At 41.7% G+C, this 262,053-nt stretch overlaps 2 protein-coding genes and 1 pseudogene across 12 annotated transcripts; 2 read left to right on the forward strand and 1 right to left on the reverse strand.

Annotated features, from left to right (window-relative positions):
- Positions 1-12,628: 12,628 nt before the first annotated feature.
- Positions 12,629-194,811, reverse strand: GPM6A (glycoprotein M6A). Of its 3 annotated transcripts, XM_028744978.2 has the most exons (8): positions 129,400-129,884; positions 97,279-97,350; positions 44,324-44,516; positions 38,128-38,284; positions 22,458-22,611; positions 20,604-20,680; positions 19,181-19,246; positions 12,629-14,839 (listed from the first exon to the last, which is right to left on the reverse strand). In XM_028744978.2, exons 1-8 carry the CDS (start codon positions 129,434-129,436, stop codon positions 14,687-14,689), a joined length of 909 nt encoding a protein of 302 aa, XP_028600811.1. In that variant the 5' UTR covers positions 129,437-129,884; the 3' UTR covers positions 12,629-14,686. The 3 variants fall into 3 exon arrangements, with proteins under 3 accessions (XP_028600811.1, XP_028600814.1, XP_028600812.1); XM_028744981.2 differs by lacking the exons at positions 97,279-97,350; positions 129,400-129,884 and adding an exon at positions 194,672-194,811; XM_028744979.2 differs by lacking the exon at positions 97,279-97,350 and having other exon boundaries at positions 129,400-129,877.
- On the forward strand, positions 40,685-41,505 carry LOC144328885 (RNA-binding protein 8A pseudogene; annotated as a pseudogene).
- Positions 194,812-203,702: 8,891 nt separating the features above from the next.
- Positions 203,703-261,355, forward strand: WDR17 (WD repeat domain 17). 9 transcript variants are annotated; one of them, XM_028745076.2, is made up of 30 exons: positions 203,703-203,837; positions 216,064-216,192; positions 217,765-217,948; positions 219,027-219,257; positions 225,814-226,065; positions 227,065-227,187; positions 229,847-230,034; positions 230,742-230,910; positions 232,158-232,249; positions 233,885-233,967; positions 234,863-234,949; positions 235,765-235,929; positions 237,543-237,745; positions 237,847-237,996; positions 238,998-239,128; positions 240,446-240,571; positions 241,666-241,821; positions 243,373-243,437; positions 244,092-244,224; positions 245,391-245,482; positions 245,993-246,092; positions 247,502-247,641; positions 249,658-249,678; positions 251,856-251,967; positions 252,779-252,920; positions 253,022-253,124; positions 254,453-254,554; positions 260,489-260,587; positions 260,775-260,958; positions 261,106-261,355. In XM_028745076.2, exons 2-30 carry the CDS (start codon positions 216,070-216,072, stop codon positions 261,223-261,225), a joined length of 3,876 nt encoding a protein of 1,291 aa, XP_028600909.2. In that variant the 5' UTR covers positions 203,703-203,837; positions 216,064-216,069; the 3' UTR covers positions 261,226-261,355. The 9 variants fall into 9 exon arrangements, with proteins under 9 accessions (XP_028600909.2, XP_028600908.2, XP_028600907.2 ...); XM_028745075.2 differs by having other exon boundaries at positions 203,724-203,892; XM_028745074.2 differs by having other exon boundaries at positions 203,827-203,953.
- Positions 261,356-262,053: the final 698 nt, after the last annotated feature.

Consider the following 262,053-nt stretch of genomic DNA (forward strand, 5'->3'; position numbering starts at 1 on the left):
ATATTGTAAGGCTTATTTAGCTAACTGCTGAGCTCCACTGTGTTTCAGGCATGTCTTTATTCAGTTCTATACCTCCAGCATCCATTTTCCCTCTCAGGTCACACTATTTCTCCACACTGCCCCTTTCAACCTTTGCTTGCACTGTCACTCAGCCAATACTATCCCAGAGCATTCTTCTTTCTTTTGCTCACCTCCTTCCCATCAGTAATGTATTTGCAATATCTTCCTGTTATATTGCAATAGTTTTTCACAGACCTAGAGATGGGGACCCTTTTTCAGTTTGAGGGCCAAATACCTTTATGGCAACTCTCCAAGAGCCAGTCCAAGAGGACTAGACTGCAGTGGGTAGTGCAAAAAATAAAAATAAAATGTACATTTTACCTTTTTACACTGCACTAGTTTCTACACACTCTGCTCTCCATCTAGGCAAGCAAGACACATTATTAGACTTCAAGGATGCATCCCTGCCTAGCAAAAGTATTTGGGAAGATATGCAAGACTAGTGAGGGGTACAGCCTGGTGAGCATTCTGGGGGCCAGACAGAGAGACCTGCGGGACCATATTGAGCCCCCAGACCTGAGTTATTTCCTCAACATTTCAGGGTTTTGTTTATTTCCCCTTTTGATCTTGCTCACCTTTATGTCTTTTCCTTCAGGCTCCTGCTTTTACTTCTGGTGACTCATCATAAACCACCTGACCCCTGAGCTCCTTCCTTGCTAATTTCCCATCATTTCCCAGCTCCTGACCCGGAGTGCAGTCGGAGAGGACACAAGGCCACCAACTTGCTGAAGTTAAACAGGCCTAGGTCTGCTCAAGGCCTGGATGGGTGATTGCCTGGAAACCACATGCATGACACCTTGGAAGAAAGGTGGGGCACAAATGTAAGAATATAAATAAATACACACATTTTAGAACTGTGTCTCTCCTTAGCATCTCCTGTTCCAAAGTTTCTGTGAGGACTTTTCCCAGCCAAGAAAAATTTTGCTTCCTTTGCTGAAGATGCGATTTTTCATTGAGAGCTTCAAAGGCCATAGCCAAAAGTAAACACTTCTTTGCACAGCACATAGTTAAACTATGGAATTTGATCCCAAAGGATATAGTGATTCAGATTACTTTAGAAGTGGGTTAGAGAAATACATGGAGGATGGTCTATCAATAGCTATATATCGGTTTGGGGGAATCTCAAGTAGGGAGAGTGCTATTGTGCTGAGGTCTTGCTTGCAGGCTTCTCATTATTAATGTTCAAAGGAGTGTTTTTGAGGCCAAAATTAAACTAAAAGTCTCAGTTTGCTCTCTGGTAATTTTTTTATATACCCCCCCCCCCAGTTATATAGAAGTAATGCCTTTGACTGGGCCATCAATAGTTTGATCCTAGATATGCTTACTTCAGTGTCCCAGTGTGTGCAGCTTAAGTTATTAAAAATGTTTTACACATACAGTGCCCCCTCATCTGACACCACGATCTCTGATTTCTAGGGGGGGGGGGGAGATTCTGTAGTCCATAAAACAGGTTGTAACATACTATAAGCAAGCATGATTGAATTTTACATCCTTTATTTTAGCTCAGAGCAAAAATAAAAGAAGCTGCCGCTACATTCCTCTGCTGCTATGATTTGAACGAATCTGTTCTTCAGGGGGAAAAGGCAGCAGAACGGCAAAGCACATTTTGCTAATTAGGTTATAATTAGGCTTTGCTCAAAGAACATAGGGTGAAGAAGTCAGATACAAAGCTGTGCATGAAAAATATTGACTGTTGAAACATCGCAACACACCAGCACGTCTCATCAAAGCTATGTAAGTCTTAGGACAGGCAAGACAAAATAGTTCAAAGATTAGAAAAAGTGGAGACGGGTTTTGGTGTCTTACTAGGTACAGTGTCAATTCAGTTCAACCCAATTGATTACGTAATCCACCAAGGTATTCCCTAAATCCATGCTTGAATTTGTGATCCACGTTTGTGGTCACTAGATGTCAGTATTTTGCAAGTTTCAAAGAAGCATGTCCCTCCCAGTCTTCCTCTTCCGCTTCATTCTGTTGTTCAGCCATTTTCCCGTCTTCATTAAAATTCAGAAAATCAGGCTCTATGGAGACAGGAAGAGTGCATCCTTTCTTCAGTAGGTTTGAGATTCTTTCAGACTAAACGCCCTCTTTACTGATTAAGCACCACAGCTATCTAGCATTTTAGTAAAGCCTTTCTGCAGTGACTTATATCCAGGAAGGCTTGGAAACACACACATTCACTTCTGCTAGCTTTTCTTCCCAAAAGAGAAAGCCAACACAGAATAAATTTGCAGGCAAAACATGTCCTGAATGATAATTAAAACCCAGACGAGCATCACTCACACAACAGGCTGAGGATCTCAGTTTATCAGACCCAATTGGTAATTTAATGCTGCAGAGGACACAATAGCATTTCTCCCCACTTAGGTAAGAGAAAAACACATTTGGTACATGGTATCTATAAACAACTATATGCTGTGGGCTGAAATGTTATTTTGGCTGCTATAAATACATTGACTCTAACGAGCACGTTCTTCAGTTGTAAACCGTTGCTGTGACAATAGAAAGAAACTGAATTCAAGCTCTGGGCCTGATCCTCACACAGGGGCAAAGATGATCCACAAAAGTTAAGGGTGTCTATTTCAGTGGATGACTTCAGCATTTGCTTAACTCTCACCCACTGAAAACCAATTTAACTGCTATGCATGATTGGCGGGGAGGCAGTTTGTAGCATTACAAACTGTGTGAGTGTCTGGAGGCGGTTGGAGGATGGATGGCAGCTAATGGATTGAAGTTGAATCCTGACAAGACAGAAGTACTGTTTTTGGGGGACAGGGGGCGGGCTGGTGTGGAGGACTCCCTGGTCCTGAATAGGGTAACTGTGCCCCTGAAGGACCAGGTGCGTAGCCTGGGAGTCATTTTGGACTCACAGCTGTCCATGGAGGCGCAGGTCAACTCTGTATCTAGGGCAGCTGTCTACCAACTCTACCTGGTACACAGGCTGAGACCCTACCTGCCTGCGGATTGTCTCGCCAGAGTGGTGCATGCTCTAGTTATCTCCCGCTTGGACTACTGCAATGCGCTCTACGTGGGGCTACCTTTGAAGGTGACTCGGAAACTACAGCTAATCCAGAATGCGGCAGCTAGACTGGTGACTGGGGGCGGCCACCGAAACCACATAACACCGGTCTTGAAAGACCTACATTGGCTCCCAGTACGTTTCCGAGCACAATTCAAAGTGCTGGTGTTGACCTTTAAAGCCCTAAACGGCCTCGGCCCAGTATACCTGAAGGAGCGTCTCCACCCCCATCGTTCTGCCCGGACGCTGAGGTCCAGCGCCGAGGGCCTTCTGGCGGTTCCCTCATTGCAAGAAGCAAAGCTACAGGGAACCAGGCAGAGGGCCTTCTCGGTAGTGGCGCCCGCCCTGTGGAACGCCCTCCCATCAGATGTCAAAACGATAAACAACTACCTGACATTCAGAAGACATCTTAAGGCAGCCCTGTTCCGGGAAGTTTTTAATGTATGATATTTTAGTGTTTTTTGGTTTCTATGGAAGCCGCCCAGAGTGGCTGGGGAAACCCAGCCAGATGGGCGGGGTACAAATAAATTATTATTATTATTATTATTATTATTATTATTATTATTATTATTAGCTCTAGAGAAAGGGAAAGGAAGTAGAATTCAAGAAGGGATTCAAGTTATTCCAGAATTCTACCACAGAGGAAATCCAAGGAGATGGAACAGAACCAACAACACTGCAGTGCAGTTTGACCTCTTCAGAAATGTGCCCATTGCACCTTGCATGACCTGTGGATGGTTTAAACATCACCAGAGGCTTGAGCATGAGAGAGGACCTTCTATGGATGGCCCGGGCATCCTTGAGCTGTGCTAGGACTCAGGTGTTCCAACCCCAGCAGATACTGGGGCTGCATAAAAGCATGCCTTAGTTGTTTGAAGGCACCACCTTCAGGTTACACCAAATGCTATCATTCCAGGCACCAGGTGGCACCCCAAAACACCTCAGAGGTGCTTCTCCATTTCATGTGCTCTGAGCTGTGGAGGTTCCAAGAGACTAGAATGGATTTTGGAATCTCTTCCAGACTCTGCAACCCATTTCAGAATTTTGTTGAAGTAAAAGATGGATCCATCTCATTCTCTGCCAAACCTTTGGTTTCACATATCCTTAGAAGGGGTTCAGTTTACTCACAGCAGGCTAAATGCTGCTGTGTTGGTCGTTCTTATAGTATAGAGGGTTTTGGAAGCAGGCATCCAGTTGTCTGGTTTCCTCGGAAAAATATTTTTTCTAAGTAAGATATGAAAAGGTAATTAGTTTGGGTGGGGGCAGGTACTAGTCTGGTCAGAAGAAACATGACTTCCTTGAGTACTTCTGCCAATTCATTTTGTCTTTGTTTCTTAGATTCAACTCTCCCACATGCAGGTGCACAGCACTCTCACCCCCATTGCAGTGCTGGATAGAGAAGAGAGGTTTCATCTCCACCCATCCAGTGCTATGATGGCAATCCAAATTGCTGCTTCACAGCAGTAGGTTAGGTGAAGTTTAAACCCCTCCTCTCAGCCCAGTGCTGCCATGGGGTGGTTTACCCATCACAATCATTGGCTGGAAAAGGAACCTCTGCTCAGCACTGTGATGGGTAGGAGAAGGGCTTATGGGCTACTTAAAATGGCTTGGTGGACCTGTTCCAGCCTGTGGGCTCACCATCCCCATTCTCAAACAAAGTGTGTTATTTTGAGGCTTTCCTAAGAGTGGTTTTTCAAGTCCAGCATTTAATTTGGTGTCTTAACTCCCTACAGCCATAATGTGGACATGAGCATGGAGTAGTTACTTTCTTCTGCATTTTATTTTATTTTTGTGATTCCTTTGAAAGAGAAGAGGTGGGCAGATGGAAGCCATGTCCAACATCAGAATGCCAAGAATGGTTGCTCAAAGTCACCCAATTTTAAGAAAAAACCATTATGAGTGTCACAGCTGGGCAGAGTATTCCAGAACATTGCAACTCCACAAAACAAAATAAAGACCTGTTTTTCTAGGATGGCACAGGAGAGAGCATTTTATTCAGGACTTCTCTCAACAAAATGCATTGCTGCTATAGTTCCACCATAGCCCTACAGTGTTCTTGTGATGTTTGGATATTAAAAGTTTTATGGCTCGTGGTAGGGAGAGAGGAGGAGGTTGCTTCAAAAGGAATGTAAAGGGGATTGATAAATAAGTTCCAAAAAGACCTGAATGAGAATGAAAGTGTTTGCAAACATTCATTGATGAAAAAATACTTCCCTGTTTAGATAAATGCTGCTTGACTTTTCTGCCTTTGTAGAAACAGAAATCTCTATAGTAATTTGAAAAGCAACAATTTGAAAACAACATAAAAATGACAAATTAAACTGCGTTTAACTTTCTCCATTTGTGGAATATTAAAATATCTTTTTCTATACAGTAACAGCCTTAAAAAACAAAAAGTCCTCCCACTCTTCTGAAAGTTGCTTAAGGGTAGAAAGTTTCACAAGTTTGGGATGGTCCTTAAGCACAGTTGGGGTCTGAACTGGTGGTGGCTGATGAGGAATGAGATATTAAAGTCATAACAGACAGTTCAAAAAAGAGATTGACCCAGTGCATGGAAGCTGTAAAAAAAGGCAATGATGGAATGCTGAGAAAGGAACTGGAAATCAGACTATCAACATCATAATGCCATTATACAAATCTATGGTGTAACTGCATTATTTATTTATTTACTACCTGCCCCTCACGTAAGCCTCTGGAATACTGTTTAAAGTTCTGGTTGCCTCGCGTTAAAGAGAATATTGTAGAGTTGGGAAAGTGTTGCTTCTTCTCTCGTAACACACATGGACATTTAATGAAGCTGAATGTTGGAAGATTCCAGAAAGATAAAAGAAAGTACTTTTTCACACAGCACAAAACTATTGAACTCACTCTCACAGGAGGCAATGGTGACCACCAGCTTGGATGACTTTAAAAAGAGGATTTGACAAATTCATGCAGGAGACAACAATCGACTTTCTGTATGGATGGTCCAGAGGTTGCAGTTAGCGCAGAATGCCCTGGCCTGAGCATTGAGTACCACATAAGGGATCTCCATTGGCTGCCAATTAGGCACTGAGCCAGAGTTAAGGTCTTGTTATTTCCATATAAGGCCCTGAAAAACTCTGGACAAGCTTACCTGCAAAACCAACTTCCCCTCTGTTGCCCAGTAACGACATTAAGATCAATAAATGGAACCCAGTTAGTCTGACCTCAGTTTGGCGAGTATCAGCTTGTAGTGACCCATAGGTGGACTTTTCCCACTGATGCTACCAGTGTGGTGGAATGCACTCCCTGATGAAACGAGAGAGATCCCATGTGGACTGGCATCCAGTCAGCTTTTGTAGGTGCACCTGTTTACACCAGCTCTTCCCCTGATCTTTCAACTTGACTCTCCTGTCTTAATTGCTGAGTTGTTTTAATGAGATCGCTTTATTGCATATTTTAATTATGGACACCCATGTTTTAATGGCTTAATGGGATTGTTTCCTTGTGTATTTCAATTATCGTGCATTTTTAATTATTGACAACAGGAACATTGTTCTATAATTGCTTTCTATGTTTTGCAAACTGCTTAGGAGCCTTTTTCTTACTATAGTCTTTAATAGGCCTAGGCAAACTCAGCCCTCCAGATGTTTTGGGACTACAACTCCCACCATCCCTAGCTAACAGGACCAGTGGTCAGGAATGATGGGAGTTGTAGTCCAAAAACATCTGGAGGACTGGATTTGCCTGTGCCTGGTCTTTAATAACATGGGAATGCATCAATTGTGAGCAATGTAGCAGCTAATAGACACGGAAACATCTACCAATTAACTGAAAGCATAATCAGCTATCTCACAGGCATGCATCCTCCAATAGATTGCCAACAAGGACACATGGCCCCCAGGCTGGAAGAGGCTCCCTACTTCTGCCTTAAAGAACCAGGTTCTCAGTGCTCATTGATTCGTCTTGGCTACTAGATGTGCGTGCTGTCTCTCTGGAGTGCTTGTCTGCAGTTTCGGCTAGTATGCCAGATACAGCCTTCTCTGAGCAAGGAGAGCCTTGCTTGAGATGTTGCTGCCCAGATAACTTCATTCTTGGACTACTGCAATGCATTCTGCATGGGGTAACTTTGAAAATGGTCCAAGAACTTCAGTTAATTCAAACTAAGGCTGCAAGATTGCTAAGAAGGGCTCACTGATGTGAGTGCACCATGCTGGTGTTTCACAATTTTCATTAGCTCCAGACCGCTCCAGGTCAAATGCAAAATTCTGCTTTTGACTTTTAATTATGTCCCTTCAATATTTGGAACCAGGGGACCTGAAAGATCACCTCCCTACACATGTGCCTACTCAGACCTTTGATCTTTGATCAGATCTTTGAAGCTGTTTCTCCAAATGCACCCAACAAATGAGATACAGCAGGCATAGGCAAACTCAGCCATCCAGGTGTCTTGGGACTACAACTCCCATCATCCCTAGCTAACAGGACAAGTGGTCAGGGATGATGGGAGTTGTAGTCCCAAAAAATATCTGGAAGGCTGAGTTTGCCTATGCATGAGATACAGCAAGGGCCGTTTCAGTTGTGATTCCCAAGCTGTGGCTTATCTGGCTAATTTCAGTGCCAGGCAATTTTTAAAATTTTCCATGAACTTTTAATCTGTTTTAGCTTTAATCTCTCTGTGTGTGACTGATGCTGCTCCATGTCTGTCTATGTGTGTGTGACAGAGAGAAAGAAAGAGATTACACTTTAATTTTTTTTATTTCTTCTTATGTCCACCCTGAAGCTTTCTTATAGGATAGTCTTTACTGTATAAATACTCTAAATAAGTTAATAAATTTATATGTGAATCTTGTGAACAACACTCACTAAGCATCCACTAAAATGAAATAAAAATGATTCCCTCTGAACGAAATGAACTGAACTCAGAAGTATTAGCTTTAAAACAATGATAATTAGCCACAATTACATTAACAAATAGAGTATTCGTGTGGTCCTACATTGGGAACACGCTTGCCTATTTCCAGCGCACTAAGCTTAACTACCATCACTTTCCCAAGGACTGATTAATGAAATGCTTTCTCCCATTTTATATATAACGCATTTCCTGTATTCCATTTCCTTTTATATTATGCAAACTTAAATAACAAATGGGCTTATTTTTTTGCAATGCTAATATAATTTCTTAGCTTCTGTCAAAATAAGCCTTTCCAAGTCAGGAAATCCTTTGCCATTACTAGTAAACATTCTCCTAGCTAGCTTTGACTAATGTGCAAAGCTAGGACATGCACTATTAATCCTTGAATAGCTTTGACTGCACTCCCATTACTTCAAGCTGTCTGAGAGCTGGAAGGTAACAAGGCAAATGCCTTTTAGAAGAGCTAATAAATTTCTATACATGCCTTGCATCTTACTTAACTGCAGCTCATAGGTCATCAATGAAGCACCCATGGGTGCACATGCACCCACAGCCTCCCCCCCCCCACTGTCCTCCAGCTGCAATTTAGCTTGAAAGAAGTCTTCTATTCAACCCTAATTGTGGCATGGGAGAAAATCTGGGGGTTTGCAACTAGAAAGAGGAAAGTTAACTCTTCATTTCCCCACTGTGACTCCCACTTCCAAAAAATACCCTTGTGCCACAATTAGATTCCAAAGAAGACTTTTCTTAGCACCCTTAAAGCCCAATTTCAACTAAGGAGAGGCAATTTCAGGGAAGAACAGACAATGTGGGAAAGGGAAATGTTGTCCCTCTCATCTACAGCTGTGAACTCTAACAGCACCTGACACTGTAATTAGGTTTCAAAAGAGTCTTCTACTGGCTCCGGGACAAGGATTTGCAAGCTTAATTGTTGAGGAAGGGAGTGATCTCCCTGGAGATTGCAGTTAGAGAGGGAAGACCAAGCGTGCAGGATTCCATCCAACACTGTGGGTGCTCAGCATGTGTGTGTGACATCATGTGCAGTACATGCCACATGTCGCCGCTGCAGTGGGAGGGCCCAACAGAGCACCCTGCTGCAGTGCTTTGGGTCGCTTGGCCAAGCACCCACACTGAAAATTTTGTGGGTGCCCAACCATCCAGGGCCCCCTGGATTTGGTGTCTATGAGAAAAGCTGTTAGGCTTGGGGTGGGTTGGGATAATCAAAAACACTTATTTCAAGCCTAATTGCTGGCTGAAGCTATGGGAGGAACAAGAGACACTATTGGGGTGTCTCTTATGCCTAAACTTAGGTGTAAATATGTGTAATTAAATCATATTTCTTAAAGACCCTACAGTCTCCACCATGCCTCATTCCAAAGGAGCACAATCCCTGGTTAAGTGCCAAGACCCCTGGAATCTTGCTCCTGTTTGGTGGAGATTGGGGTGGCCTGTAACAACATTAATGAACAGTAGAGGCTGATGCATTGGGGCAGATGGGACATTGCCCCACCAAGCTCAGTCTGTCCTCAGCCAGCCCCACCTGCCTGCCTCCTTGCTTGCATCCAGTCCAGTGGGTGGCAGTGGCTGTCAGATTTCTCCTCCTTAATCTCAGGGTTGCCTTTGTAAAACTCAGCTGGGGCGAGGACAGACACAATAACAGAATTAGTTAGCTCTGTCCATCATTGCTTCTAGCTCCTTTCATTGGATCTGGCTACTGTTGACCTCCCTGCCTTCTACCCTACCAATTCCAAGGAAAAAACCATCCAATTGTTAACAAATATTGTGGATTGAAGTCTAGTTTGATTCACCACCAAAGGACTGTTTACAAGAGAGAGACAGCAAGTAGAGCAAATGAAATCTTGTGTGTGTGACATGACAGAAATGGCTTTTGCTGCCCAACTCCCCATATGACTCTGCCCATGATCTAAGTCCATGATCGGCCGGAGAAAAATGGATGGAGACCGGATCCAGTGAAAAGCAAGGCTGGTTATTTATTTGTCTGTTTGGCAGCAAAAGCCAAACCCCAATTTTTACATCAGTTTTCAAAAGTAAGTCCCACTGAGTGAGGCTTACTCCCAGATAAGCAGGTATAGGATAGCATTCAAAAAAGCTCAGATGAATAGTGGTCCAATCAACCTGAACGTACAGAATATATCAACAATATGGTGGTGGAAAAACTGTTGAAATAATGATACTCATTACTACCTTTCTTTAGGACTGAGGATACACAGTAGCCATAGATTGCTCATAAAAAATTAAGATAGCTTTGCAGTCATACATTCAGTATAAACTGTATTATCATATGTGCATAATCATCCAACTATATGGATATCAGTAACACCCAAGGCTAAGAACTAATGAGACACTGTCATTCCAATTTCTTGATCTTTTCAGCAAAGAAGATACCCACTCCAAAATAATGTTTATTTATGGCATAAGAAATAGAATATCAATTATCTTTGATCTGATGTTATTCTGAACCAAGGTCTATTCTTATATTGTGGGCTTCTGACACATAAGACAGCTTTTAGAGAATCCATGACAGATTCATAAAATAATAAATTGACTCCAAAGGCAAGGTGCTGAAAAATGTTCCTTTAAAAAAAGAATCATTTTCAAATACTGCATCTCACATTTTCTAGAAAACAATGCTCCTATTAGCCAATCACTGACAAACGTGTAACATGATAGAAGTACATGTTGTAATTAGAATACGGATTCCTTCCTCAAGCACTTCTGTAGGTGCCCTGTATTTCTGATGTTTGGGCTGTGAGTGCTATTGCTTATGTAACCAAAATGATACTAGCCATGTGCAAAAGGCAGGTATCAAGAGGTTTGTGGGGTCCCCAAGGTTAACAGAAGTAACAAACAAAATATTTTTGAAAAAAATTGTAAGTGGAGAAAATGCCCACAACACCCCCAAAATGATTGAGAATATTCAGTGGTCAAAGATTGCTCAGTGCCTATTGGGGTGGCTGGTAGATGGAATGGAGTGTTCTGAATGAAGGCATGGCTGGCAGGCTGGGAGGCTGCCACAGTAAACAAGAGCACTGCATACTATGGCAGCATTTTGTTGCAGGTCTACTTGTACACCCAATATCTGAACTTACCAGAACAATTTTAAGGTTCCTGCTGGAGTCTCAAAGACTCCATTCACTGCTCAGAGGAAGCTGCTTATTCTGTCAGTGCGCTAAAATAAATCATGAGATGGTTCAAAACTTGCACACACGGCCCATAAAATGACGAGAGGGAAATATAACTGCCAAAGCTTTGATTTTAGCTTATTGAAAAGAGCCTGTTTGTATTCTCAGTATTCCCTGCTGAAACAAATATGAAGCATTCCAATGCGAGGAAGGGTAGAATTGGAGCTGACAGTTAGGATTTCTGTCACATGACATAGCACTGAGAACCCAGCCACAACCCATTGAAAAGGAAATACCTAAATACAAAAGAAGAGTCCTGATTGGTCAGGCTAAAGGCCCATCTAGTCCACCATCCTGTTTCACAGTGACCTATGGAAGGTGTAGGAAACCTGTGGTCCTCCAGAAGTTTCTGAACTACAATTCCCATCAGCCCCAACAAACACAGACAATGGCCAGGGATGATGGGAGCTGTAGTTCTGAAAGAACTGGAGGGCCATAGGAAATCTGAAAGCAGGACCTGAGTACAATAACACTCCCCCACTTGCAGTTCAAAGCAACTGGTTAAGAGGTATCTCAGCCAAAGGCAGATTCCTCTGAAGGACTTGACATAGTTGCTTGGCATGGCCTACAGGCTGGCACTATAAGCACAGCCATTAGGTGGGATGAGGCCACTGCCTCAGGGAGCAGAAGCCTCCAAGGTGGCACCCACACCTGCCCCACTGCCTCTGCCACAGGCAGAGAAATGTCACCAACATCAATACTGATTTCCAAGGAGATCTCACCAAAATCGTGTGAGATCTTGTGGAGCGTGCGAAATTTCACCAGCTTCTCTGCAGCTGGCAGAGGTGGTGGCAGAGGCAGGGGAGCATTGCCCGTTTTGCCTCAAATGGTGAAACAGGATGCTCTGCCCCTGACTACAAGTGCCTGAGATAAGTAGGAAGGAAGAATGCAGGAACAACACAATCCCAACTCAAAGGTGATACTTTAGGATCCTAAGTTCTCTCCTAAGTCCTGTGGAATCACTCCTGAGGATCTACATGCAAAGTTGTCCCTGATATTAAAGTGAATGGTGGAAACCTGACCAGTACTGGAGCTCAGATGAAGCTCCATTAAGAAGAAGAAGAAGAAGAGTTTGGATTTGATATCCTGCCTTTCACTCCCCTTCAGGAGTCTCAAAGCGGCTAACATTCTCCTTTCCCTTCCTCCCCCACAACAAACACTCTGTGAGGTGCGTGAGGCTGAGAGACTTCAAAGAAGTGTGACTGGCCCAAGGTCACCCAGCAGCTGCATGTGGAGGAGCGGAGAGGCGAACCCGGTTCCCCAGATTACGAGACTACCGCTCTTAACCACTAAAGCAAAGCCTTTAGATTTAATACACTCTGGACAGAACAATCAGGTTGGGAAATGTTCCTTCTGAAAAACAAGAAAACAGTAACTTATCAAGAGCACGTTTAACAACATTTCCCCTCTGAAATTTCCAATACATAAAATTTTATATCAAAAGGTGAAAAATGAAGCAGGGACAACTAATAAGTACACAAAGTACACAAGTGTATTTATTACATTTTTGCAAGCACTTGGTTCTACATTTCAAAAACGCCACCATCAAGCTGTTGGCACATTTATGTACAAAACAGATTAATTGTAATGCCTGCTACAAAGCATTCTTTGTGAAAATACAAACTCTAATACCAGAGAAAAGCCAAAAGCATCAACATCATTACAGGAGTTTAAAAGACACTGTTTTAAAAATCATCACACTGTTTTAAGACACAAAACTGAAACACTACAATATAGAATCGAAAGAGGTTCATAATAGTTTCTGCAGAACTGTAAATACTGGTACTGCACATATCAGAAAATGTTGACCCCGTAAGACAGTAAAGTGTAAAAAAAAAAGTTAAAAAATTATAATTTAAAAAAAAATCAAAATTAACTAATACTACTTGATGCATAAACATGCCACAAGTAACTATAGTATTACCCTCTACCTACTACAAGAATTGTTAAAAATTACTGATGATGCATGACTAGTAATAGTACAAAGAAGAGTTTTACTCAAGAACTTTTATTAGAAATGCACTTACACTGAGAGAGAATTCACAATGGTCCAATAAGTGCACAAAACTAGCTAGGATTTTTTTTTAACGCTGACAAAAATGTCTTGTCAGGATACATCACTTTAAAAGACACTTTACAGCATTCTTGTAGCATTAGAAATAGGCAAAAGAAAAAAGAAAATTAAAAACACCAATTTTGGTCCAATAATACTGATGTCCCCCCTTTTTTTGTATGGTTTTTCTTTTTTTCTTTTTAATACAGGTACTTCTTTCAGATTAACATTACTGACTTTTCTCTTAATATTTTCTTACTCAAAATAAAGGTTCAAATATATTACTAACACTTCCAAACAATAGGTCCAGTAGCAGCCATTAACCTCACTTTAACATAAGACAGGTAAACCAGTATGTGTGTAGGAAAGCTACAAGCCAAGCTATTACATTTATGGAAGCCTCCTTTAAATATATCACATACAGTATATGTATAGGTGCAATCCACTTAAATTTTTAAAGCAGGTAAAAAGACTTCTGACCCTTTAAGAGGTTGCTGTATTATAGATATATCACTTTCATAAATGTAGCTAAGCAGCGATTGCTCACATCGGCACATGAACAGCTTCAATTCAGCATAACCATTGTGGGATTACAGCGATCATTCTGCAGAAACCTACGCATAGCTGGATGTAACACTGGTTCTATACACTGCGACTCTTGGAAGGTAACCGCGGAAGGTAATGCGCTTTGAAAAAGACAAATGGCCAGGCATGACAAGCAACCACGGTCTGCATGCTCACAATATAAACATGAATAGCCACCAATGGAACTTTGATAAGAGAGAAGAATACTCTGTTAAGTACATGAAGAAGAATCATACAATGTTAACAAAGATAAGAAGCACTTCTTTTTGTTTTGTTTTTTACCTACTCTTACAAATTTAGAAATTGCACCTTTGATTGTTTAAAATGTTCTCAGGACCCCTCTGTCAAGATGCCCACCGGTCCACCTGGCGAGATTTCCAAATCTGAAGGAATGTCAGCAGTGTGCCTCCTCTAGAAATTGTACGTGATGTACCATGGTCCCTTTGAAGTATACCTGTAGTTAAAGTACTTACCAAAATCCAAACTAAAAAGTATAAAAAGCTTTTTTTTTTCCTTTTCAAAAACATATAAGAAACAATGCAAAAAGGTGTTATGCATAACACATACAAAGTGATTTTAAAAAAATCAAACACATCTCCGTATTTGACAGTAGTTAGTATTCTTGATCTAACAGAAAATAATCACTTTAGGATTCGGGAAAGGGCTGTTTCGGGAGCTTTGTAGTAGAGACTGATCACACAAGCTATTAACTAATTAGGAAAACCAAGTGCTAGACAACCAAGAATTGTACAGAGGTGATGTAGATGTCACCCTAGCTATCTTTTGTGAGAAGCACTTTTCATTTTGTTTTGTTTTTTTAATGGATAGATGGATGGCCTTTAGTTAAACAACAAATCATTCAATGGTAGAAAGTAAGACAAGGTTTTTTCTTATGTGTATGCATTGAGTCGCTCTTTAGAGCGGGTAGAATGAATGTCGTGGAGCTCTTGCTCTTCCTTTGACTTAATATCCTCATATTTCTGCATTCTGCAAGCATCTTTCACATAGGCCCAGTTGGCGGACAGAACCATAAGGTAGTGAACCTGAGAGAGGGAGGGAGGGAGAGAGAGAGAGAGAGAGAGAGAGAGAGATACCATGGAGTTTCATCACATTTATTTCACATTTCATCACACCAAGCCAGATTCTATTGGACTCTGCCCTTACCTAAAAAGAGAAGAATTGGCTAGAACAGCCTTTGCCAACTCGTTGCCTTCCTGATACCTACAAAACTTCTCTGGCTGGCTGGGGCTGATGAGAGTTGAAAGGCTGGGCTGGGACAATGGTATTCACCAGGCAAAATGATATTGCAGGCAGAAGAGAAGCTGGAGGCATTGGCCATGCTTTATTTTGTGCTTGTTTGCACAAGTCTCTGTTTTCTGTGACTTCTTGCAAATACACTCAATCTATTTCCATGTTGTTTACCAGTGTCCTTCTTTGCCTCCACTATGCTCACCCTCATTTGCACACCTTTCTTTGATTCAAATGGCTGTGGTTATCCAAACAATTTTGCTCATGATGTCACAGCGCTGCAACAGACAATATCTGTTCATCTGGTCATTATAGCCAGTTGGACAAATAAAGCCAAGGAAGAGGAGGAAGAAGCTGCTGTAGGCACAATCAGATTTCAAAAAGCAGCAGAACAGCATTAATCTTTGGCAAGGTAATTTATTTTCAGCATGCTACTTCCAACTATTTCATGCAGCCCTAGTCATCGTCTTTCTGCTTCCCATAATGGTATCCCTTGCCATTTCTCCTCATTTCTTATCCCTGCTCCCATTGACAAGTCTACCCTCCTGCTTGACAGAAGTTAAAACAATGCCAAGGCATTTTGAAAAGATGCTTATATGCTGAATGACATCCATCTAGTGTACATTTGGTTTCATGGAGGAAGGTGATGCTCCACAAGCAGGCACATAATCAAGGCAACTTTATCCTACTATGTAGACTTATTCTCATATCTACACTAATTAGTTCTGAAATGACTGTCAATTTCAGGATGATGGAAGCCCACGTGCAGAAGATTGAGCTCTCCTTTTCTTTCAAGCAGGTAGCTTGAGGTTTGTGGGGTTTTCTCTTCCATCTGTTAACAATTCACTGGACAACACCGTCACTAAAAGGCTCCTGTGTAATTGAATTTTACACTTTTATGAGCAGCTTGCCCTAAAGCTTAAGTGTGTCATGTCAAGGCTTTCTGGATATATACAAGGCAAGGCACTTTTCCTTATTTTTAGACATTGTTGATGCCTGAGTTTTGTTTTTTGTTGTTGTTTTTTTGTATGAGAAACTGATTTAATCTTCTGGGCTAGTAGAATTTGAGTCTAAGTCACTTCCCACAGCATTCTTTTCTCTACTTGCATGACTACAAGTGTTAAAAGTCTGTAGAGTGTTTGTACACAAAAACCTGCCATGTACCAGAAGGCAGGCTCTGTCACTCAAAGGAGGCATGTAGGACACAAATTAGAACTGAATTGGGTGGGTTTCAGTTTCCATGCTGAAATCTGCACATTGGATTTTATTTTATTTTTCATTAAATTTGTATGCGGTCCTATACCCGTATATCTCAGGGCAGTTCAGTGCATAAATCCAAAAGTTAAACAAACTGCAAAAAACCATCATAGGGTTTCATTGCTTTGTTGTCAAAGTCCAAATAAGTAACTCCTCCTAAGCTTTGGAAACCAGCAAGCTCTGCAGCTCTTGAGCCTTTCCAACAAAGTTCAGGATGCTGTCCTACCTGACTGAGACAAAACCTGTTATGGAGTCACTGGGCATGTTGACTAAGGCTGATGGGAATTAGATCCTAACAACATCAGGACGACCAAAGGTACTCCATCCTTGTGGTATAAACTCCCACACAGTGTGACAGGAGTTGTGTGACAGTGACAGTCCTGTCTTATCAGTGTCCCTGGCACTGCTTCTTTATACGGGGTGATAAGAAAGGCTATATGAAAGGGACTCTGCTTTTTTCTGGAGGATCACGAAGCCACCTCAACCTTTGTTAGATAAGGTCAAGGCAGCTGCCTTCTGTGGTGGCTTAGCTGCTTTTCTGAGTTGTGGCCTGTTGCTTAGTTCAAGCACTGCATAGCTCCACAGACACATGTTTATTAATTTAAATGGGTCTGCTCTGAGTAGGCATAACATTGGATACAAACCAAAATATTCATTTTTAATGCAGCCTTTGGAAATTACTTGCAATTGGCAAGTCTCTGTACTCACAGTCAGCTGAACGATTTGGAGTATTTCTCTGTGTCAAAGTACTTGTTGAGAGAACATACTTTGATAAATTAAACAGTGAAAATGTTGTCTTATATTTCAGGGTTTATGGCGTATTGACCAGCCTTGCTTTTGGGAGAGCCAGAAGGAAATGAATTAAATATATCATATAATGGATAGAAGAATTTGCACAGCTTTGCACATTCAAAGAAGGAGCTGCTTTGAAGTATTAATTAATCTTTGTTCTGGTCTGCAGAGGTAGCTAAATCAAGTATGGAGACTTGAGCAAGAAAGATTAATGTGTGTTCCAAAGCTCCAAGTTCTGTCCAACCAACCATGCTGCTGTCTATTTGCTGTCTAAACAATGACCGAGACACATTCAACAGCCACAGAACAGGAAGACAGCCATTTTTGACAAGAGGACACTGAAAAACCAATCTTATCACTATGGAAACTAAAGAAGTAGACAAGTTCAGATTTGTATAAAACATGCAAGAGCTTTATCACTATCTTTTGGGAAATGAAAGATAGTTCTGGTGCATTTGTTGCAGGGGCATAACGCAGCACCGCTTTGCTTCACAACAATAAACTTGCAGACCCCACATTATTTCACTGTTAGAAGAAGCGATTTCAGAAATTAAACTGAATCCAGATATAATCTGTGTACAGTTGGCAGATGAACAATTTGAGATTGATATTAATTAATTAATTAATTAATTAGAGCATTTGTATCCCCACTTTTCGGGGGACGCGGGTGGCGCTGTGGGTAAAAGCCTCAGCACCTAGGGCTTGCCGATCGAAAGGTCGGCGGTTCGAATCCCCGCGGCGGGGTGCGCTCCCGTTGCTCGGTCCCAGCGCCTGCCAACCTAGCAGTTCGAAAGCACCCCCGGGTGCAAGTAGATAAATAGGGACCGCTTACTAGCGGGAAGGTAAACGGTGTTCCGTGTGCTGCGCTGGCTTGCCAGAGCAGCGATGTCACGCTGGCCACGTGACCCGGAAGTGTCTCCGGACAGCACTGGCTCCCGGCCTCTAGAGTGAGATGAGCGCACAACCCTAGAGTCTGTCAAGACTGGCCCGTACGGGCAGGGGTACCTTTACTTATCCCCACTTTTCAGCCAAAAAGGCTCCCAGAGCGGCTTACATGAAATCAAAACAAGACACTCCCTATCCACAGGCTTGCATTCAAGCAAATAAACAAACAACACACAATGGAAAAGGGGAAAAGTGGGAAGACCCCCCCCCCCTCAAAACTCAGGGTTTCACAGCATGTGCCAACTTGGAGCCCTCCAGACATTTTGGACTACAATTCCCAGATCATATACTGCCTGGAACAGATGAGGGTTGTAGTCAAAGGGCCTGGAGTGAACCAGGTTGGGTATGGCTGACCTATAGGATACCATAACCACATCATAACACATTAAGTTGAATAGAGCTAGCAGTGAGCTGGGGACCTCTGGTTCCACTAGGAACATGTCCTTCCTATATTGGTTTTTCTTCTTATTCCAGACTTGTTATTTCAATACAACAAGGGCTGTGCAAACTGCTGATAACCATTATGCTTCCCAGGTTGAAAAAAGTCAGAAGTCTTCTGGTTTCTGTTCCTGCACCAAACTATAGCCATACACTTCTGCTAAACTATAAGCATGCCTAACTTCTTCTTTTTAATGGTTACATTTTGGCAGTATTAAAATGGTGTGAGGTACCAAAATGGAATTTGTTTGTCAGTCATCAGAACAGATTTTTCTTATTTTATTTTGTACATCTGTTACCCTTGTATTTTTGTTTGCTTGTTTGTTCAGAAAAATGCATTGCAAAAAGGTCCATATGCATACTGAAGAAGAGATACTACAGATGATCTCTGAATTCCAAAAAGCCATAGAAATTTAGCAGATCAGAGTGTCCCGCTAGGACCAAAGTCCCTAGGGTTCAAATCCCTACTTAGCCATGAAGCTTATTGGATCAAGTTGGGTCAGTTATGCTTTCATCCTAAGCTACTTCACATGTTGTTGTGAGGATAAAATGAGGTGGGATATGCTCTTCGCTTTCAAAAAATACTTGGATGTTAGGACTTAAAGCTCTTGCACATTGCATTTAATATTATTCGATTTAGAGAACAAGCATCTCTTATATTCATTGTGACTTTTACAACCAAGGGAAAGGTTTCTATATCTTACCATAGCGATGACTGCGGCTCCAGCCCCAGCAAGTGCCACAATAAACAAATGGAATGTCATGTTCAGCTGCAAATGGAACAAGGGAAACAAGTTGCAAATTGAGGATGCTAATAATAAAGCCCAGGTTCTGCTGCACTGCCATGCATGGATTAAGCAGCCCAATATTCATTCATTCATTCATTCATTTTATTTCTGTGCCACTCCATAACCGTTGCCCTAGGAGTGACGTTCAAATAATACCAATAGTAAGGTCACATTTTGCAAGTACCACTGTGCAAGTACCATCTCAGTATTTATTTATCTGTTAATTATCTCCCTGTGTCGCCCCATACCTGCCGTTCGCTGGGCAACTTTTAAAACAATATAAAACCACAAAGTTGAGAACAATACAATTAAATACCACAGTGCTAAAACATCAGGATAAAACAGAGAGGAGAGCTACAAGATCATAAAAACAATAAATAAAGGAGGAAATCCTATGTAGAAGTTCCAGGAAGACCAGCCACATCAAGCCATTAAAAAGGATGTGAGGGTAAAAGTTATTTGCTTGGTGCTAGAAATGTATTATTGGAGGTGATAGACAGGAGAGCATTTCTTAACTGAGAGGCCACTGCTGAGATGGCTCTTTCTTGCTTGGTCAGCCTGCTGTATCTCAGCTTGTGAGGGAACTTGGAAAAGAGCCTCCATTGATTACCTCAGGGCTCAGGTAGGTACATATGGGAAGAGGTGGTCTTTCAGGTATTTAATTATTATTGATATTTATAACCCACACTTCATCTTCTAGGATTCCTAGGGCAGTGAACACACATAACAGGACAAGGAGTTTGATCATTGTAATCATATTAAACTGTGGTTTTTTTAAATAAAAAAATCCACGCAGCAGCGGGGACAAAAATGGCCATTCCCACTCATAGACCTCTTCCCAATGCCTGTTTCATCATTTTGAGCTGCCATTTTCTCCACAGGAAGGAAGCTCCAAGGTCATTCCAAATCATTGAAGAGCTTTAAGGGGGAAAAAAAGCTTTTTGAATTGGGCCTGGAAACAGACTGGGAGCCAATGAAGGTGATGAAGTATTGGCCTCCAATGCTAATAGCACTCAATGCCAGTTAGTACACCTGCAGCCAAATTCTGTATACAGACTACAGTTTCTTTTTTCTGAGGCAGCACCATGCATTACATGTTAAAGTAATGTAAATTATTTTCTTGATATTGGTATTCTGAAGAAATCAACTGGACTTCTATAAATGGAGCAATGGTGGTATCTGTGAACCTTAAACTGCTATAAACTGCAAGTAAACTAGGCTCATGACAAGAGAGCATTCCAGATTAAAGCATGAAATTATTCCCTTAAAGTGTGAAAGGAGTGGAAATGTGTGAGCTCCTTCTTTCCACAATGACCAAACTTTTCATACTTTCGCTTACCTCAGTAGATTCACACATCCTGAGGAAATTTTCAGACATTGTGCAAATCTTCTTTTCTTCTCCAATTGTTACAATTCCTGTAATGGATTAAAGACTCGGTGAGCTGTTGACACACATTTAATGCACTCATACATGGGCTCAGATTGTTTTTAAGATGAAAGGATAATCAACTACTTGGTAACATGGAACTATGAGAACAATTCAGAGTCAGCTTGTTTCTGTGCCCTTAAATTGGGTGCCCTTGGCTCCAGCAAGCCTAAATACATTTTTTATGTATCATAGGCACACAATACAGGTTTGTAAACACATTTATTTATGGTATTTTAGGCCATTCTGTAATGAAGTTGTCAGAATGGCTCACAACAAGGATGCCTTTGCTTGGTATCGTAATCACAGCAACCTAAGTACCAGACCAGCCTCTTTCTTGAGCAGATTGCACAGGTGGACTACTCTTGCTAAAAAGGCTCTGCTTGCCAAAGCCACCCAGCACACCTTGCTTTGAGAAGATCTTATGGTCCCTGTCATGAAACATATAAGCACACAGGTCAAAACCAGAACTTCAAACTGGACCTGGAAATAGGCTAAGAGCCAGTGAAGATGGTGAGGCAGCAGTATGATGTGCTCATATAACACCACTCCCTCAGTCACTCAGACATAATAAAAACTTACTTGATCTTTGGGGGCTGTTTTCAAAGGCAGTGCCATGTACAACCCATTACAGTAGTCCGAACATGAGATTACCCTGGCAAAGATAACTGAAGCAAGGCAAACTCTCTCCAGATAGGGTCATAGCTGGTGCCCCAGCCTATGCTAATAAAATGGCTAAACAATTAACCAGCAATATAAAATAATGCATTAATATCTAAAATCTTATGAAACATTATATGAGCTTAGCTTAACTCTGACCACTAAAAGTCAGCCCAGCCAGGCTCAGATTTTGATGGTTTATTAGCCGGAAGCAAGTATAATACTTGGGAGGAAGCCACCATGCATGTCTCTCCACATACTAATCAAACTCACCATGTGGTCTCACTTTATCTAAAGTATACACTTGAACTTAAGGAAGAACGCAGACTATATGTATGGCTCAAGCCATTTGGGACTTGGCAAATGAAAAACAGTATTATCAGGAATTGTGTCCAGAAGACACCAAGTCAGTACCAAGATGAGAATGAGAAGATGAAGACGTGGGTATCATCAGTGGTGGCCAAACCACCACCACCAATCTGGGACCATCCAGCTTCTTGTCCTTCATGAATGATGCACTAATAATCTCAGCTAATAAAGGGCTCGACCATAATTGTCTGGCACTCACTAGTTAGAAAGATTGTGGCCCAGTTTGGCTGTAAGACTAAATCATGAGTTAGCGTTATGTGTACAAGCAAGAACAAGCCTTGGATTCATGTACTCCTCCCCTCCTGCCGCTCCACTGCTGTGACCGTGGGCAAGATATTAGAAGTTTTAAAACTCTCATTAAACTATGGTTTGTTTGGATGTAAAAAGAAGCTGTAGCTCATTTAAAACTGCAATAAATTTTAAGTTTATCCTTGCACAGTAAGAGAAGATAGGGAGCATGCAAGCTCAAGGCTCATTGCTACTAAAGCGCATAGTGCTACAATTTGGCTTAGCATGAAATCTGAAAAGGGACTATGTGTACAATTTACAAGCTGTCATCATCATGTCCACAAATACTATCTCCTGCACCTGCAAGCAAGGCTGACTAAAATGTGTTCATTTTATTCATTGACATTTGTTGACTAGATGTTTGATCTAGTATTTCTAGAAGTGACACAAGCATTTTCATGAGATTTGGGGGGGAAATTGATAAAACTGATCCACAAGTCATTCACTTACCAAATTGACGGAGGTCCAAGCAGAGGTTTGCCCCTTCCACTAGGGTGGTGTTTTTGCAAATAGTCCACATGTTGAAGTACATGTAAACAGGCAGAGAGGTGAACGCTGTAACACCCAGCCAGGCCAGCATGAAGATATATGTCAGCATGATAAACTGTAACAAATAAGAAAAGAGTGAGACAGAAACCTGAAGAATATTTTAGACTATTTCCCCCCCAAAAAAACCTGCCAGTCCTAGAACAAGGAAGAAATTTTATAATTTATTTGTTTGTTTTAATCCCACATATTTATTTATTTGTAAGTAAAAACTTTCCAATACGGTTCACAATAAAAGGATCTGCACAAATTACTTCAATATAAATGGATAAGGTAGAATGAAGCTCATAAGCTTTTATAAGAGAAAAACACGACCTGAAGCCAAATGTATCCACAATATAACCTACACTGGCAGAACGGCAGATAAGCCATGGCCAACACATATATCCTGGCAGAACACCACAGATATACTGGCAAAGGGGCTGGAATGGGGTGGAGTAATGGGAAGGATGTGGGCAGCAAAGTGGAGGATAGGGTCACTGACCTGCCTCCCACAATGAGGGGGCCCAAGGTCACATGATACGTCTCACCCCTGCCTAGTGCATGCGCGCTCTCCCAGCAGTGGCAGGACATGTTGGCCCCCTCAATATTGGGGGTGCTTGGCTCTCTGCACACACATATTGAGGGAACCAAAACCCCTTCCACCTCCTATACTTGACACCCCGGTGGAGGAACACATTCTATCCTCCTTCAATCCATGGAGATACCTTCCATTGATGGCACCAAGAATTTCCCTCCCAATAATTTCAATGAGAGAAGAGGAGAAATAGCACTGGTGCTAATTTTGCCATGATGGAGCAGATGAAACGGTGGAACTCAGCACCCAATCACAGCACACCACAGCCATTATTCATAGAGGGACTATAATGCAGGTTACAGGTTCTCGCTTACCTTGGAAGAGGCACTGCTAGTCAGTGTTGACAAAACTGGGTTAAATGGCCCAATGGTCTCACTCAGTACAAGGAAGTTTCCTATGTTCATCATTTGTGCTCAGTCCACCCTCCATGCACCTCCCCACCTGCCAAATTGTGTTTAGCTTCCTCCTCTTCTCTTGGACCTCCACCACCTCCTTCCTACCCCTTGCAATTGCTCGCTTCCCTTAACTTCTTCCCATCATGCCACCCATTGACTCCACCACCAACCACTGTTAACCTTCATTCTGCCTCTTCTCCTTACCGTGGCTCCAGCCACAGTGGGCAAAAGGACCCAGGCAGCAGTCATTGCCTTAGATTGGGTGTGTAGAACCTTTGGCTCTTTGGATGTTGCTAAAGTACGACTCCCATCAGCCCCAGCAAGCATGGCAAATGGCTAGGGGTGATGAGAGCTGTTTTTCAGCAACATCTGGAGGGCCAAAGTTCCCCACACCAACTGTAGGCCACAGGACAGCTACCCTGTAGACATTCCTATTGCCCAATGGCTCCCTTCACAGTTTAAAGACCCTTGGCAGGGGGGAAGGGGAGGACTGAGGTCAGAGCAAGCACATATTTTCAAATAACAGTTGGCTTCCCATCTGAACTCCCTCTCTGCCTCAGGTTCCAGCTGAAGGAAAGTGGTTTATTTATTATAAAGTTATTCCACAAATTAGGAAAGGATACATCAGAAAATGAGATGAGATGGGAATTGAGACATGAATAATTTCTTCATTTATATTGTCTGAAATTTGAACATGTGGGATCCATGCAGAAGTTGGTTTTCTAATGGATCTACCACAACATGAAATATAATGTGTATGTGTGTGAGTACGCATGCACACGTGTGCCTAATATTTATTGAAGTATAAAATATCACAATAAACAAACAATACATACACTCATTTCAAGTCAACAAGTTTTACAACAATAAATAAATGGCAGCATTAATGTTATACGGTCCAGTCAGGAACACCAACTGCAAACTCATTTTGCACTAGCAAATCATTGCAAAGGGATATTTGAGAAGCTGCAGTATGTGTTACATCCTTATGCTGATTAACATATGTAATGAAAGGAAAGCATGTCTCAGAAAATATATCCTCCTGAGTTTCACCACTAGCTATGGAAAAGCTCTCCTTCAACTCAGCTTGTTTTGAGAGCTTTTTTCCTACATCTATTTGCTAATAGTCTGGAGTTTTCCCCTCCATACTCATAGAAGTGTTGTTTAGAGTATAAAATGTTGATCAATGTTTTGTTGATTTCTAGGGAGTCTAGTTGTCTCCTTTTTTGTTCTATAAGTTTAAGTAGTTTTTTAGATCCTGTTTGTTTGTAGTGCAATGTGAGGGCTGTGATGTCTTGTTCTATTTTGCTAACTTTTGAGGAGGTTTGTTTTTTCCATATGGGCTGCTACTAGTAACATTACAGAAGGGTTTGTGTGAATTATGTTCTTATTAAATCCCTTGTAAAGAGTGAGTAGAGCTAACACCGAGGGTTGTGTTGATTGCTGAGGAACATCACAATAGGCACAGAGCACATATGAGGCAGGAAGGATTAATTCTGTTTTCTGAAAGGCTGGTGATGCTGGATTTCATTCTACATATTAAGCATTTCAGGGCACTCTGATTCCATGTAGACCCTGCTGTGTTTTAATTGACAACCACAGGATTGGAAAATAGCAGTTGCTTAAAATAACCCTCAATTCCTCAATTTTCTTCATCTTAATTTGTTATGTAGCACAAGATTACCATCATTTGGATTAAGAAAACAAGTATGGCAGCAATCTTACACACCATTCCTTGGAAGTGAGTCTCACTGAAATCAGTGGGGCTTACTTTTGAGTAGGTATGCATAGCATTGTGGAGCATGAGAAATATATTGGTGGGTGGAATCTTTTAACAAATAAAAGCAAACCCACTTTTTTTTTTTTTATTTTTTTAAACCCTATTACCTTTTACGTCTTGTCATTTCCTCCCCTTTCTGTTTTATAGCTCTGTGCCTCACCAATATTACTTAAGCAGATGAGACATCTCTGCCAACCCCAGGCACTCTAACTGAAGAAATTACTTGGAAGCAGAGAGTCATTTAAGAATATCAAATTGTAGGCTAAAAATAAAAGGTTCGTCTTCAATTCCTCTCCGACTAAATGTTTGTGTTTCTGCAACCATTTAAACTAATTCTGGGTGCAATGAAAAGATCCCCCAAGTATAGTTAATTATATATTACTCTGCAATTTGTAAAGACTAAAAACACTCCCATTTTGGTGATCCTGTAGGCTTCCATGGTTTGATTCAGAGGGCTGAAAACAACATGTTTTTACCATGTGATGCCTGTAACATGAGGAAGCAGACGGGTGGTAGCATAGGGTTTAATCACATAATGAGAAGCTACCTTCCCATGTCATCCCAGGCACAACATAATAGGCCTTTATGCCCCTTGTATCCTGCTCTACTATTCTAAACCATGAGCTGAAAAATCAACAGCCTTTTAAGGCTCCATTAAAAGCTGCCTAATATTAGAATAAGGTAAGGTACGGCAAAGCAGTAATGGCCTAGTGGCTATTCATGTGACATCTTCCATTTATCTTGATCAGCAATAGACTTTGGGCTCTTCCTGATGAACTGTTTGTTCAGCATTCATCCTGTTTTAGACTATGTCCATTTTTTATTGAGTATGGATTCATCCTGATTTGCTTGTGGGGTGTTTACAGGTCTTCCTGTTAATCATTTGTTCATCCCTCACTTTTAAATGCCTTTCCCTGTTGCTTTCCAAAATGAAAAAAGGTCCTTTTTAAAATTGGATTTGTTGTGTTAGGGTGACAGCACACTTTCAATTGCACAAACCCAAAGTTCTGGTATCTACTTGAATCATTCCTGCAAAATACTGACAGTCTGGAGGCACCCTTTTTTGACAGCCTGGGGCAGAACGCCACAGATAAATACAAAGCAAAACAGCAGTTTTAAGCTGCCAACCAGGGATAATCAAAGGATCATATGGGCCACATTGCCAGCAGTTGAACGCAAGGATTTGTATTCAGACATGAATGTTCAACACATAACTTTCGTCTGAGCAGATGGACCAGAAGGACAGTGCAAGTATCAAGCAGAATGGGCCCTCACATCCTGAGACCTAGTTTGAAGAATGATGAAAAAACCTGCAAGTTCATTGGATCAGGGCCCTGCTGGCGCTTTAGGAAAGGGTGGGGCAGCTATAAGGATGATGAGTTGGTGCCAAGCTAATCCGCTAATCCTGATACAAAATGTTACTCTGCTCAGCACCCAGTTCTGTGGCATTTCTTGGTTGGACAGCTCATGCCTTGACTCTGCTGGACAGCTCCCCGGCCTTGCTGGTAAGACAGAAAGTAGCAGTGGAAATGGGGCAGACATGTGGGATAGAGCAAGTGGGGAGTGGATGCAAGGGAAGCAACCATGTCACTCCTCTAAAATAAAAACTGGTCCCTAGGGTCCTGTGTGGGACTAGCAATCTAGACTCTGTTTGAGGAAAGGGTTAGTTCCATTAAGTATGTTTCAACCTTGGTGCCATTTCAGTGCCAGGTAAAGACCTCTTTATACTCTCAGGCATGTTTTGTCTCCTGTTTGGTGTTCTGCTGCCTTCTTATCTGCTGCTGTTCCTATTGTCACGCTTGTTTTATGCTGCTTTAGATTATGACTGTTGCATACTTGCACCGGTACATTTATACTGTAAGCCATCTGAGGAAAGTTTTGTGATGGGTACAACATACATGGGTTAAATCAATAAACAAGGTTTTTTTGATATGCTGGTTACCCAGTGTATATAGTGCAATCCCATACTTACCATAAATGATCTCTTTCAGCTTCTGCCTTCTGGAATAAGGCACAGGGTTATAAAGACTAGGACTAGCTGCCTGAGAAACAGTTTCTATCCAAATGCGATTTTGGTTTTAAACACAGTGTAAGGTAGTCTCTATGGGAGTATATTGTATTTAATTATGGGGTATCAGAGTTTTTAGGGGGTTAACCAGACTGGGATAGCTGGAATAGCAGGGTTGTTGGTTTTTGAATGTCTGATGTAGATTTTTTCAATTTCATTGTTCTGTATGGGACAATGACAATAAAGATTATCGTATCGTAATGCTGGCTGAGGGGTCTTGAGAGCAGTGTAAGTGATACTTCATGACAGAGACAGATATACTGGTGGGACAACACTTATATTACCCAAAGTCCCTATGTACACTGGCACAGCTGTTCTGTTGGTGATTCGCTGCCAGTGAAGAAGCGTGTATGACAGGGAGGGCAAGCATATGGTGCATTCAAAGCCAACTCACTTCCCTGACATGTCCTAGAATCTGGTGCAAGTGTACCCCCTCCCCGGTTCCAGCATAGGTAATTCCCTTTCCTTCCCACTTCAGTCAATGGGAGGGGAAAGGAAAAAGCTTCCTCCCAGCCTGCCAACAGTGAAATGGATCTGGATGTTGCTTTGCTAGTGGATTTCCCCACTCCACCTCTGCTACCATGAAATCATAATCAATGAATGCTGCATACCACAATGCACTGCATTTTGTGCAACAGTCCTCCCATAATTAGGACTATCCTGCCAGTGTCCACCCTCCTGATCTGACATCTAGATTAGCAGGGATCAGTCACAGAGATTGGCAAAATCATGACATGGCTTTCAGGTATGCTGAACTGGTGTGCATGAAATCTTCCACCTGAAAAAGTTGTGAAAAAAATATAGAACTTATACTGCAGGGTTTTAAAGTGAGATTTTTTAAAAAGAAAATATGATTGGATGCTAACTGCTTAGGATGAGGTGATAGTTGCAGAACTGCCTACTTACATAAAAGGGGGAAAAATAACAATGGTTTTTGGATATGCCTCAGGGCTGAATACAAGTGGAATTTGATTTCTCTCAGTCAGTATCCTAAATTAAGAAGACTTGAAGAATTATGTCTGCAGACTAAATTAATTTGTGATTGTTTATTTTTTCAGAGTTAAAGCCATCTTATACACATATATCTGGCAGTACAGTTCACTGAACTTAAAATGACTTACTTCTGAGTAGACATGACTAGAACTGCACAGATAATGTAACTCTCATTTTATTTCTAATTTTAGTTTCATGCTTGCTCTGGTTTTGAGTCAAGAAAAATCCCTCTTCTACATGATGACAATTATTATTAGGTCATTATTATTAGAATACCAACTAATACTGCCATGTAAAACATAGTTATAATGAAAAATGTGAAATTACATATTGAATTCACCGAGGCTAAATTTGTTTAATACCGTGTTGAAAGGGAAAGAAAGCTGAAGAAATTTACCAGATTGTATGTCAGAGGATCTACATAGCCACTGTTTTGGCCAAGCAACAATTTGCCTAGTAATATAAGTCTTATGCACTGTAAAGTGCATTATAGTCAACCTAATTATGGAGAGACACCTCTCGAAGGATATTCATGAAGGAACTGATATCCAGAAGCTTAAGGCTTGCAACAGTGGAGGCAGAACCTAGCAACCATGGCTATTAGCCACTAACAATCCTATCCTCCAAGTCCAAGTGTCTTCTGAGTAGACATTCACAAGACTGTACTGTCAGCCAACCTGTAGTTTTTTTAAAAAAGGATTTTGTTATGTCTCCTGGGGGCAGTAATCTGATTTAGGGGTCCTACACAGCTTTGTCCTCCAACACCTCATTACCTTTTCCCTCCACCCAAAGCACCTGCCACCTGAGAAGGTTGCCTCTCTCTGCCTATTGGTAGGGTTGGCCCTGCAGACGAGTTTGTGCCTATACAGATGCACATTTCAATCTTCAATTAAACCATTATAAATTACAGCAAGATCTAACTACCACAACCTGAACAGCGTTCCAATTTTACAAGGTATCTCCTTGTGGGTTGTTGTTGTTGTTGTTGTTGTTTTAAAAAGACAATTTCATTTTATTTCTTGTTATACTATGTATTAAGAACCTGATAGACATTTTGGGGAGGAGGCTGGGTATACAGCCAGTGTGCTGGCCTGCTGCCATCCGCATTCCCAATTGTCTCTTCCCTGTTGGTGACAATGTCAACAGCAGAACTAGCAAAACAGCTAGAACAGGCATATTGGTCAGAATAATAGTCACTCAGGGTTCTTCCACTGGTACTTCTGTTCTCCACCTCTTTTTAACTTTAGGCCAGGGGTCATCCAGATGTTAGATGCCAACTCCAGCAAACCTGGCCAATGGTCAGGTTTGATGAGAGTTGCAATCCAACAGCATCTCAAAGGCCACAGGTTCCTCATCCCTGCTTTAGGATTCATTTCCCTTACTTGTTTTCTGTTTGCAGAGATGAAGCATATACAGCAGGGGGTGTAAAGCACCCTGAGTCACAGCTTCTAAATTAGGTCCTTCCTTCTTCTTGAAATGCTCATATATTCCCTCCTGCATTATTAATTGATGTCAATGTGATTGATTCTTCCAGGTTTACTTTCCTGCCTCCAACTGTTTTTCATGAGGAAGAAAATGAGAACGATGTGTGGAATGCTCTATTAATAATGAATCAATACGTAGTAATTTATCATACTTCAGTAATATTTGTAATTAAATCTATACAGTGAAGCCTATGTGAACATGATATGAAAAAAATAGTGTTATGGGAAGAAAAATATATCTGAGACAGTTCAAGTGCCTGCTGCACAATCAATTACCAACTTCTGACAGCATAAGGCTATTGAAAGTTGGGCTTCTGTTCTCTTGAATTAGCTATTTAGAACTTGTTAAAGTCCAGCCCAAGCATTTGTGTGGGTCGGTCTGCCTACAATGCCACTGCAATGCTGTTTTGTTTTGCGACAAGAGCCTAATTATTAGCACATCCCACAATAAGCATGCATATATTTGACTTAGGGCTCAATCCCAACCCCCTTTGTCCGGGGCTGGGATGACAGAGGAATGGCTCAGTCTAGCTCTGCCAGCCTCCACTTGCAGAGTGACATCAAATGCAAGGACATGACACAGCCCACGTCTGCTAAATGCACCCAGATCTCTATTTCAAAACGCTGGTGAATAGTCCTTAACGGAGATGTGCAACGTTGCCACAGCAACAAGAAAAATGGTTACCATGCTCACATAAGAGATGTTGCATGCCACAAAAGAGGCATACAAACTCTCTATCTTGTAATCTCTCGATCCTGTTAAGGTAGAGAGATGCAGACCCAGTCCTAGGATTCAGTCACAGGTAAATGAAATATTGCTTATGGGTAAATTCTCAGCTGAAAAGAAATGAAAGAATCAGACACGGCAGTCAACAATTTAATTATCATGATGAACCAGAGGGAAGAATGGAATATTTGGTAATTGAATTAGATCCCTTTAGAAAGGACATAAATGGAATGGCAAAGAGAGTGCCTACTACGTAGTTGCAATTACTATATACAAGCAGCTGGGCCTGCGATAGTGCAGTCTACTTATTACAAAGCTAAGTAGCAATCAAGGTGATGAATAGCCCACTACTAGCATAAAAATAAACCTGCCAGCTGTGAGTGAATGTGTAGAATTATACATTCATCTTATGAACAATGGAGATTCTACTCAAACTGCTAGCAGTGGAGGATTTGGAAGGAAATGTCTGACAGTTGACATCAGAGTCAGCATAACTGTGAAAAGGTAAATCCAAATAAAGCATAGCATAATTCTCTTTGGAAAGTATTCATATTGCATTCTAATTGTTAATGAAAGCAGCCTGGGCAGTCTGGGTGTTGGCTACAAGTTTTGGTGGGCCCTGGGAGAAGAGACCTTCCATGAGCTCCCTTAGTTGAAATTCCTATATTGCAGAGGGTTGGACTAGATGGCCCTTGGGGTTCCTTCCAGCTCTACAATTCTATGATTCTATGCTTGGAGAGTCTACCTCCTCACTGCCATTATCACCTGCTACTCTTCTTCCTCATCACTTCTATCACCTCCTTGCTTGCCAAGCAGAAAACCAATGAACAAGCTACCAGTGGCTTCTACTGGGACTGCCAGGTTTTATGAAAATAAATCACTCATTCTTCATTTTCCTCTTACCCCCTTGGAATATCTAGTTCTACTTATTCCTTTTGTGACATCATTATGATGCATCTTCCCAATCTCCCACCTGTGCTACAAATTACTGTGTCATGTAGGGATAACTAAATGGCACCAGGGCAGAGAATAAGTAGAACCAGAAGCTATGGACTGGGGTGGGTAGTGATTTTTGACAGCAGCCCTATTTTTTATAGTTCTGCCCTTATTCAGTTGGCAACATGCAGTACATATGCTCATTTGTAGCAAGCTATGGTGCTTGTTTCAATCCACACATGCAAACACATTACATAAACATTCCATATAAACAAGATGGATGCATTCAAAGCATGTCTCTTTTTCTTCTGGGAAGAAAAATCTCTTCCAAGAACCATTAAAAACCATTAAGTGAGAATGTGAAAGAGTACATAAGCAGAACTATGGAAAACCAGAACATTATGTAATTGTGTTTACTTCCCAGCCTGTATATGCAAATAATAATGCTGAGGCATGTATCACTAGGATAATGACACGATTTCTCCATCCAACTTAGCTGATTACAAAATCCCTCAAATTCTGGCAGTCAATATCCATTATCGCCCATATAAAGTTAAGCCAATATGAACACAGCTATGTTAAATATTAAATACATTTCATTCTGTACTGCTAATTTATCCCATATTAAATTTATTGAGCTAGATTGTACCTTAAGAAAGGATGTTAATTTTGTTCTACACAAATGAACCTGAACCCAAACTCTGTGTCCACAGATATGCCTCTAAACTTTTAGAGAAACAGCACTGAAAAACATGTTTGCTCTAGGGTAAGACTTAACTGGGCTATTTTTCCATCTTTGATTCCAACACAAATGGCTTGCTTTCTTTTCTTTTCTTTGTATGTCATTTCAGTATGAGTGATTGGCATAGGAATGTAAGCCTTCTGTGTATCATGCTTACACAGCAGTCTGACTGACCTTGTAGGTAGTGGGTTCATTTAAATCACCTGGGATATGGGAAGGACAATGAAAACATAAATGGCAATAGAGATGCCCAAGTGAGTTGTTGGATCAGCAGATTAACTTGGAGCTGCTTCTTCCGGAGGGCAAGAAAGAGAACTATCAAAGGAGATGGAAGCTGTGATGAGTAGTAATGCCTGACTGTTTTAGAAGCCTGTTATGGCATGCAGTGGTCAAAAAAGGAACCACAATAGATAATAAATGTTGTGGTCCCTTGGAGTGCATACAAAAGTAGACTTAAATCTAGAGTCACTATGTTGTTTTTCTCCTGCAGCATGAGAGTGGCTTACTCCTATCTTCACAATGTACTGGTGAACAAATTGCTGATTCAGTAGTCTGGCTTGCCCCTGTGATGGGAAGTTTTGCTTCTTCTGTCGTTTATTTCAACCCAACACCCCTGCCCCATGCTTCAGGCATATTGTGCTGAATGAGCATTTTTCCCAGTTAAATGTACATTTGCCCTCCTTAAAGCAGGGTGGGGGGACCACTGAAACACTACCTTAAGGGAGAGGTGTGTTAGTGACAACTTATTTTATTATTTATTTTACTTAAGCAATTTATATACTGTTTATATACAATCGGTGCTCTTTTTCTAGAGAGCACAACTTAAGTACACCTGCACACACCCTTTGGCTTTGGAGAGCCAAAAGTTTTAAATGTTAAGTAGCAAGTATGCGAAGAACAGTTTTATACCCAAACCCCAAAAACCCATTCACAGAATTAGGAATCAAAGCCACACCCTATGGTATTAGAACTATCTGTTTAACTTCAATCTGCTGTGACAGCCTTGCTAATAATTGAGATTTGCATACTGCACTTTATCTGAAGAGCACAGGGCTGTTCACCACATTAAAATACAGTAAAGGACACAAAATGCATAATATAAAGAAAAGCAAAAACAAACCAATCACCCACAAACACATTTCAAAGAACATAGAATGTTAATCAGCCAAAGGCCTGGCTTCCCATTCTGAGCATTTGTAAGGTCTTTTTTCTTCAATGTGCATTCTTTTATGTTTAATAAGTTTGAACTTAGAAGTAAAGGCCTAGTCGCAGTCTGAGCATTTTTATGTACCCAGGAAAGGCATCAGGCATAACTCTCTGGCTATTCTTGGTGGAATACAAATTTCCCTACTATAAAATGCAGTGCATTGCATTTTTCCGCAATACATTTATGATATAACAGTATGCATACAGAAGCCATTGAAAATATTAGTGCATGTGAACAAAAGACACTTCTGTGAGTGCAAAGCTTGTTGTTGTTGTTGTTGTTAAACCTGCCTTTCACCATGCATAATTTTGGGGTGCATACATAATATTTAAAAATAAATACAGTAACATATGACTACCATGCAACAATACATCAAATCATCTTCGTAGTTATTTCCATCTTTGTTTTCATTTCCTGTTCATAGTTGTTCTGTCTTTTCACATCTTCTCATTCTGAGAATGTTATGTATATTATCAACAATTACTCAACAGATACAGTTATTGAAGAGTTTAATTCCATTGTAGAAGTAGGTGTTCCAAATAATTTGTCCAAGCAATATTCAAATACAGGTCAAAGACCTCTCTTAAAATGGGATTACTTCTCATTGTTGTACTGAATCCAAAAGGAAAATCATCCAGTATTGAAATACAAGCCATTTCTGCTTCTATTCATCAAACTGTTGGTTAATATCCCTTAAGCACCACAAAAATAGTACTAAAAGATACCAGCTTATCATGTTAGATTGATGTGAATACCTCAAAGGAAGATTTATGTGGCTGATAGAAAGCTATTCTACAGACAGAGATTGAAATCTTATTAATGGTTAAGAATTTCTGCAAGCATATGTGCAAAAAGATAATAAATAACTTAGCAGTAATGGCAAAGCAACTGCGAGAGTGAGAATGTTACACAGCCATTGTCATTTTGGAAACATCAATCACAAGAAGATGGTCAGTTACCAGCAGAGAAATCCAAAGTGTTTATTTTGCAAGCTGTTCTTTGACTAATCACAATGAGTTATGTACTGTGAAAAGTATGCTAGTAAACAACAGCAGAATCCTGAACTCCTTGAAGAAGTGTTGATAAAAATATTTATTTGTTTTATAGTTATTAATTTATGAGATTTATATCCCATACTTCATGAGATGACCTCTGGGTATGTAGCAATATATAAACCTAAAGCATAAAACACCATATACAATTCAATCTAGAATTTCAATCAAACAAGCCATCTGTCAAAATAAATAATACACAGGCAAATATCTCAAAACTCAAAAGGAAGAAGAAGGGTTTCAGCTGGCACTAAATGATGGAAAGTGTTGGCACCAGTCAAACTTCAGTGGGGAGGTTATTCCACAACCAGGGCGTCATTGCCAAGAAGGACCCCCTGTGAGCCACAGATCATGAACCTCTCTCTTTAATGGTTTTATCGGCAATGCCTCTGGCTGATCCCAGATTCCAGACAGGCCATATGCTTTCAAGCATCTTTCTGTGTCCTTGGGCCTCAGCAACTAAAGCAGATCCGAACCTAGTCTAGATGGTGCTCTAGATACATCCACCAGATCTGTAATAACTGTGATGTCAAGGTTGGCCTTCAAGAGACTTTGCCTTCAAAGTGACTTACAAACTTGACACAGCAGTTGGATTCTAGGTTCCATGCCTTTATAGGAAGATCCCACAAGGTGTGACTGTGTGCTTGGTCACTTACGTTATACAGGCACACCTCATTTTATTATGCTAGCTTTAATGCACTTCTCAGATATTACGTAAAAAAAATGAAGGTCTGGAGGAGCTTCTGCTGCTGCACTGGGAGATGAAGCTACAGGAGCAGCGACTCCTGCTGCTCCTTATCAGAATACAGGTGTAGCCACAGGCAGCCCAGCTGCTTCCAGGGGAAGGAAGCCTCCACTGCCCCTCTTCTGGTCATGGGATTGGAGATGGCTAGGGCTGAAGCCAGGGTTTTCCACTCCCACCCCTGCAGCCAGGGGGGCTAAGCATGCTTTCTCAGGGTGGACCATTGAGCTTCCCTCTGCCTTTTCTGTGGGAGTTTGAGGCAGGCCATTTTGTGAGAGTCATACAGCACAGCAGCGGGGAAGAAAGCAAAAGCCAGAGCTGGCAAAGGGAACTGGTTTGGCCACTGCTTCTCCTCTGCTCCTTTCTCCCCACCATCTCTCTTACTCTTCTTAGGCCTCCCTATTCCCTGAGACACAACAATATTGATATTAGGCCAATTAATAACCCTACAATGGCATCTAAGTGTTGAAGTGAAAGGAAGAGTCAATGCAAGACCATTCATCAGCCCAAAGATTATGACTCGTTGAAAACTCAGTTGAAGGTCAGCATTTTTACAAAGTTTTTTTTTCCATTTGAATAATGTACATTGTGTTTTAAAACATTATGCTGTTGCACACTTAAAAGACTACAATGTAATATAAGCATAACTTTTATATGCACTGAAGGGGGGGGATTCGCTTTATTGCAGTAGTCTGGAACTGAACCCATAATATTTCTGATGTATGCCTGCACTTGTACCCCATTTGCTTTAACTGTCATCCAGCCTTTTTTTATCTATTGGAGTTCTCCCAGATACCAAGTAGCCATCTGAAATCCACTGTGCATATTGCCATTCCACAATAAGATTAGTGCCTCAGCAGGGCTGCCAGCCATTCTAACTGGACACACACCTAAAGCTTTCAGGTGTCCATTGGATGCCATAACTCTCAGAGGGTGGACTATCTTAATTAGTCATTTATCCCTGCAAGGGGCAACTGCTACTATCCATCCATGACAACTGGATAATCTTAACTTAACCAATCAAAACATCATTTAGTCGCCCAGTCAAAACTAATATATTAAGGGTATGATCAGCCTAATGTCCAGAGAAACCCTAGGAAGTTGGTTTTGTAATCAGACTTGCCTTTGAATTTGTCAGATAGGCAAAATGCTTTATACACCAACTAAATTAACTTTATGTTCATACCAAGCTAAAAACAAACTATTTTTTGTAGGGATTACAAATGCGTGGATTGGAACTTAACTTATCCACAACGTACATGTTTCTCAAAAGTTTCCAAATGATTAAAAGAAATCCAAATACAATTAAAATGCACATTGTGGGAGAAAATACATGTTAAAATAAATGCACGTTTTCTGCAAAAAAAAAAAAAATGCAGGTGAATGCAGAAACAGAAAAGGATGGAATTTTACGTGGACACGTGAAAGTGGCGTGGGATAGAAAAGGCTTCATTCATTATTATCTATGCACTGAGAGCATAGCTTAATTCTCACTTGGCATCCAAGAAAGCTTGAATGTGGTTGGAACCTAATATCCTTGTCTGAAGCACATCTAGTTGGAAGAATGTTTCACCAAAATCAGTTGAATTTATTTCCAAATAAATGCATTTGGATCAGAAAGTATGAAATTGAAATGGAGAAAGACAAACATTGTGTGATGCACCATTTTTCTTGAGGACAGACTGTTCTTCATTTCTACACTTAAATTTGTGAGTCCCAGTCTTATTTCTTTACATAAACTTGGATGCTCATGTCTTGGTATCATTCTCACTTATAATCAATAGTGCCATTGTTTCATTAACAGTCTTTATTTTATCTCACTGTATTTACTTTCCTATGTGATGCACAGCCTTTCAAACTGTTGCACTTCAGATTACCAATTGTTACCCAGCTATGAAATTCATCTGCATTAAGCTACCAGGGAACTGAGGAGTATATCAACTTACTTCCTACAAAAGTCAGTGTAATATTAGGCATTAGCATCTGTGTTTAATAACCACATTTCTTTTCACATACAGAAAGATGCGTGCACAAACAGATTAGACAGATTAACTGAGATACTTATTTTCTCAGATAGCACAAGAAACACTTCTCTGAATATAACTACTCTTTCATTCTAGCTTCTTTTATTGAACCACATTGCCCCCTCTGACGTTTAATATTCTGATGGTTTGAATTCCTATTAACTAGAACTATTTTATTTTTATAATAGCACAAGTGAATGGGGGTGATGGGAATCTCATGTGTGCACTGGGCTTATTTTCTCTCTGCATGAATCAGTTTTCCATGGAGGTGGGCTTTGAACATTTCAAGATGTGCATGCTTGGTCAAATGCAACTGCAAGACAGACTGTGAATCATTCCTTTGGGAGCTCCCCTTTTGACATCACTGTTGAAGAACAAAAACTGGAAGGCTTCTTATAATGTCCAAAGGCAATCTCACAGAAAGGGGCATATCGAAGGCAGATGTACCATAATTAGTTTTAGAAGCACATCTCTGCACACCCTTGATCAACCGAAAGAGCCTATCGTGTCTTGATACAATAATACGACATACAAGTAATTGCCTCTGTAAGATGCTGTAACTCCTGAAGTACATTTACAGCTCTGATTTTTAAAACATCTATGAGAATTTGTCACAGAGGGCTGTAAATCACTCTCCTGGTGGAAAACCTTTATCATATTTCAGAATATTAAGCTTGAGTTTTGGGTGGAATCCTTAAATATAAGAAGATGATGTGTTCTGCTCCACATACATACCTAGAGACACACTTTCTAGTCCACTGAGTTTGCTAACTTAGTATAGATTAATTAAAATACTCTAATGCAACTGAAATTAGCATGAGTAATCAAGGCTGTCATATTAACATACCCAAGCACTGACACATCTGCCGCAGGTGGTGATTTTGAAATCCCCATAGAGATCCTTGATGGCACCAGTTGTAAAAAATCCTTCCACCATCAGCAAAATGCCATAGACAAAGAAGGCAGCTGCTACCCCGTAGATCACATATTTGAAGATGTCAATCCTGTAATTAAAAGGTATCTGTGTTAGTTAATGTTTTAATGATGATTCTTTTTTAAAAAAGAAAGATTCCTTTTTCTCCACATGCAGTATACAATAATAATGCCTGTGTTGTTTCTATATTTTGACATCAATCTTAGGACCAGTGATATGTTGAGGAAAGAACTACAGACTCCTTTCATTGAAAATAAACTGAACATTTCACACTGATGGATGCAATTCTGCTCTGCAAAAGCAAAGGACTCCCAATGCCCACAGTGACATTCACAAGATGGGAAACACCTTCCATTGCTAAAATATCTACACCTAGCAGAGACACAATGCATGTGACACATTCACACAGCTGAGCATAGGGTTGTCACATGGAAGAGTGGGTAGGCAGATTATCAATTCTTGCGAAAGTGTTAGGATTGTTCAACCAAGGCCATTTCCAAATCAATTATTTGCTGTTAGCAATTCTACAGTATAATTGTTACAGAATTCCTATTTTTCTCACTTTCCACTCTCATTGGTAGTCTTCACCCTCAATTTGAAAAAAAAATACTTTGGAAACTGTAAGTCAATGCAACGTGTATATACAGATGGGTGGGGTATAAATAAATTATTATTATTAATTATTATTATTATTATTATTATTTTAAATATAATGCTTACATTGATATTAGGAGGTATTTATCAATAGCCCAGATGAAGGTTGCAGACAAAGGTTCCTCAAAAAGCTTTTTTTTATCATATTAGCTAATTAAAGGAATGTCAATTCATTATTCATAAAATGGCAGTATCCCATACCTTCTCCTACAGTCAATGAAGTTTTGCCAGATTATCAAGAATGTATCTTGTCTACCTGCTTTCTTTCCATTTAAGAATGCATGAAAGTTTAGCCATAGCTGCAAACTCCCACACCTTGTCAATCTATTATTTTAATGTTTGGTGTCATTAATATCCATTTTTTTTGGAAGGATATTCTAGCAGTCTGGGGACACATGGTGAATATGTGCATGGAAATCAGGGTACATGCATACCACCCCACATCTCTCATATTATGGCAATCAGGGACATGCTGCTAATCCTTCACTTCGTATACAGTGTTACACTATAAGGTAAAGGTAAAGGTACCCCTGCCCGTACGGGCCAGTCTTGCCAGACTCTAGGGTTGTGCGCTCATCTCACTCTAGAGGCCGGGAGCCAGCGCTGTCCGCAGACACTTCTGGGTCACGTGGACAGCGTGACAAGCTGCATCTGGCGAGCCAGTGCAGCACACGGAACGCCGTTTTACCTTCCCGCTAGTAAGCGGTCCCTATTTATCTACTTGCACCCGAGGGTGCTTTCGAACTGCTAGGTTGGCAGGCGCTGGGACCAAGCGACGGGAGCTCACCCCGCCGCGGGGATTCGAACCGCTGACCTTTCGATCGGCAAGTCCTAGGCGCTGAGGCTTTAACCCACAGCGCCACCCGCGTCCCGTGTTACAGTATACAGTACTCCAAAGAAGCCAGAAACGCTTCTATAATTAAAACTGAATTTCACACAGTTGACATTAATCCTGAATTGATGCACTAAAAGTCTGTTCTCAATTTTGTTCATATATCTATGGTCCTAAATATGAATCAAGAGGTCGTGTAACTGTAGGCAATAACTTCAAAATCACATTGTTTGAAGATGTCACTGCCATCTGGCTGCAGCCATTCCATCAGGCTGCAGAAGAGGAAGGAATAAAAGGGATGTGGGGCTGCTTTCTCTTTTCTCAAGTTTAAACATTTAAGGCAGCTGAGGAATCTTAGAGGGAGTGTATGGTCACATCAGTGCTCAGCTACTTCCACTTTTGCTATGCCGGATGAAAGGGTGAAGGAATCCTGAATCTATTGTATGGTGTAGACTTACATTGTTGTACTTTATGGGTATTAAAAATCAGACAGCATGAAATTAGAAAGTTTCCTACGAAAGCTGCATTATGGTGATTGAGAACATACCATATTCTAAACAGAGAAACAGATGGTTTGTCAAAGAAAATGCATACAACCTTACCCAGCCACCCATTACAAAATTCTAATTTTTAAGAGGAAACAATAACACTCCTGAAGCGTCATAGGCTCCCACACTGCGATGTGCAAGAAAGAGATGGCAAATATTGAACAAGAGAGGTACTAAACAAAGTTCTCACTGAAGTGATAAATCTGTCAATGGGTTCCACCACTTCAGATTGCAGGTGGGGGTCTGTGTGACTGAACATTCCTCCATAAATAAATTTTAAAAATCCTTGCACACACAAAACTAGGTGTCATGGAGAATGCTAAAACTATAGCCCTTCTCACAAATAAATAGTGGAGGAAATTTTTTGGGGGGGGGGCATGTAGGAACATTCAGTTAGTGAAAGTGCAACATATCATAATGATCCCGAGACGGAGTGGCCAAGATGGCGGACGTGCTGGGCCTTCATGAGGCGGGCGGCGAGGACTTCGCCATGGACGAGGATGGCGACGAAAGCATCCACAAACTGAAGGAAAAAGCGAAGAAGAGGAAAGGCAGAGGGTTTGGGTCAGAGGAGGGTTCCAGAGCCCGTGTCTGTGAGGATTACGACAGCGTGGAGCAAGATGGGGATGAGCCGGGTCCCCAGAGATTGGTGGAAGGCTGGATTCTCTTCATCACAGGTGTCCACGAGGATGCCACCAAGGAGGACATTCATGACAAGTTTGCAGAGTTTGGGGAAATCAAGAACCTCCACCTGAATCTTGACCGGCGGACAGGTTACCTGAAGGGCTACACCCTGGTAGAATATGAAACGTACAAAGAAGCCCAGGCAGCCATGGAGGGACTGAATGGACAAGACCTTATGGGGCAGCCGATCAGCGTCGATTGGTTTTTTGTCAGGGGACCTCCGAAAGGGAAGCAAAGGGGTGGCCGTAGAAGGAGCAGGAGTCCTTACAGAAGGAGGTGCTAAAGGTGGGGAGGGAGGTTCTCCTTTTTGTGATGCTTGTGATGTTAAGTCCTGGCGAACCAGAAGGAAATGCCCATCTGCACTAAGAGACCATATGCTTACATCTTTTTCTCCCCCCCCCCCCCCGGTTAATTTTGTATTTACACAGTTTGACTATTTCTTAATTACTCTCAATCCGATGTCTCAGTTTACATGAGATTTCCTGTTATTGGTGTCCTTGGACATACGTCCTCCTGTGTCTTGGTACAAGTTATTGTGCTTTTTAGTCTTTGAGAAGGGACTGTCTGAAAGCAATGTTCAGAATAAAAAGATTAAGGATAATAATAATAATAATAATAATAATAATAATAATAATAATAATAATCCCGAGACACCCACAAAGTCGCTTTACCTCATATGGCAATGTTTCTCAGAGATTTTTATCTTTTTGTTATTATTTATTAAATTTATGTAAATCATAGGTGCTGGGTGAACCCTCCTAAACATACTCACTTATAGCATGAAGTCACTCTAACAGAACTTCTTACAGAGACACTATCACAAAGGTACATAACAACATTGGATGAGCCTGACTGGATCAGACCAAGGGCCCATCCTGTTATCACAGAGGCCATCCAGACTGCTGAACAACTAAGGAAGTCTCTGTTACACAGTGAACTGCCAGTCTGGCCACTTTCTGGGAGTAGCACTAAACTATTAGACAGGCAGACTTCCCAACTGGGAAGCTCCAGAACTTGAATAGATGTTACTGAACGTACTCAGAGCCATTATCTTTTGCCAGAAATGCTTAGAAAAAACAATATGGTTTGTGAGCTGAGAAGTGGATGGCTTACACATCCCTGGCCATTTGAATCTTCTACCCAAACCATGATAAATCTTTCATGTAAAGATTGAACTTCAGGTTATATTGAGATAAATGTGCCAATAAATGCTAGAGAAGCCATAAGCATGATTAAATAAAATTTACCAAAATCAGTTCCAAAATCAGTTCTGTAGTCCTGGCAGGAGGTGTGTGTGTTAGACAACGATGATAAAGACATTTTATGCGACCCTGATTTATTGTTTTATTGGATTGATTCACACATCTTGGGAAACTATAATGAATGGTTTACTATGACTTTCACCTGCTTATAATAAGAATAATAATTTTATTATTTATACCCCATCCATCTTGCTGGGTTTCCCCAGCTACTCTGGGCAGCTTACAGTATATCTAAAAACATAAAGCATCAAATGTTAAAAACCTTCCAATACAGGAGTGCCTTCTGATGTCTTCTACAAGTTGTGTAATTCTTCATCTCCTTGACATCTAAAGAGAGGGCATTCCACAGGGAGGGAGCCACTACCGAGAAGGCCCTCTGCCTGGTTCCCTGTAACTTCATTTCTTACAGTGAGAAAACCAAGAGAAGACCCTTGGAGGAGGACCTCAGTGTCCAGGCTAAGTGATGGGGTAGAGAGGCTCCTGCAGGTATACTGGGCCAAGGCCATTTAGGGCCTTAAAGGTCAGCACCAACACTTTGAAATGTACTGGGAGCCAGTGAAGATTCTTTAGGACTGGTGTTATATAGTCCCAGCGGCCACTCCTAGTCACCAGTCTAGCTGCCACATTCTGGATTAGTTGTAGTTTTCCGGTCATCTTCAAAGATAGCCCCACGTAGAGTGCATTGCAGTAGTCCAAGCGGGAGATAATCAGGGCATACACCACTCTGGCGAGACAGTCTGTGGGCAGATAGGGTCTCAGCCTGCGTACCAGATGGAGCTGGTAGACAGCTGCCCTGGACACAGAATTGACCTGCACCTCCATGGACAGCTGTGAGTCCAAAATGTATTGCAGGGGAAATACAGAATTCCCAAGGAATGGAAGTAATCTTCAGGCATCAATTGTATTTTAAAATGAACAAATTAATTGATAAATACTTTATCATTGTCTCTGAATTCTTTGTATATAACTATGTTTCTTGACTGATGTTTCATGTACAGCTCTGACATAGCAGACCTGGATAATTTGTGAAAAGCTTAATGCATTGATTTACTATGTTTCTGCAATAACAGCTACCCAGAGACTCATTAAGTTAAAGTCTAGAAAAACGGGTTAGCTTTCATTCAGTAATAAACCAGAGACTGAGCTGTGAAGCCAGCTTTGGAAACATTATTCTAAATGCAATTCTAAAAATATAACCGAATTTAAGAAGAGCAATATAAGCAATATTAATGAGCACCAATCATAAAGCAATCAAGCTAAAATATGTGAATTCTCCATTACCAGCACCACACACACACACACACACACACACAGCCACATTAAGTATTTCCTCTTCCTGGAAAGTGAAGTGTATCCTTTGGGACTTTCTCAATTCCTCCCTTCAGCCCCCTGTATGTCCCCCAAATCTGCTCTGGAGGTTCCAACACTCCCTGCTTGGGGAATTGCATGGGAATGAAGAGAAGATCCAAGTTCTGTTGTGTGAGTGGAAGTCCACTGCACTTGCACACAAGCAGTGTTGAAAACAACCCTCTCTTCCTACTAGGTGGCCATGTTCTCCTTGCCACCGCTCAACCTGCTAACACTTAACAAGTCCTGCCAGTGGAAGCCTTGTGCAAAGATTTGCAATTATGCAATGGGACTTCCCCCCCTCTCCTTCTCCTGTGCCCCTCTCCCAAATGGCTCTGGTCAGGATAACCCCAAGAACATTAAATAGGAGGATGGAGAGGAAATGCATGCATGGTCAGAATGCTTGTAACAGCCTGACACTTAATTCCACCCAGTGTCCATTTCTGCACCCACTAATGCACCCACCTACCTTCACATTTCCTTAGAAACCAGCATGGATAGTCCACACAGACTGAATGCAGCCCACAGCTTGATTTCATCCAACCCTAGATATTTTTTTTATGATATTGAAATGTACACTCATTTTGCAGGATGAAAAATTATCAATAGAAATATTTACATAGTGAGAAATATTTTATATCCATATGCTATGAAATAGATTTAGAAGAAATTCAAGCAAATGTTTTCTGTTCACTTGGCTACATAATGCCTGACATAGGGAGGGTTAGTAATTACATCTTGTATTGCAGTGGTATAAATGCAAAGGTTAAGCTGAGACTTACATGGTAAAGACATCAATAGTGTCCCCAGGAGCTCTTGCCATCTCAAAGTAGGTCTGAAGAATGTTGACAGTTCCCGAGAGTGCTTCATGACCACAGCCACAGAAGAGGGCAACCCCAGCATACAGCAGGATGGTGGCAATCAAGGAGGCGTAGGGAATGCCCCCCAAGCACTTGATGCAGCATTCAAAGCACCCTGGACAAAACAGAAGAGAAGACCATTCTTAACATGTTTTAATTTTCCTCTGCCTCAGAGTCAACCCACGTTTTCGTTTTCTTTTTTCAGGACAGTATTTGCAGTCATGTGTTGCCTATACACTCTGGTGGGAGTCTGAGTATGCAAATACCCTGAGGGTAGATTCTAAAATAAAATTTCTAAGAGACACCAGTGTTCTCTTCTCTTTCTAGTTCCAAAGCACCCTGAAAAAAATAGTGATGCAGCTAGGTGATCTGAAAGACCCAGCCCTTGCTGTTGGACAGGAAATAAGCCCTTGAACCTAAAGGAGGCAACCCACTTATTTCTTCTAACAATGTGGGGAGTGTGGCTAGCCACAAATTAGGAAAGTAGAGAAAAGGAGTGAAAATGGAAGCCTGCAGATCCAATATGCAGAGTAAACCTCCTGATTTTGAGTCTTGGTCAGAGAGAAGACTCATGCACACGGCATGCCTTTCACTCATCACTGTCAGCTGAGGACCACACTTTGCGCACCTGATAATGTGGACATTAGTCCACGACAGCTTACGCCACAATACATTTCATGGTGTTTAAGATGCTACGTGAATCTTTGTTTACATCAAGCAAAAACGACAACTACATTACTTCTCTGGGAACTATCCAAAACATCCTACCTGTGGCTGAAGCTCCCTGACATTATGAATTAGTTTACATGTCTGAATAACAGCAAACACTCACACACAAGCATTATGGATTAACATAGATCCACGGTTTCAGATTCTTCAAAGAGGAAGTTATGAAGTGCTTAGGGAGGAAATAATATCAAGAGAAAGATAGTGAAGTCTTATCTACACTAGTGACTTGAAGAAATCCAGTCATGCCACATATTCAACATTATATGTATACACGCAAGGAATGTGATATAAGCACAAGACCATTTTCATTTTAACATCCTTTGCTTTTTATTGGCTCCTGCAGCCCCCTCATTCCTCATGCTTCACTTCTCCTTGAACCAGTGACTTCCCTTGCATGATGATGGCTCAAGTCTGCCATTGATAATGTTAGATTTCTGGATACCTGGCCAAAAGTTGTGTGTCCAACAAGAAACCTGGGCTAGAATTGCTGTGGTTGTTCAAATCAACTGCAACAATGCAAAAGTCCTTTTGCACTCAACTTTAAGGACCTTAATCCCAAGATACATGTGGTTTTAATGCCCATATCTCCCCAGAGGCTGTAATTATTATTGATGATTTTAATACAGATGATTTCTCCACAGGGGAGAGTGAAGATGCTAAGAATGAGTCACATTGTTATTGTCGCATAGTCACTATTTTTAGCTGAACCAGCAGTGTATTTGTAAACCTCCATACCATTCTAGCATGCAAGGGCAAAGGCTTCCATGCTTTGATTAACCTTAGCAGAGGTTGGGATAAAAGTATATCCAGAGATGAGAACATGGTTCTCCTGTACTAACCAAACAGCACTGCTAGTGCAGATAATGACCTGCCTTAACAAAGGAAGAACATATTCCAGATGTCCCCTTCTCTCCCGTTTCTTATATGGAATTAGTCTACTGGTCCATTTTGGTCCAAAGACACCAAACATTGTCTACTCTGTGATATGAATCTGGGACCTTATGTATGCAAACCTTGTATTATACCACTGAACTTTGGCCTCTCCACATAGGTACAGAGCAAGGGTGGGAAACCTGCTTCCTTCCAGATGTTGAACTCCAACTTAAATCAGCCCCAGCAAGAATGAGTAAGAGTTAGGGATGAGAAGAGTTGTAGTCCAGCAACAGTCAAAGGGCTACATCTTCTCCAGAAGTTGGTTGATTCCAATTCTCTTCAACTGTAGTCCAACTGTGGTCCAGAACATCTGGAATGCCACAGGTTCCCCAACTCTGATCTCTCTCCATAACAAACTACAAACTGGGAAACTACAGCACTACTATTTCATGCCAGAAATCACAGATCTCTAGACCATAGTTTCCCCTGGCAATGCTATACTGTTCTTGAAACAAAGATATCCCCCCTTCCATTTTGCTATACTTTTGTGTCATGCCTCTAAGACTGCATCAAGAGCTTCCCATCTATATGTACAACACTAGTTTTTATTAAGTGCACTAGACTCCCATGTACAACTCAGCAAGGTGAAAGAAAGTTCATTACTATTCTCCTTGCACACTCTCACACAAAATCTCTGGTGCCTAATCTGACTAACTTTAGCTTTTTCTTCACATGATCTGACAGTAATTTTTCTCTTCTCTGGAGAATAACTGCCAACTGGACTGTCTATTTAATCTGTGTGGATCTTTCCTTTTTCTTCTTTGCTTCAAAGCACAGGGAATATAGAAATATGTTTTTAACTCAAGGAAGAAAATAAGTGTTCCAACACTTTTGGTGGTCATTCAATCTGGGGTACGTATGTGTTACCTGTTGAAGGGGTATGTCTCAATCACACTTGGTAAAATTTAGGTTGCAACATAAATTTAATATCAAAATAATTTCCTTGTAAAATAGATGTTCTATTAGTATTTTGACTTATTAGTCACATACTAAGCGAAAGTATCTAAGCAACTTACAAAAAGGTTTTAAAGCAACAAAGTCTAATATTTTAACAATACATTTTATGGCATAATAATAATATCATATTCCTCCATGGGGAGTGTTAATGTGCAATTAATTTACCCAGTTCAAGGCAAGACCCATTCATATTGAATCACAGGGCTCAAATAATAATACTTGAGTTTATGCATTTCAGTGAGCATATCTCAGAATGTTATATATTGGAAATGCATTTCCATACCAAAATCATAAAATGAAAAGACTTGAGGACATGTGACATATGTAAAATGGAAATAGTTTACTTTGCTTTTTGTTTTAAAGTAAATGTGCTTGGTTCTGTGAGGATTTTGCATCAAAAAAGAGCCATTCTTTAAGGTCATCCTCTTTCTACATGTTTAATTCTCTCAATAAAATCAATTTCCATATAGAATAAGGCTACTTGGGCAGTTGACAAATTCTAACCGTTTCTGCTTTCCTGGGTGAATGGTGCCAATGAGTGAACTATGTTCATAAAGTAGATTATATGTAGTTATCCACTTATATCTGGGTATCATTTCAGTTTTCAGTGAGGGGGAGGTGGTCAGTAAGGTGTGCAAGAGAGAGAGAGAGAGAGAGAGAGAGAGAGAGAGAGAGAGAGAGCAGTTTTGAATCTGAATAGAACGAGACAGAGAATATTTCAGAGTTGTAAACTAGCTGTAGAGGAAGCACCCTGAGGAGCAAAGATTAAGACTCTCTCTAGGGATTTGTTGCCTGCTGAAAGAATGCCTATTTGCTTGCAGGATGCTCTGCTTGCACATTTGCAATCCAAAAGAAACCCAACTTGGTAACATTGCCCTAGCATGTTCCACTGCTCAGGAAGTTGGGAGGGGGCACCTAATAATATGACTCATGTTAAATTACAGCTTCAAAGGAAAAGAATGGTTTTCTTTGATGTCGGTTGAAAATTCGGAACTTCATCGTAAATGCATTTTTAAAATGCAGGATATATCTTCAGTTGAAATAGTGCATGTCCTTATGTTACTAGAATCCTTTTTAAAACAATCAGTACATTCCTCCCACTGCCTTTATAAAAAGGATGAGGTGGGTTGGGCATGATCAAAATAATTCTGCCTCTGGGCTTCCATTTGAAAGCTCAGGAATGAAAAACCCAGCCTCCTTTCACACTTCTCATGTACAGCAAAACTCATCCTATGCAAGATGAAAGTGCTGGGCATGCACAAACAAATGTCCTCATGGCAATAAGAGAGATCACTTATTTTAAACATTAGCCTGGTAGCAATAGGAGATTGGAAATTCCATGCATGAGAGGGATGGAGCAGGAAGACTAGGGTGCTCTTTCCCTCCTCTGTGTCCAGCATTGAAAGCAATCACTGACAGAGGAGGAAAGCCCCTTCCTCTGCATTCAGCACAGAAATGCATCTCTCTGTCTATACCTTGCCAGCCCATAGCAAGTTTATTTTTAAAAATGCAATCTAGTAAATTTGGGGGCATACTTACAAGGCTATTTTAGGTATAGGTGTTTGTTCCTAAAAATGCACACAGCAAAAGTGCTAAGCTGACATTTGTATGTGTATGTGTGAGTTTCTTGAACAGTATTGCATCCACCAAAATACAATATGTCTAAGAAGGCATGTGAATGATGTAATAATGGTCACAGGGGGGAGAGTGGGGATGTGCGAGCCCATTGCCAAGGCAACTGTGCTTCATGACTTGTTGCTCTGCGCTGACTTGATGATGAACTGCCAGTACAATGTGGCAAGATTTGGCCCTGTTGACTCAAGGTGTGTCTTCTACCAAGTGCTGTGGATATTAGTGCTCAGTGCATTATTTCACTTGGTAAGAAATGAACCTGTAAATTCTCACTGCTTAAACCGCTTGCTTAATTATTCTTTGGCCAATTATTTGACAATCTCTCATAGAAATATTGAGGGGGGAAATGAGAATATGAGTAACGCTAGAAACTCACTATACCTTTTACCTTTGACCTCTTAGCTCAGTGTTTTGGAACCAGTATCTGCCAAACAAAAGTATCTCATCCTGTGGGGCAGAGTCACAGAAAGAGCCTCCCATGAGTGGAGTCATTGCCACTTACTTGCGAGGGGCAAGATGGCAGCCAGGTCAGGTCTGCATGAACAACTGGTGGAAATGCTAGATTAGTTCTGCCAATGTACTGAAAGGGCATAAGAGGGAGGAACTCTTCCTTGACTTTGCACTAAGCAACCTCCACCTGACTTCTCATCTTCTCCATTGGGACAGCTCAGATATATTATCTTTGCAGCATTTGTAATGAAAGGCTATCTCAGTTGCCTAGAATTCTTAGTAAGCATTTGAAATTTGAACTGTGTTTTTTGTCTATGATCGATGCTCTAATATGTTACTATGAGATGCTAGATAGAAAGATAGATAGATGATGACATACATGTCAGCCTGGAAAGTACAGGGATGCACCCTCTGATATTCCAGGAGGAAGACATGGACTTAGTATCAAGACTTCTATTTCTCATTCTCCGCACACACACACACCCAACCATGTACTTTTGAAACTGCCTTAATCAGTTGCCAAAGTCTAAACAATCATGAAAGTAACTCTACATGCCCAGCAAGGATTTTACTTAGGTTTGTTCAAACATTGCAACACACAGCAGGTTATTTCTGAAACACAGGCACTCTTGAGGGTTGAGGGTTGGGGCTTTCTCAGTGAAGCAAAGCTCGGCTGACTGGATGGGTATACAAAAGCAAAAGGAGCTCTCTGGATTATGGCCAACATACCTTTTTTTTAGCCCATTTGAGACTTAATCTATGCCCAAACTGATACAGACTCAGTAGTTTCTAAAGTAGTGGAAGTAGTTTCTATAAAGACATCTCAGTGTGCCTATTTATAGTTTTTAAAGCATACAATATGCCCAAAGCACACAAAGACTTGAAATAAATTAATCAATATATCCAACAACTTAATTGCACTTCATATATTTCATTAAACTGAGAACTCTCATTTATGGGACATTAATGGTTATGAAAATACAGAGGAAAATTGTGTTGTGATTAGCTTTTATGTGTTTTCAGTACATTAAGTTTATTGCAATATAAATGAGTTATCCTACTCCCACAGCTAATAAACATGTAAGATATGGACATTTAGCAGTGCCTGCATGTAAGGTAAATTAGTCAGGCACATTGCAAACAGACCTTCTCATGCAAAAACTTACCAAATGTGTTGGTCCACTTTGTCCATCTGCCTTACTTAACAAAATCATAAGTTGTAAAATAAAAAGGGCACAACTGGACTCATTTTCCATTCTGCAACAAAGGTGGTGGTCTTGGCAAATCAGCTAATAATTTTATTATCATTGGCTTGGATCCTAACTTTTCTTCTTTGAATGGAATTTATGGAAGGGACCTCCCCTTCCCATCGTAGGCTACTGTGCCTTCTGAAAATCTATTCCTGGAGGTTGAGGGACTCTTGGGAATAGTGTCATGGGTTCAAAACCCACGATGGGCAAAATATTGCAAGGAGTTGGACTAGGTACCCTCATGGTCCCTTCCTACTCTATGATTCTATAATTGTTCCAATAATATTTTGCGCATCTTTGATTGGTCACTGCAGTGTCCACTACTTGGCAGCTGATTTGTAGACACACCCTTATAGACCCTCACCCCACAGGCTTGTATTGAACATGAAGTAATTTGTCCACATGAAACATTGGTATTTCTTTATTACTTGAAACATAAAAATGGGATTCCTGTGCCTTTATGAATAAAAATTAAATTCATTTTATTCATGAGAACTAGAAGGAAACATTAAATTTTCAAAATGGTATTCCATAGATGCTCATGGGAGAATTCCAACAATGTATTTTTTCCTTAGGTTTGCATTGTTATGGACAAGATAATTCAGTTTCCATGGGCTGAGGCAGCTGGGGAAAGTGCCACTGCAATCATAGAAATTGTTACCAGCCATATCCCGTGACTGCTCATTTCACACATTCTGTTTGCCCATCTGGACATGCATCAGCTCATATGTCATGAAAATTGTATAACCAAATAAAACTCTCTGTTGCTGGGATTGCTGCAGAGGTCATTATCTATGGTACCTAGTGTTCCAGTATTCCATGTCTGGGAAATGAGTTTTACTTCCTGGAGGAACATGGTTGTGCTTTTACCTGTAGCAAATGCAGCAGGGGATCAATTAAACTGCATTAAATAATCCTGAGATATCATCTTAAATCAGCCCACCCTAAAGCATGAGACAAACGGGAACTAAATGGTGGAAACCTGGGTTGGAGAAGGAGCAAGAAATCTTCCCTTACCTCTTTCAGGTGAGAGCAGATCAACTTGCCCTGATGGAGTATGTGTTTGCAACTCTAACATTCCTGCAAAGTGAGTGATCAACCAACTGAGCACACCACAGTTCATCTTTAAAAGCTTGGTGAGTGGGGACAAGCTTTTTGGGACATCTTTGTCACTTTTGCCTCATTCTGAATTTCTGCAGCTGAGAGTGTCTGCTGATGAACCTGTTTGATTACTTGTCTGAATAAAGATCTCTTTCTTACTTATAAGTAAGAGCTTCTGCTTGCATGTCTTGGGGTGGGAGATAGGACAGAGCAGCCTATGAGTGGAATTCCATTCATGGTAACTCTGGATCCAGCTCTTTATGTTTGACTTGTACACAGGTAAAGGTAAAGGACTCCTGGACAGTTAAGTCCAGTCAAAGGTGACTAGGACGTTGCAATGCCCATTTTGCTTTCAGGTTGAGGGAACCGGTGTTTGTCCACAGACAGCTTTCCAGGTCATGTGGCCAGCATGACTAAACCCCTTATGGCACAACAGAACACTGTAATGGAAGTCAAAGCGCACCTAAATACCATTTACCTTCCTGCAGCAGCAGTACCTATTTATCTACTTGCACTGGTGTGCTTTCAAACTGCTAGGTTGGCAGGAGCTGGGACAGAGCAACGGAAGCTCACCCAGTCACGGGGATTCAAACCACCAACCTTCTGATCAGCAAGCCCAAGAGGCTCAGTGGTTTAGACCACAGCACCACCTGCATCCCTAAAGTACTGTAGTCATAACTATCTAACAGTTGTCTACCTGTATCTGTTTTCTCATAGTAGCAACATATAAACTGCAGCGTATACACACACAGTTCTACACAAACTCTTGGCCTAGCTGGATATAGGTCAGTAAGAGTAACAGCATACCATGCCAGAGGCAACAGAGAGCACTGATCTTGGTCCTAACTTAAGTATGGGATCTGACATTTTTGCAACGATGTAGCATATTGTGAGCAAGATATTGTGCAACTAGATATCTGCTATGATAAAAGGTAAAGGTAAAGGTACCCCTGCCCGTACGGGCCAGTCTTGACAGACTCTAGGGTTGTGCGCCCATCTCACTCAAGAGGCCGAGGGCCAGCACTGTCCGCAGACACTTCCGGGTCACGTGGCCAGCGTGACAAAGCTGCATCTGGCGAGCCAGCGCAGCACACGGAAACGCCGTTTACCTTGCCGCCAGTAAGCAGTCCCTATTTATCTACTTGCACCCGGGGGTGCTTTCGAACTGCTAGGTTGGCAGGCGCTGGGACCGAGCAACGGGAGTGCACCCCGCCGCGGGGATTCGAACCGCCGACCTTTCGATCGGCAAGCCCTAGGCGCTGAGGCTTTTACCCACAGCGCCACCCGCGTCCCTATCTGCTATGATATGGTAACCTAAATGGCTGTAAGGAATGTCTCCTTCACAGTTAGTATTTAAAGATGGGAAGGCGGGAACTTCTCCCATGAAAGTTACTGTCAGAGACTGCCTCCCGGTCTCAGCTCACAGAAGACCAACGCTAGCCTTTAGAACTGTACAGAAGTCTTTATTGGCATTTAGTTTCCATTTCCAAACACTAGCGTGCGTCTCTACGTCTAAACCCTAGACCAGCGAAGCCTCGTCTGAGTCTCCGCCCCCTGTACACCAGCTTAAGACTCTAGCCTTACTCCACCTTCTACGTTTCTCCTTCCTCCTCTGGGTCCTACTACCCCCCTGGGTGCCTTCTTTCCGGGATGCCTCGGAAGCGGACCCTTCGGACTCCTCCCCTTCTCTCCGGCGGGCTTTGGGACCCGGCTCTCTCTCCGGACTGCCCATTGCGCCCCCCTCCTGTACATTTGAACTTGGCGCGCGCGCGCTGCCCCTGACCTTCCTTTTGACCGTTACCTCGCTCTCTGATGCAGGCGTGGCTAACCCTGACTCATGTCCTTCCGCTGACGGAAGGCTGCCTGCTGCCGATGTTTGGGACTCCTCCCCCTTACTGCTCTCCGGTGGGAAAGTTGGTCCCGATTTCCAGCTGCTGCTCTCTGAGTCCCCTCTGGCCCCTCCTTCCTGGGGTGTTCCCTCTGGCAACCCCCTGGCTCTGACCACTGGGGCCCCTTTCTGTGAATCCTCTGATTCACTGGAGAGACTTAGAGACCTCGGATGGCTACCCTCGCTGACTTCTCCCTCAGATTCCTCTCCCTCGGTCTCTACCTCCTCCCTCTCCTGTCCCTCTGCTCCTGAACCCCTGACATCCATCCCCCCCTCGAAGCCCCCCCTTCCCCCCTCCCCTCCTTCCGGTGCGGGTACTGGGTGCTCCGTCGTCGCGGGGGTGCTTGCCGGATACAGTTCATCCCCCATGTACTCGTCAACGTCGCTCTCCTCTGCTTCCATCTCTCTGTCTTCATGCTCGAACCCCACGTTGTCCCCCAACACGTCCATGTCCGTCTCGCCCCTCTCCCCCTCTTCGGGTGGTCCCATCCAAGGACCCCTCAGCCACTTCCTGCGCCACTGCTCCTCTGGTTGATCGTCCCACCAATACGAGTGGTCTGAGGCAGACCCCGGTGGCGAACCCACCTGAGAGCTGGGGACTGCTGCCTGTTCCTCGTCCGAGTCGAACCCCAGGAATGTGCTGGCTGAAAGAGTGGGTGTGAAAAGCCAGTCATCGAAATACTCTGCTGGCATGGGCCTGTGCGGGAAGAGGGCATGAAACTCCTCTTTGAGCAGCGGTTCCTCCAAGGCATAGTCCGGTACCCAGCTGTTGGCACTGGCCGGGGTACCCTCTCTGGCTAGGAAATATTCTACTCCCTCTTCCCCCCATCTGGAGTCCAAAATCTCTGTGACCTCATTGATGTGTCCCTTCCTAGGCGGCCCCCTCACACTGGGCCCTTCACTGCTCTGGTCTGGTGCGGTGTCTGGCTCCTGAAACCTATGAGGTGCTTTGTAGGGCGTGAGCACCGATCTATGGAACACCGGATGCATTCTGGAACCCTCCGGAAGAGCCAACCGGAAGGCCACTGGATTGACCTGCGCCTGGACTTGGTAAGGTCCTAGCTGCTTATGTCCTAGCTTCTTCTTAGCTAATGATCTGGTCGGCACTGCTTGCGCTGCTAGCCAGACCCAGTCACCCACCTGTATGTCTTCCCCAACTCTTCTGTGTCTGTCGGCCTGCACCTTGTATGCGTGCTTTGCTAGTTCTAACTGCCTCCTGAGCTGTTCGTGGACTTCCTGCAACTCTGACGCTAAGGCTTCCGCTGCCTGTGGCTCCCCCTCCCCCACTCTCTCTAAACCCGGGAAGGTTCTGGGATGCCTCCCGTTGTTGGCGAAGAACGGCGTCACCCCCGTCGACACGTGCTTCGTATTGTTGTAAGCGAACTCGGCGAGCGGCAGGTAGTCCACCCATGTCGTGGGCTGCTGGTTGGCGTAGCATCTTAGGTACTGCTGCATGACGGCGTTGACCCTCTCCGCTTGTCCGTTGGTCTGCGGGTGTCTCGCCGACGCTAAATTAACTTTGACGTTCAGAATGCCCATCAGCTTCTGCCAGAAGTTCGAGATGAACTGTCGCCCCCGGTCGGAAAGAATAGACCGTGGCAGACCGTGGACCTTGAACACGTGGTCTATGAACAGTTTGGCGGTCTGCTCTGCCGTGGCTACCTTCGCACACGGAATGAAGTGTGCCATCTTAGTAAACATGTCCACCACCACTAGCACTGCTGTCTTTCCCCTCGAGCTGGGCAGATCCGTGACGAAGTCCAGGGCCACCCTCTCCCACGGTTCAGACGGTGTCTGCAGCGGTTCCAGCAATCCCGCCGGCGGTCTGTGAACTGACTTGGCCCTTTGGCAGGTGTCACATCTCGAGACGTAATCCGCTACTTCCCCCCGCATCTTGGGCCACCAAAAGTCTCTGGCTACGAGTTCGACAGTCTTTTCTTTGCCAAAGTGCCCTGCGGTGGGAGCGTCGTGTAGCTGCTGCAGGACCCTTGCGCGGAGGTCATCTCCCGGCACATAGAGTGCTCCCTTGTGGAGGAGCAACCCATCGCGAATCTGGAACTCGTCGGCCCTCGCTGTGCCTCTGTGCACCTCCTCCATCTTGGCCCGTGCGAAGGGGTCTTCCCGCAGCGCGCGACGTACGGCGTCCAGGTCCACGGTTGCCGACGCGCATGCCCACGCTTCCGGTGCGAAAATGTGCTTGGCCGCCGACGGTGCCACCTCCTCCAGGTATTGCGGCTTTCTGGACAATGCATCCGCCATCACGTTGTTGTCGCCTGGGATGTACTCTATCTTGAAGTCGAAGTCCGCGAAGAACTCTGCCCATCTAATGTGTCTCTGGTTGAGGAACCTAGCCGTGCGCCAGTACTCCAGATTCTTGTGGTCCGTGTGGACCTGCACTGTATGTCTGGCTCCGATGAGGAAGTGCCTCCATGCCTTGAATGCTGCATGTATGGCTAGCAACTCCCTGTCCCAGATAGTGTAATTCTGCTCCGACTTGCTGAGCTTCCTCGAGTAGAAGGCGCACGGCCTCCAGTCCCCCTGCTGGTCTTGTTGCAACAGGACAGCTCCCACGGCTCTGTCTGAGGCGTCCGTCTCCACCCTCATGGGTCTGCTGGGATTCACATGCAGCAGCTGCTCTTCGGACGCGAAGAGACGCTTGAGTTTCTGAAAGGACTGCTCCGCTTGCTCCGTCCAGATGAATTTCTTCTTCTTGGAGCTGAGCGTGTCGGTGATGGCCGCTGTCTGCATGGCAAATCCCTTGATGAACTTGCGGTAAAAGTTGGCAAAGCCGACAAACCGCTGGACTTCCTTCCTATTGCGTGGGCTCTTCCAGTCCAAAACTGCGCGAACCTTGGCGCTGTCCATGGCGAGCCCCTTGTCCGACAACTTGTAGCCCAGGAAATCCACCTCCGTCACGTCGAACTGGCACTTCTCCAGTTTGGCGTACAGCCTGTGCTCCTTCAGTCTCTGCAGAACCTCCCTGACATCCCTCTCGTGCGCCTCTCGCGATTCTGAAAAAATCAGGATGTCGTCCAGGAAGCATACGCACTTCTTGTAAAGGAGCCCCGCCAGCACGTGATGCATAAAGGCTTGGAAAGTGTGAGAGCCATTTTGTAATCCGAAGGGCATAACTCTGTATTCGTAGGTGCCCAGTGGCGTGAACATGGCCGTCTTCCACTCGTCTCCGTCGCGCATGCGAATCAGGTTGTACGCGCCACGTAGATCCAGCTTGGTGAAAACGCGTCCTTTCCGCACCGTCGCGAGCAGGTCGTCTATCTTGGGCATGGGGAAAGCTGAGGGCTTGGTTTTCGAATTCAAGATTCTGAAGTCCACCACCAATCTTTTTTGGGGCGTATCCCGCTTCTTCACAAAGAATACGGGACTGCCTCCCACCGCTTTCGACTCCCGGATGAACCCACGCTTCAAATTGTGATCTATGAACTCCCTGAGTTCTTGCAGTTCATCCTCAGACATGGAGTACAGTTTCCCAGTTGGCAGCGTCGCCCCCGGCAGGAGGTCAATCTTGCAATCATAGGGTCTGTGAGGGGGTAGCTTGTCCGCCTCCTTCTCGCAGAATACCTCCAAAAACTCCGCATACTTGTGGGGTACTGCTTGCAGCGTGCCCAACTGCAACTGCGGGTCCTCCTCTTCCCCTTCCGGGCTGGGTATAATGCAGTGTTCTGCACAGTAGGAGGAGCCAAAAGTCAGGTGGCGCTGGTACCACGCCAATGCTGGGCTGTGCCTGTGCAGCCAACTCATGCCTAATACTATAGGCGTGTCGGATAGCTGGGTGACATTGAAACTGATGACTTCCCGGTGATTCCCAATTTGCATCACCATAGGCGGCGTCTGCTGCACCACCTGCCCCCCTAGCAGTTCCCTGCCATCCACCGTGACAACCTTCAGGGGCAGTGTGGCTGGCAGTAATGCTACGTTGTGTTGTTGAATGAACTCCAATCCTATAAAGTCTGCGTTACTGCCAGAGTCAATTGTAATAGGCACTTCTAAGGTGAGTCCATTGGGCAGCTGAAGCGATGCGGTTAGCTGCACCACTGGTTTGGGCGGGAGGGGGTCTGTGGGCTGCAAAATCTCTGGGGACTTCCTCACTGACTCGTCTGGCTGGGCCCCAGTGCCTCCTCTTCCAGCCAGACCTGGTCGTTTCCCTGCTGTGGTGCTCTCTGCTGAGTTGTTTCCAATACTGTCACTGAAGCTGCAGTGTGCTTGAAACTCCTCTGGGGACACTCTTTCGCCATGTGCTCTGCACTCTCACATATATAACACTTCCTGTTCCTTCTAGGCAGCTTCGATTTTACTGCTCCCGGCGTTAAGGCTCTGGTAGCTGAGTGAGCCCTAGCACCGCCAATCTCCATCTGCTCCTCGCCCCCTCCCTGTGGAGGCGTGGACTGCGCACGCGCTGCCTCTCTGGGCAAGAGGGAGGGCACTCTCGCTGGTGAACGTCCCCAACGCCCTTCTTCTTTGCTCCACGGACGTTCTTCCTGCCTCACCCCAATAGACAACGCTCTTTCAACCACTTGCTGAGTGGTGGTGGGTCTCTCTCCCCTTGCCATCTCATCCTTGATCTGTGCATTCAGACCCTCCCAAAAAAGGTCTCTAACCGGCGGAGAATCCTTATCCCAATTCAGCGCGTTGACCAATGCAAAAAACCGGGAATGATACTGCCTTACGCTGGCTTTCCCTTGTCTTAGCCCAAATATGTCCCTCCGGGCAATGTCCAGGTCTATTTTGGATAAGAAACAGGAGTCCATCGCCTTAATGAACGCATCTGCGCTTTGGAGCGCTGCATCCTTATCTCTCCACAGGTTGCGCAGCCATGATTTCGCGTCCCCATGCAAATGAGACAAAATAAACCCCACTTTTTCCCGCTCATCTCTAAAGTCTCTTTCCAGCAGCTGCAGCGCAAACAGCACATCTGCTCGGAAATTGGGGTACTGCTGCAAATTCCCATCAAAATGAGATACAATGCTGCCTCCTCTCTTCCCCAAACCGATCCCCTCGGACCTGGGTGCTGGGATCCCCTGCTTTACAAGCCCTTCCAACCTGGCTTGAAGATCTCTGCATGCAGCTGCCGCTTCCTCCTCTCTCTTCCTGGATGCGATTATTTCCGCGTTGAGTAGCGTCACCGCTTCTTGCAGGGAAGCTATTTTCTGTTCTGTAGTCATCTTGCCTGACTCTTGTGAGCTCGCAAGGCACCAGTCTTCCACCCTCCCTGCCTCGCTTCCTTAGCGATGCTTGAGGCGAAGAAAACCGATGATAACTGGAGACGAGGCTTACTGTCAGAGACTGCCTCCCGGTCTCAGCTCACAGAAGACCAACGCTAGCCTTTAGAACTGTACAGAAGTCTTTATTGGCATTTAGTTTCCATTTCCAAACACTAGCGTGCGTCTCTACGTCTAAACCCTAGACCAGCGAAGCCTCGTCTGAGTCTCCGCCCCCTGTACACCAGCTTAAGACTCTAGCCTTACTCCACCTTCTACGTTTCTCCTTCCTCCTCTGGGTCCTACTACCCCCCTGGGTGCCTTCTTTCCGGGATGCCTCGGAAGCGGACCCTTCGGACTCCTCCCCTTCTCTCCGGCGGGCTTTGGGACCCGGCTCTCTCTCCGGACTGCCCATTGCGCCCCCTCCTGTACATTTGAACTTGGCGCGCGCGCGCTGCCCCTGACCTTCCTTTTGACCGTTACCTCGCTCTCTGATGCAGGCGTGGCTAACCCTGACTCATGTCCTTCCGCTGACGGAAGGCTGCCTGCTGCCGATGTTTGGGACTCCTCCCCCTTACTGCTCTCCGGTGGGAAAGTTGGTCCCGATTTCCAGCTGCTGCTCTCTGAGTCCCCTCTGGCCCCTCCTTCCTGGGGTGTTCCCTCTGGCAACCCCCTGGCTCTGACCACTGGGGCCCCTTTCTGTGAATCCTCTGATTCACTGGAGAGACTTAGAGACCTCGGATGGCTACCCTCGCTGACTTCTCCCTCAGATTCCTCTCCCTCGGTCTCTACCTCCTCCCTCTCCTGTCCCTCTGCTCCTGAACCCCTGACAGTTACATTTGGCCTGATCAATACCATTTCATCCCTGGCTCAATTAACACAGAAGAATACGAATTTTCCACTATGAAATGTATTATATAATTATTAATTTGAACTTGTAATACTCTCTTTAACTCAAAGGTTGTCAGGGCAGTAAAGAAATCTATCTCGCACTGTTTCTTCTTACTGATACAGGCCTGTCCCATGATGCATCAAGTGCTATCAGCAGCAGTAATTGCCAGTCAAATACATGCATGTGTGTGTGCACACTCACACATGTGTGCCCCCACCACCACATTTTCTTTTCTTACATTTCTAAGCAGGCAACAAAAAAACCCCCAAAATATTAATCAAGCCATTGAGGCACCATACAGAAATGTTAAGCTCAGTTAAACATGGTGGGTCACAAATGGTTCTGGCCCTAATATAAGCTCTCAAAACCAAGTGTAGAAGAGAGTCATAAAGAGAAGCAAAAAATACAAACAGCATGGAAATCCCATGGATTCTTAGGACAGCATTGGTGTTACCACTCTATGAAGAGCAGGGAGGAAACCTCAGTTATCCAAACTTGTGATGATTGGTCAAAGATAATAAGTAAAAGTTAGAAATGTCTCAATAGTCTGCCTCTTAAAGCAGAGGTTTTCAACCTTTTTGAGTCCACAGCTCCCTTGACCAACTACAATCTTTCTGTGGCACCCATGGGACTCAGGAGCCCTTGCCTGCAGAGTTGGCAGCCTCTCACCCTTTTTCAAACACCCTCCCTTGTGGAGTGTTCCCTCAGCCTCCTCTCCTCTTCACTCCCCTCTCCTTGGGAGTCCTCCAGGCAGCCGCTGCTGCCACCCCTGGTCTTTGAGCTGCTCCCCACCCCAAAAAGAGGTGCCTCCTCACATTGCCCCCACAGGGATCTGGGCAGAGGATGCCACCAGCCTTAGTGGCCCAATGGAGACTGGCCAAAGGTGAACATGAGGCCAGCACCTTACCTAAGGAGGCAGCAGTGGCAGCAGCAGGGCTGCAGCAACAAACAGCTGTGGAAGCCTTTAGGAGGCAGAGATGCAAGAGAGCATTAGCGGAGGGCGGGAAGGAAAGGGGGACAGAGGCCAGTGTTGCATGCGGAACCCCTGGCCATCATTCAAGGCACCTTGGCACCTCAGGGTGCCATTGCACACTGGTTGAAAACCTCTGTCTTAAAGAGTTATTTTATGGTTCCTGTTTATGAACTGCATAATTTAGGTTACAATCCTGTGTGCAGTTATCTTTGTATAATGTTATATATATATATATATATATATATATATATATATATATATATGCAGGTTTTGGTGTCCTCGGGTATCTTCCCGTGTAAAAGTTGGGGTGTCTAGGCGACGTTTCGACGAGGTCTCACTCGTCATCTTCAGGCTGGTGCTTTCGGCTTCTTGTTACTGGAACTATATATATATATATATATATGCTGGAAGCTGCCCAGAGCGGCTGAGGCAATCCTAGTCAGATGGGCAAGGTACAAATATTATTATTTGTAATAATTATCTGGGAGTAAACCCTGCTGATCACATGGGAATTACAGGCTTGTCATATAAGTTTATGTTTTATGGATAATTTTCTGGGGGGAAATGATTTTTTAAAAATAAAAATAAACTTTTGTTTTCTGATTCAACTATGGAAATATAATTCCAAGGTCTCTGATAAGAAGGGAGCAGGAAGACGATAATGCCTTTCATTGCACCAGGGGCCCCTTTATGTGTAAGCAGACATTAGGACCTCCCCACAAAACACTGTGCATTGAATGTACCAGCTGCCTCCCTTCCTCTGCTGCAAGAAGTGGAACTTGTGGGCCTCCAGAGGCTGTTGGACTTTGGCTCTCATCAGCACCAGCCAGAACACACAATGAGATGATGAGAATTGGAATCCAGCACCCTATGGAGGGCCATAGGCTCCATAGATTTCTTCTGCTGCCTCCTCTCTGCATGCAATCAGTGAGAAACAGTGGTGTACATAGTTTATCTGTGGCAGTCTATATCTGTATCTGTACTGAACCTGAAATTGTTTCACATCAGCTTTTACTGTTGATTTTTTAAAAAAATTGAATCACTTTTGGATGTTTTATGGGAAAGAATAGTGATGTGCCAATGACAGCAATTCCCCCTGCAGCTGCACACCTGCAGCTCCATAGCTGTCAGTAAAGCATATTGAAAACCATTTGTTACAACCCCTTGCCCTCTATTTTATTCATTTATTTGAAATAGCCCTATGCTGCCCTTCCTCCTATTTAGGATTTCAAGGTTGTCTGTAGCCAGCTGTACCCTACACTTCTGGCTCTGAAGCAAGAGTGAAAAGACCACAATGGAAATACAGAGCTTCAGCTAACAATGAAACAAGCTACAGGGGGGGGGGGAATGTAAAGTCAAGTGATTGTGGCCAGTTTTTAAATGGAATTTTCCCTTCTTCATTTCATGATAATGGCAGCCGCCTATGTGGGTATTCAAAGCCTTGCACAACTGATAGGATTCAGCTGTGCAACAAAAGGAAGGAAGCATTAGGGAAGCCTCACAGTTCCGTGGCCAAGGCCCTCTGTAAATGAACAAAGAAGCTACAGATACCAGGGCAACCCATGCCCTGCTGGGAATGGCAGAAGCAAATTATATATCACATCAAGCTATCTTTTTATCTGTGGCTGCTCTTTAAGCATCCTCAGTTTGCACTAATTCTCTATGTGAGAGATTTTAAGTAGGTGCTGAAGATACATACAGAGGGACAGAATCGTCAGGAATCTGGACTATTTTATTCCCCCACCTTGAAGAAGATGGAATGGTATACTGCTTTCCGATATTGGAACACACAGAACACATAAGACACATAAAGACATTATCTCAGGGAGAGAATGATTCTCGATGCAAATAAATGAAGATGAGCTCGTTTATATTAGCAAGAGATCTGCAACACTCTTTGTTTCACCCACCCACACAGCATACGTTTATTTCTCTTTTTTCCCCTGTGACTGCTGTGAGATATATGCTTGGAACAGGGCAGACCCAATGGAATAGGAAGAGAACATCATGAGTTCTCTTCATTCTCTAGGATGCAGTAAAAGCCCAAAACTTTTTCTGGCTGAGATAGAGCAACAAATGATGCCCACCTCTCAATACCAAACAATTTTCAGTAGTACCTAAGGCTAGTCAGTGTATTTTGCCGAACCAGAAAATCTCAAACATACCTCTTCCCCTCCCTTGGGGTGTGTGTGTGTGTGTGTGTGTGTGTGTGTGTGTGTGTACAACAATAATAATAAATAGCTAACTAGTTTCTTGAATGCCACTTAAAATCAGCTACCTAATATGGCCACCTCACTCTACCAAATAGTAAGACCGGCCTTGATAAGATGGTTCTTCCATAAACCCATTAAAATAAAAAATCATTTTTTTTAGAATACTGCTGAGCAATTTTCATAACTTAGGCTGCACTCCTGTAGCCATTTATCTGGGAAGAAGCTCCACTGATTTCATTAGGACTTAATTCTGAGTAGTATAGAGGTACACTGTGCCCACAAGCAGGATAAGTTTCAAAAAGGGAAGAATCAGGGATAAGGGTTGGTGCATTAAGCCAGTATGAGCTGGGTCTAAACTTCAGGAGGCTTTGGGGCTCAATTTATGATGGGTTTTCAGACCTGGAGGGAGTTCATTTCTGACTACACCCCATTTCCATTCAGAATCTGAGTGCCCTTGACATGAGTACTAGGTAACCTCAGTGATTGTTACTGATTTCCAAGGAAATACTGTAATTCTGGATTCCAAGGTTTCCTCTCTCACTGTCAGTCAAGCAAGGAATCAGAGCATGAATTTAGAACCTTTTATTTTATTTTATTTATTTTGTTTTGTTTTGTTTTGTTTTAGAAGAGGAATGAGTCTCTATGAAGAGCATGGAAACTAATGCAAGTCCATGCAAAATCCATCTGTACAACAGATGTTGTTCTTATATAGGAGCAGAAAAGAGTAACAATGCATTGCAACTGCATTTTTAATGATATGACGAACAATGTACTAAAAGGCCCATTTTCTTGCAGCACAGACGTGCCCCCAAGGCTGTCTTTTGCGAAGTACTTCAGAGAGGTCCTGTTGACATGGTACCACTAATGTAAAGAAACACTGTCACTTCCAGAGAATGCATGTACTTCAACAGTTCTAAAAGTTTCTATCAAATCACAAGCGTCACATGCTGAAGTCAACTTGACCTGATCTTTCCAGTGGATTTGCATTAACTGAAGCAGTATACCAGACAGAGGAGTTAGAGCAGACCCAAATATATAAATGAAACATACATGCATATAAACGCAAACATATATGAAGGGTGTAAAGACTTATAACAGCATGTAGGAAAATGCCCCATACAGAGCCAGGAAGGTGCACTCAGAATTTAATAACTAATTCTTGGGCCATTTTGATGCCTTTGTCACAGGGAATTATTCAATCGTTTAAATAGAGCAGCTCTTCCAACAGTGGAATGGTAGAAAGAGCTGCAATTTCATGTCTATCTAAACTGCTGAATATTTTCCCCTGATGAAGATATGAGACACAGTGGGAGCTATTTATTAAATCACAACTGGATCTCAATTGGCTTTCCCTGCTGCATTTTCCCCTTTATCAGAAGAGCCCTTTATTTTTGCTTGTTACAAATACTATGGAAATTTGTGTATACAGCACAGTACATATATTGTACAGACAACTAACCTTTGTTTCCCCTTTATGCCCTACAAGAAGAAAATAGTAGCAGAGGCAAAACGGCAAATGGAATAAGGACAGCAATAAACTATACCCGATACAGTAAAAGACAGTTATGTCATGCCAATGGCAAGGAATTAAGGTTAGTGAGGGGAATGGACAACAAAAACAACCAACCCTGATAGTTGCCAAATATAGCTGCACAGTGATTTCTGTGGTTATCAGCATAACAAAGAAAACAGATTAGCAAATAATGGTTTTTCCATGACTTTCAATAGTTTGCTAAAAGCTGAGTGAACCTTAAGGGTGCTATCTTAACTTGGAAAGTCAACTCAGCAAAGTAGGCACCAGAAAACTTTCCAGTAAAGTCTGTCTATCTTCCGAAGAAAAGGACATCTGGAGAATGACCACAGTAGAGTGGACCACTATTTTCAGACATCTATGCCAACAATACTCCAACTTCAATCCCTAACTGTTCCTTAGGCTTTGGGCTCTGTAAAAGTCCAATGTGCCTTGTTTAAGCTATTTTATAGCACCTAGGCTGTGTTTTCATGTAGCACTAAACCATAAATTAATGTTACATGCATGCATCTCAGGCTCCTGGACTCGCCCTCCTTTCTCCTCATCAAGTATAGCCACAAGGAGATTGGAAGTATTTCTTTTCACCTTCAACTAACCAAGGTTTGTAGTTATATATCTGAACCTGCATAAGCTGTGGTTCACTTTAATTATGACATGCCCAAATAAACCAAATTCAAACTGCAGTTAATTACCCTAGCATGCCTGGCTAAACCATTGTTAATGCTAACTGAAATTCCCAGTTTGGGCATGACAACAATCTTCAGCTAACTGAAAATGGAAGTAGATGCCTCTGATCTCCTCGCAGCCATGCTGGAGATAAAACAGAAGCGCACAGGACTAGGGTTCATGCACATGATGAGCCAGAACCTAAAGAGCAATCAGAACAGCTTTCGTTTTCTGAAAATAGTTTACAAGATTCGTCTAAATGTTTACAAGTACGGAATAATATATGCTGAAGACAATTTCAACACTGGCCCAATATTCCAAATTTTTTTTTTAAGGGTTTTACTTAGGCAAAAATGGTTTGCACTATTTGTAACACTGGAAGCTTGAGCTGTTGTAACATGACTGAAGGGGAGAGAAAAGGCTTAAATCCAATTTCTAAAGACCACTTTATGTTTGAACTGATATTTTTTTTTATTAGTCCCCAATGCACAGAGTTGCCCTCAAAAGCAGCCAGTAGCAAGCTCCTTCAATTGTCTGATCCGAGTTTTTCCTCCAAAGCTGCTTCACAAGGAATATTATCACTTCTGGGACTCTCACAATACTCTCAGCTTCATCATTGCCACAACAGAGACAAACAAATTCAACACCAGATTCAGTGTGTTAAGGGAACAGACCCATAGAAGATCAGCTATATGAATACCATTACAATTACTGTCAGGACATCCAGGGAATACCTGCAATGTAGTTGCCTTGCAGCAGATGATCTGTGGACAGAAAGAGCTGACTTCATATCCCATTGCTATCTGCATGTTAAAATCAAAATACACAGAGAAATCCCTCACGTGGGAAAAGAGATCAAGCAAATAAACTAAGGAAATATTAGCATACTTCGGCCTTTATTTGAAAAGACTCCCTTATAATGTTGCCTATCCCCAATCCATGCAAAAAAATAGCTACATGCAAAACTAATAAAACAATAATAGTTCCATGAAATAAATATGATAGATCAAATCAGTATGTTACTGAAGTGGACTGGAGATTTTAAATAGCCAAATAAAGAATTCCATGTCAAAGGGTGAACCACAAAAGCTATAAAGCTCAAGTAGAGTCATTTAATCACATCTGGACAAAATAATAATAATTTTAAATCCTTTAAATGCATAGATAGTAGTCATTTAAGAGGGGTTTATCAGGTTACGCTCCATACTCAGGCATAGATACCTGCATGCAATATACATGAATAGCAGTTCTATAGGGAAAAGGATGTATTCATGTAACAACAGCTACAATGCAAAATTTTAATAATGGTATTTCAACAGTTGTTTGCTTTTGATTATATTATCATGATTCATTACATGAGGCATCCTACTCTGGGATCAACAATGATGAAATGATAGATAGAAATAAAGATGTAAGAATCAGATTAAGGTCAAGCCTCCAGTCTCATGTATTTTAAAGAAAAACACAGCTACTTCTACATGCATAAACTTGCCCCAGCTGATGTATTACATGTATGTTTTGCAGTCATAAACCTACTCAAATGTGAAGTTTGTCTGTCTACATCTTAGGTGGCCATTGCCTTTAAAAATTCCATATACAGAAACCATGTAGGGAAAATGTCTCCTAGACTGCTGTTTAGGCTTGTTGTCAGTTTTTCTATTGCCCTTTTGTGGTCACCTTTTCTATTGCCAGTCAACAGCAATAGAAAATGTGTCCATTCTTCTTCAGCAGGGGATAGTTAGGGTCATGAGTTTCACGTAACATTTAGTAAAGCCACACACTAGGGTGAATTCCTAAAGCATTAAAGGGTAGACTCAATCCAACACAGAGCTGATACTGTGTGCTGGAAAAGTTAGATACAACTGCACCATAAATGGAAGCAATTTCTCTCTTACTCAAAAAAACCAAAGAGTCTTGTGGCACCTGAAAGACTAACAAATTTATAAGCTCCAATAGATGAAAGTTCACTTCATCAGATGTATGAAGTGTCATCGTAAATTTGCAGGCTTATATACACGCACTGAGGAGTGAGGATGGAGAAGAGTAAGGTAAGAAGAAAATGCAATGCTAAAAGGACAGAGGTGATTAGCAAAAAATGTAGCAAAATGGCTACAGTGACAATTAACAGAGCAGAGTTGATATATATTGCCAAAATCTGTAAAGCATCCTATAGAGTTTTGAGTTGTGGTTCCTTAATACAAGGTCAGGAATAATAATGTGTGCATATCTCAGTGACTGCTATAAAGTTCTGGATTCTAAAATAATACAAATTTAAGAAGTGGCCACCTCATGAGAAGAGAAGACTCCCTAGAAAAGACCCTGATGTTGGGAAAGATGGAGGGCACAAGAAGAAGGGGACGACAGAGGACGAGATGGTTGGACAGTGTTCTCAAAGCTACTAACATGAGTTTGACCAAACTGCGGGAGGCAGTGGAAGACAGGAGGGCCTGGCGTGCTCTGGTCCATGGGTTCACGAAGAGTCAGACATGACTAAATGACTAAACAACAACATAACAGGGGAGCAGGTTGTCAGACAGGGACGGTAGATGGAATTATGGCAAACACAGATCATTTCCTTACTATTATGCTGGCAATCTCCCTACATCTTCCCACAAACAAATCCTTCTTGGGGCCCACAATCCTTTGGGCCACCCCTTTGCTTTAAAAACTTGCCTCAGGCAAGTTCTTGAATCATTACACTTTGCCAAGAGTAAGACCTTGAAATTTATTTTATTTATTCACTGTATAAATATGTCATACAGATTTCTTTCTGAAACAAGGACTGAGAAGTCAAGTCAGATTACTTTTGTGGCACAGTTACATAATCCATTATAGAGTCGCTTTCATTGCTCCCGGCTCCACTGCATTTAAAGCATTCCTGCTTCTAAAGCTTCTCCTTTAGGCCAAAGTAATGAAAGCTACTGAATTACCTATGTTTAATAACCCTCTCAGAGGAAACAGAGATTAGCATCATCAAAATAAATGGAAATGCATTTTACCACACTAGCAGGTAACTTATAAAACAGTTACTACTCTCCAGTGTACAATCATAATAACAGCACAGTCTGGCCAACATTTGCTTTATTCAACAATCTTTTTTTATTATGAAAAAAAAAGGCATGCTCAGTGCTCACATGTTCGCTAGCCAAGAAACAAACTATAGTGGAAGTCCTAACCACCTAAATTATATTTTAAAAATAAAATAAATGAAATGACTTATACAAAGACTTGCAAGGCACACGTTTCCCAACAACTGCTACCTTCTTATACTACAAAGGCATAGGGGAATATATTACTGTATATGCTGTCTCCAGGCTCTGTTAGATAAAACCGATTACAGTGGTACCTCAGGTTACAAATGCTTTGGGTTACAAACACCTCGGGTTACAAACTCCGCTAACCTGGAAGTAGTACCTAGGGTTGAGAACTTTGGTCCAGATGAGAATGAAAATTGCATGCCGGCAACGCAGCGGCAGCAGAAGGCCCGATTAGTGAAAGCACACTTCAGGTTAAGAACGGTTTTGGGTTAAGAACGGACCTCTGGAATGAATTAAGTTCGTAACCTGAGGTCCCACTGTATCTGGATCCATGCAAATCTGACACGAGGCCTGGGTTCAACATCAAAACTGCCTTGGCTGGGTTGTCTTGGTGGATATCTCATGTAATCCTGCTAATTATTCTGAACACCTCAGCTTTGGTGTCATTGATCATAGGAACTACTGAATGTGCTTCTTGGAGGTTGGGCATTATGCTTCAATAGTTCCTGGATGGTTGATTCCAGGAGATTGTCCTGAAAGTCTACTGTACTATCTATTTACATTAGATAGGATTCTATCTTGTATTCCGTGCTATACAACTTCCATATCACACTGAGTGAGGTCATTCAGGGATTTGGAATGAAGTGCCATCAGTATATTTCTTTTCATCAGAGTCAGGTGAGAGAGTGGAAGCACAGAAATGGTGCTTTGGATCAGTAAAGGACTTTATGAGGACAAATAAAATGAAGCTCAATCTGAAAACAGCAATATTGCTAATGGGGTGGTTTGTCTAATCTGGGTGGAGGTTTTCATTCCATACTGGATGAGTAGACACCTATCCTAAAGCAGGGGTAGCCAACGTGATGCCCTACAGATGTCTTGGCCAGGGATGGTGGACATTATAGTGCAACAAATCTAGAGGGCACCATGTTGACCACCTCTGTCCTAAAGCACCAGACTCACAGTCTGGACATGCTAATAGACCTCTGGTTACACAGATCATTCTAAGTGTCATCCATGAAACCTTTCACCAGATACGGCTGTTATACCAGCTGTGGCCTCTCCAGAGCAGAGATAACCTCCATAGGTGATCCTTGCCCTGGTAACCACCAGGCTAGACTACTGCAGTGCATGTGAAGTTTAGGAACACAGCAAACTGCAGTTGGTACATGTAGTTCAGTATGGCCAACACTGACTAGCAGTGGCTCTCCAGAGTTTCAGAGAAGATATTTTCCCTGATCCTCCTGGACATGAGGATTGAATTTAAGACCTTCTGTATGCATAAGCTCTACTAAACTACAGCCCTCCCCTTCTTGGAAACTTCAACTGGTTCTCAACACAGCTGCTGGGACCAGCTTGCTCTTAAAATAACATCACTGGTTACCAGCCTACTTCCAGGTAAATTCAATGTGCTGATACCTTAAGGCCCTAAATGTTTTGGGACCTGGGTGTCTAAGGAACTACCACTGCTCATATGAACCTGCTAAATGTTATTATGCTTTTTTCTGACTCCCCGTCTTCCTGAAGTTAGGTGGATAATGACCAGAGAAAAGCTTTTCCACTGCAGTACCCTACATATGGAACATCCTCGCCAGAGAAGCTTGCCAGGTGCAGAACCTGATGTCTTTTTCGCACAAGGTACAGATCTTTTAATTTGGTGATAAACAGCATGTTACCTCGGTGTTTTAGCAAACACTTTGTGTGTCTTTTATTGGTCCTGCTGCTCGTTTTATTTTTATCCTGGTTTTCTCCTTGTTTGTTCTTATGGACTGGTGTTTAGAAGCCCTGGGACCTTTTCTTAAAGTAAAGGAAAGCATCCAAACATTAATCAATTGTGTTTGAGGTCAAGAGGCATTTGAGCCTTTAAAATTTGTTGAATTCTGAGTTAAATATCTATCCAGAGGGATATTTACAAATGGGTTCCATTTGTTCTCAAAACCGTCCATTTCAAGAATTGCTTTTCTTAGTTTTATGGCTGAAGTACATTTTCATATCGAAAACTTTTCTCAATCATGTCCACATTGTTGGAACTTTGATCATTTTCAATGCTGGAATTCAAAATTCAATGCAAATATTCATTTCATGTGATTTATTTATTTATTTATTTATTTTACTAAGCAGAAGAGTAAAACTGTGGTTAATTTGAGTTCTTCCTTGTTTTAGTCTTGCCTGGAGCCTTTAAAGATAATGTCACAAGGTATAAACACCTGCTTCCTCAGGGAGCAAGGTTATGGTAGCAGTAATGTGCAAGAAAGTACTGGAGCGATCCTTAAAACCTGGTCAGTGGAGCAAATTGGAATGGCAGAACACATCCCAAATCCTGACACTCCTAATAGCCAGGTGGGAAGGTGGTTCTTTGAGAAGGGCTTTCTTCAGCTGCATCAGCTCCAGGTAGCCTCCCACCCTGCTGTGTACTGCAGGGGTCTCTGCAGCAATGGGAGCCTCCCCACTGGCAGAGCGTGATGGAGTCCAGTGAAGGCTCCCCTTTGCAGCACAGATTCAGGGTTTAGGATTGCACTCCCATTTTATAGCAAGCATAAATACCTTGGATGTCTTCATTCCATCCAATTCAGAAATAATTTGGACAAACTTATGCAGACATCCACATTAAGTTTGAATTTTGGACTTTTAAAAGAAGAGACAGTGACATAATTGACATGCGTCAGGACCCCATGTGTAATTCCACTGCAACACTCATGCTACCAATAGGGGAAATTGCATTGTTCCCCTCCTCCTCGGTTTATATTACTTACTGAGAGTTCAAAGAGATTGTCAGGAAGTTGCAATTCATGGCATGGTGATCTCAAGCATCATGGAGGCAACTGATATTGCCCTGCATGTGCAGGAGACAATGGCTTTTACACCATGAAGTGAATCTTCCTGCCCATCAGTTCCAACTTCACTAAGCAACATGAAGAATGTATGTGTGTTGGTATGCGTACATGCATGCACATATACATTTGTGGAAACTATAACTGTCCTGTTTCTGGGTGTGGAGGATGTAACAATCCTGGTGAGCTTCTGGTGATTTGAACTACAGCTCCCATCAGTCTCAGCCAGGATGGCCAATGATCAGGAATGATGAGAGCCATATTTCTACTACTGCCCAGGGCCTAATCCGATCCTGTTTTGGACCAGATGTCGAACATGGAAATTCAGAATCTGATGGATATAGCTCCAAATCCACTGATTTCTAGTTTATTCTTTCCACACAGTCAATTTTTTAGTTGTATGTGTTTCCAAAGCATTTCATTTCAGATATTAAAAAACAAACAAACACCCAATCCTGGGTGCAAGAGCACAAAAAAGGTGGATGCATTGATCTATCAATCTGATGTACATCTCCAGTCTCTGAATTTTAGCCCAATTACATGCACGTTAGGTCTTGGAAAAATGGAAGAGGGGGCGATTTTCCCTTCTCTGTGGCAACTATCATGAATAAATGATTCTTCTATTTATATTTAAAACATATTTTTGACAATCTCAGTGAGTAGTCAGCCAGTAACTCTGTAGTTTAATGACACACGTCTCCTGTATTTTTAGTAATACAATGATTTTACTTTGGGATTTCAGATTGTCTTAAACCATTACACAATATAAGATTTCAACTAACATATATCTTTACGTGAACTTCATTCAAGATACAAACAAACAATTCACATCATATGTAATTGATAAAAATAAAAAAATTCACACACTATATTTAAAAACCAATTCAAGCATCATGAACATATTTTTGATATAAAATAGGGAATGACTTTGAGCTTCTGATGAGTAAATGTGTCAGAGGTTTTTAAACAAAGAGAAACAAGCACAAGACCACAGTCTCTACCTTCATTGAAATTCTTAAGGTGTATCCAACACAGCAGGCCTGAAATAATCAGGTAAAATTACTGAAATTCTATCCTATATATTACAAGGTCACCTTTGTGGAGAGATTCATTTTGGGACTCAAAACTGAACCAAAGGAAGTAGACAGATAGGTGAATTATATTGGAAGAACTCAAACAGCAGGAAATCATATTGAATCTGTTTCTGAGTTAAGTGAGGAGCTTGGTCTTTTACAAAGACAACTATGTGACTGGACCTACGGTTGCGCCAATTTTTAATTTAGTCGGAGCTGGAGTTTTAGAAAACCCAAAGACTATAGCTGTATTCACCTTGCATTTTAAACTCTTTTCTTCTCTCCTATTAGAAACATATTGTGGCCTAAAATATGCAGTACATAATATTTTATGAGTGTCTGAATAATGGATGGGGCAATAATTCAAAGTAGGAATGCTCAAGCATGTAAATTCCAGTGAGCAGTATCAAGATGTTTATTAGGTGACATGCAAAGTAACCACAACAAGCACTCTTAAAATGTACCAGCTGTTTTTTTTTTTTTTTGTTTGTTTCAATTTTGCAGTTTAATCCTGAATACAACCAAGAGGAAACATATATTTGGACCGTATTGTGAATTTTTGCATCTCCAGTCCCTCTCAAATCTTTCTCTCCCTTGCTGAAATCTGGAATGCACTTCCTGCACAAGCAGGTGATCCTTGCTTTTCAGATTAGCTTTTCAAAGGTTTATCACTTAATCTATGAGCACTAGCAGCTGATGCTTAAAGGCTCCACCCAGTTCCCCTAATCATTCCCACTGGCACCTAGGTTCCCAGAGCCTAACAAACTGTACATGCTTCTTATAGCTGATTGCCCATTGTATGAAACTGTTTAGAATTTGTTGTTCAAAAGAAACACTAGGGCAATATCAGTTGTATTAGTTTCTTTGTAATGATTAGTTTCTTTGTAATGATATCCTAATTTATTCAGACCAGAAATCAACAGTGGAGTCCATCATGTGTGCATGCATGTGAGTTGCAGTAGAGGAAGGAAGGCAGACAAAACATTGCTCCTACTTTATGTAGAGTTGAGCCGATGCAAACAAGTCACTGTGGTGTAATTATGTAATATTGCATTGTTTGTTAGGTGGAATCCAAAGGATATGTTTATAAACTTATGTGAAATATGGCCCCCAAAAGTAGGATATAATAATAATAATAATAATTTATTATTTGTACCCCGCCCATCTGGCTGGGTTTCCCCAGCCACTCTGGGCAGCTTCCATAGAAACCAAAAAACACTAAAATATCATACATTAAAAACTTCCCTGAACAGGGCTGCCTTAAGATGTCTTCTGAATGTCAGGTAGTTGTTTATCGTTTTGACATCTGATGGGAGGGCGTTCCACAGGGCGGGCGCCACTACCGAAAAGGCCCTCTGCCTGGTTCCCTGTAGCTTTGCTTCTCGCAATGAGGGAACTGCATTACAGGCCAGTTCCTTCCTTAAAAGTTAAATACTCCTGCTGTCTCCAACCATCATATTACCAGCAATATGGGGCTTCCAAATAGAGAAGCACACACACACACACACACACACACACACTCCTTCTGCAATGATTTATTTCATGCTGAACCAGATTGCAGGTTTTAGTGATCTCAGCTACTGATTTGCTCTAGAGCAATAACTTGAATTATATGAAGGGTAATGGACTGGCTGTGCTGTTGTTGCAACTAAAGAAAACTAGCATCCTCCCACCAGGCTACTACCAGAGCTCAAAGTGGAAGTCATTGGCTTTCTGTGCAACTGTCATGTGTGGTGAGCTACTGAACAGTAGTGCATTGCTTTTCAGTCCTTGCTTCTGGCTTGCTCCTTCTTGATGCTACTTCCTGATTTATCCTTTGGTCCTGGTTTTGCTCCTTGGTACTCACTACTGATTTCATCCAATAATTTATGCCTCAGCCCTGACAGCTACAAAAGCCCCAGCAGGGATCTATGATTAGACTGTTTCTCTGCTCCCTAGCAATATGCACAGTCTTGACACATTCTAATGCATCTCCTTCAAAGGTGGGATTCAGAACTAGGTAACATTGCAAAGGGCCAATGAATCTTAACATGATGTCCCTATCAAACAAAAATATTGAAGGGGGTGAGGGAAGACACTAGAAAGGTTGCAGCATTGAGTCATGAAACTAAATTAATGCTTTCAACATTACCAAAAGCAATTCTGTAATTGCTTGGAAATCTTGACATTGTGGCTGCTTCGCTTTCACGCAATCAATAAAAAGTTGGAGGTTATTCTACCAATTAATTAAATAAAATAATAATCATGGATAATAAATATGACATTAAATATTAACATATCTGGTGCTTTTGCAGAAGCCATTAAAAAGAATCCCAGGATGATTAAGTTAAAAAAATCACATTTATTTATTTCCAGGAAATGCCAAGTTCATAATCATGAAACTATGTTCAGACCTTACAGGACCAGGGAGAGTTCCCAAAGGAAGCAGGCATTAACTTAAAAGACTCCACAGTGTAATGAAAAAACAGCCATTGTTAATGTGAATCTTAATTGTATTTTTATAAATATATAATTTTTAAAAGCAAATGAGGGGCAATTAGATGTGATGTGTGCGTCCATTATCATTTCCGGTGGTGAGGAGAGAAATTTAAACTTCCCCAACCAGAAAGGTCTGAGCAGAAAACTACATGTCACAAACACGCATATAACAGCCCACTGTGTCAAATCTAGTTTGACTCACTCTTTATCCTGGCATTGCTCCTGTCAGCAAATCATCTCATATCAATTGGAGGTTCAAAAATACTAGTACTGTGCAGCAGCTCTGTGTGGGGGCCAAATAACAAATCAAATCATCCCAGGTTCAGTCTACAGCATATCCAGGCAGGGTTAGGAATGTCTCCTGAGTAAAATCCTAGAGAACCAATTCTAGTCATTATAGGCAGTACTGAGCTAAATGGACCAATGGCCTGATTAGGAATAAGGCAGCTTCCTACGTCACTAAGGGAGCTGACACAGAGCTTCAGCAGTCCCATGTTGGTTTTAGATTTGGCTCCCACTCTGAAATGCTTCTCCCAAGTTTGCAGTTTGTTAACTTTTCTTCCTCATAATTGTTTTCAATGAGTTGCCCCTTGACCTCAGGTCTGGTAGACTCACTGGCTAGATATCCTCTGGGGCAGGTGATTCTGGCTTGGAGTTACATCAGAACTCCCAAACCCACAAACTTGCAAGGACTCTAAAACATTGTGGCAGTCAAGATGATGATGAAAGGACAGAGGTAAGCAAGCTGTCATTTTCAACAAAATAAAAAGAGCCAGCCCTATACTTACTGGTTATGTGAAACCGTCCTTATCCCCATTTGAAGAGAACACAACTTGATTACTCTTTGACCAGGAAAGGGGGCAAGCACCTGATTAAGGATCAATCTCAAGATTACTCCGACACTTTTGAGTCATTATTATGCTCATATTTCTTCCCTATTAATAGACCCACTTACACTGTTCCCTTGGTACATCTTTGAAAGCCCTTGTCATTTTCCTTTAACTCTTTTACTACCATTCATTCTGCTTCTCTCTCTCCTAATTTAACCTGATATTCCCATGATCATTAGCAGCTGTCCACCCCCTACCTCTCTACTCATATGTAAGCTGACAGAGTAAACCCTATTAAATGAGCTTGGCATTTCAAAGTTTCAGTGTATTATGTGAAGACTGTGAAAAAACCTTCACGCTAGACTTTTATGTTGTTCTACTTTCCTGCTGGTTTATACAATAAGCACTTCCTTTGAAATCCTTTAATTACTCTCAACTACTTCTTACTTTAAGAAAAAACTCCCAATATAATTCCCATGCTCTCAAAATATTGCGGTTGAGAGAGTAATCAAATGCAAATAAAAGTAAGACCATGTACATTCTTTTTTTAAAAAAATCACACACAGCTTATAAATATGCTGAGATTCTAATAAGAAAATAGATGAGAAACATGGGTTTGATTCTGAGCCAAACCATGAAACCCCTTCTCAAGCAACAATGCTGACAGCTTTAGTAGGAACTTTTGCTAGAGGAGGAATTAATGTTAAACATTAGTAAAATGCAGGATTATTTTCAGCTGGAAAAAAATAAATGCACACCCAGGGGAACAGAGAAGGTGAACATGCACTGTAGATACCCAACAGCAGGTCAGTATGTGGTTCAGTTGTCTCTCCTCTTGTCTCTGCAGCAGATGACAATGTATACATGACTGGACTGCTTGAACAGCTGTGATCTGTCCATGAAGTTCATGCCTTACTCCCCCCTCATAGAAAAATATGACTACCAACAGTAAGCTTGGATTTTGAGACTCTCCCGGGACAATGTATCATTGTTGGGGTTGGGGAAGCATGCAACATCAGAACATGGTCAGTAGTGCAATCCTGTTCTCCTTCATGAAAGGAGCCCTCTACATGTGGATAACATGAAGGAGGCTTTTGTGAGCAGCTTTACATATTACAGATATAATTCTCATGTAACTTACATATCTCTTGTGAGGAGAGGTACATGAGCTGGCTGAACATTGATAGCAAGCATCCACATGCATCCATGTAGAAAACGTGCAAATTTCAGGAGTGGATAAAAGAGAAAGAAAACACAACTGCACTTCCCAGTTGTGACACTTCCCAGTTCCATGCAAAGCTGTCCCAAAACTCAACAGAAGAGTCAAATTCCTACCATTATATTCTACCACTGGAGGAAACAGCATGGAATTTATTTCCTGTATAATGTATGAATGGAAGGAAAGAGGTGACAGCAGCCCAGGTTGGCACAAGAAACAAGGTGGGGGGAAAGATTTAGGATGGACAGATGATGTCTTAAGTTGATGTTGGTATTAGCACGAGAAGCATAAGGCCATGTGTATTTTTCAGCAGGGGTGCTTCTGGTATATGTGCTTATCTTATTGACTCAACATGAACTGCATACACTGTATAAATTGTGTGCTCATTTCAGCTATAGGTAGGAGTATTTGGCAGGTGCATTTCACTAAACCCAAAGGTACCTAGTGAACCTTGTTAATACATAAAACTTTTGTTTCACTATCAACATGAACTCAGTGATATGAAGCTATTTGTTTGGATCTAGAGAATGCAAGCTGTGCATGGTTGAACAAGTGAAAGAATGTTAAACCATCTCTAAAACTAGGAACATAAATATAGACCATCAAATACAATGGAATTTCATAACTACAGTGGTGCCCCGCAAGACGAAATTAATTCGTTCCGCAAGTTTTGTCGTCTAGCGAATTTTTCGTCTTGCGAAGCACGAAATCCCATAGGAATGCATTGAAAATCAATTAATGCGTTCCTATGGTCAAAAAAAGTCCAAACAAAGCCAAATTTGGTACAACAACAGTTTATTAACTGCTCTTTAAAGTCACACATACTGTAAAGAGCAGATCAAAAATTGAAGGGAAAATAAATTAACTTTATAAACAAAACATGTCTTTGTTTTTAGACAAAGAAAACAAAGTCGCGAGACGTTTTCGTCTTGCGAAGCAAGCCCATAGGGGAAATTCGTCTTGCGAGGCAAATCGAAAACGGAAAAACCTTTCGTCTAGCGAGTTTTTTGTCTTGCGAGGCATTTGTCTTGCGAGGTACCACTGTATAGTCTCTCTATCAACAAGTTCAGTCAGAGCTGCCCTGCTTTGCTGCCAATGCCACACCACCACACCTGCCCTCACAGTGACCACTTTTAGTACAGACAGATCAGGCAAGGAAGTAGAGCACGTGACTCCTGCACTGACATCTCACATCAGCACTGTGACATAATAACCTTAAGGGGGCAACATGTCAGAAAGCAATGGAGGTGGGAGCTATATTTTACTTATTGAATGCTTTGGCTAGAGGTTTTCGTAACCTTCATACAGTTCTTTTCTTAACTTCTCAAAGAGGCACACACTGAATTGCCAGGCTTTGTGCAGCTTTTGAAACAGGTAGCACCTGTGTAACAAATGTGGTAAAAATCTTTCTCACATAGGAAAAGATGAAAAACCTTTGCACTGTGCATCTGTTAGCCAGACACCTCCTCATGCACAACTGAGTCCAAGGGCTTTATTCAATGTTTTACAATAAGATGTGTAGATACATATTCCAGATCAAGGAACTTGGACTATCATAATGAAAAACTACAAGCGGTAAAGGTTAAGGATCATATTCTGGCCAAAGGCTTCCCAGGATAGAGATTAGCATGTCTTGAAAAACAGATCACTGCTGCTCTCAGCATGTGGCTCAGCATGGTAGACGGCATGTATCTTTAGTTTTCCAGATCATAATGAAATATAACATCTCTTTCCCCATTCTGCATTTATTTTCATCTCCCTCGTTTTAAGGCAACTTGTGTTATCTCTTGCACTCAAAAAGGAGAATAAAAATTAATACTGGTTACTGTGCTGCACGTTAACAGCAGTATATGGAGGAAAATATGAATACTGCATTTAGGTATGAGCACCAAATATACAATTTTAAAATGCTGACCATTCTAAAATGCAGTATTCTAATTGTAGAAATACTACTGCTGCAGAAGCTCTGTTTCAATTGTTGCTGAATTTTGAAGCATCAATAAAGGAATCAAAAAGTTGTATTAAATATTGTTTCAATGTGGGGGTAACTAACATGTGCTTTCCAGATGTTGTTGAACTACAACTTTCATCAGACCCAGCCAGCATGGCTAGTGGTGAGGGACAGTGTTGACTGCAGTCTCTACAAAATCTGGAGGGTGCCACCTTGGCTACACTTGAAATACCTCCCTTTTCTGAGGAGTCCAAATTCTCAGCCATTCGACAAGACATCAAAAGAAGACACATCATACATATGCTTTGCTGGCAAAGCAAATTGCAATGTGCTTAATTTCTTTGGTGCAGGCAAGTGTTTGTACATCTGCTTTATTGCTGTGGGAAGCATTACCTAATAAAATGCAACAAGAAACATTTGACTGAATCTTCAGAACATATCCAAATGAGCCTAGTTTGGGAAATCATTCAAAAGCAATGAAGTCATAAACAAGGACCGGAGCCAGGTGGTCCTCATCCTTCCTATCCCACTCCCTGGTTTGTTAACAGACTTTAAGCTAGAGTCTCAAATTCCACTGTAACAGCCAACTCTGGCTTCACACAAGCCAGGATCTATGTGCCAACCCGACATACAGTGGGAAGAGAGAAGAGGAAAGGCAAGGGAGAAGTGCTTGTCCCCAAAGCTTATTCCTCACTTCATAAACATGGTTTATGAATCCTCATATGAACTGGGCCACTGAGTCACAAGCCACCAACATTCGTTCAGACTCAGTTCACACATTGCCTTTCTAACATGGAAGTGCATGGGCTGGATTAGTCCTCTTGTCTTGTTCTGATGAAAGGCAGAGGCAGCTTAGAACCAGCAGTGCCACCCGGACAAACATTTAAAGTCCTGCCGCACAACTTCCTTCCAGATGTGTTGCTAGGGTACCAGAAAGGTAGACTGGGCTGCCAGTTGTGTTCATGGCAAATAAATCACACACAAGCAGAATTCAACCCACATTCTTACCACCCCATAATCTTTACGTAAGGCTGATTCACATGACCATCTGTGCGCATGGGAGCTGTGAGGAAATGTTGGCTGCTGAAAGATTATTTCAAAAATCACTTTTTGAGAAATTATGATGGCATGCAAAAAGCTGGATCCAGCATGCAGCAATTGATGCACACAGCCAATTCACTATAATCTGTAAACCAACATGGGCAGGCTTTTCAAAGGTTCTTGCCACTGACCCAATGGTGGTTTGAATTAGGCTTCAATCATTCTTAAATGTTGTCAAACCTTTACTATTCATAACCTGCACCATTTAATAAAACAGATTAAAATTGTTTCACAATATACATTTCTGATCATCAACCTTCTGTGTACATGTAAAAACTGTATATAATCCACAGTGCTTAAAAAAATCTAAAAACATAATAAAACAAAGCTAACACTAATACAGAATGGATGTACTCTCACCCATAAATAATGATCATTCACAGAGAGGGAGCTGTACTCTTCCAACAACAAGCTCTACTGTCTGAGCTTATTTTCTGAATGACTTTTACTTGCCAAAACTGGAAATGAACCCACCCTTATATAATCCCCTTCACAAAGGGCTTTGGACTGCATATAGAGGCAGCTCTACATAAAGGCAACTGCTAATCTTCTCTTGAATGAAAAGAATTAGATTTGTAAAACATAATTCATCAGTTGGAATTTCTGTGGAGTCCCTAGAGAGTTATTTTTAGACTTTTAAAAAAATAAAATAAAAATTCCCTGCAGCAGTGGAATCACTTCTCCAAATCTTCCACTGGTTTAATTGAATTACATCCCCACAAGGTAGATAACCAACCCTCAACTTTAGTAGGCACCTCATAAGTGTGTAAGAAATATTTATTATTATTATTATTATTATTATTATTATTATTATTAGTACTACTACTATTATTTTCAGGGGGTACTGAAGGGTACCCAGAACTGGCACCTTTTTTTGCTATTGTTTAAAAGTGTAGCACTTACTGTAACAACTTCATGGTGAGTACCAGCACCTATTTTTCTATTTAGAACGCACTAATTATTATTGTTGTTGTGATTGTGATTGTTTTGTTGTTGTTATGATTTATTAATCACCTTCTAAACAATCATCTCACTGTGATTTATGCATACATTAATTAAAAACAGTTAAAAACACAAAACTACAGGTGCATTTAAGACAAAACTAAAAACTTAGTTTTTAAGTATGAAACTAAAAATATTTCTAGAAAAAACTTTAACACCACATCTAATCTCTTTGGTGACCTTCAGTCCTGCAAAATAAGTCATCTTAACGAGCATCACTGTAAGATAACTGTCATTAAAGACCTATGGGCATTTGCCCCATCAAAAAGTTGCCCTGTCTCAAATATATGTGCCTAATAAGCGATAAGAAATTTCATAGGAAATTATCAAAAGAGGACCCCAGCATCACCCACTAGCCTCATATTATGTATTATTTATTCAAATTTATAAGCCATCCAATACCCAAGTCTTAGGATAGGTTGGATTTTTCTAAAAGTAGGCTGATCTTAAACGTATCAAAAGCGATAAGAAGCCAGTTTAGACAAATTACCTGAATGCTCATTAAACAATATAGAAAAGTTTCAGTGGCTGAGCTAGTCTCCTACCCTCAAACAGGATATCCATTATCTAAAACATCTCTGACAGGTACCTACCAGTTATAATCATTGCCTTCAGTACATAGATGTCATGTCACGTTCTGCATCTGTCAACAATCCTTCAGTGACAAACTCATTAAGTATGTCACAATCAAATTATGAAGGCATAGGAGTATTTCTCATTGAGGCTGTAAACCTGTTTACAGCCTTACATGATGTACTGCTTCATCATGAAAAAAGATTATTTCAGAGATAACTGCCATTGCAGGGGGACACATATGCTAAAACCCTTCTCCCTGGGAACACTTTGTGGTTGAATATTCAACTACATCACCAAGATCAGGGGTCTGCAACCTTTAAGACAAAAAGAGCCACTTGGACCCGTTTCCGAAGAAAGAAAAAAACCGGGAGCTGCAAAACACGTCATTATAAAAATAACTTTTTTGTCACTTTTTTTATTATTTCTTTGTTTGACCCCTCAGAATTACTCCTCCTCATAGAAATAAACGTTAAATTAACAAGTTACCTTTTTGTGTGTGTGTGTTCTTCACTCCCCTTCGAAACAGTGACCAGCGTACATGCCCCCTTTCAATGCAGTGCCCCTTACAATGTAGCGGGCGGGCAGGAAGGTGACGTCGGGACGGTGCGTGACTAACGCATGCACCACCCCCATGTGACGTCACAGCCAGTACAGCGCCCGCCACAGTGGGGAGTGTCGGGGTGCACAATGCGCCTCCTCCCCTCGCTAGTATCTGCCCCGGAGCCGTGGCAAAGGTGTAAAAGAGCCACATGCGGCTCCGGAGCCGCAGGTTGCAGACCCCTGACCAAGATTTACCATTTCCATGATAACTACGCTAGAAACAAGACAGCAAGTTCCCTTGCTCTCAGGGATGGGGAACCTCCGGCCCATGGGCCAATCTTGGCCTGTGATGCCGTTTCCCCCAAACAACACCCATTTGTCAATCAACTGATGTCACCGGATGATGTCAACTAGGGAACTCACTGCAGGCAATGCACTGCTGAAGCAAACCACTGCAAAGAGGAGGACTGAATCCTCTCCTCACCAGCTGGTGAGTGGAAAATTAAATCCTTCTGGGTACTGTTTGCCAGTGTTCCCCACAGGGGATGTCAGATGATGTCAGATGAATGACAGGTGGGTAGCTGTTCGTTCATGTGGTGGGGAGATAAAGATCTCATAGTTCCCTTGCTCGGTTATTTACTTCCAAGGAGTCCTACAATCTTTTCATGCCATGAATAGTGCTAATCTCTACAGGAACAAATCACAAAGAAATCTTACCTTTGCCTCTATGTTAAATAATCCCCTTTTCTAAAGCATTTTTTAAAAGGTTTTTGCAGGGGTGCTTGTGAAATTCAGCTTCTGTGACTTCCTCCACCTCTCATACAGCCCCAACTAAAATAATGCTCCAGAGAGATGGAGGATTCCCTGGAGCAGATTTTGGCGGTGTACATGGAGAAGACCAAAATCTAAATGCATTTTAAAAGAAAAGAATAAAATGTGTAAATAGAGAAAAAGTTGTCTATAAATACCAATTTTTTTAATGAAATACTATTTAAATGTGAACTATTGTGCATATTTTTTCTCAAATGCAAACAAAAGTGGAAATGGGACAGAACTATTTTATTTATTTTTATTTATTAACTTTGTATCCTGCCCTTCTTCACAAAGGAGCCCAGGGAAGCAAACATCAAAATTATGAATGTGAAATGTGAGATTGACAGAAACTGGAAATAGGTTGGTCTAAACATCCCTATATAAACATTTGCTTCTACTTCTTCTGTTGCAGTATCTGAAAAGCAGCTCACATATTTTACTTGTAAGTAGGGCTCATGAACTCAAAACATTCAGCTGATGTTCACGGATCTCACCATGAATAAGATTCACTAGCCCCACTTCATGTGTTATGTGCAGAATCCCCTCACACTGGATAGCTCAGTTGGTTAGAGTGTGGTGCTGATAACGCCAAGGTTTCAGGTTCAATCCCCGTATGGGACAACTGCATATTTCTGCATTGCAAGGTCTTGGATTAGATGATTCTCAGTGTACCTTCCAACTCAGCAATTGCATGATTCTTGCTACAGCTCTTTGTAAATCCATGCCCCCACCTGAAGAAACACACATTTCTGAAACCAAAGACAAGACAAATTTCTGCCTTAACAAAGGTAAAGGACCCTTGACAGTTAAGTCCAGTCGTGAACGACTCTGGGGTTGTAGTGCTCATCTCGCTTAACTGAGTGAGGGAGCCAATGTTTGTCCGCAGACAGTTTTTCAGGGTCATGTGGCCAGCATGACTAAGCCGCTTCTGGCGAAACCAGAGCAGCGCATGGAAATGCCGTTGACCTGCCCGCCAGAGCGGTACCTATTTATCTACTTGCAATTTGACGTGCTTTCGAACTGCTAGGTTGGCAGGAGCTGGGACCTCACCCCGTCACAGGGATTCAAACCACCAACCTTCTGATTGGCAAGCCCTAGGCTCAGTGGTTTAGACCACAGCACCACCTGGGTCCCACTGCCTTAACAAAATGTATGGACAAATTCTGTGGTGGTGGTGGTGGTGGTGGTGTGTGTGAATGATTTCCACTTATGGTGGGCAGATCCTTGAAATATGAGCAATCTCCTTTTAAAATTATTAATGGGTAGCATTCCTTTAAAACTGCTGGCCCTCCCTTCATCAAGGAGCCATTAAGTCAAAATGAACCATGAAGATCAAGCATTTTGTCCTGACCTGGCCATATATTTAACTTCATTTATATTACACTAGATTGTATTTGTGTGTAACTACCAACAACAGGAGGGACGCGGGTGGCGCTGTGGTTAAAACCTCAGCGCCTAGGACTTGCCGATCGCATGGTCGGCGGTTCGAATCCCTGCGGCGGGGTGCGCTCCCGCTGCTCGGTCCCAGCGCCTGCCAACCTAGCAGTTCGAAAGCACCCCCGGGTGCAAGTAGATAAATAGGGACTGCTTACTAGCGGGAAGGCAAACAGCCTTTCCGTGTGTGCTGCGCTGGCTCGCCAGAGCAGCTTTGTCACGCTGGCCACGTGACCCGGAAGTGTCTGTGGACAGCGCTGGCTCCCAGCCTCTAGAGTGAGATGAGCGCACAACCCTAGAGTCTGGCAAGACTGGCCCGTATGGGCAGGGGTACCTTTACCTTTACCTTTACCTTACCAACAACAGGAAGCTGTAGCCCTAAGCCCCAGGGAAGACACTTTTTGGTTGCTATTATGCTTTTTACAAGCAGCAGTGGGCAATTCCATTTTGTACCTATGTCTTTTAGGGAGCTCTCTATTTCTACAAATCACATGGGTTCTTTGTATACCACAGTACAGGCATTGCACCTGTGAGACATTCATATATAATCCCTCTCATAATGCATACCAGAATTATTTTTAAAATGAGGAAGATTAGAGCAAAGTATAAGGTACACAATTAATATTATTGTCTAACGCTGTGGTCTGAATTTAGAACAGTGTAAGATTGGGATGCTAGCAGGACATGGTTTCTATAGCAACTGAACCAGAGATAGAGAGGTGCTATTAACTGAGTGCATGTAAGCAAAGCTGAGTTCATCTTTAGCTGATAAAAACAAAAAAAACACTCAGTATTTTCCAAGTATCATTAAGGTTTAGGAAATATGTACATTTTAAAGGACAGACAAAAAGGTTTATGCTTAAAGGTTGCTTTTTTGAGAAGGTTACTTCAGGATTGTGGCTTTAAATGGTTATACCTAGGATGCTTTGGCCAAGGTAAGAAGAAACCAATGGAATGACCTTGCCCAAATATACCTGTCTAGAAACTGTGATCCTCAGATGGGGCACAGCTAAGAAAACCACAGGTCCAAGAAGTGCTCTTAGTATGCACTAGAATCCAGGGTTTTAGTGTTGCAACTGCAGCCCTCTGGAATCAGTTATCACTTGAAATTGGACAAGTACCTAGTGTTTCAATATTTATGTGGCTACTAAATACATTTTTGTTTAATGAAGCTTTCCTTGAAGTGTGACCCTGTTATTTCATGCAATAATAATCGAAGGATGGTAGAAATGGTAGTGTGATGCTAGTCAGATGATTTTTTGCAGGCATACATCGGAGATATTGCAGGTTCAGTTCCAGACCACCACAATAAAGCAAATATTGCAATGAAGAGAGTCACGTGATCTATTTATTTTTGTTTGTTTCCCAGTCCATTAAAAAGTTATCTTTACTGTAGTAACATACTATAGTATGTTAAGCCCTGGCTGCAGGGGTGGGAGAGGGAAAATCCAGCTGCAGAAAAAACCCTGTGTTTATGCAAAACATAAAATCAACATGACATTCTATTTTTAGTTTTGCTTACTAAAATATGTTAATTCAATTCCCAGTAAATTTAGGGCAAAATATCAGAAAGCCCACATTGCTGGCTGCAGTAGCTTATTTCTGCTAGTGATGGGATTATATATTTCTGACTTCCCGCAGTGCAAAAAATTAGTCTTTAGGTTAATGCACATCAAGAAATTAAGGGTAGTGACTTCTATATATGCCACTCTATAATATGTAAGCTATCCTCCACTCATATTCCTCTGCCCGATTCCATGGTAAAATTATTTATATTTGCAATTTCTCTCCCTACCACCCTTTGTTTTGAACTGGGCTTGGTTTTCTGCAAAGAAGTTCCACAGTCACACATTTATTTTTTTCCCAAACAGATGGCATCCTCCATTCTGTATCCATAGTACAGCCACCTGCTGCTCTGCCCTTAATCATTGCTGTGCCTCCAATGATGGCATCTTCCTCTATGTGTGCAATTACCAAACAAAATCACAGTGTTTTAAGACCAACACAACAGCGGAACAGAAATTGGCCAAATCTTAGTTGCAACTGAAGCATACTAGCTAGGGCTGTGATTTATAATTTATTTAACAGCAATAACTAGAAGAGTGCTGTAAAGATTGTTGAAAGGCACTGTCACAAAATTACAGCACATTTTCATGAGTCCTAAGTCAGTGCATCTCACACCCAGCATGGACTCCTCCATGTGAAAGAAAGACAGACAGACAGACAGACAGATAGGCAGGCTCTCATGGAGGTTTAGTTAAAGCCTGGCCAGCTTTAATCGAAGGGCTTCATTGAGGAGGAACATAATTAATTGTTTTCCACGTTTCTAGCTTATATCTTGGTTTGAAGTACATGCAACAGCTTCAAATTTACAAGCATAAACTCCCAGGAAAGAAAAGATTCATAGCAATGATTAGCAAACTGATCAGCACACTCTTCTTGCTCAAGAAGCATATACATCACATGTTGACAAAATAATATTTAAATGAAAACATTGTTCAAAAGCTGTGTTAGAAACTGAAATATGAAAGCCAGGAGCTAAATGGCACCTTAAACCTAGGTTATAGGCACCCCAACGGAGTGTCTAGGCACACTTTTTTAAATAACCAGAATAGAAAGCTGAAAATGAATGAACTGCAGCTAAAATCTTATGTTCATTTTTCACATGGTCTAATCCTCATCTGAAGACTGCAAAAAACAAATCCATACTTCCCCTGCCTTCCTCCCTAATATTATTTTGAGGGTCCCTTCTCCAGTCATCAGAGAGTGGCTGGAAGTGAGGAGGCAGAAAAGGTCCTCCTTTCCTTCCAGCAGTAGCAGTTTTAATCTGAAATCTTAGGTGCAGTACTGCACCCAGAGCTCAGAAACCGCTCACATTGATGAAACTCCCTGACACAAAATGCACCTAGAGCAATGGGAGTTTTAAACGCTGTTCAAAAGTTGAGAGTTCTGAATTGCTCCTATTAGGAGCAGCGACCTCTGGATTCAGTTATTTTCCAGGAAGCATCCCAGTTTCTCAACCAGTTATTTCACTATGAATAGCCAAGGCAAATCATTTCAGTGTTCCTTGGAAGGCATAGGTCTACTATGTTTACTCATCTACCCTCCTCTTCCTGTTATCCAACTCTTCCAGAAGTCAAACTCCCACTCTTCTCACCTGTGGTTGATGTACAGAGTCCCTATCCCATGTATTGTAGCCAATTATGTTAAATGAGCAGCTAAAATGAGCGTAGCAATATGAAGTTGTAAGGCCAATGGTTCAGTTGCTACAGCTGATGCACATTCAGGCTCAGTTTATGTTCCAGCTTCAATCCTTTTTATGTAATAAAAAATTTCAGCTGAACGGTTAAGGGTGATATTCAATGAAAGTTTCCTGTGTGGAACCCTGGAGAGCTACTGTCAGTCAATTTAGACAATAATGGGCTAGATAAACCAATGGTCTGACTTGGTATAACACAGATTCCTATGTTCCGATCCATGATCTACTATGGTGACACCCAGCCGTTGTCCATTGCAGAAGTCTTTCCCTGCCTTGCAACCTGAGCTCCTTTTTTTAACTGAGGGTGCCAGGAATTGATCTTGAGACCCTTCATGTGTAAAGCATGGATCTCTGATTGAGCTATGCACCCATTCCCACAATATGTGGCAAAAGTTTATAAATCTAGATCCACACTCCACAACTGTCAAATAACGTTTTGTTCCTTCAATTAGCTATCCGGTAAATGTCTCTATGACACTACACTAAAGAACACTAAAGAACACTTTTCAGTCACTGAAAAAGTTGTGTGCTAAATGTAGTGCAGTGTGTCCTCAGCGTGCCCTTTTAATACTATGATATGATTAAACAAATATCTAAAGACATCTTTGCGTCCACGGGAGAGAAAGCTGGGCTAAGTTTTCTTCTATTAAGAAAAGAGAACACTTGATAAGGTACAGCCCTCCAGCAAGTTTGTAGAGCAATGGTGGCTGAGTAAGAAGAACAATGGCCATTTACCACCATGAGGCAGAATGAGGCATCCAACTCAGGGGGCAAATGCTGAGGGTAGAAAGTGGATATCACCGCTAACCTGATGCCCTTAAGGTACAATGGCAGATTCTGCCCCAAACTGCCCAGTCTGGCCAGCTTTTGAACATGGAATAAAGGGTGGTGGCAACTTGTATTTTGCTTAAGGCCACAAAATATATGGGGCTTGCGCTGGTTATTGGACACAGTCTACTGGAAAATATAGCACATCAAAATTAACAGGAACAGTGCGGCAGGAACACAGGCTTTCACAATTCCCTTTCATTTCAGTGGGACATGCAGAGGGGATCTTCTCAGTATTGTTGTTGTTGTAGTTGTTAAAAGTTGTATACCACCCTTCATCTGCATTTCTCAGGGGGGTTCACAGCATAACAATACAAGATAAAAACACAAAAGACCTAATAAAAAGAAGAAGAAAATGAAACAATAATAACCCCTTCCACCCTCTCCCATGAAACATTTAAAATGATATAGGATGTTAGCCAAAGGCTTGGTTGAAGAGGAACACTTTCACCTAGCGCTTAAAGCTGCATATTGAGGCACCAAAGGATCTCCTACATCATGGGTAGACAAACTAAGGCCCGGGGGCCAAATGCCTTCTCAATCCGGCCCGTGGACAGTCTGGCAATCAGTATGTTTTTACATGAGTAGAATGTGTGCTTTTATTTAAAATGCATCTCTGGGTTATTTGTGGGGCCTGCCTGGTGTTTTTAAATAAGCAGAATGTGTGCTTTTATTTAAAAATACATCTCTGGGTTATTTGTGGGGCATAGGGATTCATTCATTTTTTTCCCCTTTTCAAAATATAGTCCTGCCCCCCACAAGGTCTGAGGGACAGTGGACCGGCCCCCTGCTGAAAAAGTTTGCGGACTCCTATACCTGCATGCTAAAAATTCAAAGACTCAAACAGTTTCATGATAGAATAATATACTGCTAACTGCCTAATTTTCACTCCATTTTGCATGGCTGTGCAAGTTCCCGTCTTATCCTTACAGTAACTAGAAAGGAGAATGAAACCTGATCCACATCAACCGATACAACAGCCTACTGCAAATGATGGGAAGAGGGCTTTTTAAATGGTCCATTGGGGGCTACCAAATGATTTAAGGGTGCATTTGCTTCCTTCATTTTGTCCTTAAGACTGTGCCATTACCAAACTTTCTGCAAAAAGTAGGGTTAGGCATGGGGCCAGTCACTGTGGCAATACAGGGGATGGCCGGGGTGGGGGTGGGGTCACAGTCAGCCCTGCTAAGCAACAGTGTAAAGCAAGCTGATTCAGGCAATGCATGGAATAGAGGAAGACATGAATTAGTGGCTCAATGGCATGTTTGCGTGTTTGCTCCATTTGGAATCTGCTGTAGAAAAATATAGGTAGGTAGCCGTGTTGGTCTGCCATAGTCAAAACAAAATACGTAAAAAATTCCTTCCAGTAGCACCTTAGAGACCAACTAAGTTTGTTATTGATATGAGCTTTCGTGTTTAGAAAAATATATTAGACTGGCACTGACATTCATAATTGGCTTTATATATAACCAACAAATCTTCATTGGTTAGGTGTCTGAGAGAAAGCCAGGGGAGGAGAGAGAGAGAGAGAGAGAGAGAGAGAGAGAGAGAGAGGGAGATGTACTGGTCACAAAATTGGAAGTATATACAGACAACATGCATATGCAGGCGCGAGATCTTGGCAGCAAGTCCCATACCCATCTATATGTATTTACTGTACAGTTTCTATGTGTGTATGAAATGTACACACAGGCAAGTGTGGTTTTTCAGAGCAGTTGGGAACCTAGTTTCTGCATGGCTTTCACCTACCCATAAAGCAAGTGCATAAATAAAGACTGTACAGGTGATACAGCCAACATGCAAAGGTCACCACAATCCCACACCTTCCTTCATGTTTGTTTTATTCAGTTGCATGAATAGGACTATAGAGAGTGTGGGTGTGTGATTGAGAGCCTGTGTATTTCAGAGATCACTATGCAATTATAGGACTAAAGCACACATAGTTGCGTACTGCGTCATTGGATAGTTTCAGATGTTTCAGCAGAAAAATCTGTGCAATCGCAAAGGTTCAAGATGCAAAACCCACCTGAAAAGCATATTGTCATAATTTTGACAATGGCATATATGAAAAAGGAGGTGGGAGGAACAATGTCAACAAGGGCTGAATTTAAGCAAATGCAGTAACAACTTGGACTCGTGAGAATAAGGACTAATTCCAAAGATTTCATAAAGGAGAAATGTTTTAAATTAAAAAGATTGTGAAGTCACTGTTCTACACTTCAGTTTTATTTCTTGCTTAATGTAAATATTAAATTGCAGTTGTAAGTTTGGTTTTACTATACTTTTAAAAATTGTTCACGTTTGAGTTTATAATACTAGTGCTTAAAGATGTGTGTATATGCCCCATGTATGTGTACATGCACACACAAACATAAAAATTTTATCCCAGAGCTAAGAGATCTTAGCCAACATTACAACAACTCCAATTGCATGCAAATACATTCTAACAACATCTTGCAGAAAATACATGTCCTTTCCCCTCCTTCTCGAAGTATGAGTGATTAACACACATAGGATCTAAGGGGACACACATAGTACTAGGCATAGTAGCCAACTCCTAGGGGCCAAGGTCCCTTCAACCTCCCTAATAAAATATTTGAGGGGGCTGGGGGTCCCCAAAGTTGATGAACATTGCCACTCAAATGATGTGCACGTGCCACATCTTGTGATTAATTAAGCAAAGTGGGGCTTACCGTGACACCCCTGGTACTAAGACCAAACAGAATGAATTCTTTTCTCAAGGGTAGCACCACTGAACTCAACAGGGCTGAAATAGTGCTACTGAAAGAAGAAGCAGACCAGTCATCATGAAAGCTATTCTCAAAAGCAACCAAAAAGGCCATGATCGGTATAACACACTGTAAATCAACATGCAACAAAATCAATCAAAGCATTACATGGTCAGTGCATCTACCAATTTACAGCAAACTAAGGCAAATCAAAAATATGGGTGGCAAAGTACTGCAATAATGAATCAATAACATGACTTAGGAAATATGTATGCCAAATAGATCTTGACATTATAGAGCAGCAAAGCAATCCCTGTGTTTGGAAAATGAAGAATTGTCCTGCACCCAACATGGGTTATGCTGTTGTACAAACCCTTCTAAAATACTGTTTCAGATACAAGAAGTCATCTACAAATTAAAATTGGACAACCAGAATAGGATCTTATAAACATGCATTTGGGAAGCTTTTTCTACCTCTGGGTTTATTTCCCTCACATAGATTTGCTGCAGGAGCATTGGAGTCTTCAGGGTATATTCAAGACTCCCCTATCTTCTTCAAGAGGAGACAGTTCTCTACGGAAACACAGGAACTCTGTGTGTGACTGGAGTGCACCCAGAATCAAGGTGCCATTTTTCAGCATAAGGCTTAACTAGTGTATTTTTGAATTTAAGATCCCAAAGCACGTGAACTAGTTTCATTTATAAGATTAGGCAACACCAATATGGGTAGTGACACTTTTTGTGAAGTGACACCCAAACAAACAATGAACTGAGTGATCTTATTAGAATCTACTGATGAATAGCTGGCTGAGTTTAGGATCAATGCTGGGACTTCAGTATCCTCGGGCTCAAGAAATAAATTAATTCTTAACAGGAAACATGGAGCAAAAGAAAGGGGAAGAGCAAATCACAGATCTTCATTAGCTCTTACCATCAAATAAAGCTGCCTTGAGGGCATTCTACTGAATGAAGCATTGCACATTTGACTTGGCCATGAACATTATATAGGATCAAAGGAATCAAGGCATTTGTTTAGAATACCCAACACACAGGTCACAGACTTTTATAGGTGTTTTAGTGAATTCTTCTTTCCAAGAGCAACCAAGCTAGTCACCTATATTTATTGATAGTTAAAACAGTATTTTCATAGGTTTAGAGCCTTTTAAAGTGATGAAAAAATCTGACTGCTATTCTCTTCCTTCGCCGCCTGAGCAAAGTCATATTCTTTAAGCCCTCCTCCATGAAGTAACTTGTCCTGAACATGACCAATAATGTCAAACATTGTTGATTTCTTACTAACTTTTAAGTATTTTGTTTTTAGAAGAACCACATAAGAGAATTCCATTTATGCTTTGATGATGAAGACTTAATTTGAGTCTTTGAATTTTTAGCATCTAGACTTGTCCTTCAAAAAATGTGAAATGCAGGATTCTTTCTGCTCTTCTACAAAACTAGAATCTCTGAAATTTGCCATGTAAAATTGCTAGCAACTAGCAGAATGGCCAGGAGACATTGAAGTGATGCCAGTCCACTCAGTAGTACAGCACTCATTAAGTTCCCCAGGTCTGAGCTATTCACTGGGAGACCGGGTTCATTCCTACTCATGTGATCTAAACTTTAACTTCAGTAGACATTGCAACAGCACAGAAGATACAGGGGATCATGGATGACTGACTAGAACAGGGGTCGGCAAAAATTTTTAGCTGCGGACCGGTCCACTGTCCCTCAGACCTTGTGGCAGGCCGGAGAAGCGGCCCTGGGGGGAGGAGCTGAAAAAAGAGGTGAGGGGGGCAAGCAGTCCTTCTCCCCACCCCCAGCCACTGCACTTACCTTCCTTGGGGCTGCTGTTTCTCGGGGGTAGGCAGAACGAGCTCGTCCGCTCCGCTCTCTGGCCCACAGGAGCACCAGGGCAGGGGCAGGAAGATGAGTGGCGTGAAAGGGCTGGCTCCAGGGAGGGGCGGCTTAAAATGGTGTACAGCCAGGCCAGGCTAGGCCCCTTCCTCCTCTAGGGAGGACGGGGAGAAGCCAGGAGGGAGGGAGGGAGGAGGCGCCACAGTGGTGTAGGAGGGGACAGAATGGCGCAGGAAAAAATGGCACAGAATCCCCATGCTGATCCACAGACAGTCTGTGGGCCGGATCCTGAAGGTAATTGGGCCTGAAGCAGCCCGCGGACCTTAGTTTGCCGACCCCTGGACAAGAAGCTATCTATATGGTTCTTTCTTATTCCCTTTCTCCCACTACACTCTGCGCCAAAAAGAAAAAAAGGGAGGGAGAGTTAAAATCAGGCAGTAAGAAGACATCTGAAAAGCTACAACAGTGGTGGCATTAGCAATGGCAGTTGCTGTCACCGTATTTGGCCAGCCAGTGGCTTCCCGTTGTCATCCTCTATCCAAATGTATTTTCCAGACACATGCTGATACTATTTTACAAAACTAAAATGATCATTATGATCTGCAGGACTGCCCCTTAGTTAGGATGAGGATCTTTTAAGCTGGTGGGGTGTGGTGAGCCTCAGTTATGGAGCTTTTGATTTGGGGACAAATCTGTATCTCTAGCTCAGTGGAAAACTTCATTTGAATGCAGAGGGAGACAAACATGTCTGCTATTGAAAACACACACACACACACACACACACACACACACACACACACACTGTAGGCGGGTGCATATATATGTGTGTGTGTTTGTGTTTATATGTGTCACTGTGAATACCTCTACAGCAAGACATCAAGGAGGTTATATAAACTCTGACCACTCTAATGTTGGTCATGAAAACCCATGAATTGGAAGTGGTCTTTTCTTCCAATGTCCCTCCACTCTGGAAAAATAAAATCTGAATTTTCTCTGTTTCCAACTTATGAAAATAGGAAGGGAGGGAGAGAGAAGATCTTCAATAAGCGGATTCCTTCTTATGTCACTGTCCTACTTTCAAGCTGCATCACATGAAAGCAATTTTGCATGCACTTAAATGTGGTTACACATAGTACTTCCATTACCCACATTATACACTCAGAATTTAAACAGAAGACAGTTTCTATATTTTATCATATCTGTTGAATAAATTATTCACATCTCATTTATGAATGCTCCATTTAATAGCACAATATAAATAAATCACTTTCAGCCAATGCATTCCCAAAGGATTTCAAATGAAGAATTTTGATCTTCTACTTTGTTTCTCCGACTCTTTGTTCACAAATAATTTGTCAATGCAGCCTTCTTTGAATTGATTACAAATGTCTACTATCTGTTATCTGGAAATTCTTTATTGACACTGTTTGGAGATTATTTTCATAAGCAATTGGGAGAAGGAAGCTTGAAGAGGCTGACAGTGTACTATCCTCACCTTTTCAAAATTATGAAAAGAGTCTGGGAGAGAAACTCATCTGAGTGGTTGTGTGCTTTGGGGAGAACTGGGTGACATGGCAACTCTTTCTAGCTGACCTCAAGCCACAAAGAACCAGAAGCTGTAACCACTCTACTAAGCAGAATATTGAATCTCAGACTCCAAATAGAAATGACTGTCAGATGAGAGTTTAACAAGACTTGCATGATGTGTAGGGAAAACAGACCATGGGGGAAATGGTGTGGGCACTTCTCCATGAGTGGTGGTGGGATTTAGAACTGAACTACCGTATTTTTCGCTCTATAACACGCACCTGACCATAACACGCACATCGTTTTTAGAGGAGGAAAACAAGGAAAAAAATTCTGAATGAAACAGTGGATGTATCATTTTTGTGCTTCATGCTGTGGCCACAGACATGTGATCTGATGGTGAATTTGGGGTAGCTCAATGCAAAGATCCTGAGGATCCATGTGGATCCATGCTTTTTAACCACATTTTTGCACCATTGCAGCCCCAGGCAACAGTGGGTGTGTGATTTTGGGGGGGGGGCAGGCTGCTATGTGATCTGATGGTGAATTTGGGGTGGCCCAATGCAAAGATCCTGAGGATCCATGTGGATCCATGCTTTTTAACCACGTTTTTGCACCATTGCAGCCCCAGGCAACAGTGGGTGTGTGATTTTTGGGGGGTAGGCTGCTATGTGATCTGATGGTGAATTTGGGGTGGCCCAATGCAAAGATCCTGAGGATCCATGTGGATCCATGCTTTTTAACCACATTTTTGCACCATTGCAGCCCCAGGCAACAGTGGGTGTGTGATTTTTGGGGGGCAGGCTGCTATGTGATCTGATGGTGAATTTGGAGTGGCCCAATGCAAAGATCCTGAGGATCCATGTGGATCCATGCTTTTTAACCACGTTTTTGCACCATTGCAGCCCCAGGCAACAGTGGGTGTGTGATTTTAGGGGGGCAGGCTGCTATGTGATCTGATGGTGAATTTGGGGTGGCCCAATGCAAAGATCCTGAGGATCCATGTGGATCCATGCTTTGTAACTACATTTTAAGTGGGGAGTGAAGGAAAAACACAGAAGGGACAAGAGAGCGGTGTGCAGAGAAGCAGCTGGCTAAGAAAGCAGGAGAGGGATTTTACGGGAGGGAAGAAAGAAAGGCAAAAGTTTCCACAAACCGAAGCCAGCTTTCTCTCTCCTCCTGCATGTTTTCTGGCTGCCTGCCAGGAGCACGGAGAGGAATTAGAAGGAAAGACCTCTGCTTTCCCCTCTGCTTGCCTGGAGGGGAGGGGATTTGCCTGCTCTTTGTTCCGTTTGAGCAAACACAGCAACGAAACAGAGGAGGGTGGGCAGTAAGACCCTGAGGCAGAATGCAGGAAAGCAACCACTTCCTATTTTCAGGTTTCCCTCTCGGACACAACACACGATTGATTTTTGCTGATTTTTGTTCCTGCGCTCCCCTAATCGGCTCCAGGGACCCCCCCCCCCCCACATTCGCTCCATAACACGCACAGACATTTCCCCTTCCTTTTTAGGAGAAAAAATCTGCGTGTAATAGAGAGAAAAATACGGTATGTAGCCACTAAGAACCCTAAAGATTCGAACTTCCCTCTGTATGTTGCTAGTAGAGGTTTACATGGTAGTGGCAAGTAAGGATTGGAAACCATTTCCCAGAATAAGTTTGAGTGGGAAGGCAGAATCCAAGTGGCAGAACTTGGCTAGTCTATAGAACAGGGCTTGCCAACCCGATGCCCACAGGTGCTGTAGAATTCATAAAGGCTTTCACTGGCATGCCTGGGCAAATGCGCTAGGCACTGGGCTTTCATTTTTTAAAAAAAGGTACGATTCTAGACTTCCTGGGGCAGTAAGTTATGAGACAAGATGTGTAGGTATCTTTTAAGCAATTTCTTTGAAATGGCAGTAAGTGTGATGTGGCTACCTTGTATCTATTTACTGGTACTGAGGCATGTTCTTTGCTGTTAAACAGCAACAGCTTGTGTGTGTGTGTGTGTGTGTGTGTGTGTGTGTGAGAGAGAGAGAGAGAGAGAGAGAGAGAGAGAGAGAGAGAGAGTCAGTCTGAGGAGCAGAGATCACAAAATACTGATTCTGCACAATCAGGACTTGCCATGGTAACCACAAGGCTGTCTGGGGTAGCTGTCTCTCTAATTTTGCGTTATACCACACTCTGCATGGCAGCCATTTCGTGTTAGGTCATGCTTACCCCAGAGCAGCTATTTTGTGACTGGCACCCCCAACACCCTCTCTAAATTGTAAATGGGCCCACTGGTCCAATAAAGTTGGCGACCCCTGTTCCAGGAGATGCTGACCTTAGTCAAGGAACTGAAGCTTGATGTGCTGGTGCAGCAAATGCTGTCCCTATTTAAATTCTATTTTGTAAGAGCTAGAAAGCATGTGGCTGATTCAGATGATATTCTTCAGACCTAGTGGTGATGCTGCCAAGATTAGCTCTTCCATGTTATACAGGGACAGAGATAACCAAGCTAGCAAGTCACTCATCCTTGGGTATTCATTCTGCAATGGTAGTGAAGCAACAGCAAATATACCTAGAGCAGAGATGGGAAACCTCAAGCCTTTCTAACTGGTCTTCAGGAATTCCCCTAGGCCATACCCCAGGCCACACCCCTCACCAGCCCCACTGAACTCCTTTGTTGAGTGCTTACTTAATTGTGACAAAGCCTCTTGCTTGCCTGGGTGCAGTGGTTGATGTCTGCATGTCTAAAAATCTCTGGCCTCTGCATCGCTAGAATGTACTCTACTGCACAAAGGCGAAAGTGGCATTCATTGCTCCCCCCACTTTTTCTTCAAGACTTGCTTATGCGGCCCCCAGAAGGTTGACCATAAGGGAATGTGGCCCTTGGGCTAAAAAGGGTTCCACCCTTGACCTAGAGACTGGGAGAAGCCAGGTATAATCATGCCTCTTGTGCATATGTTGCAGACCAGTGAGTGCATAGCATATTCAGTGCCCAACAGTTCCATATCAGAAAGATATACAAAGCAACGTAAGTTTATACTCGCTTCTGATAACCTGCTTGCTTTTTCCACATCGTCCTAGGTCCAGTCTTTACCCTGCAGTGCTGTCCAAATAGGGAATCCTTGTGGAGTGGGCCAATTTTTGAGGAAGAACTAAAATAGCAAATGTACAGCTTACCTAAACGATGACAAGTGAGGTGCATGTTAACCAAGCAGATTTCTTCCTCTCTCCCTGTCCTACTGCCCATATCTGAAAGGTGTAAACACCAAGTAGGCAGAAAAAAAATTAAGTATATGACTAATGCAGTCAAATGAAATAAACATGGGAAATGTATGGTTTGATATGGGAGCAGTTTCCTGAATCTGTGGAACATTCTTCTCTCTTAGCAGTTGAGTGTAAGGACCATCATTGGGGCAGAGAGCAATGCAGTCTGCTATTCACAATGTGGGGCTGACGGGACTTGAAAGGCAATTATTTTTAGCTACAGCATTGTGTCTCAAAATCACATAAACAGTGAATGTCCTGCCAGCCTCAGCCGTGTTTCATCTAAATGCACTACTGTGGACAAACACAGCATAGTAAGTTGAAATTTCCTCTTGATCACTGGCCTGGTGCCCTCCAGGCATTTTGGTCTACAATTCTGACCATCCTTGACCATTAGTCATGATAACCAGAGCTGATGGGAGATGTAGTTCAGAACAATCCTCCAGGTAACAGAGGATTCTCTCTGCTAACACAAATAAGGATGAATTTAGGGTTGATTTGGACTTTACATATGCAAAGAAGAGCTGTGCGATGCTGATTTCCCTTCACCTCTCTGCTATTACTCTCCACAGGTTCAGGAACACTTTAAAAATAACACATGACACCAAGACATTTATGACATGGTTTAGATGCAATCGTAAGTGAGTGGGAATCGAGCCATGAGAAAACTTGTTAAATTATAGTGTGATTTGGAACATTGTAATTCATGCAGTTTGTACAAACAGGCCAAAGGCAAAACCAAAGTTGATACAACAACTATGACAAATGTACTCCAGTTAGTTAATTTGACATCAAGCAGATCAAAAATAATGAAAAAGACTGAGTAAAATATAATGCCTTGGATCCTTAGATGCATAAGGAGAAGGACGTTCACATTTTTTAAAAAAGTTTGCTCTCCCCTTGTCCCCTCTGCAGCTGCTGGTAACCCTGAAAGGCATTTCTGGAGGAACAGGGACCCTTCTGAACAATATGGGATAAGGAAGGGGCATTTAGGAGGGGTGAACAGCCCCAAATAGGCAGGTGTCAATCACCACCTCCAACTGCAGCATCCTCTACCTCATCCTACATGATGCAGGAGGGCCTCTCAATCCTCAGAGGGTGTATGTAGGCAGCTGTAGGAAAGAAAAAGAACGGCAAACTTCCATGCTGCAAATTTCCTCCCATTTGTTTATCTTACAATTGGGCATTTTTGTGGTACCCATGGTAGTTTATTAGATTTCTAAATTTTGGCTTCCAGGCCAAAAATGTTGGGGACCCCAGGTCTGAACTATGCAAAAAGTGTCAGGGGGGGATGTTCAGGTTTTGCAATTTTAAATGTGCAACTTCAGTTCAGAAGCTCCTTCCATATGAAGCAGCTCTGATAAACACACAGAAGTTCCTGCAGTGGCTTTCTCTGCCAAGATCATCCCCTAGTGATGTATCTAACTGACAGAACAAAACAAAAATGTCTGCTTGCTTTTAATGCAACCAAATCAGCCTTGACTTCATAGTTCATACACACTTTCCTGATTGCACACTGGTCCGTTTCACACTGGTTAAGGCAAAATGTGTTACCAGATATTAAATGTCTGAGCATTAAGGGATTCTATTCCTCCTGTGCGTACATTATACAAAACAAGTAGAGGGAAGTGGGAGAGACAAGACTGGACACAGCTGTTTACAAACAACTACTGAAACCTGCTGAAAAACAACAATAAATAAATAAAAGATGGAGCAATCCATATACAGAAACTGTAAAAGATAAGATAATGTGTGCAGTTATATCTTCCTGTGCTTTTTATTATAACTATCACTATTGTAATCATCATCATCATCATTGTAAACCTATTTTTCTAAGTGTACAAAAAGAAAGAAGAGGAAGAAAACTACATTGCAACATGAAAATGAAGTAAACATGCACAGCTGCCAGATTTTCATGCCCACATCATGCACATTTCTTCACAGCCATGCAAAACTAACTCCAGTTTTTCTCCACGAAACAACCCTCTCCTTTTTTATAGTTTGTTGTAGGTATGTATGCTAATATCTAATAAAGGAAGTGGTTTTGGAAAATAGAATGGAACGAATAAGCAGTTCTTGTCTTTTATAGGTATGTTGCTCTTTCACAGATTTCAAATTGCCCTATAAAAATTCATGAACCAAACACCACACCAACACAGCAAATGCAGCACCATCATAATTATTTTGTTTTCTGTACATAGTGAGTCAATCAAAAAGGTATTGACAGGGCTGAGAACGCTATCATCATCTGTGGATGCATAATCTGTGGAAATGCTGCAGAAGCCTACATTTTCTTCTGACCATAATTCTAAGCCTTAAATCTTGAACCAGATAAGAAGACCCAAGTGAATGCGCCATGGTTGCTTACAGTGTAAGGCCTTAAGGCCTTATTGGCCTTTCCCTTTGGTTCCAGAAATACTGCTTACTAAGGTGGTCCATTTGGATGACACCCAACATCACACCAACAGACATGACTTCCCCTTCTTCTCCTACCCTCCTACAGCTCCCCAACACCCATAGCATAAGCAGGACACTCCAATTGGATATCAATTATTAGATTTGCCACACAAATACTTCTTGAGTGTCAAGGCATCCTTCCATAATGTTTTTATTTAGTCCAGACAATGACTTGATCTCACAGTGTGGATAGAGAAATATACAAATTATCTTCTCCTATGAATTTCTTTTCCTAGTTGCATATCCTTGTTCCTCCCTAGCCTCTTTTAAGTTCACTCCGAGGGCCACATTAGTTTACAACACTTTAAAATAACCAGACTAACTCAGTAACTTTATATTTAAATCAAAAGCAAGATTAGAGCCTGATGTCAGACATGCAAAATGTTCTTTCCTAATAATATTTAATAAAAATATGTCTGAAACTATATTCTGGTAAACCTCCATTCGAAGCTGCAATCTAATGGTAAACACCACTGGAATACTAAGTAGTCTGGTTTCAAGTAAACCCCTTTATGCTACTGCATGGAAATTATAATGTAAGAGAACATCAAAATGGTAGAACAGTATAGGCACAAACATATTGATATAGCATTTCTTCTTCTTGCTCACTGATATTCTTTGCTAACTGAAAAAGCAACACATGGAAGATAAATGAACAATGCTGTGTTTTGAAGCATTTGTAAAATGACCTCTTAAATTACAAAGCAAATCTCAAGAGTACTTCTAAGCAAACTAGATCCTGTGGATGCAGTGCATATATAAAATAGGTTCAAATTACTGTTGCTATTTAAATGAGATTTCTGCAAGACCATTTTGTGTTTCCTCAATATATTGGGAAACATTATTTATTTTAAACATTATTTGCAGCTTACTGCAAAATTCTGCAGGGGATACAATACATAATAATCCCCACAATGAAACAAATTTGTGAGTCTGGTCTGAATTACACCACTTCATGTCAATATAGAAGTCAGCTCAGATTACTTGAGTTACTAACAATTCATACCAAGGAATGACCTCAGGGTGTACATGTAACCACCAGCATATGGCCAAATTTCCTTATCCGCACACACTATTCAAAGCAGAAGAGGTCACATTTAACCATTTAATTAGCTACAGTATCTTATACTCACATTGTGTTGCTTGTTTGTTTTGGAGTAGGGGAAAGACTGGCATAGAGATCTTCTGCCTGTTCACAGATTTCCATTTTATTCCACATAAAAACTTTCATCTGCACTCATATTGGTTTATGTTGTGGCAAACTATGCAGATAGGTAGAGATCCCATGAGCTAGCCTTGCATCTTTACTCTGTTACACTATCGGTTGCTGAACCAAAACAGGCACCAAATCACTGTATACAAGGTGCAACGTGCTACATTTATTATATCATCTTTCATTGTTAACAGCAGAGGTAAATAGCCAATCTGAAAAGAGCCAGTTCTCTCATTAACCACATGGTTTCTTCTTATTAAAGACCCATAATAGCAATTTAACTCATTTGTTAGCACTGTTGTCTGCTTTCATCAGCATGAGCCAATCCACAGGCAGATATATTAAACTATGACATCATGATGCTTGAATGAGAGATACAAAACCATTTGTTATTTCTCCTCTGCATACTTATTGCAAAAACCCAAGTACATTTACATTTTTAAATAACTAAGGAAGTGATGGACCTGTTTTCATACATGACCAGTGAAGAATAAAACCTAAAATGCTAGAAATTTGTTTTAGTTAGTTGTTATTACATTTTCCTCAAAGGAGCTCGAGGTGGCATAAATGGTTTCCCCCTTTGTCATGTTATCACCCACTGAACTTCATGGCCAATGGAGATGTGAACACTGGTATCCCAGGTCCCAGTACAGCTCTCTAAGCTAAGGTTACCAGTTTTTTTTCAATGAATCCGGGGACACTTTTCAACTTCCTACTAAATAGATGGATTTTGTCAGGGGATTTATTTGTAAATCCGGGCACTGTCCCCGGGAAACGGGGACGTCTGGTAACCTTACCCTGCATCACATTAGCTCTCAGGATTCTAGTCAGGGTTGTCCCAAAACCATTGGGCTTCCCCAACCAGTTGTGTTAAGGAATCCAAGGTGTGTCCCATTACCACTAGATATGTTGCAGAGGCAAGGTATGCTTGGCATCTTCTCTGACACTGCAAAGGATTCTAATATGCATCTCTGACTGCGTGTTTTACTTATGCCCCTTAAAACGTGGCTATCCCAAGCAAGATAACAAGTTGCTTGTGCCTGTTCCTGAGTCTTGTCTGATACAATGCCTACCTCTGAAAAACAGAGTGCGCTTTTTCAAAGCACATGGGGTGTTTGTGTGTAGAACACTAAAGGCTCCCAATTCCATATTGTGCAAAACAGAAATCATGAGAAGAGGCCCACACCTTCCCAGAGATTGACTGGGTACATAAGGGGTGAAACAATCTTTCAGGTATCCTGGTCCCAAACTGCATGCACCAAAAAACAGCCCCTTAGCCTGGTACCTAATTGGCAGCCAACACAATTATTTCAACAGGGAGGTGAAGTGTTAGCAATATACTTCCCCAGGAAGCAGCTGAGCTGCCACATTTTGCACCCGCTGCAGCTTCCAAACCAACCTCAAGGACATAGAGCGCATTGCAGTCATTCAGCCTGGAGGCTACCTGTGCATGGATGACAGTGGTCAGGTGATCCAGGTCCATAAATGCCTGTAATTCTCATACCAGCCTAAGCTGATAGAAGACACTCCAAGTTGCTGAAGTCACCTGATATTCCAGAGACAAAGATGGGTCAAGGAAGACCCCCGGATTACAAACCTGCTCTTTCAGAGGGGATACAGCCCCATCCAAAGCAGGCAATTGACAAATTATCAAGACTCGGGAACCATCTACCCCACAGCATCGCCATCTTGTCAGGATGCAGAGTCAGTTTATTGGCCCTCTTCCAGCCCACCACCAACTCCAGGTCCAAGTCTAGCGCCTACATGGCCTATCCCACTTCAGATGCTACAGAGAAGTAGAGCTGGGCATCATCAGTGTATTGATGACCTGACCCCAAATCTCTTAATGACTGTTCTCAATGGCTTCATGTAGATGTCAAATGGCATTGGGGACAAGATGGTACTCTAAGGCACCCCACTGATAGGGAGACAATCACCCAATTCTATTCTCTGGAACCTAAACTGGAAATGGGATCAGAACCACTGGGAAACAATGCCTTCACCAATACCCATCCTAAAAAGCTGTTGAGATATCATGTAAGAATAACAGGATCATATTCACCCCGGCCTTCTCCTGATATCCTCTTAAATCGTTTAATTGTGACCAGGTGGTCACATACCAATGGGAGTGGTTGGATCACCGCCTATTTTAGGATAGCCAAGAACACTCTGTCCCACAAAGATGCATTGATCCTAGACCCACTTGGACATACCCCCCCCCCCCGCAAGCTTTAAGAAGTCAACAGGTGATGGGGTGGGGAGATACATGGCTGGCCACGTTGTCACAAGGACCCTGCCTATGACATCAGGCCACCTAAACTAATCCAAAGAAGTTGCAGCAAATGCCACACTGGACACCTCACTGGACACTGCAGTAAGTGTGGATGTGGTATTGAGACTGCTATGAAGGCAACATTACCTCTGAAGTGCATCGCAAACAATTCACATCGGTGTAAACATACTGACCCAATGACATCTACATGCAGTGGAGTTGATCTGCATGGAGATTGGTCATTTCTGTTTGTTTCATAACTTGGTTTTGAACTGCACTCAGCAGAGCATAAGAAATTATCTTTTCTTTCCCCTGCAGACATTGACTTTGTCAAATGATTTTAATTTTCTTTTTGCGATGATTCATTATTCATTGGGGGGTGCTTTAAGTTTCAGATTCAATGAAACATAGTCAGGCTTTAATTGTCTTTCTGTCTCGTTTCAGTTTGCACAATCTCCCCCCCCCCTTTTTTTTTAACAAATAACAGATGCCACTGGAATTCTCTGCCTATGTATTCTTTAAAGGAACATTCTTTAACATTTCTACCCTCTCTTTTGCAGTATCTGAGAACCACAGGCTGCTGACTCTTCTCTGCGCATGTTTAATCGACCACTATGGTTGTCATGCCAACCAGCAAAGAGAATTCTAAGCCTACACTTGGTATTTCAATGCAGTGACCCAATTACTGTCTGTCAACAAATTCACTGGGACAATAGCAAGTGTAACACATTATTGAGATTAAATCCCAGAGACTGAACTATAAAATGTCTGGAACCAAAATCTTAAATCAGTTTCACAAGGCAAAACACTATAAACAGAGTTAGTGGTAATGCCTTCTAATCCTTCAAATGTAATAGTTGCTCTTAAACAGCTTTTTTTTAAAAATCAAATAATGATCTCTGCCCTGTGTGCTTTTTTGGTAGCACTCAAAAAACCCATCCCACAACTCAATTTTTGTAGTATTTATGTGGCCATTATGTTTTGAAATTTGGAAATATTTAATATATTTTAATATACATTTGTAAAAAGGAAATATTTAATCGACACAAATTTTCCTCCATGAAAACAGTAGTTGAAGATACACATTAAATGTTTCAGTTTTGCACAATGTAGCTGTGAGGATGAGCACTGCAGAAATGAAATCACAGACACTGTGTCTTCATGGTTGGTAAGAAAAAACTAAATGAGCACAATGGATAATTATAACAACTGTTTTCTACAGTGTTCTGAAACAAATAAGAGCAAAGGAGATTTTTCAAGCTGAAGCACTCTCTACTTTTCATTTAACAACCTCTTCAGCATCAATGTGCTGTCCTACACTTCCATTGTTAACATCTGCAGATGGATTGTTCTGATATAAATAATTCAGCTGAAAAACATCATAGTGGAACATGAACTCGACACTGGCATAAAGCCAATCCCACAATCATATGAATAAAATATATTAACATATCACTGTTTCGGCGCACAGCCATATCATCAGAAACCCTGGCGATACCTCCTACCAATCCAGAAAGATATATTTCACACATTATATGCAATTATACACAGAGCAGTCAGTGTGGTATAGTGGTTAAGAGTATGAGCTTAGAATCACCAGTCCAATTCCAACCTCAGCTGTGAACTCACTGGGTTGCAGTAGGCAAAGCACTATCTCCCAGCTGCAAGATAGGTCAGGATTATCAACTCTATCTTGCGTGTTGAGTCCCCAAAGCCACCCCCAAAAAAATTCACACATCACACATCAATTTTTGTTTAAGGTTTTTGGCATGATTTTGGCCACAACTTTATTCAAAATACAAAAAATGTGAGTGGTTGTTTAGGCACTGGTTATGACTCTCTGTCCTTGCCCTCAGGGACAGAACTGACTTCCGTACTCCAAGGGAAGCCAGCGTGGGAAACAAGTATTGGGTGAGAAAATGAAGCTGGGTATCAGTCCCTCACTCCTCACCCTCACGTTCCTGTGGGGCTTGCACGGCCCAAGTCCGATGCCAGGGACAGGACGAAAAGAATGGCAAGCCCCTGGATTCCTTTAACGGAATTCCCTTTCCGCACCACCATTGGAGGGGTAGGCACTTACCCCTCCACCAACCAATTTTAACCAATGCCTAACCGCCAACCTTACAAGTTGTGACGATTTGCTACGCAGTAGGCAAAAACCAAATGGCACCAGCCAATCAGCCAGATGGCAAAATTCCTACCAAGCCCCTGCTCCAAAGCAGATGACCCCATGACAGGCATAGCAAGGTCAAGCGAACAAAAAAAAAACCCCTATTAAAGGGAGAGTGGGCGGGTGATCCGGTGCAAAACAGCCAAGAGGACGCCCAGTGTTGGGCATCCTGTATTTAAAAACTCTGGCTCCTCCTCCGAAAAATGGCAACAATCAAAATCCCCAGCAACCCAATTAACCACTTAATGGCTTGGGTTTTTCCAAAATCTGCCCAGCAACAACAGGGTGGCTTGTTTTCCCCAACCGCAACACGTGCTCTCTGTTAGGGAGAACACGCTTTATCAAAGTGTGATAAGGATAACTGACTTAATGCATATGAAGCTCACAAACTCTGTCTGTGGCACCTCTGGTCAAAAAGGCTCCAATAATAGGTGATGGGAAAGACCTGTCTCTGCCACAGTCCCTGAAAAGCAAGATGAAGAAATAGTCTGACCAGGCATTCCTATGCTATATAAAAGGTTATTATTAGTAACTATCACTGATATTCCCAATCTCTGTGTATTATTAGGTGGCAAAAGCTGAACTCTTACAAATACAAAAAGAGATGGTAGAAAAGAAAGTTATTTTATTTTTGTCCAATCATTCTTTTCAATGAAAGTAGTTCTTACTGCAGGGTCACTCAACCAGGAAATCAACCCATTAACATTCTAAGGAACTTGTGGTAGCAAAATGAATTAAGTAGCACTCTGCCTCATCATCACTTTCTCCTGGAGGTGGGGGAAAAATAGACGTTATATTGCTTTGATTAAAACCCAGGTGGAAAAGGTGTGTCATGTCCAGGAAAATGTAGCATACAGCAGTGTTTCCCAACCTTGGGCCTCCAGCTGTTTTTGGACTACAACTCCCATCATCCCTAGCTAGCAAGACCAGTGGTCAGGGATGATGGGAATTGTAGTTCAAAAACAGCTGGAGGCCCAAAGTTGGGAAACACTGGCATACAGGTCGAAGAACATAGCCACTGGCAGAAATCAATTAAATTGCAAAGCATTAACATGCGAGAGAAATTTCTCACTTGTCTGTAATGTATTTGTTGGTGGACAATGAAGGAAGTTGAACAATATGTAAAACTAAATATAAAAGTGAATTCCAATACGGATATTCCCAAAATTGGAAACAATTAGCATGAATGTTGTTAAATCAGCACAAGAGGCTAGGTAATATGTTTTAAAGATGCACCCATGTGGAAGGCGCAGCATTATTTGGTTTTATTTATTTTAAAAACAAATAAATCACCCATAATCCAAAACAGATTTCAGGGCAAATAATGCAAATAAATTTAAGATTACAAAAACACTATCACACAAACCAACAACACAATCAGATTATAGGATTTGTGTTTTACTTAGCAAATCCAAATAAAGCAGCTCAATGAACAACAATAAAAGTGATGCAAGCGGAACACAAGCAGACGTGTGGTGGTTCTCCACATGTGTCTGCTAGGTAGAAGTCCTGGAAGTGTGCACAATACGTCATGTTCTGAGAGGACAAGTTCACTTCTCTGATGCCAATCTAGTTGTCCTGGAGATTCTGAGAGAGTCAGAGAGGTTGGGGGATCAGGCCTTCATGGACATGTTAGCATCATGTTAGCATCATCACACTCCTAGATGAATGCTCTTCTGTTTTCATAGAGAAGGAGGGTAATGGACAAAGAGGGGGAAAACTCTCTAAAAAGAGGAAGAAGCAAATGATCACTTAGAAAGGACTCCGTTCTTGGAGAAAGGGGCAAAGAGATGTTCTCTCATGCTGAGGATGATCCCAGGGGATTTCCTGGTAGTAGTTGATTTGATAATAAGGGACATAGCTAGATTTGTCATGGGCATGGTGACTGCTTGATGCGAAAGTTGTGGGTGTCATGCATCATCTAGATAGCCTGATAGATGAATCTGGGCAGGAGTCAGGGGTTGTGGTGCATGTTGGCACCAAAGACATGAAGAAATGTAGTTTTGCAGTCCTGGAAGCAAACTTTAGATTGCTAAGTAGAAGGTTTAAAGACAGGTGCTTTGTGGTTGGTTGGCTGGCTGGCTGGCTGGCTGGCTCTCTCTCTCTCTCTCAGTTTTGCTCTTGTTGTTCTTATATTCATTACTCACCCTTTACCAGCAGGTCCCAGGACAGGCTACAATAATTCTGTATTAAAAACAGGCAAAACAGATGACTACAGTTCAACACTCTAGACAGGTAGGTAGAGCTGAGGAGCCCTAGTACTTGGCTGGGAGAGTGCTGTTGGGAGGAAGAGTTGCATTCATTAGGCACTGAAAATGTTTCGGAACAAACTGAGCCTGGACAAAAGGGTCAGACTCCACTTGAACCAAAGTGGAATTAGATTGCGGGTGCTTAAAATCAAGAAGGTAGCAGAACAGCAATTATAGTGATCCCTGGAAGAAAGCCAACAAGAGCTGAGGAGCATTCAGTTCAGAATGAATCATCCCAAAGGGATGAGAGTGAAAATTATCAACATCATTGTTTACTACTACTACTACTACTAAATCACCCTCCCTCCAGAGATTGCAGGGCAGTATAAAAATACAATAAAAATCTAAACATCTGAAAAATTAAAATCTGTTATATTCCATTAACTAATCAGCACACTCAGTTTCAAAGTACCAAACCATTGGCAGCACAACTACCAAAGCCTCCAGTATCAATTTCAGGGCCTGGGAAGGGGCATACTAAACAAGACACTCCATCAGGTTTCTCAAGCTAGGGATAAACTGTAAGGAGGCCAACTTTGCTGCTGACACAAAATTCCTTGGGATGGCAAAAACAAACCAGGATTGTGAGAAGGTCCAAAATGATTTCCAAAATGGCTGAAAGTGAATTAAAATGACAAATGCAGTTCATTGTAATCAAGAGTGCACATTGAGGCCAAATAAAATACTGTTATGAATTTGGAGATGCCAGGCTCCCTTAAATTCCTAGATCTGGTAAGTGCTAGAACTTAATCAAGCCTCCTGAGCCCCTGGATCCAGCAAGGGTTAAAATATGAGCTCAGCCAGTTTCCTGATGAGGCAATCGCCTGTGAGATGAGCCATTAAGAAAACAAAGGAAAGGTAATAACCTATTGAGAAAGCCAAGGAGAGGGAGCTCTGTGCCAGATGGCAAAAGGGTGGGGTCCTTCCTCCAGCTCAGAGTTTGTTAAGAAGGGGTTGGCTGTGATGTGATTTAAAGGGGGAAAGGTTGCAGGTTGGTAAAGGCAGCAAACTGGACAGAGAGGCAGAGCACATTGGATTATTTCTATTTAAATCCAAGGCTCCAGCTATGGGGAAAACAAGATCCTCTTGGGGTGCTTGCCCCCCCCCCTCCATTGTAGGCTCAGGTTGTACATATGTGTAAATAAACCATATATCATAGACATCACAGTCTTTGCTGTGCCTCATTTCCTAAAGGAAACATGGGTAAGTACCTGGAACCCCTGGAATCTTACACCGCTTGGAGACTGGGGTGGCATACAACAATACTAACTTGTATTTGAACTGATGCTTGACCGACCAAGAAAGACACAGCAGCTGTGACTTTGCTCTCATTTCTATTGTCCTCCTTCCTTGTTTTCCTTTTGCCACTGATAAATCTGTATAGATGTACTACCCGTTATCAAGCTATTATGTTACTAATCATTTATTGAGCACTCTTAATGTGGAATGTGCTCTACCGGCTTGAGTTTGTTTCCATAGCAACTCAGTAAGTTTTACTGCTATACATATTTCACAGGCAGGAAATAGAAAAAGCAAGGTGTACCCAAAGCCACCAGATCCAATTCATGGCCAAGCAGGGATCTGAATTCAGGTTCAAGTTGAACCGTTTCCCCCCTTGGTTACTGGTCAATCTGCCTGCCTCACTTGCACCTAGCTGAAGCCACGTTCCCTTGGTCAACAACATATTGTTAACACTAAGCAACTAATTACATATTGCATTAATAACATGATAAACAATCATATTGGTACTGTGTTTATTTATTTTTACAATTGCAGTATCAGGCATAGTGGGGAAGCAATTGTCATTAGTAAAATTTGATGACCTAAAGAAATGCAATTAAAATGAATGAAAATGTGAAATATAGATGGCTATGCAATTGTTTCCAGCCTAATCTATGATTTAGTTTTACTAAACAAAGCTAGGTTTTAACATATTTAATACTAATAATTTCAAATACAGACAGAAAGAGACTTAAACCCAACTACTTTGGTTTAACAAATTTGCTATTTGGGTTATTTCTGTTATTGTGCATTTAGCAAAATATACAATGCATTGTTTTTCAGCTCACTTTAACTTGACTCCTGTTGGAAATCTGTCTTGCTATCTGACTCCAACCACAGTTCAAGATAAATCTGCAAGAAAGCATCTAAAAAGCATTGCCGGGGGCTAGTTGTGTTCACAGAGAGGGTTCAAAGGTTGCAGAGGCTTAGTACATGAGGATTAAAATATATGCCATCCCCAGTTCTCTTTTAATATTTATGAAGCCTTCATAGAACAGAAATGCAACCTAATTGCTTAATTCTTAGTGACAACAGTCATTCAGGCAGCCTGATCAGTTGCAGGCTCAAAGACTACAGAGATCTGCCAAAGAATGGTCACAGCTCCAGCAGATGGCTCTGCTATAAACTGCTTGTTCTTCTCCCACACATGAAGTGGGGTGGGGGAGGGATGGGGCATGCTCTGTGATATCAGCATGTCAGTCAATTTGCTTAGCCCAAGTTTGAACTTAACCTCATGAATAGTGGAATTAGGGCATTTGTGTGCTGTTGCCCAAACGACAGGCAGCCAAAGTAACTCTTTACAACCCTGGGTCTCAGATAGCCTTAGCACACTCATGTTTGTGTACAAATCAACAAATAGTACTTTTTAAAAGCCTTTTTTTGTCATCCGCCACAGGATAACAATGGAGGAGCAGAGGATTAGATTAGGGAAATGTGCTTTTTTAGATTATCCATTTTTAGAGAATGCTACAACATGTAGCTTTTTTCCCCACTTGAGAATTCTATCCAGGCCTGGTTGATTGTGATATAAGCATTTGCAGCCGTTACTGTCTAATATTTCTTTGTGGTGGAGAGTTTAAAGTTTAAACACTAGTTGTTGCACTGGTCCTATACATGCTCCCTAACATGTCACATCTTAATGCTTTTACGACTGCTAACTAGTGCCAGGTTTTATTCACAGTCAAGAGCCTTATTCAGGCATTCAAAGAATACATGGCATTGCGGGGCACTCCCCATATACAACAGGGTTAGCACTGCCTGTCCTATGATCTTTCTGAAACCCACAAACCACCACTGCTATAGCCCAGTTTTCTCATGTCCCCCAAACTCATATTCAATATATCACCTCTTATTTAGAGACTCCACGCCATCTCCAGAACTGACAAATCATCTCTGGACAGCACAGCCAATCACATTAATCAGGGTGAAATCATATTTTAAATAGAAAATTGAAAAACCCTTCCAGTAGATGTTGCATGGTTCGGGGCTGGACAGCTTTGCACCTCATCTTTTTGTTTGTGTGTTCTACTTTCCCCCCTTGATTATACCTTTTCCTATTGGGGGGTCCTTCAGGAATGCACGGAAAGGACTATAGAGTTTGGGCAGAATCAAGTACAACCCCTTTAGCCAGTCAGGTGCATGTATTTACACCTGAGCTGGCTATTCTTTTCTGGGGCTGTGTTGGTTATTCCCAGTGGCACAGCCTTTCCTTTAGCCAGCCAGCTGTAAGTGTGCATAGGATCGCAGCCTTACACTGCAGTCTTCATCATGTCTACTGACATTCTTTGAATGTGTGACTAGAGCTAAAGAAGGAGCAGGTTTCAAACAAAGTAGCTCTCGTGCAATTCCAGATATAATATTTAAAAGCTAGATGAGCATGGGCAGTGGGGAGAGAGATTGGAAGCTTTTTTATGTGATTCCTTTACAAAGATGCCACCTAAAATGTGCTCATACACACACAACAATGTGCACATTTAATAAGCCTCAAGAGAGAAACAATAGCTTGCTTCTGTGTTTATGGAGAGGTGGTTCCATTATATTAGCTGCATGTAAGTGTGTCTTGTCCCATTTGCTGGGTTAATTTATTATTGAATTTATGACTCTCCAATTTCAGGAAGCTTTATTGCACTAGTCCGAAGAACCAAGTTATTAGTTTTCACTCTATTGTAAGATAAACTTTAATGTGCTAAACTGAATTACCTAAAAGTTACTGATCTGACCCCCCCCCCCCGCAAAAACAAAACAAAACAAAACAAAAACAAAAAACCTAGTCGTCTAAGATGTTAAGAATCTTTTCTGTCATTTATATTAATGACTGGGATACTTCTCTTTCTTGTTACATCCGGGCCATTGCACAATTCATTGTCCCAGAAGGACTAGAAAACAGGCTTGTAAAATTATCTCTTTGGCAGTAAAGGCAAGCAGTCTTGGTCTACAGCAGCACCTTATTCCTTTGCCCCCTTGCCAAGGTATGAAAGACCAATAATGGCAAGATTGTGATCTTTTTGAGTTGCAGTGCCTACAGATAATATGAGGAAATAAATATGCCCTGCTTAACAACTACAGGCAGGGTTGGGCCAGGGAATTTTGCTGCATGGGGTGAAGGGCAAGATGGTGCACAAATCATTTCCTTGTACAAACGTCTCTTAGATTAGCACTTGAGTCTTACTTCAACGCTGGTGACGGAACAGCTCCTGCTATACTTCAGAGCAGCAGGCTAGCTTTGGGGGTGTGGGCCATATCAATGTGGTACATACAGTGCTGCCTGAGTTGGCTGTCTAAAGATAGCATTAGTGGCCAGCAGGGCAGTGCGGATGAGGCTCCCCACTACTTTGTCCCTCCTCTTCTCAATAACTGGCAGTGATGCACACCACTGGGGATGCAGATGAGCAATGCAGATGCTGCCACAGTGGCTGCTATTGAAAGGTAGGGCTGTCCTGGCAAGAAGTAAGGCCATGCCGTAATGATGAAAGATTATGAGGACAGGAACACAGAGGGTAAATAAACCAAAAGCAAGGTGTTCAACTCAGAAAGAGAGATGCTGTTAAATCAAATACAGTGGTACCTCGGGTTAAGTACTTAATTCGTTCTGGAGGTCTGTTCTTAACTTGAAATTGTTCTTAACCTGAAGCACCACTTTAGCTAATGGGGCCTCCCACTGCTGCTGCGCGATTTCCGTTCTCATCCTGAAGCAAAGTTCTTAACCCGAGGTACTATTTCTGGGCTAGCAGAGTGTAACTTAAAGTGTCTGTACCCTGAAGCGTCTATAGACCGAGGTACCACTGTACTAAAGTTATATCTCACCTCTGTGTAGCTAACACACAAGCCACATTAAAATCCTGGGCAAGGTCCTCTCCACCCACAGGCTATGCAGCCTCACACAGTCCTCATGCGATGACTCACTGATACTTTATTCATTGATTGGTGGGGCTTCTAGGGAAAAGGCATAAATGCATCCTGCATTCATATGTTGCCCACCCTCATCAGTGTCCTGCAGGATTGCCAGCTTGGCCCCACAACCGTGGGTGCCCAGCCCTTTCATGGGGAATTTTGTGGGTGCTCAGCCACCCAGGGCCCCAGGGAGTTGGCACCTATGGTGTCCTGTATCTCTTGCAATGTCCATGTGGGATTTGGGGCAGATCCACCTCATACATTTAAAGCACATCCGATGCACATTTAAAGCATGTAACTTCCCCCATAGAATTCTGGGGACTGTAGTTTGTTAAGGGTGCTGGGAATTGCAGCTCTGTGAGGGAGAAACTACACTCCCCAATATTCTTAGGGCGAGTCATGTGCTTTAAATGTGTGTTAGATGTACCGTACTTTAAATGTACGGTGTGGATCTGATTGGTTAGAGATTATTGATGGTTAAGCAGAGGTAGTTTTTACATTATATATATATGTGTGTGTTTTTACAGGTTTGATGCACACGCATTAGTAATGTGTAAATACGGCAGATTTCTTTGTTAGTATAAGCCTGAAAGCAATGATGCAGACAATGGTTACAATTATATGAGATTTGAGAAAGGGGGAGGATGTGCAGCAATAATGGAAGGTGATATGTTGGGAACACAGGCAATGCAGATGGCAGACAGTAGTGCACAGCTGTTTAACAGAGGGCGGGGGGAACACCCTGCATCCAAACAAGTAAAAAGGTCTGGGAAATAAGACTGCAAATGTCCACAGCAGCTTCTCTGGTGCCTTCATTTTTTAATGACTGGGATGGGAGAGAAAGATCTATCCTGATTGACCTAATAATAATAATAATAATAATAATAATAATAATAATAATAATAATTTTTTTTAAAAAATGCAGCTGACCTAAAGGGCTTGCTTGCTATTCAGTTCTAATCATATAACTACTGACTAGCAAAACAGTTCCATAAACTCAACACAGATTATGGAAGAAATGAGCATTCTTTTGTTTTAAAAATATTACAAAAACTAGTGAAAGGAGGAACAATAATACCCATATTTAGATCTCCATATAATAGGTAGTGCAAGATATGTTATGCAAGATAGTTCATATCCTGACCTCCTATTTTAGAAGAAGAAGAAGAAGAAGAAGAAGAAGAAGAAGAAGAAGAAGAAGAAGAAGAAGAAGAAGAAGCAGCAGCAGCAGCAGCAGCAGCTACCATAGAGGCTGGGTTAGACAGCAACAGTGGGATAACACAGTGCTCTGGTCCATGGGGTCACGAAGAGTCGGACACGACTAAACAACGAAATAACAACAACAACCAACACAGATATAGGATTCTGGTTATCTCTAGTTGAAGGATCAAACCAGTAAATGTGCTTAAGTCCTTCTTTAAGAGGTTTTTAAGGAGAGAGGGGATAGTTACCAAACTGGGATATTGCAGTGGTGAATTCCTTGCACTGCCAAGGGGTTGGACTACATGATCTCAGAGGTGCTTTCCACCTCTATAACAGAGCCTAGGGCTTGTCGATCAGAAGGTCAGTGGTTCGAATCCCCGCGATGGGGTGAGCTCCCATTGCTCAGTCCCTGCTCCTGCCAACCTAGCAGTTCGAAAGCACGTCGAAGTGCAAGTAGATAAATAGGTACCGCTCTGGTGGGAAGGTAAATGGTGTTTTGTGCGCTGCTCTGGTTCGCCAGAAGTGGCTTAGTCATGCTGGCCACATGACCCAGAAGCTGTATGCCGACTCCTTCGGCCAGTAAAGCGAGATGAGCGCCGCAACCCCAGAGTTGTTCACGACTGGACCTAACGGTTAGGGGTCCCTTTATCTTTACTTAAGCCAGTAAAAAATAGGCATGTTTAAATCCAATTTATGGATCATTTAACCCTTCATATATGAACAGTGTTAAGAGAAAGCAGCTAATGAGTGCTTCTTTAAATTAGCACTATTTGCAATAGTTGTAATATTTTGCAGGGTCCTTCTCCCATACCGTAGCAGGTCTGGGGTTTGTTGAAGCCCGGCATCAAATCTGGCTACTGGCAGTCTAATTATAAAAACATTTCAGCCCTAGTCTTCATTCATTTGATTCACCAGCTTCTCGGGCATCTAGAGATGGTATTGAAATTCTTTATTTGTTTGCATGCAAAATGTACCATTCTGCAAAAGGCTATAAAACAAAGTAATGTTCCAAATTTTATATGCAATCTTCAAAATTTCACAGCATTTTACAAATAGATTCTTGTTTGTCCATATCTCAACAAAGCATGGAGAGTTTAGGAACAAGTGATTAATGAGCCTATTTACTTCTATGAACTGAGCTGTAATAGAGTCATATCATTCAATACCAGATGACAACTTATCAAATGGAATAACTTTAATGTGAAATTGGGCATCAGGAGTATCTACTTCCCTAGTGGAAAAAGACACCACCTTTCTCTCTATATTCTAAGCACAGAATCATTGGGGCAGAGTGTTGTTGATGGAATGGAGACATTATTTTGTACAAGTCTGTGTTGCAAAATTCTAAGAATGAAAACCATGTGTTGATGATTTCTTCTACTCAAAGAAAAATTGTTCCAAGCTGATTGTAAGGTAGATCAGGTGAGAGACACAGAGGAACAACACACAGAGAGAAATGAAGGCTGGTTCATGCATGGTGCCAGCATCCAGGTAACATATGTCCTGCTTTTGTGTCCCTTCCCTGTTCATGTGTAAAACCTTTAATGTGAATCAGGGCCTACACATGTCAATACCAATACAAGTAGGCCCTGCCCACATGGTCTATCTGCTGCAAAAAAGGGGGGATGAATAGGAGTGGGGCCTTCTGACATGGATGTTTCAATAGAGGCATCCTGGATTGTACTGTTGGCTCTGCATGGAGGTGCTGGAAGGCCCATGAACCTGGAACCCCCACCTCAGCCCAACCATGTGTTACACATACACATTTAAAACAACATCCAATATGAGGTGGATACAAGGTAAAATAAGTTGGCTGCAATACATTACAATTATGCAACATTTGTTGTTGTTGGAGCATATGAAGTGCACACAGAAACATCTCAGTTCATTTCTATGGGGATTGCATGAATGTAGTACGTTGAGTTCAATTATTGACAACCCATTAACTTTTGTCTTTCATAACCATTCAAGCTCTCTCTCATCTGTATGGCAATGGAACTTTTAGGTAGAGGCATTTGAACACAGAGATCTGTTGCTTCCACAGAGCACCATTGTGGTATATGACAGTACAGTGGTACCTCGAGTTACAAACGCTTCAGGTTACAAACTCCACTAACCTGGAAGAGTTACCTTGAGTTGAGAACTTTGCCCTAGGATGAGAACGGAAATCCTGTGCCGGTGGCACAGCGGCAGCAAGAGGCCCCATTAGCGAAAGCCCGCCTCTAGTTAAGAACAGTTTCAGGTTAAGAACGGACCTCCGGAATGAATTAAGTTCGTAACTAGAGGTACCACTGTATCTAGCATTTTGTTAGCTGGAAAGCCAACAATGGAAATTTCACAATGGGACCTACAATAGCCACAGAGGGAACAAAACTTGGGAAGTGAAGATTCTGTAAGGCTTCCCCATCTCCTGTCTCTGCTGCCCCTCTGCTTCCAGAGTGAGAAAAGGAGACAAAAGAGTAGAATTTGTCAGCCATCAAAAGGTGAGGGGGCATCATTGCAGCAATGACAACAGAGATAAGGAAGAGGCTGGGTTTGCATAGGTCTAGGGACTGTGGTGGTTATAGAAAGGAAAGGGGTGGTTATAGGAAGGAACTGGCTGGTTGTGTCATGTGCCTTGGTATTAGCAAAGACCTTACAGCTAAAGACATGAACTTGTATGAAATGTCCTTAGAATGCATAGGAATATTTCACCCACATAATATGGTTAGAATAATTCCATTTGTTGCACCATGATGTTAATAAGAACAGAATTTATACCATTCTGTTGCCAAGAAAATGGCAGCTTTTTAATGCCTAATGGGAAAAATGTTAAATATGTTTAAAAGAGGAAAATGAAACAAGTGATATTGTCTAAACAAAATAAAAATGCTTTCATACTGCCATAAACTGAATATACAATGAAAAAAAATCTATACCCATTCATGTGGAAAATGGAGACAAATGAGGGGAAGTGTGGTCCCCTATGAAAAATTAATCTGGTCAGGGTAATCATGAAGTTACTGAGTGTTTTCCCACCTGCTACTCTAATGCATAAACAAGTAGATATAAAAGCAATACTGTATTCTCATCCTACTGCCTTGATTTCAGAACACTGAAATCAAGAACAGTATCTGGATAAATATATAAAAGGATTAAAATTGTTTTGTTTAATTCTGAACCTGTAAACTATTAAAAGTGATCCCAGTTTATTCAAACCACATTTTTGTAGATAACTAGTTTTATAGTTCCTGTCATTAAGCATTTCCCATATAAAGACAGAAGTGATTATGTTACCACCTACAACTTGTAATTTATGCTTTATCTAAGGGATGGACTTTCTAACTACAGACAATGGATATGCCTTTGCCTACAACAGTTTACAGCAGAGAAATATTACCAATGGCAGCCTTCTGGAGGCCATGTGGCAAAGTAGGTGTAACTGAAGTGCAAAAGTGGGTGTGGTTGAAGCAGAAAAGCGGATCATAGCAAAACCCAAAATTTCTTGCCATTATCTTTATTTCTATCCCTTTGCCCCTCCTAATTAATTTCCTCTTATCCTTACTAACTTCCATCCTCAGCCCCGATGTTATTAATTTCTATCCTTTCCTTCCTAATATATATGGCTTTTTGCCCCAACAACCATGGACATTTCAGTCTCTCAATGCTACTCCACAAAGTCTTGTAAAGAATTCGTTTTTAAAAAAATAAAATTCAAAATAAATCATATAAATGATAGTATTTACCAGTCTAAGATTGCAGTCCAATCTACACACACTTATCTAGCAGTATGCCCATCTGAGCATGGCAGGAATTACTCCTGAATGGGCATGGAAAAAAGGAAGCACTGTAAGTGCATAAATATTTTTATTTCAAGCAGAAGACTTACAATATGCCTGTAGTTTTTCATCATTACAGTTTGCAAGGCTGCTTGAGCAAATGTGATAGATAGAAAGACAGAAAGTCACAGAACCATTACACTTATAATTTTCGAGATGTCAGCCAATCTAGCCTCAAATTAAATTTTATTTCCAAGTGGTGCAAAATATTAAGAATTGAAATTAAATTTTGTGCTGGGTTTTGTCCTCCATTGTAACCTGCGGTACAGTTAACTTTATCTCCCTGAGATTGTTTTATGAATCTCATACTTGGTCCCATTGACATTTTTGGCATGGCATACCTGGCTGTTATCATGAGGCTGTTTTAAGTATTTACAAAGGCTTGGTCTTGTGCACTGAGGGGTTCTATTAACACTTTTTTGTTGTCTTTGAACACCAAACACCCAACTGCAATTGCTTCTTTGACAATTAGATGGAAACAGATTTAAAATGAAAGTTTCAGTTAACACTTTAATGTTATAAAGTACTATATTATCCAGCAATGTCCTTCCCAATGGCCAAGATCCTTCAGCCAAAGTCCTCCAGGACATAAAGTTCATAGCTTGCCATTTTTATCACTTCATGTTGGTTCCTGCTGGAAAATAGTGATGAAATGAATTTTATTTGCTGGTTTCTTTTCATTCCCGCCCCCTTATTTGATTTAATTATATAAAAAAGAAAAAATAGTAATGACAAGTATTCTGTAATTAAAGCCTCTGGAGCATTTCAATAGAAACAAAAATTTATAGAGGACAATTCAGAATGGTAAAGGACCCCTAGAGTGTTAAGTCCAGTCAAAGGCAACCATGGGGTGCAGCACTCATCTCGCTTTCAGGCTGAGGGAGCCGGTGTTTGTCTACAGTTTTCCAGGTCATGCAGCCAGCATAACTAAACCGCTTCTGGCACAACGGGACACCATGACGGAAGCCAGTGTGGTGTAGTGGTTAAGAGCGGTAGTCTCCTAATCTGGGGAACCGGGTTCGTGTCTCCGCTCCTCCACTTGCAGCTGCTGGGTGACCTTGGGCCAGTCACACTTCCTTGAAGTCTCTCAGCCCCACTCACCTCACAGAGTGTTTGTTGTGGGGGAGGAAGGGAAAGGAGAATGTTAGCCGCTTTGAGACTCCTTAAAGGGAGTGAAAGGCGGGATATCAAATCCAAACTCTTCTTCTTCTTCTTCAGAGTGCACAGAAATGCTGTTTACCTTCCCGCCGCAATGGTACCTATTTATCTACTTGCACTGGTGTGCTTTTGAACTGCTAACTCCAGCAGGAGCTGGGGGAGAGCACTGGGAGCTCACTTTCTATTGGCAACCCCAAGAAGCTCAGTGGTTTAGACCACAGCACCACCTGCTCCCTTATTCAGAATGGTCATTCAAGGGACAAGTTATCACTAATCCTGCTGCCCATATCAATAGGAAACAATAAAATGGGTGGAACGTGTAATGAGTGTTTCCTTTTAAGAGCACTGGTTCCTTGAAAAACCCCAATAACTCTTTGTCTGTCAGCACTGGACAGGAAAGTGCAGCAATTGTATTTTATTATAAATACATAACTACAAATCAGGTCTGAGAAAACACGGAAGAAGAACTCAGAAAATACTGGCCTGCAGCAGCTTGATGACGTCATGTAAATTGAATAGGAATTCCAAAGAAAAGGGCAGCTGCCCATATCAAATTTCTTTTGAAACAAAACTTACGTAAGTTTCAAATGTCACTTTCCATGTAACAATGGAGTTGCTATTAAGTCCAAAGTCCCCATGTGAATGCAGAACTAGCTGTGCAGTCCTTTGGATCTTTGCCTCTATCCAGGATTCTATGAACCTATTTATGTAGAGATTCCTCTGTCTCAAAACACAGAAGATTGGACAAGATGGCCTGCAGGTATCTTGCTGTTTTACACTTCTATTAATAGAGTTTGCATCATCTGGTATCCTGTTTGGAGCCTGTGCCAAACTGATAACTCTCTTAATAATTGTCAACGGAATTCCATTTCCACCCACTCTAGCTCAATCAACACTGAATAACTTAAGCAGCAAATCGGGAGCCGTTCCACTTGATCTTTACACACAAAAATAATAGTTGGTGAATGTGTCATTGATGGGACAAACTGCAAATCATTCAGGAATAATGCATGCACATTTTTCTCATTGTAAATGAAACAGAAAATTATAGACCAGTAATACTCAATAAATTCCATAACGAATATATAGGGATATAGTAAGTTGACTTCTTTGAAGCTTGATCTATCTACATTATGACTGACATTACACTGGCAGCAGCTCTCCAGGTTCTTTGACAGGAGTCTATTCCCAGTCTTACTTGCACATGCTGGGTATTGAACATGGGACATAATACTATATGCTACATATATAGCTTTAAACTGGCATATATTATTTAGGTAAAAGAACGACACATATTTTAAATAATTAAATTTGCTTCCCCACTGAATCCTGTTTTGCCTTTCTCTTTATCCAAAATGGCATTAGGCAGATAACTAGTTGAGGTATTTCATCAGCTGCTAAAACATCACTTCATTGAATGTTTAATTTTTACTATAGCAGAATAGATAATTGATCTGGCAGGGAACCTCTCTGCCCTCAAGCAGTGCATTAAACTAACAAGAACCATCCTTGTGCTGTTTAATGTTGAACTCAAACAATGCTGTTGTGCCCAAGTCCAAACCTAGCCAAGTGATGAAAAAGAACCTCATTAAATTCATTCATCATTTGGTAATGAAACAGAGGGTTGTATCCAGAGAAGCTTCCTCTGATGGAGTAAGCTTTTCTGCTGGATGAAGAGTCTTCTTCTACTGGGGGGAAGCTTCTCTGCAGCCAAACCAGAATGTAGTCTATAGAAAAGTATATATGAACTAAGCACGAATCTAAAATTAAAGTTTCTGAGGACCACATGACATGTATATTTCCATCAATTTTCTTTTTCTTTTAAAGCTACAGCAACCATGGAAATGGGATTAAGCAGACCTCAGCACCACCAGAAATATGCACAAACACACGGCTTTGCACAGTTGCTTTTTCTTTAAGAAGCAAGAACCAAGTTAGAGGGAAGCGACATGCAACTGAGTTTAACATCTAGCTCAGCCTCAAATAACACTAAACTGGTCTAATTCCAATGCTCCAAAAGACCAGACAGAACAGTTAAATACTTAATTGCCATTCCACACATCAAGAAAGGCGAATCTGGGCTTGCCAACAAGTGTGTGCTCAACAGGGAGCTCTCGAGTGTGCTGTCATGAGGCATGTGTCACTAAACATATGATGGTCACATTCACACTTACAGCAAGTGTGTAAGTGTACACTTAAAATAACACATAAAAAGATAATACCCACAAAGTCCCCTGACTTAATGAATATAAACTATTTCATTATTGCTACACAATACCCACCTCCCGTTGGAAGCAACAGAAGCAATTGGAAGCAATAGGAAGTAAAGAAGGAAAAGTATACACAAGTAGCCAACAGTTGCAGGGAAGTCAGGCAGGACAAAGCTCAGGCTTGCAAGAGAGGTTAGAATTAATAAAAGAGGTCTCTTCAGCTATGTTCAAAGCAAGAGGCAAAACAAGCAAGTAGTAGGTGCTCTGGGTGGAGAAGACAAAGACATTCTAATGGGTGACAGAGTGAATGTGGAACTGCTCAACACCATCTTTGCCTCTGTCTTCACCCAAAAGGAAAGCAGTGCCCAACCAGGGGATAACAGAATAAACAACGTAAGGAGGGACCTGCAGCCCAAGATAGGAAAAGAGATTGTACAGGAATTAAATGAATTCAAATATGCAGGACCCTATGAGCTGCACTCAAGGGTACTGAAGAACACTGCAGATGTAATCTCAGAGCCTTTTGTCTATAATCTTTGAGACTTCTTGGAGAACAGGTGAGGGCCCTGCAGACGGGAGGCAGGCAAATGTTGCCCCCACCTCCAACAAAAAGGGGGGAACCCAGGTAACGACCAACTGGTCAGCTTAACATCAATACCAAGGTCCTAGAACAGATAATTAAACAGTTGGTCTGAAAGCATTTAGGAAATGATGCTGTGATTACTGACCCATAAAGGGTTCCTTAGAAACAAGCCTTTCCAGCCAAATCTCATTCTTTTTTTGAGAGAGAGTTTTGTTTTCTCCTGCACTGGTGGGTATGATCCAAACTAATGGCTTCAAGTTATAACAAAGGAGATTCCAACCAAACTCTAGTAAGAAGTTTCTGGGAGTAAGAGCTGTTTGACAGTGAAACGGACTCCCTCGAAAGGTAGTGGACTCTCCTTCCTTGGAGGTTTCTAAGCAGAGGTTGGATGGCCATCTGTCATGGATGCTTTAGTTGAGTTCCCTGCATTGCAGGGGGTTGGGCTAGATGATCCTCAGGGTCCCTTCCAACTTTACAAATCTATGATACTATGGCCAAATACTGCCTGCATTCACTGTTTGTGTGCTACTGGACCAAGTTTAAGAATTTACTGTTACTGTATAAAGCCCTAACCACTTGGGCCCAGGATATCCGAGACCTCCTTTGCCCATTCACTGTGGTTATCTGTGGGAGAACCTCTTGTAGTATCTCATGCACCAGAGGATCATTTCATGGCAACTTGGACCACATCCTTCAGTGCAGTGGCACCCATCTTGGAAAACATGTTGCCCATTGAAATTAGACAAGCTCATCATTATACACATTTTGTTGGATGCTGAAAATTCCGGGGAGGAATTCAACTCCACACTGTTCCTATTGTTCCATCAGTGCAAGCATTTCGTTTTTCATGATAGAATGACCTCCCCTCTTCTTTGCCCTGTTCAATAATCCGGGGGTTATCCAAACCCCCAAAAGCTAATTTTGGAGCAGGGGCAGGGGGCTGTTCCATTGCATTACCAGCACTCATTGAATCTAGCCCTCTATTTCCCATAGGCTTCCAAGAAGGATGAATTGACTTATAGACAGTTATCAGAACTGTTACTATCTAGCCTATTCAATCTAAATTTATTGTTATATATGGTTATGTTTGCTCATGTTTAGCTGCCTATACGTTTTCCAAATAAATAAATGATTCCAGGAACAGAGGCAGCATGCCTCTGAATACCAATTGCTATTAAACACTGGGAGAGGGATATTCCCTTCCTGCCCTGCTTTTGGATTCCCATAGACACCTAACTGGCCACTGTAGGAAACAGAATGCTGGCGAAGGCAAGGCTTCTTATGGTTTTCTGTTTGCATCTGCTTTCAGAGTTGGAAGGGTCATCTAGTCCAACCCTCTGCTATGCAGGAATATGTAGCTGGGATTGAACCTGCAACCTTGGCATTATTAACACCATGTTTTAGCCAGCTGAGCTTAGGATAGCTCAGGCTTTCAGTTCCGAAAAACCTACCACCACCCCAGAAAAACCTACCACCATCCCAAATAGGCCAAAAAATATCATCAAATATTCCCTTTTGCTAAGAAAATTGCTGCTAGCAATAAGAAAAATTGCCTAATTTTACATACTTCGAGTTTAGCAGCCTGTTTTTATTACTATGCTTGTTACCCCTTGCAAAATTTCATATCACCTGCAGGAGATTATGAACACTATAGTTGGTTTTCTAATTAGGTAATATCTTATATATTTGTTTGGTTGGTTTACAGTGAATGTCCAAAATACTGAGATATAAGGGAATGTTGACAATTCCACACACATTTAGGGGTTTCTGAAAATACATAATATACAGTAGAAGTAACGTTTCAGGTACCAATTGTCTCAATGAGATTTGGGATTTATGAGATTTGTGCTTCCCACAGGCATCTGGTTGGCCACTGTGAGAACAGGATGCTGGACTTGATGGGCCATTGGCCTGATCCAACAGGTGCTTCTTATATTATTGTGGAAACAGAAGATTCAAATCTATGTCCGGACTGGAGGACCTGACAATTACTGGGCTTTTCCCAACTCTCTCTTTTGCTTACAGGATTTTTCAGGCTCCCCTAAACCTGGTCCTCCATTAGGCCAGAGATAGACATAAGATAAAGAATGAGTTCAAAGTGTAATTCTAGCATTTGGATCCCGCTTTTCAACCTGAACTCAGCAAATTAAATGATGGCAGAAGCCTTTCAATCTTGCTTTCTTCTCTTCAAACTGGAAAAGCATCCCACAGCTAGAGAAGGAATCAGAAATGGGGAGGAGGCAGTGGCAGCAACAGCAAGTGGCAGAGCCAGCAGGGAACAGCAAGCAAAACTCAAGGGGCTTGAGCCAGAATTTAATTTGCTGGTATCTCTGACAGTTCGGCTTTGAAGTCTGGCTTGGAGCAATGTGAATAGGCTCTGAGCTCACTTTTTAGCTTGTGCCTGACTCAGTGTCCAGCTCCTGAATATTCTGCTAGTGATACATTAAGCATATGCATGCTTCTCTGCTACAATTCAATATTTCTTTTTCACTCCTGGCTCTCATCCTCTATTTCCTCCTCGCCTTACTGCAAAGCCCTGTACAATGTGTTACCAGCCAGAACTAACACTACCCACCAGGAGCTCAGTAAGCCTCCTATTTTTATTTTCTATTTTTTAAAAAATAAATGAATCATTTGAGACTGAAAAACAGGATGCTTCTACTTGAGACTGCATTCGATGTTTGCTTTAAGCCAACACAAGAAAGTCACCAGACGGGAAGACTCTGGGGATGCCACCTTCATGTCCCAAGAGTTTCTGGCACCCAGACGGGGTGGCTCAAGATATTTTGCTGCTTGAAACAACAGATAAGATAACACCCCTCTCACATACACACACATCCTACATACAGACACTAACCAGACTGACAGCTGCATCTTGCTTCAACACTGATTGCAGGATAGCATCCTCCACCACATCTGAGGACAGCAAGCTGACTTAAAGTGTTCATGGCAGGCTGTGTAGCATACACAACTTTGGTGTCTAGCACCTCACTGGCACCGCCCTCCCCCAGCAACAGCTGCCTAAGGCAGGTGTCTCTCTCTGCCTAATAGTAGAGCTGACTGTGTACTCTGGATATTCTTGATTCCCTGGACCCTCTGGACAATAAGAAGCATACTGGCTGCCCTGTGCTTTGGAAAGGATCCTGTAGCACTAGATCCCCATTTAGCCCTCTGGTTCCTCCCCTCCTTCACCACTCCTAAAAAGAGGAGGGCTTTGAGGAAAAACACCCTCCAACCCATTTCATATGTACACATACATCTGTTGGCAGCAAAAGAATGAGCAGCCCTTTGGCACCCACCTGAGATCCAAAGTAGACAATGCAATAAATGCATGGCCACATTTGCATTATGTTTAAATCTTCAAAAGCAAACACAGCAGTTGCATGCAAGAGGATTCCGGCTGGGACTGCAGTGTTGAAGGCAGGGTGTCGTGTTAACCCTTTTGCCCTTGCCATCTTCCTGATGAAAATCGACACCACCTAAAGCTGCTTGATTGTCCTGGAAGGGAAGCTGCTATTTTCACCCATAGTAGCTTCCCTCCCCTGTGTTGGGAGTTCTGAAAATGGATCAGAAGCTTCTGTAGCTGCAATATAGATAAGTTAAATAAATAAATGAAGATTACCAGATGCAGCCATGCATTTGATGTACCATTTACTTTGACCCAGAGTCTTGGAAAATGTGTTCCACTTGATACAATCTGAACCCTAGTATGAATAATGGCAAAAAATATTTATCTCACTTCATCCTCACTCCATCAATGTCCCCTCCAAAATTTCATTCATGCTTGAGCCAATATTCTTAATGAGCTTGCAAGTGAACTGGGAGCTGCAGCCAGAATTCTACCTAGTGGCTTCTTCTCTGCTGTGGCTTAAGAGAAAGAGGGAGAAATGCGGCCCAGAAAGAAAAGTGTTTTTCCCTAATTTGAGTACTGAAGAGACCGGTGTTTATTCAGATGGCTTGGAGAAGATCCAAAACAGCTGGATAATCAATCAGCTAGATTATAACATTATTCATGTATGGCTTCATGGACACAGGGCTTGACAGAAAGGTCTGCAAACTTAGATAATCAAGAATTTCATAGAAGTGGGAAATAGAGGCCAACTGTAAACGCTGCCAGAGTTAGCACTTACACAACAATCTTTCTTTTTGGCATTCATACACACTGTGCTAGAATTTGTTGAATGAATGTTCAATGAATAGCATCCTGCAAATCAGATTTGAACTATTTCCATTTTTCAAGTACAAAATAAGCCAGGATTCAAACAAGAGTTTCTAATTTAAAGCCCTGTGTTATTGGCTTAACCCAGTGCTACTTGCTCCACTTGAAGTTCAAAAAGTCACAGCAACTAACATCAAATTCTAGCAGAACACTAATAGAATAATAATAATTAAAAAAAATATTATTTATGTAGCATCTCCAAGCATTGAAAGCATTTCACATGTATTACCTAGTTGCATTTGTTACAACAACCCTGGAAAGCAGGCATTAAACAACAGTTGTGTCCTCCAGATGTTGTGAGACTACAACTCCCATCACCCATCCACTAGCCAGGCTGGCTAGGACTGATAACAGCTGGTGTCCAACAACAATTTTGAGGGCAGCATACTGGCTACTCCTTCCATAAGGTAAGTTTTATTATCTCCCAGTTTTGAGGGCACCGGATCCGAGTGACGTCATAGCATAGGCAAGACCTGAACTGGGGATGTGGAGCCTCTTAGCCACTACCGTGGAGAAGATTGTTACATTTCTGCCATTAGTTACAAACAGTATTTTCAAAAGGAGGGCTACATATGCAAGCAATGGCCCCAAACTGAATTTAGAAATAGCACTGTCTATCTCACTAAATTCCAAATCCTCTACAGTACTTTTGTATGGGTGGTGATGTACCAATAAAATGATTGTTGAATAAATAAAATGCTATCTACTGCAACTATTCGCACTGTATCTGCAAAATACATCAGCATGAAACTATGCATTTCCATCATGGCTGCTAGCAACTTGCAGTGCTGTGTGCTATGCTATGCTGTGAAGAAGAGGCTCAAAGCATTCAGCTGGTGTGAAGAATGGAGGACTTTGTAGGCAGTGACACAATGTATGCTTCAATCGATTTTCAGGAAAGAGGAAGAGGGACAGTGAAGAAACAAACAATTCCAGTCAAGATGGCAGCATTTATATATATATATAAAAGACACTTGTGTGATTCCATCACAATTAACATCATGGAGCACTTTCTTAGGAAAAGCAACATATAACTCACTAGTCAAACCACAAGAGGTATATCATGCAAGATCAGGAATATAGAAACGAACATGCACATACTGCTGTACACAAACAGCTATTGAGCAAGGGTACAATGCTATTGCCTCTTTCAAGGCAAAGGAATAGCCCTTAAATGATATGTAGAGACCAGAGGAACATAGCCTGTATTTGACTGCCATATAAACATCTTCCCAATTCAGACCACAATTTTCATCTCCTTCCTCGGGATTCTGACTGCTGGTCCAGTAAAAAATTATAAGGACTGGACAAAGAGTTCCCCTGCCTTGCTCCCCAAACAACAGCCAGAGTAATGACCATCTTATTCTGCCTTCCAGATAGAATGAAATGAAATGTAACCTGTCAGTGTTTGTGATCACAGCTGAGCTCCGCTAGAGAGAAAAGGCTTCTCTCACACATGGCATATTGTGCATGGAAAACATGTTAGATGTGACAATCACACTATTAATTACAGCATTTTGAGTGCCCACTGGCTATTTCAAATGGCTGTCGTTGGAATAAAGACACAGCCTTGTCTATGCCAACCTGTTAAAAGAATCCATTAACCAATACATATCTTGTTAATTATAAACATCTTCAGGTGTTGTTATGTTTTATGGAGATGTTCCCAGTTCTGGTTTCTACTGCTTGCCTAGGCTTTCCATAAGTTTAGGTGGAACCTTTTTCACTGATTTTCTCTCTCTCAAGAACAATAACCATATGCTAGTTGACCACTTACGTGAAAAATACTTTCCATAGGAGGACTTCATATGCAAGCAATGACCACAAAACAATTGCCTCAGAAAATGGCATTTATTGTGCCCACGCATGCACACACAAATGTTAATACGTTTTTTCATGCTGTGCTTCTGGTTTTTCATTAACGTACTTCATATGCAGATGATTACTTTGCTTAAGCTTAAAGAGTAAGCAACCACGTATGCATCTACATTTAGCATCTGTAGTAGCTTTCAAAAGCATACTGTGATTTAGAAAAACATATGAATTCATACGAGATATTACTGATAGAAATAAGCATCTTTGCACACACATCCATTGCAATTAACTGTCTGGAGAGTTAGTAAACACTGGAAGGCTGTACACAGTCTAAGTGGGTCAGTTCTAATGAGAAAAGCATGACATCTACATGTAGCAAGGCAGATGGAACACAGACCAGAGAACTGGAACATGGAAACGACTGAGATATTATCTGTTTGCATGGAATTCGTAAACAAAAAACAAAACAAAACAAAAAAACCATTGTAATCAGCTCACAGAACCATCTTCAGCTATGGAAAAACTATTTTAAGATCTGTTATGCCTGTAAAGTACAGTGGGATTAGATGTGTTTGCATTATTATTCCACTGGTTATAACAAGTATCCTCTGATGTGCCTAAGTAATTCCAGAATGCTCAGAGCAACATAAAAAACACTGATGTAACAGCACAGGACTAAGGATGAGATGGTGGGGGAAAGAGGCTCTAAAGAGTGGGAAAATGCAGAACTATCACCTGGCAATAAGAATAGTGTGTCCATTTAGAAAGGTGGCACATACTGAAGTCTGCAACAACATGCAATGTGCACAAGAGATTATACATAAAATAAGACAAATACACAGCTCTGTTTTATTCAGAAACAAAAGAAGATGCACTATACATAGTCAGAAATAAAAGAAACGTCAACCTGCAATCTTTCACATTTACAACCATTTTTCTCACTATACATCACAAAACAGAGGTCTTCCAACAGATAGCAAAAGAAAAAGGAGGGAAATATAGGCAGCACTATCCGAAATTTACAAAATATACGCAGAGTCTTTGTTCAGACTGGAAACCCATTCAAAGGTGTAAATAATGGTCACTTTGTTAGATTTCTAAATACAACTAGCTGCAAATGTGTGTGAGTGGCTCTCTCATAGTTCACACTGGGCTCCCTTGACCCAGCTAGACAACCGTGAAAACACGAAATAAATGAAGGTTAACAAAGACTGGTCTGGGAAGCAGTTAACATTAAATGCTGGCAGTGTTAGTATTTTACATATAGGGCTGCACTGTGCATTCTTTACACGTGAAATATCTGTGAATTATTTGGAAAAAATCTTTACCACCTATCTTGTCGCAACAACAAAAATGGCTTTTAAAAATGGAAGGGGGGGATCTTTCCAACCATCTACACAAGAATTTTAATTACCATGCAGAGATAGAGAGAACAGAAAGACAACATCCCACTCTCACACACACAAACACCCAAGCAACTAGTTTATCACAATACCTTTTTGTGTCTGTCCCTCTTCCATATTTTCTTCCATGGCTACCTTTCTTCACTAGATACTGCTGCACAGGTTTAATCAAAAGCCTCCCTCAAATATAGGGAAAACTGTAGATTTATTTTTCCCGGGAAGCTCCAACAGCACTGGCTTATGCAGGTCTTCGGAGCTTAGCTAAGGCTCCCCTCACTCTCCTTCCTTGCTTGGAGACAGGCTGTCAAGTGTAATTTCATTCAAATTACTCTCCCGTGAAGATTATCAATTTTTCTTCTCAAAGCTGTCCATTGTATACCACTGTAAGCAGGTATTCAAATGAAAAGCCTGTGAATTTGGGGTGGGGGGATTTTGGTTGGGGTCCCAGTAGCAGTGTCACTGTGATTCGTAAGGCTCACTTTGCATATAAAACAGGGGGGGAGAGAAATTGATGTTTGCATTGAAATCTGTGCTTTAAATTGGAAACAGGCTGCACTGCGAACAGATGGAGGGGTGTCTTCCTAACATGAAGCAGACCACGAACCTATAATTCCCCCTATTTGCTACCAAAGTGGGAAAGCCCAGATGCCTGTAGCTATGGATGCTGCAATACTGCGATACTTCTCCCTCACATACACTACCATGTATTTGGCTTAAAAGGATTTCTAAACACATAATCACAATTCAGTTCAGAAACAGTGGTAGGAATCTTGCAGCTGTATGTGTGAGTGTACATACACACACATATACAAGAGAACACAAAGGTATCTATGAAATCTAACATTTCAGTTTTCACCAAATCTGCTCTCTGAATATATTACAAATTTACCAGCTGGATCAAAAAAAAGGACCAAAATGTGAAGAGACGAATACAGTTTTTGGAATTAAAATGGTACTTGTGGATTATTTCAATGCAAAGCTAACACATAAATACATTAAAAATATTTAATTCCTTCAAATCTCTTATCCAATACACGGAGACATAATATTAGCTGTATGTTACACCACCCCATGCAACAACAACAACAAAAAGGATGCTGAAAGGGGGAAACAAATCTGTTGTGTTGTGGACTGGTTAGGGAATGCAGAGGTTAAGTACATCATGAAGACACCTGCTTGTTTGGGGAGATCTGCAATCTGATTTTGAATACCAGCTTGATTGAATACTGCAGTCTAGAGGTGAAATTGCATTCCTGTGCCTTACATCATTGGGTGGCACAGAATAAATTTGGAGTTCCAACACTCTGCATGGGTGTCAAAGGAAAAAACTCTAAATCCGTATTTTATGAAACCTTCCTGTTTCTGTTTCTCCAATTCTATCATCAGAGAGCAATAATGTTTCATTATGAAGAACATTTAACAAATATACATAAGGTATTAAATCTGACACAGAGAACAGGCAGCATCTTACTCTATTGCCTTATGTACTCTGTCCTAGGGAAAATTGATTATAGCTTCCGTGGACTGCCATAGTAGTACAGCAAGAAGCATCCACCTATCTAGGTGCTTTAGCGAATATAAGCCATGGGTGTCCACAGGAGGAGGGGGCAGTACTCCCCCCCCCCCTTGGATGAACAATGGGTTCATATCCATAGCTTTTCTTTTCTTTTTTTAAAGTAAGTTTCTAGTTTTTTAGAACCTGAGTTAAGAAGCAAAATGTGCATGTACTAATTCTGCCTTTTGTGTGGTGATAAACTAACCAGCTTACCGTTTCAGTGTTTAACATTCCTCCCTTCCTCCAGAAATAAATAAATAAATTATGTGGATGCCCACCACAATATCAACATTAAATTCAATACTAAACAAGTAACTGATTTGAGCTTTTTACAAACCAATGTACAAGCATTGCCATCTGCCTCCAAATCACTGTTAACCTGCAGAATGGCAGAACCAACGATTATTCATGATGCAGCAGAACCCTTTGCACTATAAATAGCTGAAGAAGCCACCCAAAAAGGCACAATCATGCGCCACCATGGGGCCACAGCGAGGGAAACACGTGGCATGAATGTCTCTGCCTTGCTTAATTCTAAGACTGACAGAGCCAGACTGATACCTAGAGAGAACTTGCTGCAAGACAGACCCAAAAAAGAAAATAACAGAACACCTCTAGTCATCACATACAGCTCCCAAGTTAAAACAGTACAACGCATCATCAGAGATCTACAGCCTCTCCTGGACAATGACAGTTCTCTTTCTCAAGCTCTGGGAGGAAGACCTTTCATTGCCTACAGACAGCCACCCAATCTTAAACAACTCCTAACCCACAATAATACTACAACCAGACTTAACACGGACACTGGCACCAGAGCCTGCAATAAACCCAGATGCCAACTTTGCTGCCACATACACCCGGACAACACCATTACTGGCCCCAACAACATCACACATACCATCTCGGGACTATTTAATTGCTCATCGTCTAACATTGTGTATGCCATCAAATGCCAACAGTGTCCTTCAGCTCTCTATATTGGACAAACAGGCCAAACTTTACGCCAAAGAATAAACGGACATAAATCTGACATCAAGAATCACAAGACAGAGAAACCAGTAGGAGAACACTTCAATCTCCCAGGACATTCTATACAAGATCTCAAAGTAGCTGTTTTACTACAAAGGAATTTCAGAAATAGACTGGAAAGAGAAGCTGCTGAATTGCAACTCATTATCAAACTTAAAACCATGGAGAGACCTGGTCTGAACAAAGACATTGGATTCTTATCTCATTATACATGACAAAGCCATTTTTCACCTTCTCACCCCTTGCTTTTTCCTGTAAGACCTATTGCAGTCGTTAAGAGTCGTCAACAGGCTCATCACAGCTATCTGCCAATCACCCATTCCCACCACCCTTCTGAGTAATACCCCTCCCCACCTTCTCACTATATAGAAGGATCTGGCAACTTCTGTTTCAGTGTATCTGAAGAAGTGTGCATGCACACGGAAGCTCATACCAAGAATTAACTTAGTTGGTCTTTAAGGTGCTACTGGAAGGAATTTTTTTTGTTCTGCCTTGCTTATCATGTAAAAAATGTTTCCTAACCATGTTGTCCTATTAATGTTTACTCCAAAGTAAGTTCCATTGTATTGAATGGGGTTCACCCTTTTGTTAACACCTTTAGAATTTCAACCCAAGTCAATAAAGTGACTTATGCTCAAAGTGAACTCACTGAAATAAATGACCACCAGTAACTTGTCCATTGCTTGCAATGGGTCTACACTGAATATGACTTAGTTGGATGGCATCCTGTGACTTCACATATCATGTGGAAACCAAACAGAACCAATCATCCGATGAGTTTCTAAATGTATTCTGCATGAGCTGGAATCTGTTGCAAATAAAAAGCCCTGCAAACAGGAAGCACACAGACAAACTACTCTGTGAAGTAAAGGAATGGTCTTTACATGTTCCATTCCTATTCTGTCTGAATCTCCTGAACAGTAGCTATGAGCTATTGAGCCATCTAGTACCTGTATCCTGCACATAATACTCCAAAGGTTGGACTCCTGGTCCCCTAATTTAGGGCAAGTAGGCCATCTAGTTTACTTAGTCTTAACACCAGCCATGGACACCACTAACCCAGGATACAGGCAGCCCTCCCCCATTTGAAACCCACTGGAAAAGCCTGCGAACACCCAATTCTGCCCCTGTTCCACCCCACTCCAGCCCCACTGTACCCTTTCAGTGACATTTCAGTGGTGTCTTTGTGATGTTTCTGGGTCACTTCCAGGTTCAGTGTGATGCATATATACGCGGTCATGCATACTGAACAGGTGTAAATGGGGGGCTGCCTATACAATCGTTAGCTGTATAAAAAGGTAAAGGTAAAGGACCCCTGACAGTTAAGTCCAGTCACAGACAACTCTGGGGTTGCGGCGCTCATCTCGCTTTACTGGCCGAGGGAGCCGACGTTTGTCCCCAGACAATTTTTCCGGGTCATGTGGCCAGTATGACTAAGCCGCTTCTGGCAAAACCAGAGCAGCGCACAGAAACGCCATTTACCTTCCCACCGGAGCAGTACCTATTTATCTACTTGCACTTTGACATGCTTTTGAACTGCTAGGTTGGCAGGAGGTGGGACCGAGCAATGGGGACTCACCCCGTCGAAGAGATTTGAACTGCCGACCTTCTGATTGGCAAGCCCAAGAGGCTCAGTGGTTTAGACCACAGCGCCACCCGCGTCCCGATTAGCTGTATAAAATACTTCAAAAGATATGTGGGATGATTCTGAAATTCTCTTCTGCTTTACTTCTGCTTTGGCAGTGAAGAAACCATGGATTCTATGAGAATACAACTGTACACCTGCTTTTCAGAGGCATAATGGGTTCAAGAGTAAACCAACATGCACTATGGTTCATTAGTGGCTATTACTCAAGAGAAACAGATATGCAGCTACATACGTATCTGTTTTCCCTGGGTAATAGTCATTAAATGAACCATGAAGATGACTCACTCTCATAACCCACTTATAGGTCTGAACTTTTTAATTCTTCACTAATCGTTCTAAAATCCACATGAGTGTGTAAGCATTTTTTACTTTTGATATTTCTTTTAATCTTAAAAACGTTTTAAGGTTTAAATAAAGAAGCTGCTTGCTCATTTCACCAAATATTTGAGCAAGTGAGCTACACAGTCCAGCTAGCAATCTTGATGTGCATGGTAAAAAGGTCCCAATAAAGGTGCTAGCATTGCTCAACTGATAAAGAGTTGGGCACTGAGCTAGGAGACCTAAGTTGAAGCCCGAATGGAGTCAGAGAGCTGAAAATAGTGCCAATATATTTCACATCTGGCAATCAATGTGCCCCTTTGATTTCAGAGAGTACATGGTTAAAGGTAAAGGTAAAGGGACCGCTGACCATTAGATCCAATCGTGGCTGACTCTGGGGTTGCGGTGCTCATCTCACTTTATTGGCCAAGGGTGCCGGCGTACAGCTTACGGGTCATATGGCCAGCATGACTAAGCTGCTTCTGGTGAACCAGAGCAGCACACAGAAACACCGTTTACCTTCCCGCCGGAGCGGTACCTATTTATCTACTTGCACTTTTGAGGTGCTTTCAAACTGCTAGGTTGGCAGGAGCAGGGACCGAGCAACAGGAGCTCACCCCGTCGCGAGGATTCGAACCACTGACCTTCTGATCGGCAAGCCCTAGGCTCTGTGGTTTAGACCACAGCACCACCCGTGTCCCTTATACATGGGTACATGGCTAGGTGAGTCTAAAAAGCCCTATGAGGGAGGCTTAGTTTGGTCGGAATCAAGGATACACTTCCAGAGTTATTGATAAATACATTACTCCTGGTAAATGATCCACCACAGCCACTAGAGAGCTGTGAAAATTTGTGACCTGGGCTTTTTAGACTCATCTACCCATGTACTATCTGAAACCAAAGGGGTGCATTGGTTGCCAGGTGTGCTTCCCGCCCCAGCTTTTCTACCCCACTATCCTACTTCATGTGGTCTTGGACCATCACTGCCTTTAATAACTGTGTTTATTAATCATCATTATGTTAATTATTAATTAAACTCAATGCGAAGTGCTTTATGTTTTTTTTAAAAAGTAAACAGTCGTATGCAGTGTAAATTGATGAGGAGTGGGAGGCAAGAGCAGCAGATAGTTTTTCATCTGCATATTTTCATGTGGACTTACAGAAAATGACAGTGTTGCTGGTGAACCACTAAAGAGACCAAAAAGAAGCAGCAATAGCCGGCGTGTGAGAATGTGGTTTGGAGAGATGTTAACCTGTCTGTCATGTTTACTGTCAGTGCTGCAACTTACAACAAATCAAATGATTTCTCTTTCCAGTTCAATGCTACTCTGAGCAGCCTAAGGTTTGCAAGGGCAATTTCAAAGACTTTCGGAACTACCAACTTTAGACCACCTGTCAATCCGGCCAAGATCTGAAATTACACAACCACATTTCAAGTGTATTACTGCAGTGCGCATGATCTGAAGAGGCCGCCCAGCTCCGGAAACCGCCCAGCACTAGATAAAAGAAGAATGCTGAACTGGAAGTATGGAAACTGAAGTGCTACAAAAGAACTTGGTATAATTAAAGTGAGTGCATGCGTCTTCCTGTTTGGTAAAATCACAGTGCTGTGGCTTCCAGTACTAAGAAATGATGCACCACTGCAGGTGCTGACACAAGTGATTTGGCAACTAAAATACAGTATATCCAGGCAGAGACTGGTAAAACAATATCGTCAGGGTGCAGCACATGATGCAAAGGAACCTGGTTGCTCCTGACTTCCTGTTTCTGCCCATTTAAGAGGACAGAAGAAAGAAAAATGTTGCCGTTCCCTACTCACTGCAACACCCATTGGAAATTATGGTTTTAAAAAGGAGACAGGGGGTGGGGGAGAGAGACTGTTCCATGTCCCTTTCCTATCAAGTCTTTCATATTTATGAAGTATGAAAGGACGGGGAGAGGGTTTCCCAACCATATGTGTTGGGAGTCTATGTATCAATTACATTATGCATCAGGTGAGACAAGACATCTGGAAACTATTAACTCCACATATATTAGACCTGGGGTGCCAACTTGAATAAAATATTGGGGTCCCAGGTAAGCCCTGCCCCACATAATCAATCACATGACATGACACACACATACACCATTTGAATGACAACACCCATCAACTGGGGAGGGCAGCCCCTTCAGATATTTTAGGGGTGGCGAAGGAACCTCAGCCCCCAGGAGTTGACTCCTAACTACGTATTAGACTGCTGCATAGCTGTAAATGAAAGGCAACATACTTCGGGTAGTGGGTGTTTAACCTCAATTCAGATACATCTGAAATGTATCGCCTAAGAAAATCTCAGTGCTCTGGCTAAGCTGATAAGAGTAACAAAAGTTAGACAGGCTCCTATTTAGAGACAAGAGGGGGATGGCCCATTCAGTGTTCAATTATTTAGTTCACTGAACTTTCCAATATAGCCTAATTCTTTTCTGAACTGAGCTGCAACCATTTCATCTTTATCCAAGCACTGATCCCAGCCAGATATTGTGCAGAGCAATCAGCCATGTTAGCAGGCTTGATGAAACAGTGTCACGGAATTGACACACTGACACAGTAATCTGCAATCAGAGTGGAAAGAACTTGCTATCATGTGCTAATTCTGTTTGTACATACTAACATTCTGACTAAAGTTCGTGTAACAAGTCAAACTAGTTTCCCCTTCTTTGTCATGAATCCTTTCATTACTTTTTATTAAAAATAAAATAAAGTAAAATAAAAAATTCCTTGCAGTAGCACCTTAGAGACCAACTAAGTTAGTTATTGGTATGAGCTTTTGTGTGCATGCACACTTCTTCAGATACTTTTACTTTTTACTTTTACTTTTTACTTTTACTTTTTACTTTTTATTACTTCACCATAAGTAAACCTTCAAAGACATATATACATCTATGCTCCCGTTTAAATCTGATGGCATTATTTTCATTTTGGCATACCAAGGAACAAAAAGAGCCAAAACTCATTTCCAGGAGTTCCTGCAAGGGTTGTTGGATTGTTTGAACGACAAAAAAAGTTATCACTTATTAAGCCTAGTGGAACTGCCCATCTCCTCTCTCCATGGTCACCATAATACAATGTCCAAAATTGCTGCCGTTTGCTAAAGCTCCACAGTCAACTGACTTCTCATGTGAAATGACTTGCATTCTCCTTCCTCTACTCAACTGTTTTGCTCTACTATACCCACAAGGTGTTTTCAAATAATAAAACAACACAAAATCTAAAAAACAGTTCAAAGAAAAAAGCCGATGCCACATACAGCTTTTTTAAAAAGTAACAGATTAAGACTCTGTTACTTCTCCATTGCTGAATTTTGTTGTGGTTTAGTCGTTTAGTCGTGTCCAACTCTTCATGACCCCATGGACCAGAGCACGCCAGGCACTCCTGTCTTCCACCCCCAGTTTAGTCAAACTCATGTTAGTAGCTTCGAGAACACTGTCCAACCATCTTGTCCTCTGTCGTCCCCTTCTCCTTGTGCCCTCAATCTTTCCCAACATCAGGGTCTTTTCCAGGGAGTTTCTCTTCTCATGAGGTGGCCAAAGTATTGGAGCCTCAGCTTCACGATCTGTCCTTCCAGTGAGCACTCAGGGCTGATTTCCTTAAGAATGGATAGGTTTGATCTTCTTGCAGTCCATGGGACTCTCAAGAGTCTCCTCCAGCACCAAAATTCAAAAGCATCAATTCTTTGGTGATCAGCCTTCTTGATGGTCCAGCTCTCACTTCCATACATCACTACTGGGAAAACCATGGCTTTAACTATACAGACCTTTGTTGGCAAGGTGATGTCTCTGCTTTTTAAGATGCTGTCTAGGTTTGTCATCGCTTTTCTCCCAAGAAGCAGGAGCCTTTTAATTTTGTGACTGCTGTCACCATCTGCAGTGATCATGGAGCCCAAGAAAGTAAAACCTCTCACTGCCTCCATTTCTTCCCTTTCTATTTGCCAGGAGGTGATGGGACCAGTGGCCATGATCTTCCTTTTTTGATGTTGAGCTTCAGACCATATTTTGCACTTTCCTCTTTCACCCTCATTAAGAGGTTCTTTAATTCCTCCTCACTTTCTGCCAGCAAAGTTGTGTCACCTGCATATCTGAGGTTGTTGCTATTTCTTCCAGCAATCTTAATTCCTTTGCTGCACAAAGTAAAGCTACTCTCACTAGAAAAGGGGCAGCTTGCCTGCTTCTTGAAGACCAACCATGAGCTAAGCAGTGCGAACTTCACAGAGAAAAGCATTCAACAGCTGAGGAGTTAATCCAGTCAATCCAGAGCCAGTGTGTTTAGATTGGTCTTTAGGTTCAGAAAACCAAACTAAGATCTGGGTTTCCCTAAGATGTACCTTTGCTGTAGTAAACAGTAGAAATTTTATATTTCTAATTAAAGCACTGGTATTTCCAGAATAAATGCAGAATCATTTCCAAATTATGTGCAAGAAATCACAGAGGGAAACTGTTCAATACATTTATATGCTGCACTCATTTTCTGCTCTACTGGAGGCAATAAGGATCCACCCTATTAAACTGTCCACTACAGACTGCAAAGTCTCTTGTGTTTTGTCTCCCAAAAGGTTCAGGGGCAGCACAGATTTCTCTCCTCTTTGGGTCTGAGTCTAGAAACCACATCAGTTGCACTGTGAATATAATTCTTTATTGGCCTTACCCTTCCTTGTTGGCTCATCCATCCAAATGGAATTCATCCCATCTTTTCACCAGGGGACAAGAAAACATTTTAAAATGAGCACAAAAGAGGAAGCTAAAGGCAACAGGGTATAAAGATCACCGCACAAAAGGCTTCTGCCTGAGCTGCTCCCAGGAGGGCTAAGAAGATTTACAAACCAACACAGTCCATAAATGTTAAACAATTTTGAAAGTCAGCATTAGCTGATTGTGATTACAAATCCTTAGTTGTAGAGAAGTTGTAAAAATCAAGCTGTATTCATAGCAATTTACCACCAGTTATTTTATACATTCTGGTACTGCTGAAAGGACAGTTTATCTCTGTCTGTGAACTGGTCTGCTAATGACAAATGAAAGATGCACGGAAATGCAGTACTGGCTCTATTCTCTCAGAATGTAAATTAATTCACTCAAAAAGGAGGGGTGTGCATATTATTGAGGTCTGCATCCTGGCCTATCACTTCGCACTTCAGCTGAAATTGTACATAATAATGCTAGATATCCAAATTTGATGAAAACGACAACTGTTCATTATTAGGAGATTTAACCTTACAAAGCATTCCACTAAAACAAAAACCAAAAAGGTTTTAAGATCTGTGAATGAAATGGAGCCTCAGATGAACTGAGGAAAAATCACACTGATCAGATCTGCACATGATGGTAAGCCAGCACTCGCCTTGCATATGCCAACTGCACCCACTTTGGACTAGTGCGTGAAATAAATAAGACATGAAGCCGATCTAAATGATACATCCGAACCGAGGTTCATGCTTTGTTTCACTCAAACAAGCCATGAGTGGGTAATCCAGGAACAGACATTGGCTTGTCATTATGATTTGTTTCTCCCCCTATTAGTGCATTTGCAGAAAAGCATTGTCTATGATTTACCAGGCCAGCAAACTGGGCAACTAAATGCAGCATGGGAATGTGCAAAACTCTCTTCTTCATCTAAAGTTTGGAAAGACGGAGATCTAAAAGCTGTAATTCAAAGTGACCACATTATCAGAGAATACAAAAGAGCAGTTTATCAATATGATTCATAGGAAACTGTAACACTTTTTTAAAAAAAGTGTTTGTTCCTTAGTATCTTTGAATGAAGCAAATTGGTTTACAATAACCTAACAGCAACATCATTCATAAGTTTGGAGGCACTGACTGTGAAAAGAGGCCAAGAATTACCATAGTACATTTTGGGAGGTATCCAAGCTCTGTTCCCTTTATAAACTCAAATTAGAAATCTCTTAGTACAACGTGATTAGAAGATCGTCTTAATCTGCAAAACCAAATCACATAAATGGATTTCAGAACAGTTTTCAAATGGCAAAATCTCCTAGTACACGTGGAGACCTACAACCACAGAAAACAGCTGGTTAAAAGTGGCATTTCCTTGCAACTTGGGCTATCTAAACTGTTGACTTCAGTATAATACCAATTCCATGATAAACTGTAGCATTTTCAATTTTAAAATAGTAACATCTTCCCTTCTTCCTAGCCACCAGCAGTTTACATTAAATTTCATCTGAAACACTGCAGCCCAAATATAGAACTTCCCTTAATCCTTGGATAAACTAATAATGTTAAAAGCCTACGTTTGCTCAGATTTATAATAAAGCTTTCTTAGACACACTAAATAAATGTAGAAAGCAATACAAGCCTGCATTCAAAAGGCATGGTACTTACTGGCCATTATTAAATAAATCAAATTTGGTATCTACAATCCAAGAAGGATTTGTGGTAACAACACCTGTGTGACTAGTTTAGGGACATGGGATGGGCCATTCCAGATAAGCCAACATAGCTACAAAATCCTCTTCTAGAGGTCAATGTAAGGTGAACCCTCCCCTCCCCACACAATTTAGCCAACCAGTTGTGAAAATGCAAGATAAAAGACCTCCTTTGTTCCTACTGAAGTCAAGATGCACCAAGTATTAAAACATTTCACCATCCCCTCTTTGCAGGTGTTAATTCCCCAGGAAGCACTCAAAGGAGTATTAAAGTTTTCACAGAGAAGAGAGGATTCATCTCCGTTGCCTTAGCAACTGAGCTGACACTCCCTGTTTTGCTATGCTAGGCAAAAAGGAAGCTTCTTGGAAGGGCATCAGAATGTAGATCTGAATGTGGATTTTGTAATGGAATCCCTGGCTGGCTGGGTTCACATAGTAAAAAAGAAACAAGATTCCCCCCCCCCCTTTTTTTTTTAAGCAAAGCAGCAGATCGTTAGTAAGAAAGAGAAAAGTGTCACTTGAAAGCACACTCAAAAGTGTTCTCGGCAAAAGAATAATGGCACAACTCTAGTTAATACTTATCACTTACCAAAGGTTTACATAAATATATATTAGTATTATATGCATGTACATATGGATACATAACAAAAGTATGCTTAACATACAATTCTAAGAGAAAGGCCTCTTGAACATGATTGCTGTCAAGTCTGAGGCTGTAGAACTTGCATGGCTTCCTGGTACTCTAGAAAGCTGCAGGTGATGAATCAATATGGCTAGAGCACAAGCTACATAAATCTCAAGGTAAATCCAACTGAACATAGGTGAAAGCAGATTACTGCACCTATGACATGGCAGTGACTCCAGTGAATAAGAACTATTCTTTGCTTCTGTTGCACCATCTAGTAGCCATCCAGCAGAGCATTTCCAGGTGACAAAGAGGCTTTTGAAATTTGGCTAGGAGGAGGAATGATGAATCTACTGGAGACAAGTTTGCCAGGCACATTTAGATACCCTCAGGGCTAGTCCTGTAGAAGAGGTAGAAGAGTCCAGAGCACCATTGGGTCCCTTTCAATTATTGCATCCTCAGGATGCAGACTAGTTGTTTCAAGGAGTTTAGCCCTTTATATACATTATCAGTCCTTGCCCCTTGTGTGCCCCATGGGCAAGATCTCCTTCTCCCATGTTCCTGGTGATTCCCAACAGGCAGACGGCAAGGTAAATATGGCTGGACCCACCTGGTCCCTAAACTCATATTGGATGGCCATGGACTCATCATATGTTCTAAGATAAACAGAACGCTCTCACTCTTCAAGAAGCTAAGAGCACAGGGAGAGCAGGCCAAATGTCCAGGATCCTGTGTTTACAGTGTCCAACCAAATGCTTGTTGCCAGGGGCAGCCTCCTGCCCCCACCACCACGATGCCCCACCCTCCACTTTCACCCACACCCACTTCTGCTACCAGAGCTCCCGGGCTTTTGATGAACCCTACGAGAGCTGGGTCATTTCTCTTAGCATTGCCACTTGGCTTCTCCACCTCGGGGTGGGAGATGAGTGGACACCACTGTGCAGTAGAATGCCTCCCCTTCACCGCCAGCGGTAGAAGTGGTGGGGTGGCCCAAGCATGGCCTCTTGCACTTTTACCACCTGAGGCAAGCACTTCACCCCACCTCATGGGCCTATGGCAAGCCCACAAGCAGAACCTGAGTGTAACAGCACTCTCTGCACCTGCAATATCCAGCAATGGGTATTCAGAGGCATACTGCCTCAAAACAGGGGTGTCAGAACATAGCCATTGTGGCTGGCAGCCATTGATAACTTTATCTTCCATGAATTTGTCTAATCTTCTTTTTAAACCATCCAAGTTAGAAGCCATCACTGCATCTTGGGGGAACAAAATCTATAGTACAGTGGTACCTCAAGTTAAGTACTTAATTCGTTCCGGAGGTCCGTACTTAACCTGAAACTGTTCTTAACCTAAAGCACCACTTTAGCTAATGGGGCCTCCTGCTGCTGCCGCACCGCCGGAGCCCGATTTCTGTTCTTATCCTGAAGCAAAGTTCTTAACCTGAACCACTATTTCTAGGTTAGCGCAGTGTGTAACCTGAAGCGTATGCAATCTGAAGTGTATATAACCCGAGGTACCACTGTATGTGCTGTGTGGAGAAATGCTCCCCCCCCCCCCATTTTACTGTTGGAATTCTGCCTGGGTCAGAGGAATGTGCCACAGCGTAGGCACCGGCAGATATTCCTGTCGACCTCTCCGCGTCTCCACTGCTGATAAGCAGGCGAGGTCCCGGCGATTCTTCTCAGATGTGTGAGAGGAACACACCGTTCTTCCTCTCTCCCCTTTGGTGTCCCCCAGGAGGGGAAAGAAGCAGACAGAAAACTATTCACATCCTTTATTTCTGCCTCTCATATCAGTACAGAGAAACATGTCTGCACTCAGCAACAGGAAGAAGAAACTCCACCCAAGTACTTCCAGTACAGGTCATATGATACACCCACTGAGCTAACATCCAGTGCTCAGTACAGAATGGACTGCCCCTTTGTTTCCATGGCAACAGTCACAAACATCCTGTCTGGCTTTCCAGCCACAAGCAGCTGACTGAGCTGCTGGAGCCTTTGCTTGCTGCAGCATTGGTGCTTTAGAATAACAAACTCCCCCTAAAGTATCAATGCTTGCTGCGAGCAAAGCGTCATCCAGAGAAGAAAACAAACAGTTGTTATACTTATAACATTCCCCTGTTGTTTCAGTTCCACCCTTGGAGCTACCCGCCACTGGTTTTACCAATGTACCTCTCTGGTTGTGTGACCTCGCATTACCTTGGTTAACAACTCTCTGTTGTGCCTTTGTCTCTGACTCAGACACAGCTTCAATCTGTCCTTGATCGTTTACAACAGCAACATATGCTAGGTTAGCAAACTCCTTTGAATACCTCTTGGGTGGTATTCCCTTCGTTGCTCTCTCAGACCTACGTAAGAGTTGCTTCTCTTCTCTGCTTTCTGGTTCAGCCTCTGAACTCTCTGGAGAACCAGTAGTAAGCTTAATCAGTGGTTCATCCTCCTCTTCTGAGGGTCTAGTCATTATTTGAGATTTCCTCTCAATGACTGTTACAACTGAGCTGTCTGAGCTATCACTGTCATCATCATTACCACTGAACTCAATAAGATTAAACTCATCATCATCATCATCATCAGAATCATCTGTGGGAAAAGTGTGAACAATCACTCTCTCCTGTTCAGGAGCACTCTCTAGAAATTTTGTGAGAATCACCTGACCAGATTCAGACAAAATTACTCTGTAGAGACCTTTTTCATAACCCACAAAAATGCCTCTGGCATTCTTTACCCCACTTGGAGCTTCTGTTCTCACATGAGACCCGAAAACCTTAAAATAGGCAACAGAAGGTTTTCTATTGAACAGCTTCTCAAAAGGAGAACATCCCAACTCTGTTGAGACCTTTCTCAACCAGACATGAAGATAGGACGCTAGCGACTCGGCCCAATATTCATGTGGTAAATGTGAACTAAGCAATTGCGCATGCATCCCTTTTTGCAATTCTTTGTTCACTTTTACACAGACACATTTCTTCCATGCTTCTTCGGAACTAGCAAGTTTGTGTCTTATCCCTTTTCCATCCAGGAACCTCTGGAAATCCTGTAAAAGAAAAACTGGCTTGTCATCTGTGAAAAGACAATCAATGTTAGCATCATGCATACTTTTAACCTTGTCACAAAACTCCTGAAACTTTTCTAAAGTTTCTTGCGGTTTCTTCATCATATAAACCCAAGAATAATTAGTGTAACAATCAACACACAAAAGGTAATATTTTGCACCGCCCCTAGATGGTTCTAAAGGACCAATCACATCAGCATACACCCGCTGAAACGCTCTGTCGACCTTCTTAGCCACCTTCTTGGTGTCCTTGTTGTTGGTCAGATCTGCAAGAGAAATTTCGTTAAAATCAGAAGTATTACATTTCATGTAATCACTTTGATCAAAAGTCAACAAATACAGTCCATCTTTCTCTTTGGCAGTAAGAAACAGTTCTCCATCTTTGTAGATCTTGCATCTTTTAGCATCATAGGACAGTTTCAGTCCTTTCTTCGCAATCTGCGAAGCACTCAGCAGACTATATCTCAGTTCCGGAACCAGGTAAACATCGCTTATAGTCAAGTTCAGACTCTCAAGATACACAATCCCAATTCCGGTCGCTTCCAGTTCTTGACCGTTGGCTTGTTTCACAGTGAAGCTTTGCTTCTTCAACGTCGAAAACAGTTGTCTGTGTGGGCAGAGATGCTTCGTTGCACCCGTGTCGATTATGAAAGCGTTCCCAACATCTGGCGTGGTTCCTTTCGCCATCATAGCCTTTGCAGGTTTCACCTGGCACTTGGTACGGCTTTTGCTTGACTCCTCAGGCTTCGTAGAGCTGTTCTTGGCTCCTTTTGACTGTCGTGGCTTCCTACAGTTCCGCTGTAGATGCCCAGTCTGTCCACAATTGTAGCATCGGACAGCACTCAATGCTACAGCATGCTCTCCAGGAGCATCAGCAGTGGGAAGATTTGAACTCTGTTCTTGCCTCCCCCTGTCCTTCACTTCCAGTGCAGCAAGTCTATCGTGTTCGTTGAGGACCACCGCACACACCCTCTCCGCGGTCAGGTCTTGAGCCGGTAACGAACCAAGCTGACTGGCAACAACCTTGTAAGTCCGGTTCAGGCTGTTTATCATCATGAAGCAAAACACTTCCTCCTGTAGACGAAAATTGCGTTCCACCATCTGTTGACGCAAAAACTTCATCTGTGTCAGGTGCGCTTGAACATCTCCATCAGGCGCTAATCTCAGATTGGTCAACTTCTCAAAATACAGCAACGCTGAAGAACCGGCATCTCTCTGATGCGTTGTACGCAGCGTATCCCAAACCTCTTGCGCATATTCTAAATGCTGGATATGCACCAATTGATCATCTGAGACGCACAGAATTATAGCAGTCCTGGCCTTCACATTCTGTGACTCCCAAGCACGCGTTGGTGCTGCAGGAATGGGGTTCTCAATCACCCCAAACAGTCTCTGATTCTGCAGCAGGGCCTTCATCTTTACAGACCAAGAGGAATAATTGTCATTGGTCAGGAGGGGTGGAGAAGGCAAGCCTTCCCCCTTCTTAGCATCCATTTTGAGTCCTTGCATTGACTCTGAAACACAAGCCTCTAAAATCCAATAGCTGGCTTGTTTACACTCTTGACACCTGGCAGTTCTGACTCTGGCTGCGTTGGAAAGTCCCTTCCACCAGTTCGTGAGGACCTAGTCATAACAAAACTTTGTTTTCGCCTCTCTGAGGCATAGCCTGACTGTCCAGCCCTCTCGAGTAACTTTCCAGTCCTCCTTCACTGAAGGACGTTGCTTAGCAACAGCGCATATCTCTCCTCGGACAGGAAACCAGAAGAATCTCTGGAATGCAGGCCTCTTCTAAGTTGGAGCTGCTTTCCCACACACGCTCTCAGTGAAGCAGAGAATGAATCAATCTGCATTCACACTTTCAAGCCCTTATAAAAATCCCATACCTTGGGCATCGGCTTGGCTGTCAGCTTCTTCTGGTCAGCTTCTGGCTGCAGAGAATCAGCCTCTCACAACAGGCTTCCATGGAGCAGAGGAGGACAATTCACCAGCCTCTCATGCAGATGTCCGATGAATCGCAACCATCCGAAGGCTGCCACTGTTGGAATTCTGCCTGGGTCAGAGGAATGTGCCACAGCGTAGGCACCGGCAGATATTCCTGTCGACCTCCCCGCGTCTCCACTGCTGATAAGCAGGCGAGGTCCCGGCGATTCTTCTCAGATGTGTGAGAGGAACACACCATTCTTCCTCTCTCCCCTTTGGTGTCCCCCAGGAGGGGAAAGAAGCAGACAGAAAACTATTCACATCCTTTATTTCTGCCTCTCATATCAGTACAGAGAAACATGTCTGCACTCAGCAACAGCAAGAAGAAACTCCACCCAAGTACTTCCAGTACAGGTCATATGATACACCCACTGAGCTAACATCCGGTGCTCAGTACAGAATGGACTGCCCCTTTGTTTCCATGGCAACAGTCACAAACATCCTGTCTGGCTTTCCAGCCACAAGCAGCTGACTGAGCTGCTGGAGCCTTTGCTTGCTGCAGCATTGGTGCTTTAGAATAACTCCAATATTCAGCTTCATTGGGTTACAAGTTCTTGCAAGGACAGCCAGAGAAAAAGTTTCTCTACCCACCTTCTCCACACCATGAATGATTTTATACAGTTCTATCATGCCCCATTTTCTATTTATCTAGAGTAAAAAGCCCCAGATGTTGCAGCTTTTTCATCATAGGGAAGTAGCTCCAACCACTTGGTCCCTTTTGGTATGGTGTCAGCAGGCAAGGAAAAGCTGGGATCTTGTCTGCCAACTACTAGGACATAACAACAGCTAGCAGAGTTTAGGAACCAGACCAAACACTACATTATCTTGTAATATGATGGAAGCTGTATGCCAATGGTTGGTAGAACCAAATCCAAATGGGTTGGGGCCAATGCTCAATATGGGTGTTGCAAAGGCCACACATTCCTTGTGTTCACACACATCCACAGATTTTTCATCTGTTGATGAGAGGGAGAGGTGGGTCAGATGGGAAGGGCTGGTAAGCTGGATTCAGCTCACAAGCCAGAGGGTCACCGCCCTTGATCTAGAGCATAAAGCAAACAAGGGCCTTGGCAGCATCTGGCTAGAAAGTGAAAACCCGGGCCAATATAAAGAGAAATATCAATCGGTCAAGCCTTTTATCTGTATGCCACCTTTCCAAAGTTAAAACTATGCTCAAGGCGGCTTACAATGTATAAAAAAATACATAACTACAAACCTAAAGGCAGTTATAAATAATAAACGAAATTTCAAAAAGCACACAACCAATTTGAACAATTTCCACATAAATCCAAAATAAAGATACAAAAAATTAGTATCAACAGCAGCAATACCCTTCCAACAAAAGCCCCTCACAATGTCCCAACCCAAGTCGAATAAATAAGCTGTTAGCATGCATCTGTTTGCATGCATATTTGAAAGCACCTCAAATTGCACATTCCATACAAAACACTGTGGTACTGATAGATGGGGTCCTTATTCAGAGGTGCATTTATGTCCACAGTTTGCCATCCTAGTAATGCATGCATACAAGATGCAGATCTCCTTCACGGGATCAGGGCGACTGAATGCAGGTGTTGCTGAACATCTAGAACTCCCACCAGCCCCAGCAGGCATGATGCGAGATGTGGCTCCACAACATCTGGTGGGTCAATGTTTCCCCGTGCACAAGAACTGCTTCAAGCAGCTTTTTGGAAACTATCATAAGCTGACAATGGTGCTCTCTTCCCTGTTGTTCCTTATCTCTATGTAACCCTGTTTTTTGCAAAGGAAATATCTTTTTTTCTGGGTTAAGTCCCCCAAACCCCAGCGAGTATGATGAGGAGAGTATGGGATGAGGAGAGGGAGCCCAATAAGCATCTGAAGGGCTACACGATCTCCACCACCATCACCAATGAGGTGCACAACATAATTTACATTCGACGCCTGGGTCTTTATTTCCAAATATGCAGAATATTTGGGGCTATTATTCAAAATACATCATTAGTAACATATACTAAAGTGACTGTGAAAAATTTGAGAAAGACAAAATGGGGGAATTAATTAAAACAAAGGAAAAGTTGGGGTGGTGAGGTTAAAAGAGTAGCTGCTGCTGTTCTAACCATTCATTTTCTTCCCTTTCACATTCAAAGCTGGCCAGAAAATCAATACAATATTGAACAGACCTCTTTAAAATCTATCCCCTGAATCTCATCCATCTATATACCACCCAACTGTCAGTAACTGTGCTGATAGTCAGATTAAGTACTCCCTCTGGGTGAAGGTAGTTAATTCGCGGACTGATGAAATCTTCATGCTTAGGTTTGCAGAAAACTAGATTTGGGGCAAAACAATATCAATTCAGAGTGGGGGGAGAACTTTAAAAGATTCAGACTCTCCAGAACTAATGGCACCAGCATGTACCTTCCAATCATCACATGCCCATGTTGATGAACAAGCAGAGGGGGCTATGTTTATCATTTCACAATTGCACCAGACTGGGTGAAGTTTAGATCTTAAAAGGTTTGTGAATATCTAGAAACTGGCTTTGAAAAGTGGGGGGTTTAAAATTAGTTATTCAGTATATTTCCATAATGATTTCCCTCCTCCTGGAGATATTCTCACATTGATTCATATATTTCTTTTAATAGCTTGCAAGACGCCATGTAACCATATAATAGCAAGAGATTATTGTTGTAATAAATAATGTTGTCCTGTGTCTTATTTCTTGCCGCTAGAGACCACAAAGTTTATGCCAACATGGGCTAGAATTTGTTCCTAAGGGCATTATCCACAGCTGTTGAAACAAACGTCATATGACCCTTGTCTGCCCTGATAAGTATCACACTCAGTGTTATTTCTACAGCTTTAAGTGATAAATCTTTTGCTAAACCTAGACAATAAGAACCAATGCAAGGGAATTTCACAGAGATTACCTATCTTTGTAGTTTTCCTTTCCCTGTTGTACGGAAACCCATAAAATGCAAGGTTTCATCCAGTATGCTTTTTCACAGATAAGAGGGCTGCTTCTCCTGTTATATAATTTGTACATACAGATTCATACGCTGTATAGGGAAATATTTATTTCGTAATGTCCAAATGACAACACTGATGTATTTTTTCCATTCAAACGAACATATGAGGAAGCAGATGCAGTCTCACTTCCCTTGGCTTGAAGCATGCTTTAAAAAAAAAAATAATGCAACAATACCCAGACAACAGAATACATACAACATCATTCAGGGGTATGGATCAGTAAGTCCAAAAAATAATAATAATAAAGAAAATCTTCTCAGCACTGTAAATGCAACTGCCAGTAAAAGGTGAAAACAATGGTGGTGCAGAAATACCTGTGGGCAATCAAAAGTGAAACCAAGCTGCCTACCTTCTGCAATAATTAGCATTGTAGGCATAATAATAATTAGCATTATAGACTAGGGACAGCTGGCAGTGATAACCCAGGTTTACAATCTTGCCATGTTGCTGAGTGCACCACCAAGCCTGGATCTCCATAAGGCAGTGGCAGCCAAAAATGCTCATCATAAATAGCTGAGAAATCAATGTGAAGGCCTTCGGATTTGCAGTTTGCTTTATCTCTAGAATAGAGTAAATCAATGCAGTGCATGTTCAGTTGCCTTTTAAGACTAAGGTTCCAGCTGCTGCACAGTGAAGCACAAAACCTCCTGACTGAAGTGAGTTTCTGAGGTCACACTACAATCTAAATGCTCTTCCCCAAATGATCAAGTTCCAAATGTTGAATTGGTATGGATACTTCTTAAGCTGCATTTAAATGTAGGCGTTTTGCAGACTTTATCTGCAATCATACTGTGCCATGTTGCTAGATACTTGACCTGAGCCAAAGGAACGTGCAAGGTGCTATTTATAAGCACATAATTTATTTTTATTTATTTTAAAGTCCAAGCAGTTTATTTAAATTAGATTACTCATAAAACAGTGATAAAACCAACAAACATTCAAAACAACCCTACATCCTAGGCTTACTGAAACAAAACAAAAAAAAATGTTTCTAGCAAATGTCACAAGCAATAGAGTGCAATGAAGGTGCCTTCCTGATGCAAATAGGCAGATAGTTTTATGGGAACGGATTTAGCTCTGTAGTATACAGAGTTGCTCAAGTTCACAGAATGAGTTTCTGGTAGAAATGGAGCATTTAAACCCAGGTCTCCAAAGTCCAACACTTTATGCAATTACACAGTTGAATGGAGTGACTACAGCCATTTTCATTATTGCCAGTTTGGTGTCTTTTATATCATGTGACAGACACAACAGCTCAATACACAAAAGCACTGTTAAGATGTTGGCCTGTATGTGGTGGGGAAGGGGAAACAGAATTACACCGGATGGCAAAACACCTACACATACTTGCTGTAACTTCTGAAAGAGCCTATGGGAAGAGTATCGCATAGAGGGGGCCTGTTCACATGCATGTTATGAGTGAGTAGGCTCTTTCACACATTATGCCAGATGCACATGGGGCAAAGCCAATGGTCACAAGCATGCAGAGTCCTATTTCCCCGCTATGTGCATTCTGATGACCATTTAAACAGAGCTGAAATTTTGTGCATCTGAAGAAGAAAAGGAAAGAATTATACTTTCCAAATTTGCATCTTCTGAAACACTGCAGTCATGTGTTGGAAATCAGTTGTACCTCGAGTTACAAATGCCTCAGATTACAAACTCCTCTAACCTGGGAGAGTTACCTTGAGTTGAGAACTTTGCCCCAGGATGAGAACGGAAATCGTATGCCAGTGGCATACGATTAGCGAAAGCATGCCTCTAGTTAAGAACAGTTTCAGGTTAAGAACGAACTTCCGGAATGAATTAAGTTCATAAGCAGAGGTACCTCGGGTTACAGACGCTTTAGGTTACAGACTCCGCTAACCCAGAAATAGTACCTCAGGTTAAGAACTTTGCTTCAGGATGAGAACAGAAATCGTGCAGTGGCAGCGGGAGTCCCCATTAGCTAAAGTGGTACCTCAGGTTAAGAACAGTTTCAGGTTAAGAACGGACCTCTAGAATGAATTAAGTTCTTAACCCAAGGTACCACTGTACTTGACCATCACCCATTAATCATATACTGTGATTCTGTATGTAATATGTTTAACTCTATAAAACAGAGTGTTGTGTGTGTTTTTGTTTGTTTACGAAACAGCAAGGTCCTGCATAATGAAACATTAAGTGGGTTTAAAAATGAAACACCTGCATGGATGTTCCTAATCAATGTGACTCTTCAGGATGGGATTTTCAATTGTAACTTGAATTTAAAAGTTTGATTTTTTTAAAAAGACATGTCCATAAAATTAGATCATGTTTTTCTTTATCCTAGGGTAAGCATTGTCAAATTATGTTCCTGACACATTAAGATCTAATATGTATTTCCCCAGCCCAACCCCACTCCATTTTTTTTAAGAAACCACCATCAAATCCTAATGGACATCAAATAGAAACAAATAAAAGCTAAAATGAAGAATTCCTATTCTCCTTGAAGTGCAATGATGCTGTCTAAAGTGAACTTACAATGAGAGCCTATAAAAGGCTTATATAAAAAGCAAAGCACAGCAGATCAACCTACTTGAAAATCTCCATTGCCATGACAACAGAAGCACAGCATTAAAGGGCCAGTGAACCTTTACAAAACCTGTTTGTGAAAATGTAGCATCTGCTGTTTTCAGGCATTTTTATATTAAAAGAGGACTTCTTATGACATATTATTTTGTTAGATCATTGAACAAAAAGAGCACACGACACATAGCCTTTTAAAACATTTTTTTTAAAAAAAATCTAGCACATTATGCAGCAACGCAATTCATGTGGTGAACTGAGAAGAAACAGAGTTCTACCTACGAACTGGTTAATACACTTATTGTGTGAGGGGGAAAATGAGGACTTGAAAATGAGTTATTTTTAAAGCTGTATACCTAAAGACAAAAAACAATATCTGTATACTATTTGTTGCTACTTAACTTACTGAAACATATACATAAGTTATTATTTATTTTAATACAGGTACATTACCTATTGTAACATATACATGCTTACATACTGTAAGTAGCTAGCTAGAAAACTAGATTATGCATACAACACACACACTAGTTAATGTGTGCGAGAAAGAAAACTTGCAATCCACATACATGTGAAATATTAAACAATTTCCCCAACTGTTCTGCTTTGGTGAATTCATCACCTGTTCTCACTGTTTCTGGTGCCATATGTATTGCTTGGTTTCTGTTGCAAGTGCAATTGCAAGTGTGCAATTTTATATTGGGAGTTGAATTTAGCATCCTGAGAATCACAGCTTTCTAGCACTTATGGATACAAAAAGAAACACAAATTATATATTATCCACACTGCTTCCCCAAACCTATTTAGTAAGCCTTTGCAGGTGAATAAGAAGCAAAGCGAGAAGTTGTCCAAGGCCACAGAATATATCCCTTGGGCCTTGAACCCAAGTCTCCCATATCACAGTGTAACTCATTAACCAACAGGCCACAATGACTCTTCTATTGTAACAGAAATCATTTTGCTTGGATTTGTTTCTATGACCAAGGGACACAGAAGCAAACTAAAATGAGGTAATTTAATCCCCAAATAACCAGGACATTTTCCCTGTTGACATCTCAGGATAACACAAGATGCCTCTGTATATCAAAGCAGGATAACTATATTTACCATTACACTCACTTAGAACATTAATTTCAGCTCTCCCTGGCATGGTTTTGGTAGATAGGCCACCTCACAACTGTGCAACCCCCCCATTCCCATAGCACAAAAGCTGAGGTAGGGAAGAAATCTGAGATAAGTCATAGGATCCATGTAGATAGCCCCACAGGAAAGGCAGCTTCGAAAAAATTATCCCTGCTGCTCCTTGGCAGGATTCAGTTCACAGATTCAGCTAAGTAGGATCCAGCTAATTGAGTAGAGGGCCATGACGCCTTCCAGAGACAGGAGGACACCATTGCTACAGTGATCTGGGCTGGAGGAGAATTGCACACGTCTCCCCTCCATTCTGCCATGATGAACAGTTACCGGTATGCAATGAAGGGTCCTGATGCCTGGACAGAAGCATTCATAGATGCCACCACAGAATACACTATACCCAGATGGGAGTATTTTGGCAAGTCACCCCAAAACGCCAGAATCTCTCACCATGTCATCTACATTAGCAAACACATGCACAAAGAGATCAGAACTGGGGCAGAGAGAAGCGCTCTGAAATCTGCCCACTCTAATACACAGGGATAAAGAGACACTTCAGAGCTTTCCTTTCCAGGGAGTTTGCCCACTTTGCCCTTTCCTATTGGTCTTCTGCCATGGTGTTATAACTTTTCTGTTTAGAAAAGCCTTTAGACAGCCTATTACTACCTAGCATGCATTGCTCTGTGGGGGCATAGTGTTTCTTCAGTTCTTTATTGCTCTTGCTTTAACTCTTTCATCTCTTGGGCTCCTGCTCTGTTTGGCAATTTTTGTTACTTTATTTTATTATATTTCTATTTATTATTTTAATAAGTTGCATTTTTTATTACATTATGGTTGTATTGCATGCTTCAAGCTTATATAAGGAAAGGGGATATAAATATTTTGAATGAATGAATAGCTGAACTTGTTATATTAATACAGTGGTACTTCGGGTTACAGGTTACAGACGCTTCAGGTTACAGATGCTTCAGGTTACAGACGGTTCAGGTTACAGACTCCGCTAACCCAGAAATAGTACCTCAGGTTAAGAACTTTGCTTCAGGATGAGATCATGCTCCAGTGGTGCGGCAGCAGCAGGAGGCCCCTTTAGCTAAAGTGGTGCTTCAGGTTAAGAACAGTTTCAGGTTAAGAACGGACCTCTGGAACAAATTAAGTACTTAACCCAAGGTACCACTGTAGGCCTAAAGAACTGGAATAGCCATGTTACTTCTTATCTTCCTATCTTCCTCAACTCAGCTAGTGTGAAGGATGACATTCATACAAGAAGAAGCAGGGGAGGGGGGTAATTTGCTTATTTTGTGTGAGGTACTCTTCCTAGCAAGGTACACTCCTGGAGGGAAGGAAATGGGATTATGTACACTTAGACCTCCATTCCCTCTATAATACAGATTCATTTACTATTTTCACCCTATCATTTATCCTGCTTTTCTGTTATTACAGGAGTAATCAAAATAGCATAAAATAATAGTGAAGAAACAACTGAATTTAATGTCCAGTTCAAAAGTTTCAGAAGAAGCCTACGTCAATACAGGGCATTATTTTATTCAGTGAACCAGCATATTTAGCAGAAAACCCTATCCATTTATCCTATCCAAGGAGAGGGAACACATACTTTCTTTCTTCCTTTTATCCTCACAGCAACCCTGAAAGCTAGGTGAGGCTAAGAGTAGCTGGTGGCCAAAGGTCTCACAAGGAACCTCACGAATTAGTGAGGCTTTAAACCTGGACCTCTATGTCCTAGGTGGACAACGCTGTAATCACTATATCACACTGGCCCTTTTAAAAGGAAGACATATTCCAGGGGTTATCTATATTAGCTTAGGTCATGGACCACGGTCTTTACTTTGGAGGCTACTTCAATTATTTATTTATTTCATTCAGTCTAATCCTGTTTGCGAATCCTGTAATTACTATTTAAATCATGGAATTTATTGTGTATCATTTAATATTGCAACTTGTGGGCACCATCCATCCTAAAACTGCAGTTATATAGCAACTGTATAGAAACCCACTTGTGGTTTAGTAAATAAAATTCACTTCTCTCATGTATCCTATCCAGATCTCTAGGTATCACATTATTTTTTCCTAAATGTTTTCAGGAGAGATGGTTTCAGTTTACGGTCATAGACCCGAATTTCAGGAAAGATGGGAATGCCATGTTTAATATTACTTGAGAGGTGGGAGAGTGGTGGTAATCAGAGGGCAACATAGGAAGCAGATGGAACATTTGAGATATACCACCGGGGGTGGGAGGAGTGCAAGCCTGGCAGGATAAAAGATGGGGAACACATACTTCCCAATTGCAAAAACACTAATTATTAAGTGTCAGGAGGTAGGTACCACTGAATGCCAGACTGATATCCCCACACACACCCCAGCTTTTAAACACCCTGCTTTGCACCATATGAGTTGCAACTGCCAAGTGAAAATTACTTTTCTAATTTCTGACTAGCAAGTATTTTTCAATTTGACACTCAGCTGCAATTTCCCATTAATTAGATGCTTGTCTGCATTATTAACAGTGGATGTTTTGAAATCCCAAAACATCAGCATTGATAATAAGCTGGCTAATTAAAATAAGACCTTTTATGCCAGAATTGTATGCTATATTTTTAAGATGAAAGTCACCTTTTTAAAAAAGAAAGATGGGCTTTCTGAATTAACTTTTTTAAAAAAACCCAATAGGTTTCTTGAATTAAAACTTAAAAAAAATTATTAATAATAATATTACCATCAATTAACCCTGTTGAATGTCTTCCTCTGTCAATTTTCAGCATGAGTTGTGAGCTTTTGGGAAGTGGGGTCATACATCGCTTCAAGAAGGACTGCTTCTGAGGTTTTCCTTTTTACAACTCTGTTTACAGCAATTGCTCCCCTTAATCTGCTGCTTCAGTGCCAGTCCAACCCATGCCCACCCTCCTTATTCTTTCTCCTGCCCAGCCAATCTGGGATCATGTAACATGATGATGTCATGGTGTTACATAGTTGATTAGATCTGACTACATGACTGAGAATATGTGAAACTCATTGAGAGTGAAGATCATGCTTCCTCCACTGGTCACTAATAGGAACAATGTTTGCCCTCACTTCTGAATGGGCAAAACACTTTTTCTCTTTCATCTCAGCCCATGGAAACAAACACCAAGAAGTGAACCACCACCCTATTTAGCTCACAGAGAGAGAGAATATGAAATACACTACAAATCCATTCACATGATCACACAACAGCCGATAGGTTGGCTTCTAAATGCCAAATAACTGTCATGAGAAAGGGCCCATTCATAATAACTAATTGACAATAGTTTTTCATGCATACAAGGTAGCAGACAATGGATGCAGTTGCTATGTGAGAAACATGGGCATGCAGATCCACTCACAAGGTGAGATCACTAACATATGAAACACTTACTCCTAAGTTGGAATCAGGTTTAGTCATACTTTGAGGAGGCCCATTAAATTCAATGACTAACTTGTGTCCCTTTGAGTTCAATGAATCTGTTTGAATAATGACTAAGAATGGAGCTAATTCTTCGTTTTCTTCATTTTTGATTGGTTGCCTTTGTTTGATGTGCAGAGTGATTCACGGCCTGATACCATGTCTGTAGTATCAGTCAGATTCCTGGGTGATAATGGCATGTGAACTTGCATCATTCATTGGCTCACAAGTTAGTTGGAATAGTTTTCTTCCAGGACTAAAAAATTAAGGGCAGAATTTAGCCATCAAAGAAACACCTGTTATTGTTTTCAGTGAGAGATATTTATGGTGTAATTAACAAGTTTTGTTTGGTTACATTTTTAAGGGCAAACAGGATGAAGGCTATTTCTTTCTAATCATCCGATTATATTTTTGACCCATTCCAAGAATATTTGGTTCTTATTACAGTCATACCTCCACGAACATCCGCCCCCTTGATCATCCATTTCAGTGGACATCTGCGGCAAACCTGGAAGTATCAGAACGGGTTGCTCCGGGTTTGCCGCTTTGCACATACACAGAAGCACAAAACCGCTCCATGCGCACACACAGAGCGATGCTCTGTCAAGCGTCTCTTTCATCAAGCATCCGGGGCTCCAGAACGGATCCTGGATGCTCGACAAGGTACCACTGTATATGACAATGATGAATAACCTGTGACTCTCCAGATGTAGTTGGAATATAGTTCTCATCATCCCATATCATTGGTCATATTAGCCAGGGCTGGAGTCCAGAAGCATTTGGAAGGCCACAGGTTAGCTACCTGTGTATGAGAGCACAACGAACAATAGTTGCAAATCTTGCAGCTTATTTCCAGCATTACAAACACAATCTGTGAATTTTTATGGCATCATTGAAATGGAAGCCCACAGAGGCATGTTGAATATACAAAAGGGATATTTCTCAAAAGGCAAAATGTATGTTTCATGGAATCCGAGAGTAACCCAAGACACCAAAAAGCCATCTGAAAATAAATCCATGTGTTACTTTTGACAACGGTGCAAAATAAGATGAAACTGCAACAGCTTATGCTGATGCCGAAATATATATCCTCTGTTTCATTTGACATGCTTCCATTTCACATCAGCTTGAGATAGTGCTCACCTATGAATTTTGTTTCCATATATAATGCACCTAGTCTAATTTAATGCAGACTACAGAAATGAAATAATTTATATCCCTCAAACCCTTCAAAACTCAAGAATGGTTCACAACTAAAGCAATAGTCTAGTCAATGTTTCCCTATATAAATATCGATGACCAGATAAATGTGGCTGAATTTGCCATGGGGGGGGGAAGCCTGTGACTACCATAGAGATGTCTTCCTGATATTCAGATGCTCTAGACAGGTCCTGGTCCACCTGCTGTGATCTTTACTCTTGTATGAAATGTATCCCAAAATCTACACTATGGTGACAACCCAAGCCATGTCTTCTCAATGATAATATGTACTGCCATTGATTTCAACAAGACATGGTTGCACTGAATGACTCAATTAAGCTATTACAAGAACAAGAACAAAATCATTTAAAGATCTTTGAACAAACTTGGAAAATAAATGTGTCAAAAGGTTAATGCAAATGATGCAGTGAAAAAGGTGCGGACAGATGTTGTAATGTTCCTGTGATAACTCAGGTTCTAAAATTGACACTATTACGAGGCAGTAGTTTCAGTACTCTGTTGCCTTGTTTGTAATGTTATTTATTGACTAAACCTTAAAAATTATTTCTATAATGAAAATGAATAACGATGTAGTATTGAACAACACATTCCTTGACTAAGATTTCCCACCCATCCACCCAATCCTTGTATTCCTTTGACAAAGAAGTTTAGAATCAGTGTTCTTTTCCAGTGGAAATGAAATGAAATATAGGTACCAGTCTCCTCTTGTGTACACTAACAGCAGATCTCAGAACACTTGAACTTATAAACTTAAAAAACATGCATGCCAAGAAATACAAATAAGTAAATAAATCAGATTTTAATCTATTTAGCTATATTTTGTTTTTATTGCAACTCATCAAGCATATTAAAAACCTTATTAGCCAAAACCTGATTGTTAAGCCAAGTGCACAGTGTTCTTTTTCTAGGTACTTGATAACCATCACCAACCTACTAAAAGTAGAAAGAAAGGCACCAAATATAGATATAAGACTAAAGCATGAGTATTATGCTTAAGCTCCACAGTACACTGCTGCCACCGCTACAGTCATGGTCCAGTTTCTCCCTGAGAAGGTGAGGTGTCCTGCCTAAGGTAGTTTGTTATGAAGGAGAAGGCATTTTTGGTGGGATATAATGCCCCCCTCCTGGACACACTCTCCCAGCAACCACACAATTGTCCTTTTGACACCAGCTGTCCTTTCTATTTTAATGGTAGCGGGGTGCAAAATTTTGAGAAACTTTTAATGTTTTAAGTTTTATATGGTTTGCTGGTGGTGGGTTTGTCTCTTCTGTTTTTTATTAGGATTATTTATTTTTGCTTGTTTTGTTTGTTAAAAATATGACTTCTAAACAGAATTGTTTACCACCCTCAAACCATTAGTTGGCAGTATAAAAATGTTGTTTGTAATAGATGAATATATAGCAGTCTTTAGAGTTCTTTTAAAAAAAAATGTTACATAGAATATTTTTCTGCCTTCAGAAATGTATCTTTAGCCACACACACACACACACACACAAACATATACACACACACACACACACACACACACACACACACACTTTACACCATTCTAATATTGAGATTTTCAATACACAAGTTGCTGTTGTTTTAAGTGTTATGAATATTTTCCATTATAGGGAAATCAATGTCAGCTATCCCCACACAAATCAAAGAAATACTAAGAATGTAAATATCTTGTCTGTTCTAATTTCTTTTTCAATTGGGAGAAACAGCTGGCATGGATTAGTGCTTTCATTCATTCTGTGGCTTATTTTAAGAGGCACATGCATTTAGTAAGCAGGCAGAGCTATACATTATTACTTTAGGTGCAATTCACCAAGAACTGCTGCTGCGTTAGCTCCTGGGTACGACCCATTAACATTTATGGAACTTGGGAAGCAGTAGAGCCTGGTGCATTGTCCTGAGTCTATCATTGTCCTCCAGCTGTCATGTGGATGCCATTTCCCCCCACCCTCTCTCCATATCCTCGATCCAGAGATTGAATCTGGAGGTTTTGGGGTGTACAGCATGCACTTCATTGCTGAACTGTGGCCATGGATGAGTTGCCCCTAAGTGGGATGCATTCTATAATCACCAATCAATCAGGCAGGACCTATCTATATTTAAAATGGCAATACATTTTGGATTTGGAGGAGCTTCATCTTGGCTATCCACTACCACATTTCCAAAAGCCACAAAAGAGAGTCTAAATAGAGGCTTTTATGTCACTTCCAGACAAATGATCACCCCGGGAGGGCAGATATGCAGCAGGATAAATGCTTCCTTTCATTTTCCACTTTGTTGCAATGCTGTTGGTTTTGCTGTATTGTGCTGCATTGCCGCTCTATTGGACTTTAATTGTTTTGACCTGTCCTGGGAGCCAAATTCTAGTTGAAAAGCAGGATTTCCCCCCCAAAAGTAAATTCCTTTCTTGTGTGCTTGCACACTGTTTCCAGAACATCTCTTCAAAATGCCCTAGCCTTCTTTTTTAAAAATAAAAATAAAAAGCAAAGATTATGGATTCCTATCAGTGTGAAGACTACACACAGTCTGCAGTACAGTGGTACCTCAGGTTAAGTACTTAATTCGTTCCAGAGGTCCATTCTTAACCTGAAACTGTTCTTAACCTGAAGCACCACTTTAGCTAATGGGCCCTCCTGCTGCCGCCACTCCGCCGGAGCACGATTTCTGTTCTCATCCTGAAGTAAAGTTCTTAACCCGAGGTACTATTTCTGGGTTAGCGGTGTCTGTAACCTGAAGCGTATGTAACCTGAGGTACCACTGTATTGTCAAACTTAGTCCGTGGGGTTGATAACAATCTGGTCTGCTAGCAAAATCCAGTTCCCACCCCTGATCTACACTTTGGAGGTAAATCACTTTCCAACTGCTTCTATGTGTGGATGAAAAGACAAGTAGATAATATACAGTACAGCACTCAGTCATGTTGAGTCTCTACCTATAAACTGAAGTGATACAAATCAGATTTAGGTCTACCATCTGAAGATCTCAGGGCATTTTACACCATAAAAATACAGAATAAGACCACAAAACATATAATAATAATAATAATAATAATAATAATAATAATAATAATAATAATAATAATACAGTGGTACCTCAGGTTAAGAACTTAATTCGTTCAGGTCCGTAGGTGCCACTTTAGCTAATGGGGCCTCCCACTGCCGCCACATGATTTTTGTTCTCATCCTGAAGCAAAGTTCTTAACCCGAGGTACTGTTTCTGGGTTAGTGGAGTCTGTAACCTGAAGCATCTGTAACCTGAGGTACCACTGTAATACCAAACCAATAACACACGCACACACACACACACACAGATTTAGAAGGACATAGACTATTAATTAGCCCAAGGCCTCTTTGAAGAGCTAGGCTCTCACTGTGGTACGTTGTGCCACCACACCAAGCTTTATTGCTTTGTTTTCCTTTCAAAACAGCTGCAGACGTCCTGCATGTTTATTTTTCAGGCTTTTTAAGCATGGGCCCAATTTATTTGTTTTAAGAATTACAATGAATTTATAGAGAAAGAAGGAGGGGGGGTGGGACAACATACAATGAACTCTTGAAATGTGTAATATAAATGTTAAGTGTTATTACTGTTGGTGTAAAAAAAAACCAGATTTCCAATGCTCATGATTCCATGCAAACACATTCAATTAATACTGCCCTAAAGGCCAAATTAACTGGTGCACCCAGCTGATAAGTAAAAGTTATGCATGCCAAATCCCAGACTATGAAGTCCCAGATATACCAACATTAATAAGGTTGCTCTAAAAATGGATAAATTTTTGATAAGCATTGGAGTTTAATATTCATCCTGATATAAATTAATTAGTGTCTGTGTCCGGTTTAATTTGCGACAGAGGCAATTTCAATTCATTATTCTACATTCTTGGGAACACTCACTTTTAAGTACTGAAGTATGTTGAAATATCTTGTTTCTGAAACATCTTGAATGCTTTATTTGCTGAAATCTAATATGTTTACCAAATAATTAGATTGTTAACTCCATAACGATTATTTCCATTATCTTTACAAATGACAATCATTTAAACATAATTTTACAATGCATCATTGATTGAATTTCAAATTCTATCACAAAACCTCCATTTCTTGATTGCTAGTATTGAACCAAGGTTACCAGTCCTGTTTCTTTGTCCTGTTTGGAACATTGGATGACATGAGGTAAAGGAAAAAGACTCACACTACTCAGAGTAGCTGTGCCATCGTATGATTCTTACATGAATCATTGTCTTATTTTCAGCATTTTCCCTACCTAATTCATAAATGCCTACATTTCATCTTACCTATTGTAGATTATGAACATCCGGAACTTAGAAAGGCCTTTTCAGCAAGCTGGTCTAGATCAGATCCAGGTCATCACTTTTAGTAGTTTATCATATAACCAGGTTAACTGTGTATTGTAAATTTAAACATAACCTGAACTGAACTTACGTTTAACTAGTAGTCTCATCATTTAAACTGCAAGCTTGCGCCTATCGCTTATCACTAAATTAACAGAAGAAAGTTGCATGTATAGATCGCTATTGTGAACAAGTTTGCCCCAGTTTGTCCTCTTCAGTTCATGGTAAGAATGTTACACATACAGGAAAAACTGCACATGCACAGATACCTATAAGATCTCACAGTGCATAAACAGCAAAAGCATACTCAATATGCTGCTCTATAATTCTCTTAAGTGATCCAGCGGCATATTCACAGAATGGCTCTGCAGAGATCTTTCTGGATTCATAAGATGTACAGTAAGTATTGCAAATGTCCTCCCAGAACTATCTGTATGAGGTGAGAGTATGTATCTGTATTAAAGTACCATATGTGGTACTTATCATGCACTTTGCCTTCTTCACACAGAAAACTGGATCAAGTCCAGAACTTTAAACCAGACATTTTTTAATAATATCCTGTGGTGTGGAAGACGCCTAAAAATATGGAGAATAAATGATCAAGAAATCTAACACTTTAATAATTTTTAAGAAAACACATCACCGATAATGTCTTCCTGACAAAAATCTAATAGTTCTAAATGGAATATTATGCTTATGTGAATCCACCAAATATTTCTAAAATTATTTAGGAAATAATGCATTATAATCATGACTTTCTAGAAACCTTGGCGATATAAGTTGACTGTGCAACCTGTCAGCAAAAGATGTTATCCATCTAGGAGTGTGACATAAAGAATATAGATGGAATTGTATGGAAGGTATTATTTGGGTTGCCATATTTCAGAGTGCTGCCTTTCTCAAATTCTCCCCGAATATCAATTCTGCCTTTGAAATGCCACTAATGTCTGGGGAAACCGGATGTATGGCAGCCCTAGTATTATATGCCCAGAATAAGAATCCAGACTAAAGATAATCTGAATATACTTATATTTATTAACCCTTTTGTGTTTCATGGCATAACAGTTACTACATTATGTATGATGAAAGCATCACAAATCAATGTCAGTAGCAAATGATCTCAAGAACAACTAGCCATAGGAAAAAGTAATCTCTATGTCATGGGTTTCTGGCTAGACACTATATGTGGCAATCAAAACAATGTGTAATCTGCAGTGCACTCTGAATAACTCTGAATAAGTGCCAATGAACAGCTCTGTCCCACTAAGTGGTTTCCTTAACTGGCAGCTAGTAAAAATGTCTGCCAAGCTATCATTTAAATTTAAAGATAGCCTAGAGGACCAAATAGATGAAATAAGGGATGATCAAAAGGCAGGAAGTGCAGAAGAAGGAGTAATTAGACACAGACTACAAACTGCAATGTCATTCGAAAAATAGGAGGCAGCACCCAAATCCAATACAAACAGGAACTTTTTCAGGCTCGGCAGCTTAGGTCCAGCCCCTTTCCAAATTATTGAACCAGTCTCTATAGGCTGGGAAGCATATTAAATGAACGTATACTCCCATAAGGACTGGCCCACAGCAGTAATAAACCAAGTTTCATCAGATGGCAAATCAGTTAAACAGAAAGAGAAACAAAGTGTTTAGGTTTCCAATAACCAGTTTAGGTCTTCTCTGATCAACATGAATGTCAACCAGTTATTTCAGGGTTCCGGTTGTTTACAAGAGGCAACTGGATAACAAATTCCAGAGGACTATTCTGTTACAGAAAACATATTCTATTGCTGACCTGAAAGTCTCTGTTCTTCATTCAAGAACTTCAAAGGGATTCTCCAGAATGAAACTCTAGAATAAGAAGCAAATTTGCTTAAATTTGTTTAGGATTCAGCCAAGACTAAGGTTTTCTCTCCCATCACAGGCAAGCATAGCAAGGTTGGGAAGACAGTTTAATTACCTTTTTAAAAAAAAAAACCATAATATATTTTTAAGGTTATATAGACTTCTACAAAATACAACTTTATCAAAAGGATCTGATGACAATCTACATAATTCATATATATTTATAGATCACTATTGTGTAATTACCAATTGTTAGTGTAATCCGTGATTTGCACATTGTAAGAACTGTAAAAATGTGAGTTTTCACATTGTGAAAAGTTATTTACATAAATGTGCTCTCATTCCATAGCTTCTTAATTTCTCCATCTGGTTTTCCATGCTGCTAAACCTATTATAAATGGTAGCAGTAGGTGTGCAAATAGGGGGTGAAACCTACCGAATTTGCCTAGTTTAAAAATGGATGTACTTTGCAATGCCTGTCAATCTCATACAGAGTTTCTGAGGCCACAATGCACCAAAGTAGGAGTGAATTTGTTTGCTGGGTTAACATCCTAGATTGAGGTAGATGAAATTGACTATAAATCTGCCTTGTCATGATATTGCCATGATACATACGGTCCATGTTCTGATGTTTGTAACTGCAAACTGAAAAGGACATCGCAGCTGAAGATTTCCACGCAAAGTGAAACGAGACCAATTGTGATAATTAATTAATTTGGCAGCACTGTATTGTAAATAGTTCTTCAGCTGAGGGAGGGAAATTGCCTTATGCTGGGAAATAGGGCAGCACCCTTATTCTGTTTAAAGAATATTTGCAAGTACTTTTTAATATTCTCATTCGCAAGCTGCCATCTGTCTCATCCTAATCCAGCAATGCAGCTACATAAGGCAGCTAGTGTATGATGACCCTGTTCCTGGAAAGGGTAAGGCCTTTAGGCTCAGTAGCCCAGCTGCTAGAACTCCAGTCATGTGAGAAAGCGTTAGTTTGCCATATGCCAAGGCAGCTTTGTCTGAAGGGAGCGGGGGCAAGAGCAGGAAAGTGTTCTTTTGAGCTTTGCAACCTATGCAACTTTTAAGAGTCTGCACTGATTAGGTTAACATCGAGTAATAAAGACATTTTATTAAACTTGCTGTTTGGGGAGTGTGGTTACAGAACTAAGATTTAATGAAGACACATATACCCCAGCAGGGAAGTATGAGAAATCGCGTAAAAGAATGAAATAAATTCCCAGGAGGCTGAATGTAATTTTGTTGCACAGAGTACAAGCCACTGAAGGCTGAAAGCATTATTTCACACTATAGAAACCAAAACATGTATAGCACATAATAAGGAGGAAGATCGGCTCTTTCCACCATTTTATTCATCAGAAGACAACTTTCTACAGTCATCAAGCAATGAAAAACTAGACAAGGTTTTATGGCTTTGTAAATGGTTCAGGTTGCAGTTTTTAAGGATCACTGAGACATCCTAAAGCATTCCCCCCCCCCCCCAAAAAAAATAATGCTTCAGTACATTAGAAAAAATAAAAGCATTTATAAAATCCCATTTGGACAAGCCAGTTATTCTTTGAATGATTCAGACACATGTAGAGTTGCAGCCAGTGATGAAGTCCTCTTTCCAATGGAAACTAACAATAGATTCCATAGAACACAATGAATTTCAAATCAGATGGTAATGTTGGAAGCATTTCTTCAGGTACAGCAAGTATCCATGCAAAACACCAAAGATCGATGCCATAAGCTACAAATTACTTTGAGACATTTTTTGTACAACACGACTAAGGTGGAACCTACACACATGTTAAAAACGTTGCGAAAACGCTTTTTACATCGTTTTGAAAAAATACATTGAATTTGCTATAGCTCACAGTCCCCATCTAGTGTCACAACTGTATATTGCCCTTTACAACACATTCAAAATGTTTTATTTGCAGTTGTATAGCTGAGTCCATAGAAATGTAATAATATAATGAAGAAGAAGCCTATATCCACCTACCTGGGAATAAATAAACTCCACTGAACTCAGTGAGAGTTCCCCCCTGCTACGCACCTGGAAATAAAAACTTGCTAGCTATACTAGATCATCTAAAAGATGGAATAGCCCTAAATTAAAACAAAAACAAAAAGCCAAAAAGTGTATGCTGACAAACAAATAGACCATTCTTTAATAGTCACTGGTGAAATAAAATGTAAACATACAGATACTTTTCAGTGGCATTAGCCCCAACTTAAGGAGCTTAGAATAAAACTGGAGAGTTTATGCCTTCTCTGTCTCAGTGCTGGCAATGAGTTCTCTGAACATGCTATGTTAAGCACATTTTAAAATAATAATAGAAAACCTCATTGCAAAATCTCTCTCTCTCTTTGGTTACAAAAGCACCCTTGCACTTAGCCATCCTGCAAATTGTATAATTTACTGCCTAAATGCTGTTTTCCACCATCCAAGGACCCTGTGCATTTTGCCTAAAGTTGGAGACAGACCTCAGTTTTCAATGGGGAAATCAGCCATGTTTATGCTTCTTGTTCCCAGCAGGCCTTGGTATAACCTGATGCATGCATAGTACCTAAACAGCCACATTTGAGTGTCTTCTACCTTCTCCCCCCATCCGGTCTTAAGACTATGACCAGATGCAGACTTCCTGGCTTCAACAGCAGTAACAACAACAACAACAACAACAACAACAACAACAACAACAACAACAACAACAACAACAACAACTTATTCCTCCATCCCAGCTGTTGTTCTGTTTATCATCTATGCTGGAAAATGTGGCTGCTTGCATGCTACTTTGTGATATTCTTGACCTAATAAGGAGGTGTTGTCCTAATATGGACTTTGGAATTCCCTAAACATTAACATGTTCAGAAATTTAAAATGCACAAAACACTAAAAAGACTGAAATCAGGCAGTCAGTATAGAAGCTCCAGTGTTAAGTGTGAACTAAAGTCAGTACACACCAGCAGCTGGCACATACTGAGATAAAGATGGGAAACCCTGCCTTCCAAATACTATACTAATTATGTGTTAATTAAAGTTGGAGCGCCTGTACCATGCATTTGGTGGGAAGGTAATAGATACATAAAAATGGTTGTGATATACACTTGGTGGCCATTTCAGCCAGAAAAATTATCTGGCGAAAGATCTTTTTATTTTATTTTTAAGCAACTGAAGAAAAAGCAGAGAAGTTTATGTGCTCTCCTTCACGAATTTGTTCAAAACAGTTAGCAGACTTTTAATGAGATTACTGTTCCCAATATGAGACTAAAAATCCCTCTGAAGCGCTAAGGGATCAACTGAACAAGGCCTTTCCAATTTACACCTCTGAAAGCAAGAATGGCTAGATTGCAAGTGATATAAATTCATGTGAATGTTTTATCCTTGAAGCATTATTATAATTTTCTGCCTCATCTGTGTCTTCCAAAGATGATCCTGAGCAGCTCACAGGAATAAGCAAAAGCAAAATAGCAATCAATGTTACAATATAAGCAGAAAAAATGAGGTCTAATAATATACAAAAGCAGCATTGGCAATAATAATACAAGTCATACAATCACAATCAAAAGTAGGCACAGCACCACTGCACAGAATGCTGAGGCAAATGATGGCAGCCTATGACTGTTGACTCCTATGAGTGGAGGGGATTTCACCTGGGGGAAAGTCTCAGTGATGTGCCTTCCCCTTAAGGATTGTATATTGAGCTGTTTTCGTCTAGTTTATGGAGCCATCAACATCTTCCTGACGTTATCAGCTATTCTACTTGTTATGTACTGAAGTTCTCACCCTGGGCCAGCAGGGGGATACTGTAGATAGTTATGCAAATGAAGGATCAAAAGTGACGTTCAGTGATTGGATAGTTTGTATGCAAATGAAGGATCGAAAGTGACATTCAGTGATTGGCTAGTGAACAGAATATGGTTACTGTTGCATTCTAGTGGAGCTCTATATAAGCAGGCTGACTGAGCTCCTCAGTTCAGTTCTGTTTCAGCTTACAAATAAAGAGCTGCTTTGGAAGAATCGCTGTGTCATCTGATATGTTCGCCCACAACTTAACACTACTGATCCTCACACTCATCTCAAATCTATCTGCATGTCTACCAATTGACACTTTATAATAAGGGGCAAAGAGTACTCTGTTTAATAACTCTGGAAGCAAAGGGCCGAGTATGAACTTGGGTAGACAAAGGCTGTATTCAGACATGGGGTTAAACTGTCTTAGTTGAACTGGTCACAATGCTTATGCTTCTGTGCCCATTTCCATCACTCCTTTTACACTCCAGTATCTGTTGTGTTATGGAACTGCACTTTTTTGATCAATATATTGCCACATCACACTAAATTTTAAACAGGGGGAAATAACTGTATGCCAGGATAAGCCCAATTTGATCATATGCCGTTTCAGTGCAAAATGCCTGCGATTTTTTTCTGGAAACAATTAACACAAGTGCTGAACTCCTGCTAGATTCCACTAGATTCCCAGAAGTGGCTTTTAATGCCGTATGAAATATCACATAAAATGCAGAAATTAATAAGTAAGGAAACATTGGGGAGAGAAAATAAAGTGCCGTCTGAATACAGTGGAAGATAATAGCCAGCACAGCTAATCCATATACCAGGAATGGTAAACATGGTTCCCTCCAGATGTTGTTCAATTCCAATTCCCATCATCCCTGAACATTGGCCTTGGGCTAAATGGAAATGAAACTGGGAAGGAACCATTCTGGCTCCCTCTGCCACATAGGTAAAGGTAAAGGGACCCCTGACCATTAGTTCCAGTCGTTGCGGCGCTCATCTCGCTTTATTGGCCGAGGGAGCTGGCGTACAGCTTCCGGGTCATGTGGCCAGCATGACTAAGCCGCTTCTGGCGAACCAGAGCAGCGCACGGAAATGCCGTTTACCTTCCCGCCGGAGCGGTACCTATTTATCTACTTGCACTTTGACGTGTTTTCAAACTGATAGGTTGGCAGGAGAAGGACCGAGCAACGGGAGCTCACCCCATTCGATCAGCAAATCCTAGGGTCTGTGGTCTAACCCACAGCGCCACCCGCGTCCCTTCCCTCTGCCACATACTTTCATGCTATTTCTCTAGTTTACTATTATCTGGACCTTTGTAAATAGATTGCATTCCTTTACAGCAGTTTCACAAGTATTTGTTATAATCCAAAGTACCACATCCAATTTTTTTTATGTGTACACAAGGATCTTTAGGTCTCCACTGCCTGAGAAGGTCACAAGCCGTAAAAAATAGTGCAAAGGAAAACCACCATAAAGAACTAGTCATCCCCCAATGTCTGCAAGGCTCTCTGAATCCCAACAATTACTGCCAACTCTACTTGGAAAAGCAAGAATGGGCATCCCGGCTCATTCTTCTTCAGAGGTTTATATTTTAATGTTAAGATAAACTATGGAAGCCATAACTGCTTAGAAGTACTGTAGTACTGTACAGTGGTACCTCAGGTTACAGACGCTTCAGGTTACAGACACTTCAGGTTACAGACTCCGCTAACCCAGAAATAGTACCTCAGGTTAAGAACTTTGCTTCAGGATGAGAACAGCAATTGCACGGCAGCGGCATGGTGACAGCAGAAGGCCCCATTAGCTAAAGTGGTACCTCAGGTTAGTAACAGTTTCAGGTTAAGAACGGACCTCCAGAATGAATTAAGTTCTTAACTCGAGGTACCACTGTAATTACTTTTATTCAGAAAAGTAGGTCTTATAGTGAAAGGGATGTCAATGTTTACAGTCCAACTGTAATTCTGAAGAAATTCTGACTGAAAAGCAGGCAAACATTCAGTTAAAAAAAAAATCCTGCTTTTGTTCCAGGGATCCAAAGTGTTACAATAATTAATAAAACAGGCTACTCTTGTGCTGGCCATAAAAACAAATTGTTTCCTTCATAAATCTCCACATTTATAGAGGCCTGAGGGTGAGGGAAAAAAATTGTTTGTAAAAAGAGAAAGAGAGAGGCTGGTGCATGAAAAGATATAAAATAGACTGTGCAAAAAGAATAACTCTGCACTTTTAGTCAATGGCAGCTTTTGTGTCTGCTGAACCTTGGCAGGGTGAGTACTTTGAATCTACAGTACTATTTAAGTGACAAGAATAATAAACTTCAACACTTCCGCTGGAAGAATAAAGTGTTTGTCAGGACTGTTATAACTTTCCTGGGATCCTTTTTAAAACAAAAAATAAAAAAGCATTAAAAATAGCTCAGAAAACCTACATCAAAGGCTGTGCCAGTAAACGAATGTTAATATCTCTTTTCCATTTGAACCACAATGCAGGAAAGCCTTCTACAAAGGTATTTCACTGCAAAAGAATAAAATGCCCCTAGTGTAGAATTTTTATACTAAGAACTTTGCACCCGTTGCATTTTTAAATTGTTTTGAATCACTAATGCGTGAACATTTAAGGATAATACAATAATTTCTTACAATATTATATTTCTTATGAGACGCTTTTTATTCTAAGAACAATATGCAAGTTGGCCTTGCTTGGTGTACTTTTAATTCAAGTAATGGGATTACAACCACTGAACAACTTTAACTCCAGCTACACGGAACGTAAAATGTGCTGGGGAGGTAATTTCAATAAAAATGTGAAATGGTAAAATATACAGCAACTACATAAACAAAAGGATATCCTGGGAAATCACATCAACTTTCCAGACCAGAGTTCCTAAATAGTGGTGCAGTGTTCTTTTAAAATGTAAACAGGAGAAATGAAGTACTGTGGTACCTCGGGTTAAGTACATAATTCGTTCCGGAGGTCCGTTCTTAACGTGAAACTGTTCTTAACCTGAAGCACCACTTTAGCTAATGGGGCCTCCTGCTGCTGCCACGCCGCCAGAGCACGATTTCTGTTCTCATCCTGAAGCAAAGTTCTTAACCCGAGGTACTATTTCTAGGTTAGTGGAAATGTAACCTGAAGCGTATGTAACCTGAAGCGTATGTAACCCAAGGTACCACTGTAAAGCTGTAAGGTTAGGGAAGACTAATACTTTAAAACTTACCCTAGTTTGCAGTTTTCTTCCTCTCCTGTTTGACTCAACTAAATCAAGGACTGTTATAACATTATGGTGTCGCATAGCCAATTATAATGGGTACCCCATGGGTAAATTGCATTTCCTGCCATATGAAAAGGTGCTGCAGGGAAATGAAGCTCACCATACCACTGCCAAGAGAACTGATCTGATTCTCCCTGTCTCTCCACTGCAGCCATTTCATTGCCCACGCTTGATGTGTGTCAAGGCCCAGTGTGTCAAGACTGGCTTGGCAATGTGGCCACAGTTACTTCCTACTCCCCATTCAACGTAAAGGCTGCTCTGCACACAAAAAGCAAGCCTTTTCATACTCTTTGTTGCATGCCACCCCCCACCAAATATATATATATATTACTGAATGGGTGACACTTTTCTCAGAAGATCAAAGTTCTCGTGGAAAATGCCCCACTATTTGTTTCTACAATAATCACAAGGCTATGACTTAGAATAAAAGAAATGGAAGGTATCCTGAGGATCATGTAGTCTAAACCTCTGCAATGCAGAGATATTGTCCCATATGGGGGTTAAAGCTGCCATCTTGGCATTATCAGCACCATGCTCTAACCAACTGAGCTAGCCACTTGGACTTGTGGCTATGATCATTTTAGGATTTTGACAGTTCAGTCAAACATACTACACCAGGGGTCGCCAATCTTTTTTGAAGTTGTGGGCACATTTGCAAACAGGAGTACCTGTTGTTGGCACCACAAGTGCCCCACAACCCACCCACCCCCTTTATTGGCTACAATATAATGCTTCTTTTGCGCTTAACAGGACCCTGTCGGTGCCAGGGAAAGCTTCTGTGGGCAAATGTATGTCCATGACAACCCCTGTACCAAACATAGAAACTTGCCTTGTATAAACTGTTCATTCGCTTGTTTGTTGCTTTTCATTGTGATGCAGAACTGGGTACCAGTAAAAGAGTACATCTTAAGGAAGCAGAAGTCACCTAAAGCACTGACAAGATTTGAATTAAACACAGTGAAAGGCCTTAATGTCATTAAAATATGTTTTCTGTGCTTCATAATGGGACAGTCCCCTTTAAAAAGTAGGGAGAGAGAAGGAAAGGAAGCTAGACCGATAGTGCACAGGCACACACAGGTGTGTGACAAAATGTAAGAAAACGTCAGCTTCAGTGTGGGAAAATACTAACACAGAAGTTGTACCCTAAGGAATGTCTATCCTCCCTGTATTGCAATAAACATTGTTTTCCTCCAGGAAATAAATCACCTTTATACCACTCAAATGTACCCCACCCTAATTAGATGACTGCATCTAGTTATTCAAACAGTCCTTTGAACAAAAAAGAAAGGAAATCTTGCATGAATGGAACCCACAGACACTTTAATTGAAAGCAGCAAAATCACGCCAAGTTTCTACTACTGTTTTAGCATTACTAACATGCTACTTGAGAATAGCCCCCTGAACACCTGCCAGTTGCCATTATCATGTAGGCAACACCTTTTTATAAACAGAATCTAAACAAAGGCATATGAGGATACAAGAGGATACAGTTTCTATGAATGGTAAGAAAGAATGACATACAAAATCACAATACCATACCTGATCCAGAACCAGCTGGGCCCAGAAATCAAAACATGCTAGTTCAACTGCAGCTGCAAGATGACAACCTGGTCCATATTTTAGTAAAAAGAGTCAGTTATGTAGACTGCTCATACAGAAGGGAATCAGGATTTGGGTACTGATGGTGGTTTTCTTCGTTGAATTGTTTGTATATAAAGATAGCAGCATGAAATATTTGCCTCTAGAGATACAGAGTGAATCTTTTAAAAGAGGCCCCGTGGAACACGTATACAGTGGTACCTCAGGTTACAGACACTTCAGGTTACAGACTCCGTTAATCCAGAAATAGTACCTCAGGTTAAGAACTTTGCTTCAGGATGAGAACAGAAATTGTGTGGTGACGGTGTGGCAGCAGCGGGAGGCCCCATTAGCTAAAGTGGTACCTCAGGTTAAGAACAGTGTCAGGTTAAGAACAGACCTCCAGAACATACTAAGTTCTTAACCCAAGGTACCACTGTACTCTGTATCCACGGGGCCTCAAGGATTCACCCTGTATTAAGCATTACAAACTATAACTCCATTAAATATATGACTCCCAATGAAAGAAGACAAGATAGCTGCCAATTTGGCTGGTGGTCAAATATTTATTTCAAGAATCACAATTCATTCTCTAGACTGGTTCATGCACAACCCTAAATGAATGAGCAAGCATGTGGGTACGCAGAATGAAAACTGTGGCCACTTCACATCTCCCCATGGCCTGCTGCACTACTCAGGGCTAAGCCATGGTTTGTCTTAGCATTGTGTGCAAACATGGACTTATGGTTTGTCTTACTCCAAACAAACCAGAGCTGTAGCCAAGGTTTGCTCCTGACCCACTGCTCACAGTTTGATGGAAGAAAGAAATCATGAGCCCAGCTTGTAGAGATTCGTTTTCAGGTACCATGACAATGCCACCACCTGATGAGGAGCAGTCGCATGTCCCATATCAGGCCAGACCCAGGCGGGCAAGGATCCACAGCAAGGTTCACAAGCAGTCCAGGAACTAGAGACACAGCTAGCAGTTCAGACAAGGGCACAGGCAAAGCCAAGAGGCAACTGAAGGTACTGGTCACATAGAAGGTTCAGGTAAGGTACACAATGACATTGTTCCAGTAGCTCTCACAACCTCACATACAGGATTTTAAGACAGAGCCTCACCCAGGGCCAAGTTGAAGCCCTGTAAAGGTTTCCACAGAGGCAGTTCATGATCTGATCACATGAAGGCAGTAGTGCAAGCAAGGGAAATTGGCATGCTCATACAGAAGCAGTGGTTAGGGCAACCTACAGGACAGTGTTCAGGCAACTCTCCCAGGCTTACATTAAGGCTTTTAAGCCACAGCTGCCAGACCCTCCCCATCCTGTAAAGCCTTAAGAGGTTTCTGCAGAAAGTCTTCTTTGTGAGGACTGCCCCACTCATGAGTAGCCTTTACTCAAGAGCAACCAGCCACTTCTCCTCACAGCGAGGATCTCAATCTGTCTCTGCTTTGGAGGCCAAGCCCCTTTCTGCAAGAGTCCTGAGTCCTCCTCAACTATTGTTCTGGGCTGTTCCTGAGTGCTTACAATTTCTGGGGGCTCCAGATCATCCTCGGCTAAATCCTCCTTGGTAAAGGAGTCTTCTAGCGTGGGCATGACACCATAATTTTTGTTGTGTACCCCATGCTTCCTTATTCACACCACCATGATTTGGCTTAGCACTACATGCTAACTGGGCCTTTCTATGGGAGACTGAGCAGGGAACAAAAAGTTCAGGTAAAAAAAAAGGTTATTCATATTCTTGCACTCACCAATATTGAGAGAAATAGATAAATATTGGAAAGTTCATAATTTTTAGCATGATATCTGAATTATAGAAATATTGTTTAAAGGGCCCATATACATAAGAAAAGTTTTCAGTAAAAAGGAGTGGTGATATTATTTTCAATGTTTTGTTGTACCTATTAACTGTTTGAGACTAGTGGTAGAATTTATTGCAATCCTGAATATTTTTCAGCCTACTAATGCTGAAGGGTTGGGTATTTCATCTCCTCTACAAGGACATGGAGACTTCCTTTCATTCTGGCATCCTTGCTTAAACTAGCTATACACTAGAAGAAACTGAGTTAAGATGTAAAATACAATCTCACAATTTAGTGGGAATATTGAATTGACATTTGACTTCAGACATGCTGAAGAGGCTGCATTTTAACCGGTGGATTGACCTGTATGATCACATGGATACAGCTTCTATGAGAAAATACTGTTAATTATTTATTTATTTTAAAGAAAAATAGTTTCCCGTTAAAATTACAAAATGCAACCCAAGCAAAAAAGCATCTGCAAAGCACAGTCATTATGCTGAAGCCTCTGAGTTAGCAAAAAAAAAAAAAAATCTTATTGGATCAGTGTCAAAATATTCCATTAACAGTCAAAAATGCAAATTTCACATTTTAATTAGGCATTCTATTATCAGGTAATAAACCATAGTATGAAGCCCCCTTGCTATGTTCATTATTGTTTACAATTTGAATCCTGATTTTAAAACAAGGAAATATTTTTAAGATCTAGCATGATTTATTGAAACAATAAATTATCTGCATTTCCTAGACATACCTATATTTTATTTCAGTTCCAAGTTACAATATAGAACAGAGGTCAGCAACTTTTTTCAGCCATGGGCAGGTCCACCTTCTCTCAGACCATGTGGTGGGCCAGACTATTTTTTTGGGAGGGGGGAATGAATGAATTCCTATGCCCCACAAATAACCGAGAGATTCATTTTATATAAAAGCACACATTCTACTCATGTAAAAACACACTGATTCCCGGACCGTCCGCAGGCCGGATTGAGAAGGCGATTGGGCCACATCCAGCCCCCAGGCCTTAGGCTGCCTACCCCTGACATAAAATGAAACTTTGTATGAGGTATCTCAATCAATGGTTTCTGACCTTCCTGCCTCTGTGCCATGTCCATGTTTAATTCTTGGAATGTTTTAGTCATCATTGATCCTTGGCTAAATCCAAATTATTATTTATTCAGCAACTGGCAGCATATTAATATAATATTTGTGGTTAGGTATTCTCATTTTACTTGCCAACATCAGACTTCATATTTTGTAATATTCATATTTTGAAGGACAATAATGCAAACAAAATGCACATCAACCTGCCCTTAAAAAAGAAGATATTTAGGCTGCAATTCTGTACTCATCTACCTGGGAGTAAACTAAAGGGGACTTAAGTTCTGAGCAGGCATGTATAGGATTGCATTGTGAGGGCAACTCACTCTCCCAGAAGCTATAAAGATTCACAAGAAGGCACTATCATCCCCAGTACCTTCAAGTAGGAACAGGACTGTGTCAGAATCAAATAAGTATTGACTGCTGCTAGTTCAAATATGTACAATCAGCATGGGTAGCATAGAGATGACAACACCAAGTAAGCCACTTTAGTGCCAAACACTTGTTCTAGGATTTCAGGTACTCCAACTTCCTGGGTTACGCTTGTTGCATAAAGCACTATTTTGAAATGTCTTGTAGTAAAATACAATCAATAATTAAACCAAGATGGAGACACCTGCCTCCCAACTACTAAATCCACTAAGTCTATGCTTCTTTTATACCCAAAAATCCCAGTGTGGTACTCCACTACTGTAAGAAGTGGAAATAATAAAAGCAATGATTTACCTTATTTTTCCATGTACAGTGGTACTTCGGGTTAAGAACTTAATTCGTTCCGGAGGTCCATTCTTAACCTGAAACTGTTCTTAAACGGAGGTACCACTTTAGCTAATGGGGCCTCCTGCTGCCACCACGCCGCCACCATGCGATTTCTGTTTTCCTCCTGAAGTAAAGTTCTTAACCCAAGGTACTATTTCTGGGTTAGCGGAGTCTGTAACCTGAGGCGTCTGTAACCTGAAGCATCTGTAACCTGAGGTACCACTGTATAAGATAATATTTTTTGTGAATTTTTTTGTGATAAATTGAGGATTGTCTTATACACGGGTTAATATGGTAAGTAAGCAAGGGCTGGTGCTGCGGTGGTAGCAGGGAATTGTTGGAGAGGAGGCTGTTTACCCGCTCTTCCCAGTTTAGGAAGAGCATTTGGTGAGTGCCAGTATGCGGTGTATTACGGCACCAGTTCCATCAGCCGGAGTGGGGGATTGTCGAAAAGCTGCTAAACAGCTCAGTGAACATACAAAAGAAGCTCAACAACTGTTGAGGGCTCCCAAAAATAGGGGCCGTCTTATACATGGTGTCATGTTATGCACAGAAAAATACGGTATGTTGCCATGGCTGCTCTTCACTTTTCTTTTTTACTTTAGTGCGGATTCAGGGTATTGAGATAAGTAGGCAGTGACTCTCATTTAGAACAATGCATGAGAAGGCCTTACACAACTAAAAAAATATAAAGTGGCTTTAATGCAATGCTCTCAAACAAACATGGCTTCCCAGAAGGAAATTTCCCATAATAAGAGCTTTTAAAAAGCAATACATCTCACAGACTAATTTTATTTTCACTAAACCTTTCAGATTAAATGGGATGTGCTAATACATTACTTCAGGATCCATGGTAATAAAATGCCAAAGAACAAGCTACAAGCTGTTTGTGACTTAAGATACTCAAAGAATTAATTTTATGCTGGCATATAGTGTACTGTAATTAGAAATGGCTCTCTGCATTGTGATTAAGCTAGTAACTATGGTAACCAAAGCAGAAGAGAACGAGTAAAAGGAAGACTAGCTGAATAAGCTAATGAAATCCCTGTATTAATCTGTTTATTTAAATGTAAGCAGAGATGGAATTGGAGCTTCATAAAATGGTGAACACAACTGAAATGAAAACTCACGTTATATGATTTATGTTATGTGGCACTGTTCCTGCAAGATGTGCATTAAGGTAACTGCTTCCATTTTTATATCAGAACATGTCAACCCACACAATCTTAAATGCTTTAAAAATACACTGCGCTGCATTTTTAAATTAATTATGTAGGATCTGGTGACACACGCAGCTCTTTATCTTACTCTGGGACTATACATACAGACATTATGCTGAAGTACCTTTTCCAATCTGACACATAGAGCTTGCTGATTCCCTGTAGCAATGGCACTGCATGCAGAGGCGTTGCTAGGCTTGCACACAGGGAACCCAAACCCTGAATTCACCTGCTCCAAGTATCATCCAGCTGCCACCACTTGGCATATACCTTGAGCCCACACTTTGCATTTTAAAAGTATCTACTACCAACCCACTGCTACAGCCCACTGTAATATATTGGCACAAGGGCTCTTTAAAATGTTGCTGCTTCTCCTGAGAGATACTTTGTGGTGCCATTTTCAAAGTGCACAGGCCTGTGTTCCAAGCATGCTATGAAGCCCCATGGCTTTGTTTTAAAGTGAAAACTGGATTTTAAAGCCCTCGTGCCACTTCATATACAGTGGTACCTCAGGTTACAGATACTTCAGGTTACAGACTCTGCTAACCCAGAAATAGTACCTCGGGTTAAGAACTTTACTTCAGGATGAGAACAGAAATCTTGCGGCGGCAGCGGGAAGCCCCATTAGCTAAAGTGGTATCTCAGGTTAAGAACAGTTTCAGGTTAAGAACGGACCTACAGAATGAATTACAAAAGTTCTTAACCTAAGGTACCACTGTGCTACTGAATAGTAACAGCCTAATCCTATACATGTCTACTCAGACAGAAGCCAGGCTGAGTTCAGTAGGATTTATCCCCACAAGAGCATAGGATTGCAACTGAAGCAAAGTGCAGACCTGAGCTTTGAGTGACTAAAAAGATAGAGAAGCAAGGAAGGAGAAATGGGGGTGTGCACTGGGGGTTGCTCAGCCTGGTCTGAGAGTGGGAAATGACAGCAACAAGGAAAGTGAGCTTTGTCGGCATCAGCATAGATTCCAGTTGGCTCCTTCTCTTGGTCATTTGCCACTGGAACTAGGCAGGGGTACATTGGAGAAGCTCATCCCTTAGAGGGGATAAGGCATACTCCCCCCAAAAAAGAGGGGAATAAGTGTAGTAACATGCTGTGCTGCTAGTGACACACATTTTCCCCAAGTGATCTTGTTCTGTCTCTCTTTCTCTCCCACAACTGTATGTGCCATAATTGGAGAGAAACACAATGTACAAAACCCTGTACTTAACTGGAATAAGCATCTCTCATTTCCATGTAAACCCCTAAAATACCAATCTCCCTAAAAGTTCCCTTAGAACACATTTCCCCAACCCCTTAGATTCCCATAGAACAGCGATTCCCTCACCCTAGCAGCCATTCAGCAAGGCCTCCTAGAACAAGCATCTCATGGCTCCACATAGGTTGAGAATGACTGTAATTCATGGCACTTAATGAACACTTTGGCTGCTTTTGCAACAATCAGTAGTGGGGATCTTCAGACCACTGTTTCATATTTCATTGTATTTATCCCATCCTTTCTCTGAGGAGCTTAGGGTATCATACATGCAGTGGCGTAGCGTGGGGGGTACAGGGGGGGCTGGCCGCACCGGGCGCAACATCTGGGGTTAGGGCAAATCCACAGGTTAGGGGGCGCAAATCCACGGGTTAGGGGGCGCAAATTACTTGCCTTGCCCCGGGTGCTGACAACCCACGCTACGCCACTGCATACATGGGTGTCGTCATTTGATTCTTCAACCACCCTGTGAAGTAGGCTGAAAACAAGACAGAATTTTTTGTAGGCCTACCCAGTTAAACTTTGTGGCTAAACAGGGTTTTGAAGTCAAGCGTTCCTAATGCAAAGGCAAATATTTTGTCCACCATGCCACAGCCACTTAACGTGCAATGGATTTACTGCACAGCCAGTTGGGGTCTGTGCAAATCAGCCCTGCCTTTTCCCATCTGCACAATGTTGACAGAATTACTTTAAGGGTCTGTCGGCTCTTTTCACCGAGTAGGTGAAAATAGTTTTATTTTCAAGCACATGTCGTTACCGAGACACATTTTGCAAATCTGAATGATAACCTGCTGTTTTACCAGATCTTCAATTTAGCTATACAGTATAAAAAGTTAAACAACAAATGCTATACATTGGTAAAATTAACTCTTAACATTGCTGATGCATGACAATACTTAAAAAAATAGGTCTGGAAACAGTGTACAGTATAGCCATCTTTGTTCTACCTCAAAAGTTGAAAAGATCAATTTAGTGAATCACAGCAAATTTTATTCACCCTGGGGGGACTTGTTGGCATCTGTCTGTCTCAAGAGACAATGGTGTGCACTTCTGGGGGTGAAGTGAAACCACTGTGTTAGCAGCACCAAAGTGACCTCCCTGTTGCTCAAACCTGGGCAATGTATATGGAAGTCCAGGACCATCACTGATGTGGTCCAAATGAAAGCAGAGCAATGTGTATAAAGTTCCTGGTGCAGATTTCCAGAAACACATTAGTGTGATGCAAGCTATTCAGTTCAAACCGCATCACCTCTGTATTTCAAGAGCAAGGGTGTGCAGTTTCAGCTATTTCTTGGTCTGAGTGAGAATGTTTACTCTGCTGGTGGCGGTGCAACCATTCCTAAAGAAAACCAGCCCTGGATCCCTTGAATTGGAATAACTTCCAACCAGTCACAAATACCTGCTTTTCGAAAGTTGTGATGGGGCAGCTTCAAGTATTCTTGGATCACATTGATTCTTTCTATCCATTTCGATCTGTGTTCATGCCTGGCCATGGAAATGGGTTGCCCTTGGTCTCCCCGATGAATGGCCCTTACAAAGATTGGATAGTCATTGGATTGACCAGAACACTTTGTTGCTCAGCGCATGAAGCTTTCTGATTCGTGGTCACTGTGGACATGGAAGTTAACCTACTAACAGCTTCAAAAATAAATAAATAAATGAAAATTGACCCAACTGAAAAATTCAGAAACACCATCTTTCAATTTTGGACTGGCAAACTCTAGCAGGTCTCAGAAACTGGAAGTTGGTAAATACCGTATTTTTTGCCCTATAGGACGCAATTTTCCCCGCCAAAAATGAAGGGGAAATGTGTGTGCGTCCTATGGGGTGAATGCAGGCTTTCGCTGAAGCCTGGAGAGCGAGAGGGGTCAGTGCGCACCGACCCTTCTCGCTCTTCAGGCTTCGCGCAGCTCTCTGCAAGCCGGTGCTGGGCTCCCACAGCTTGCGGAGAGTTGCCTGCATGCTGAAGCCTGGGTGCGCTGAGCTCAGCGCACCCAGACTTCGCGCAGCTCTCCGCAAAGCGCGGGAGCCCGGCGCTGGGCTCCCACGGCTTGCAGATAGTTGCCTGCATGCTGAAGCCTGGACGCGCTGAGCTCAGCGTGCCCAGGCTTCGCGCAGCTCTCCGCAAGCCATGGGAGCCCAGCGCCGGGCTCCCACGGCTTGCAGAGAGTTGCCTGTTCTGGGGGCTGGGGTCGGGGGAAGCTTGGGCTTCCCCCACCCCAGCCCCACACCTGGGGGGGGGAATAATTTTTCCCCCTTTATTTCCCCCCCTAAAAAACTAGGTGCGCCTTATGGGATGGTGCGTCCTATAGGGCGAAAAATACGGTATCTCTCCACTATTTGCACTTGGATGGCCATTTTATATGCAGCAGATGGACCTAGCACTCTCGCTGATGGCCTCCATTGGTACCTACCTACAATTTCATTTTCAGTCATATATATATTATTTTAACTCTCAGAAGGAAAATATACTATGCTGATCATGGAGAGATTTCAATAACTTAAAAATAAAAGATCAGTCATATCATAGCAGCTGTAGTCATCTCTTCTTTGCTAGCCAAGGCCAGCCGATAGAAGGGCCTAGAATTATGTATCCTGACATTGTTCAAAACAACATTCTATTTGCTATTGAGTTTGGCTGCCAAATGTGGGTTTGCAGTGCAGATGAAAAAGATGCTGTAAGTCTTCTTTATAATATGATAATATGGGTCTGATTCACCTATAGACCCCAGAACTGTCTATTTCACAGTTCATCCTACATAGTCCTGTTCCTAAATGGGCTATAATCAGAGAACAAATGTTCTCTAGAAAGGTGCTTACACAGCAAAATAGCTTGGAATGACTTCTGCAGTGAACCATGCCACATGCTGAGAGAGACTGCTTAAAGGTTAAGCCTTAACCCTTAACCCTCCAAGTCTCTTTTCTTTTTCTTTTTTTTTCTTTTTTTCAGCTTAAAATCACTCTTCCCAAGCTGCTTCTTCACCCATGGGAAGAAAGATTAGCTTAACATATAGTTTGAGCCTGGTAAAGGCTTTCAGACAACATGGGAATCCAGTACGCATGATATTCAGAAATTAATTTACACTTAATTACACTCATTTAATTTTTGCTGTCTCTGAAAATTCATTATGATCTTCAGGGGATTAAAAAAGAAGCTTCAACATTGCTCATAGTCAATGGATATACATAAATCCATTAACATTGTAAAAAAGAAACATCTTTTGTTAAAATGTCAGAAGAATATAAAGCTGCATCATCGGCTAGTCAAGTCTATCTAGGCCAATATCTTTTATAGCTGCAATCTCATGCAGCCGCTTCTGCAGGAAAGGCACTAACTGAACAGAACATTTCCCTCGTAATCTTTGTACACCACCATTTGTTCTCAGGTGGACATCCTTAAAATGAGTATGTAATTAGCATATGCAATCCCCACAGGAAGTGTAGCATTCATAAATTGCTCATGATATGGAGAGCCCTGGAACTGTCCCTATTCTTGCACAAACTGTATCACACTCACATGCAGACACCCCACAGAAAAGGCAGCCACCTCAACTCCAGCAGGGCAAATGGCAGGTATGTAGGCTAGCAAGCAACCAAGTAGCATGGGTGGCAAGTGGCCTAGACATGCTGTTTAGCGGAGGGGAAGCACATCATTAAATGTGACTGCAGAGATGTTTGACAGAGGCAGGAAGACACTTCACATACCAAGCCGCCATTATTGGCAACAGTTTCTAATCAAGCTTGGGTACTCATGAAACCAAATCTATGAAACTCTCCTAACACCAACAATTCCTTCAGGAAGAGCTTCAAAAGGAAATGTTGTGTGCATTTTTCCCATCTCGGTCAACACTTGCTTTTCCCACATTGCCCCCCCCCCCCACCGGAGATGTGTAAGCTAAAACTACATTGGGAGTGTGTGTATATCTCCATTCAGGGCTAGTCCTACCATTAAGCAGAGTGAGGGGATCACCTCAGGCAGCTGATTTTGAGTTCATGAAAGGACAGCAAAAGTCCTATTTCAGATGAGATTCAGAGGTAGAGAACAAGAAAGCATGAGGGAAATGTCAAGGGTCAAGCAGTAGAAACCGATTGTGTAGACTGAGAGAGTTGATGGAGCCTGTGATTCCCTTTTGTGAAATTTCTAAGACTATAAAAATTGACAGATAGATATGCAAGAGACCATAGTCCCAAGCAGCTGTACCAATCAGGCAATAAAACTATGAAAAGCCTCATTTTCAGTGGATTAAGACAGAAACCTACCATGATTTTAAAGTATAGTAATGTCTACAAGTTATTTTTACTATGTCTGCTTTTTTCTTCTTCTTCAAAAAAGGGAAGAACAAAATAACAATCAATTTCACACGTAGCTCCAGTTTGCAACATGAAACTAGTACATAAAGATATATTGCCCTCTGCTGGTTGGAATGAATTGTGATACATTGTTTATTTATTTTTACTGTTGGTTTCCTGCGACAGAAAGGGACTGAATAACAGTATCAAAATAAAAAAACACACACAACTTTTGTCCAGTTTTTTAAGGTAAACCATCTAGGTTCATTCTAGGTAACAAGAAAGAAGGCAGGAAGAGAAAATCATCCCATTATTTCCTTCCACTCCAAGCTGCCACAGTCATTATCAACCCTTGTTAGTGCCTAGTTTGATTAAAATCCACCGTTGTCACTGTCATGCCCAAAGTTGCTAACAAAATTACCACTGTACAGAACAGTTACAACAATGCAAAGTAAAAGCAGCTTAAGGATCCGCATAAGGAGCATGTTGATAGAAACCTGGGGTGCTAAATTTGGCCACTTTTTCTGCTACTGTCATGAAAAAGTCCTGCAGAGGCAGCAAGAGTCAGGCCCATGCAGTGGGGCAGCTGGTTAGATTTGCCCCACTCCTCAGAGGGCGAAGTCAGCCAGGAGGAGGGGGACACCAGGGGCCTGCCAGGCATTTGCTGGTCATGCCAAGAGCACCATGGGCCTCAAACAAGACTCCTGCCTTAGACAAGCTCTGCACGGGTCTGCCAACGGTGCTTTTAAAAAACCAAGAAACTGAGCATGGAATTTATCACTCCCATCTGCTGCCAATTGTGGTTTTTTGTAGCAGTAGCAGCAAGTGGTAAAAGCTGCACCAAAACGGAGAACTAGCTTCCTCTTTTTGGTGCTGTTAACTGGTACAGTGGTACCTTGGGTTACAAACGCTTCAGGTTACAAACTCCGCTCACCTGGAAGTAGTTGCTCCAGTTTTTCTTTTTTCTTTTTGTAAAATTCTAATAAATATCTTTAAAAAAAAAAAAAAGGAAGTAGTTGTTCCAGGTTGCGAACCTTGCCCCAGGATGAGAACGGAAATTGCACACCAGCGGCACAGCAGCAGCGGGAGACCCCATTAGATAAAGCGCACCTCAGGTTAAGAATGGTTTCGGGTTAAGAACGGACCTCCGGAACGAATTAAGTTCGTAACCCGAAGTACCACTGTAGTAGCAACAGCAATGTGAAATCACTGCCTTGCATTTTAGGATTCTGTAGTCTCAAAGTAAGTGTCCCAAATTGTTAGTGTTATACTTGGAGTGTTTATGGGCAGGCTCATATAGAGCTTGTTAGGGGCCCGGGTCAGGAGTCTTGTTAGAATACAGTTCTTGGCATGACGGCGTAAGTCCAGCAGGCCCTTTGTGGGGGGCCCGGCTGGTTTAGCTCTCCAAGGCCTGGGGCAAGGGTACCTGGCTGCCCCTTCTCTGCACAGGCCTGTTTACAGGGTCATCAGCATGGCAGCTGCTGCTTCCAGTATGCTCACCAGTAGCTCCTATGGCACCTGTAAACCGTGTCAACATGTATTTCCTCAAAAATCCACAATTCATGAGTGAGGGGCAGGCCCACACCTTTCGTGGGTCCTCTTCCCCTGCCTCTCTTTTAGATGTTTCAGTCATGTTATGTTATGCCATAATCCCATAGCAGTCTTTTTGTTATGCCATGCCCCAAACCACATATTTCTGGGTTATAGCCATTTTGTGAGTGGAACCCACAGAACTTACTCAAAATTTCAAATGTGTCCCTTCAGCCCACTGCTTTACATTACAACTTCAAATAATATATTGATGCAAATAAAAGATGGAGATAACCCTTCTATCAAAACTATATATACAGGACTCATCTATACAGCTGCAAATAAAATGTTTTAAAATGTGCTGTAAAGTGTGATATACAAATGTGACACTAGATAGAGACAGTGAGCTATGCCAAATTCAGTGTATTTTCAAAAAAAAATTATTTAAAAGCATTTGCACATAGATCCCACCACAGTCTGGTGAGCATATTTCCATGGTGAAACTTAAGGTCATATTATGTTTCAGACTGCAGAAAGCCTATCTAATAAGTGTATTGGATAAATTATGTGGCAAATTATATTTTGGTTATAAGCAAAGATGGTTCCTGTCCACAAATTCTTCTGATTTGCAGATTGATCTGGTCATTTCAAAAGTGTTACTAAATGCAAGAAATCTGACAGATTATAAACACACACATTTTTGTGTTATTAAAGTGCCAGTATCTCATTTTGTTTATTGCATGCTAGTTAATTTTAAATAATCTCAACAGCAGAGGAAGTATTGCACTTTCTCTGAAGTAGTCTGTTTTTTACAGAGTACTTCAGAGTATTTTACCACTTTGAACAACAGGTTCACATATTTCTACAAATTAACATGCAGATGAATTCTTTTCCGCTGCTTTTTTTAATTTTCAAACATTTTCCCCACAATCCAGTATTGAACTCCTGCAAGTTAATGCACTGTGTACTCAATACTACTTCTATAGCAATGACAACTACGAACAGGTGTAACTTAAGCACATTAAAAGCAAAACTTTTATAAAATTGAAACCAGCTATCTGCACGCAAGATCTGTCCTACATATCATGTAAATTAACTCCTATATTTCAGCTGGCTGCTATATTGTTTTTGTGTAATTTGTTTTTACTTAATGGCAAGAGTTTTGTTTCACAAAAGGTTTTCAGAGTGGAAGGAAACCAAAGGCTGAAGGGTATATTTTGCCTGTTGTGAAAGACATTTTGAGCAGCGGTTCTCAGCCAGGGGATCACTTCCATGCATTATTTGGAGAAAATTAGCTATAAAGACAAAGGACTGGAGCCAAACTGTATGAATCAAAACTAATTGAGCAAATATATTTGAAAACATGTTTTATGCAATGATGAAAACAGGAAGCAAAAATGCAAAGTTTTGAAAAGTTACACTGCATAGATTCTCCATGCCCTCTCAGTTTCAAATGGAAACTCTTCAGAGCAAGATTGCATGGTAGCAAATGCATGCAGCTAGTTGCCTAAGGAATGCATTTTATTACTGGACATGAATTTCACATGGCAGCCCAAACTTCTAGCTACTTATAGTCATGCTACATTACAACTAAACTGAATGTGAGAAAACTGGAGGATTTGTTTGCATTTCTGAATGAATTAAAAGCTCCATTCTACTCAAGCACAGAGGTTTTTTTCTATTCATGCCAAATGTGATAGGCAGCTTAGTTTTATTGATGTTGGGATAACCTTTGCCATGATTTTCAAACTGTGACATGTAAAACTTTATTTTATCATCACTGGTGATCCACACACTGATAATCTCAAGACTGGACTAACGTAATGTGTTCTTTGTGGGACTGCCCTTGAACTTCGTTCAGAATCTTGAGCTAGTTCAGAATGTAGTGGCAAGGTTTCTCTCTTGGGTGGCTTACTGCAAACATTTAACAGCACATCTAAAAACAGCTATACTGGCTGCCTGTACTTGCCTGCTTCTAGCTATTTGCATTGACTTACAAAACCATTTAACTTGAGGCCTGGATACCTGAGAGAACACCTTTTGCTGTACAGACCAAAAATATATTTAAAAAATTGGCTGAGGGAGGCTCTCTTAGCTGAGACCTGCTAAATATTTAGCAATATGCAGGAGAGCCTTCTCGGTGGTGGCACTTCAGGTTTTGAACACCCTTCCCTTGAGATATGGCTAGTGCCTACTCTTTTAAACTTTCAATGCCAGGCTTTCTGTGGACTTTAGCACCAATGGCTGTTAGCTGTAAATACCTTTATGTTCTTTTATGACAGCCAGATTTATTTTAATTTGTAACCCACTTTGGAATTGCATTTATTTTATTCATTTATATACTGCTTATATTGCAAAAAAAAATATGTAATGAATAACACATGAGATGTGTTTTAAGTAAGGAAAGAAAAAAACAAAATAAAAAAATTCCTTCCAGTAGCACCTTAGACTGAGACCAACTAAGTTTGTTATTGGTATGAGCTTTCGTGTGCATGCCCACTGTAAAGCCTAACTTGCAGTTTTGGTTAAAAAAAGGAAACACCTGTCTTTTTTGCATACTCCACTACAAGAAAGAGATAGATTCAGTAATCTGCATTTATCTTCTCTAATAGCCTAGGAAGGCAGCTCAAAATGCAGAAGACAGAGGCTCTGCTGAAGAAAGTACTGCTATTTCAAAGCACTTTTCAGAATCAATCCTTTCTTATTATTTTTAACAAAGGTGGGGGGACTTCACAGGACAAACATATGCAGTGAAATAAGTTCTTTTTGAACTTGGCACACCAGCAAGGTTTCAAAAGCTTTCTAACAAAGGACTGCAAATTGCTCTAAGGGGATTTGATAAGTTAAACACAAAGGAGTCGTGTATTTCCTATGCTCTTGAGCACCAGATTCATTTCCAACCAAGGCAACAGCAACATATATTAATTCTGCCAAGGGTGAAGATCTTGCAGCACTTAGTACTCAGGAGCGGACACCAGTTAATATGTTAATTTTCTTCCATGAAGATTTAAATACCAAGCTATGCATAGGCATTACTGTTTGTATATAACTTTTAGTCCTGACACAACATATTTTAATACCCACCAGAGACTTTGCTGAGTTGCAATTGTAAACATATGTCTGGCAGTTTCCAATTGGTGAAAAAAGGCATGAGTAAATATCTCAGAGGAGGGAGCTTTGGATATTGTTGCAACAAGAATTCACTGTGCAAGAGTAAACACACATTTAAAGGAGACAATTGAAATGCTGCTGTTTATATTGTCATTTGTAGCGATCTGCATGACAAAGTATAATAAAAGTAACAATAATGAACACTAGTTCTTTCAAAATTTTCAAAACAATTTACATATATTTTCTTGCTATAATACAGTTCTGCAAGGTAGTCTATAACTATATTTTTAATACATAAAGGAAACAATGAAATAACAGTACAGTGGTACCTCAGGTTACATACGCTTCAGGTTACAGACTCCGCTAACCCAGAAATATTACCTCGGGTTAAGAACTTTGCTTCAGGATGAGAACAGAAATCGTGCAGTGGCGGCATGGCAGCAGGAGGAGGCCCCATTAGCTAAAGTGGTGCTTCAGGTTATGAACAGTTTCAGGTTAAGAACGGACCTCCGGAACAAATTAAGTACTTAACCCGAGGTACCACTGTAATGGACACAGATTTGCTGAGCTACTCATAATATTACTGCTGGTTACATATGTCTGCCCACCCAAACCAATTGCATAGACAGCCCACATACAGCAGAAAGGGGGCCAAAGACTGGGAGAGGGTGCCCTACCTAAGACCTACAAGCTAGTTCACTGCAAGGGCCAGATTCGAAGTGGGGGTGGCCGGATTTGTAACTCATTCTTTTAGGGACTGTACCACACAACTTATCAGTAAAAGCAATGGTGCGTGCATATTTAACTCTAGTAAAATCCCAACATTTCAGTCTTTTAATATGAAAAAAATGTGTGCTTCTTTTGTAAACAAGTTTGTGGTGTTTCTTTGTTTTTTAAAAAAACTTAATTAGAGATCTGCCAACAAACAAAACCCCTTGCATGCACACATACTACATGCTATCGTTATAAGAGATTAGAGTGGTTCAAGAAGAAAAACACAGGAGAGGCAGAAAAGCATGATTTACATGCCACGAAGAGATTGCATTGAATATGCAATCATGTTTAGAGCTGAAAATTAATTCACATAAGAAGCTACTGAGGTTTCAAAGTTAGTACGTCTGGCATCAAAAGCAAACACTGTCTGGATAACACCAGTAATGGTACAATTGATATAGTAAAACATGGCGAGTTCTACGTTGTCAGTTCTTGATTATGTGTTATCTGCACTTTTGTCATTGGAACAATGAAAATACTACACTTCAGTTGCAATGTTATGCCCAAACAGACACAGAATTAAGAGCTTATGTATGGGTCCCCCTGTCCTATACACAAACCACCCCAATGTATGCTTATCCAACTTTAAAATAAAATTGAAACTCCAAGGAAGAATATTATTTTCCTTTCCAAGGTAATTTATTACATTGCTAAACTGATCCCGAAGCTATGATTTTTCTCACTTTCTCTCTTGATGTTTACATTACATCTCCTTTCTATAATCTAAACTCATCACTTCTTTTCCCAGGCTAGTAGACAAGACTAAACAACCAGTTGTCTCCTTTTTCAAATATATAGTAACTTTGTAACTTTCTTCTCTGCGTTTTTCCCCTCTTCCCAGCCTACATGATCCTTTGAGAGCTCTTCCAGTTCCTTTGCCAGATTGTCTAAAGTTCTAAACTTCTCCTGAATCACATGGTGCCGAAATGAATGCTTCTTTAAAGCACACACAGCCCGCCATGAAGAACTAAACAGGTATAAATTTCATGCATTTTTTCCTACTTTCACTGCATCAGATGTAATCAGCCTTCGGGTTGCTTCTGTTTAAGCCATGGTAACAGACCAGTTAATCATGATTAAATCAAATTATTTAAATGGGTCTACTCTAAGTATGATTTACTCAGAGGCAACACTTTAATTGGAGGTTACATGTTTTAACCATAATAAAATGTATGTCAGGGGGGGGGATTTAAATGGGTGCTTGTTATATGCCATAGATTCTACACATGTTAATTCACTAAGATCTGCAACATTTACAACACAGTTCTATACTCTGAAGCAAGTCATATTGAGTTCATTGAGGTTTATTCCCAAGTAAGTGGGGTTGGGACTGCAGTTTTAGACAATCAATTAGACAGGACAGTAATTCTGTAGCAGAGCATCTGTCTTGCATATAGAAGGTCCCAAGTTCAATCCTCAGCATCTTCAGGTACAGCTGGCAGAATCCCCTGCCTTGAACCTTGGAAAGCCACTGCCAGCCCGTGTAGACAATATTGAGCTAGATGGAACAACAGTCTCACCTGGCACAATGCAACTTCCTATGTTATCTAACTTAATGGGAAAATAATCTATTGAAAACCTTAATGAGTGTAAAAAGTACTCAAAACCAGAAAGCAGATTTAAATTTACTCTTAATGTGAGTACATACAAAATACATTGATAGCATTTTTCCACGCAAGACAGTTGCTGATGAAGCATGAGTAAAAATTATTTTAAAGCATTTCCCCCCTCCATGCCTATTTTTATGCGAATGCATGAATATTTAATCCAATAATGAATTAAAAGCTATATCAACTCTCTCTCTCTCTCTCTCTCTCTCTCTCTCTCTCTGTGTGTGTGTGTGTGTGTGTGTGTTACAGTCCTTTTCCAAGGTAAATGCCCATAGGATTGTGGTTTTAGGACCACACTATTCATGAGGCAGGACATATGTGATCAAATATCACAAGGCTTTTCTTCACTTTGAAGCACTTGTGAAAGGGGGTACTGGTAATTCAAGTCAAGGAACTGCGACTGGGGAAACAGGTTAACCCTTTCCCCCTGTGCTACTTCCTTATCAGAATCACCCCACAAGTTGTTAATAACCACCATCAGGAGAACAGACTTCATGCCTGTATTTACACCTTTCCCCACCTGCAGCCAGCTAACTAACTTTGAGAAGGAGGGTTTCTGTAACTCCCCCACATTACTTTAGCACACACCCCCTCACCTGGCCAGGGGCTTTGGAGCAAAGGAAAATATGTCAGAAGATCATGCCATGTATCTCCCATGCCAGGCATAAATTCTCCCCTAGGCCTTTTTTTTAGAGAGAGAGAAAGACACATTTAGGAACTATTGTTCTAGGAAATTCATATATTATCTAGGCAGAATAGTTTTGGCCCAGGAAAAGCTATCTTCAGAAAATGTATCCTGGCAACATCTAAGCCACTAGAGCAGGAAGACTTTACAATACTTAGTGATTTACTGTCAGTCAAAATTTACATGCATGCTGGCATCAAGTACTGGAGACACAGAGGAATAAAAAGAGGCAAGAATCATTACGAGCAAATTGCAGCTGACTTTGTTACCCCTCTCCTTGTCCTTTTTTTTTATAACTAATACTCTAGATTCCACAGTTTATGGGCACTGTTGCATGAAAAAGTATAATCTGATTTTCTCCTCCAGCGGTACTTGTTGTATCTTGGAACTACATTCAGACCCAAGACATTCTTTGGAAGCAGTGAACTGTTGCCTTGCTTCCAGAGATGGGATGTTTCCTAGTAGAGGAAAAACAAATCAAAGCAGGCAGAGTGGGGAAAACAATGGAGAAGAGCCATGCAAGTCATATCCATTAAAATTAGTTTTATTAACTTAAGGTTTTCCTACTGCAATGGTCAGTAGCGCATTAAATTCATATAAGCATAGGACCTAAGAAGTAGGAAAACTCAGATATCTAGTCCTTGACTATTCACAGACTATCAGCTAATCCGTGGCTATTCTGGTTTTAGCTTTTGTAGCCTAAACCCTAGTTAATCATAGTGGACAACAAATCATAGAACTGTGTGGATGGAAGGGGCCCCAAGGGTCATCTAGTTCAACCCCCTGAAATGCAGGAATCACAGCTAAAGAATCCCTGACCTATGCTTAAAAACCTCCACTGAAGGAGAGTCTACCACCTTCCATAGAATCCATTCTACTATCAGGAAGTTTTTCCTAATGTTTAGTCAGAATACTGCACAGAAACACACCCACACAAGTTGAAGGGGTCTGTTTTTACAAGTAAGGTTAAAGACAGGTCCATATTCTGAAAGCAGAAATGTAATACATGGCTGAACCTCAAAAATACTCCATGCTGACATCCATCCCCAACAGGGCTGCCAACCTGAATAAAATATGGGGGGGGGGGCGGCAGGTAAGCCCCACCCAGCATAATAAATCACACACACCATTTGAATGGCAATATCCATCAACTTGGGTGGGCAGGCCCCTCAAATATTTTATTGGGGGGTGAGGGACCTCAGCCCCTAGGAGTTGGGTCCTATGCTCCCCAAGACTGCTTGTTCCATTGGCAGAATGCTCTTAATGTAGCATTAATAAAAGAAGATGCCTCTAGTCTAAGTGTTATATGTCACTTTTATTGTTCAAATGAGGCCTGCTGCTGGAGGGAAGGTGGGTCATTATTCAAGGGAAGGAAACTGAGTTATGTTTATGAAAGGAAAGGGTTGACATTACTAAGCGCAAGGCGGGGGGAGAACAGAGAATATAAGAAACTGGTATTCTGAACCTTTTCCCAGCATGTGGCTACAGCGATTAGTAAAACTTTGCCTACCAACCATGGATGTGTACTGCACATGATATAACTAGCTGCAAATTTCCATATGTTTACAACCACTGACTATGTGTACAGAATGCAGCAACTCAAATAGGAAAATGGAGTAGTATTGTTTTAAAAAGAAACCCACCCCAAATGTTCCCATTATGCAGAATCCCTGCCAAGAGGGGAAAGTTGCCAGTCCTACTACAAAACCCTGGCAAACCATTCCTTAAGACAATTCTGGCACATTTGTTCACATTCATCACTGAACTATATAACTTCATAGTATCAGGAGAATTCTGGCAAAACACCTAATGCCCTTTTATCAATGGTGGAAACCTAGCCTGTACCAACAGACAGCAAAGTTTAAAAAGCTACTTAGATACAGCAACCCCTAATGGTCTGAGCCTACACCCACAAACCCATTCAGAAAAGTCTTACTGATTGCCTACACAACTACAGTAAATACATTTAGTAAACGCAAGATTTTGGGCTCCTCTCCAAATTTTGGCACATGTCTCACATGACACATCTTAAGTCCAAAGCTTGCCTCACACCTTCTGAGTGAATACCTCAAGTAACCAGGGGTTGTTATGCTGTTCTGTAGTAAACTGTTCTGCAACCTTCTGACAAATGGCAAGATATACATGGCTTACTAAGGGCCCCTTCTTCTTAGTGCACATTCATGATTATTGACCTTTGAATTGCACATTCATTATTATTTGTGTTCATGATGCTGCTGGGGTGGTGAGGGTAGGTGTACTCAGTGGCTGTGTGTTTTAAAAAATATATACTTTCTGCAGTGATCTAGGGAGGCAAAAAGTGAGTGTCTGCACTGAGCTGAAGGATGGGCCAAGCTGAGCAAGCAAGCCATACATACATACATCTTCTACATACAACTTAGTAACATTGTGAAACTGTAGAGTTACCTAACCTGGGCATGGGGCAACTGGGACAATTTGCTCCAGGCCTGCTACTAATGATTACTGAATGCCACCTAAGATTTTCAGGCGAGGTGCCACCAGAGAGAGATTTTCTGTGGTAGTTATCATAAGAAAACGTATAGGAGTGGTGTGAGGCCAGACCTTAAGAGAGGAAGTCTTCTTGAGTGAGTAGTGGTGAAGGCCAGCAGCAGGCCACAACATGGAGACCTGTGACACAGAGCCCCATGAAGCCAAAGGAAGTTCTGCCAGATGCGGGTTGGAATCTGGAAGGGGCAGTACAACCTTATCCCTATTTCCTTATCCCCATGTAATAATAATAATAATAATAATAATAATAATAATAATAATAATAATAATAATAATAATAATAATTTATTTATTTATTTATTTATTTATTTATTTATTTATTTCATATGCTGCCCTTCATCACAAGCTCTTAGGGCAGTTCTCAGAACATAAGAAAAAATGAAGCACATCTATCCATCTGCAAGAATCTGTAGTCCTTGCATGTAACAACATTTGCCTGTGACCACCAACATTGTGCACATATGCATGAGTCTTTGCAGAAGGGAAACAGGAGGGCTGCCAACATCACACCTACTCCAGGCCCCATAACCCTCTGGGTGGCCTTACAATGTTGACCACAGGGGTAAGGGGAACTAAAGGTATGCCTTGCCCTGGGCACTATTTATCCTAGGGCCAGACCAAGACATTTTGACACCTGAGGTGAACCACAAAATGGCATTGCTGTCATAGTTCCTGGCACCACCAGTGAAGAAATGCACCAAGAACAAAGCTGGAAAATCAAATCAACCCTACCCAACAGATGAACTGGCAATCAAAGGCCAGTGTTCCACTTTGAATCATGCCAGGCAGGTGCATAGCCCAGTAGACCCCAGAGCGCAGCCCTTGACATTTCCTCCCTAGGGGTGGGAAGAGACCAGCAGCACCTTCTAGTCATCAGAGGCCCTGCAGAGGCAGTATTGGAGGAGCTGCAAGGGGACAGCAGATCTGGCCTCCAAAGAGCATGCCGCAGCCCTGAATGACACATTGGAGGCCAGATCTGCTGCCTCTGTGGATCCTGCCACCTGAGGCAGTGAAGACCTTGCCTAGTGGGTGTGTCGGTTCTGCTAGCAGTAGCAAACCTGCATACTGTTTACACATGGAAAAACTTTGGGGTGGTCACCCTGCTTATTTCCAATCAGTGCACATCCAGTAAGTTCCTGCAAGAATCCTTTAAACTTTTAAAGTGCCCTGCTTAGTTTTCCTCCGTTTTTTGTTGTAAAGCAATGATGTGGTGGAATCGGGGAAGCCTTGCAGAACCAACTAAAGTGTAAGAAAGCCACTGTTACTGTGCCAGGGACTATGTTGCTGAATATAGCAAAATATAGCACTCTGAGCTAGTAAACAAGTAAACCCCAAGGAAACAAAACAAGCAGAAGGCAGGGCTGTGGTAGCACGAGCAGCTGTAGAGCGGGGCAGGAAGACTCGCTGGTTATTGTTTTGCCAGGAGAGCTTCTTGGGTCTCCGAAGCGGAGCGAGCTGCTCCTGCCCAAACACGCTCTTTTTCTTCAACTTCTACAGCTTCGAGGGACGTGACTGACCCCCGTCCTCCATTTCACGGCGGGTCGCCCTAAATGCAACCTCGACGAGCGCCTTCTTTCGAGTCTTTTAACCTTGCAGCCCACAGACAACCAGTTACAAAAATACACAAAAAACCACCTCCCCACCCTCACGCCTCTCCCCTGCCCCGGTCGTGGGGGGGGGGGAGGCGGGGGGGGGGTCGCTGCAGCCGACTCTGACCCGGGATAGTCCCGCTTCGAGCGAGGCGCCAGGCAGCAACGCCGCTGCTCCGAGGGCGGGAAGTTGCCCAGCCGCTGCCAACTCCCGTCGAAGTTTCCCCGCAGCCCCAACTTCGCGCGTCTCTCCGCCACGAGGGCTCCTCCTTCCTCCCCTCGGGACTAACTCACCCATGTCGCCTCTCTCGGCTCCACGCGGGTCCCCCTGCAGCGCAGCAGCAGCAGCAGCAGCAGCTCCCTCAGCGACCCTCCGGCGCTCTCCCCGAGAGGAGCCACCGCCTCGCCAGCTGCCCCCACCCCCCGTCCCTCGCCCCAGCGGCGTCAGCGGAGCGGAGGCGGGTCCCCAAGCCCCCACGCCCACCTGCCTCGTCCCGCGGCCGCCGGGAGGGTCGCCAAGGCGGAGCCCCCGCCTCAGTTTGGGGAACTGCCGACCAACTTCTCTCGGTTGGAGAGCAGCGGGACAGCGGACGCGCTGCTGAGGCGCTTCTTCGTCTTCGTCGCCCGGGCGAGAGTAGCCAGCGCAGCCAGGCTGCTTTCTGGGTCCCCACACAGCCGAGGGTCGAGCTGTACAAGGAGGAAGGCTGGGGGGGGGGAGCATGAGGAGCGCTGCCCCTTTTATTTGGAAGGGAAAGCATGGACAGCGGCTGCTGCTGCTAGTAAGGAGACGCGGTGGAACAGCGGGAGCAAACTTTCCTTGCTTCCCATGCTCGCCAGCAGAACCTGGAAAAAGAAGTAGAGAGAGGAGGACTCTCCAACCAGAAAGCCCCCTGGGAAAAAGCGCTGAGACATCCTGCGTTGGACTACAACTCCCAGCAGCCGCAGATGGGGCCGATGATGGGGGAGGGTTGGAGATGCAGTTCAACACATCTGGAGGGCACCAGTTTGGGGGAGGCTGTTCTAAGCTTGGGGGTCTGTAATCAAGCAAGAAAAGGGGGGTGACTGCTGCTCCTAGCTCTTCTCTCTTGCTGACTGTCTCTAGGCACCGAGGGGGCAAGGACTGTACCCAAGTTGCAACCACCTCTGCGTGCTTCCTTGCTTGCTTGCTTTCTCTCTCTCTGTGAGAGGTACTGTATATAAGGTTGATGCTAGACCTAGAAGGTCACCTCACCACCTGCATTCAGCCTAGTGAACCACACCTGCCCTGCCTTCCAGAGGCAATATGTGAGGGAGAGAAGGCAGTGGGTTCATTGGACCCAATCCCCATTCCCATGCTACCTACAAGGAGGGTGCAGGTAAACAAATGAGTGCTTTAATCGGCAGCTCCTTCCGTGACTAGCCCACTGCACACCGTGTCATCAAGGCAGAAGGGGCTCCTCACAATACTGTATCTCTCCAGCCAGCTCCATGGGCCCAATCTTTCCTGCTGTGGTACCCAACAGAGGTGCACAATAGTGGAGGTAGGATTACTGGCCTACCTTAAGGACATTTAATGAGGTCATCTCCCACTTTTACCATCTCAGTGAAAACTCAAAAGTGTGGAGAGATGGCTGAGCAAGTGAAGAGGTAGAGTTTTGATGATGATGATGATTTGCTTTCCTCTTTTAGAAAAGTCATAGACTGCTCCTAATTCTGAATCAAAACTACAACTAGTGTGGATTCAAATGACGAGGGTTTTCTCACTTCATAGTGCTTGCTGTGTTTTGTAGTATAATCTGGAAGAATGTTGCCCAGCTCAGGAAGTCTGTGCTCTTCTCACTTTCAGCAAGATGTAAAAATCTAGCTTTATGAAAATGTAGCCGACTCCGATTCAGTGGGAAGTTGGACCTGTTTAGAAAACATATGAATGGGGAATCCCCCTGTAAAGGTGCACATAAGGCAGGTGGAAACTGTTACTATATCGCCTGTAAATCTGGGCAATAAGTGACAGCACTATTAGTAAGAGTAATGTAATTAGTAAGAGCTTTCTCAAGTACTCAAAATTGGTTACATTTTTTAAAAAATGACTAAATTAAATTTCAGTACATATCACTCCATTTTTATTTCCTCTCCTCTAGGAGATCGCAACTTTCTGGTCACAACTTTTGCCTAGCATATCCCTGTCTATACCTCTCCCTGCTTATTACAATATATATCCTAAACCAGGGGTCTGCAACCTTTAAGACAAAAAGAGCCACTTGGACCCATTTCCGAAGAAAAAACAAATGGGAGCCGCAAAACTCATTATAAAAATAACTTTTTTGTCACTTTTTATTATTTCTTTGTTTGACCCCTCAGAATTACTCCTCCTCATAGAAATAAACGTTAAATTAACAAGTTACCTTTTGTGTGTGTGTGTGTTCTTCACTCCCCTTCAAAACAGTGACCAGCGTACATGCCCCCTTTCAATGCAGTGACCAGCGTACATGCCCCTTACAATGTAGTGGGCGGGAAGGTGACGTTGGCACAGTGCGTGACTAACGCACGCACCGCCCCCATGCGACGTCACAGCCAGTACAGCGCCCGCCACAGTGGGGAGTGTCGGGGCGTACAATGCGCCTCCTCCCCTCGCTAGTATCCGCCCTGGAGCTGCGGCAAAGGTGTAAAAGAGCCACATGCGGCTCTGGAGCCGCAGGTTGCAGACCCCTGTCCTAAACTAAAGCAAAGTACAGTCGTACCTTGGTTTACGAACAGCTTAGTTCTCGAATATTTTGGCTCCTGAACACCGCAAACCCGGAAGTGACTATCCTGGTTTGCAAACTATTTTTGGAAGCCAAATGTCCAGTGAGGCTTCCACGGCTTCCAATTGGCTGCAGGAGCTTCCTGCAGCCAATCAGAAGCCACACTTTGGTTTCCGAATGTTTTGGAAGTCGAACAGACTTCTGGAACGGATTCTGTTTGACATCCAAGGTAAGACTGCATAAATAAGAGCAGGGAACTATGAGTCTCCAAATATTGTTGGCCAGCAACTCCCATTAGTCCCAGCCAGCTTGGCCAATCAGGGCTGTCTTTAGCAGATGTGGCGCTGGAGTGCAACTATCCATCCAGTGCCCCCAAATTACCACAGATAGTGGGGAGGGGTGAAGCTGCGCACTGCTAGCCATTAGGGGGGCGCAACTCTCCCCCATGCCGCTGCGGGAGAGCAATCCCCACAGAGGCTTGGGAGGGAAGCTGCACACCTGCCAGCCATACGGTTGGTGGGGCGCAGCTGGCGGGAGTGCAGGGAAAGGGGAGGCTGCTGGCAAAGCCGCACAGCTCCCCCACTCGCTGGGGCACCCCTGAGAGGCTGGTGCCCTGGCACGACACACCACTAAGCCCTATGGGAAAGACAGCTCTGTGGCCAATAGTAAGAGATGATGGAAGATGGAGTTCAGCAACATTTAGAACACTACCAATTCCCCATCCTGTCTATATATTTATATAATATCAAAAGCTTTTCCAAAATGTTAGCACTGTTGCCATTCTTATTACTGCAACACAGGGCTGAGAGGAATGATGCAGACTCCAATTCCCAGATAGTACTAGATAAACAAGAACTGGCCCTAGAGAGAAGTCTTTGTACCTGCAAGTTTTGCTAATGAAAGCAAAGACTAGCTTTGATGGCACAGAACTAGGGGAAAGAGTTAAATCCCATACTTCACAGGTCTGGTTTAGGTCCCTTGAAGCTGCTTTTTGTAAGGAAAAGGATGTCAAGAGTTCCATTCACAGAACTTCCATGTCACATCTAATTTGACTATAATGTCTGTTATGCTACCCAGGAGACAGTATCAACTGAAAAACAAAGATTTGTCTAACTACATCTGAACACTATAAATCCCAACCCTACCCAACCCACCCACCCACCCACACACACACACACACACACACACAGAGAGAGAGAGAGAGAGAGAGAGAGAGAGGATTTAAGATATTATACTTGTATTGGCTGATATTCTAAAGTAAAAAATAATTTTGGCTGCTATTTGTACACTGAACATAAAATCATGGCTCTTTATTAACTGAGTATAGAAAGCCCAAGAAGCAGTAGTAGGTATAAAATAGGGTTGCCAACTAAACAAAACCAATAAGTAAAAGCCAGGCCTGTTTTTCATCCTTTCATAGCAGCCTGAAGATTTTCACAGCATGGAGATAACAACTTTAGAGAGTGCTCGAAACATCGAGAACTCTACTCAAAAAGTCGTCAAACAGTGGCTTTATAGATCTGTCTCTTAGCTTAGATCTTTTGATGTAAATACATGAAGTCTTCAAAAAGCAATTACTGTATCTGTTTACTATGCTTTGTCCAAAGCCTGCCTTTCTGTAGATTAGTCTCCATGAGGTTACATCACATAATACTTTTGTTGTTGATTTATACTAGCATTGCAAGGTTATTCATACTGCAAAAACATCCATCTTATAACATTATTCTGATATGATCCCACCTACCTGAAACTATATGTGTGCATATAAATTCAGACAATGTGTCCATATGCCGGAGGGAAAAGAAAGAAAGCGACCTCTGCTGACCAAGTAGTGCTGCTGATTATATATTTCTTCCTCCTGCTTTCATTTAAGTAAGCTGTCCAGGAAAAAGAAGCCAAAACTATCTAGGAAATGCTATTGCACACTACTACTGAGTTGAGAACAGGAAATGGCTGCATATAGATTAGGAGCACCATAAAGATAGAACTGCATGGATAATGTAACCCCCCTCCCCTGGGGAGATAATCCTGCATGCCACTGCTAGAAGCAACTGACAAGGTGAGGTATATAAAAATTATGGAGGGGGTGAGAAATAATATCACATTTTTTAAACATGGCTGCAATCCTGAACATCAAATAGTGGCATCTAAGCACAGGGTTGCATTAAAAATATTATTTCTATAGTCTAATTATTATTATGTATAGATTATACATACAATGTAAATTCCTCTTCAACTTTTGTAACGTACAAATTCTCTCCAAGTAGGCCTTCCTGCAAATCTAGTAGAGATCAAGGCAGTAGAATCCAAACATACGCGCTCAGAATGCACAATGTTAAACTCTTGCTTCTTCTGAAAAGCACTGCTTTGCTCATTTAAAAGTAGTTATGTTCCAGAGAAGCAGAATACTTCTAAGCTCTTCAGTGTGCTGAAAGTAGTAAAATGAAAGCAAAACACACTGCTTCTGTTAATGTAGTTGCTGTTTGAGTCCTAAGTATTCACCCTGGAATCTTCTAGTTCAAATCTCTGTTTAGATGTCAACTCACCAGCTAGCCTTTGGCACAAGTCATTGTGTCTTCTTAGCTCAACCTCCATCTTTGACACATAATGCTGCTGGTCTACTTTACAGGAGTGTTGTAAGGACTACTAAAATACACTGTATGAAGTAAAAAAAAAAAAAAAACCACAATATTCATCATGGCTAAAATATGTGTTATAAGTTTTTTTGGGGGAGGGGGGCCAAGGATCCCCTAAACTCATGGTTGCTAGATCCTCCCCATAATTCCTGGATTTAATAAAAGTTAGAATTAACCAATGCTTAGAGCGTTAAACTGAAAGTTAGACTTTAAAGAGCTGGGTTCAGCTTTCCCTGTCCAGGAAACAACCTGGGAGAGGAACCATCAAGGCAATCAAAGCTAATAATGGCTGAGTCATCAAGAAAATCATTAGGAAGGTGAAGATTATGCCAGAGAAAGAGGGGTGGGGGGTCTTCCTCCAGCTGTGTGTTAGTGGGCAGAAGCAAAAGGGTTTAAAGCAGGGGTCTGCAAGGTTTACCTCGCCTGGGCCGGTTCACTCCAGCAGAGTGGGCCAGATTGCGCACCCATGACTTCCGGCGTCTGCGTCTGCACAGATGCAATTTTAGGCATCTGCATCTGTGTAGAAGTGATTTTCGGTGCAGCAGAAGCGAGTCCCCACACCATGCCACATTAGTTTAGTGCAGCGCGCAGGGACTCGCCGAGTGGATGGCTCAGTTCGGGGGCAGCTCGTGGGCCGGTTAAACAACCCCTGTGGGCCACTTGTGGCCCATGGGCCTTAAGTTGCCAACCCTGTTTTAAAGGGTGTAGGATGTTAGTTTGGGTGGTGTGAGCAAACAGGAAAGAAGTTTCATTTTTGCAAGGGGGGGGGGGCATTCCAGGACAGAAGGATGTATGTCTGTTTTATTCCGCACAGAGGTCAAATACAATGTTTGCGGAATCTCTTGGAATCTGAGGCTTTAACAATAAAAGGAAGAGGACCCTTTTAGGATGTGAATGCTCTGAACTCTCTCCATCTAGCCTCAGGTTGTATATATGTGTAAATGAACCATATTTCATAAAGACACCACAGTCTCCGCTATTCCTCAGTGTGCAAAAGGAAGCACAGACCCTAGTAAATGCACCTGCCTGGGACCCCTGGAATCTCCCACCACTCAGAGGTTGGGGTGTAATATACTTTTCCTCACTGAATTATGTGGGACTTGCTTCTGATCATTGTTTATTTTCTTAAATTTATCATCATCCCCCCCCCCCCCATTTGTATAGCGTCTTTCTATTTTACAATACTCAAGGTGGTTTACAAGCTGAAGAAACAAAAAATGTACATCTTGTAACAATCTAATGCAATACAAAAATGTGATAATAAAACATAACTTTAAAATAAGCAACCTACATCAAAAAGGAAACATTCAACAATCATTAGAATAGCATAAAATAATAATATCAGTATATAAAAGTTAAACAGAGATTCACTCTTAACAGTTACAATAAATAGTTTCTAAACTACAATAAAAAAACAACAGCAAGCCACAGTACATCAAATAATACGATACAAATTGAGAAGCAGAGACTAGAGGGTGGAGCAAGGCAGGTGGAAGAAGGCCTTGCCTGATGAAGTCTCTCCCCTCACCTTATTTTTATACCTCATCTTCCTTCCCTCGTGAAATCCAAGGCACACAGTGTATATTGAAAATTCCATGCAAATCAGCACACAGCAGGGGAGAAGGCCAGGCGAAAATGTTATTCCTTGACGGGCTTTTTTTCCCTTTTTGACTTGCAACCAGGTTTAACATTTTTGTTTTGTTTTATGGGAAGCATTCAGAAATAGACTTTCACCTGCAGTCTGAAGATGTACGGTCCAGAAAGCTGTCATCTGATCACATGACCTCCACAAGAAATAAATAAATCCTAGGTGCTATGTAGTGCAGATCAACCACCTGACAACTCTGCAAGAGGCATCAGTGGGCTGGATAGGTTATGTCCTGCTGCCTACTTGGCTGCAGTCCAGACCAGCCTAGTCAGGCAGCGGGGATGGAATTCCCAGCCAAGCTGTGTGTGGTCTCAAACAACAGCAGCCACCATGCCATATGCAGCGATGACCGCTTGGCGACCGCATCTGGAGGAAAGGGGGGGGGAGTAAAACAGAGTGAGGGGAAAGCACTAAAAAGGGAAACAGTTCTGCAGAGCCACTGATCCTGGGATGAGATTGTTTACACAAGGTTTCTTTCCTGAGGGAGGGAGAGATGTAGCAGTGGCACTACATGGCTGCATTAGCTCACAGGCTAGAAAGGCAATCTCATAGAAAAGAAAGAGGAGGGAGGAATCCTGAAACAAGAATGGAGATTGAGGCACCATAAGGTGGTTTCACTTGGAAGAATGGGGGAAAGAAGTGGGCTTGAATCTGGTGAAAATGCTCCCAACAAGGGAGGGTGGGCCATGCATGTGTAGCATTTTTGGCAAAGTTGTTGAGTTTCTTTTAGTTTTGGCCAAAGCTGTTGGGCTTTTTTGGCAAAATTGCAAGGAAAAATGGCATTTTTGAGCTATTTTTATGGGAAATAGGCAACAACGGCTCTGCCAACATACGTTCGGATTTTCCCAGACATTTTTGCCAATTTCCACACAGACACTGCTGTCGACTGCAGTATTCCGTATATGTCTGGGAAATTCCAGACGTATAGCAACCCTAAATTAAATCAATATCTCCCTCCCCAATCAAACTATGATCTGGAAGAACGGTAAATCCTTTTGTAAGCATCTGATGAGTGTCTACTGCATTATTAACTCCCACCAGAGGTCACTCAAATCATAGATTTGAAATCATAATTCGGTATGTTGCTTTGATAACATTTTGCTCACATCGATTCATATTATCTTTCCTAATAATTCATATTGTGTCATCAGTTCAAACAGGTTTGAATCAGTGGGAATGGGAACTGTGTAGTTCAGCAGAAATTTGTACACTCACTGCATATATGGGGGCAAACTTCTGTGAAACACCCCCCCCCCCATTCTTTGAACTTGAAAACACGGGCCTTGCATTATGCCATATGGGAGATGCGAGTTCACTACGCTGACATGTATATTTTCACTGCCTGATTGTGTGACGCGGATTCTGTCCCTGATGTGCCAGTAGGGATTCAAGAGGAGCCTTCTTCCTCTTTGCAGTTCTGCAGAGCGCACAGACCCAAGAGGAATAACTCATCGCAGATCCAATGCCACAAACAGAACATTTCATCTCACTTCTGAGCACGGTGTTGCCAATGGAATAAATTCACACAGCACTGAGTCATCAAGAGGCGAAGAAAAACAAGTAGAATTATTATCATTTTATTACACTGGTATACAGTCCTTGCATTCATCCGAAGATATCAGGGTGGCTCATGGTACAAAAACACAATATATAAAACACAAAAGCATGTAATAAAACAATAACAAAGACCACAGAACAAATAAACACCTCCCCCAAAAACAAACACATTTAAAAAGGGGTATAGGATGTTAATCAACCAAAGGCCTGGTTGAATGTTTTCATCTGGCTCCTAAAGGTATATAATGAAGGCAATCTAATGCCTTTGGGGCAATCTAATGCCTCTCCTTGGGGGAGAGCATTCCACAAATCTAATAGCACCTTAAAGGCTATAAAAAAAATTAAAAATAGGGCACAACCTTTCATGGAATAGGGTCCATTTCCTCAGATGGGTGGTATATTTATGACTATTTCATTTATCCACGCATTTTTAAAAGTTCCCTTTCCTGACCATGGTTGCCTCCCCAATAACACCTCGCTCCAGAAGAAAGAGGTGGGGGTCACAAAATGCGAGAAAGAGTGAGCGTAGACAAAAAGGGGGGGGGGGAGCAAAATCCACCTTCCAAGGCCAGGCCGCCCGTGATACTGTTTGTGGGCTGAGCCTTTCCCCTCTCACCCGGCCCGTTGCCTTGGCAACCCGCCCCCCCCCCCGCTGCCGCGACGTCCATCAAGAGAACGCCACGCCCCTCCATCGAGCTGCCAGCAATCCGCGCGAAGCGAAGGGGGCGGGCCCAGCCAGTTGCCAAGGCAACGAGGTTAGCCTCCCGCCGGCGGCGGCGGCTTCTTTTCCTCCGCGGCCTCGCCGCGCTGCGCCTCTCTCTGAGCTGTCAGCGCGCGCGGAGTGCGCGCGCGTTGTCGTGCGTGCGCGGGCAAGTCCAGTAGCGCCTTGCCAGGGGCAGGTAGGCAGTAGCAGCAGGAGGAGGAGGACGGGCAAGCGAGCGGAGCCGAGAGCGGGTTGGTGTGGCGAGGAGACCAACCTGTAGCCCTTGATGCAAGCAGGTTGTCTGTTCCCCAGGTGGGAAGCGGGCGGGAAAGGGGCCTCGCTGACCTTTCCTAGGTGGGGAAGGAAGCTGAGGCGTGGCTTGGCTGTTGTCGCGCAGCCTGGGAGCCCTTGCAGCCACGTTGCGGGAGTCCTGCCTGTGCTCTACTGGCCTGGCCGCCTTTCCCTTTGGGCTCTATTTATCTCGCAATTCGTACTTGGCTTGTGGTCCCGATTCCAACCCTTCACGCTCTTCTCTGCTCTTCATGATATTCATCTGTAGCTCTTGTGCCTCCTTTCGTTTTTTAGGTTATGGAGAAATAAGTACGTTTTCTGGCAAGCGTTTCGGATTAAGATGCTTGCTTCCCACCCCATCCAAAAGGAGAGGGTGTGTTTAACTTTTTCTTTTTAAAGGGGGGCGGGATTAGAATACTTTACAGTTCCATGTTTTGTGATCCGGGTGCACGTGGGAAGTGGCTATTTCAAACAAGCCTTTTTTCAGGCAGTAATAATAGAAGCGTTTTGATTTTTGTTCTGTGTGTGTGCAGGCAGGGTTTCTGACATCGTGCCATCACTTAAAAAAACAACAACTTGTTGTATGTAGATTTGAAGGAAAAGTGTATACAGTTTTTGGTATAAAAGGGCAGGCATTGTGCTGCAATGCTTTCCCTACTTTGTACGCGTCTACAACATTCAGAGGTGTAGCTGTGTTAGGTTGTGGTAGGAAAAACAAATTGTCTTAGGTTGACTGTGGCATGGGCTTCGTTGGACTAGAGCCATCAGATGTAGGCTCCCATCCAGGGGACTACATACTGCAACAAATCTATTAGTCTTTAAGATGTCGCATCTACAACATTCAGTGGTTGAAATGGGAGAGATGCTGAACAATAAATAGCAACAATAGAGTAAGGCAAGCACTCAAATAGATCACAGAACATTCAAGCAAACTTAAAGAATACGATGTTGTAAGCCAAGTACTGTATTGAAGAGCCAACAACTATCCCCACCCCCATTCAGTTGCATGATGAAATGTGAAGGCAGTGTGAAGTGATCTCTCTATGGAACTGGGTTGTTTTAAAGACAAAAACATGGCGACATCGAAATTCTGTGCTTTTGAAAAGCTGAAAATCCCTTGCTTGCTTAATGATGGCACTGGGGGTTGGCAGTGTACTGGATCCCTTTGAATAATCCATTTGTCTAACAGTGATATCTGCCCAGAGTGTCCATTTGATTTCATGGAGAATTAAAATGCAAAATGTTTAAACATGTGGCTGACAATGAGATCAGAAAAATAAATTGGAAAGTGGAAGAAGTATGTGCAGTGTGAGTAATGATTACTTGTGTACACATCCACAGGAGCTCCTGCTCCCCCACAACAGGCCCGGTTGGCTCTTCTCATTCTTACATTTCCTCCTCTATCAAACTGAACACTGGTTTCTTCTCTCTTCATCTCCTCCACTCCACCCCACTCAAATAATTTGGGCAGCTTTTAGCTTTAAAAAAAGGGTTTTAGGCATATGACATGTCCCTCTACTTAAATGTAGATTTGGTGCCTTTTCTAAAAAGCAAGTTTATTATTATTTTTCAACTTGAAAGTTCTTGTTGTGTTGTGTGTGTGTTTTAATAATAATCACAAGAGCCAGCCAACGAGCATGCTGCTCAGCCAGCTTCTTGAAGGAGGACTCATAGCTAGGGTCTATGAAAAAAGTACATCTTACCCAAAAGGGGTGATTGTGGATCCCTAGTGAGTTCCCCACTCAAGCTATGTACATTGTGCATCAAGTGCCTTTGCAAAGGACCATTAAAAAATAACTTGTGGAAGTGCTAATTAGGAAGAGAGTTTATTTGTAGCCTCATGGTGAACTGCATTCCGACACTGCTTATAATCTGTTTAAAAACTGCCTCAGAAGTACAGGTGACTAACAGTCCACATGCTAAACTTTCATGCAGCACACTATGTGGTAATCCACAGAGTTAGAACTGATGTACTGTACTGTGTATGTGCAGCAGAACTGAATAATTCAGTCCAGGAAAAATAGTGCTACATTGGACTGTAGCTGAGGAAACATGATCCAGTGGTCCCTTCCTTAAAAAGAAAAGAAAAAACTTATTGCAGACCAAAAAACCCCCAGCACACCAGAGGAATATTCCATTGGAACCCACTAGCCAACCATTTTATAAGATTGACCATAAGGGTTAAGAAGCCTTTTTTGTTACTCAGCAATTATCCAGTGAGCCTTCCTGCTGTGTTTGGCTTCCAGTTATATTAATTTCCCCTTCAACTGTTTGTTTCTCAGTTTTACTAAATAAACTTGAGAGAGAAACAACAACAGAACAGAATGTTTATAGGAAGCAATAATGCTTTCCAGTGGGATACTTGGGGTGTCTTTGGGTTGGTTCTTGATGTTATTGGTGGTGTGGTATTTTAGTTATAGCATTAAAGACAATGACTAGACTGAATGCCTGTAGAGAGCCTAAACAGGAACGGTTATATTTATGTATTCCTATCCTTGAAACATCGCAGCTTCTTTGAAAACATTTTCACAAAACTCTCCTTCCTCTCAGCTATTGTTTATAAACTATTCTTCTCCAACCTAGTGCTCTCCTGATGGTTTGAACTACAGCTCCCATCAACTCCAACTAGGACAGTTGTGCCTCATGTTGGATTTCATGGCTCTAGTACCCTAATTTTTCAATTTATGGGGAGGGTTTTTTCCCCTCCCCCTGCTTTATTATTTATTTATCTTGCTTTATTAAGAGATTTGGAGAGTACAAAAGCTTTCTATAATTTTGTGACATTTTGGTCAGTACCGTAAAGGTATTACTGAAATAAAGTTTCAGTTAGCTTCATATGGGCCTAGACTTCTTTTAACTCCTTGTATAAGGTGCTAAAAGGATTTCTGTGGCAGCAGCTTCACCTTCAGATTCTGAAGTTCTGCTTACTCTGTTAAGCTCCAGGGTGCTCCTTAACATTCTTTCAGCTCTCTCCCCCGGGACATCATCGTTTATATACTTGTGAGTTCTTGCACCCTAGTCCCAGTGGACTGCTGCCACATAACACTTAACTTGTTAAGAAGATTAAGCAAAACTTTTCCATAAGTATGGTATATGGTCGCAGGGGTGCCCAAACCCTTTACAAAGAGGGCCAGGTTTGATGAAGTGAACATGTGTGAGGGCCAGCCAAGGTTGCTGAGCTTTTTGTAGGATTGAAATTGTTGAACTTTTTTTACAATTTTACCCCATAGTTGCTGAGGTTTTATTTTTTTTGGGGGGGGGGGTTACCCCTGGTCATACACTGCCACGGGAGCCAGATTAAATCGAACAGAGGGCCGGATTAGGCCCCCGGAATGGATTTTGGACTAGGGGAAGTTTATGCATGCGTCTTCTGAAACCTGGACTTTAGAAATCTAAAAAGAAACTTGTTTGAATGCTTAAAACCTGTGTATACTGTAATAATGTTACAATGTCTTCACTTTATATGCAGGCCTGGATCCAGGGATTGATTCTGCAGTGTGCATTGTGTTCTTATTGCCTTTTGGTATTAATTGGAGGCTGTGTGGTTAGTGCCATGTAGAACCAAAGACTTTTAAGCAAGGGTTCCTGGGGTCTGGACTGGCTCGGTCACCATGGTGACACTAATCACAGAATTAAGTAGCAATGCATTGGATGGGATTTGTGTTTATATCTCCTTTGAAGACTCCTGGGATTACTTTCAAAAGCTGGTCTAAATTTAGATCAAATCAAGAATATCCCCATTTATCTTTGTTATAAGTTTAATATTGTTCGGTTACGTTTTGTTTTAAATAAACGGCAAGCTCTAATTTCATATGTTGGAAAAAATGACCAAGACTTTCTTGTTGGAAGGGAGAAGCAATTGAGAAGAACTTGTATTTTAAGCAGAAAGCCTGTGGTAGATCAATAAATATTGAAAGCATTAATAGAAATTCACTTTGATTTACTACTTCAGATGAGCCATATCATGTATGCGGTGCTGTGGTCTAAACCAATGAACCTCTTGGACTTGCTCCCGTTGCTCTGTCCCAGCTTTTTCCAACCTAGCAGTTTGAAAGCATACCAGTGCAAGTAGATAAATAGGTACCACTGTAGCAGGAAGGTATACAGTATTTCCGTGCGCTCCGGCTTATGTCACGGTGTTCCATTGCGCCAGAAGCGGTTTAGTCATGCTGGCCACATTACTCAGAAAGTTGTCTGTGAACAAACACCAGCTCCCTTGACCTGAAGCGAGATGTGTGCCGCACCGCATAGTTGCCTTTGACTGGGTTTAACTGTCCAGGGGTCATTTACCTTTGTACCTTATCATGTATAAGGTTGACTGAGATTGAATTTGGGGTGAGGGTGGAGTTGCTCTTTTACAGTGCAATACTATGCATGTCTATTTAAAAGTGAGCCCCATCGAAATCAGGGGTATAGGATTGCAGCATAAGTAAGTTGCCAATCTTGCCTTCTTGGGCAAGGTTCTGTAGACTATATCCAGGCACTCTTGGAGGAAACTGATTTTCTAGATCCATTTCAATCCGGGTTTAGACCCAGTTTTGGCATAGAGACTGCTTTGGTTGCCCTATATAATGACTTGTGTCAGGAGAGAGACAGGGGAAATGTGACCCTTATAATTCTCCTTCAACTCACAGGAGCTTTCAGTACCATCAGCCATGGTATCCTCCTGGAGCACCTGTCCGAGTTTGGGGTGTGTGGCTCTGCTTTGCTGTGGCTAGACTTTTACAGAGGGTGATGCTTGGGGACTGCTCTTTGGGCCTGTGGAGTCTTCAATGTGGGGTTCCTCAGGGTTCAGTTTTATCCCCTGTGCTGTTTAACATCTACATGAAACCTCCGAGTGGGGTCATCTGGAGCTTTGGAGTACGTTGTCAGCAATATGCTGATGACACACAGTTCTGCTTCCAGTCTTGGAATTAGTCTCTTCCCTCCCCCCCTCCCCCACTTTTACTTGAGTGGACATTTGAAGGGGAAGATTAAGCTTCCTTCTCACACCTGTCTGCTCTTTAAAAAAAATAAAAAATGCCACATACTTTCAAGAAAATGTGCAGTTGAAAGCATCACAATGATGCAAATTTCAAGCAACTTATGGTTGCTTGCATGTCACCATTCCAAAATACAAGAAAAGAAATGCAATGTTGGACATCCATTAGATCTTAGCTCAATCACAGGCCCCAATGTTAGAGAGGTCTGACTGGCCTCAACTAGAAGTTGGACATTTAGCGTCACCTATCCCATGCTCTGGACCACTATTCCAGCAAAGATTTGGCAGGCATCCTTGCTTTTAACTTTCAGGCATCTCTTCAAGGCATTCTTTTTGCCCACAAACTTTTCCAGCTGTTTCGTATGTGCGTGGGGGTGTCTCTCACCAGTCACCTTAATGATTACATGTGTTTTAAATTTCATTTCATTTTTTAAAATGACATTCTGTGTTTTAGCAGTGTACACCAGCTTGATGTTTTATGATATGGTAATATGGAAATACTTCTATAAATAAATACAGTGGACGCTTGGGTTGTGAACGTGATCCGTGCGGGATACACGTTCGCAACCCGCAGCGTTCACAATCCGCAACGGCGCGTCTGCACATGCACGGGTTGTGATTCGGTGGTTCTTCACATGCGCAAAGCGCGGTTTAGAGATTCTGCACATGCGCGACCGCTGAAACCCAGAAGTAACCCATTCCGGTTCTTCCGGGTTTCGGCGGTCCGTAACCCAAAAAAACGCAACCTGAAGCATCTGTAACCCGAGGTATGACTGTATGGGCCACTGGATTGATTGCACACAGGGGCGTCTTTCCCATAGAGGCATGTGGCGCGGGGCACCGGGGTGCCAAGTTCTGGAGGGCGCCAGGGAAGAGGCAGAGGCTGGACGCGTTGCCTCCTGGCATCAGCTCGCTGCCCTCACCTGCCTCTGCCATGCCGCTCCCCGCCCGGAGCCTCTACCTTCCGTGGCCACTGTGGCACAGGTGCCAGGGAATAGGCGGAGGCTGGGCGTGGCGCCTCTGGGCACCAACTCGCCACCCTCGCCCACCTCGCTGAAGCAGTGCCGCGCCCGGAGCCTCCGCCTCTTCCCCGCCAGAGGAGCCACCCTCCAGCCGCTGCCTGCCTCCTCCAAAGCTGTTGGCAGTGCCATAAAAAGCTCGGCAAATCTGGGAAATGGGGGCGGGGGACAGAGGGATCTCTGCACCACGGCACTGGATATACTTAAGATTGCCCTGACTGCACAGTGTTCATTGAGATTTAATTCCCAACACACCATCACTGCATTAGTGCTTAGGCTGCAGTCTTATGCAAACTAACTTGGGACGGGAGTGAATCCCATTGAACTAAGAGAGACAGCCTATGTTGTTTTCTATAGCCCGAAACATTAATAAACTTCAATATAATAATATAGTAATGGTTTTGTGTCCCCCCCCCCCCCATCCTAAATTGTTCTCCTTTCCTTGTTTGGATCTCATACCATATATGGATCTTATTTGTGCTTGAATCTTTTAAAAATGTTTTCTATGAAATAGTCATAGTCATACTTGCTTTTATAGATGAGTTGATTTCACAGAGCATTGGGCTCATCTCTGTGTAGTCTCAGAAATTTCCACACAGAATCCATATTGCCTTAGCATTATTCAAGGGCTTAGTTACCATATCCTACATTTCAAATATACAATGGCTTGGATGAGTTGTATTTCGTATTGGTTTGATGAAGATGATTGGTATGATGGACAGCAAAGAGTAAGATCCTTTCTTTTCTAGAAATAACTGCTTTGTATTGAATCTCACTGAATCTTTCTGCAGCGTATTGCCTGTTGTTTATAGCATTTATACTTCACACTGCAGTGCAGTGGTTGAATCAGAAATCTTTATTTGATAGGTGAAATTGAAATTAATCATGTAATACATTGTTTTATAACAACAATTTGATGTTTGGAGCTAAAGGTAACCTGTCAGTTTGCAAACAGTGGAATCTGTCTGGGGTTCTGTGCTTAAAATACAATATACTGCAAAATGTTTATTTTACTGAATTGGTCGAAATTGATGCAATAGCTATGAAGGTGGGAAATAATTGAGAAGCGATTAATAGATATTAAGCCAGTTTTACTAAATGCAGCATTGAATTTTACTCAGTGTTTTTTGAAGACTGGTGTAGGCATTAACAGTATTTTGCAGTAAGAAACAGGGTTGCTATGGTGATCTTTGTATGATGTTTGGGGGGGGATTTAAAGATATCGAACAACTGCTTCAGGAAATTATAATTTTCTATGGGTTTAAGAGGGAGTAGAGGGAGTGGAAAAGTCTGAATTTTGGTGCACTGGTTGTAAGTTGCATGAAATACATCACAGTGCACAAATGCAGCTGCATAGATCCTCTTTGTTGTTATGATCAACATCTTGCAGCAGTGCAGTTTTTAAAATGGTACAGCAGGATAAAAAGATCAGTTCAATATTGTATTTTTAAAAAATCACAGCAAGCTATAACTATGCTTGTTATAACTATGCTATGTCTAAAAGAAATAATATGAACATAATTTATTAAATATCTTTCAAATCCTGCTTTTTCTGGGTAGAGCTCAAGGCTGTGTGCATACGGTTTCCACGCCATCTTCCATTCAGATACTTCTGAGACCCAGATCTGATTACATTCTGCAAGGTTGTAGCATCATGTGGCTTCAAACCTGAGAAGCTGAATGAACACACTTTAGCACAAGAGAACAAAACAAAGGAAGATGCACTGACAATACAAACATACAAATATGCATGCCATAATCTGTGATGAGTCAGGCAGATGGAACTTTTGTGAATAATATGTATGTACACATATACATGCATGCTGCAGCTGCATATATATGCACTATGCATTACTCACATAGGCGTGACAGGGTCATGACAGAGGGATGGAGTCTCTTTTCTTGTAATTTCTTGTGTGCGCCGTTGTATTAAGGGTTGTCACCTGATTAAAGAAATAAGTATTTATGAAAACTGCAGATGATGTTTTAGAAGAGCTATTTTACCTTGTGTGAGAGAGCTGGGTGGATGCCTCCTTGAAGATGGCTCTCCCCTGCACACAGCAGATAAAAACATTGCTTGGCTAAAATGAATGTCCTGCAGAAATTGATAAATGGCATTATATACGACAGTTCAATGTTTTCTTATTTGTGCACACATGAATTGTTGGAAACAGATAGACAGCATGCATTGGATGTGACCGGCAATAAGTAGATTAATTAATTTATTTATATCCCCCTTTTTTCTCCAAGGAGCTCAAGGTGGCGTACATGGTTGTCCCACCAGTGGCAGTTCTTGGGATCTCAAATTTCAGCAGTGCCTTGTGGAATGCCCAAATTTGGTATCCCACTGCCTCTCGCCTTCCGTTCTGCATCATAGTTGTGGCACCCCTGTGGCCCCATGCCCAGTGTGACCGAACTGGTTGTGCTCCCCTAAATCTGCCTCTGCTCCCACTCTTCAACTGATCCCCACAACAACCCTGTGAAGTAGGTTAGGCTGAGAGGCAGTGGCTTGCCCAAGGGCACCCATTGAGCTTAATGCTGAGTGGGGATTCGAACACTGGTCCCCCAGGTCCTACACCACACTGGCTCTCTTACTTTTACGCAATGATAAGGTATTATTACGAAGTTAGAGCCAATACTGAGAACACAAGAGCTGGAACAGGAAGACTTCAGGAAAATGCACACTTGCATATTAACATGGTACCTCTTCGAGAGCTGTAGTTGCCAGGCTACTGACATTGCTGTGTCGTGTGTGTAGTGCTCCACCATGCTTGGACTGCTCTCCAGCATCTTTTAGTAGCAGTATTATTTTGTTAACAACATCAGGATTTAATTTCCTCAGCCGTCAAGTAAAGCGGTTTCACATTATAGACAGCAGGGCTTTGGAACGGACATGGAAATCCTTAAATGGCTTGCAGAAAAAGACATCTCTGTTAAGGTAGGGGTAACCGAGTCATCCAGCTTTCTCAAGCCAGCACATTTTATTAAAAACATACTCATGTTCAAAGAGATATAGAACAAATAGTCCTTCAATTTTATCACTTTTCTATATTTAGAAACAAGGAAGGGCTTAAAATATTGCTCTTGATGTAGCTGGCTGGGAGAAAGGTCTTCCCCTTCCCCTTTGTTGTAGCTTTGGTAACCACAGACCATTTTTTACTAGTATTTTGTTTATGATATAAAATACGAGTGCAGCAAAATGCTTTTGTGTCACCTGTGTCTTGAATAGCTGAGACTTATTTTGCAAGGCTGATTTTATGCATTCCTACTCTTGAAGAGGTTTAACTTTTCTTTTTCTTAGAGTTGCTTTTAGTTTGTGGTGAATGTGCTTCTCTGTGACTGATTTAAATTACTGAAGAAGTCAGCTAGTTCTAGTTTGGATGCATAATGTTGACTAGTGGTTCAAGTCTTTGCACAATTGATTTTAGAATACAGTGGTACCTCGGGTTAAGTACTTAATTCGTTCCGGAGGTCTGTTCTTAATCTGAAACTGTTCTTAACCTGAAGCACCACTTTAGCTAATGGGGCCTCCTGCTGCCGCCACGCTGCCAGAGCACGATTTCTGTTCTCATCCTGAAGCAAAGTTCTTAACCCAAGGTACTATTTCTGGGTTAGTGGAGTCTGTAACCTGAAGTGTATGTAACCTGAAGCATATGTAACCAAAGGTACCACTGTATTACTGAGGTAGAAATTAAAAAAATATTAAAATCCACATTGCAATAATTTTTTGAATATTATCAGGTTTCCCAAAATGTGAGTTTTCCATGCAGAGCCTTCTGGCTTCTGAGGATCATAAACTACATCAAAATGGTGAATAGACAACTTGAGGAAAACTGCAATTGCTTGGTCCTCTTTGAAGCAATGTAGGTATGTCCGAAATCAGCTGAATAAGGCTGGTAGTGACAACAAAGTGGAATGGTAGAGGATCCCATTAGGTTTTCTAAGGAAGAGCAGTTTGCATGTAGGATGTTAGTAATGAGTTTTCATCCTATAGATAGGGATTCTAATAAAGTGGCTGAAAGAAGATAGGGATTTACATAAAATTTGTGTATGCTAATTGCAAATTCAGAAATAATTACTCTTATTTAACTAGAAATAAGATCCATCTCTTCATTGTGGGAGAGAACTATGACCTTTACCTGCTGAGTCTGCTGTGCATGTGCTAACTCATGGGTAGGCAAACTAAGGCCCGGGGGCCGGATCCGGCCCAATCGCCTTCTAAATCCGGTCTGCAGACGGTCCTGGAATCAGGGTGTTTTTACATAAGTAGAATGTGTCCTTTTATTTAAAATGCATCTCTGGGCTATTTGTGGGGCCTGTCTCGTGTTTTTACATGAATAGAAGGTGTGCTTTTGTTTGAAATGCATCTCTGGGTTATTTGTGGCGAACAGGAATTCGTTCATTCCCCCCCCCCCAAAAAAAAAATACTCCGGCCCCCCACAGGTCTGAGGGATAGTGGACCAGCCCCCTGCTAAAAAAGTTTGCTGACCCCAGAATCATGGGCAGTTTCAAGGGTTTATCTTTAAACTGGATCCGAATGGGAAGGTCCTTCAAATAGAGGACTGTCCTCTGTAAAGTAGGACCACCCTATCTATAGGTGGAAGCTGGGCTTAGATGCATAGTCGGGCATTTACCGGACTGTGTATATAGGGATAAAATTATTAATGAATGCTCTTCCTTGTGTGAATGTGTCATTTTCCTGTCCACCTGTTTTGTCAGCATCATGCTCTAACCAACTGAGCTAACCAAAACTCTCATTTTTCTAAAGAAAGATCAGATAGATACTATGATCAAATAAATGCAGTGCAATCCAAGTTTTTTGCAGTTCTCCATAGTGAGGGGGACCTCACTGGCTTCGGATTCCCAACATGTGTGTTTTTTAGAATCCACCCTATTCCCGTTACTGTAATTTGTTTTTAATACTACATTTTAAATAGTTGTTACTCGCCTGCTGGTAAAAGACGGGTAATAAATTGAATAATAATACCAAAGAATAACACCTGCGCAAGTCCTAGATGTGCCTTCCTGCAAAGTGGCATTTTGGAGTGATGAAACTTGACTAGCCAGGTTCTGACAGCCTGAAATGTTCCATTATCAAGAAAGAAGCTGCTTCACTGGCTCAGTGATTATTGATCTGCCCAAAGCCAGGGTGCAGTGCCTCTCCATCTTGGCATCCCTGCTGGGTAACAGGCAAGTGAGCGGCTGCTGCTGTATACTCATCCATCCTGCACTTTAAGCATAATTTCTTCCTATCATCTTGGGATTTCCTTCAGGCTTTTCATAAAAAATAATAATATATTCTTTCCCCTAGTCAATCATTTCTTCCTCAGGTGGCCAGGGCAGAGGAGTTATTTCATGCATTTAAATCCAGTTTTCTAAACAATTTCTATTTGTCCAAATTGAATAAACACACTTCAGTAGACTCTTACCCCATGTACATTTAGTTCAGGCAGATGGAAAATGTCAGCACAGAAGGAAAACCATCTCTCTCTCTCTCTCTCTCTCTCTCTCTCTCTCTCTCTCCATCTTCCTCCCACTACTTCATTTGAAGCAGCCCAGACTCAGCAGCTTGTTTTCAGCATTTAGTATCTAAGAACCCAGACCATCAGTTAATGGATATGAGCAGTGCTATTTTTCTAGAAAAAGAGGTACCAGAACTCACCATGAAAGCTTCCCTTGCTCTCTTATAATGGCGGTGGTGCCTACCTGAGAGGTGCTGGAAAAGAGTTCCTGTGAGTTCCCCCTGGAAAAAAAGCCCTAGGTGTGAGGTGGGGAAAGAGCTGGGGACAAATATATACGTAGTTATCACAGTCTTAATTTTAATGATGTAATCAGAAAATTAGACCAAATGTGCAAGTTTCAACGGAACTGTAATGTGTATCGGAATTAATGAGTGAAGTTTGTATGAGAGCTGGCCTTTGCAGATTGCACCTATGCACAGTCTCCATTCACCTGTCCCAAAGACCAATTAAAGAATCTGAGCTTATTTAATCACAAGGATATTTGCGTGGTTTTATTCAAGATTCTGTCTTCTTGCTTTACAGCTATGTTTTTTCTAGTTCTTCAGACCGTTCTACATCAAAGTGCTGAATAAAACATCACTTAAATTATTCTGTTTCTCTCTTTTCCAGGCAAAAATGGCACAGGTTAAGCAAGTGGGCTTATTAGCTGCTGGGTGTCAGCCATGGAATAAAGACGTCTGTGCTGCGAGCGGAGATAGATTTGCCTATTGTGCAACTCTTGCTATTTATATATATCAGGTGAGATGGATTTTTAGATTTCTCTGTGAATATTTTTCTTTCCTTCTACACAGTAATGTTTCTTAGTAAGTGTTACCGCAGGATTAAACAGATCTGTATTTATTTATTTTTAAACAAAATCTAACTACATATAAAGTTCCTTTTTAGGGAATTTTTAATTTTTTATTCTGTTAGCGGTTCATTAGTTCAGGACCAGAGTAACCAAGCTGGAATGACTTGGGAGTCTGTGGTACAGATACTGCATACTGCTCTCTATCAGAACTGTTATATATTTCAAAAGCTGTAACTTAGGCCAAAAAGTCATGTGTCTCGATGTAGCAAACGGGTTGCATGAAAAACAGTAGCTCCAGATACAGATGTCCATTTATGTCTGCTTCAACAGATAAATCTGACAAGTTTCACCCAGAGCCTATGTGAACATTGCAATTGTGGTACACACAGGGGTGGATTTCGGTAATCTTTTTTAATATGGTGCCCTGTACAATTTCAAAATTTGGCATCCCCAAGTGGATGGTTTCAATTATGGATCTTCTAAATTTTGTGCCCCCTCAGCTTAGAACCGAGTGCTAGGTATACATCTCCAATCAGATGTGCATCCTCAACCTCTCCATGCATGATTCCCAGTCCCATTTTGTCCTCTTGAATTTCATTAATTTCCCCAGCCTGCCTTAGGACTCCCAAATTGTTCTTTAAACTCTCACATTTTGTTTTTTAAAAAGGTAGGCACAAGAGCTGTTTAAGGAAAACTGTTACCTCTATGCATCAGGTTTCCCTCTTGGATTTCCCTTCAAGCTGTTGCCTTCTCTTGCTGTCAAAACTGCAAAACATTGCATATGCCCACCAGATGTGCATACATGTGCCCCCTTCTTAATCCAGGCTCATAGCTTTAAGAGCTTCATTCTTTTTTTGGAAACATTTCTTCAGGAACCTAATATTTCTGTAGACATAGTTTTATAATATATCCTCATGTGTACAATTAAAATGCGTGCTGTTTAAAGGCAGAAACCTGGGGCTGTATCCAGTGCTAGTCCTGCTCAGCAGACCCATTGCTGTTAACGGACGTAACTAACTTATGTCCATTAATTTCAGTGGATCTATTCTGAGTAGAACTTAGTTGGCTACAACTCTTGGAACTTAAGGTAAGCCAACTTAAGGAAGCCAATGAAAGGAAAGTTTCCCATTCCCCTCTCTCCCTTGCAGCTCCTGTGCCCCCTGAAACAACTGTCTTGAGGGTTTGTGGGCCCTTTTAGACTCTTCTGGGATGGCGCTGCTGGGGCAAGGGAATATTGCCCAAACTTGGGTATATCTCTGCCTGATTTGTGGTGATTCCCCCCTCCACTAGCCACCTTTATATCTCCTGTGGTGTTAAAGGTCTCTCTCTCTCTCTCTCTCCCAACTCCTCGTTATATCCTTCTGAATAAGCTTGTGGGATGCAACCTAGTGGCTCTTAAGCTTCTGTCATACTTAAAATGCATGTGTAATTAGTTTTCAATGTTTCTCAAAGTAGCAAGATGCACATACTGTCTTTTGAGGTGTGTTTACATTTAATTTTAAATCTGTGTAACATTTTAGCTGGATCATCGGTACAATGAGTTCAAACTGTGGGCAATTATGTCTGAGCACAAGAAGACCATCACAGCCGTTTCCTGGTGTCCCCATAACCACGACCTGTTTGCAAGTGCAAGCGCAGATAATTTAGTAATAATTTGGAATGTGGCTGAACAAAAAGTTACTGCAAAACTTGATGGTACAAAAGGTAAGCGAGAAATTTGAGTCTAATGACATTTATTAATAGCAAAATGAAGCCATGAAAGGCTGAATCCAGAACTGCTGTTCTGTCCGTTGAAGACAGCCAAGGCTCCCACAAGCAGAAGAATGTGTGTGTGTGCGCGCTTTTTACTGATTTTCCACTTTAGTTCACTACACATGCAATCTTGATGTATCACAGTATTTTAATATTCTTTTGGAAGCCGCCCAGAGTGGCTGGGGAAACCCAGCCAGATGGGCGGGGTATAAATAATAAATTATTATTATTATATTATTATTATAATCTGTGAAGTTTGGGGGTGGGGTGCATCCGGAATAGAATGGGAGGTGGTGCAGGGGAAGGGAGAAGGAATTGGTGAACATCACCTTGCCCCTCTTGACATGCACATCATTTCAGTTCACAGGAGCCTAAGTGTGGGCATGATAGTTTTGCTAGGATGACACAAAAAACAAATACAGTCAGTTTCCCAGACAACAGCTTGAAACTACAAACCTCTGTTCTGTTATCCTACTGTAGAAAAGAGGGAGATTGCTGCGGTGAAAACAGTTGGCTCTGCTTGACCATTACTATGAATTAGAGTAGAAAAGGCGCCAGTTAAGGTATTTTAATTTGGATTATGTGTATGTATATTTAAGGGTAGACCCTTAGCCAATTCTGCTGTTAATGCTTTGCCAGCAGTCTGCTTCAGGATGTTTCCTATGGAGGGAACAGATTACATTTGAATGGAAATTCTCTGTGTTTTGTTCAGGAAGGATCCATAACCAAATAGCAGCTCTTCCTTTAAAAGAAAAATAAAAACCATGTGACCTTTCCATTCCAGTGTAATAACTTCCTTATGTGTTTCTCCAGAGAAATTCTTCCTTTGAAGAGGAAAAAAGTACATTACAACCAGCACACATTCTCTTTGTGTTTTTAATCTCAAGGCTGAAATGTGTTCATAGAGTGAATATTCAGACTGAGAGATGAATGTTATTTGAGTTGCCTGTTTGTTTAAATTTAGTATCACACTATTGGAGATGTGGCACCAAATATTTTTTAGATTCTTAGATTTGTTTTTGTTTTTCAGGAATTCCTGCATCTCTTAGTTGGTGTTGGAATGCAGGTGATGCAGTTGCTTTTGTCTCCCATAGAGGACCCTTGTATATTTGGACAATTTCAGGACCGGACAGTGGTGTAACAGTACATAAAGATGCTCACAGTTTTTTGTCAGACATTTGCCTGTTTAGATGGCATCCTAAGAAAAAAGGGAAAGTAGTATTTGGACACACTGATGGAAGTCTTTCTATTTTTCAGCCAGGTAAGAGTCTATTTTATAACATATGCATGTTTTGATGCATGTTTTTCCACAGATTCACTCTCTCCCTGTGCTAAAAGGACCAGGGAAGAGGGAAGTAGGTGTGAGCATCAGTTCATAAGCCAGCATGTTTGCCGGGTACCAATATGCCAAAGTTAGGTTCACCATGCAAACAAGGTCTGTAAATATTTGTTAACAGGCTAATAAAATAAAAATTATATCTTTATCATACATAGATGGGAATGACTAAGAATTCTGACCATAGGAGCTAACCCCTAGGGGCTGAGGGGTCTTTGCCCCCCCCAATAAAATATTTGAAGGGGATGTCCCCCCCAACTTGATAGGTATTGCCATTCAAATGGTGTTCATGCACCACATCATGTGATTGATTATGCAGGGCAGGACTTACCTGGGCCCCCTAATATTTTATTCAATTTGGTACCCCTGATTCTGACATCCACTTTATACCAGTTGCTTGATACATTAGTTTCCCATGTGGAAGAAAAGGTAGATATGGTGCATCATGAGGTCAAAAACTGGCAGTCAGTAAGCATGGTATATTATAAATTCTCAAAACAGAGATGTTTCTGGAGAACGGCAGTCAGAACAAAAAGACTGATTGTCAGTGCTTTGGATATATCTTTATATAGCTGCAAGTGTAGGCATGTGGCTTCTACAGGTTTGCTTAGATGAATGAAGCCAGTCTCTGCAAGACCATATTCATTTTCATATTGCTATAGCAACTGCTGCAGTTCTGTGTCAGTTCTCATTTTCAGAAGGAGGGATCCTTTTGATTTGTTTTTCATTCTGTTCAGTGTTGGCAGTTTAGAACCAAGCTTGTCAGAGTAGAAATTCAATCTGCACTTGGACGCGTCACAGTGAAGAGAGCTATCACGAGCCATTTTGTTCAGATTTCTTATTTTTAGCCATTTGCCCCACCTTAGACCAATTTAGAAAAAGACACATGATAACATGAATTCATTAATGAGTTAATTTTTGCAGAGAAGGTTCTGGGTGCAACAATTTTATTTTCAATTGCAGGTTTAAAAATACAAACGCACAGTCACATCTCACTTTCTCACCTCCATGTACTAGAATTGTTGAGCCTTTGCTAAAATTGGATGAACCAATCAGTATAAATTTGGAACATTTGTATGTTAGAATGCCTCTGTGTAATCTGCATGCTACAGGGAAGCAGAAGCATGCAGTTTCCTTTTTCTTCTTTATGATGGAATCAGAGACTGCTGGTGTATTTTTTATGGCAAAGATATGCATGGGCTCAACTTCTACACACACCAGCTCTGAGGAAAAATGGATGCTTACTATAACTAAAAGATTAAAAACATCGTGTTGAAGAGATGGCCCTTAGTTTCTGATTTGTTAGAATGCATCCAGGCATTGCTTGTAATATGTGTATCATACCACATTTGGGGTTTTCTTCCTAAGATCCTTCAGTTACCCCCAATCCAGAGCTCTGGATGAATCTCAAGATGTGCATGAAACACTTTAAGCAGGCTGCCTTGTTCACTTTCTTGCTTCATGAACATGACAGGATAGACATGAAAGTGTCTGTTGCTTCCATTGAAATGAATGGGGCATTTAGAGGCTGGGGGACGCTATCTGTGCATTAAAGTTCGTACACTTGCTTTGTTTTGCAAGGATGCCTAATGAAAGCTTTGAGAAGTTCAGGCAAGTGCATGCCGTTCACAAGAAGCTGCTGCAGAATTGCATCTCTTGATACTGCAGTTGAATTTGAACCCTCAGTCTTTAACAAAGACATTAGTAGGAAATTACAGTGAATGGTCTTCTTTCTTACAAAGTGCTGTTTTGCCCTCCAGAAAAGCACTGAACACCTTCTGTGCTGTAATTTAAGGCTGAGTCATTATTGAGTAACTAGCACGATGCAACAATGGCTTTTAATTGTTAGCATTTAGCGTTTTACCCAGTGCATTCACTTTATTTTCAACTAATTAGCTCTCTCTAGCTACTAGTAACACAGTGGAGGCACACAACAAAAAAGAGTGCAGATGTGTGAAAGTTTAACTTAAAGATTGGTATTCATTCAAATGTAAAAATAAATAAATCTGCAGAAGTCATTCTGGTTTCCTGATCCCGTGCATGTGTGCTTGCCAATAAGTCCCACTGCATCTAGTAGAGCCTGCCCCATTCTAAGGATCTCTGCCAGCAGTAGCCAGTATAATCCCTCCAAATACGGAGTTTCAGAAGTGGAACTCTGCTAAGCAAATATCCACTGGAGTCTAAGCTAGCCCAGCAAGCCTCAAGTTGCAGTGGGAGGCTTGAGTCTTCCCTGGAATTGGCATAACAAAAAACAAACAAACAAAAAAACCCACTGCTTTCCCAACCAATATGTGCAACATGGCTGTGGATTCTGGCAGCAACTCTGCAGCTCCTTTAGGTCCTATTGCTATCCAGCTGGGGTTATGGTAGTACCCTAAGCCTATAAGAAACAATTCTATTCAAAGCTGCACAAAGGCCAAAACCAGAAAAGGTAAACGCCACGATGAAGAGTTCTAACCAGGGAGAAGTGCAGTCTCCCAAAAGATTAAGCAGAATTGTTACAAAAGGTATGTGGAAAATTCAGGACAGAAAAAACCCAACCCCGTGTAAAATTAGTTCAAGCAGCAAAAATGAAATCTAAAAACAAAGTCTTGCTTTCTCTTGTGTTCCACAGAAGAGGTAAGTTACTGCAGAAAATGGTATTGGGGTGAAACTGCTTGCTAAGATGGAGAATAGTGAAGAAACATGGAATAACATGAAAAGCTTTTCAACTCCCCAACATTCCAACCCCCTTTACTACTTGCTGATTGGTTCTACTCTTCTCCATCTCATTTGTTTAGAACAGAATTTTATTTATGAACTGGTAAATGGTAGGTCCAGAGTCATACCACTTGAGTGTCCATGATAAAGCTTTCCTTTTTCTTGGGGCACCTGATGTGATCCTCGGGTCTTATCAGATGCATTCTGGGCCACAGCCATAGGAAATATCCAAACTTTTGACCTGGTCACCTTGGCAAAAATGTGTCTGTCTCTCCTTTATCTATCCTATCTCTTAATTCAGAATCCAGAGGTTCAGGCTAAGAAAATAATAATAATAATAATAATTTGTTATTTGTACCCCGCCCATCTGGCTGGGTTTCCCCAGCCACTCTGGGCGGCTTCCATAGAAACCAAAAACCCCACTAAAATATCATACATTAAAAACTTCCCTGAACAGGGCTGCCTTAAGATGTCTTCTGAATGTCAGGTAGTTGTTTATCGTTTTGACATCTGATGGGAGGGCATTCCACAGGGCAGGCGCCACTACCGAAAAGGCCCTCTGCCTGGTTCCCTGTAGCTTTGCTTCTCGCAATGAGGGAACCGCCAGAAGGCCCTCGGCGCTGGACCTCAGCGTCCGGGCAGAACGATGGGGGTGGAGACGCTCCTTCAGGTATACTGGGCCGAGGCCATTTAGGGCTTTAAAGGTCAGCACCAACACTTTGAATTGTGCTCGGAAACGTACTGGGAGCCAATGTAGGTCTTTCAAGACCGGTGTTATGTGGTCTCGGCGGCCGCCCCCAGTCACCAGTCTAGCTGCCGCATTCTGGATTAGCTGTAGTTTCCGAGTCACCTTCAAAGGTAGCCCCACGTAGAGCGCATTGCAGTAGTCCAAGCGGGAGATAACTAGAGCATGCACCACTCTGGCGAGACAGTCCGCGGGCAGGTAGGGTCTCAGTCTGCGTACCAGGTGGAGTTGGTAGACAGCTGCCCTGGATACAGAATTGACCTGCACCTCCATGGACAGCTGTGAGTCCAAAATGACTCCCAGGCTACGCACCTGGTCCTTCAGGGGCACAGTTACCCCATTCAGGACCAGGGAGTCCTCCACACCAGCCCGCCCCCTGTCCCCCAAAAACAGTACTTCTGTCTTGTCAGGATTCAGCTTCAACCCATTAGCCGCCATCCATCCTCCAACCGCCTCCAGGCACTCACACAGGACCTTCACCGCCTTCACTGGCTCTGATTTGAAAGAGAGGTAGAGCTGGGTATCATCTGCATATTGATGGACACCCAGTCCAAACCCCCTGATGATCTCTCCCAGCGGCTTCATATAGATGTTAAAAAGCATGGGGGAGAGGACGGAACCCTGAGGTACCCCACAAGTGAGGGCCCAAGGGTCTGAACACTCATCCCCCACCACCACTTTCTGAACACGGCCCAGGAGGAAGGAGCGGAACTGTATAACAGTGCCCCCAGCTCCCAACCCCTCTAGACGGTCCAGAAGGATGTTATGGTCGATTGTATCAAAGGCCGCTGAGAGATCCAGCAGAACTAGGAAACAGCTCTCACCTTTGTCCCTAGCTCGCCGGAGATCATCAACCAGTGCGACCAAGGCAGTTTCAGTCCCATGATGAGGCCTGAACCCCGATTGGAAGGGATCCAAATGGTCCGCATCCTCCAGGCGTGCCTGGAGTTGTTCAGCAACCACACGCTCAATCACCTTGCCCAAGAATGGAAGATTTGAGACTGGGCGATAGTTGGCCATACTGGCCGGGTCTAAAGATGGTTTTTTAAGAAGCGGTTTAATGACCGCCTCTTTCAGCGGATCTGGGAATGTTCCCTCACAGAGGGAAGCATTCACCACCCCGCAGAGCCCATCGCCCAGCCCTTCCCGGCTTGCTTTTATTAGCCAGGATGGGCAAGGATCAAAGAGACAGGTGGTTGGTTTCACGCGTCCAAGCAGCCTGTCCACATCCTCGGGGGTAACGGATTGAAATTGGTTCCATGCAACTTGACCAGACAGAGCTCCAGCACTCTCCCGCCCCAGCCCTGCTCCCACGGTGGTGTCTAGCTCCTTCCGAATATGAGTGATTTTATCTGCAAAAAACTTTGCAAAATCGTTGCAGGAGATCTTGGGGTCTTTACAAGGCCCCGATGTTAAAGGTGGTTCCGTTAAATTGTGGACCACCTGAAAGAGTCTCCTGCTACTATTTTCTGCAGATGCAATAGAGGCGGCGAAGAAAGTCTTCTTCGCCGTCGCTATCGCCACTTGGTAGGCTCGACGTTGAGCTCTAACCTGTGTCCGGTCAGATTCGGAGTGAGTTTTCTGCCACCGACGCTCTAGCCGTCTCAGCGATTGTTTCATCGCCCTCAGCTCCGAAGAAAACCACGGGGCTGTCCGGGCTCCATGCAATCGGAGAGGGCGCTTCGGAGCCAGACAGTCGATAGCCCTGGTTAACTCCACATTCCAGCGGGCCACCAGGGAATCAGCTGAAAGGCCATCAACATGGGATAAAGCATCCCCTACCACTCTCTGGAAACCATTTGGATCCATTAAGTGGCGGGGGCGGACCATCCGAATTGGTCCCACCTCCCTGCAGAGGGGAAGGGTCGCGGAGAAGTCCAGTTGCACCAGGAAGTGATCTGACCATGGCACTTCTTTAGTTTCACTTTTACTTAGTGTCAGATCACCCACGTCACTAGAGGTGAATACCAGATCTAAGGCATGTCCATGACTATGAGTTGGGCCCAACTTATTCAGGGACAGCCCCATGGAGGCCATGCTTTCCACGAAGTCCCGAGCGGCCCCTTGTAAGGTCGTGTCGGCATGGATGTTAAAATCCCCTAGGACAACCAAACTAGGTGTCTCCAGGAGAACATCCGCCACGACCTGAAGCAGCTCGGACAGGGAATCCTTGGTGCAGCGGGGAGGTCGGTACACCAAAAGGAATCCTGTACTGCCCCTATTGCCCAACTTCCAGAACATGCACTCAGAAAACTGGGTCTTCCCAGTAGGACGCCTGATGCAAACTAATGACTTCCTAAAAATCACTGCAACCCCCCTCCCCGCCCACATGACCTGAGTTGCTGTGCGTAAGAGAAACCTGGTGGGCAAGCGGCAGCAAGGACAGGCCCATCCGCTTCATCCAACCAGGTCTCTGTCACACATGCCAGGTCAAATCCTCCATCCACAATCAGGTCGTGGATGGCAGTGGTTTTATTCATCATTGACCTGGCATTACACAGCAACACCTTCAGGTTATGTGGGTTTCCCCTGTTGATTCCAGTATCCATCCGGTCAAGGCCAGACCCGGAGGCAGGGATAGTCTGCAAACAACGACTAAACCTGCCTCCTCTGCCACTAAGACCGACATTCAGGCTTAAGCCAGGAGCCAGTTTATTGACCAAGGTTTGTTCCATGGAACAATTGTTTGCATCATGGATGCAGCTTTTCCCTTATCCCACCCCCCAAATCAGCTTTATTGGTAGAAAATCAACTTCAATTAACAAGAACAATAGAAGGTTCCTGAGAATTGCACTGGCTTTGCCTTTCGTCGAGTAACCCGAAAACTCGTATCTGCTGAGAAGAATGCAAAGAAGCTCTAGTGTCACAGATTCACTCATTGACTCTGTTGGGAGCAATCATCACGGGCAGTTGTTGCATCCAGTAGCTTGGATCTGCATTTACTGAAAGTTTTCTACTTTCTGGGACTTTTGTTCAGTATCTGGAAAGCTAACTCTTAACCTGCTTTTAAAATTGATACATCTTTTACTTTTCAAGGTTCTAAGAGTCAGAAACATGTTCTAAGGCCAGAATCACTTGAAGGTACAGATGAGGAAGATCCCATTACTGCCCTGGAATGGGACCCTCTCTCTACAGATTATCTTCTTGTTGCAAATCTGCACAATGGAATTCGTCTAGTTGATTCAGAGTCTCTGTCCTGCATTACAGTCTTTAGTTTTCCTAGTGCAGCAGCATCTGTGCAGTGCTTAGCATGGGTTCCTAGTGCTCCTGGAATGTTTATCACTGGAGGTAAATAAATATTTTCACACATTGTTTTATGAAATCGTAAGATATGTAATGCACAGGCACAATCCAGAGCCATGAATGCCAGTTGGTTATTTCCAGTTTACTTCAGTAGAATGTGATTTAAATTGTGAGTTAGCTAAAGGTGAGGGCAGAACATTTGAAGAGTGATAGAAATGGCAGCCAGCAGCATCACTGCCCTGAAAACATATGTAACTATCTCTGTCTTGGAAGCAAATTATGGAAAGGGGAAAAGAAGGTTCTGTGGGGGTTTGATCTAGTTTGGGTTAAATTGGGTGGTGAGGGGAGAAAAGCTGGCTTTGGTAAAAACTATTCATAACAATGCCAGGACCACTTTCCTCTCCTATTCTCATCCTTGTTCATGGAACAGTTTTGTATCTGGTTTAGGAAAGTTAATTCTAAAAAGAAAAAGGTGAAGGGTGTGTATACGTGCATGTACATATGTACACTTATATCCATTGTGTGTATATATACCTCTTGAAAACTAGATAACTCACATGATAAATAAGAAGAGGGAACAGACTGAGGCCTAACACACTTTCTTGGCATGAAAGCATGCTCTGTTTGCTGGTGTGCATGCTGTAACCCTAATTGGGAAACCAGGCTCACACACTGTGTGAAAATAGGTGAAGACCAATGCTATTTTTCCAGGAAAAGAGGTGCTAGAACTCGCCATGAATGCCCCTCTTGTTCTCTTATAATGGCAATAGCGTCCACCTGAAAGGTGCTGGAACTGAGTTCCAGTGAGTTCTGGCTGAAAAGCCCTGGTGAAGACAAACAACACTCATGAAACAGGCCATGGGCTCTGTTTGTCATATTCTGTTCATGACTTGTGTTATGTTTATCTTGTCTACCAAGAAATATGTATGCATAAATATGAACAAAATATATTGCAGTTGTTAAATTTTTGAGTCATTGGACTAGATGGATAGAACTTTTTGAATTGATAATCAGAAAAGAAATTGGATTTTTCTCTTAATACAGATTCTCAAGTTGGTGTGTTGCGTGTCTGGAATGTGTCACGTACAACACCAATAGATAATTTTAAACTGAAGAAAACAGGTTTCCATGGTTTACATGTTCTTAGTTCTCCCCCAAAGAAAAAATGTAAGTATCTTTTTTTAAAAAAAATTAAGAAAAAATGTGCCTTTTCCTTTTCCTAACTTTCCCTTTTCTGTTTGCACTTGTAAATTCTTTGCTGTCCAACACAATATAGCATAACTATAAGCCACAGTGAATGGCTTGTCAGGATTGAGCAGCCTGCTACTTTGTGCTGCCCTGTTGCGCCTGCTTTGCTCCTTCTCTGGTACCAGCAGGAACAACAGGCCGTGAAGTGTTGACTTTTGGTTGCTTCTGAATACAGGGTTATGGGTTGTTTCTTCCAAATAATTCACTGTCATGGAGCAAGTACAGACTGCCTAATCTTGGTAAACCATAGTTTATTGTTATGTGTGAACTGGGCCAATATAGGATGCATAGTCTTCCAAAACACCATTTAAAACACACACGCACAATAGGAATTCCTCTTTAAAGATTATTGGAATACTTTAGAGAGTCTCATTTTATAATTCAAAATGCATGTCAGTAAGAAGATTTGAAAGCATGCTAGTTAATATGCCTTACAATGTGTAGAAAGCTCACTGATCCCTGAGTGCTCCATTTTGTCCTCCTGTTTTTCTCCCTTTCGCCGCCTCACCAACCTGCAATCCATTCTGTTTACCATCCTTTCTTTGTCTTAATTCCTGTAACACCCTTCGCCAAAGGCAGTATGAGCCAGATGAGTCTTCTGGCTGTTTAAGGGAGGGGTGCCATTTGAGAGAATCATACCAGGAGTGCCTTTCCTACCTGGGTCTCCTTTACCTGTGCAAAAACAGCATCCCATTTTGTTTCTACCAGGCTAAAAAGGATTGGGAGTGGCATTAATACTTCTCTTTTTTTGAATTTTCAAGAAGAGTATTGGGTCAGCTGAGAGTGAAACTAAAGGTGACATTATATGAATACAACTACAGTAATTTTTTACTGTACGTTTTTTGTACACAACATTTTTACTGTACATTTTTGCAGCACATTTTTTGTTACATAAATAGCAGCTGAGGGGAAACCTGAGCAGCTTTGGAACCATGGGGAGTTTAACTTTTTATCTCCTGACAAAATCATCCCTCAGAAGCTGCTGTTTTCATTTCAAGAGGAGTCACTTTCATGTGCTCCAAAGTGGTATATTCCAAGGGAATATGTGTATTTGTATTGAATTCTACTTCTCTCTGTTGCTGACATCTTCAAACCTGCTAATGTGCCTTCCTCTCCTAATTATTCCCACTGGCCCAATCTTGCATCATTTCACATCTCCTTTGTATTGTCAACATTGGAAACAAAAGCTGATTGCATAACAAAGTCATAGTATCTGAGTCAATGTATTAAATGTGTACTTCTTACCTGCTAATATGTTTGATTAGTACTAGATTTTCTGTTTTTCTTAGAATAGTCAAGTGGTGCATATAGGCATATATTCCGATTTTAAGAGACTACAATAGCTTATTGTTGAAACTAACTGAATAGCTGGTGTAGAGTAGTGGGCTATGAGCAGAAACTATGACTGAAGTGCTTGCCGATTGGAAGGTTGGCAGTTCAAATCCACACAATGGGGTGAGCTCCCATTGCTCTGTCCCGGCACCTGACAACCTAGCAGTTTGAAAGCATACCAACGCAAGTAGATAAGTAGGTACCGCTGTGGCGAGAAGGTAAACAGCACTTCCATGCACTCTTGCACTCGATAATGGTGTCTGTTGCACCAGAAGCAGTTTAGTCATTCTGGTCACATAACCTGGAAAGCTGTCTGCAAACAAACACCAGCTCCCTTGGCCTGAAGCAAGATGAGTGCCACATCCCATAGTCAAGTTTGACTGAACATAACCGTCCAGGGGGTCCTTTACCTTATATGGAAAATGTTCTGACTACTTAGAGAAAATGCTATAATTACTGTAATTATTATTATTAATTCAATTTCGATACCACCCTTCATCTGAGGAGCATGGTGATTTTTATAAACAAAAACAAAAAAAAAAATACAAAACATAGTAACAAACAAAAACAATACCTCCCCAATGGATTAAAAGGCCATAGGTTGTTTAATTAGTCAGAGGACTGGGAGAAGAGGATTGTTTTCGCATGGTGCTTAAAGATAAGTAGCGAAGGTGGCAGGTGAGCCTCCCCAAGGAGAACATTCCACAAGTGGGGAGCCACCACAGAAAAGGCCCATACTCATGTTGCCACCCTCTGGTCCTCAGATGATGATCGAAGGGTCCAGGTTGGTTCATGGGGAGAAGTGGTCCTTGAGGCACTGCAAGTCTTTCTATTAAAATATAATTAGTATTATGATGCTATGTGAATTATCAGTTCTGCTTTCTGTGACTGAAATTAATACTATTAGTAAAAAAGAACTTCTCATCAGCTGATTTTATAAATTTATTGTACTAAATCTCTCTGTGCCATATGCTTCGGTAAGATAACACTTGTTTCTGAAGGAGACAGCTGGACTGAGAAACTAAAACATTTAAGGAAAAGAAAGTTTATGGCTTCAAAGTACTGCGGAGTAAATTAGGAAATTCTCATACATAAGAAATTCTCAGATGTAAGAAATAAATCAGATAGGGGTTAATTGCCGCAATTTCCCAAGAAATGTAGTTCCCAGTAGCAAGTGGACAATACTTTGTTTTAAATGTAGCAGAAGATAAAACTTATGCTAATATGTTTTATCTTTTTAATTCAGCGTTTTCTTCACAGTCTCCTACCAAAAACCACCACATGTCATCTACAAGTGAGGCTGTTCCACCTCCAACTCTAACACAAAACCAAGCATTTTCTCTCCCTCCCGGGCATGCTGTCTGCTGCTTTATGGATGGTGGAGTGGGACTTTATGACATGGGAGCCAAGAAATGGGATTTTCTTAGAGATCTGGTATGTTTGCTCTTCTTTCCAGTCTTTGAACTCGGGGTCGCTTAAGGTGTTTAAAATCTTCTTCAAGAGATGTGCCCTAACTGTTCCTGGGGATGCTTTCACATGGAGAATATTATATGCCATTGGGACTGTCTGTGGATACAGATGGTTCTCCCAGCTGCAATTTCCAAGCTCAAGGTTTTCTACCAGCAAAAATCATGAGTATTGGAAGCATTCCCAAGGGGATATTGCTATGTCCATGTGTTCGTTCCTCTATCTGCACTTACCCTGGTGACAGAGGAATACCTTGTGGAGAATACTTTTTGAACATGCGAAGTCACCCAAATAGAAATAATTAGTTTGTGTGCTAATAATTAGGCTCTTTGCTTCCTTCTTCTTTGAAGGGACTTGGAAAACTACAGTAGAAGTGTCATCCGGAAGCGGCATGCCAGATTGGATGGAGCCACTTTGCTAGCTTCCCAGGCTAATGCGGGGAGGAGGCAGCAGGAAGGTCAGCGTGATTTAAACGCTCTGGCAGGAGTGCTAGATTAGCTCTGATGGTGTGTTTGCACTGCACCGACCTTCCCACTGCTTCGCCCTTTTCTCTCCTGGTAAGCAGCAGCGACCTGCCTGCCAGAAAGCTAGTGTAGCTTCTGCACCCAACCTGGCAAGGCTCTTCTGGTGTCAAGCCTCTTCTCTTGTAACGGGGCTTTCTTTTGTTGCTCTAGGGTCATGTCGAAACCATCTTCGATTGTAAATTCAAGCCTGACAACCCTGACCTTCTGGCTACCGCATCCTTTGACGGAACAATAAAGGTGTGGGATATAAATACTTTAACTGCTGTCTACACTTCTCCTGGTAATGAGGGAGTCATATACTCCCTTTCATGGGCTCCAGGTGAGAATGTTTTAACTTAGAAATAACTAAAGTTTCATATAGAAAAGAGAATGCTTCTTAGCTCAGATTGGTGGGTATCCAGAGTTAGGTATGTTTGGTAACCTCATGCAAAAAAGGAAAAAAGCACAGCTCAGAGTGAAATAACTGCAAGGGCTCTTCCATATACGGAATGGGGCTTTCCCACTACAACTTCCTATGAGGAGCCCCCTCAAATGACCTCTGAAGTAGTGTGAATCTTGCAACTGGGTTGGGGGCAGGAATATAGTACCGGTCACAAACCTCAGCTTTGTTTTTATGGTTTGGGGGAGTTTTTAAAAAGCAGATTTATCGACTTTGTCATTTCAAAACTGCTTTTAGAGGTGTGTCAGCAGTGCCTGGTGAAATCTAAGAAGCTCAGAGGGGTACTGAATAAGATTTTCTTATTAAGAAAGAAGGCTTTAATCGCCCACTACATTTCTTTTCTGTGTCTGATACAGTCATATTGAAAATGCAGAATAGCAAATCATTTAGACAACAGTGTGATTTTGAAATAAGCAAAATTATGTAGATGTTCTTAATCTGCACATTTTGTTTTGGTTGGAGAATTCAGTTCAGGCTAGTGCAAAATTTTGGTTACCTTGTAGAACTTAGATTTTTCTTTTAGGTGCAAAGTGTACATGGTGCTATATATGAGTGAAGGGAAAAAAATCAAATTGCAGCACTATTTTGTGCAGAAAGAGAAAATTGGTCAGAAATGGGCTTAGTTGGGGCAGCTTGTAAAGGAAAGGATCAAAAGAGCAAGTCATGCCAATTGTAAACGCTGTGAACTGGTTAAGTCATGGCAAATAGGAGGCAGCATGCTATCTCATTCTAAATGAAGAAACATACTAGGCATGTTCCATGAAGGGTAAAGAAGCTAAGGAATATTTAGAGGCATGTGAGGAAAAAGAAAATTGGAAGGGGAAAAAACCTGACCGCTTGAGAAAATAATAGTGAATGAGCAAAATGGTTTGTGATTCTTTGGTAACATCAGAGGTAGAGCTGAAACTGAGTATTAGGTAAACAGAACAGTGAAAATAAGCAGAACTTTGAGGACGTTTTTATGGAAGAATATGAAAACAGGTGTTTAGAAGAGTCAAAGAGAAGGGAAGTTCAGGGAAGTTCTTTCATTATATCGCTTGTTCTGAGCCCTTAATAGGTAATAGGTAAGGTAGGATAAATAAGAATATAGTTAACCTTATATCTATCCAATGGACTCTTTACTAAAGGAGACTTGAACTGCATAGCTGGTGGAACTTCCAGAAATGGTGGCTTCATCTGGGACGTCCCACGGGGCAAAATGATAACCCGCTTTAATGAGGTAATGTGAGTTTGGTTTTAAGTTCTTAAAAGATAAACGATGTTTCTGTGTGCTCTGGCATTCCTCACAGTGTTCTTTTGCTGCAGAAGTGGTTTAGTCATGCTGGCCACATGACCCAGAAAGCTGTCTGTGGACAAATGCCAGCTCCCTCGGCCTGAAAGTGAGATGAGAGCTGCAACCCTATGGTCGCCTTTGATTGGACTTAACCGTCCAGGGGTCCTTTACCTTTACCTTATAGCTCCCACTAATGCTTGCTTAAGGAAATGTTCAGTTAGTATGTGTACCCGTAGCCTGATCCTGTTGTTGTTGTTTAGTCGTTTAGTCGTGTCCGACTCTTCGTGACCCCATGGACCAGAGCACGCCAGGCACCTCTGTCCTCCACTACCTCCCGCAGCCTGATCCTAAGAGCTATTAAACTTTAGCTGCAAAACTATAACAAAATTCTAGGCCAAAAGTGAAACTTTTGTGACTTATTTAGTCAATGGTGAAAAATACCCCCCCTCCAGCAATTTGGTGGGGAACACTTTAGAATAAAAGTGTCCACTTACCATTTAAAAAAATAGAGCCAAACAATCTTGGGGAATGAACAGATAGTAATAAAAGTCACGGTGGGGAAGGTTTGCCGGTTTCCCATCATGCACACCTTCCCCTGGGGACATTTCAGTCATCCTAAAAATGCTACTTTTTAGATAAGAATATTGTGTTTTCTGTGTATCCTCAGTTAAAAATTGAAGTGTTGCAGATTCAAGCAGTGGTGGTCTTTTGGAGTCTTACTTAAACATTTCAATAAGGAGTGAGATCTATGCCTAAGGGCATATAGAAATAGTCTTGGAGCCAGACTAGATGTGACACTAATTGTATGAATACAGTTTTTTTATGTATCTAGCAGTCATGAAGTGGCTTGAGCAGCCTTGGATCATAGGGTTGAAGCACTTATAAATGTGTTCCTGCCCTGGTGCCAGCAAAAATAATCTCTCACAAGCTGTTTTTTGTGTTTCAAGAGAACCTTCAATTGGCAGAAAGAGAAGTAGTTCAACTTCCCATCTCCCAAGACCTTTAAAACTCCTTCCTGGCTATTGTTTGCATAATGAAAACATGTGTTAATTGCATCCACACAATTCAAGTTGCATCTAGTTTTCTCATTGTCTGGAATTCAGAAAAGCACTAGTATTATGATTGTGCATCTAAATGTTTACTCTTGAGTTACTATTTTAAAAGGTGGCATTTTAGAGTTTGCAAACTGTTGTTTAAAATCTTTGAAGTTCAAAAGATACTTTTAACATGCTGTTGGGGAACTGATTAAGGTTGCATCTATTCATCTTTATTTGGCTATAACGCTCCAGTCTTCGCCTCAGTTTTGTGCTACTTAAGACAGAAATTACTAGAATCCATTAGCTTTCTGTTTCATCCTCTTTATTATCATGAAGCACGCAAAAATATTACCCAAAAGAGGCCACACCTTGTCATTACAAAATGCCTCATGGGAGCGGGGCTTAGGTTTGCTTAAAGGCTGGTAGAAAATATTGATTACTCCTACTTGGAAAAGCGGGGGTGGGGAGTCATAAGAAAAGTATATAAATAAGAAAAAAAGGGGTGAATTATTTCTTATTGATAGGCATTTTGCATTTTTTGAAGCATGGAAAGAGTGGAATCTTCTGCATTGCATGGAGTCATAAAGATTCCAAAAGGATAGCAACCTGCAGTGGAGATGGATTCTGGTGAGTGCGATTTTGAAGACAACTCTATGAAAATTTATGTGACAAATAGCAAAGCATTATTTGATTTGACTACTACCTGGCAAATGTGAACTTGATCCTATCTACTGATATGGAGGTGCATGCTCCAGAAATCTTGTAGTGTGATTTCAGTCAGTTGTCACTATTTTTAAACAAAAATGCTGATTATTTCCAATCTTAGCACTGTAGTTTGCCAGTGCTAAGTTTGCTTTGATTGCAGCTATAAGATCAGCCTTTGAATGTGGTTCAGAAGGTAGCAGACAGAGGCTTCTCTCCAATCTTAGTGCTGTGGAATCAAACCATTGTGGCAGCAGCAGAGGCTTAACTCTGATCTTGTCACTTAGTCCTTAGATGGGACATATCATATCTCTGTGGATGATGTCATATGTTGTAAGGCGACTGACAGGAGGGCTTTGCTTGCCCAACATGGCCTTGCAGGCCAAAATTCAGAGGCCTTACAGCCTAATTAGGCCTGTAGGCTGTAAGTTCTCCACTGATATACATTGTGACGGTATTCATTGATTTGATTTTCTGGCAAAATGTAAATGGATAGCAGGTATTGTTATAAAGTTGCATGTCCCAACAGAGGACAAATATGTGATTTTTAAAAAATGTGGTTATAATGTGGAACTTTTTATAAATTCATAGTTCCCTGATGAACAGCCATACAGACCTAAAGCATGTTGGATCACTCTGGAGGATTATTAAATTTATAAAATTTTAACTCAGCTTTTGGGCTAGCCCCATTTGTTCTGTGTAGTTGCTGCTGTGACTCCCTTTCTGTGCTTCCATTTTCCCCCAAAGTGCCATGACAAACAAATAAAACCATGTAAATACAAAATTATAAATCTCTTATTTCCATATTCAATTCATTCAGTATTATTCGGACCATTGATGGCAAAATTCTCCACAAGTACAAACATCCAGCTTCAGTTTTTGGCTGTGACTGGAGTCAGAACAACAAGTAAGTACTTTCATATAATTAACTTCATAGTCTTAAAGACTCAGAGAATTATAAATGTTAGAATAAGCTTGTTCCAGAATTAATGTAGCTAGAATAATGTAATGGTTTTAGTGTGATGTAGGGTCAAGTAAAAGGCAATATGGTCTGATCAGGTCGGCCTAGAGCTGAGAATTTATATCCTTGGAAGACTTGGCAGTGTCAAATTCCAGTTTGATTTCTGCCAGTTATTGTACTGTGCATGTGCTGTAAAGTAGTCATGCTGTCACTCACTTTTTATGGGGCATCTACAAAAAACCAATAGCAACAATCTCCTCTCACGTTTTCCCTGTCCAGCTGTTTTGTGTCCTATCCCATGCACCCGAGTTCCAAAAAAAAGACTTTTTAAAAAGTTAGTAAAATTGTTGCACATTTTCCTTGGGTATTGATGGTCTATTGTGATGCTATTCTGACCAGCTACGACATCCCTACAGGCTGTAGCTGTTCCCTTGACTAGTCCACATATTTCCTTCTCTGGTCTGTGTCTTCTCTCTAGGAATCAGGTCCATCACTTCAACCTTCCCTTCCCAAATTGTGTTGTCTTTATATCCACTCCCAGTCCTGGCTGCAGTAAGGGGGCGGCACTTGATTTCTCTGGTTTTGTTGTTGTTGTTTAAAGAGATGCAACTAATTTGAAAACAGGATGACTGCTACCGTTAGATGTTTAAAATGAAAATGTAATAATGCAGGGCAAGTTTTCAAAACGTCTTGTTACCTTTATGTGTGAACAGTGAAATTCTTGTGCCTTCTGTAGCTGATGACTCTACTCCCTTTTGCAGAGATATGATAGCCACTGGATGTGAAGATAAAAATGTCCGTGTCTATTACCTAGCAACTAGCTCTGATCAGCCACTGAAAGTATTCAGTGGGCATACTGCCAAAGTGTTTCATGTAAGATGGTCTCCTTTGAGGGAAGGGATCCTCTGCAGCGGTTCTGATGATGGGTGAGCATATTTGGCTGAAATTGCAGTGGTGGGATTAGCAATGCAAAAAAATGGTTTTTGTCCATAACACAACTTTTCCCACTTGCACTCAAGCTGCCATCCTGCCTGTTTCATTGACCTTAGCTTACCGGTGTACCAAAGTACAGAATGCACTCCACAATGCTGGGAGAGGGCACTCGAGAGCAACCGTGTCAAGACCCTGAGACCTCTCTGGGCCACAGCATGACAAGGGTAGCCTGCTGTATCTACTGGAAACTCCCCCAGGGCATTCAGTAATCCATTGGATTCCGTTAGCTTCCAAGCACAGATCTTCTTAATCTGCCCACCAGCCTGCAGGGTAGGATTAGAGCTGTAAATCCAAACTTCACAAGGAAATGATCTGACCCTTACAAGAGGGTGACAGCCATCACCACTCATCTCCAGACCCCAGCTCCCTCCATCTGGAGCAGAAACCCAATTGAGGCTGTGGCCTGCCATTTGTGTCGGACAACTTGAGACATCCCCATGGTCATCATGGAAACCCATGGAATCTCGAGTTTGAATGCTAGGGGCAGCCTCAGCATGGATATTCAATGGATAACAAATTCCTCCTTCTGGACTCTGTCATGGCTGCAAAAAAGTTGGGGTGTACCTCTTAACTGTATGAAAATACAGGCTGAGGGAAAGCTGAGCATCACTGAGGTCATTGCAGTAATTAGGCAGCAGTCTAGATTTTCTGTGAGCAACTAGAAGAAAAGTAGAGAAATCAAAGTGGCAAACTACACTTGCTGGTTAAAATATATATCACTTTTTAAATGCATCACGTGTTGCCCATAGTGCAGTCTGCATGAACAGTATTATAGTGGTGGCTTCTGATTGGTTGTGTTATGCATCATTTGCTATAACAGTTCTGTAACTTAGTTCATCAGCCAAATTAGGCCTCTCCAGCAGTGCAATTATTTGTGTTTTCTAAAGTAAACAGTGCCCCTATCCTCACTGGTTTGGTTTCCTTTAAAATTGTTTAGTGTTCTGAACATAATCACCATCCCAAGGCAGGCTACAGAAGTCTTTGGCTCCAATTCCATACACACTTTATAGTGTTTGACTCCTGTTAACATAAGAGGGACTTATTTTTGAGTTGATGTGCATAAGCTTGTAGTGTACAAATGCTGGTACCCTGGTCAAAAAAAAAAAAAAAGTAAAAACAGAAGAGAAAAAGGTAAAGACCTGAAGATGATGGGGAAGCTGAAAAAGGAAATACTGTGTTATGGAAAGCTTCACATGCAGTTGTAACAATGTTACATATGTGTGTGAATGGCAGCAAGAGTAAAACATGACAGTCTGTTGCAATTCTCATTCCACTGATGGACATGGAGTAAATAAACTTCCTTCCCAGTAAATCAGGAATTGTTCACTGTGGAGAATCACTGCATTAGGACAACTCTCTTTCACACAGGTCTCTTAAATTTTATATATGCCATTAGTAAGGGAAAGTAAGTGTGAATGACTGTTATGGTGTTAGCAATTCTTGTAGATGTTCTTCTGGTGTTATCTTGATTTTTTTTTTTAAAAAAGAGTTTTGTCTAGAGATGGTCAAGCGCTGCAATGAAACTATTTCACTTCTTTCTTAACAGCACCGTTCGAATATGGGATTATACACAAGATGCTTGTATAAATGTTCTTAGTGGACATACAGCACCAGTACGGGGATTGCTGTGGAATACAGAAATACCTTACTTACTGATATCGGGCAGCTGGGATTATACAATCAAAGTGTGGGATACAAGAGAGGGAACCTGTCTGGACACAGTGTATGATCACGGTGCAGATGTCTATGGTAATATATTTTTATGTTTGACAATACATTTTCAGTAGTTTTTGTATGCTAAAAAATTGTTGTTCAGTATTTTAAAACAAATTTGTTACAATGTATTTTAGGATTAACATGCCATCCTAGTCGTCCCTTCACTATGGCCTCTTGTTCACGAGATTCTACTGTGAGGCTTTGGTCTTTAACACCTCTGATAAATCCTCTCCAGATAAATATATTGGCAGACAGATCATGGGATGAGATTATCGGAAACACTGGTGAGTAAATATACAGATATATGTGAGCTATAGATAGATGGATGGATGGATGGATGGATGGATGGATGGATAGATAGATAGATAGATAGATAGATAGATAGATAGATAGATAGATGATAGATAGATGCATGCTGACTAGGGATATACAAAGCCAGCCCTTTATTTCCACATTTTCCACTCATCCTCTCGCATGCTCACGGAAGGTTTTGTGGAGAGTCTTGGATATTCTTGCTTTTCAAGTCAATTTTTGTACATACAGGAGTCTTATGTACCTACTCACCCCCAGCTGAAATAGCAGTAATGGCAATTTATGTGCTTTACACCACCGATTTGTTTCATGTACTTCCCATGTGCAAGTATACTGTTTCTGTATTGGTCACAATTCTGGATGCAGCATGATTTATATGCCTTTTCTTCATGTACAAAAGCATAAAACAATTTGAGAAGTTGGATCTGCAAGTGCAACTACATGGACCATCCTGGAGACTGACAGCTACAGGCTCAAAATTACCGATTTGCTTGCTTACGTTCGTGCACATTAAACTTTACCCGTATATAGTTCTAGTTGTGTGTAGTTTCACATGACTGTGCATTGAGGTGTGCATCTCACTGAGCATCGTTTACTGACAGGCATCCCACATTAAGGGACGAATGCTAATGTGCATTCAGCTTGTTATTTTCTTCCTTTCCACCTGGCTTATGGGAGCATTTGTCCAATGGATATGCCAGTTAGTTTCTCATCACGTTGGAAGGTAAATAAGAGATATGGAGCATTCAGGACCATTGCCCACACCAGCAGAACACCATATGCAGTAGTAATCACACTTGCTGGGTTTACTGTGGAATCCCTAGCTGCAATTTGCAGGGTGCCAGAGGCCAACAACTAGAGGAATTTTGACATGCAAACGTCCGCCCCTGAGTGGACTTTGGAGTATAGCCATATATCCTCCTCATTGTCTTCTCTGTTTCTAACAAGGTGTGTAAATATTTGTTTTTAATAGATCGTGCTGTTGAAGTAGGTGCTTCTCCCTTGCTATGTGGCAAAGTATCTAGGGATATTAAACAAGAAGTTGACAAAGTGGCTGGTAATCCCCGAGGGAGAAAACTGAGATGGTTTTCCGAATGTTTATCAGTAAGTATTAAGTAGTGAAAAATTGTGTGCATGTAAGATGTAGCTATAGGGACGCGAGTGGCGCTGTGGGTAAAACCTCAGTGCCTAGGACTTGCCGATCGCATGGTTGGCGGTTCGAATCCCCGCGGCGGGGTGAGCTCCCGTCTTTCGGTCCCAGATCCTGCCCACCTAGCAGTTCGAAAGCACCCCTAAGTGCAAGTAGATAAATAGGTACCGCTTTATAGCGAGAAGGTAAATGGCGTTTCCGTGTGCTGCGCTGGTGCTGGCTCGCTGGAGCAGCTTCATCACGTTGGCCACGTGACCCGGAAGTGTCTCCGGACAGCGCTGGCCCCCGGCCTCTTAAGTGAGATGGGTGCACAACCCTAGAGTCGGACACGACTGGCCCGTATGGGCAGGGGTACCTTTACCTTTACCTTTAAGATGTAGCTATAGAACTTTAGTCTCAATGGGTTAGATGCAAGGCTGCACTGTAAGTATAATAAACCTTTCACAAAATGGTATGTTTACTGTATTATATATTACCAAATGCATTTTTCACACGTATCATTTGTTACAAAAAATAATAAACTTGATTTGTCATTTGGCACACGGATCTCATGTCTATTTAGGTGCACAATATAGCATAAATTATGACTACCCATGGGAGTTCTAACACAGTGTTCTTAGCAGGGTTGGGTTGAACAGGGTATGTAAGATTAATAAATCTTATCACCATCAGTGTTTATTCTTATATATAGTATTTCTAAGATGGAAAGTACTTCAAAAATCTTCTACTCCCCTTAAAATTACCCAGTGTTCCCATTGTACAGATTGGAAACTACCAAGGCAACTGTGTGTTCATGGCTAGGTAGGGCTTGGCCAAGTAGAGACAGAATCCCACACTGAAGCAAGATTGGTTGGAGGAAACTAGCTCACTGAGGCTACTGCAGCTGCTTGCACAATTTCCTTTAATATAAGAGAAAACTGAGAGCCCCTGAGTTCAGCTGCCATATGCTTTTCCTCTCCTACTATAACGGAAGTAATTCTGTGGATCCATTGTCATGAAATGACTAATGGTCTTAAGTTTATACAATTATGCTGTGCTGTAAGTTAGTATGTGGTGTGTATTATACCAATTTAGTACATTTAAGAGATCTAACAATGAAAGAACACCTGTGTGGTAACACCTCGCTTTTACCTGGATTCAATATTGGCTTGTTTAATTTTGAATTGACCTGTTTTTACTTTTGCAATGACTGGCAAACATAATCACTTTCATTGCAGGTTTAATTCTGATATGGTTTAAACAAGACTGTGTTCCATTTTTTATTGTTCCAGCCCCCAGGAGGCAGTAAAAACTTATGGGATCTTGTTGCTGTAATAAAAGGCCAAGATGATAGCTTGCTTCCACAGAATTATTGCAAAGGAATAATGCACATGAAACATCTGGTTAGATTTAGAATGGTAAGTTAAATATGCAGGTTGATGCAATAGCTTTAGCTTCCTTTATTACAAAAGAAATATGCTTTTGCTTATTTCATTTTGCTTCACAAGGCAAAATGATATTGTGGAAAAAGAAAATACATTCATTTCTTACCGTCTATGGAATATGCACTTAAGAATAACCCCCTTGGGAGGAAAAGTTGCCTACATTGTCGTATGAGGCACTTAATTTTCTCCTAACACTTGTGTTTCCTTGAGCCAGAGGATTGCTTTAGCCCAAAGAGGTGCAGACTTGCCTGCTCATTTCGTTTGTTTAGTCTATATTCCTTCTCATAAGAATGAGTAGTTATAAATGGCATGTGAACCCTCAGTTCTATCAAATTTACAACCAGATTTCAGAATATAACAACTCAATTTCCTTGTCTGTTCTTCTCATTTGGTTGTAAAGAATATGTACATAAAGGTGTGGTTTTTTACCAATAGGAATTTCATAAAGGAATTTATTCTGACAGTTTCCATTGAGAAATTGTTATGGGTTTAACCAATGCGAGATTAAGTGCAATAAAATATTTTACAACAACGGATACTCTTTAACACAGAAGTCACTGACCTTGTTTGGGGAAAGAGGTTGCCCACTTTGACCAGGCACATCCTCCTACCCTTTCTGCCTTACAGGTCACCACCACCACCAACAACAAACTTTATTATGGTCCAAAGACCCAACAAATCGTTACAAAGCAATACACAATTCATACAGCCTACCTCCAGGTTAAACAAGCATTTTGTTCAGAATATAGGGATCATTGGTTCTTGCAACCACCGATAAAAACTTTGCCACTGCTAATGTTCTAGCATTTGTCCGGTCTTCCAAAAGGAACCTGACATAGTGAGCCTCTGATTTTCCCGGGAAAGGTACCAGCAAGGGTTACTATCAGTTACAGGTCACCAGAGCTGAAATATCTGTGCTGGGGAGATAAGGTGCAGCAGCATTTCTGCTCTGCTTTAACATCTCTGGAGATTGAGGCTGTACGTTTGGGCAATTTGTCAAGGCTTAACTCATGTTACAGGAGAAAACTTGATGGGATGTTGTTGTTTTTTTCATTTTCATCTTTCAGTCCAAAGCCCAAGAACTTACTACTGTGAAGATGTCTAAGTTTGGAGGAGGAATTGGTGCACCTAGCAAGGAAGAAAGGCTAAAAGAAGCAGCAGAGATACATCTAAGACTTGGGCAAATTCAGAGATACTGTGAACTTATGGTGGAACTTGGACAGGTAAACACTACATTATGATATGATAAAAGAGCTCAGTGTGCACTTGAGAGGGGAGGGGAGGTGACATTTTCTCCCACTTCCCTGAGTTTCAGACCAGATGTGAGAATCACTCTGGAGCATATATATCAGGCATAGGAAGACTTGGCCCTCCAGATGTTTTGGGACTACAACTCTCATCATCCCTAGCTAACAGGACCAGTGGTCAGGGATGATGGGAATTGTACTCTCAAAACATCCGGAGGGCCGAGAGAGCCAGTGTGGTGTAGTGGTTAAGAGAGGTGGACTCATAATCTGGTGAACCGGGTTTGTGTCCCCTCTCCTCCACATGCAGCTGCTGGGTGACCTTGGGCTAGTCACACTTCTCTGAAGTCTCTCAGCCCCACTCACCTCACAGAGTGTTTGTTGTGGGAGAGGAAGGGAAAGGAGAATGTTAGCCGCTTTGAGACTCCTGAAGGGGAGTGATAAAGCAGGATATCAAATCCAAACTCCTCCTCCTCCTCCTCTTCTTCTTCTTCTTCTTCTTCTTCTTCTTCTATGCCTGATATATACCAACTCATTGGTTTATATATTTAATGACAGATGTGGACAAATGAAAGCGCCCTGTGCGCTAGACATGCATGACAAAGGTTCAAATGCCTTCTGAAAGGTTGGGTTTTGTTCTGAGTTAACGTTGCTGTAGTTACTACTGTGTATTTAAAATACTACATTCGTGTATTTAAGAAGCATTTTTTGTAGCTAGTATTGTTATTATTTGTACCTCATAATAACTATAACAATGCTATTGCCATAGGACTAATGTTGCTGGATTTTATTTTCATTTTGTCAACCTTGCTGAAACTTAATAAACTGGCACGTGTGTGTTTGTGTGTGTGTGTGTGTGAGAGAGAGAGAGAGAGAGAGCGCGCACACACATACACCTCATTCCCACAACTAAGCATATTGTAAAGTACTATAATTGCTTACATTAAATAAGGTCTATCACATTCATATTTAGTATGCTGTTGATGTCTTCCATATAAAAATAACATATTACAAGACAAATGCAGGATACCCAACCCACCCTATGGGGGTAAAGGTCTTGGGAAGGGGCTGCATGTGAGAATTGGTGGACAGCCAGGAAGGATTAAGAATCCTTTCCTATTTATTATTATCTCCTGCAAATGTCCTCCCTTCTCTCTCCTGCATCACTGTTAACCAGAAAATGTATTTTGAGAAAGCTGTGTATAAAAAACTTACAGTACTTTCACCCTTTATTATCTCTGTAAAAAGTTACTTCAAAACGACTGTATTTTAAAACATGACTCTGTGAAGTAAACATACAATTCTTCAGTGATTCTATTGTGAAGGGTAACAAATGACGTACTAGCTTCTTAAGTGACCTCATTTTTTTCAGATAGTGCTCATTTTTAAATAGAAATAGAAAGGGCTAATTTGTTAATGATGTCTGTATAAAGGGAAGAGAATTTGAAATGGAAACTGTTTTTCAAAAACTGTTGAATAATGCATGTTTCTTGTGTTGAGATGGAAATAATGACATATTCTGTGTTTTAGTGGGACAAAGCTCTCTCAGTTGCACCAGGGGTATCTATGAAATACTGGAAGAAATTAATGCAAAGGTAAGATGGGAATTCTAATTTAAGTCACCCTTTTGCATTATGAGGCATAGGCCTGAATCCAACACAGAGTTTGGCATGCTTAAATCCACTGATTCTTGTAGGCTTAAGGAAACTTAATTCTGTGTTGGATTCAGGAGTGACTATAGCATCACTTGCTGCCTCCCTTGCCTCCCTTCAGAAATCCCCCCCCCCCCCGTTCTTCTGGCATCTTTAACCACAATTAAGTTGATTACCAGTGCTTTTCAACTTTGTTATAAACCTGGTGTTAGGGCTGAGCAATCAAATAAGTGGCCATATTTACAGAAATGATTCATAGTGGTAGAAATGAACCTATCTCTTCAAGAGAGCTCTTCAAACTCATGTCCTGCTTGCCATAGACATCTGTTTTTATTTGCAAACCCTGGTTAGGAAGGAATCTGCAACAGTCATGTAAAAGTTGTATCTGGTGGTGCATTTTTCAATTAGTTATTTGAAACTATCCGTACAAGTGCTTGAGAGTGTATGTTTTTGGAAGCAGTGCTTTTGGGAAGTATTTTGAGTATCTCAGAAGGATATATATAAATCTTGATGCCTCATTGATGTTCTTTGAATGGATCTGATACTAAACATAACTTAAATGAACTTAATAACGGCAGTGCTTTCAATTTTGATTAGGAGAGCTGACCAGTTAATTCAGGAAGAAAATGATGATGTTATTCCATACTGCATTGCAACTGGTGATGTGAGGAAACTTGTCACATTTTTTACTTCAAGAGGCCAGCTTAAAGAAGCTCTGCTTGTTGCACAGGTACCACTGTTGTTGTTGTTTAGTCGTTTAGTCGTGTCCGACTCTTCATGACCCCATGGACCAGAGCATGCCAGGCACTCCTATCTTCCACTGCCTCCCGCAGTTTGGTCAGACTCATGTTTGTAGTTTCGAGAACACTGTCCAACCATCTCGTCCTCTGTCGTCCCCTTCTCCTTGTGCCCTCCATCTTTCCCAACATCAGGGTCTTTTCCAGGGAGTCTTCTCTTCTCACGAGGTGGCCAAAGTATTGGAGCCTCAGCTTCAGGATCTGTCCTTCCAGTGAGCACTCAGGGCTGATTTCCTTAAGAAAGGATACGTCTGATCTTCTTGCAGTCCATGGGGCTCTCAAGAGTCTCCTCCAGCACCATAATTCAAAAGCATCACTGTACCACTGTACACAGTACCACTGTACACGATAGTAAATAACTCTTTTAAGATGTAATATAACTTTTGGTATCCACTGATACCTGCTGTGTCATTATCTAAATCAACAAGAAAAACAAACTGAGTAGAAGAATTATGTTAGAACCACGAAATTATTAAATAAAATTAAGGGATAGTAAAGTTCTAGATTTTCCTGCTTCTGCAAAGAATAAGAATTTCCATCCCATTCCACAATTTACTTATATGCTGGTGACATTAAAGCTGGTGTTTATGATGCCTGCAATTCTGAGTTTTAAAAGCCTAGTAATGATAGACCTGTTTAGCCTACACTATTGTCAGAATCCTATACCTGTGGATTGGTACCAGTGCCGGGTATTTTGTGCAATGGTGGCACTAATAGAGCTAGGGAACAGTTTCAGTGTATTGTAATAAAAATCAAACAAACAGACCTATATTAGCTACGAAACAAAGCTTGGCAGCTTTTGCTAAGAATATCATTCTGTTGTGGATAATAGAAGCTTATACATCCTAGTCAAAGTACTTGGAATTTTACTCTCCCACATTTACAACAGAACAGGATAGCTCCCTGACTTGTAATAAATATTCTACCATCAGTTTGAGATGTACCAATATGGTTGTTCCAGATGGCAGCTGGGCTGTTTTCTCCTACTGTGATATGAGTGTTCACATTTGACTGTTAACCCCTTTTTGCAAATAATATTACCGAGAAGACAATGGTTTATGTTGCTTTTGATTGACCTTTTTTTTAAAACCGATTTTAGTCAGCATGTGAAGGAAATATGCAAATATCCCAGTGTTTAGAATCAAATGGAACAGCAGATTTGGAAGGAAACAGCATGGAAGATTACACTGAGTGAGTCACTGAGTGGTTATTTTTCATATGTTATCTTGGTTTTTTCTTGTCTGTCACAAAATTAATGTGGCATTTTTAATTGAGATTTGACAATTTTTTTTTACTGAAATTTATAAACTATTGATTTGCCATATCTTTGTTGTCCCTTCTGAGATGGGGGACACATTTATGATTAAATTAAGACATATGGTATGTGAACCAGGGTACTATATTCCAATAACCAGTGCTTTTTTTCCCTTAAAAAATGTTTAGGGGTACTCTCATTTTCCTACTCATATTGAGGCCAAACTTCGATTGACAAAATGTTTAGGGGTATGCATTCACCTGCATCCCCCCAGAAAAAAACACTGCCAGTAACCAAAACTAATTTATGATTGGACTGCCTCATGCTGTGGTGGTGCTGACCAAACTTTCAGATAGTAAAGGAGAAGAATGCACTAACAACATCTGGTAGATTTATCTAGTTTTAATTATTTAATCCAAATTATTTCTATTTTTGTGTTTTTCTAGACTCCTGCACAAAGTCAGTAAAGAATTGTCTGAGTGGTATTTTCAGGATGGCTGTGCGGTGCTAGCTGCTTGCTGCCATTTAGCTGTTGAGAACATTGAGGTAAAAGTATTTTCTGTTTACTCTATACCAAAATAGAAAAGTGCAGAATAATTACTCTTTGTTTTGTACATTTGCATACATTCTATTAATTTTTTTAAAAACCAATCCTGTTATGTATAAATAAACTTGTTTTTTTTACATCATATTGATCCAGTGAGCAGTGTGGAATAAAGACACATAGGAAAGATGCATGGTCAGCAATAACAAAGGGAACAAAGAATTGAAAGAATTTTTAAAAGCCATTCCTCTTAGCCGGATTCTGTTGCCACATCACTTTAGGAGATTTTTATGCTTCTGAGAGTCTGCTTTGTGCCTCTGCCTTATCCAGCCCTGCTGTGTTACCATTACTTTCTAGTTAGCTTTTTACCATGTTCATTCCTTGCAACATGCAATGCTACAAAGCAGGTGATGAAAATTCCTGCAAGCAGCAGCTGATAAAGTTGTGGGAATAACAGGCCTCAACCACTACTACTGTGGTGGAGAAAGTCCCTTTTCGAGATATGTTTTTATGTACCAGCTATCTAGATATTAAAGCTGGCTTCAAGATGCCGTGGATACTTGCTGACCATTTCAGGAAACAGTAATTCCCAAGGGAGTTCTTGTAATTTTCCCTAAAATGTAGATAGTGTTGATAGTTAAGAAACATCAGCTCCTGGTGGATAGTAATTTTCCCCGTCACATCGCCCCTTAGTCCATATCTAAGAGCCAAGGCTGCGTCAAAGCCAGATTTCCAGTGTACTAGGCCCAAATTCATAAGTAACTCTAAGCTTTGGCTCTTTCCAAAGTGTTGATTTTCAAAAGTCTTTTCCAATTGCACTCTTCCCCTTGAGAAATGACACCTGTGAGAGTGGAAAGGCAGCACACACAGGCTAAAGATCCTATTCCCATTCTCCTTAACAATCTCTTAAAGGGAAACCCTTCATTAGTGGACAAATAACTATTCTGGTGGCCATTACCTTCCACTGTGGATAAACCCTCTGCAGGGATGGGGAAACATTCTAAAATGGCGTGTCCGGGCGAGAGGAGGTACTGTGTTGGGCCACAACCGCCGCTCACTGGCAAGATGGTGGGCGGCCATTGTGAGATCTTTAGTTCCTTTTCATATTGGGAAGGTTGGATGAGTTACAGAAATTCCTGTTTACTCTAAATTTTCTAGAAGCTGGCAATAGCTTGGGTTGACGTGTCTCTTCTATTTAAAATAGTAATTCACTTTTAGCTGTTTTGCTTATAGACAAAATATTGCTTACAGTGATATAAAGTAAAGCAGGTCAAACCATGAGTCTTGTTCATTAATGCATGTTTTTGTCACTCTTTAATGTAGCATTGGAAAGTAAATATTTTACAATGCTGGTCTCAATGAATCCTAAGTGTTTGTGATGCTTAATGATATGATTTTCTTATTGAGCAAGCTTGCCATGGCAAACCTGATTCGTGGAAATGAACTGGAATTGGCAGTCAGTGTGGGTACTGTCTTAGGAGAATGTGCAGCGCAAGCAACACAATATGCGCTAGAGTTACTAGCAAGAAAATGTATGACTATAACAACATGGTAAGAACTTCTTACTCCAAAGAATGTTTCACTCTAACAAACCTTGGACACTTTTATAGAACACCAGAGTCTCATATTTTGAAAACAGCAACAACAACTTTGAGGAGCCTTTGGTTTTTTTATCCAGAAGAAACTATTAAAAAGTAAAACTCAATTACAGTAGCATATTATGAACAAACACCAATGTTCTTAGAGCAGAAAAATGTTGCATAAATTAGCAAGAACAAGTCAATAATTTTTCATTTGGCTAGTACCAAGTGCTTCCATATTACAGGAGTAATCACTACCATATCAGTAGGCAAGGTAGATTTTTGAGACAGTTCTAGGATTTGTGCTCTGCTTGAGTGACTAAAGTGCACCAGGAGCATGCTTGTGTGTGTCCGCATTTGTCTTGCCACCTTTGTGATTCCACCTCAGTTAGAATCAGTTCTTCTGAGTACCTTTTGAGCTTATTTTTTTCAATCCACAAACATTAAAACAACTACATTTCACAGAACAGATTGAATGCCCCGTGCGTAAAATGGTCATATGACTAAATTCCAGCAAGTACAGACTGCTAGTGCGCACACAATAATCTACGTTGATTTTCTGACCCATGTGGCTGATTTGACAGATAATCCATGAGGGAATAAATCTGCACACGTTGAAATGAGCCAAAAGGGTGGGGTGGGAATCGTCCCCTAATCCTCAGTTTAGATTCAGATAATGTGAAGAAATCCAGCATAGTTTGTTTCAAATTTTGGGGTGATGTTTTGCTTTTCTCCTTTCATTTTGCTTTGCATATCCTAGCAAAGTGTTATGGGATAACTATTAGCCTCATGGTTTTGATAAGGGTTGGAAGAAAATAGTTACTTTGGATTGTGGCTTATGTCAGGAGTGCAATTTTAATAGAACTCGTCGTTTTTTTCCCTGTGACTAAATGATAGTGTCCAAAATCTGTTCTTAATTTCAGGAACACTTGTCTTGCATGTAGCTGCTAGACATAAGTGGATGAGAGAAATGTATTGGCAGTTACCGCTTTATGGTAGGGGATATGAAAAGGGACACCCCACCCCTATCCTCTAAGTTTAGCAATTGCTCCGTCTTCTCCAGCCATAACAAAGTCTTGGAGATTGCCTTTCTGTTCTCATTTATGTTTCTCAGCTCCTTGGCAAACAAATAAAATGAAAGAGGAAGGTGCAGAAATGTAGAGGCCCACAGTTGTTTTAAGGTATCTACAGAAGAGGCCAAAGGGAAACAAAATATAAGCAAAAATCAGGTGGTGTTGCCCATGACCCACACTGCCCAAAATTAACTTTGGTGGGGACAGCAGTATGTGTTGCACTTGCTGTGATGACATGCTGTCACCTTCCTGAGTATAGCTGCATACTGAGATGGCTGTGGAGCTTATAGCTAAGCCTTTCTACTCCTTGCAAAATCATATGCTTGTGGAATCCAATCATACAAACCGGAGTTTGTATGATTGGATTCCACAAGCACAACGAATTCACAATCCAACTTCTTGCAAGCACTTGCAGCTTTATCCTTTGCTTCCCGTTTATGAGAACGTAAAGCTTTCAGCATATTGCCTTCCGTGTCAATAGATCTTTTTTCTTTTGCAGCTTGGGTGATAACCACTACTAGCCATACTCTCAGTAAATCCAATAAAATCAGTTGATTTGAGTTATTCAAGTTATTCTCAGTATTATATTTCCCATAGATTGTAAAATCTGAAATAAAATCATGACCAAGAACATGAATATTGGAATTCATTATTGCCTAAAGCCTTGCGATTTGGGTAATGTTTTGTTTTGTTAACGGTAGGATTGTTTTTACATAAAAAGTCAAAAGATAGTTAACATGGGATATATAAAATTGCAGTTTGCATGTTGGATGTAGTAGAAGCAGAATAAGAATTTGGAGCTGTCGGTTCCTTTCCCTGCTTTTTTTAAAAAAATCCCAGCCTCTCACCATTTGTCCTGTGTGTGTATATGAATGCTGTTTTTGTCTGTTACATTTTGAATATCTTTGTTTTAGCTTTCCATCACCTGGATACAGGTACTTTCTTTTCTCTAGAAGGACATTCTAATCTATCCTCTGCAAAGCATGACATTTCGGGTTAGACTGAAAAGAAAATCCTTCATCCTCTGCTGGCTTTTCTAATAGAACAAAATACTTTGCATGATAAGTAGAATAGACTGGCTGAAAAGAAACATAATGGGTTATTGATGAGAATTCAACCTGTAGGAACAAAAAGTGAGGGTATATCCTTAAGACATCCCTCTCCTCTCATGGGATTGTCCCATGCCTTCACGAAGCAGAACATTTGCAGTTCTGACAGTTTGATCCTGATACTAAACTAGCACATAAGAACTGAGGTTAGTGATTCAACAGCTGTGGTGTTTGAATACTTAATATTATGCCGGCATTGCAGCCGTGTTAATGGCAACCCTGGAGATTGGCTCCGATATTTAGGTTTTCCTAAAACCTTTCTTTGGGCAACCGTTTCTTGAAAGTTGATGGCTGACTTGCCAGCCAAGCAATAGAAGGATCATAATCTATCCTAAGTGAACATTTATTTGGGCATATGCAGATGTACAAATTGGTATACGTACTTGCCAACTATTTCTTGGAGCGCAGATGGCAAATAGCTTTCTTTAAAAGCACTCCTCCAGTACTTAAAATATAATCCCATGGGGAGCATTACTCAATAAACAAAGCAATTGCTAGTCATACACCTGAGGTTCTTCGTGCATGCAAGGCTCTGGTATATGAAGATGCAGAATTTCCCCCTTGATAGTGTCATGGATAACACAATGTGCACATTCCCATTTTGTGTATGGAGGTTCCCTGATACAGAATGGTGAATGATAGATTCATTTGGATTTTCATCATTCCTGACTATTGGCCATTCTTTCTATGAGCTGGAGTCCTACAGCATCTGGGAGGCCACATGTTTCCCATCCCTTCATTGTGGTAACAACTTGTTAGGCTCATGTACTATTGACTATATAATGCACACCATCTACAATGAACTAAGACAGCTTGATAGCAGCAATATTTCTGGAGTTGCAAGATGTATTTTCTAAGAGGTCACAGACTGCCTATAATCAGGGGTGCCCAAACTTTTTTCAAAGAGGGCCAGATTTGATGAAGTGCACATGCGTGAGGGCCGACCGGAGCTGTTTGTTGTTGAACTTTTTTAAGGATTTTAGCCCAGGACATATTCTGCCATGGGGGCCAGATTAAATCGACCGACAGGCCGGATTAGGCCCCCAAAACGGACTTTGGACATGCCTGGCCTATATGGTTGCTGAAAATGGAATAAACCTAGTAACTGTTTAATTTTTTTTTAAATGATTCTGAAAGATGTAGCTTTGATCTTGAATTTTTGATTTTTGTTGTTGTTCATAGAATTGTAGTTTATGACTTCACCAAAGCATGTCCAAATTACCTGAAGTGTTCATACATAAAGGTAAAGGTAAAGGTACCCCTGCCCGTACGGGCCAGTCTTGACAGACTCTAGGGTTGTGCGCCCATCTCACTCAAGAGGCCGGGGGCCAGCGCTGTCCGGAGACACTTCCGGGTCACGTGGCCAGCGTGACATCACTGCTCTGGCGAGCCAGAGCCGCACACGGAAACGCCGTTTACCTTCCCGCTAGTAAGCGGTCCCTATTCATACATAGCTGTTTGCTATCCTAGGGATCTGAAAATGGTAATTTGATAGTGGCCCAAGCATGAGAGAAGGAGAGTGGAAGCTTCTGCTTTCACTTTAGAACAAACCACAGTTCTCTGTAATGACCAAACAGAAGCAGCAGTTTGTTCTAGTGGTCATTTGTTTTGTTAATTGACTTTCGTCGGAACACACCACAGTTCCTCAAGCTCAATGCATTGTGAAACTGTGGTTTGTTGGAAAGTAGGAAGCTTTTTCACTTCCCCATCTTGATGCTTGCTGCTGGTCACCCAAATCATGGTTTAGGACGGTGATAAGCTGTGTACATCCATTTTACAACTGCATTAAAGGCTCTTGAGCTCATTGTTAGTATGCAGTATCTTCTACATTACCACACTCTCTTCCAGAGCTGTCTGCTGCATAAAAGTAGCTTCACCTCACCTACAGTTTCACAGCCAGTTAAGAGAGGAATGGGAACAGAACAAGTAATCTTAATTCTGGCATTGCTCATTGCCACCTTTTCACATTGCTAAATAACAGTGGCATGTTTGTCTTTTCACAGGGATTTAGCAGCAGATCTTCTTATGATGATCCCCAATAATGAGCTACAGTTAGTAAAGCTTTGTGCTTTCTATCCTGGATGCACAGCAGAGATAAATGACCTACATGAAAAGGTACACTTAAGAGGTCAACTGTCTCTTAACCATTTATGTGAGTAGCAGAAGAAGTTTTATGTTAATTTGTTAATACCTAGATCCATTTATTTTAGGATTCTTCCTATTAGAGTTCACTATAATCATAATCTATGTTATTTATTACCTTTACTTTTTTTTTTAAAAAAAATATTTGCTACCCAAGTCCTGTATGCACAGGAAGAAGCAGTCATTACTTGTTGGACATACCAATAATTTTTCTTGCGGATGGCAATAGAAAGTATCTCTACAGATGAAGCTTAGTGTGCATAACTGAGCTGTTGATCTGTGGCCTTATTAAGGTATCTACGTCAGCTTGAAAAGTAGCTTTACACAGAATACTCTTTTCTGATGGAAAGGATAATATAGATTTAGCTGTGTGTACAATGAGCGAAGTCCAATTTTGTTCAGGCATGATGCTGCAATGCAGAGGTGTCCCGCAGGACCTAGCTGAGCCCTGTTTTCCTATCCCAGTGTAAGGATGTATGTATGTGCAAGGGCATTATGGTGCATGAGAAGTCTGGACATAAATCCCCTATGTATGCCATACAGATTACTTGTACTCTGGAGCATAAATAATGTGCCTAGTGCAAAGACAAGGGCCTCAGGATACACAAATTGCACACAGACTTTCCATTCCTTGTAATGTTCCTTTGCACTGCCTGGGAAAGAAACTGGTTTTAAGTTGTGGGGAGCATTTCATGTTGGACACTGCACCCATTCTTGTGCAAAACCCCAGCTTCCCGTACAAATACTGTCATAAATGTTGTTTTGTAAATGTTTTGTTTTTCAGTGCAGCCTACCAGATGTAGAAGAATGTATGCAGTTAGCAGAGACAGCTCAGGAGGAAGGAAATATATTTGAGTCAATAAAGTATTATTTGTTAACTATAGAACCAGAAAAAGCACTTCCGATAGGCATTCATTATGTGAAAGGTAGGCTTCTTAATGAGTCAGAAAATCTAAAAGATTAATATTTGCTTGGTTTCTCCGTCCTTCAGCACTTTAAACTTTTCTTCTCCTTTTGTGTTTGACAGAACAAATCAGTAGTTCAGATTGGACCTTGGACTCAGTCTATCCATTTCTTGATCTTCTAAGCTATATCCGGACAGAAAAGTTGTTACTTCATAAATGTAGTGAGTAAGTATGATTTGTGAAAGTTGTGAAATTGAATCTGAGCTATTTCTATGGTTAGACTTTATTTACCCCTGTGCCCTCCATTGCCAGTATGTCTTAAGTAGCCCCAGCACAACTAAGCTGAAGAGAAATAAAGTAAAACCAGAGCTGACCATTTTAAACAGATGAACATAGGACAATTTTAGATGAGTGCATGTATAATAATAAACCGATTCTGTTCTTTGTAGAAGTGCAGTTGAGGTCAGATCTTCACCTCATTATAAAGAATACTTATGGTAAAAAATGCATTTTTCTGCAAGCATTTTTTAAAAACCATGTATTCTGTAAACATGGGATATTGCCGGTTTTTGCTGGCTTTAGATATGCTTCTGGGTTGTTCCTTTGGAGATATTATCTGTGCTAGATGTTTTTAGATTTCGTCTTTGCTCAGGCCCAGCATCAGCAGTTGGGTGTTCGGCACTTGCCTGACCTGGCTGTACCACCAATTACTGCCCTCATCACTGGCAGAGGCAGACTTTGGTAATATTTCCTAATGTGCTGCCCTGGGTGAGCCCAAAATTTGGCACCCCGAAATGGATCTTCTCAATTATGAATCTTCTAAATTCTGTGCCCCCTGGGCCCTGTGCAAGGAGAACCACCCACACTGCCCACAGTGCTGTCACTGGGCCGCCAGGCTGTCCTTTTAGTGATGAGTAGGTGAACAGTTGCCAAGATCTGCTCCCATCTGCAGTGGCCACCCACCACTTTAATTTGTCCAAAATGTAATACCTTGGTGAGTGGCCAGTGTGGATGGGAGCTGAGCTTGGTTCTCATTCATAAGTGACATCTCCACCTGCCCAGTGCTAAACTGCTGCCCAATGAGGAAACTGGAAATTTAAGTGGTAGCACCACTGGAGAAAAGTGTGTGAGAGAAGTAGAGGAGATAGGGTATGTGGAGGTGTGAGGAGCAAAAGGCCCCTTAAGTTTGGAGCTGGCACTGCTTTTGCTGTTTTGTTATTGTTTTATTATGTTTTAAACAGATGTTAATCTACTGCTTTGAAAGAGAGTATGGGTTTTATCCTGAGTTGTCCACGTGGATGTGGAACAGATTTCCACTTAAGCGGTGGGACTTCAACATCATCTCCTCCCCACTGCAGTTCTCCTGTGACCTCAGAATCTGCTCCAAATGATTGGGGGGGGGGGGTGGCAGCTCTGGAGTAGATTTTGGGGCCAACTGAGGAAGGAGAGAAGGTCCCATTGCTCAATAGTAAACAAGTTTTATGTCTATGATCTTCTTTCATAATGATTGGGCAAAATAATGGAAGCACTTATTAATGTTCTTCTATTTTCAGATTTAGAAATGAGTTGTTAATATTGTGTGGTTACATTGGTGCATTACTGGCTATTAGAAGACAGTACACTAGCATTGTGCCGGCACTTTATGAATATACAAGGTAATTCTTTATTACACAATAGTTGTATCCATTGGGATTATGATAGATTTGATGTTTCCATCCTCCAATGCTGTCAATTATTACTTATGATGTTCCTTGGCACTTAAATAGTGATTAATCCCTTTGAAATTGGCTTAGTCTTTGTAAAATCTAATTTCTCAGCTGCCTTGATTTACTTGGCATATAACATGGGCACCACAAACACTGTTTCAAAGGGACATTGACATTTTCTAGCATAATGTTCCAAATGGGTTTTATTTTGCAAATCGATACAAGGAAAAGAAAGAAGAAATACTAATGAGAGATAGCTTCTAATTTTTTTATAGCAAAGATGAACTAAACATATGGATGTGATAGCCTATATTATTAGTTTTTTTGGCATAGGTTATATGTAATACTTTAGGGGTTAAAGCAAGGGTCTGCAACGTTTTTTCAGGCTGGGCCAGTCCACTCCCCGGCAGACCTCTTGGTGGGCCGGAGCATGTGCGCCCATGCACACGCTCAAGCTATTTCCGGGTCAGAAGAGCGCCGGAAATAGCATGCGCGCATGCGCATGGGCACTCCTCCATCCTGGAAGTGTGCTGGAAATAGCGTGTACGCTTTGGGTGAGCGCATGCACACACACTGTTTCGGGCACTCTTTCGACCCGGAAGTCAGTACCCGTAGCAAGAGAAAAAAAGAGCACAGAATCCCCATGCCGATCCACGGAACAGCCTTGGGCCGGTTCCAGGAATCTCATGGGCCGGAATTGGCCCATGGGCCTTAGGTTGCCGACCTCTGGGTTAGAGTGTTACACCTGATTGAATGGGCCAGGGCTGGACAACGTAGTGTTCTCCAAATGTTTTGGACTACAATTCCCATCATCCCTAGCCTACAGTAATGCCAGATGTATCTACTTAGTTGTATTTTATTGGATTTATTTCAAAAATTGTGAGTCCAGTATGTGGATAAGGAGCTTCAGGGAATGCAGCCTGCTGCATGTTTCTTCAATCTTTCCCTTCCTGCCTCCATAGTAGCTATAAGCAGGAAAGAGTTGATCAACTTGGTTTAGGAGGTAATTGCGTGCCCAGTCGCAGAGAACCTAGCTGCCATTATTGCCTCCTTGCAAGCATGGTGTTCTTGACTGCCTGGTTGTGAGACTGCTTTGAAAACCTCAGATTGTGCTAAAATTAGCACAGTTGGTAGAGCATGAGACTCTTAATCTCAGGGTCGTGGGTCTGAGCCCCATGTTGGTTTGGACTACATGGCCCTCATGGTCCCTTCCAATTCTACGATTGACAGGTTGCAAATATACCTTACTTGTGCTAAGTGTGGCATTTGCCATATAACCCAGACAATGCATCAATTTCAGTCTGGCTTCAAACCTGGGTTTTGCCTCCAAACTACCTTCATCTCTAGGATGACTGAGGAATGCCAAGATGGCAGATGGAGTGAGACCCTTCTAATTCTCCTGGACCTCTCAATGACTTTTGATATGATTGATCATGGCAGCTTTCTAGACTGGCAATTGGGGGATAGTGCAGTTCAGTACTTGTGTTCTGATCTGTACTGTCATTTCCAGCAGGACTTATGCTATGGTGTGCCACAGGGCTCCATTTTGTCCCTGTGCTGTACATGAAAATGCTGAGGCAGGATATCTGGAGAAATGGAGTGAGGGGTCATCACTATGCAGATGACAGCCAACTCTATTTCTCCTTTTCATCAGATTTTGATGAGGCTGTTGAGATGCTGAAATGATGTGTGGAATCAGTAAAGGATTGGCAAGGACCACAAAGTTGAAACTCAATTCAGACAAGAGGTCTTCTGGTGGATGGTTCCTCTGGTTTGGGAGATGCTATTCAGTGTGATTTGGGTTGCATTCTCCCTAAAGGATTAGGTTTGCAGCTTTTGGTGCTTCTAAAACTGGACTTTAGAGGTTCAAATAGTTTCACCTGCTAAGGAAGGTGTGTCAGCTATCACCCCTCTGGCCAAAGAGCCTGGACACAATCCAGTATTATATCTCAGTTAGACTATTGTGAGTGATTGTATGTGAGACTGTCTTTGAAAACTACTTGGAAACTTCAGGTAGTCCAAAATGATGCACCAAAATTACCAAGACTGGTTGATTGGAAGACATCTAGCCAGTTTTTAAAACTATTAAGGATAATGGTCTGTTTCTGAGCAGAATGCAAAGTGCTGGCGGGGACTTACCTTTAAAGTATGTGCATGGCTTGAGAGCCCCAGGTACCTGGAACAGCCCTTTCTTTTATATGAACTTCCCTGGGTATTAAAATTTCCAAGGACCTTTCTCCATGCCTCCTTGCCTTACTTCTGGAGGTGAGCAGAGATAGGGCCTCCTCTGTGGTAGCTTTAAACCTTCTCCAAGGTATACTCACCTGGCCCCAGTCTGATTTTTTTTTTCCCATACCATTTTTTAATCTTATTTGCTCAGGCCTTTCAGTTTTGTTAGTTTTATCCTTTAAAAGCTGCTAGCTTTTAAATAAATTTCATTGGTTTTATTATTTATGTCTTAAATTCTTGTGAGCTGCTCTGGAACTCTGTACAAAGGAGAGGGATATTGTATTAAATAACCTGGAATATTGAGGAGGAAGGCGTTTAAGGCAATTAAGGCTGAAGACACAACATTATAACTTACCGCTTCCCAGCATTTTCTATGCGAATGTGAGATCTTTGGTGAATAAGCTGGAGGAGTGGAAATTGTGGATAGCAACGGAGAAAACTGTGAGTGAATGCTGTCTTCTGCTGCTTACAGAAACTTGGCTGACACCAATTATTCCTGACTCAGCCATAGAACTAACAGGCTATACAGTGTTCCGCCATGATAGAACAGAGGACTCTGGTAAAAGTAGGGGGGGAGGTTTGTGTGCATACGTGAATAACAGCTGGTGCACAAACCACGCTGTGATAGCCAGTCATTGCTCCCCAACTGTGGAATTTATGACGCTTAAATGCAGACCTATATATCTCCCCCGAGAATTTACAGCAGTACTGATAACTATAGTATACATTGCACCTGATGCGAACATCAATGAGGCAATGGGTCTTCTGCATGATGCCATCAGCAGACAACAAGGCAAGTATCCCGAGGCTGCATTTCTTGTATGCGGGGATTTCAACCAGGCAGATTTGAAAGTGGTCCTACCTAAATTCTATCAACACATAAAGTGTGCAACCAGGGGAGAAAGGACTCTGGACAGGCTGTATACAAATGTCAAACAGGCCTATAAGGCCGAACCACTGGCACATCTAGGCCAATCTGATCATGTGTCCCTGCTCCTGACTCCTGAATATATTCCATTGAGGAAACGGACTCCAGCTATAAAGAGGGATATTACAATATGGCCAGCTGAAGCATCCCAACAACTACAAGACTGTTTTCATGACACCGATTGGGAGGTATTCGCCCAACAGGATGTAGAGACTCATACTGAGCAAGTGTTGGACTATATTAGGTTCTGCACTGAAAATGTAACACGGAGGCGCCGGATAAAGATCTACCCAAACAGGAAGCCCTGGATGACACGGGAGGTCCAGGGGTTGCTAAAGGCAAGAAACACTGCTTTCAGAAGTGGAAATAAGTCGTTGTACAGCTTAGCTAGAGCGGATTTAAAGAGAGGTATCCATGTAGCAAAGGAGGCGTATAGGCAGCGGCTGGAGAATCATCTACAAAGTAACAACACCAGGCAGGTGTGGCAAGGTGTACAAGAATTAACAGGGTATAAATCCAAGGATTCCCTGGCAGACGAGGGAGGGGCATCCCTCGCAGAGGATTTGAATGCCTTTTTTGCCCGTTTTGAAGTAACATCTGCAGCAACACCTGCTGAGGCTTTACCACCACCACCACCACTCCCTGTGAAGGCCTTGCCACCATCACCATCATCAGTACAAAGGAATGTAGTAGTCTCTGTGGAAAAAGAAGAGATGAGGAAGGTGTTGAAGGGAATCAACCCAAGGAAGGCCACAGGGCCAGATGGGGTAGCTGGAAGGGTATTGAGAGACTGTGCAGATCAACTAGCAGGAGTTTTCCATGGGATCTTAAATCGATCCCTAGCCCAGGCTATTGTTCCATCCTGCCTAAAGTCCTCTACTATCGTTCCAATAGCAAAAAAATCTAACCCGGAAGATCTGAATGACTTTCGTCCAGTAGCACTCACACCTATAATCATGAAGTGCTTTGAAAAGCTGGTACGAAATTATGTCATTGCCTGCCTACCAGAGGGACTGGACACATTCCAATTTGCTTATAAAACGAAAAGATCGACAGAGGACGCTGTGGCGATTGCCCTCCATGCCGTTCTTGCACATTTGGAGCAGCGGGGGGGTTATGCCAGACTGCTTTTTTTAGATTTCAGCTCGGCATTTAATACCATTCTACCACAACGTCTGATGTCTAAACTGGAAGATCTGGGGCTTCCGTTATCACTTTGTGGGTGGATATTGGACTTTTTGTCAGACCGCCCCCAGAGGGTTCGGTTGGGCCCTTATACCTCTAGTATGCTTAGGACTAACACAGGAACACCACAGGGATGCGTACTCAGTCCGCTCCTTTATATTCTCTACACGTACGATTGTGTCGCTGCTCACCCTAGTAATAGGGTTGTCAAATTTGCAGATGACACAACCGTGATTGGACTCATCTCTGAAAGGGAGGGTGAAACGGACTATAGAGATGAGGTGGAGCGGCTGACAGAGTGGTGCAGAGCTAACAACTTGCTCATAAATACAAGGAAGACAAAGGAGCTTGTGGTGGACTTCAGGAGACAGAAGAGCAATGTCCAGCCACTTTTGCTTGATGGGGTCTGTGTGGAGAGGGTAACAACGTTCAGATTTTTGGGCATTGAATTACAAGAGGATCTGTCCTGGAGTGTCAACATAAGGGGGCTTGTGAAGAAGGCGCAGCAGAGACTGTACTTTTTGAGAATTCTAAGGAAAAACCATCTTCCGCAGAAACTGCTGCTTGCCTTCTATCACTGTGCCATTGAGAGCGTGCTCACCTATGGCTTATGTGTGTGTTATGGAAGCTGTACTACCCGGGACAGGTTGGGGTTGTGCAGAGTTGTTAAGGCAGCAGAGAGCATTGTTGGCTGCCCACTCTCCACCTTAGAGCAGATTTATGCCACAAGGTGCCATAGGAAGGCACTGGACATAGTAAAAGATCCATCGCATCCTGGTCACTGTCTCTTCGAGCTCCTGCCGTCGGGACGGAGATACAGGACGATGAAGACAAGAACAAGCCGTCTTAAGAACAGCTTCTTCTCCAGAGCGATCTCGGCCCTGAATGGGAAGCCTGGACTTTGAAAGTCATCTAATCTTCCTTGCTGTTTTATACTGTATTGTTTTAATTAGTGTTTTTATAGTTGATTTGATTTTGTGTGGAGTGCCCTACCTGGGTGGATGGAGCAGCCAAGTAATTTCGTTGTCCCCGAGAGGGGGCAATGACAATAAAGATATTATTATTATTATTATTATTATTATTATTATTATTATTCCATGGTGGTCCTGTTTACAATTCAACCAGGCCATCAACAGCAGGTATTTTTCATAAAAGTCTCTGAGACTGAACTGATTTCAAGGACTTATAGAGGATATGAAACAAAAGGGTAGGCAGGTGGTTCTTCACTCGCACTAAGGCCTGCTGCTGATTGTGACATAATGTGTTTTTCAAAACTGGTGAAAGTAGTTACATCTTCCAAGTGCTCTCAAATGGAACTGGGGAGAGGGGCTGATGAGGCTTGTTCATTTGTTGTAATTTTTTTGTGTAATATATATATATAAGATTCATTGTTGCCTGCCAAAAACCTTCCATATGGGGTGAGAAAGCAGTCTGTATAATTTGTATGCAGTTTTTAAAAGTTTGTTTAGATTGCCCAATTGTATAGAGCTAGAATTTGTTATATGCTTTCAATACTTCTGTTACACTGCGTTCTTTTCCAGCCAGCTTTTAAAAAGACGGGAGGTGTGTGTACCCCTGAAAATTGAACAACTCTCTGAGGAACTTGATGCTTGGAGAGCTTGTACTCAATCACTAAACAAGTAGGTGTACAATGACCATAATAGAATTTTAGATGATTTGAATTTGTGATCTTTTGTCTTTTAGTAGAGGACAAATGTATCAGAAATTCTATTAACTTTTAGATTTTTTAAAAAATAAAAAAAATCTTGTTTGTATGTTTCCAGTCAAGAAAACTATTGCAAATAATGATATATATTTCTCACACAGATCTGCTGATGAATTGCCCGCTACACCCCCATCTGAATTGCAACAAGAGATATATGCGACACTGACGTCTCGAATAAAAGAGGAACCTCTGAAAGTAACAATTGGACCAGATTACGTTACGGGCTCTAACCTTCCTAGTCATTCAGATGTTCACATCTCTTGCTTGACAGGATTAAGGATACAGGTATTTCTTAGTGGAGCTGGATTACATTTAGGAGAAGTTTGAAAGTATTAACTTCTGCCACAATTTCTCTCTTTCAAGAGTACTGTATTTTTAAAATGTGTAATATTGTGCTTCCTTCCCCCCCCCCATACTGCTTACATCCAACAGGGTCCAGTGTTTTTCCTTGAAGATGGAAAATCCACAATTTCACTCAACGATGCGTTAATGTGGGCAAAAGTGAACCCTTTCTCTCCACTGGGTACAGGAATACGGCTCAACCCATTCTAACAAAAGAACATAGGAACTCACTTTTACTAAAAACAAACAGCTAATATGCTGGTTGCTATCATTTTATATTTATTAGCTGGAGGATTTGAAGTTGAATCCCACTTGAAGGATAGTTTTATGTAAATTTAATTTTATATTAAATTTGATAATCCAAAGAGTCATGTATATCATTGGTAGCTATGGACTTTTGAGAATAGATTAAAATGTTGTTTCTGTGGACAAACATGTGAAGCATGTAGAGAAGTATCTGCACTCTATTAAGTTGCAAGGATAGCACAAATTGAAGCTCATAATTTGAAATGCATTCACACGTTATGACATTTTGGAGCAGTATGGCTGCTTTTAGAACTAGCAGCCTATGATGGGGAGTATATGCTTTCTATTTTAGGTAAAGTTTGTGTATTTGTATCCTTGTGGTGGAAGCTAAGCACACATCCTACTGAACGCAACATGTTTGCCGTGTAATATCCTCTGAAACGAATGGAGCTTATGCAGCTCTTATAGAGGATGGATTGTATTCTGATAATCTAATGATTTATTCATGCGTAAATTAAATGGTTGTAAAGTAAACACAGATTATTGTTTAGCAAGTATTTTGGAATACTTAATTTTACACTTCAACTGGCATGAGAATCTTTTTTCTTATATTTTGTCAACACTTCTCTTTATTTTAAACGAGTAAGCATATTTCTAAAATTTATTTTCAAAGAAAAATTTGTAAGTAAACTACTTATTGGAATGTACCAAAATACATGATGTAAATTTTAAAGTATTTAATTCCTTTCATTCTAGTGATTGTAAAAATACTGTATTCAGAGGTCCAGATGC

This window comes from Podarcis muralis, chromosome 9 (assembly GCF_964188315.1).
Source record: "Podarcis muralis chromosome 9, rPodMur119.hap1.1, whole genome shotgun sequence".
Classification (NCBI taxonomy): Eukaryota; Metazoa; Chordata; class Lepidosauria; order Squamata; family Lacertidae; genus Podarcis; species Podarcis muralis.

Excerpts from the sequence above, each read along its gene's own strand:
- GPM6A (XM_028744978.2), bottom strand. The coding sequence starts at position 129,436 with ATGGAAGAAAATATGGAAGAGGGACAGACACAAAAAG. Across the intron at positions 97,351-129,399 it reads AGAGGGACAGACACAAAAAG|ATATGGGCAGTAGGACAGGG; the intron begins GTATTGTGATAA and ends TACACCTTTCAG. Across the intron at positions 19,247-20,603 it reads GGATGTGTGAATCTACTGAG|CTGAACATGACATTCCATTT; the intron begins GTAAGCGAAAGT and ends TTCCATTTGCAG.
- WDR17 (XM_028745070.2), top strand. The coding sequence starts at position 210,595 with ATGGCTTGGATGAGTTGTATTTCGTATTGGTTTGATGAAGATGATTGG. Across the intron at positions 234,950-235,764 it reads GACTGGAGTCAGAACAACAA|AGATATGATAGCCACTGGAT; the intron begins GTAAGTACTTTC and ends TCCCTTTTGCAG. Across the intron at positions 260,588-260,774 it reads TGTACTCAATCACTAAACAA|ATCTGCTGATGAATTGCCCG; the intron begins GTAGGTGTACAA and ends TTTCTCACACAG.